At 43.1% G+C, this 288,358-nt stretch overlaps 1 protein-coding gene, 1 long non-coding RNA gene and 1 pseudogene across 9 annotated transcripts; all 3 read right to left on the reverse strand.

The window, feature by feature from the left end:
- Window positions 1–12,355: 12,355 nt before the first annotated feature.
- Window positions 12,356–176,989, reverse strand: TMEM164 (transmembrane protein 164). Of its 8 annotated transcripts, XM_040999607.1 has the most exons (8): window positions 176,520–176,585; window positions 175,468–176,137; window positions 108,118–108,167; window positions 83,666–83,732; window positions 43,806–43,884; window positions 15,479–15,579; window positions 13,770–13,978; window positions 12,356–13,609 (listed from the first exon to the last, which is right to left on the reverse strand). In XM_040999607.1, exons 2-7 carry the CDS (start codon window positions 175,858–175,860, stop codon window positions 13,772–13,774), a joined length of 897 nt encoding a protein of 298 aa, XP_040855541.1. In that variant the 5' UTR covers window positions 175,861–176,137; window positions 176,520–176,585; the 3' UTR covers window positions 12,356–13,609; window positions 13,770–13,771. The 8 variants fall into 8 exon arrangements, with proteins under 8 accessions (XP_040855541.1, XP_040855539.1, XP_040855540.1 ...); XM_040999605.1 differs by lacking the exon at window positions 176,520–176,585 and adding an exon at window positions 176,909–176,989 and having other exon boundaries at window positions 12,356–13,978; XM_040999606.1 differs by having other exon boundaries at window positions 12,356–13,978; window positions 176,497–176,562.
- Window positions 117,304–119,851, reverse strand: LOC121169157. Its single transcript, XR_005885821.1, has 2 exons — window positions 119,578–119,851; window positions 117,304–117,544 (listed from the first exon to the last, which is right to left on the reverse strand). It is a non-coding gene; the product is annotated as an uncharacterized LOC121169157 (long non-coding RNA).
- A 60,474-nt stretch (window positions 176,990–237,463) lies between the features above and the next one.
- LOC121169503 lies at window positions 237,464–242,073 on the reverse strand (annotated as a pseudogene).
- Window positions 242,074–288,358: the final 46,285 nt, after the last annotated feature.

Raw genomic sequence — 288,358 nt, forward strand, 5'->3', positions numbered from 1 at the left:
TAAATCCAAGCAGTTTTTAATGTTATGCATTTTCCATGAAAATTTTGAACACTCTTTGTATAGGCCTGTGTTTTAAAATCCCAGTGTAATAACTTTCTGAGCCAATGAAATATTAGGCTTACAAGAAGCTACGCAGTAGACACCTCACCTGCAGTCTGAAAAATGTCTAAGTATACTTGCTGATTCATTAATCCAGTGGTGGTCTTTAGCTGCCATTCCAGGTGATAAACATAGTATGTGTTTGTTTGTTTTAGGTTTTATTGCAGTTTAAAAAGTCACATATGTAGTGGTACAGTGGGTTAATCTACCACCTGCCCTGTAGGTATCCCCTATGGGCAGCAGGTGAAGTTCCAGCTGCTCCACTTTTGACCAAGATCTGTGCTAGCACACCTGGGACAGCAGCATAAAATACCCTAATGCCTCAGGCCTGTTGCATGTCCATCTGGGAGACCCAGAGGGAGTTCCTGGCTCCTGACTTCAGTCTTGCCTAGCCCTGGCCATCACAGTCATTTATGGGAATGAAAACGCAGATGGAAGAGCTTTGTCTCTCCCTCTCTCTGTTACTCTGCCCTTCAGATAAATCTAAAACAAAATGTTAAAAAATTAAACATACATTTTTTTAACGTTTGTGTTACATTTTCGTCAAAACCCCAGGATACCACAGGACAATCTGAAAACAGCTGTTGGAGGCCCAACATGCTAAGTTATTTTAAGATAATTTGGGAAGCCATCATTTGATGAAATGATAGCTTGCTTTGTTTCTGTTTTTATTTTTCCTTTTCCTCCAAAATGTCAGGCTCAATGTGATTCACCAATATTTCTGGAGTGTCTGCCCCCAACGGATGGCACTATGCTCGGCTTCACAATATAGTTTTGAAAGACAAACTAAAGATTCACTCTGAACTAGGAAGTATTTGCAGCATCTGTTTCTTTCCGGTTGAAGGTCCAAGTAATACTAAGCTGTCTTTATATGTTCTCACTAAATGATACCCAACTCAAAATGTCATTAGAATACAGTTGTAGCTGGCCCTGTTGAGGAAGGGAATGTCTTTGGCCCTCCATTACGCCAGTACCGGAAGCCATCGCATACTGGGCAGGATCACGATTTGCTGAGTGGAGGGGGAGATTGTTTCTACTCTCACAACATGGCTATCACGTTCCCTAACAAGAATATGCAGGGTGGCTGGGAGAGAAGTTTAGCAGTACAAGGAAACTCCTAAATGCTCATAGAAAAATGTGTACAATCAAACAATATGCACATGCATTTCAAACATCTTTGAAGCAAAAGCTTATTTTATTTTTAAAAATTAATAATTTTAAATATTAAAAAGACAACTTGAGTTTTCACCAAGTTTTTGCAGTACCCTCTTTAGATAGATTTATGGACAGGCAAAATGGCATTTGGTGACTGGAAGCTGTGCTCTGAGAGGCTGCCCACCAGAACAGAAGGAAGTTTATAGTGTGCTTCCTTGTTGAACAATTACTCCTTGGGGGAAAAAATACCCTCCTACGAGGCAAAAGGAAAAGAAGGAGAGGAAGGGTTAAACCATGTGAGAAGGGAAATCAGAGTAACTTTCTGAATCACCTGCTACGCAGAAAGGGCAGGAAGGCAGTATTAAATTTGGGATATTGTCAAACAGGAAGCAAAACTGGTACACAATAGAATGTTTAAATCATGTTTTAATAGACAGGAAGCCACTGAGAGTTGCAGCTACTGCCTGAACATCAGGCAGCTTTGAAACCAGGAGGTTGAGATACTTGTCGGGAATGTTCGATTTCCATCTAAGTCTAGAATGCACCAAGGTTACCATATGTGTTAACATATGTAAGCCGATTTGTGTTTACCAGCATGGGAGATGGGGGTGGGCAGACAGCTGGATGGGATGATCATATTCCCCACTCTTACACAATCTGGCAGAGTAGACGGGGTGTCTTAGACTAGCAAGTGTGGGAAATCCCCATCTTTTTGAAGCACAGTGCTGCTGTGAGTAATGCAAACATTTTCCTAAACTATCTCTACTTCGAATATTCAAATGAATTCCAGGAACTCTGCAGAGAGACGTTGCCGCTCCATTGGCACAGACCTTAATAATGGCCTCCTTCCCAGAATTGTAGTCGGAGGCAGAGGTGAGTAACCATAGTGACCCATGTATGTTAAGTCATGCCCGGTTAGTCAATCAGTTCTTGTTTATCTTGCCTAGTGTTATTTTGTGGTCCATAATAGTCATGAATCCTGAGATTTAAAGGGGAAACACGACGTCAGTCCAGTTGTTCAAACAGAGCAGGGTTGCTCCCATGGGAAAACAGTGCTAATCAGTCCTGTCACTCCTCCCCACTTGGGTTTGTATCATTCCAGAAGAATCTACAGCCTTGGAGGTCAAATGGAGAGTCGTTAACACTTAGCGCTAGGCTAGGAAAGTGAGATGACATCGTTTGCCTAAACTAGGGAAGGTTCTGTGAGCATGGTCCACAGAGCACCGGAAAGTAAAAAAGTCCTTCATTTTCAAACTTCCTCTCATTTTCTTTTATTGAGGTGAAATTAGCACAACATGTTCAACTATTTTAAAGTCTATAATAATTCAGTAGTAGTTAGTGTACTCACAATACTGTTGAACAACTGACTCTTGAGTTTCTAAACTTTCTCATCACTCCCTAAAAACCTCCCATACCCTTGAAGAGAAGCCATTCCCTAAGTAACCTATACTCTATTTGAATGTGCCTGTTCTGGACAGAGCACATCAGTGGAATCATATGTAACATGTGACTTCAGGCTTCTTTCACTGAATGTAATGTAGTCGACGTCCATCAAAGCTGTGATGTATTTAGTGCTCTGATCCTCTTGTGGCCAAATAATAGCTGTATCATAGAATGTGATTTGTATATCCATCATGATGGACATTTGGGATATTTCCACCATTTGGGCCTTATGCACACTGCCACTTTATAGCCAAATACAGGTTCTGAGTGGACATTCTGTTTCCATTTCTCTCGGATGCATAAGAGTTTGCAATATATAATTATTCTTGGTTACCTGGAAGACCACCAAACTTTTTCAGAGTTTTACATTCCCATTGTGGTGCACGTGGATTTCCATTTCTCATCCTCTCCACACTCCATGTCTCCACTCTATTTTTTTAATCAAGCCATCTTGGTAGATCTGAGGTGGTATCTCATTATGGTTTTGATTTGCTTTTCCTTAAAGACCAAGGATGTTGCACTTTTGTATATGCGTGTTGCTCTGGGTTTTTCATCATTGTCATTTATCGTGTTAAGAAATTTGTCTTCTGTTGCTTCTTTGCTCAGTATTTTCATTCTAAATGGGTGTTGACTTTGTCAAATGATTTTATGCATGTTTTAAAGATAGTCATGTTTTTAATGTGGTGTATCACATTGGTTGATTTTCTTTTGTCAAATCACCACTGGATTCCTGGGATAAATCCCTCTTAAGTTCATGGTGTATATAATCCTTTTAATGTGCCGTTGGTTTCAGCTTGCTAGTATTTTAATGACAATTTTTGCATCTACAGTTACAACGGATACTAGTCTGTGGTTTTCGTTCCTTATAGTGAGTTTGGCTTTGGTGTCAGGGTAATTGTAGCCTCAGAGTGTGTTAGGAAGTGTTTCCTCCTTTTCTGTTTTTAGAGTTTGACTAATATTGATGTCAATTCTTCTTTAACTGTTTGATAGAATTCTCTGGTAAAGCTAGCCAGTCCTAGGCTTTTCTTAGTGGGGAGGTTTTACATTACTGGTTCATTGTCTTATTACAGATCTGGGTTCTTCTTTAGCCAGTTTTAGTAAGTGTTTATTGTGTAATCCTAATTCTTCTAATGTTTATAAAATTGGAGTTAATGTTCCCACTTTCACTTCTGATTTTGGGTACTTTTGTGTCTTCTCTATTTTTTAATCAATCTGAATGTGTTAGTTTTTAGGTTTTTTTTTCCCAAGGAACCAACTATTGACTTCCTTGATCTGTTTTTCTCTCTATTATCTGTGTAATTTATCCCTGCTCTAATGTTCATCAGTTTCCCTTCTGCTGGCTTGAGGTTTAATTTGCATCTTATCTTCTGTTTCCTTTAAGTGATTTCAAATCTTCCTTCTTTTAAATGTAGGTGATGCAGCTTTAAATTCCCTCTGAACACTGCTTTTACAATATCCCACAAGTTGTATTACCTTGTATTTTTATTTTCACTCTTCTTAAGGCATGAAGGGTAACTGAAAAAGTCCAAGGCAAATATATATCCTGATGAAAAACTATGAATGGTTATGAAAAAATTTTTGCCACAAAGAAATTCATCCTTTGAGTCCATTTTGTATGACTTTTTGGAAGTTCTTTTGTAGCATGTTAATTTTCGTATATTTGCAAACCCTCCAGTTTTCCTTCTGTTATTTGTATCTGGCTTCATTCCATTTGCTCAGAGAAGATACTCTGTATGATTATAGACTTAAAATTTATTCAGAATGGTTTTATAGCCTAACATATGGTTGATGCTAGCGAATGCTACACATACATTTGAGAAGAATGTGAACTTACTCTTGTTGAATACAGTACTCTGTAAATATTTTTGGAGGTCTAGTCGTTGTAGTTGTTCAAGTCTTCTATTTCCTTGCTGATCTTCTGCCCATGTGTTTTAATCATGTTTCTATGTGGGTCTGAGAGGTCTCCCATTTTTATTAGAGGACTATATCCTCAATTATGTCAATGTTTCCTTCATATATTTGGGGAATATCTTACTGGAAAATCTTCCTTATGAATTAATCATTTTATCAATGAAATATCTTTGTTTCTTGTAACGATTTTTGACTTAAAATCTACTTCTCTGATATTAGTGTAGCCACTCCAGTTATCATTTGATCACTATTTGTATGAATATATTTTTGCATCTTTTCACCTTCAACCACTTTGAGTCGCTGGGCCTATTGGGTTTCTTTATGTTTTATGTCTTTCACTCATCAGCTTGCCCAATATTGCCTTCTTTTGTGCTTGATGCATTTTTCTTAGTGCACCATTTTGATTATTTCTTCATCTTGTTTTCTCTGTATTTAAAAATCATTTACCAAGCAGTTATGTTGAGGTTATAGTTATCCTAAATTCATACAAATCTAGTTTTATCACCCACCTACCCCTTCTTTTTTTTTTCCTTTAAATAAACTTTACAGGGCAAACATTGGCAGGTTAAGCCACTGTATGTGGCAGCTGACATCCCATGAGTAGCAGTTCAAGTCCCAGCTGCTCCACTTCTGATCCAGCTTCCTGCTAATGGCTTGGACAAAACAGCAGAGAATTGTGCAAGTGCTCGGACCCCTGCACTAGTGTGGGAGCCCTAGAGAAAGTTCCTGTCTCTGGCTTAGGCCATCGTGGCCATTGTGGGAGCAGTGGATGGAAAGCTTTCTCTGACCCTCCCTCTCTCACTCATACTGACTTCCAAATATGTAAGTAAATCTCTTTTAAAAAGGATATAAGCTTTGTTTTTTAGTGGCTTCAGATTCCCAGAAACGTTAAACAGAAAACACAGAGTTGATGTGTAACTCCTGCCTGCCTGCCTGCCCAGTCTTCCCCACTATCAACATCCTGAAACACAGTGGTCATTGTACATTTGCAATAGCTGATGGGGCTACATTGACATCATTATTATCAAAACTCCAGAGTTTAACTCAACATTCACACATTGTATTGTACATACAATCAGTATTGACAAACGTGATACAAAACGCATGCACTCTTCTAGTATCATACGCAAGTTCCACTGCCCTACTCATTCTGCCTGCCCCTCAACACCTACAATACTGACCTTGATCACATCTTTTAAATCATTATAATAACCAACATTTGTTGAGTGCTGAGTATGAACAAAGAACCATTCTATCTACTTTTCAGCAATCATATGACTTTTCCATTACCTAGGAAGAAATGCAATTCAAAGAAGCTGTCACTTATCCAAGGCCACCTCACTACAATATGGCAAAATCAGAATCCAAAGATTGTCAGACTCCAGAAACTGAGCTTTTTACCACGCACTCTGTTATCTTGATGATGAGGAGGATGGTGATGATGGTAGTGATCATGGTAGCAGTGATGGTGACTGGTGGTGTCTAGTATTCATGGAAGCAGCATCTACAGCATGCTATCAAGCACTGTGCTGAAGGCCAGTGCTCCATCTATTCAACCCATACCATAGCCCGAAAAAGTAGGTACTAGCATGACTGTAATTTTATAGGTGATGCTCAGAGAGGTTAGATGACAGTTTCCCGCAAATGCACGGGATGTACTACCAAACAGAGGACAGTGATGATCACCGAATTCATACTGAATGTCTGCCATCTCTGTCTTGGACAGGAGATGGGAAAACATCTTCCTGAAAAACAGTTGTCAAACTCCTGGAACTTAGCCTTGACTTTATTTGGCTCTGTTACAAGGACATTTGAGGTCGGATGGCAGGGCTTTCCCATGGGCACTGCTGTCTACTCTGCTGACTTAGTGGAGGACTGCCCTCAGGCTTCTGGGTAGATGACCAGGGCTCAGAAATAGCCCCCTAATCGGCCTCATCAGCTTTTGAAGGAGGCCACCACAGGAAGAGCCTAAGTAGGCCAACACTATAACCCAGTTACGTGAGGGCGGCTATAATCCAGGCTGATCGTGTCTTGCTAAGCTCTCTAAGGGGAAAATATCTAAAAAGCTGTTTCCTGTGCCCAAGTGTGTGCCTTTGCCCTCTGGAAGAGCATGGCTTCAAGGTTACAAGGGCTCATATTGATTTGAGTGGACAGTGAGACTGAAGGAAGGTTGGTCGAAGTTTCCAAAGGCAGTAAAATAACCACAGCTCCGATACTGCTGGGCCAACATGCTGGTTGTTCTTCAAAGGCCCATTGCCAAGTCCTTCTACCTTGTTAGAAGAGGTAGGGAAGTTGTTATCTTTATCTCCATGGGCAAGACAGCCACTCCCTTCAACCCATGGGAATCCAGGGCTCCACTCCTGCCAGCTCATCTCATCTCTCACAAGGTCCACCCATAGGAGCTCCGAGCTGAAGCATGCATAGCTCTGTGGCCAGGCTGCAGCTGGGGTGGGCGCAAATCCTTGCTGGCCTGGTTTGCCTGGCTCCCTCCTGGTCATTTGACTTGGTGGGCTTCCTTTAGCAGGTGCACTCTGCCTCCTCCCTCTCATAACCTAGAAGTCCTAACAAGACAGCTCATGCAAGTGAACCCTTTCAGGAAGCCAAAAACTTGCCTGGGCAAGGTGGAGGCCAGCAGGGAAAAAAAAAAAAAATAGTGTTAGCATGAGGTTGTGTGCTGCAAGTTCATAAAGTTTGCCCAAGAAATTTCCTGTAGTTGAGAGGTGAATTTCACATGGAAGGAGGAAGAGGAATCCCAGTTAACATAGTATTTCACTGACTGGAAAACTCCTCAGACTGCAAAATGCCGATTATTTTATGTACCACTGAAAACTGCAAAACAGCTGATTAGACTGTTGTGCCCCTGAACATAAGATGCATCTCAATCTTAGAGATGTTCAAATGTGAAAAAAAAATCAATGTTTTATAGTCCATGCAGTACAAAAAAAAATCATTAGAAGGGAAGTATTCACACACACACACACATACACACACAAGGCACAGATAAGGCAGAGCATAAGTGCAGTCAAAACCCAAGCTAATCTACAGTACCCCAAGAACAGCCATAGCACACCATAAACCACACTGTCAGCAAACAGGAAGTACTGGCATTGGACACAATGTGCTGGCTTATGAACCCCCCGTACATCCGACGCCCTGGTTTCCTCACAACCATCCCATGAGACAGGCAGGATCAGGCCATTTATTGCCACTTTACATCTGGAGCTCAGAGTGGTCTGCTTTGATCCAGGTCCCTGGAACCTAGAAGGGGAGACTCAGGGTAGCAGGCCCTGTCTGCTTGTCCACCATGGCAAATGTTTGACTTCTAGAAGACTCAGCTAATGAATTTATATGCAAGTGGCTTTTAAATTCTTTTAAGAAAAGTGTTTACACATCTCAATGTAGAAAAATAACAGGATTGGAGTTGTGCTGGGTGAAGCCACAGAAAAAGGCCAGAACACTTGCTCCCCAACCCCCTGTCTCCCATTCCTTGAGCTGGCCCCCGAGGTACCTCCACGGAAATCCTGAGGCACTGAGAAAATTTTTTCCTGTACAGTTTTTAATTTTTATGTCTTTGAAAGGAAGAGTGATGGGGGCAGGAGGAGACACGGATGAACAGAAACCTTCCATCTGCTGGTGCAGAAAGAACATAGACTGTGGGAGGGCAGGTACAAGCAGTAAGAGTCCTTGACTTTGAACAATCTGTCAGTTGAATTGCTTTCGTGAGACTCGTTATCTGTGTCTCTCTGATCCTCCACTGGCACATCAGCCTGTAACCACCCTCCACCATTCCCTATGCATCAGAAGGAGTTGAAAACACAGCATTGTTGAAGATGAGAACGCAATCTAGGTGCTAGGCCTTCAGCTCTCTTCCTAAAGTGATGCATGCAGAGGCCGCATGACCAGCTTTCCCACCTTGTCCAGACCTCAGCCTCTTCCCTTCAAGGCCAGCACTTGCCTGTCCCCTAAGCTCCTGGCCTGTTTTGCTCCTCTGTCTCTGGCTCTGCACTTAGGCTGCCCAGGGTTGGGCTTGCTAGCAGCACGAGAAGAGAGAAGGCCTTCCCCACCTTCCCAACCCCTGCCCCCAGCTTTTGTAGCCAGAGATCTTGCCTTTGTTTTTTTTTTTTTTTTTACCCTTCATGTCCTTGAGCTGGTAAGGGGGTTCCTCTAGGTAAAGATCTATACACCCAGCCCTGCATGGCAGAGAGCCAGTGGAAACCAGAAATGAGTAGAAAGAGCATTGGTTTTGGGTCCTAATAAGACTGGTTTCAGATCCAACCTCCTCTATGTGTGTGGGGACCTCAGTTTACTAAAACACTGTCCAACAGGCCAGCATGGCAATCAATTCACAGAGCTACTGTGGGAATCATGAGAGCTGATATGAAGACAGGGATGGGGTACCATGCCTGGCCCAATGTTTCAGCTGTTACCCTGCAGAGAACCCGAGGTGGCCGCAGTGGACATGAATTTCTCAAGTTGGCCATTTCTTAAGTCCTAAGTCCAAGATAGCAAGGCCATTGCCCACTCATGCCCTGGAAGGCCAAGTCTTTTGTCAATGGAGAGGCCCATGTGTGCACTGAGTGCCACTCTGGCCAGCTGTGCCCTTCTAGTAGCACCAGCACTGGCAAGAGTTGGAACAGGACCTCTGCCTGGAATTGGGGTGGTGGTACTCAGCATTAGCCTCAGGAATGAGCCCCTGACTGGTCCCCTGAGGACAAGCTTATCTCATTCACATCTCCCCAGGAAAGGCTGAACCACAGCTGAGTTGTGCTAGCCCTACACCTGACTCTCAGGAAACTTAGATTTAATGGGCCTGAACAAACACCATACGTTTGGTTTTAATATTGCCTTCTCTACTTCACTCACCCAGCCTGGGCCAGCTCACTGTGGGGTCCCTTAGTGCTCAGCACACGTGGCCAGCAGATAAGCTGAGCTGGGAGCGAATGGCCTGCTGGGTCCTTGACAGCTTTGGTGGAGGTAGGCGGTACGTGGGCACTCAAGGCCGTTGAGCCACACTGTTCCTTGGCAAAGCTGCCCAGCAAGAGGCTCAGTTGCCCTTGGAGGCTCTAGGCAGCCTGGAAGGCCAGTGGGCCCTTTTGTCTAACTTGTAAAGGAGAAGGCTTTTGGAGAGGATTCTAGAAAACAAGGCCAGGACTCCTGGGTTCTCATAAATCTCTTAATAACAGTACATAAAGAAAGCATGGGGGATTATAAGTCCCACCCATGGTGCACAGGCTCCTTTTCATTCAGGGATGCTCAACAACAGAAAAACCCAAGAGCACAAGACTGAATGCTGAATACACAAATTTAGGACCATTTATTTCCAAAGGTGACTGCAGAAACCATTTCATCAAGCGTACAATCAAGAGGTTTTACAAAACAGAGAAAACATATCACCAAACATTCCAAAAGGTGAACAAACCGGGGCAGGGTGGGGAGGCAAGGGGGTGCGCACAGAACACCCAAGAGCCAGTCTGACAAAAAGAACCTGTTGCTGGTTAAAGGAACCAGAAAGACTGCTTCTAAAGGGAACCACTGTGTGGGGGTTGGGGATGGGGTGCTGTGAGGGGTCTGCCTGTTACATAGCAAGGAAGGATGGAGGAGGAGGTGCAGCAAGAGGTGGAGGCGTCTGCCCATTTGCTGGCCGGGATTATCAGAGGTGTCTCTATCCTATTCCCTTCATCACAGTAGCAGCAACATCAAGGATTCTTTCAGACAACACAGGTTGACATGGAAAGAAAGTCAAAACAATGGCTCTGCCTGAAAGGAACTTTGTTTTCATTTGTGTGTGGGGGGGGGGGTCTTGTTTGGGTAGGAAAGTGTCACAGATAAGCAACAGCAAGCAACTGAATGTTCCTGAGCACAAATCAGCTCACTTTATAGCCTGCGTCCCTCCCTGCTGCTGCTCCTACCCACCTCAGACAGCAGCAGAGAGGCCCCTTCCCAGTCTGGGTCTTGCTAAGGAGCCTGTGAGAACCTGCAGGAAAACTCCCCCTTGTGCCCATTCTAGACTGAAACAAAGCAGCACTAGCACCTTGCTCAACCATGTCACAAGTGGCCTTTCTTTCTCCTCTCTCATCTTGCTTTTACCCAGAAGCCATTAGGGGCAGCCTCTTCTTACACAGACAGCTGACTTCAAGGTAGACAGCTACAGGTTCAGGGAAGTCTTTATGGCAGTGGGAGAGAGAAAGGACCATTCTGCCAATCATTCACCCCTCCGAACTACCCAGCAGGAAGACCAGCTTACAAGCTGCTGCCCATGGGCATCTCAGCCTATGTCACATAACACTGACTCATCCATCAGTGATCACAAACATCAACGACCCTGCAAGCAACTGCTGTGAAGGCTGACGTGGGGGACTGATGCTGTGGCTCCAGCACCCTGCAGTGCCCTCACAGGCTGACCGAGGAATAGGGTACTGTGCCCATCAAGCGGAAGATGGGCCAGATTCCCCCAAGGTACATGAACCGGAATCCTAGGGGTTGAGTGGGCTGTCTGCACATGTTGCTACTCAGAATGGATGCCATTAGTTGGCCAGCTCGGTAGACTTCTCCTCAGCCCAGGGGCGTGGATAAGGCTACTTGAGGGCTTATGGGAGCTCTTTTTTCCCCTTCCCAGAGCTGTTTGAAAGGAAACCAGCCATGTTTATGAACTCTTTCTTTCATACACCCACTCACCACACAGAGCTCCCACACAATGGCAAATGGCATATGGTAATTTGGCCCGAATGGTTGGGGAACCACCTTGGTACTGACAAGAAAACCCTAGCCCTGCTGAGGAATGCAGAAGCACACACCTGCTAGTTCCCAGGGGTATAGACATTGGCTTCCTCCTCAGCCATGAATCAGCTACGAAAAGTGGGGCAGAAACACATTGCTTTGGGAACAGACTGGCAGCTACCCCTAAACAGCAGCCACTGTGGGCCTGTCCAAGTGCCCTCTATTTACATGGGGTTGGCCCAAGGTCAAGATGACATACAGACTAGTTCAGATACCCATTGTTGCCCCAGCACCCCAAATGCATGCCAAGGCTCCCACCAACTAGTCCCTTGACGCACAGCTTTCTTCACCAACCTGCCCCACCAAAGCCCTACATACCCCATCCCGCCCCCATAGCCTCTGGCAGGTCTCAGTCTTGGGCCCACCTTTGCCAGGCATATAGCTTTCACTTTGTTCTCTCCTTCCAAGTATGGGAAAGTGCTCACTAGAAAGGGACACTAAGCTATTACCAGGGCAAACCCAAACAACAGAGGCATGCCAGTGCAAGGAGAAGCCAGGCTCACTGGCAACCAGGGCCATTCTACAAGGGTGGCAATCAGGGTCCATTCACAACACTGTGGCATTCCTGAGCTGCACCCTGAGTGAGGCACAGATCTTCAGCCTAAAAAAGCTTGGCCTGATAGCAGATGAGCCAAGTTCCTAAGGCTGCCTTCACAACCTCCTTCAAACCTCTCCCTTTGCAATAACATATAAAGTCCAGGGAGAGCCAGGGAACTTGGTGTTCCTACTTTTTTGCTACCCATGCCCTGGGGACTGCATGTGGCAATGCCAGCAGGCCTCTAGGCCTCTCCAGAAGGGCACTTGCTCCGAGGATTGCTTCCTTGACTCTCAACTCACACCACTAGACTCTGCTATCATCAGCAACCTCTTGGAAGGGCAAGTGCTAAAAGTAAGAGCACGGAGTCACTGAAGCCCACATCTAATATGGCCCAACATCAAACCCCGGAACTGGCCCTGGGCAACCGGGTTGCCTAGAGTCGGAGAAGGGATGGAAGTGTCTGATCTTTTCTGTCCTTAAGCAAGCCTGTTTCTGGTAGAAGTCAATGAAGAGTCAGCAAATGCCCAGTCATTGCCTCTTCTCCCAAGGGCCACACATGGCTGAACATAGGTCTTTTCACAAGAGCCCTTCCTTCTGGAGTGCTTCAGCCTCTCTCAGTGGGGATCTCATTCCTTGATGTAACCTGGACACAGGCTCTGGGTGTGGAGCATGTGATGTCGCCTATCTTAAGCAAGTCAGCACTGAGTCTTGGTGCATGAAAAAAATCTGGCCCAAAGGAAACAACACAGGCAGGAGCTGTACTTTCCCCAAAACCAGGTTTGACATCCCCTATCAAACCAAGAAATGGATCTACAGGGACCCTGCCAGCAGGGACCCCAATGCAAGGAGTCTCCAATTTCGAGTAGTCCAAAAGGAAAATTCCAAGCCCCCAAGCACCTCATCTGTAGCTCATTCTTCTATGAAGCTGCTTTGAACAGAGAACAAGAACACAGAGAAGGGGTACTCAAGATTGAGATGAAATGACAAAATTTATTAGCAATGTCAAGCTAGAATGGAGTGCATGGTTCAAATCACAGTTTTCTCAAATCACCACTTCAATTCATTTATTTCTATGTTCACTACTGATTGTGATATGGGCTGGTTCTCAGCTCTCATGGGCAGAATCTACACAGGGCCCTGACTAGTCCTGGCTACAATTTTAACCCCCTACCCTTTGGATTTGTCATTGCAAGGTTCTCCTCAGCTGCCTTGGGGGAATACACTGCTTCCCTTCTTCCACAGCATCCTGAAGGCATAGGCTGGTTGGCTTCGTGCTTTGAGTCATGGGACATTAGGGGGAAGAATCTGGCCAGTTCTATATTGCCCATGAACTGGGAAATCCCTCAGCTCCGGGATTGCCGCTGGTATGGAAACAAGGCCTCGGTCCCCCTTAACTGTGAGGTCTGTGTAGGAGACAAAAGGGGACCCCAGCATAAGCATGGGGGTCCCTGGCAGTGGAAAAAAAATGAAACACAACCTACTTGTAGCACTTTGATACCACAAAAATGTCTGCGTGTTGCTCCCTGTCTCCTCAGGCAGCTGAAGTGAAAGCACCAACAAGCAGAAAGAAGGAGCTGCTGACCACCACCTTGCCACATAAGGCCACTAGGAGCAGGGGAAAGAACCAACAGGGAGGAGGAAAATGCCAATGTGCTTCAGGCCCAAAGAGACAACCGGGGGGAAGAGCTGGGGAGGGAAAAGTGGAGGAATTAAAGGATGGGGAATTGGGGGTAAAAATACACCAAATAGCCTACTGCCCTCTCCCATGATTTCATCAAGAACTGGGTGTTCTCCAAGGCAAGCCAAGACTTGCTTCTATGGGGAGAAAAAAAATAATAACAAGCACCTTCAGTCTATTTTCTTGGCTGGAAGCCGGAGCAAATCCAGCAGATATTTACACAAGGGCCCAGCCATGTATGAGAACAGGATAACCAGCTTCCCGTGGGTCATGGTCATGAGAGTCTGGTGTCCCGAGGCCCAGACGCGATACCAGGGGCCGTAGAATGGGTCTGAGATGGCCGGACACAGCATGTTGTTCAAATTCACTTCGGTGACCTGCAGGGACAAGGGAGGTAGAGTGAGCGTTCACCATCCTTCGGCTTTCTCTGGCTTCTGCCAGTTCAGCCATCTCTACCTATGAGGAGACTAGACAAGCAGGGATTGACCAATCCCCACTTGCTCATAAAGGGTTTCTGTCCCTAGAGGTGATGGAGGAGTCTTGCCTTCCGACTGGGTCGAGAGTCCGTTGCCACTCCTGAGGGTCAACCTCAGAGCAATGTGATAGGATAAAAACGTAGTCAACACTATGGTCCCTGCCTCCATGCAGCTGCCAATCAATCAAGCAATCATGTGATCATGATCAATTTGCTACATCTGACCTTGAAGCAGACAATGCTGAGTTTTCCCATTACCACGAGGAGGTCTGAGGAGAGTACAGAGTGGAGGCTGAGTCCTCAGAGATTTCAGGAGGGAGGTGGCCCCTGAATGGACTCATGAATGATGGATGTCATGGGGAGATATGGCGAGGAGGCGGTGAGCATGGCCTGCTTTGTAGGAGGTGTGGCCAGAGCATGGTACGTATGATGATGTGAACACACTGATGCCTCTGGGGTCCCCAAGCCCAGCGAGGAGCAGTGCTAGGCCAGGAAGGATGTGCACGTCCTTCTGTAAGCATGGGAAGCATTCACACTATTGACAAGGAGCTGAGATTCGCCCTGGTAAAGCCACACACCAGGGTGCGGAAGAGAACATGCCTGCTTCCACAGAGGCCCAGGGCACATCAGACCCACAGCCCAAGTCACTCCAGGTCACGCGAGCCTCCATTAATGCCGCCTATACACTAGACATGCCACTAGGACCTGGCTCTAGAACGGCCATGGCATCTGCCTGCCAAATGCCAAGACTTTCACATAACAGACAAGTCCTCAGCACCTGACAGGGAGGTTGGGGCTGTACACCACGTCACAGAGAGGTGAAGTCTGCCTTTGAGAAAGTAGTGGCAGAACTAGGATTTGAACTTGGCACCCCTGACCTCTTAGCCCTGAGCTCTCTGCCTACTCACTTTGCCACCAATAAACATCCTGGCACTCATCAATCCTGGGCTCTGGACATCTCAGCTACAGTGTCCAACCACTCTCCATACTCCAGGCAGTGCTGAATACCTCCAAATGCCATGGGGCTCCCCCAAAGCACACACTTCAGCTGAGAACACAATTCAAGGCAGGACCTGCTGACAGCCCTGGGTGAGGGTGCTGCCTCCCCATGGGGTCCACAGCATTTCACTTGCCAGCTGCTGACCCCAGTGGCCATGAGTGAAGAGTGTCCTGGCCTCCCCGGGGATGAAAGAAACAGCCATTACTGAAGCATTCCGAAAACTCTTTGGAGAGGCCGAGACTGTGGACCATAAATCAGCAACCCAGACACAACAATCTGACGTCCTGGCCTTTAGCATCTTGTATCTTCAAAACAAAACGATACACCAGCGCCAACCAGGATTACCAAGATTTATGGAGAACTCCAAACAAAGGGGCTAGAAGGGGATGCAACCAAACTTACCAAGCCGAGGATCTGCAAGATGCTGAAGTGATAAAAGAACATGAGGCCAGTTGAGAGAAGAGCCCACCGGAAACTGCTGAGGGGCTCTGGGGTGTAAGCACCTGGAGGAAGAGGGGAAATGGTGAGACAGCAGCCACGGTGACTTCCTTTTCAAATGCCCCTGCAAGGGTGCAGATGCTGAGGTCACAACTGCTGCCTGGTGAGTGTCCCCTTCGCATTGATCAACCACAGCTCCTGAAGAGATAGCCAACCCCTTCTTGGCCTCTGTCCCATCACTCAATGCTGGCATTGTATGACAAACACAGGAATTCTCTGCTCATTGTAAAAAATAGTATGTGCTCCTTTAAAGGAAATTTATAAAGGTCAAAATAGAAAAAGAAGAAATAGTTCCCTAGCACCATACTATGGGAATGAGGCCACAGCCAACACAGGAGTGTGTCTGCTTGCTCATTTTCTCTATGTTTCTGGATGTCATTTGCTTTCTTTTTGTTGGTTTGTTTATTTAATAGCTCAATACTGCTGGATATTGTAATTTTATGGCCTTCTGTTCCACATTTATCTCCTTGTGGTTCAAAAGAGAGTATGAAGGAAGTACGGGGTGGTGGTTGAGAATGTAAACTGAAGTCAGGCACATTTGTTTGGGTTCCAATGTTGATGTTAGCACGTGGCTGATGTGGAAAAAGTCATTTGAACTTCCTGAATTTAGGTTATTTGCCTGGAAAATGGGGATAACAGTATTACTTCAACTTCTAGTTGGCAAGAGTAAATGAAGCAATGTATCAAGTGCTCTTAATTCAGGGTCTGGCACAATATAACTGCCCGATGGGACATTACACGCTGTCATTATCATTATGATTATTCAAATCATTGAAAAATGTGCCATACCCAGTGATATTTCCCAGCTATTGGCAAACTCTTCCTTGAAGCATAAGAAATGATGTAGTTCCCCAATACTGGTGCTGGCATCCCAGTAGGCTGAGAGGTATTCTAGATCTTGTAGAACAGGGGCAAGGTTTATCAGCTAATGTATGTGTTGCTCTGAATGGAGGTGTAGTGGCAGTGCTAAGAACGAAAGGCACCTGAACCCACTCCCACCCCCGCCTTAAGTAACCAGAAGTGACAACACTTTGTAGAATGGTATTATTCCAAGTCAGTCTTTAGCTGAGTCATCCACTGACACAGCAGTTATTAGGTCGCTAGTCTATTCCAAGCATTAATCAAAGCCTTAAGGATGAGAAAATAAAGACAGGCACCTGAATAGGCATTTCATGAAGAAAAAGAAACACTGATAGCCCAAAGGTATAGAAGAAATGCTGAGAAGGTGGGTATTGTGTAAAATGTTAAGGCGCAGCTTAGAATGCTCACATTCCAGTCAGATTGCCTGTGATCGTGTGCCATCTCTGCTTCCAATCCAGGCTCCTGCTGATGTGCACGCAGGGAGGCAGCAGATGATAATTCAATTACTTGGGACCCTGCCTCCCACATGGGACACCTGAATGGAGTTTCTTGACTTTTGGCTTTGGTCTGGCCCAGCCTTGACTGTGAACATTTGGAGAGAAAATCATTATGAGGAATACCTCTCTCTTGACCTCTTTCAACTTCTTTCAAACATATTTTTTTAAAAAGTCTGAATGCTCAGTATCATCATCTAAATGCTCAACAGTCAAGAGGGAAATGCATTTCTTTTTTTTTTAAGATTTATTTATTTTTATTACAAAGTCAGATATACAGAGAGGAGGAGAAACAGAAAGGAGGATCCTCCGTCCGATGATTCACTCCCCAAGCAGCCGCAATGATTGGTACTGTGCCGATCCGAAGCCGGGAACCAGGAACCTCTTCCAGTCTCCTGTATGGGTGCAGGGTCCCAAGGCATTGAGCCATCCTCAACTGCCTTCCCAGGTCACAAGCAGGGAGCTGGATGGGAAGTGGAGCTGCTGGGACTAGAACCGGCACCCATGTGGGATCCTGGCGCGTTCAAGGGGAGGACTTTAGCCGCTAGGCCATGCCACCGGGCCCGGAAATGCATTTTAAAACCTCAAAACCACAAGGAAATACCTCACTCCAGATAGAGGAGGAAGGGGAACACTTTCACACACTGCTGGAGGGGACACAAGTTAGTATATTCAATATGAGAAACACTGTGAAAGCTGCTCCAAAAAAAGCTAAAAATAGGCCTATCATAGGAACCAACTATTCCCCTTTTGGGTATACGTCCAAAAGAAGTAATATTAGCATATCAAAAAGATACCTGCATTCCCATGCTCACTGTACCACTGTTCACAACAACTAAGACAATAAACCTAGATATTCATCAACTGATTGGCAATTAAGATACACTCATACACACACTGAAACATTACTAAAAGTGAAATCCTGACATTTTCAGGAACATAGATGGAACATATATGGTCATTATGTTAAGTGTAATAAGCCAGATATTAAAAAGACAAGCACCACATGTTCCTACTCAGATGTGGACTTAAAGCCAATCTGAAATTAGAATAACAGTGACCTCCACAGAGGGAGGTTGGATAATGGGGACCAAAACACAGTTGGCTAGAAGGAAACTTTCTAATTGCTCTACAGCACAGAAGAGTAACTACAGGTCCCCACAACAGCCACCCTGTGGTGTATAAAGAACTGAAGAGAGGAGCTGTGAGATTCCAAACACTAAGAAGGTAAGGAGAATGCTAACCATCTGATTTACATTGTATGCACATGTTGAAAAACTGCAAGCTACCCCCACAAAAAAAACACAAGTATTAAGAATTAACTTTTTGTTTTAAACAATAAAAGGAAGCCCAACCTGCTGAAATCTCAGACTCATAGTCACACTGTGATCAATGGAATGATGGAGATCTGTGCTGCTAGTGATGGCAAGACCAACCTCTGGTGAGGATGGTGGTGGGCAAGGTAGGCTTCTTGGTACACTGAGCATGCGTTTGGAGTTCTGAAGAACAAATATGACTTCAAGAGGGATCACTGAATTTCAGCATCCACATGCACAGAGGCGGGCAAAGACCGACAGACAGTGAGCAGGCTAAGATGCAGAGGTTGGCATGGCTGGTTTGCTCCAGGCCAGGCACTGTAGAGCCTAAAAAAACATGCTGCAGGCTTCAGGCTTCATGCCATCCACCAGGGTCAGAAGCTTCAATGCCTCAAGTCATGAGAAGCAGTGACACGAGTGGGGTCTACAAGGCTTGAGGGAATACTAGAGAATGGAAAACTGGAAAAGGCCATGCCCCTCCAAAAGAGGAAAAGCACACCTCAGCCCCATGCAGTAACTGCCCTGCGGGGATGTCAGCCCAGGGGTGCCCAGTTTTCAGTGTGGAAGGAAAAGCCAGAAAGAAGAACCTTTAATGTACAACTTGATGATTTTTAAATGTTGGCAACTAACTCAAAATGTTCTAAGCACACCCGAAGGGTCAAGCAAAACATGTCTTTTGGATGGAATTCAGTGCCTGGGTGGCCAGTTTGGAGCTCTGCTGTAGGACCACAGAAAGTAGGAAAGGGATGTGACCACACATGTGCTTGCAAAGCATCACCCCAGCCATTGTCAAGGGCAGGGGAGCAGGCTGCAGCAGAGAGATGCAAGGCAGGATGACTGGCCAGGAGCCTGCTGCAGGGACCTGAGCAAAGAAGATGACAGCGTCTGAGGGTAATGGCACTGAAACTGGAAGAAAATGGAGACATAGTAAACAACATAGTAGAGGACTGAATGTGTGGAAGAAAGAAGGGGGAGGGCCAACATGTCGCGGTAAGCTAAGCCTCCTCCAGTGGTGCTGGCATCCAATATAGGTGCTGATTTGAGTCCTGGCTGTTATACTTCCAATCCAGTTCCCTGTTGATACCTGGGAAAGCTGTGAAGGATGGCTCAAGTCCATGGCTCCCCGCATTGGAGCAAGACTAGTACAGATATTTTACAATATTTATTTATTTCGAATGTCAGAGTTACAGAGAGAGAGCATGAGAGACAGAAAGACATATTCCATCTACTGGTTCACTCCTCCCAGATGACCACAGCAGCCAGTACTTGGCCAGGCTAAGGCCAGGAGCCAGTAGCTCATCTGGGTATCCCACTTGAGATTCAGGGGACCAAAATATGGGCCATTTTCTACTGCCTTTCCCAGGCCATTAGCAGGAGGCTGAGTCAGAAGTGAAGAGCTGGGTCACAAACCAGTGCATATGTGGGATCCCAGAGTTGCAGGTGTCAGTTTAACCTGTTATGCCACAATACGAGCCCCGAGACTTAGATTTTTAAAACCTAGCACAAATCATGTATCTACTCTGGGACCTTAAATAAGTCTCAATGTCCCTTGAACTCAGTTATACTTATGTATATGATAGGACAGCTCTGCCTAATTTCACAAGTATTTTAAGTACATGAGATATGGCATAATTCTGGCACAGTATCCTGGGACTTAACAAATGCTGGTTATTTTTATTATTAGTTATAGATTCTGTGAAAAGGATGGAACCAAACATCCAGATGCAGGTAGCATCAACTCCTGGTGGGAAGCAGTCACAACACTGTATGTCAACTGAGGAAAGAAGAAAGTTGGAGGTTGAATTCCAAGGAATACCACGTAAGGAGGGGCTGGAATGTGGTGGGGGGTGGGAGATGGAGTAAGTAAAGCTGGAGTCTTCTTGGGCTTACTCTATGAAAGAGCAGCCCCATAATACTTACAAATTAGGGGCTCCTTGAAGCTGTAGATCTCATGCATCCAATATAGATGAGGAAACTGAGACTGGGAGACCACTAGCGCTGCTGAGTAGCAGTGCTAAAGTACCAGGGAAACACTGACCCCATGGGGAGACTCCCTGCTCCGTGCGCCTGGAGCTGCTTGACTCCATTCCCAGCTCCCCAATTCGCACAGTCTCAAGGTCCACATCCACATCAAGCTCCTTTCTGCACTGCTAGCCTCTAGAGGGACACCTGGCAGGCACAGAGACACTAAGCTTGACAAAGGATGTGCACTTGCTTGCCTGGGAGTGAGGGTGAACCGGAGCCCTGTTGTGGCCATGGCTGCTGAAGGTTCATGGAGGAAGAAGAAACCTGGGAGAACCACAGGACCCAAGCCTGCCTCACACATCATCCAGCAAGAACCCCCAACCATGTGCCCTCAGTGTCCCTCCTCTCTGGGCTCCCCTACTGGCAGCTAGGGAACAGTGGGAGGCTCCATGTGCCAGCCAGGTGCTGCCTCTAACAAAAGAATGACACAGAGAGAGAGAGAAAGAGACAGACAGAAAGAATGAATGAGTGTGTGTGTGTGTGTCAAGGAGAGGGAACAGGGGATGTCTTCAGCCAGGATGCAGCTGAACAGTCAGCTAGGACTAGTGTCCAACCACTGGGCAGCCACACCTACTCCATGCCCCTTCCCCTGCACTGCCCTCCACCCCCTGGCCCCATGCTGCCCCATGCCACAGGGGCAGGGGTGGCGGGGAGAGGAGCACTGAAATGCTTCTAGTGTTCCTCATGCCCCTTGTTCAAGCTCCCACTTTAGTGCCACAAATGAGCCCCTGACTCATTCATTTTGTGGTTGTCTGGCCCACACAAGGCTGTGGGTTCTCTGAGTTAGGGATAGTTTCTGAATCACCTCTTCTCCAGCAACTGGTACACAGGAGGACTCAGAAAATAATCACTGCATGCCAACAAATGACAGAGGCTTCCTGAAGAACCATAAAGTGTAACCTTTGGCTCTGCGATACTACTTTGAGAACCACCATCAAACACCTTAAAAAAACCCTTATTTGCACAAAGATATCTAGATGTATGCTATCTACAGTATTGGGAAACTAGCAACCAATGGGGAGATAAGTTACTATGGCACTTTGATATTGTGCAGCAGACCAATTATTCAAGTGACAGCCAAACTATGTCCCTGTGTATAAAAGTAAATCCATAGCTAATACTGTTAAGTACAAAAGACTGCATATCAAATGCACAGGACGTATAACTTGGTAGTTTAAAACAAAGGCCTTGGGGCCAGCATGGCAGTGTACCAAGCTAATCTTTGGCGTGCAGCACCAGCATCCCATGTGGATGCCAGTTCTAGTCCTGGCTTGCTTCAGGACCAAGAAAAGCAGTGGAGAATGGCTCATACCCCTGGGACTCTACACCCATGTAGAAGAATAAGAAGAAGCTCCTGGCTCCTACCTTTGGATTGGCTCAGTTCCAGCCAATGCAGCTATCTGGTGAATGAACCAGTGAATGGAAGACCTCTCTCTCTATCTCTCTCCTTCTCTCCCTGTAAAATCTACCTTTCAAAAAAGTCTTAAAGAAATAAAGGTCTTGAGGGTAAGGCAGCCTTGGACTGAAGTCCTGGCTCTGCCATTACTTGTGGGAGTGACAATGAACAAACCATGCTACCCTTCCAACCCAGTTTTTCCTTGTCTGTACTATAAGGAATGTCTTCATCTCAGGGCTTGTGAGCAGAGCAAGAGCTACAAGAGTCTATAGTAGCTGGCCTGGCAGGTACATAGCACATGCTTATTGTGGTGACCACAACCACCTCAAATCGTAGAAAAGTTTCCTAGAGGGAATCTGGTATACAGAAGTCATCTGTACTTTATAAGGGGGAATTCATGGTTTCCATTTCCTTTTCACTGTTGTTGGTTCTTTTCATTGCAAAGATTATCAAATATTCAATTACTTTGCACAATGAAGATTAAAAAGAAACCACATTCCAAGAATAGGTGGCTCAATCTACATACATATATGCAAATTATATGCAAATCCACATCATTCTCTTTTCTATATACCTGGATGTGGCCCTTGGGTTAATCCCAATGAAAAACCAGTTTTCTTCTAAAGCAAAAATTAAGCACATTCAGAAAAATTAAACACATAAAACTTTCTTTATGCTTTAAGAAAAAAAATGACATTTTCTCCAGCATCTTCTATCCCAGGAGCATAGAAACGCGTCATCTTTCAAGGTAGGGGGAAATCAAGATAATAGCTTTTTCTAAAATCAATTTCTGTCAGAAGAAAGCTTTATGAGTACAAGAAAAGACGTCAATTGCACCCCCACAGTAGAAACATATCTCCAGAGGTCTCCCAAGAGTCCTTTCTCTCATCCCATAATCCCACCTGGGAAAGGCTTACACTAAGGACATGAGGCTGGGCAAGCTGGCATCTTACAAAGTCACAGGATTCTTCTTCCTCATTATTTCTTTTCATTCACTTACTCAACCTGCCCATTCATTCAACAACTACTGAATCCATAATGGGGGCCAGGTACCATGCCAGGCAGCAGGAATAAAAAGTCTAAGGTACTCCCTACCCTTGAATATAACTGGGCAGTTTACCAGGCGAATTGTTGAGATGGTATCTTCTAAAATAGATACAGGAAGAAACTGGGGTACTGATGGAGAACTGCTGGAGAAGACAGCAGTTGGTGAGCTTTGAAGAACAAGGAATAGGGGTAAGGGCTTGAGGGGAGCAAGGGCCATCACAGTCCTGAAACCTCATGCTGTGAATGTTTACTACAGGCAGTTCTGTGCCACTGGAACAATGTAGAACTTACAGAGAAGGCAAACATGCTGGGAGACGAAGCCGGGTGGGCAGGCAAGTAAAGCTCTGGCCTGAAGAGCCTTGTCTTCCATGCCAGAATTTGGCCTTCGTCCTCCATACAGCGAGGAGTTACTGAACGGTGTCCAATAGGGAGTGAAAATGTTAGATTTATGTGTCAAGGAGTAGACTGCACAGGCAGCAGTAGACTGGAGAGGGATAGGACTAAAGACAGGGTCGCACTTTCCTGGGGTGATAGAGATGAGCTGGCAATATGTCTAAGGTATGAAGGAGCCCTCCAGGGTGACTTCGAGGTCTCTGACCTCAGCAGCCAAGAGGAGTTAACCTAGGGACAGAGAGGAGTTGAACCAGGGGCTAAATGCTCTAGCTGTGTCTGCCAGTGGACCATTGATGTGCAACATCTAGAGCTCAGGAGGGGCTTGAGGAACGGAAGAAATCAGTGAGGAGGAACAGATCAAAGGTGCTTAAAGGATAAATCAAGAAAACAGCAGTTAAGTGGCTGAAGGACACAGGTGGATCCACCAGAAGACAAAATGAAAGACGAAACAAAGCAGTTAACAGTAAACAAAACAGCAAATGGTCACAGAATTAGGCCAGAGGTGTTCTGGAAGCCAAGAGAAGATACTGAGTCTCAAGAAGGTTAGCATCCACAGTGTTGAATGTTTTATTGCTTGCACTGACCAGTAAATAAAATAGCCACAAGGCACATGTGGCAATTTATATTTGAATAGATTAAAATGAAATTAAAGTAGCAGCCAGTGCCATGACATAACAGGTTAGTCCTCCACCTGCAACTGTAGCATCCAATATGGCACTGGTTTCAGTCCTGGCTGCTCCACTTCCAATCCAGTTCCCTGCTGATGGTCTGAGAAGGCAGCAGAAGACAGTTCAAGACCTTGGGCTTCTATAGGCTCCTATCATGCAGGAAACCCAGATTAATTTCCTAGTTCCTGGCTTCAAACTGGACCAGCTCCAGCCTTTGCAGCCACCTGGGGAGTGAACCAGTGGATAGAATATCTCTCTGTGTCTCTCCTCTCTCTGTTTCTCTTCTCTTCATAACTCTGCCTATCAAATAAAAATAAGTCTTTAAAAATTAAAATAAATTAAAAGTCTGGTTTCTAAGTCACATCAACCACCTTCCAAGTGCTTAAAAGCCACATGTACCTAGTAGCAACTATAATGGACAACATGGAGATAAAATATTGCCATCATCACAGAGAATTCCATGTGGAATCCTACCTCTTTAGAAGGATTCAGCAAAGACAAAAGCTAGCACTGGATTTGGCAACACGTAAGTCGGTCACTAGTCATTTTTTCCTGTTGCAATTTCAGGAACAACAGCAATATAAGAACTGGATGATAAAAGACAAACTTTATCAGGAGTAAGGTAAGGAAAAAACATTTCCAGGAAAAGAGTTCTGGATATGTAAAATCACAAATTATCAGCCAAATTTCCCCTATTCTCAACTGTGTTCTTCCATGACTACTTCACCAGTATCTCTAAGGTAGCAACTGACTTTCCTCCTTTGACCCATGTAAGCAGAGGGGCTAGCTCCCTTCTTTTCATTGCTCGGCCCTCCCTTCTACATAAAGCCACACAACTGCTGTCACCTGCTGCCCTTCCCTTTCAAAGTTCTCTATGGACACATGAGTCCCGGCCCCCAATTCTAGAAGATATTCCTACGTGGCTTGAAAGAGTAATTAACACTTTCCAAAACTAGCCTTGTCACATCTCTTGATAATTTCAACACAAATCTGAGAGGAAATTTTCAAGACTCTTGTCTCTCATTTCCTTGGTCTCCTCTCCTCAATCATCTTGTATTCTACTGCACCTCTGCCACTTCCTTTCTCAGTCCCACCTGTGACCTTGTCATCATGATTACTGCAGCCTCTGATTGCAAAGTCAAGTATTCCCTCTTTCAACTTCTATTGTGTCCCCATGCTTATGGCAGTTATGTAATCAACCCAGATGTTCATCCACTGATGGGTAAAGGAAATCAGTCTCTCTCTCTCTCTCTCTCTCTCTCTCTCTCTCTCTCTCTCACACACACACACACACACACACACACACACACTATGGAATACTACTCAGCCATAGAAAATGAAATATTTTCTTTTGCAACTAAATGGATGCAACTAGAAACCATCATGCTTAGTGCAATATGCCAGTCCTAAAAAGACAAACACCATATATATTTTTTATATGTGGAAGTTAAGATAGAATACACACAAAAAAGTATAGGAATGAAATGGTCATTTGGAGATAAAACTGTGAATGTACAGCCCTTGTTTATACTGTTATGGAACTGTGGTCTTCCTACTTTTGACTTGTTCAACATTATAACCTAGGGCCTGGCGCTGTGGCCTAGCAGCTAAAGTCCTTGCCTTGACTGCACCAGGATCCCATATGTGCACCAGTTCTAATCCCGTCCGCTCCACTTCCCATCCAGCTCCCTGCTTGTGGCCTGGGAAAGCAGTCGAAGACAGCCCAAAGCTTTGGGACCCTGCACCCGTGTGGGAGACCTGGAGGACGTTTCTGGCTCCTGGCTTCGGGTCGGCACAGCACTGGCTGTTGCAGTTACTTGGGGAGTGAATCATCAGATGGAAGATCTTCCTCTCTGTCTCTCCTCTTTTCTGTATATCTGATTTTGCAATAAAAATAAATAAATATTTTTGTAAAAAAACATTATAACCTGTGATGAATTAAACCTGTAAATATAGAGTGGATTAAAGTTATACTTCAGCTAAAACTGATAGAGTGGATGAAGGGATAGTGGTTGGGGAAAGCAGGGGGTAGGGGCAGTGGGGTATTTTCTTGGAATTGTATTTATGGAATACATAAAACCCATTCTCTATATTAATAGATATTTTCTAAATGAAGAAAAAGAAAAAACCTTTCCAGCTCATTCTTTCTAACAGGCACCACAGTGTTACATGTCCCTTACTAGAACCTGCAATCCATTGGTCCTGTTTTGCTGTCTTGAATGGCTCACTCTTCCATCCTTAAGTTTCATGGCCCATTATGTGATCTTATATAGACCTTCAAATCCTTTGTTACTCTCATCATCACACTCATCTGGGGAAAAGACTGAGTCCTAGATAAACCCCAATTAGACGCCCCTTCTTGCTTGTCTCTACACAACTGAATGTGACTGTAGAAATATACCGACTGTTCTCACTTCAAATTCATAACCATAAACCTCAAGGGCATCATTCAGATTGTCAGGCAATCACACTGTGCTTCTCCAATCCATTCGGTCTCTCATTCTCCTAGGCCACGATTTAGCATCTTCTCATTTCTTCGCCAATTTCTAATACTTCTATCCCACCCTCACTATTAGGTAATGACCTTGCTGCTCACTTCACTGGGCAAAAGGAATCAGACAGAAAGTTAAGCAAATTCCCAGGATCCCATTTAAACCCCTATCCGCATTAGTAGGGAGCCAATTTGCTCCATCTTTACCTCTGTGACCACAGGTGAACTTCCCTGGGTTGCTGTGGCCCTGGGACTTTGGGTCCTGAGCCACGTTATCCTTTCCCATTTACATCTAGATGCGACCCCCTGTCCCTTACTCAACAATATCACTCCAATTTGTCCTCTTCCTCCTACCTGAACAATTTCCTCCTCTCTACTCGATTATTCCCATTAGCAAAGAAACTAAATGTACTATAATAGCTCTCAGTCTAAAAAATAAATTATCCCCATTCCCCCCTCAAGCTATTACCTTGTCCCTCTGCTCCCTTTCAGAGTAAGACTGAAAGAATTGGCTACATCTGTACTGTCTAATATGGTAGCTAATAATGTGGCAGTTCAGCGTTGCAAATATATGGTTAGTATGAATTAGGATGCGCTTGTTGGTATGACATACATTCTGAGTTTCACAGGAAATCCAGAAAAATACCTGGTAATAATTTTCATTCATTATATTTGGAATAATATTTTAGATATACCATACTAAACACATTACTAGGATTAATTTCAGAGCCCAGTGTGACGGCTCAGTGGCTAAATCCTCACCATGCACGTGCCAGGATCTCATATGGGCAGTGGTTCATGTCCCAGCTGCTCCACTTCCCATCCAGTTCCCTACTTGTGGCCTGGGAAACCAGTGAAGGATAGCCCAAAGCCTAGGGACCCTTGCATCTGTGTGGGAGACCTAGAAGAAACTCCTGGCTCCTGGCTTTGGATTGACTCAGTTCCAGCCATTGTGGGCTCTTGGAGAGTGAACCAGGGGAGGAGATGGAAGATCTTTCTGTCTCTTTTTCTCTCTGTGTATATACCTTTCCAATAAATAAATAAATATCTTTTAAAGAAAGAATTTCACCAGTTTCTCACAGCTTTTTAAATTTATTTATTTGAAAGGCATATTTACAAAGAGAGTGAGAGAGATTTTTCATCCACTGGCTCACTCCCCAAATGGCCATAATGACCAGAGCTGGGCTGGTCCACAGCCAGGAGCCAGGAGCTTCTTTCTGGTCTCCCATTTAGGTTCAAGAGCCCAAGCTCTTGGGCCATCCTCCATTGCTTTCCCAGGGCACAAGCAGGGAGCTGCATCAGAAGTGGAGCAGCCAGGACATAAACCAGCACCTATATGGGATGTAGGGGCCGCCAATGGCTGCTGTATGTCGTCAATGGGTGCTTGCCCCATATTTATCTTTAGTATGATTCTGGAAGATTTGAAATTACCTACGAGGCTCACATGTAATTGAACAGCACTGGTTGGTATTCATTTCCTTAAAATGCCTCTCTCCTGCTTTCTCTTGAATATGCTCTAACCAGGCTTCCACCCTTTTAGCAAAACAGCTCCCATCTAGGTTACAAATGGTTTTGCCACTGCTAAACCCAATGGTTCAATTCTCAGGCCTCCTCCTACGTACGTGTTTCTTCTTAAAACACTCTTCGCAAGGTGTTGGTGGTATAGTGGTGAGCACAGCTACCTTAAAACATTCTTCAAGTGGCTTGTAGACCACCAAATCTTTCAGCCTCTGTCTGCCTCAGTGCTTGCATCTCTCATCTCTTTCGCTGATTCCTTCTCACGGCCCTGACTACTAAATGATGCCGAATATCAGATTACAGAACCCAGAACTTATCTACTTTCCTTAAACTACTTGTTTTCTACCAATACATGGCTTTCATGTGATCAACATGCTGATAACACCAAAATTTGTATCTGAGATTAAAACTTGGCCTTGAACTCCAAGTTCATATACCCTACAGCCTGCACAAAACATCTGTGTGTGGATATCTAGTGGACACCTAGGGAACAAGTCTGAGAGGGCCCCCGCTGACCAATTCTTAAGCAAGTGCTCCCTCTAGTGAAACCAAAGGGAATTTCCCTGAGCCTTGAGGAGAGCAGGCCTCTGGCAGCCTAGGGGGATGGCAGAGGACTTCTCTGTTGGTTTGAAATATACAAAGTGAAACACCATGGATTACAAAGAATGCCAAAGTTTCTAAAACAGCTACCAACATATTTAAACGCTTCTGTGATATATTAATTGTGTGTTTCTTTATGTATACTTTTAATATCATCTCGTCCTGTAACTATCCTCATTTGAATGCAGAGGTGAGTGGAACAGGTATTCTGAGATGGCGGTAGCTCCTGAAAGTGATAGGCGGCCACCTGTGACTGCCACTGACAACAGAATCAGAGGAGGCTAAAAGTGCCAGCACCTGTTGCCTGAATTCATGTGGTGCACTACTGCTAGAGGTGAGTGAGAATAAAGACACAATTCCAGGGGCAGCTATTGTGGCACAGCAGGGAAAGCACCTGTTTGGGTGGCCAGCCTCTCATGACAGTGTCTGGGTTTGAGTCCCAGCTACTTTATTCTGATTTAGCTCCATGTTACTGGAGCTTGATAGGCAGCAGATTATGCCCAATTACTTGGGCCCCTACCACCCATGTGGGAGACCTGGATGGAGTTTCTAGGTCCGGACCTTATGCTTACCCACACCTAACTATGGTGGGCATTTGGGAAGTGAACCAGTAGACAGAAGATTCATCTATCCTCTCCCTCACCTTCATCATTCTGCCTTTAGAATTATACATATACATGCTTACAAAGATATAATTTCACCACTACCCCTATTCAAATTAATGGGCTCCTTGCATCCTATTAAGCATCTCTGCCTTGGGGTCAGCACGAAGGCTCAACTGCCTAATCCTCCACCTGCAAGTGTCAGCATCCCATATAGGTATCAATTTGTGTCCTGGCTGCTGCACCTCTGATCCAGCTCCCTGCTTGTGGCCTGGGAAATGAGTGGAGGATGACCCAAGTCGCAGGGAACCTACACCCATGCAGGAGACCTGGAAGAGGCTCCTGACTCCTGGTTTTAGATTGGCTCAGCTCCTGCCATTGCAGGCATTTGGGGAGTAAACCAATGGGTAGAAATTCTTTCTCTGTCACTCCTCTTCTGTAAATCTGCCTTTCCAATGAAAATAAATATTTAAAAATTACCAAAACATGGTGAGGATGAAGAAAGAGGAGTTCTGGGAGGGCAGCTCCAGAGTTGCGCCCACAGCCCTGCAGACAGGGCCTTGCCAGCTCCAAGGCTGGACAGGTGTCTGCGGCACTGGCTTCCAGCCAAGCCTCCCTAGAAACTGGGAAAGCCTTCTTGCCATCACCAGACCCTTCTGCACCTGCTGTCTTGGCATGCTCCTTCCACCTGCTCACTTCAAGGAGCCCTGGCCCCGTTCCAAGTCCACTGCTGGTGCCCCAACCCCCTTGTCTTCCCACCACAAGCTCTGCTGGGGGAAGGGGAGCTGAAGGCTCCTCCAGTCTTCCATGACTACTTCTAGGAGCTGACACGGCTCCTTTCTCCTTCTTTCAGGACTCAGCTACTCCTCTTTGGCAGCATCATCTTAGATACAGGTCTGTATCTGACTCATTCTGGAATTCATTCAAGGAAGAATTCAACAGCAATTTGGGTGCCTCTTCCAACACCCTCACCCTGTAGCCTCTTAGACCTCCACATCTCTGCTCCACCTCACTGACCACAATCCGCCTTGTTTGTGACTCTAAAGCGTTCCACCTGGGTCACGTGACCAAAGCCTCCCACAGTTTCAACTTTCATATCCTCATGACTACAGCCCATGCGCCTGCTCAGAGGGGGGAGCCCCCCACGCTGGACCTCTCATCCCTTGATGCCCTTCACCTCCCACCTGGAATCCCTCCTTGTTCCCTAGCACTCTGCTAGTCTCCCTTTCATACCAGCTTGAACTTCATTCCTTCTATACTATGGCCTTGAACCAGCAGCCTCAATTCCCCCTCATGACCTCATACCCAAGGACATGTTTGCTAAGGGTAAGAAACTAAGAAACTGCCCAGACCACATTTTATTAGGTTAGTAGTCAATGTCATGGTCCATTGGCAAGCAGAAAGCACACAAGCAAAGGGAAACAACACATATAGCACCAACTACCTAACAGGAACTAGCATAAGCACTTTATATACATTAACTAACTTGCGCTAATCTTATTTAAACTCATGTTTTTAAATGTTTTAAATAAGTTTTCAAACTTATTTAAACTTGATAATTGCAATCCTGAGAAAGTATTGCCATTCTTATTTTATATGTGAGGAAATGTGAGTACAAAGAAGTTAAGGAAATTGGCCAAAGTCCCATAGCTATTAAGAAACAGAATCAATATTTGAAAGCAGGTTGTATAGTTTCAGGACGGGCAGCGTGCACTGTTCATCTGCACTTGGCCACTGAACATGGCCCTTTGGCAGCTGGACCTGTTCCCTTTTCTCTATTCTAGTTTTCCCTGTGCCCATGGGACATTGGGAAATAAGCTGGGGCCGACCCACCACATCTGGCCACCTTACATTCTCCAGGTCTGCAGCAGGACTGTCACACAGGTGCTGAGATAAAGCCGTGGGCTCTGGCCCAGGTGGAAGGCCCTGTAGAGGAGTTACTCTGGGCCTGCTCTGCTAATAATAAAGTGTTGTTCTGCTTCCCATTCTGTTGTTGTTCTTTGCTGAGCCACCCTTGGTCAAGAGCATGAAAGCTGGATGGTTTCTCACATGATTAGAAAGACCCTGGTCTGAACTCCAAAAGTCCCTCACTTTCAACATCAACAATATTGATCCTGCTTACAAAACCACAGCACAGGATGGGTCCCTCAAGCCGGGTGTTCTGCTCCTCCATTCAGGCTGCGGAATCCCAAACAGCGTAACCTTTTAGATCAGAGCCAGAAAAATGCATGGGTTCCTGGTTCAGGAGGGGCCCTTGATGCCAGTTGCTACTATCCACATGTGGCTGTTTACATCTCAGTTCAAAATCACCAGGCTTAAGTAAAATTAGAAAATTGGTTTTTCAGTCCCAGTAGCCACAGGCAGTTCTTAACCACCATATTGGACTGTTCCCATCAAGGATCAGAATTCTATTGGACAGTGCTGAAAGGGTGCGGACATAACAATCTGCTTCCACTCCCCACAGCACTTATTCCCCTTACCACTACTGACCAAATCCCTTTTCTTCTCATGGCCTTATACTTCATCCAGTCCATACTTCTGGCTTCATCTTAGCATCTACACATGCCCAGGCATGTGGCAGAGAAGACAGGAAAGGAAGAGAAAGGGGAAGAGGGAAAAAGGGCAGGGGAAACACCTGTTATTCTGACTCTATCAGACCCTAAACTCCTCCTTCCTCAACATCTTTAATTTCCCCTTCCTTCCCATCTTCACACTCTCCAGAGGCCTGACTTCACTGTCCCTCTCACATCCAGGGAGGCTTGGTTACTACTGTGTAAGTGGAAGTTTACAGAACAGCCAGCCACCCCCGTCGCTCTGACCATTGCCACCATCTCTGCACACTCTTCCCCTTGCTCTACTATTTGCAGGTTGCTGTTCCCCAAGGTTTTCTCTGTTTCTTCCCCATCTACGTAGATACCCAGCATTCTCTCACTCACTCCAATGATTATATTCACTGCTTCTACTTCAATGATGATAAAGCCAGCCCCTAATCCCGAGTTCACCCAAACAACCCCCCAACAGTCTATCCTCCAGAACAGCTCCCTGGGGATAGCCTAGAAAGGCCTCAGACCGCAAGAAAACCACCTGCCTCCCTGCTGTGATCTGAATGCTGCCAAAATTCTTCCATTGAAACCTAATCTTCAATGTGATGGCATTAAGGGGTAGGCCCTGAGGGTGATTAGGTCACAAGGCGGCACCCTCATAAACGGGGTTAGTGCTCTTAAAAAAGAGATCGGAAGGAATGGTCTGGCCCTTCCACACGTGAGGGTGCAACCAGAGAAATCACCTGCAAGCCAGGCCCTCATCACACATCACATTTGCTGCCATCTTGACCTTGAACTTTCCACCATCCAGCACTGTGAGAAGTAAATTTCAACTGTGTATAAGCCACCCAGCTCATAGTATCTTTCTTACAGCAGTCAGACTATACCAAGACACTCCCTGAAATACGCTCTATCCTTTTGTACCTACCCATACACTCTTGTCAAAACCCTGGGAGGCTTCACCAACTTCACTCCATTAGCATCTTAACTATGATAATGATTATGAATTCAATCAACAATTATTGTTGCTAATTACTTATGCTAGAAAGCAAAGATTCAATCATAATTGTATAGCTTCATTTTTGAAAAAAAAAAAACTTGTGATTGCTGCCATCTGGTGGCAAACATCAGATAAATATTAGATCCAGATCAAGGCACATCAAAAGTATCAGAAGACAAACATATTAAGAAAAAAAGTGCCTTAGAATGCTTAGGGAAGTCAGAGACACCCCCAGGGAGGAAAGAGTGCCCTGGAGATAACATACACAGGAAGACATCATTGGCAAGTGCCAGACTGAGAGCTAGTCTGTGCCTGAACATCGAGAGAGGCTCGATGATCATCCTATCATTCATTCAGAGGGTAACCTAAGCGGGTTAGAGAGTAACTGATGGCAAATAGGAGCAAACAAATAACATGGGCCAGGCTGTGAAGTCATAAGAGTTTAATATATGTCCTGGACAGGACTTTTTTAAACATTGGAGCCAAATCTGAACAGATCTGCACTTTCTTCTAAAAGATCGTTTTGGAGAGACTGAGTGGGATACAGGCTGGGGAGGAGGTATGTGGAAACCAGGGGGCAGGGATGAAAGAGGATACAATGTATTCTGCGTACCAATAGGCTGAGAGCCCGAATCTGGATGGAGTGCTGGGGATGGAGAGAAAGGGCCAAATGTACCAGTGATTTGTTGAATCTGAATCATGAGAACCTCTGAACTCATCAGGAGAAGTAGTGGAGCTGTGAATGTGATACAGGACATCTGCCTTTATTTTTAGCTTTGGCAATGGATGAAGAACGGACCCAAGTGCTAACCAAGGAAGGAAACACAGGAAGAAGTAGAACAAGTTGGAAGCACGGGTGTAGGTGGCAAGAGGTGGCCTACAGACATGTGGTGTGGCACTTCCAGAGTCCAGGTGAACTGTACTGACAAGGATCTGTGCAGTAGGCAAAGCCAGCAAGCCCAAGGAGGAATCCAGTTACGAGGGAGAATCAGGAGAGAGGGGGTGTCCCAGAGCCCCAAGGAAAATGTGTATCTCCAAGGAGGGAGCATGTATTGACAAGCAGTGTGTGCGAGGTTTGGTGGCTTCAAATGGAGCAAAGCTCCCTTCTGACCTTCAGAGACCACAGTCTACTCAGAAGACAGATGGGTAATAAATGAGAAGCGCTAGAACTATGGTTAGTAATAATAATAATCAGAGAAACCAATGCATTGTATGCATTCTGTCAGGTACTATTCTACATACTTTACATATACAAGGGTCCTTCAAATCACTTATGAATTGAAAGAGATTAAAGGATCAAGTTAGAGAACAGGTGCGTTTAGCCTACTGCTCAAGATGTCTGTGCCTGTATCACAGTTAAGGGTCTGATGCCCTGCCCTGGCTCTCTAACTCTGCCTTCCTGTTAACGCAGACCCTTGCAAGATGTGGTGATGGCTCAAGTCACTGGGTTCCTGTCACCCTCGTGGGAGACCTGGATTGAGTTCCCAGCTCCCATTCCAGAGCTTCAGCTTGGCCTGGTCAAAGCAGTTGAAGATATTCAGAAAATTAAGTCCATGTATGGGAGCTCTCATTCCCTGTCTCTTGTTTCTTTCTGTTTCTCAAATAAATAAGTAGACTGCAAAAAAAAAGTATAGATAGAGAGGTAGATAGATAGATAGATAGATAGATAGATAGATAGATAGATAGGTAGGTAGGTAGATATTCACATTTCTCTGAGTACAAAACATTTTGAAATTCTGGCTTATAAGTTGTCACGGGAATACATTTCACAAAAAACCTTATGCACAGATTTCAAAATGTTTTACACCAAAAGAAACTGATCATTTAGTTCCCATTTCTATAAACTTTCTTAAGCACCTTGAAGGCGCTCACTGAATCCTCACAACATCCTATGAGGTTAGAACTGAACATTTCACAAGTGCAACAACAAACGCCGAGAAGACAAGGCACTAGCCCAAATGCTGGAACTGGCAAGCAAGCAGCACAACCAAGGCTTGAACCCAGAGTGTCCAAATCCAGCAATTCCAAGGAGAAGCAGTACTGTGTGACAGGGAACCTGCCCCGCCACTCTCAACCCCCTGCCCAGGCTGTAAGCACCTATGTTTATTCTTACCCTTGTGGTGCTGTGGCCCATTTGGGCAGTTTGGGGAAGTTTGACAACTGCCTTTTAAAAAAATAGCTTTTAAATTTACAAAACAAAAATACAAAGAATTACCAAAAACTGAGCCATGAAATATGCTTATCAAAACACCTGTCCAAATCAAATCCGTTTTTGAATGTTGAGGTCCTCATGAATGCAAATGATTTGTTGAGAACTGTGTAGCAGGTGTAATATGAGAGGAAAACATCTGTGATGTACATTAATGATAACACGCTGCCTGCTGCTAATACAACTGCAGCTTGTCTATATTTATAAACGAAGTCAGTATTATGTTGCAGTCGGTGTTACTGCAAATGAAGAAGTACGATTTTTTTCTCCTCATCCAAGGTCATGAGCCTCAGGAGACAGGCTCCAGTAAGTCTCATGGACATTGTGAGGATTACATGAGATCAAGACTGTGCACCAAAAACAATGGCTTAATGCCCAGCTCGTGCACAATACACGTTAGCTTGTATGCCACAGCAGAGGGCAGGAGCAGTGTGCAGCTGGGGCACACAGGCCTCAGCAGGACGCCTTTCACTCATTCTGGTACCCTCATTACTGAGGGCAAAAGGCAAGTTCCCATCTTCAGAGAGACCAACATGTAAGCAGACACCTATGCTGCAGTGGAGGAGGACAACAAAAGGGAATACGGGAAGAGATTCGGAGGACTTCCCAGAGAAGGGCAGCTTGGGGAGATAAATGTTCTGGGCCCAGAGCTGGAGACAGATATGTCTTGCAAGAAGTCACAGCCTTTTTAAAGGGCTAGAGATATGCAGTTGGTAAGGCAGCCACAAGGAGGCCAAAGGGTTTGCACCAGCATTTGATTCACAAAGAAGGGAGAATAAAGAAATGGAGAAGCAGTTCAAGGCAGGCCATACAGAGTCTTCTGTATGCTGGGTACAAGAGGATCGCCTGGGGCTCTCCACACAGGGATGTGCTATGATCCTATCTGAATGACAGAAGCAGCTTTAGAAGCTATGGGTAGCAAAGGAGGCAGGCTAGAGGCAGGGAGACCCCAGCAAGCCAACCGTCATCCCGGAGGGAAGTGCTGACCGGCAAGGCTTGGCCCCAAGCAGCAGCCCTGGAGTCAGGAGGGAGAGGATGGGCTTCAGAGACATCAAGGAGGTGACAGCAGGAAGACTCGGTGATTTTGCCACACAGTCGTTAGCATGAGCTTTTTCATGTACAGACCTCATCATGCTGGACTAGTCAGTGAACAGAACTGAGATCCATGTGAGGTCACCTATGGCACCAGCATCCCATATGGGTGTTGGCTTGAGTCCTGGCTGCTCCACTTTTCCATCCAGCTGCCTTCCAAAGCACCTGGGAAAGCAGCAGCAGAAAGCTCAAGTCCTTGGATCCCTGTACCCACATGGGAGATCTGTAAAGAAACTCCTGGCTCCTAGCTTTGGACAGGCCCAGCTCTGGCTGTTGTGGCCATTTGGGAAGTGAACAAACAGATGGGAGATCTCTCTCCCTGTCTCTCTTCTTCTCTGTAACTGTCTTTCCAACAAAATAAACTAATCTTTAAAAACAAAACATTCAAATGTTTAAAAAAATGTATCTGTGGTGTGAGTTACCTGAAATCAACTGTGATCCAAAAATATCAAGTGAAAAATTCTGAAAACATACAATTCGTAAGTTCTAAATTACATACCATTCTGAGTAGTAGGATGAAATCATCCAAGATGTAAATCATTCCTTTGTCCTGCGTATCCATGCTGTATACATTATACTACCCATTCACCAGCTACCCAGCGGAGATCTCAATGATCAAATTAACTGTCATAGAATTACAATGTTGTGCTCAAGTAATCTTTTCACAGCAAGAAGAGTCATGCTGCCTCCTAGTGCCTCCATCATTTATCTTTTTTCACCTTCCCACACAGGCATTAAATCCTCCCACACAGGGACAGTGACAATAGTGCAACGAGATATTCTAAGACCTCACACACATAGCTTCTATTATGTATGTTGCTCTTATGGTTCCATTTAACTACCAGGTACTGTGCTTATCTCTTACTCTGCCTAACTGAGGAGTTAAACTTCATCACAGGTATGCATGTCTAGGAAAAAAAGTAGTATAAATGGATTCTGAACTACTCATGGCTTCATGGAGCAAGTGGAGGTTTTAGATCATATCCCCCATGGAAATTCAACAACTACTACATAATCTTTTTAAGCAAAGTCCCAGAGTCAGAAAAGACTTTCAAATCATGACACAGCATGCAGAAGCCATACCAAATAGATAAGTTCCACAGAAGGAAATCAGGTGCAAAGGTGAAGCACAAGAAAGCTGTGGGAAATAACTGCAGTTTGAATCATAGAGGGTTAATTGCTAATATTTCTATATAAAGAAGCCTTAAAACATTATATATGAATGACTTGTGATTCGTTCCCCTTAAGTTAAAAAAAAAAAAAAAGACTTCCAGTTTCTCTCCAAGTAAAAGAAATTCAAATGAAAATTGAAACAGTCAATCGCTTTCTAAACCCACTACATGCACAAAAGTCTACTTTTGGGTGATGCTGTATGGGGGGAAAAAACCTTCTCATATACTGTTAGTGGGCACTTAAATGTCATGGACTTGAAAATGTCCATCAGTGCTCAACGCAAGAGCCTAGTGGCTAAAGTCCTCACCTTGAAATCACGGGGATCCAATACGGGTGCCAGTTCATGTCCCAGCGGCCCTGCTTCCCACCCTGCCTGTGGCCTGGGAAAGCAGTCAAGGGTGGCCCAATGCCTTGGGACCCTGCACCCACAGGGGAGACCCAGAAGAGGCTCCTGGCTCCTGGTTTCAGATTGGCTCAGCTCTGGCTGTTGCAGTCACTTGGGAAGTGAATCAGCAGATGGAAGATCTTCCTCTTTGTCTCTCCTCCTCTCTGTATATCTGCCTTTCTGATAAAAATAAATAAATCTTTTTTAAAAAGTAAAATATCCATCAAAATTATGAATGCATGGGTTTTTGTTCACCATTTCCACGTCAGAGGACTTATCTCATAGATGAACTTGCAAACAGGTAAATGGCACTGGTTCAAGGTCATCAGGTGCAGGGTTAGGTGCATTTGCAAAAGATGTGAAGCAAGCCACATGTCCACCAAAGGGATATTGAATAAGTAAATTATGCTACTCTGTTACCACCTTATATTCTGATAAAAGGCAAGAACCCTAAAGCCATTTTCTTGGGTTCAGATCCTGGATCTGCCACATATTATCTGAGCATCAGTTTTCTCACCTCTAAAAGGCACATACCAAGAATATCTACCTAACCAGGCTGTCATAAGGATAAAATGAGAAGACATGTGAAGAGTTTAAAATGGAATCAGGAATGTAGCTGTCTTATATACAGTTTTGTCATATTCATTGTGCTATATTCTATCACTAGTACTGTAGAATATTATGCTACCATGAAAAGGAAGCAAGATTCCTATGGGTCTACATGGAAAATTCTCTAAGAAAAATTGCTAGATAACACAGTAACAAAAACAACACCATGAGAAAAAATAAATAAAACTAATTTAATCTTTATTTATATGTGGGGCAAAAATAAAAAAGCTCTAAGAGACTATGCAAAAAAAAAAAAGTGGTATAATTACCTGTAAGGATGTGTCGAAGAAAGGAGAAGAAAAGAACATTTTCCACAACAAGGTTTTTGATACTTTGTTAGTATCAATTAGTTAGACTCAATTAGTAGAATAAGTTGGTACCATGTTCCTTCTTAAAATTTCCACTGCTTTCTACGGCTGTCAGAGTCAAGACTAACCCCTTGAGAAGCCCTGCCTAACCTTTTCAGCCTGCCCTTACATGGTACTATTACACATACCATTTTAACTGTCCATGATGGTTCACCTGCCCTATCCAACACTCGCCTTAGAATCTTCTACTTAGCTTTTGGCTCTCTATTCAAATGTCAATTCCTCTAAGCACTCTCCCCATCCCTGGGACTGGGTCAGCATGCTTGGGGATGTAAGTACACATCCAACCACATTCCTTTCTTCAGAGCCTTGCTTACTTTGATTTCAGCTCATCAGTGCCCCCTAGAGGCCGGTACAAGCCAGGCAGGAAAAAAAGGCACTGGAAAATAGAGGCTAGAGGAACGGATGGATGGGATACCAGGGGCAGAGATGATTCCAGGATTCTAGCTGGGCTGAGTGGGTAGGGTCACTTGGCATATGCACAAGAAGAGCAGTAATGGTGATGGGGGAAATGAGGCTGTTCGGTAAAGACAGGATGGGACTGAAGTGTGCTCAGGACATGTAGATAGAGATGAGTAATCTAAATGAAGGTGAATCTCAGAAGTCTGTGCTGTAGACAGTGATGCAGTGGCCATCACTGAACAGAATTCAGTTGAAACAGAAAATCACATGAGCCCATGGCAGAGTGTTACAGTGAGAGGAGAGCTGAGGACGGGGTTCTGCAGAAATCAACACCTTGGCCATTGGGAGGATGGAGGCTGAGAGATGGACTCACATGGAATCAGGTGCACATTGCTGGTAAGCTTTACAAGTGCCAGTTCAGAGAAAAAGTCTGAAGAGCTGAAGAGAGGGGTGTGACAGCAATGTTGGAAGGAAAGAAGTGGGAAGAGAGAGCATCAGGAGTGGGCCTGAGTGCCTCCCAAACTTCCATGCTGCTTAGCAAGTGACTTCAGGCACTAAACATTTTCATTTTGAACAGTTATGTGTTAAAGATTCCTAAAAGTGATAAACATAAAATCAAAGAAATTATTTAATAAACAGTCTAAGATTTAACAGAAAATAAATATTAACTCAAAAATTAGCTTAAGGGTATAGATTGCATACATACTAATACACATGGTAATATGGATAAGGCAAAAAATGTCAGACCAAAAGAATTGAGGGTTAGGAAATGTAGTTTTGATTATTCTTTTAAAAGGGTTAAAAGAGGGCTTGGCACAGAAAGGGTGAGAGGAAAAGAAGGGAGGAATGAAATATCATATTCTATGGGGTCCAGCACAGTAGCCTCATGGCTGAAGTCCTCGCCTTGCATGCATTGGTATCTCATATGGGAAAGCCAGTTCATGTCCTGGCAGCCCTGCTTCCCATCTAACTCCCTTCTTGTGGCCTGGGAAAGCAGTTGAGGACAGTCCAAGGCCTTGGGATCCTGTACCCATGTGGGAGGCTGGAAAGAAGCTCCTGGCTCTTGGCTTCGGATTAGCTCAGCTCCAGGTGTTACAGCCACTTGGGGAGTGAATCAGCAGATGGAAGATCTTCCTCTCTGTCTCTCCTCTTCTCTGCTTATCTGACTTTCCAATAAACAGAAAATAAATATTTAAATCAAAAAGGTTAAAAGGAAGAAGACAGGGTTGAGTGGGGTTGAAAGAAAGTTTTATTAGAATGAGAAAGACTTTTTTCTTCCTTCATTCCTTCAACTCTTGTTTCCTTTTTGAAAATTATTTATTTATACTTATTTGAAAGGCAGAATTACAGGGAGACATCTTCCATCTGCTGGTTCACTCCCCAAATGACCGCAACAGCCAGCACAGAGCCCGTCTGAAGCCAAGAACCAGGAGCTTCTCCCAGGTCTCCCACATGGTTGCAGCAGGTCCCCAGGACTTGGGCCATCCTCTACTGCTTTCCAGTCCATAAGCAGGGAGCTGGATCAGAAGTAAAACAGTTGGAACATGAACTGGTGCCCATATGGGATGCCAGCACTGCAGGCATTGAGCCACTGTGCCGGTCTCTAAACTTTGTTTTCAAATAAATACATACATTTAAAAAAAGAAGAAGTTGTCCGGTGTTCTTCTCAGGATGCTGACTGAACGTGCAATGGAGCTACTGAGGCCCAGGGGCCCAGGGCTTCCAGGAACAAGTGGGAAGGGATGAAAGGGTTTGGTGATGCTGGTGATAAGAAAGCAGTAGAGAGAATAGTAAGGAGATGGTGAAGGTTAGAGAGGATAAAGATGAAGATAGAGAGTCTGTTCTGGAAGAGACAGCAGGGAGCTAGCGGCAAGAGAAGCAGAGCACCAAGAACAGAGATGCTAGGTTCTGAGAGGATCTGCAGGTGGGGGAGGGAATGGTTGCTAAGAAATATAGCTTGCCATTTACCTTGGATCAATCACTATATATAGCTATATATACTATGCATAGTGTACATTGCGTGGGTATATATACATAAGTTGTACATTATATATATATATACACAAATAAATATGTATACAAAATAAATATATGATCACTTTGTACCCTAGATATACATGATTATAATTTCCCAAAATTCAATATAAAGATTTAAAAAGACCATAACAATAAAAGACTAAAAAAGAAATTATTTCCAGAGGCCAAAAAGTGGAGAGCTGAGATGAAAGAAAACTGGAGAAGGAAACAGCAGAGTGGATAAGATGGGTAGGAAGGACTGTGGTCTGTCTTACGACTATAGGGATGAGGAAGGGCCAAGATAACTGCTCAGCACAACCCACCCACCCCAAACCACAGGAAGAGGCATTGTGTGCCCAAGCCAACCCATACTGGTCAGCAAAACAAGCATCGGAGGCACAGAAGATACATTGGGGAGTTGTCCTGTCTTGGGAGAAAATTCCTAAGCCATTTATTACCAGAGTCTTCTAGAGATCAGGAGCTCAAAATCCTGGGCTTCCTCGGTTTACAGGGAGATAATCTCCCCACTTCCCACTCCACATTCACTCCCTCTTCTCAAAGCCTAAGCCCCAAGGCTCAGGATCAAAGGTAAAAGCAGCCTTGGGAAGACATTGAGATTTTCCTCTCAATGCTGACAATTTCCCCTAGGTGGACAGTAGATGGTAGCAAAGAGTCAAAGATGGAGACAAAGCCCTCAAAATAACATGTGGCTAGGCAGGCAGTGGCCCACCATTCCCGTGCTCCAGATAGTGGATACTCCACTCTCAGAACCTGGAGTCAAAGGTCACCTTGAGTTCACTCCACTTGTGCTGACTGCCAAATATTCACAGAGCTAGGGTGTGTGCAGACTGTTACCAACAACAGAGCATACCACCTTTCACACTATAATGTCATTTGCCCACCTGATGGGTTAGGGAGGTGAGCTAACAGCAGCAGCTGCTCTAAGAAGATGTAATTCTCTTGCTAGAAATGATAAGAAGAGAAAGTGGACTAGGCTGCCTCAATAAAAGTTCACTGCCACAGTGCCTACTGTGGGGCTTACTCACTGCATTACAACTGCCACTCTTCAGCAATGGACAGACTTTCTGTGGAAGTCTGTCACCTTTCTGATTCATCTCTGATTCCAGAATACAAATGCTTGGCACATCATTCAACAAATACATTTGTAGGTTTTCAGTGATGGGGTGAATCAGGACAGGACAGGAAGTGAGGTTGATTCTCATCCTGTGATATCCGTCCTTCAGGAATACAAAGTGCAGGAGAAAGAGCAGCAGTTTGGGCAGGGTCCTCAGCTGGGCTTTGGTTCCCAGCTCCATTAATTACGACTGTGGGGAAGATACTGATGCTTCTCAGCCTCTATGGTCTCCTCTGCAGAAGGAGGATTCTCACCACAGGGTTATTTGTGATGAGAAAATACACAGCTCATGCCTAGCACAGCATCTCACACACTGCATGACACTCAACACCAAATCGTGACTGACGCTGACTGGGGCTACAACTGCAGCCTATCCTCTGGAGCAGGCCCCAGGAGTGGAGGAAGAATCAATAGAGCAGAAAATCCATGATATTTAAGACCCAGAACCCCTACTGCCTCAGCTCTAGTCTCCCAGACAGCACAGTCAATCGCAGGTGGCAACAGAATCAGTCATCAGGGTGTGGCTTTCCAGATTCCTCTTTTACTGGGAGGAGCGATGGCTATTTGACATTTTCCACATGAAACCAATCTAATTGAGCAACCTGGCACTTTTCCACGGTGACTTAAGGGTGCAAACACGTTTAAATACCAGCCATGCAGATTTGGCCAGAACTTCCATCTCAGCAGCCATTAAGAATGGCCGGTAGGTGCTGGAGGCCCTTGCACAGCTACCTGCTTGGATCTCCCTAGAATAAGCACATCTCTAAGCTTTGGACATGATTATAAGGCTGTTGGCTGTAGCACAGGGAAGCAGACTTGAGAACTAGCAGAAGTCTCTCAGATATTGGTACTCTGGACATCTCTTAAAGCTCAGCAGAGAAAACTGCTTTTAGAACAAATTGAAAAGAAGTATTGTTAGCTACCTCCAGGTATTTGCACAGGGTAAAAGCAACAGCCTGTTTGGTAGAAAGCACGCCTGAGCTAGAGAATGCCAGGAGCTGAGAAAAGGCAGAGCCCATCACAGCTTCCAGACCATCGATCAGGGAGCTCCAAGGCTCAAGTAGTCCCATGCCATTTTCAATGTGCTACAAACCATCACCTTGCTGGCTGGGGTCAGGTGGGGCAGGGTAGGTCTCCAGGGAAAGTGCCAGCAACCAAGATACAGGGGCTTCAGGAAAGGAAGGACACAGAAGAAGTCGCTGTCACACAAAGTCCAGCAGGTTCAAGCAAACACTTGCCCCTTTTGTCTATGTCATAACAGAGGGAGAGGATGGTTTAAAAACCATTATAAGGCAAAATACATCGGCTTCCTTTCCAGACTACCTCTGGTGGGTTGCTGCTTGCTCTCTCTTGACGGAGTGAAGGTTTCAAATCATTATTCTGAAATGGAGGGTGCTGCTGTTTCACTTGCCTCTTCCATCCCATAATCCTACACCCCGTGGACTTCTTGTCCCTTTCACTGTCTCCTTCAGTTCTCAGAAGATGAATATAATGAGCAAGGCTACAAGGTCCTCCTATGGGGGGGCACCAAGTGACTCATCTGTCCTTGCACCCTATACTAGTAGCACATAATGGCAGGCAAAAGGCACAAGAGAGGGGCAGGTGTGAGGGGCTCCATGCATACCCAAGGCGCTACCAGGAACCCAAGCCTAGTCCCCATACAGGCGGTCAGCAGCATCATGCCCACTCACAAAGAGTAACTCTGACAAGCCCTCAAACTCTTGGCATATCCTCCAAGCCCCTCTGCTCACTGCACAGCATGCTGAAGAAACCAAGCCAGGCAACAGCTTAAGGTCACAGGAGGCACAAAAACACAGACCGTGCCTTCCAAACAGAAGGGAGATGCGAGTTGTGCAAGTGGCAGCAAGACGTGGTTTACTGGCCTTACCTCCTTTCCAAAGCAGATAGATGGGCACCACGTAGAGCATAACATGCTGAATGTAGTAGATCTCCAATTCAAAGGGGAGCTGTGGGGAGAGGAATGAGGGAAGTGTTTCAGAGCCAGGAGTATTCAGGTGCAATGGATTTTTGAACTTTAACACCGTTGCTCTTCAGGACCCACATTTTAACAACCCCAAGCATTTCACCAATTTACCAATGTTCACAATTTGAGGGAAGAAAAGAACAAAATGAATATAGTTGTGACCTGGACAGTTAGTTTCTAAGCTGTATCTTTAAGAGACAACACTTGAAAAACACTCTGCTAAGAAAATCTGGTTACGTACCTGAATTGTGGTGTACTGGATTAAGCTACTGCTTGTGACATGGGCATCCCATATTGGGACACCTGTTTGAGTCTGATCTGCCTGTGATCCAGTTTCTTTTTAATAAATGTGAGCAATCAATGGAAGACGGTTCAAGTGCCTGCACCCCTGACACCCACATATCAGACCTGGAAGCTTTTCCTGGCTCCTGGCTTCGGTCTTCCCCAGCCTTGGCTCTTGGGACCATTTGGTGAGAATGAACCTACTAATAAATCTATCTCCCCTCCCTATGTCTCCTGTCTTTCTCTGTCACTCTTTCAAATCAAATTCAAAAAGAAAAAAAAATTAAACAGAGAAAGTTTGTTGAGAATTTTTTAAAATGTTGCTTATAACATATCCTCTTGGAGATTCACCATATGTAGTATTGGTATATTAAAGGCTTGAGTAATCCCTGAATAAAAGAAACATACTTGCCATTGTTTATTCAGTCTTGCCAAGTTTATTTAGTGACCATTTAAAATTCTCTATTTATTTATTATAAAGACAGAGGGACAGAGAGAGAGATAAAGAGAATCTTACAACCACTGGTTCATTCCCCACATGCCCACAATAGCCAGTAATTGGCCAAGCTTGACATGAAATATAATGTGGAGTAGAATTTGGGCCCGGCGCGGTGGCGCAAGTGGTTAAGTCCTCGCCTTGCACGCCCGGGATCCCATATGGGCGCCGGTTCTAATCCCAGCAGCCCCGCTTCCCTTCCAGCTCCCTGCCTGTGGCCTGGGAAAGCAGCAGAGGACAGCCCAAAGCGTTGGGAACCTGCACCCGCGTGGGAGACCCGGAAGAGGCTCCTGGCTTCGGATCGGCATAGTATCGGCCCGTTGCACTCACTTGGGGAGTGAATCATCGGACGGAAGATCTTCCTCTCTGTCTCTCCTCTCTGTATATCCGCCTTTCCAATAAAAAATAATAAAAATAAATCTTTAAAAAAAAAAAAAAGAAAGAAATATAATGTGGAGTAGAATTTATCATTCCCATTTCCCAGTTGTAAAAAAAAAAGGAAAAAAAAAAAACCTGATTGCTCAGTCTGATAGGATTTATATTTAAGAACAGAGTTACCCATTCGAAATCTGTCAGACCAGGGTTAGCCCTGTTTTTGAATAAACACGAATCAACTGGGTCAGTCCTAGCATAGCTTGTCTCAAAAACCTCCCCCCTCTTCCTACACCCACTATGCCCACCCACTCCCTCCTGTTTCCTGTCTCTCTCTTAAAATGGATCCTCTGGACTACTAAAGAAGAACGTAACTGCCATCTGGCAATGGGGACTCTGCTTTAAAGCGTGGCAATGGGCAGAAAATCAAAACAGCACTGTGGCTAACTCGCCTCTAGGGGGGAAAAAAAACTTCAGCAGAATGGCAAGAAGCACAGCCTCTGCTTACGCAATCTCACGTGTGTGCTCTCCCTTCTACAGACATCCCCACTCACCAAGGGAGATCCAGAGAGACAAGGATACTCAGAGTATGGCGTCGGCTGTTCTCTGCTCCCAGCAGAGCAAACACAATACCAAGACTGTGCTAATAAGGAGAAGCCCCGGAGGCTCCCCCAACCTCAGAACCCAAGCCAAGCTTATGCCCAGGGTTAAAGTCAAAAGGTGGCAGAGCTCTCAGATTAGGAGCTGTGACAACCCTGGAGACGGACAGAGACCTGGGCTCTTGAAAATGCAAATCCAGACACAAGGAAAATTTCCTAGGGATCTCGATGATGCTCAAGATTTCATACTCAGAGAAATGTAAAACCCAGGGAGGGCTAGGAGGTTCTAATCATCTCTACAGACTGTGGTGGAAGTCTCTGGAAAGGTCAGGGGATCTGACACAGGGAACCGCCAGCACAAGGCAGCTATGGAGGTACAAAAGGCTTCACTGAGGCCACTGAGGTAATACAGAAAATAAGCTAGAAAGCTGAAGTGCCGGGAAAGCCCTGCTTCCTGGCTCTAATCACTGCAGGTTCCTAAGGTCCTCAAATTCTTCCAAAAACTGGCCTAGAAAGCCAGGGCTGCAGTTACACATCAGAGACAGAGAATCAGGCGGAAGGGGCTGAGGTGCCTGGACCCAGCTGTGTCCCCAAGCGGTCCCTGTGCCACCATCTCAGCCTCCAATGTGCTCATTGACCCACCTGGACCTCACAGTACCCAACCGCTTCTTCCTGTGTTACAGCGCAGCTCGACAGCCAAGGCTCCAGATTTGTGTCCAAGGAGGCAGATAAGTACCGTGCTTGCCAGCAAGGACTTTGCAGTCAGATCAGTGTTCTAGATTTGACTTGGCTGCCCCAGGCCTGCAGTAAGTCACTTAACCTCGTGTTTCACTTCTGGCATCAGCAAAATGAAACTATGTTGTTATATAACACAAAGTGCTTGTTGCATGCCAGCAGCTACAGTCGCATTTTGTAAACAATTAATTCAAACTAATCCTCCTAACAAATTTACCATTTCGTTTCAGAGATAAGAGATTGAGACACAAAGAGAGCTTGCTTGAGCAATGGGATATGAAACTCATTCTGTGACACAACCAGGATTCAAAGCATTGTGGGAGTACTTAGCCTCCCAGTTAAGATGCTCACGTCTTAAATCAGAGTGCCGGGGTTTGGTTCCCAGCTCTCATTCTTCATTCCAGCTTTCTGCCAATGCTGCCCTTGGGAAGCAGTGGTAATGATTTTAGCACTTGGGCTCCTGCCATTAATGCGGAGAACTGGCTTGTGTTCCTCGCTCTTGGCTTTGACCTTGATTTAGCCCTGACTGTGGGTATTTGGGAAGTGAACCAGTGTAAGGGAGCTATCTAATGTTTGTGTGCTTATTCTCCCCTTAATAGTAAATAATTTTAAGTCAAATAATGTTATATCAAAAGTTAAGAGAGGAATATTATTATATTCTCAGAACTGTATAGGTGAATTACACTGAATCTGTTTTTTTAAAATTATTATTATTAATATATTAACATAGACCAGCACAATAGCTCAACTGGGTAATCCTCCCCTTGCAAGTGCTGGGATCCCATATGGGCACTGATTCTTGTCCTAGCTGCTCCATCTCCCATCAAGTTCCCTGCTTATCTCCTGGGAAACCAGTGAAGGATGGTCCAAAGCTGGAAGAAGCTCCTGGCTCCTGGCTTCAGCTCAGCTCAGCTCTGGCTGTTGAGGTCATGAAGGGAGTGAATCAGTGAATGAAGATCTTTTTCTGTCTCTTCTCTCTGTAAATCTATCTTTTCAATTAAAAATTCTAACAAGAAAAAAAAAAAACAAAGTACAAAAGACAAAAAAAGTTTAAAAATCCAAGCAGTCCAGTTGTAAAATTTAAAACCTCAGTCAGTATATAGTGGTGCTTTGTTATTCATGGAAAACTGATTCCAAGACCGTATTCAGATGTTCAAATCTCTCAAATAAAATGGCCCAGTGTTTGTATATGACCTAAGCACATCTTCTCATACTCTTAAATCATCTCTAGGTTACTTATAATACCCAACACAACATTAAAACTATGTAAATAGTTGCTACGCTGTAGTACTTAGGGAATAATGACAAGGAAGAAAGTCTGTACACCTGCAGTACAAAATGCACTTCTTTAAAATGTTTCTGAACTGCAGATGTGGACAGATTCCAAGGATGCAAACAATGAACTCTACCCCACGCCCCCTGCAGCCTTCCCATCACAAAAGCCCAGAACAGGGAAAAGGCTCGATGGGGGTGGAGTCACTATAATTATGTGCTAATAGTAGAATCAGAAGCAAGAATGATAGCCCAGCTCCATCCTGTTTGATCACCTTCACAGCCTGTCCTACACACTGCCACCCCAGTCCCACATCACACAGTGGCCACACTTGCCTTGCAATACACACTTCCCAGCTCCTAGGGCTTATGACTGCTTGGCCATGGACCTCAACTGGGGCAACCAAAGACTAACCACTCAAGTTTCCTAAATTGGGAAGGCTTTAAAGAGTCTAAAACTAATAGAGGTGCAATCAGTAATGGAGACCAGGGAGAGGAAGTAGTCCATGAAAGAGCTGTGGAAAAAAAGGGACAGGAAGAGAAGATGAAAGCAAATAGGAGGCAGAGAAACAAATGAGGGCATGTCAAGTAATTTGTGAAAAAAACAGATGAAAGGTACATTTGTTTGGGTGTATAGAACCTTTAACCCACGTACAATTTTTCATAATACATATTCTATGAGGTTTTTGAAGACACGTTGTATGCATGAATTTCAAAAATTTTCAGCAAAATAAACTTCTCTTTTAATTTCATTTCTAAAAACCTTTCCATGTTCCCTCATACTGAAGGTAAAAAAGAGAACCGAACAGAAGCAGCCAACATGCCCTTTCCCATTTCAAGGCAAATAACATTTATTAAGTACTTACTTTATACACCTACATTATGTTAAATACCTTTTCACATGTAAATCCAGGCAGTTACTGAAATGGCCCTGCAAAGTGGGGAATAAGATCATTCTCATCTGACAGATGACAAACCTAAAACATAGAGAAGTTAGGTAATATCCAAAGCAGCAGGCACAGGCAGGAGGATGAGGGCAAAGGACGCTCAGCACTGCAAAATAGAAAAAATGGTTCCTCTTTCCCAAGTCTGGGCAAAGTTGCAGGTCCTTTCTCACCACGCCTCCCCTGGGCATGCCTCTTTTCCCCTTCTTACATGCAACAGCTATGAAACGCCATCGTTGCTCCAGAAGAAATTCTGCTGGATTCTAACTTATAGAGCTCAAACCTGGGACCCCAGTATAATATAGCCTAGTTTCTACTCTGAGACTACAGGGAGAGAGAGAGAGAGAGAGAGAGAGAGAGAGAGAGAGAGAGAGAGAGAGGGGGAGAGAGAGAGATCTAAATGAATGTAACTGGAAAATTGGAAATCAAAAGCAATAAAAATATTTTAGGCTATACAGGTCATTAACTTCACATTCAAGTCAGCATACGCCTTAGAAACAGTGCAGTGTAATAAAAGTCCCCAGGACTCTGGAGTTTGACTGCCTAAACTATTAAATACATGGACTGCCTAAGGTGGAATGGCCAGCCTCCTTATTCCCAGACCACAACCCTGAGAGCTGTAGCACCACACTCTGCGCTGGATGCCATAGATCCTACCGTGCTCCACATGTCTACATACTTCTGTCTCTGAAAGAAGTCCAACAGCCACAGGCCACCTCCCAAAACCTGAACCCAAACTCCGATATGGCTCAATCCATCCCCAAATCTAGGCCATTACCTACCCCTGCCCATTTCAATTAAATCCCTCCACTCCACTCTCTGGAGCCCACTGAACATCACTGGCAAAATCCCTTGTCTCTAGACTCATCTCTGAGTAGGTGCCCACGCGATTCTGCTTTAACACTCACTTGGCGCCCTCTGAAGATACTGCTAGCCTGTCCCCCAACCCTCTCTCCAGTGTTGGGGTTGTTTCCACCTGCCACCCTTGCCTCCCTCTACCGCAGGCCAGGAGAGCACCTCTCAGCAACTGATTGCCACTTCTAACTTGCTCTCCTCCAGATTATTCTCTTTGTCTCCTTGCTAACTACCCACACAATCTGAGTCTCAAGACCTGTGGACACAACACCACTATTTCTCTATTTTGCAATCACGTATGTCCCCTCAATGTATTAACACCCCCCACCCCCGTCCTTGAACATGCTCCCTCTTGCCTTCCTGTTACTTCTTTCTACCAGTCCTTTGTCAAAAGCCATTGCTACCATTTAGCACTACCCTTGCTTTCAATACCCTGCCCTGCATTCCTCTCAAGACCTTCTCTCCAATCCTACCTCTGCCCTGACTCCCATTGTTCCACTCAGCATGCTCAAGCTCTGTGACACCTCCAGCTAGGTATCGAATTCACTCTCCCTCACATCCAAACTCTTAACAATTTTCCAGTTTCAGTAGTACCTCCAGTCTACTGCTGCTGCCATCATTTTCCTGCCCCACCTTATCTCCTCACCCTGTACTCACCCAGCACTGACCTCCAAGTCCATCACTCCCTCTCTACAGTCTCAACTCTCTTGACACCCTCTCTCCCCGCTTTTCCACTTGTCTTACAAAGCCACATTCTGCTTTCCCATCCCTGTGCCAGGCCAAGTACACACAGCTGGGGGCGGGGGGAACCACGACGATCACCCCTTAAGTTCATAACAGCAAACTTTAAGCAGGTCTCTAATGCTGCCCTATAATTCTCTTATTCCTCCGAGGCCATTCACTCTACTCACTCCTGTACAACTGTTCCACCCCCCTCCCCTGCCTCAAACCTTGCCTTGACCTCTCTCTCAACTAATAATACAGCTTCCTTTTTTATTGGGAGTGGGGAGTGAAGAGAGCAGAGCCATTAGCGGACGATGTGAACAAACTTTCCCTCCTCCCTGCACCCACTGCCAAAGCAACCATTTCTGATGCTACTATGCAGAAACCACATGGGCCATGGCTAACATTAGTCCTCCCATTCACACATGACATCTTCTCCTTTCTTGCCTACTCAAGAATATCACACAAGAAACTCCTATTTTCCACTGGTTCATTTCCATCATTAAACAAATATGCTATGATATTCACTTTCCCCCTCTAGCTACAACATCTATTTTTTTTTCATTTTCCTTTATACTTCAAAGCCAAACTTCTAAAAGCATCTACCTCTCCTCACAGCTCTCATCTGCTCTCCTCTGTGTAATCCAATCAAATGGCTACTCCCACCATTATACCAAAATTGCTCTTGTTGTTGTCACCAACAACTTCTATGTCCATAATTCTAACTGGCAACACAAAAATGGTATCTTTGAATTATTCCTATTATTTTATCTAGTTTATTAGGAAAAGACACATACATCTTGCATCTGGTGACTCACTGATCAAATCCCAGGCATAGAGGGGCTAGCATTTTGGCAGGGCGATTATTCCATTGCCTGTGATGCCAGCTATCCCATGCAGGTGCTAGTTTGTGTCCCGGTTGCTCTACTTCTTTTTTTTTGTTGTTGTTAAGATTTATTTATTTATTGGAAAGTCAGATATACAGAGAGGAGGAGAGACAGAGAGGAAGATCTTCCGTCTGATGATTCGCTCCCCAAGTGAGCACAACGGCCGATGCTGTGCGATCCGAAGCCAGGAGCCAGGAACTTCTTCCGGGTCTCCCACACGGGTGCAGGGTCCCAAGGCTTTGGACCGTCCTTGACTGCTTTCCCAGGCCACAAGCAGGGAGCTGGATGGGAAGTGGAGCTCTCTGTTAATGGCTTGAGTAAACAGCAGAAGAAAGAGGACCTGAGTGTTCAGGCCCCTGCCACACGTGTGGGATACCTGGGAGAAGAACCTGGCTCCTGGTTTCAGCCTGGCCCAACACTGGAGTTGTGGCCATTTGGGGAGTGAAACAGCAGATAGAAGATCTCCCTCTTTATGTGTAACTATTGAAAATAAATAATGCAATTTATTATTATTTTTTAATTTTATAACAAGCCAAGGTTTGGCCAGGCCAAATTCAGAGCCTGGAACTTAATTGGAACTTAATCTGAGCCATTACCAGTAACTCCCAGGGTTTTAGCAGGCAGCTAAAATTGGAAGTAGGGTGGGAATGGAACCCAGGTACTTTAAAGAGTTTTGCGGGCCCGGTGTGATAGCGTAGTGGCTAAAGTCCTCGCCTTGCGTGCACTGGGATCCCATATGGACTCCGGTTCTAATCCCGGCAGCTCCACTTCCCATCTAGCTCCCTGCTTGTGGCCTGGGAAAGCAGTTGAGGACAGCCCAAAGCTTTGGGACCCTGTACCCGTGTGGGAGACCCGAAGAGCTCCTGGCTCCTAGCTTCAGATTGGCTAAGCTCTAGCCATTGCAGCTGCTCAGGGAGCGAATCATCGGACGGAAGATCTTCCTCTCTGTCCTCCTCTCTGTATATCTGCCTTTCCAATGACAATCTGAAACAGTAATATTATTTCAACCCCAAACAACCTGTATCTCATGCAATAAGATATTGTGAAGTAATCAAGGAATCAATAATCGATATGAGTAGACTGCTTCTGATCTACATCAAAGAATTGTAAAATTGTAAGGCTCTAAACAAGATGGAAGAATCCACCATGGGGGGGGAGCGGGTTTTGGGGAGGGGAGGGGGGAATCCCAGTGCCTGTAAAACTGTGTCTCATGATGCAATGTAATAAAATAATAATAATAATAATAATAAAATAGAAAAAAAAATCTTTAAAAAAGAGAGAGTTACTCCTTGTGCTAAACACTTGCCCCTCTGTATGAATTTTAAATAGCTGCCCCTAATTTTGCTCAGTCTCATTCCCATGTGAGACTGTCAGGCACATCTTGGGCCTAGTTACTCACTCCCTTGTGAAGGTAACAACCTGTACAGCTGGATCTGCACGTGCCGGTCAGTCTTCAGGCCCACCTTCTGTGACCTTTGAGCTGCACTGGATGCACTTGATCTCTCCCTTACATTTAAAACACTTACTGTGCTAAGCTTGGGGATATCTCTTTCTCTCTCTTTTTGTTCTTTCCTTTGCTGAATCTTCATTCTCTCACCTCTAGATATTAAGGTCCCCAGAATCACCTGTTTGGTTATCTACTCTTACTTAACTGGGTAATCTTTCCATGTTCCTGGATCCAGATATCATCTATGCACAGATGACTCCTAAACAGATATCTAGCATGGAGTTAAAGCTGCTCAGACTAAAATTCTGGTTATGACTTATTTGCTAAGCAACTTTGGGCAAACCACTTAATCGTGTTCAGTCTCAGTTGGCCTTTCTGTAAAATAGAAATGAAACTAGCATGTACTTCTTCACATTATGGTGCAATAATAGGTGTAGAGTCCCTAGTGTAGTGTTGCTACATAATATGTTAACAAGCTGGTATAAGAATGATCCTCCTCCTTAACATGAATCCAGCCACTAAGCAATAAAGCTATAATTTCAATCCCAGCCAGCAAACCTTGATGCCAGGACTCTCTGATTTAAAAACTGGAGTTTGATTTTATCATTCTGCCTTAGCAAAAGCCTCTGTGTAGGCTTAACCTGCTCCAAGTCCTAAATCACACACATTAGCAGGTGATTACCTAACTAGCTACAGGTTCCCAGCTCAGTCCTTCTTGCACCCACATCTGGGTTACTGCTTTTCCCTGGGGAAATCTTTCTCAAAGGAATATCAATACTGCATCCCTCTTCTCATCCATGGAATTCCTCAATCTCATCTAATGAACAAAAAAATGCTTAGTGAGGCACTGCTGGCTGGAAGAAAATGTACTTGATTCTTGGAGGAAAAATACAATCGTAGGGCAGCATTATGGACCTGCCAAATTACTTGGACTTATCACCGCTGCTTCCCATGGTCTGCACTGACAGGAAACTAGAGTCAGGAGCTAAAACTGGAATTGAACCAGGTACGCTAATATGTAAGTGTACTGATCAGTGTCCTGGATCCTGAGCCAAATGTCTATCCTTGTCTTATTTTTCATAACACTGTATTGTATGAATCCTTAACCAAGAGGATACGTTAAGTCATTAATGATGCATAATGCTATGTTTTCTAGTTATTAATAATCTCTTCCATGCTCAAAGTATCTGAGTATGTTAAGAAAATTACAAGTGAAGGGGGGTTCATAGACTCTCCCTACCCTTCAATACCAAACCTGCTGATTTCATTGTGCACCTTAACTTGTGTTCCCTTCATTCCCGGAATGGACAGCTTCTAACAGCCTTACCAGGTACATGGTACTCCTTTTATTCTATCTGAAATACAAAGATAGAAGCAGGGAGCAAATGATAAAGGGGTATACTGGCCTATTGGTCTTTTCTTTTGGAGCCCCAACCTCCTCAAGTCTACTTTTGACTTCCTCCCTGGTGCTCAGACTTCTAGAGAGGGCAGAGGAACAAGGCTTTGGTTGCCAGGTGGCTGATCTCAGCCAGCTTCCAATGTCAAGCAAAATATTTTGAGCTCATAAAAGATAGTTTGCTTTGGTGGTGCAGCTTCTAGACAATGTAATTCCTGGTAGAAAAGACACAGCAGAAGCCAATACTGCAGTGCAGTCAGTAAAGCCTCTGACTGTAGTGCTGACATCGCTTATGAGTGTCAGTTCAAGATCTGGCTGTCCCATGTGTAGTCCAACTCCCTTCCTTTCTGCCTGGGAAAACAGCAGAGGACGGCTCAAGTGCTTGGTCTCCTGCATCCACGTGGGAGATGTGAAAGAAGCTCCTGGCTCCTAGCTTTGGATCTGGCCAACTCTAGCCACTGCAGCCATTTGGGGTGTGAACCAGCATACGGAAGATCTCTAACTCTGCCTTTTGGGTAGACAAATGAATCTTTACAAAAATGAAAAGATACAACAGCCCAGAACTTCCTGTTTCATTCAGACAAACCCACTGAAACTTACTGCATAACAATTTCAGTTCGTCCACCACTAGATATTGTGCAAGGTCACACTTAGCTGTTGGTTTCAACCAAGCTGAAAATGAAATTTCTTGGCTCCTCTTCTTCAAACCTCTAATGCACATAGGAGCTGCTGCCTATCCTGCTTGGAAACTGTAAAATCTTATACAATACAGCTGGTATCAAAAGTCATTTCTGAAAAGGCAAAAAGGGACATTTTGGTGTTTGGACCAAACACCAAAACACAGATGAGGAGGGGGACGGTGGTAGTGATAGCATCTAAGATTTTGATGCTAGGGGATATGTCACTTCCTGAATTTTAAAGATGATGACAATGATGATGAAGATAATGATGTTTATGATGCCTGATACTTATAGACTCTATTGGGCTGACCTATGTTCCCCAAGATTTGAATGTTCAAGTCCTAACCCCTTAAAGCATCAGAATGTGACTGATTCTGGCTATAAAGAAGCAATCAGAGTAAAATGAGAGGTCATAGAGGTAAGCCCTAATCCAATATGACCAAGTGTCCTTGCAGTAAAATGAATTTAGGACATAGTCACAGATGAATACAGCTGGCGATCACAGAGGTAGCTCTGGGCTGGGAGGCCTCAGTGACAACAGCACTGGATGCAACCCTCAAGCTGCCTTCAGAGCACTCTGGGAACTTGAGGTTAAGGATTTGCAGGGAGATTGGGGGATTGCACAGGTGAGAGAAAGAGCAATGATCTACGGATTAACGACCAAGTGAGTAATTACTGCTGAGAGACATCCCTGGAAAAACCCCATAAATGTGAGTAAGGAATGACTCCAAAAGGACTCCCAAGGAGAAGTCCACTGTACTTGCAGGTAAGCAGAGGACTGAGACCTGGTGATTTGAAGGAGAGACCTGAAGACCTTTATGGGTCAGACCAATGCTCCAGCCCACATGGAAGACCTGAGCTGGGCTTGTTAACATGGAAAATTGCTGACCACCACATACCAGCCCACACAAAAGCTAGGGCTGGGGGCTGTCTGGCAGAGCTAGACTCTAGTACATGACAGTGAATGTTGGAACAGTGGATGGGACACGTTATGCTGGGCCATCACACCAACTAGCACACAGGAGAACCAGGTCCAGTAGTAGATTCTGCAGAGGATATGTGGGCCTAACTCTGTGGAAACACAAAGCCCATTAGTGAGCTTAAGATTTGGGATGATCAGGGACTGAGCTAGGCATGCCAACACTCACGGGTACTGAGGCTGGGAAGAGGCTGGGAAGAGGCTGGACAGGTACAGGCTGCAGCAACCACATGTGCACATGTGGGGTGGTCTGGGTTGCATCATCCACCAACTCATACAAAGGCATGGATGGAGGGGGCAGGCTGTGCCAGGCAGAGGAAAGAACCATTTATGAGATCTAGGTGAGGGAATGAGCCAAATGGGGGAACCTGGGCAACTCCCCCATTGGGCAACAATTCCACTGGTGAGCAAATGGTTCAGCCCTGGGTATTGAGCAGGCTGGGCAAAGTAACTCTATCCATTGGCAAGTATATGAGCTGATTTTGGAAGGGGGCAGACCATGCAGGGCCGAGCAGACCTTAGCCCACTGACAAGTGCAGAAACCAAGTTGGAATACAGATCATTCTGGGCTAGGCTACCACACCTGCCAGTTTGCAAGAGCCAGTGATGGCAGCAGACTGAGCAGGTCCAGATTGCAGCACTCACCAGCAAGGTTTGGGACAAGGTCTGGCTGGGCCAGGCCAAGGCGATAGCATCCAAAGACAAAGGCCAAGACAGGTGAGGGTCTATGCCAAGCTGGGTCAGAGTAACCACTGGCACTCGCAAGATCTATGGCTGGGAACAGGCCTGGTTAGGGAGCTAATGTGATGTCCTGGCTAGGCTGTGATTCACACTGTTAAGTGTGAGGGTCAGAGTGCGGTTTTGGTCTGGTCTGGACAGGGCTGCTGTCCCCTTTGGCATGGGTGTGGACGGGGTCTGGTGTGTGCAAGATTAGGCTAGACTCCAGCACCCACTGGAACTTTTGAGACCAGGATGGGCTGGCTGAGGTCTCGGCCCTTGCTGAACCTTGTGTGAGCTGTATCTGGGTGTGAACCAGGCTTGGTTGGGCTGTAGCACCCAAGAGTAAGAACCAGAAAGAGTAAGGGCCAGTCAGAAAAGGCCACTGTTCCTGCTAGGACAGAAGGTGGACTAAGTAGGGCTGACCCATGGACCCAATTGGTGTGTGTGAGTTCTGGTATTGGGAAAGGTTCTAATGGAGGAGCTTGGCAACTTCTCTGTTGGGACACAGTCCCTGCAAGGCAGCACAAGAATCATGACAGGGAGCAGCCCAGACCAGATCAGGTAATGGTACCCACCAGCATAGATTTGGCTCAGGTCAGGGACAAACCAGGCTGGGCCAGTTCATATCACCCGTTGGTGAATCTGAGCACCATAATAGTGTGTGGGTCAGGCAGGGTTGGGCTGCAAACCCAGCCAGTTTACATTAGGACTGGGACTGGGGGCTGTCTGGGCTAGGGTGGGCTAGGCTGTAGACCCCACCAGTGTGAGATGCAACTGGGGGCAACAGCGGGATGGGCCAGGCTACAACACCCACTGGCAAATGCTGAGGAGAGGGGGGCCATGCCAGAATTGGGCCATGGCACTCAACCAGAACACATGAGACCCAGAGGTAGGAAGTGAACACATTAGGGGGGCTGCATGGGGCTCCCCTGCTGGATCACTATTCCCACTGTTGAGTGTGAGAGCTGGGATTGGGGGAAGTTCAGGTTGGGCAGGCCTATAACATCTGCTGGCTTCATGTGAGCTGGATCAGAAAAGCCAGACTGGGTTGACTGTTCCTACTGGTGCATGCACAAGCAGAGTGGGTATGAGTTATTTGGGCTTTGCTACAGCATTAGCTGGCAGATGCTGGCACGGGGGTGGGGGGGAGCTAATTCTGTCAAATTAAACTGCAAAACTACCTGGAGAATGGTTCTATCTGGGAGTGGGAGTAGGCCCATTAGGGAAACAGCAGGCACCTCCTTTTCAGGTTACCACCCCAACTAGTGAACTTGATAACCAGGACTGGGGCAGGCATGTCTAGACAGATAGGGGCACCTCACGGCATATATGTGGGCTGGATAGTAGGGCTGGTTGAGTTGAACTAGTCATCAATGCCCATTGACATGCACGAGAGCTGAATGGGATGTGGGACAGCCTGGACCAGTCTTCTGTACATATTGATACGCATGGGAATCAGGGCAGGGTTCAAGCCTGGTGGGGGGTAATTGTGGGTCGCCCCAAGCAGGCTGCAGCTCCCACCAGCTTACATGGACAAGTATGTGGTGGGTGGGACCAGGCTGGGCTGCAATACCTATTGGTTTGTATAGAGAACAGGGCTGGAGGCAAAACTGACTCAGCAATTACAACGACCAGCACATACATAAGCTGACTGGGGTGACAGACTGTGCCAGACCTTGTACTGGGAAACACATGTATGAATAAGGTCTGGGATCACCTCAGATACGGGTTCTTTGGGGATCCCCCAGTTGAACCAGTGGACTCAGAACTCCAACCATGGAAAAAATTGCAGGGTCCATGGTCTAACCATGGAATGCTTATGTCAGAGCCAGGCCTCTTCAGTGGCTTAAATGAAATAGTGGATAGCACAGCCAGTTGCACATGGAGGATACGACAATATGCTAGAACCTGCAGAGGACACCTGGTACCATTAAGAGAGAATGGCGGACAGACAATTAATTAACTAGCCCAGCCAAATGTTGGCAGTGAAAATCTAGGCAAACGGAGACTCTAAGGTGGACTATGTCCGCCAGTGGATTCTGGAAAGTTCATCGTGTTTGGAGCGATGAGATCAGCAAGAACTGAACTGCCAAAACTACCTGAGCAATGCCCACGGAGCATGCCCCAGATTGGGGACCTTGGGATGGGTGGGAAGCAGTGGGTAGCTTCTCCCTTTATCTCTCCCCTTCCCCCAGATACAAGAAGGACAAAAAGAGAATGTGGGGATAATGGTCTTACCCACTTTCCTCTAACCCTTGACCCTTTGCAGCCTAATCAACTATGTAAAGATCACAAAAAAAAAATTAAGAAAGAAAAAAGTCAATCTCGAAGTAATCAACTCTGATCTTACACTTCTAGCTTCCTTAATTAGATATGCTGGTGAAGCCTCCTCAGTGTGTGATATTTGTTATGGTAACCCTGAAAAACGAGCACACTGGTCAGCCATACACTGTAGCCAGGCCCTGTTCTTAATATCTTAATATCCTTCTATCTTTATATCAACTGTATGGGGTAACTCTTGCTATTATATTTTCCACAATTTTAAGATAAGGAAACTGAGGCACAGGGAGCCTTTTTTCATAATAGCAAAGTACTAGAAATGACCAAATATCTATCTCACAAAGACAGGAAAAACATATAGTATAGATACATAGCAGACTGTTACACCTCAGTGAAAACAGAACTACAGTTACACATGAGAGGAGGAGCGAATCATACAAACACAACATAGAACAAGGAATGTCTCCAAAGATGACAAACAATATAATACTTTTAAAGGACAAAGTACAGCTAAAACTGAAAAAAAAAATCTTGCTTAGAAATATGTATCTATGAGACTAGATCCACAGCTATACAGATATGCCCATGAACATATAACACAGAGTAGCAAAACCACATATAAAAAGAGCAAACAGAAGGGTGGGCATTGAGTGCAATGATTAACACATTGCTTGGGATACTCACATCCCATTTTGGGGTGCTTGGGTTTCAATCTCAGCTCTGCTCCCAATTCCAACTTCCTGACAACGCGTCCCCCTTTGGAAGCAACAGGTCACTCTAAAAGTTGAGCTTCTGTCACCCATGTGGGAGTCCCAGATTGAATTCTAGGGTCTTGATTTTAATTTGGCTGTGGGCATTTTGGGAATAAACCAGTGGATACAAGTTTGTTCTCTGTCTCTACTTCCCTTTGAAATAAAAAAAAAAATGGATATTTGAAACAGAAAACTACAAATCATTAAATAGAACAAAAGAAAAACAATCAAAACTCAGGCTAATGCTTTTCTCAGGGGAAAGAATGAGGCAGGGAGCAACATGCGGGGAAATATATTTGCAGATGTCACTCATTATCAATGTAGGTAGTTCCCTGTGGGGTTCTCAGTTGTTTAGAATAAAGAAATGTGCATTTAAGTAAAATGAAATCAGGTCATATATGGAGCAGTGGTGGAATACTATAAATAAAAGATAATAATCTGATTAGCCTGATAAGTTATGCTCAAGATTCATTTTAAGAAAGAAGGATAGTACTTCAATCAAATAACTTGTCCTTGATCTCAAGGCTTAGTAAACTGCGAAGCTAGGATTTGAACCCATAGAACCTGACTCAAGAACACATAATCTTAACCACTGTTGCTTGTTTTACATACTTGTTGGGGAAAACAAAAAAACAGGTCCCACCACTAAATCTGAAAGCTTTTCCCTATCCAACTACTATGACACAGGCACTACCTAGCCAGCAAAGTAAGCTCATGGGCCTCTGAACTCACAAAATCCAGATTTACCAGTTATTCAAACTGAGCCAAAGGTCGAATTTCATGTGGAAGAAGAGAAGCTTTGAGTACACAAGAAAGTACTTCAGGACTACAAAGTCCTGCCCTGAACATGTTATTTAGCCTTTTTTACTCAAGGAGAGAAAGCAAATATTTGTTCAACTCTCTCCACAGAACTCGGAGGAAAGGCTAACTTGACAAGGTTCAAAAGGCCTCCAGAGGAAGCAGGGCAGCTGCAAGTCAAAAGACAGTTGGCTTGTGTGTGGAAACCAAATGGTGCCTACTGACTGACTTACCCAAGCCTGCCCTTCCTGCTTAGCTGGTGTGATAGGGAATGCGAAGAAGGCCTTTTGCACATGCAGTATGAAGGCATCATTCTCCTCCAGCTTTACGTCACAGAGTTCATCCAATTAAAGCTATTCAGGATGGGAGGTATGAGATGCAAGGTACTGAACTCCCAGTTCTTCATAAGCCCAGGCAGTCTTAGTTACCTTCCATTCATATTATTTTTTAAAGATTTTTTTTTTATTTTGAAAGTTACACAAAGAGAAAGAGAGACAGAGATCTTCTATTTGCTGATTTATTACTCCCCACATGACTGCAATGGCCTGCAGAGGGGCAGGACACAGCCAGCAGCCAGGAGCTTAATCTAGGTCTCCCACATGCATAGCAGAGTGCCATATATTTGGGCCACCTTCTGCTGGTTTTCCCTGGGTAATTTGTTAGTAAGGGAGTTGGATCAGAAGTACAGCAACCCGGACACAACAAGCACCCATATGCTGGTGTTGTTACAGGCAACAGCAACATTTACTAACGCCACAATACCTGCTGGCCCTCTCCATCCATATTTTAATACCTTCCATAAACTTGAGCATCTGATATAAAGGTCAACGTCATACTAGCAATAAAGACCAGGACAAAATCCTCTGAGATATGGCTCTTGGCCCAGTCATAACAGCTCAAGGGCACCCAGTCTGCCCCTTTCCACACAATCAGCTAAATAATGAGGCTGGTTAATCTTCTACTCCCTGGAAGCCAATGCTCTTTTAAAGGCATCCATCCAGTGGGCCAGGCAGTCATTTGGGAGGAAGGGCTCTGTGCCCTGCTACCTCCAACAAACTCCTCCTGGTAACTGTATGACCTCTGCCATAAGCTAGACCCACAAATCCCTAAGCCAAAGTAAAGCAAAAGTCATCTACCCCCCTGGGGTCATCAGAGATAGATGGGACTTGGCCACCTCCTTACATGAGTAGACTCTGCTCCTCTTGGTCTTTCTACTTTTCCCATTTCACTTCTGCTTTATGTTTTTATTAGCTTTCTCTTTCCCAAAATCCAAGCCTGCTCCCAAATTCTCTATCAGCATGGAAGCAATGGAAACTTGTACCTGCAGCAGTTCCTAACTAGCCCAACACAGGGAAGATGTGCTAAAATCTTTTCATTACAGATATTTTAGAGAAAGATCCTTCTTTGGACCTACTGGAACAGAGCCCAGAAATTTGCATTTTAATAAAGCTCCCCAAGAAAAGTAGCAGGCAGGGTTGCTCAACTCATGCTTGAAGAAATACTATATTTGGGCAGATTCCAAATCTCTTAAGTGGCAGGTGTGAAAACTCTCAGAATGTTTTCACATAACAATGGCAAGCAGCTCTCAGGAAAATGTATTGATAAAGATCATGATATAACGAGTGTTCAAAACAGCAAACATAATGATACTAATACTAGTAATTTATAGTGCCTGGCACATAGCATTTCTCTGCCCAGGCACTGTCCTAAGTGCTTGATAAGTATTAACTCATCCCTCCAATGACTCTATAATGTAGGTCTTATAATTCCCTTTTTATACTTAAGGAAATAGAGGCACAGTAAGGTCAACTGGCCCAAGGTTACTTACATAGACAGGATGTAAATCAGGTAGTCTGACTCCAAAGGATGTGTTCTTAACCAGTGACCCACATTACCTTGATGTTTGCTGAAGCCCTCTTGGTACACAGGAAAACTCTGACTTTGAAACCTGATTTACAAATGACCCAATACATGATCACTTGAAGCCCAGCATGTGAGCCTAGACCTGGAATTTTCTATATTGCCATAGGAACTGATCAATACTGTAATCCTACCTCTATGACTTACCAGATACCAATTCATTCATTCACGCATGCAACAAACAGGAATGAAATGGCAACTATTATGGACAAGAAAATATAAACGATCCCTGCCTTTATGTGTCTAAATCTTACTTCTCTCATTCTAAAAGTGGTGTTTTCTAGGGTTTAGAAGGGCAGAGAAATTAAAATACGATTTAAATCCATGTTTCAAGGGCTTACACACCCCATCATTAAGATCTTGTTAACTACATCATACCACATAAAAGAATATTAGAGATATCGTATATATTCATCAACTTATTTAGAAACATTTCAATGGAGCACAGACAATCAGTGAAGAGAATTATAACATACTCCTCTCTGTTCCTAGAAGTAAGGATATCTCCATAAAAAGGTGAGAAAGCAAGAGCCAAACATTCACTTCGGTAAGTGTGAGTATCCAAAGTCCTGGAACAAGAGTTGAAATTGTTTTGGCATATTAATCAACTGTTATATATATACATATATATATATATATATATATATGGAATTTTCTGGCCAGAGACCAAATGAAGCTGGGAATGCAAAGAAGTAATTGGAGTACCATTTTTGTTGTCACCAAGAGTCTATTTTGCTAAGTCAGCTTAACTTGACCTTCAATTTTTCATATCTTAGTGGGGCACAGGAAATGGGAGACAAAGGCTAAGGTTTCCCAAAGGGTCTAACCCAAGCTACCGGTCTGGTCTTCTGGCTCAGTGCGTTAAACCACCAATTGCCCACACCCCACATCAGAGTACCTAGAATTAACTCCTGCTTATGCTTTCACTTCAGCTTCCTGCTAATGCTCCAAGAGGTAGGTAGATGATGGCACCAGTATTTGAATTCCTGTCACTTATGTGAGAGACACAGATAGAATCCCTGACTCCTGGTTTAAAAAAAAAAAAAAACCCAGCTCTGGCTATTGCAAGCATTAAAGGAACAAAAGATATCTTCCCTACCCCAATTCTGAATCAATAAATATCGATTTTTCTTAAAGCTACATTTCAGAGTCTGACATTGTGACATATCAGGTTAAGCTGCCATCCGTGATACCAGCATCCTACACAAGCAATGGTTTGTGTCCCTCTTGCTGTATTTCTGATGCAGCTCCCTGCTAATGTGAACTGGTAGGGCTGCTAAAGATGGCCTAAGCCCTTGGGCTCCTGCATCCACATTTGAGACACAGATGAAGCTGCTTGCACCTGGTTTCAGACCAGCCCATATGCAGCTATCATAACCATTTGGGGAGTTAACCACTAGATTGCAGGTCTCTTGATCTCTATACCTCTCTCTCTCATTGTAATTCTTTCAAATAAATAAATCTTTCCAAAAAAAAATGAAGAAGTAGAAGAACCAAGATCAGTGGGGTATTACTAAAGGAGATTCTAAAAGGTGTACTTCTGGTAATTGTAACAAAAAATACACGAGCAAGAACAGTGCTAACCAAGTATGCTTGCTTCGGCAGCACACATACCAAAATTGGAAGAGAAGTGTGTTAGTCTAAATTATGCTTGTGTTGAGTCTGCTAGATTTTTGAATGAATAAATTCAAGTCCTACCCAACCTCCTAGATTGTTACATCCCTGGAAAATATCTCTCTTCTAAGGCTTGGGACCTCCATGCATACACCATCTTATTAAAGAGCTCAAATTAGCTGAGACCTATGTGTCTTTGGCTTTCTTTTTTTCTTAGAGATTTATTTTATTTGAAAGGAAGAATTACAGAGAAAGGAGGAAAGAGAGAGCAAGAGATAGAAGCAAAGACAGAGAGAGAGATCTGCCCTACTCTGGTTTATTCCCTAAATGACTTCAACGGCCGGAGCTAGGCTATTCAGAAGGCAGGGGTCTCTTTCTGGTCTCCCATGTGGGTGTAGGGACCCCAGCATTTGGGCCATCCTCCACTGTTTTCCCAGACCATTAGTAGGGAACTGGATTGAAAGTGGAGCAGCTGGAACTCGAACCAGCACCAAATGGGATGATGGCACCACAATCAGGTTTAATTTGCTACACCACAGTTCTGACCCCAAATTTTTAGTTTTTTTTTTTTTTTTTTTAAGATTTGTGTATCTTTATTGGAAAGTCAGATATACAGAGAGGAAGAGAGAGGAAGATCTTCCATCCAATGATTCACTCCCGAAGTGACCACAATGACCGGAGCTGAGCTGATCTGAAGCCAGGAGCCAGGAGCCTCTTCCACGTCTTCTCACACAGAGAACACACATGGGTACACAGTCCCAAGGCATTGGACCAAGCTCAACTGCTTTCCCAGACCACAAGCAGGGAGCTAGATGGGAATGGGGCTGCTAGGATTAGAACCGAAACCCATATGGGTTTCCAGTGCATTCAAGGTGAGAATTTTGGCCACTAGGCCCTACTACAACAGGCCCCCATATTTTTAGTTTTAAACAGAACAAACAGCAATTCTGTTGCTGAGAGGTCATTTTCAACTTGGTACTCAGGCACTTCAATTATTAAGAGTGAAGTAGAAGAGATTGGTGTAATGGTATAGCAGCTTAAGGTACCACCTCTGACACCAGCAATCCCATATGATTGCCAATTTAAGTATCAGCTGCTCTGCATCCAATCCTGCTCCCTGCTAGACGGCAAAGGAGGATGATCTAAGTAAAGTACTTGGGTCCTTGCTTCTCACATGGAACACTCTAACGAAGCTTCTGGCTCCTGATTCTTATGGTTATGATGGAGAGAGAACACACAGATGAAAAATTGTCTCTCAGTCTCCCCCATTCCTCCTGTCACCTTATCTTTTGAATAAATAACAAATAAGTCTTTAAAAATTGTTTAAAGAGGGCCTGGTATTGTAGTCTAGTGGCTAAAGTCCTCGCCTTGCACACTCCAGGATCCCAGATGGGCGCCGGTTCTAATCCCAGCAGCCCCACTTCCCATCCAGCTCTGCTTGTGGCCTGGAAAAGCAGTGGACAACGGCCCAAAGCCTTGGGACCCTGCAACCCACATGGTAGACCCAGAAGAGGCTCCTGGCTCCTGGCTTCCGTTTGGCTCAGCTCCGACCATTGTGACCTCTTGGGGAGTGAACCATCGGGCAGAAGTTCTTCCTCTCTGTCTCTCCTCCTCTCTGTATATCTGACTTTCAAAGAAAAATAAATCAATCATTAAAAATGTTTAAATAGTATGATGGGAACATACCTATAGTGAACCATGGGTGACTTATGCATGGCATGGCCAGACTTATTCTTGAGAGCCCTGGTTACTTTCATAAGCGCTACGGGTACAGAGTCCCTGGCCCTCTATGGCCTGATACATGTTTGTGTTGTGATTAATCCATTTTTGGAACTAACTGAAAGGCATTTCCTGGTAAGTGGAGCTCCCTCAATTTTACCTGGAAACCCAAGCTTTCCCTCTACCCTTAATCTGCTGTTCCTTTTTCCCTACTGCACTGGCACTGTCAGGGAGAGGAAGTGAAATTAAAACATATCTGTCATGAAATTTCTTACTTAAGGGCTTAGTTAAAGGGAAAACAAACAAACAATCTCCTCTTGGTTCCATATCTGGAACAAGGAATTTAATTTTAGCTGATACTAAAACCCTTTCTTTGGATAAGGGTCCAGGCAGTTTTTCTCAGAACATCTCCAGCCATGTGTCTGCTCACAGCATCCCCTGTCCCTTGGTCCACCAGAAAAACTGCCCTCCTTTTGCTCAACACTGGAAACAGGACACAGTTCACCCCTTTGGTGCAAGTTACAACTGACCTCCTGCCCACTTTGGAGACTGAGAAACAGCATTACATATAGTGGTTGTGGTATGAGCCACAAATGGCAATTGCCCAATTATTTCAACATCATCAAGATGACCTACACACTGACCTTTTTCCCTGTTAATATCTTGAAATATCCCTGTAGAGTGGCCTCCTCCCACAATGAACCCTTCCCTTCCACACACACTCAACGCGAAGATCTCTGAAGCCTTTCCTCATGGATGGAAGACATCCACTAGGCTGCTGCTGCCAAGTCTGTCTTCCCCAGGGCCAGGAGCAACCTTGAGTTCAGAGGTGAGGCTTCCTCCTGCTTTGACACTCACTGATTGTAGTAGGGAAAACAGGCGTGCTGTGGATCAGTGGGGAGGAGGGGGGTGAAGCAAGAGTATCCCACAATCCTTTTGGCTGTCCCGTCTGCTCCTAAGGCATGGGCCCTTAAGAGCCAGCCTGTGAACCAGGCCAGAAACAAACAGTAACCCGGCAACTCCCAGAATATCCAATCTCCTTTCTTCCTCTCCATTTGCCCTAAGTTGCTGCCATCTTAGGACAACATTGCTGGTCTAGAGCAGCATATTCAGCTTCTTTAGAGCACCCCACCACGTCCAATGCCATTTGGAGCCAACATAATTTACAATTCCCAGAAGCAGTGTACGCACTTGTGGTGCCAAGCTTGGCCAGTTTTACAGATTTCCATTTAGCAGGTGTCTGTTGCTAAATCAGTAGCAGCTGCTAATTGCTTTTCCTCCTTTGAACCCTCAGACAGAACGCAACATCTGCTGTTCTCTCACTTTGTGTTAAATTCAGATATCATATCATTTCTCCTCTGGGTTTTATTTTTATTAAAAAGCTTCCAGCTGATACCGAAATTAGGCAGCAGAAAACAAGCCTATCCCTGAGCACGGGGAATGTATCTAAGGACAGTACAACAGAATGAACCTGCTTCATGCTTCATACTCCAAGCCTGGATGCTCAGTTTCTCAAGGCATTCCCCACAAGATGGAGATTAAAGCCCATGACCACACAGGGCACCTGGGGCAGGACTCCAAGGACCTGTCTCGCCTTGAATATTTTGCAGCCCTTGCAACCCCCAGCCCAGGCAACTCTCCTGGGGTTGCTGTATATGCACATTGCACCACCACAATCAACAGGAACTGCAGGAGGAAATCAGCTACCTGCAATGGAGGAGGATTACAAACACCCCATTATTTCTAGTTCCACTTCCCAGTTCACAGCAAGGCTCATTCATCATTTTTTGAGCAACTTGGAAAGGTTGTTGCTGTTTTTTTTTTCTTTTTTTCTCCAAAAATCTTTCTGTTGGGTTCCAAATCTTCTCAATTCTAAGTCAAAACCATTCTCAAAGGTATCTATAGCAACTCAAAATTTTATACTGTTGCTGTTAATAAAAAATTACTCTTAGCTTCACTGAACACTTACTGTTTATGTATCAGGCATTGTGGTAAGTACTGTGCATGCTACTTTACTTAGTGAAGACTTAGGAATACATATGACTGCCCTCACTTTACATTGTGAAACAGACTGAGAAACACTATTGATGGAAGTAGAGTTCTAGCAAGAGCGGAACTGTGGTCTAGCTAGATTCAAAACCCAGATTCTGCTCCCTGGTGTTTGATGACTTTTAAAAGTTAGTGTTAATTACAAGATGGCTATTATAATTTTTTGCATGCATAGTCTTAACACCTAGATGGACTGAATATCTTTTACTTAAAATGTTTGGAAGTACAAGTGTAGCTGCCTCTTGGGCTGCCTGCATCCCATTTAAGCATGCTTGGTACAAGTCATTCCCCTATTTCCTCTCTGATTCAGCTTCCTACTATTGTACAGCCTGTATGAGTTCATGTGTTAGAGTCCCTGCCACCTATGTGCGAGATAAGAGGGAGTTTCAGGTTCCTGGCTTCAACCTGGCCCAGCTCTGGCTGCTGGAGGCATTTGTGGAGTGGAAAATTTCTGGATATGGATGTATGAGTGTATATTTCAAATAAAATGAAAACAAAGCCTCTTTAAAAGTATGAATTCATAAAAAAGTATGAATTCATTTTGATGTAGCAAAAGTATGACAAATATTCTCATAATATGTTGAAAATGCATAGTCATAAAACATGCAAAGATTTCAAAATTGTTTTACTCTAAAATAAACTCATTTTTATTTTGTTTTCTCTTACACTTTTGGAAATATCCTCATGCTCGTAGACATATGCTTATCAACTACATTACAGGGCCTCCTGCCTTCAGAAGTTTCTCTAACCCTGTCCACCTTAGACAGCTTCTCCGACCAGCTCTTATCACTAAGCTTGAGCATGCTTCACTTGGGCTTTCTAAACTCTCAGTTTATCATAAAGTCTCAGTGGCTTCGCTCAAAGTCCTAGTTCTATGAGCCAAAGAGGAAGGCTGACAGGAGAGTGGTTTCAAGTGAAGGGTGGATGCCATGTGGAGCTCTATGTTTCTCTCTTTTGCCCACATGACCAAAAACACCATTGTCTACCTCAGTTGCTACCCCATAAAGCATTACTGCATCAAATCCTCACAATACAATAGCTAGAATGTAGATAATGTTATTCTCCCTGCTTCACAGTTGCGGAAACCAAATAAAGTTCAATTGTTTCACTACATAGCCTTCAGTCTCTTCTTACGAGCTGCAGCTAAGCGACCATATCCCATGCAACACACACATGCAACAGAGAGTGTAGAACAAGCACCAAGCATCGGCTTCAAATCAAAAGCCCTGAGTGCTTCTCTGAGATTTGCCACTCACGGGCTGTGTGGCCTTAGACTACTCACTTTTCCTGTCTGAGCTTTAGCAACAGTATTTCACTCTTTGCAGGAAATCTGATTTTTCATGCCCTTCTCAAAACCCTCATTCGTATAGCAATCCCCAGGATGGCTTGGTCAAATGCAGCCTTTCATTCTATAGTTATGCCATGGGGCCAAGATTCTGAATTTCAGTCCTGCTGGGTTGTGGATCACACTTTGAGTTCCAAAGATCCAAGCTACAGCAAGGAAGTTGAGGCTGTCTGGACACAGATCTTTTGATCTGCAAGGTTACCGCTCTGTAGCTAAGGGCTTTCAGATTAATTCTCTAGCCTCTTTGGGCTTCCGTTGCCTCCTCTCAAGAAATCACTACCTTTCAAGTCTATACAGATACACTGTGGTGAATACAGTGGAGTTCTATGCAGAAAAGGAAGCCCTCCATCCACTCAAGGTGGTTATTATCGTAAATGCCTACCGGCGCCCTCTATTCACTCCTTTGACTGCAATGAATCATACGATTTAAAATCTGTTCATGTCACACAGGGCAGGTATACTATTCTAGCCTACTGTGATGGACTAAATGCCTGTGCTGTCCAACAGCCACCTGTGCCCTGCAAAATTATGTAAGAATCTTACCTTTCAATGTGATGCTATTAGGAGCTGGGATTTAAAAAAAAAAAAAGGCAATTAGAGTGAGACGAAGGGATAGGGTGGGGCCCCATTCTGGTATTGGTCACCTTATCGTGCGGATACCCAAAAGCTTGTCTTCAACCCCTTGGCACATGAGAATACAGAGAAAAGGGAGCCAGAAAGAGGGCCTTCACCATGCACACATCTGAGTTCAGACTGCCACACTCCAGGCACGGAGAAGCAAATTTGTACTCGTCTGTGGTCCTTTTTTATGCCAGCTTGAGCTAACGGAAATTCTGTTTGCTTCAAGAGTTCTTTTAAATTTGTGTCCATATTTGAATTTGAACATAGATGAGTCTGAACTCCTGAGGTATCCTAATGCTTCCTGTGGTAGAGGAAAGCGACATTTTCTTCCCCTAAGCAACTCCAAACTCTGTATGACTAAACATGTCCATAATAAGCAACCACAGATGCTTATTAAATGTGACGGAAGGTACTACATCATGCATACTTGGACTAAAACATCATCTAGTGCGTTATGAATAAGGACAATTGTATGCATCAGTTGAACTTAAAATAAGTAAGTGGAAATTTAAAAACATGACCAAAGGAACCTCCTCAACCTGATGAAGGAATTTATGGGGAAAAAAAAAACACAATTAACTAGAGCCAGCAATGTGGTGTAGTAAGCAAAGCCACCGCCTACAATGTTTGTACCCCATTACATGTGCCAGTTCATGTTCCATCTGCTCCATTTCCAATGCAGCTCCATGATAACTGCCTGGGAAAGCAGAGGAAGATGGCCCAAGTGCTTGGGGCCCTGCACCCTCGTGGGGAACTCAGATGAAGTTCTTGGTTCCTGGCTTTGACCTGGTTCAGCCCTGGCTGTTGCAGTTACTGAAGCACTAAACCAGCAGATGGAAATCTGTTCTCTCTCTCTCTCTCTCTCTCTCCCTCTCCCGCCTCTGTAACTCCAACTTTCAAATAAATCTTAAAAACAAAATACCACAGCCTCTCCTTCTCTTCATAAATGTGCCTTTTAAATAAAAATAAGTAAATCTTTAAAAAAAACTAAAGGGGGAGGACAGTGCATTAGCTCAACTGGCTAATGCTCCACCAGCAAGCACATAGCTGTTCCACATCCAATCTAGCTCCCTGCTCATGGCCTAGGAAAGCAGTGGAGGATGGTCCAATGTCTTGGGCCACTTCGATCATGTGGGAGACCTGGAAGAAGCTCCTAGATCCTGCCTTCAGATTGGCTCAGCTCCAGCTGTTGAGGTCATCTGAGGAGTGAACCAGTAGATGGAAGTCTCTCCTCTGTGCAAATTTGCCTTTCCAATAATAAATAAATAAATAAATCTTAAAAAAAAAACACAGGTAACTTAATATTTCATGGTGAATAATTTAGTATTCCATCAATACCCCCTCTTTGGGTAAAGAAGGAAGCTGAGATGTCCACTCTTGCCACTTTCTTCAATATGATACTGAAAGATCTAGAGAGGGCAATTTGGCAAGGAAAAGAAATACAAAAGGATCCAAGTAGGAAATGAGGAACTAGAACTATCACTAGTCAGAAATCACATGCTGTTATATACAAAAATTCTGAAGAAGTCCACATGTAAAAAAAAAAAGAGTTTTGAAACATGTCATAATACAAAATCAATGCAGAAAATGAACTGTATTCCTACAGCATAGCAAAGAACAACCCAAAAATTAAAATAAAAGAATTCCATTCGCAATAGCAAGGAACAAAATAAAAGAAGTATAAAGCCTGTGCTGTGAAAACTATAAAACATCATTTTGTCTGGCCCAGATCAAAGTTAGGTGTCAAAAACTCCATCTGGATCTCAGATGGGTGCCAGGGGCCCATGTACTTGAACCACCAACTACTGGTTCCCAGGTTGCATTTTCAGGAAGCTGGACCAAACATGGAGGAGTTGGGACTCAATCATCGCTTGGATATGGAATGCTGGTATCCCAGGCAGTGACAGAATTGGTGGCCTGAGGTGCTTTTGAAGAAGGAGTATAATTTGAAAGTGGGTCTCGGGCCCGGCACCGTGGCCTAGCGGCTAAAGTCCTCGCCTTGAACGCCCCGGGATCCCATATGGGCGCCGGTTCTAATCCCAGCAGCTCCACTTCCCATCCAGCTCCCTGCTTCTGGCCTGGGAAAGCAGTCGAGGACGGCCCAAAGCTTTGGGACCCTGCACCCGTGTGGGAGACCTGGAAGAAGTTCCTGGATCCTGACTTCAGATCAGCATAGCATCGGCTGTTGCACTCACTTGGGGGAGTGAATCATTGGACGGAGGATCTTCCTCTCTGTCTCTCCTCCTCTCTGTATATCTGACTTTGCAATAAATAAATAAATAAATAAATCTTAAAAAAAAAAGTGGGTCTGGGGTTGAGAACCAGTGGTCCTGGACAGAAGGAAGTCATCTGCCAGATAAGGCTTCTATTGCAAAGAAAGCATTGCACGGGGTGATGGTTTGGGGTGAAGAGGAAGACATTGCATAATACTGTGAAAGCCTGCTTGTTCTCTCATTTTAGCAAAACAGAAACAAGGCAAAACAGTGAGCTTTACTTCTGGCACTAGCCTCACACTCAGTCACTGCCTGCTGCCATTCCCTAAATGGTCTGAGGGGCTTAGGCCTACTGACAAACCCAAAAGGTCTGGACACTGCATTTACTTCAATAACTCAAAGCAAAACAGGAGCCGGCCTAGGTCAGCTGTCATGAGGGAGGACAGAGGGTTGGCCAATTCCCTAATCAAACAGACTGACTTGATAACAAACACAAACAACAGAGGCCGTTTTAGTCAGTGTGGACAAGAAAGTCTGCCAGGAAATTTTAATCTCACTCAGCTAAAGCTAATTTAGAAACAAAGCCCCCTTCAGGACATTGAAGAGCTCAGAGACCTGGGGTCAAAGATCTGAAGACTAACATCAAAAAAGGGTATAGTAGAGCTGGTATTGTAAGGCAATGGGAAAAGCCCTGAGATGTTGACATCCTATTTGGGTGCTAGTTCATGTCCCAGCTGCTCCATTCCAATCTAGTTTCTTAAGAATGGTCTGGAAACAGCACCACAATATGGCTCAAGTGTTTGGATCCCAACATCCACGTGGGAGATCCCAGACAACGCTCCTGGCTCCTGGTTTTGGCTTGACCCAACCCTGGCTGTTAAGGCCATCCAGGGAGTGAACCAGTAAATAGAGGATCTCTCAACCTCTCTCTCTGTTTCTTTCTCTCTCTTTTGACCATCTTGGGAGGGGTTTGTGAACCAGCATATGGAAGATCACTCTCTCCCTCTCTCTCCCTATAATTCTTATATATTTTTTTAGTACCGTGTATCCACGGGAGTCCCCTGTCAACACTGAAGGCAGCATCAGTAACACTGGTGACAACAGCATGTGATCATTCACTATAGGCCAGGAAATCAGGGAAATGAGGATCCTACATTACTTCCATTCAACTGAGCACCATTCTCCCAGTAAGAAAATGATAGGGCAGCATTTGGTTCACAGGTTAAGACACTATATAGGATGCCTGAATCCCCATTTAAGAGAGCCTGAGTTTAACTCCTGGCTCTACGTCTGATTCCCATTTCCTATACAGGTGCATCCTAGGGAATATCAGATGATGACTCAAGAGTTAGGGCCCTGCACCTATGTGAGGGACCTGGATCAAGTTCCTGGCACATGGTTGTAGTCTTGCTTATGCTGCAGGCATTTGAGGAGTGTGCTCCCTCTCTCCTTCAGTCTCTCTCTTTTTTCTCTCTCTCAGATAAATAAAATTTTTAAATGAAATATATATATATATATATATGAAAATTGTCATACTTAAGAATGGTAAATGGAATCAGAAAGTTTCAGCACCTTACCCAAGATCACATGGCTCTATGCAGAAGGGAGTAGCCATATGGGCCATAGTTATACAAATAGTTTGGCTCATATGTATATATATATTTAAGTAATATAAATAATGCATTTATATATTTAATTATATATATAAACAGCCATGGGGGCCAGACATAACTATACAAATAGTTTGGCTCATAGCATAATATATATATAAATGGATAAATAATGTATTTATATATTTTACATTTATAAACATACATAAATATATTTATATGCTATTACACTATAGCAAGCATAGTATTTTAACTCTTAACATTTGGGCAGTGATAAAAGATTTCCAGAATATACAGCAAATAACATTAACAGTGTTGCCTGATAATTTCTGCTTCACTCCGATACTTTTCTCTCTTTTCTATTTCTTCCAGCATGAAACACACATATTTACATATATACACACAAAGAAATCATTTAAACATTTGTAAAGATAAAGAAGCTCAAAAGCAACTTAATTTTTGTTGCCTTTCAGTGTGTAGAAAACTAAGCACCTTGCAATGATAATTTTATTCTTTAATTATGTGTTTCTATATCTCAGAAATTTTCAGTGGAAGTCTTTAGTTGTACTCAGGGAAACAGTATTATGTTTAGTAAATGAAAAAAAAAATTAAATACACCTGGAAAAAAATATCAGGTATCACCCCCCTCCTAACTTCACACCCAAGATCCCAGTACATATGTGAAAAGAACCCCAAGTTTTTCCTGAGCAACTGAGAGGTCTCGGATTAGCTGGGAAACTGATTTATTTTGTCCATGCTAGACATGCTAGATAGATGAATACAAGGTCCTGCAGGGGGCAGTCACAAAGCAAAAGACAATGTCTGTGTCCAGAGAGAACAGTTAATACACTTTGGAAAGAACCTGGGGGATAGGTTGCACATCTAGTGCAACAAAACTACATTACAGGAAGCATATATTTTACAAAATATAATGCATTATTGTGAGCCTGATACGGTCAGTTTAAGTTGCAAATATGTATTGAAATGTTGTGTTAGACACTTTAAAATTGTGTAAATACTGTATGTTGAATCACAATTTTAAAATAAACTTTGGAAAAAGTAAATAAAAATATGGTACACCCATGCCTCAGGAGATTACTGTCTAGTATAAGTATTAGGCTCAAGAAAAAAATACAGTGATGCCATTTATATCATAATATCATTGGTATAAGAAACCTAAATTGAAATATGAAAACGTTTGAATGTATGAAGCAAAGAGACGTGTGAAAAGATACACAAACCACTGACACAATTTCCCCCCGGGGAAGTAGAACTGAAAGCTGATAGGGAAAGGTGCTAAGATTTGTATTTATAGTCATCTCAGTATTTTTTCAATGTGTTATTTTCATAACAAGAAGATCTGAACATAAGAATTACCCCCACAATTAATTTTAAAATATGGTCTACAATTTATTATAACTTGACTTAAAACTTGAACATCAATCTAAACACTGAGGGGTGAGAGGGACGGAAGATCACAGCTTCTGATAGCAGAAAGACCAGTTGTTGTCAGTTTGGTTATTTCCTGAGAGCCAAATGAAAACACTAATACCTACCTCATAGGGCTTGGGTTTCAATTATGCAGCAATCATTAAGAGCAAAAGGTGCCATGTTTTAGACACATCCAATAATTTAATTTTCAGAAAAGCTCTGTGAGGTGGGCACTGTGTCAAACCCATTTTATAGATGACAGAACTGAGGGTCACGGAGATTAAGTAACTTGCGGAATTTTTTTTTCCTCATTCTCTCTCTCTTTTTAAAAGATTTATTTCTCTACTTGAAAAGGAAAACAGAAAACCTAAAAGTTAAACAGAGAGGATTCGATCTTCCACACACTGGTTCACATTGTAAATGGCCACAAAACCCTGGGTTGAGTCAAGCTGAAGCCAGGAACCAGGAACCGCTTCCAAATCTCTAACACGGATGGCAGGGGCCCAAACACTTGGGCCATCTTCCACTGCTTTCCCTGGCACATCAGCAAGGAGCTGGATTGGAAACACGGCAGCAGGGACTCAAACCCAGGAGTTCATGTGGCCTATAGGCATTGCAGGTGGTCCCTTAAACCACTGTGCCACAATGCCAGCTCCTATCTCTTTGCTTTTCTATCTCCTTCATCATCTTTTTGACCCTCTCTAGCTTTCACTTCCTCCCTCTAGTCACTTTCCACTTCCTTCATCTCTGTCTGTCCCTGCAGCTCCCCTCCACAACACCCACCTGCAAGGAGCCTACTGAGGATATAACCGAATCCGAGCCCATCCACTTCACAACTTCAGTGCAGTGAGATACCTGGGAAAGAGTTATTCTGATTGCAAAGTCCCATCCACATGAAAGGGATTCTTATTAGTATGAGCCAGGAAACATATACCAGACTGAAACACTACACAAGCTAAAGACACACCAGAGGAGAAGTGTCAAGCAGAGTTCTCTTTCAATGATGTCAAAATAAATAGCAATATCTGTATGTACAAATGGAATCTATAACTCCCTACACAATTCTTTAAAACCTCAATACGGGGGTACTCAGCTACGACACATCCCATACCAGACATCCTGAGTCGGATACCTGGCTCCAGTTCCTGACTCTTAGCTTCCTGCTAACACAGACCCTGGGAGGCAGTAGTTATGGTTCAAGTAATCTTGCCACTTACTCACGGGACGTGGGTTGAGATCTGGGATTCTAGTTAGGGACCCCCAGCTGGGGTTATTATGAATATCTGGGGAGTAAAACAGCAAATGAGGTTAATTCCTTTTCTATTTAAATAAACAATAAACAAGCCATATTTTTAAAAAGAAATATCTAGGTAAACTTTTCTGTTTCCTGTATCTATGCTAGGCCATTCATTTAGCTTGATCTGTCTTCTCCTTCAGCAATTTGTACTCACATTCTGCCATTCAACCTTCAATTTGAGTTTATTCTTGGTGAAGTCTTTCTTAACCATATAACCAATACTCTCAGGGGTTGTGTGTGGGAGTGCAAAGAACACAAGTTTAGCTTCCAGTAACAAACCATGTAGCTGAACAAATAATTTAACCTCTCTGAACTTCTGCCAATGCAGATGTAAAATGAGGTTCCTTATTAAAAAAGGAAAAATACATTTATATGCAAATCATTCAGTAAATTCCACGGCCTGGATCAATGCTAACGTTAATCCTCTTCTTGTTTCTTGGAACTTGGAGCAATTGCACTTTTGCAATTAAGCCCAAATGACCTTGTGGTTTTCCTTTTTCCAAGACTTCAACTCAAACACTGCCATTACTTCACAGGACTTTACATATTATGTAAGAAAAATACAAGCTCTTTAAAAAAAAAAAAAAGATGATGATTTATATATCTGAAAGGCAGAGTGACAGAGACAGGGATAGAGATCCAGAGATCTTCTATCTGATTCACACCCCAAATGGCCTCAAATGTCTGGGGTGGCCAAAGCCAAATCAGGAACCCAGAGTGTCTTCTAGGTTTCCTATGTAGGTGACAGGGGCCCAAGCACATGGGCCAGCATCCATTGCCTTTCCAGCATTAACAGGGATCTTGGCTGCTCTGATATGGGATGCCATCCATCAAAAGCAGTGGCTTAACTCTGTGCACCAAGATACCACCTCCAACTGCAAGTTCCTGGAAAGCCAGGAATGTACCTGAACTGTTTTGTGACCTCAGTGGCACTAGCAAGACTTCTGGCACACACACAAAAAAAAGCAGTCTAGGCTAAACTGATGGGTCATGTAAGATGCTCCAAGTTTCATATAAAAATCAAGGTAGTAGTTGGGCATATATGAGAGTACTCCCTAGGTTACAGTTTGGACCAGGATCCTAAAATGACCCTCAACAGCCTCAACATCGTAAGACACAGTACATTTGTCTACCACATGCATTCTGGCCTTTGTAGAAAGACTGAGGCACAAGTTTACTTCAATCAGTTTTTCAAGAAGTTAAGGATTCTTCAGAAACCAAACTTTCTTTTAAATACCCTCAAAATGTAAATGGACACTTGGTCCCCAGTTCAAGTTTAAAATACAAACTGTAACTTTTAAAAATAGCTCAGCTTGCCAGTCACAAAAATAACTTTTCTAGGTCAATTAGCACATTTCAATGTGCCAATTAGCAAAGAGTGATATTCACAGGCCTATTTGCATTGGTGACAACAAAATATTCTCAGCAGCACACATGGGCAACAAGGTATGTTAGCAGTAAAGTTAACATCTCAAGAATACTGAGATAAATTCATGAGTGATGGGGAGATAGCCCAGGAGTGATAAAACATTACCAACCTCTTCAACTCAATTAAGATTTAGGGACATTCAAAAGAATCATCCACCAGACAAAAAGAATGGTGTAAAAGGCGAGGTGGGAAAAAAAGAACTAATATAATGAAATGGTATAGATACACAGTAATGGGCAATTTTGAAAACGAGATAATGATAAACTCAAGGTTTGAGGTTTTAAAGAAGAAAGAAGTTTGATTAAAAGAATCATTATCATTCTTCTTTGAATTCCAGTAGAAGATTATTACAAACACAAACATAGGTCAGGCTAGAACCTTTGGCTTGGAAGGGGGACTGACAGTCTGACTTCCCTGCTCATAATATTTAGAAAGCTGTCTTGGAGGTTAATGGGTAAAAGGCAGAGTGATGAGGATATAGCACTTGCCCCATGCTTTAGTCGAAGGCCAGACTATGAGCTTTCCAAGGTGAGAACTACAACTTAAAATCCAGTGTGTAATCAGGTTTAATGGGTGTCCTACTCTTCTCCCACCACTTGGCTTTTAATTTCAAGAAGGTGGTTTGACCTGGACCACAGGACATTCTTTCCAAAGTCAGGAGCCAGTATCACCACAAGGACAAGCCATAACAAGGAGCTCATAAACTAGATAACACACCCATTCTCCAAGTTATAAACAACAGACAGCCTGGACAGAGGGCTCTTCATATGCAGTCCATGGGTGGGATCGTAGAGGGGAGCAAGAGAAGAAGTAGTGGTCTCCACACTTTCTAAAATTGCAAAATCATGTATGCATTGAGCTGGAAAGAGGCTCTACAACTGTTGCCTTCAGCTACTCAAAGAAAATTTATGACTGAATGCTTTCAGATGGAAGGAAGCTAAAAACCACTTCTAGCATCCTGCCTCAACAGCATGCAAATGGGCTATGAATTTCTGTCATGTAATAAAGAGAGTTCTGAAGCCTGAGGCAAGGACCCTGGATTCTAAGAGTACCCACCCTGGCTTCTCAAGTGAGTTATTCAGTTTCCTAAATTCCCCTTCTGGAAGCTATGATTCAATTATGCAAATTTTGCGTCCCCCCAATAATCTAATAATCAATAGTTCCATGATGCATTTCTCTTCCTTACCTCCATGAAACAAAGGGCACAGAACTAGAAAATTCTGTTTATTGTACTTATCCAAAGCCAGAAAGCACTGCCCACAATTTTGGTGGTCAGGAGCACTTACTTGTGACACAGACCATTGGAATCTGAGGTCCTTCTTCTAGGTGACAGCTTTGAAGATGGAGAGTCGGGGGAACTGAAACCTGGGCACTCTCTAGCTGGTCTGCAAACCCCAGTGCCAGTGAGTCACAGAGCATACTACAGCACATGGACATAACACTGCTGACCGCAAATCCTTGAGCTGACTCTGGTAATGCACTCCAACTCTTTCTTCATGTATATAAGGCTATGTATGTCTGAAGTACTGGCATCTACACTAATTAGTTCATTTTATTTTTTCTTGCTTCTTCATTACTGGTAATGAGTTTAAGAAAAAAAGGATTAAAAATATAAAGGTCCAAGAAGAAAGGAAGAAAGACAACTCAAAAAACTGGCTTTCTGCCTAATTGGATCATCAGGTTTAAGGGAAAAAAAAAATGCCCATTTCCCTGAGACTTATTTTAAATCAACCGAATCTCAACTAAGGGATTGGAAAGCAAAATTCCCTAAAGACCAGAATTGTCCAAGAAGGGGTCTGATCATCTGAAAGAAGCAGACCAAATCCAACTATAATGATGCATGCAGAGACATCCCAAGCTCTTTTCAGCTTCATTTTAGAAAAAAAAAAAAAAAAGAATGCAAAGATCCACCAGAGTGACTGCTACCATTAATTCAGAGAAGGTACATTAAAAGAAGGCTGACTGTCAGAGATGGTAACTAAGGACATTCCTGACTGACCAGCTTGGCATCTACTTGCAAAGTATTAGCTGTTCATGCAAGAGATTTGATGTCATGTCTACTATAAGGAGAGAAAAGACAAGGACAGAAAAGGATGAGGGTAAGAGAAGAGAGGGTGGGAAGAGAGCAATATGATCTATCACTCTTGTTGAGTGTTTTAACCATTTGCTGAGTGAGACATGCTGTAGCCAAGGAAGACTCTCGCCAGAACCTGTATCATGTTGCTTGGGTTTATAGCTTCCAGAACTGGGCTGACATAAACCTCTTTTCTTTAGAAGTATGTAGCTTCAGGAATTTCATTATAGCAATGGAAAACAGACTAAAGCACCTTAGGGATAACACTATGGACTAAACACAAACTCACCACTGGCTTTCTAACCGATCTCAGGAATGCAACTGAGCTCTTGTGGGCCCTTATTCTCATTCTTGTGCTATGCAGTCTTAACTTCTGCTCATGCTGAATGGCTCAACAAGTACGTTATTCAGATTTCATTGGGAAAACATCTCCGTGTGGATGGAGCTTAACTAGCCTGTCTGAGGTAATAATGCTGATTTCAACTGACAGCGGAGAATGTTAGACCACAGTTTTGGGGATGGGGGGAGTTGGAAACACACCCAAAATCATGAACTCTGTTAGCCCTGGGAGTTTTCTGACATCTTTCCCCTTTCTGTAATCCTGAGAACTGTGCACCATGAGGAAAACTATCTGTGTGATCTCTCAATCTCTTGAGACAATTGGAGCAAACTGAGTAGAGTGATGGGCTAAGACAGCACTGGATCCATTTGCTAGGCAGTGTGCACCTGCATCTGTTCCAACACTGCCCCACTCCCTAAGTCAGTAAAGGAATAATACTTTAGTATGTAAAATCGGCCTTTAAAAAATTAAAAAGTGTAAGCTTGTTTCCAAGATGGTTTCTTTGCCCCTTCTAGGGCTGAGACCAGGGTAGGAGGCCTGATTCTACAGTTCACCAGGGAAAGCCAGGCAAGTCATGCTACAGGGCATAAAGATGCGGGCCAGAGCAGCAGTACCAATGGCAGTAGCTTGCACTGCTGATCCCAGTTCAGAGGAAAAGACTGCACAGAATGCACCCTTCCTATTAAGACAAAAGAACTGTTCCTGTGCCCTATCCAAGGAACCCACTCAATGGAAGCTCCAGGCGTCTGTCTTTGAGGCATTTTAGGTTCCTGAAAAGAAGGGTTTGAGGCTACATAAGCTACCCAAGGAAAATTCTCATCCTATAGGCCTGAGACAAGTGACAACTACACTAGGCCTAAGGACACCAGTGGGCCCAGAGTTATCTGAGGGCCCTTCCTGGGCATCATTTGGAGATTTGCTGCAAGTGTTCATTGCCTACCATCACCCAAGCCTTCTCAATCAAATCTTTCAGCCCAGCAAGTCACAACTTTTTAACAAGTCTTTTACATGATGACTGTAGCCACTCAGCTTTGGAGGTTCTCAACTCCAGCTCCACCTTAGAATCCCCAGTGATACTTTGGAAACAAGCCCAGGCTTAGCTACAAGTTTGTTACGCAAGCTTGGACTCTCCTATGACGGTCACAGTATGAGTGACATATATTCTTTTCATTTTTCATTGACAAATAGTTACAAATATTTATGGGGTACAATGTGATGTGCTGATGCATGCTGACACTATAGAGTAAATAAATCCAACTATTTAGGTGAGCCTGCAGCATACAAGAGACCTTCACAAAGTTTAGACAGCAAGCAGGTAGCAGTTAGTTCACCCCCATTCTGTTTCAGAGTGCTCCGGTACCTCACCCTTAGCTTGCTACAAATGTAGACTCTGGGGGATGGGGATGACTTAATAAACTGGGCTCCTGCCACCTTTGTGGGGAGACCTGGATTATGTTCTCAACTTGTGAGCCCTGCGCAGCCCTGGGCTCAGTGCCAGCCACAAGAGCTATTAGGGGAGTGGGCTAGGGAATAGGAACGCTCTTAGTCTCTCTTCTGCCTGGATCCCTACCCTTCTGCTTCCCTAATAAACAAAGCAATGCATTTTTAAAAGTTCATAGAGAGTGCATGTTACGAAAGTCACATGAATCCCATCAGTTTTACAACAAAATAGTTGCTTTATGTCATTTTTCCATAAACTTTAAGTCCTTTCACAGTAAGTATTCAAGATCTCACTGCTTTAGATTAATGCGTTTTGCTCGCTCTCTCTTTTCTTCTACAAACACTTTAATAACATTTCACTGCCACATAGTAATTGTATGTATTAGCAGAGTACAGTGTGTTATTTCAATATGAGCACCCAGAGTATGATGGTCAGATCAGAGCACTCGGCTAACCAATAATCTCAGACAATTATTATTTATTTCTGCTAGTGATTGTGAAATACAGTTACCTAACCATGATTATCCTACTGTGCCACAGAACTTTAAAACATATTTCTCCTATTCAACTGGCCCACGTACCTTTCTCCTGTAATTTCTCCACATGTATAATATGCATCTAGCCACATGTTATGATCATGAGAGAGGATATCAATATTCGTGAGGAGCAGATGACTAAATCTGCAGAAGGAACAAATGTAGCTTTGAGTTTAGGATCAAAAGAAAGTGTAGGCTCTCTCTTGTATGTGGAAGTTACAAGTTTTAAAAAAGAAAACAAACACAAACAAAAAAGGAAAAAAAGTCTGCATTTCCCAGTATGGCTGCAAATATAGTTCTGTACAACTTTGTTATATATCTTTCCCAAACCAATGGTTCAGAATGTCACACTACTATAGTTTTAATGATCTGTGACCACTTTAAAATGGACTCTATTTGGTTTGAAAAGGTTACTTTTCCACTCAGTTGTTATTTACAGCTATTATCTATGTTCCCAGTAACTAGGGTATTTTTGCTTTTTACTTGTTAAATGTCTTATCTGGCGAAACATGAAGCCTTTTTACCATGTAAACTTAAAATATGGTATCTCAAAAATGAAAAAAAAAAGGAAAGGAAGGTAGGGGGGGGAAGATTGAGATGGAAAGAAGGAAATACATTATTAGAATTATATCTATAGGGCCTTGTACAGTAGCCTCGTTGCTAAAGTCCTTCCCTTGCATGCGCTGGTATCCCATGTGGGGGAGCCAGTTTGTGTCCTGGCGGCTTGCTTCCCATCCAGCTCCCTGCTTGTGGCCTGGGAAAGCAGTCAGGGATGGCCCAAAGCCTTGGGACCCATCACATATGTGGGAGGCTGGAAAGAAATTGCTGGCTCCTGGCTTCGGATTAGCTCAGCTCCAACCATTGTGGCCACTTGGGGAGTGAATCTACAGACAGATCTTTCTGTCTTTCCTCCTCTCTGTATATATGAGTTTCCAATAATTAATTTAATCTTTTATTAAGAAAGAATTGTATCTATGAACTATTTGGAATCTGTCAAGACTGATTAAGCAACTAAAAATAAACAAACTCAAAACAGATGCATTGGTTCTAAACCTAAAGCTGCCATTTCAGACTTATGTGACTCTGCAAACGTCAGTTTCTGTCTACAAAATGAGAGGCCTTAATACTTGCCAATGTACTGCAGACAATTGCTATGTGAAAGAAATCCAGAGTGTAACATTCTACAGAAAAAGATGATCATTTCAAGACTTAAACCATGACCTTAATGTCTAAGGCAAATTTAAGCTGAAAATCGAAAAGCACAAGGAATGATTTTATAGATGATTTCTTTCCGTGAGTCTCCCAGTGTAGCTGGTTTGCAAATCCCTCCCTGACCAAAAATGTGAGAATCTGAGGACTAACTCCTGCCACCCTGCCTGCTCCTGCTTCTCCCTAACCTGGCTATCCCCCTCACTCTCTGGCACAGGGGGATTCTCCCTGGTAACCCCTGGCTGTCTGTGTGCCTAGAGTGCCCCATGGAGTTGGATGAATGTGGAAGGAGCCTAAGTCTTGCATAAGGGAGCTGTTGGTGAACCAGACTGGCTTTGAAACTCCCCAGCAGATTATTCTAGAACAATGTGGCTCCAGAGGAGCCCCTTCAAACAGCATGGACAGCACCAAAGTACCTATATAATAGATGGGGCTCAGTTCTCTTTCCTTTCCACCAGCAATTCTAAAAAGTTTCTATAGGATCTTTAGTATACCCCAGTTCTGATCCTAACCAATAATGTAGTTCCAGAATTCCACAAAATATTCCCACCTCCATGAAACTCCTCTCTGTGTGTGTTATACGTATATGTGTGTATAAAATCACGTAGGCATATGGACGGAGGACAAGCATTGGTTAACAAAGGAGCAAGCAAACACTGTTTTGCACGTTGCTAGAACAGTCTGAGAAGAGACTACTTACCAGCCGGGTGTTTACCACAGGAAACAGCAGTGCCAGCAGAGCCCCATTCAACATATGCATCTGTAGCCTGGAGAAGGAGAAAGATGCAGTTCAGTTCCCACTCAGATTTCTCATGCAGAGGTAGGAAAACATGTGTCAGGTTGAGCCATGCCGTCTGAAAGAAGACTATGTGCACCTGGGGACCTCTCACAAGAAATGGGACTGGAGCTAGCACACTTACAAAATAAAGTAATGCAGCAGATTCTGTGTTATTTGAGGTGCTCTGAAGAGCACTACTTCTGCCTCAGAATCTACTGAGCACTTCCCGAACAAACTTTGGTTGTAACACTTCATTACGTAATGAGCTCTATGTTCCATAAGCATTCAGTCAGCCCTCACCAAGGGCTGCAACCAAGGCCGCCAACTGCTGCAGCCTGGGCAGCACTAAAAAAGAGGAACTACAGGAGGCAAGTGTTTGGTTAGCACAGGGGGAAGCTTATTTAATACATTGTGCCTGCTCATTCACACATCCAGGGCCAGACAGAGGCTGATACGACCTGGAAGGGCCAACTGCCACATTTTGCAAACAGTTTCCTCACTTTCTTAGAAATGCCTTTAAGAACTGCTGCAGGAAGCAGGGAGGGAAAGTGGCAGTCTTCCAAGCTTTGATCTATTTTACATACTGTGCTCAGTCGCTTAAAAGGAAGAACGAGGGAGGGAGCGAGGGAGCGAGGGAGGGAGGGAGGGAGGGGGCAGGGAGAGACAGAGAGAGAGAGAGAGAGAGAGAGAGAGAATGAGCATGTGCATGTGCAAAGGTGGTATAGATCATTCTATCGTGATACTGTCATGCACTCTCAATACGAGGCTTGCGCAACATGTACTACAAACCCTGGTTAATCAGGAACAACCCTGCACAAGACAGCTCTAGGGATGGATTCAAACTGTTTCCTAAGGAAGAAGCAAAATGAAAGTCTAGTCTTCTTGAAGAGCAGATTTGAAGAGTCACAGAAACCTGTGCCTTGGGTCTCACTAGCTGAAAATTACCCCCCACGCATACACACACACACACACACACCAGACCTGGGAAATCTGTTGTCCACTGATGGGGAAGAGGAATGTCCACACTTCAGCTCTCCCAAAACTTCAGTTCTCCTCTTGGCACTCATGAATATGTAATACTAAAGAGGCGTCTCAGGGAGAGATACCAGAGCTGTTTCTTACTTCTCCCAGCTTTTCTTCCTGCCTGCTCATCAAAGCCTCCATGACGGTGATGCCTTGCACTTAACATATTCCAGGCATGTGCCACACTAAATTATTTACATGAGGTCTCTCACTTAATCTTTATAGTAGTTTTCTGAAATAAGTGCATGGGTTTTTACATCTCTTAAAGATTTATTTATTTATAGGAAAGGCAGTGTAAAAAAGACAGGAACAGAAAGAAAGAATCATCTGCTGATTCACTCCCCAAATGGCTGCAACAGCTGTAACCAAGCAGAAGCCAAGAGCCCAGAACTCCATCCAGGTCTCCAAGGTGGGGTGAAGGACCCGACACCTAAGACCATCTTCTGCTATTTTCCAAGGTGCATTAGTGTTGGGGGCACTGACCATTTCCTGCCCTGTGATTGGCCCTTTGCCCTAATTGGTGTGCCTTGGTTATCTTTAAGCTGATTGGACAAGTTTGACAGATAAGCAGGGGGCTTGGCGGGGGAGGGACGTCAGCTTAACGGACTTAAAGGTCATAACGGTTTCAACGGAAGATCGGAATAAAGCGCCTTGGAGACTCTCTCAAGTGTCAGGTGATTTCTTCCACGGGACGGGAGGACCCCCGATACATTAGTAGGGAACTGGAAAGAAACCAGATCATTTGGGATTCAAACACTTTGATATGGGATGCTAATATGACAAAGTGCAGGTTAACTTGCTGTACCACAATGCCAGTCACACTGTTCCCATTCTTGGAACACTATAATAGCTTCTAAGAAGTGAAGTGACCTTGTCAACACTATACATAAGATATTGGAGCTAGGATTCAAACTCCAGACATCAAACTTTTCTATTCCTCTCTCTGCCTCAAATTAAACCTCCCTCCCTCCCAAATATGAACTTGGGTGGAAAGAATAAGGCATGTTCCTCTTGCCTTCCATTCAGTTTTAAGGATTACTCTAGCTCCTCCATCATTCTTGTTCCAGGTTTAATAAATTTTCAGAAAATGACTAAAGTGGTAAAGCCTTTTTGGCTACACCAAGCCTTCACTGTCCTACAAATTGGTAGGGGGTAGGTTATTCCACAACAAGTAGGTGGTATAGCAATGCAAAATCACTCCTGCCACCCTAACCTGGCCAGTTTAACAAGATTCTTTAGGAGGATCTTTCAAGAGGGTCAGCCTTTGCTCTGAGAAACTAACTGCTTCAAACACTAGGGCTTAGAGCTGGAGCAATTAACAGCCATTGCAGGCCTGAAGGTCAAGACCTCAGCTTAACCATGCCCCTGGATGTGCCCCTGGATATTCCCATGTCACAGCCACAGGGTGAAGACTCATGCTGGGAGAAGTAAGCTCCCTCTGCCTGTCTAGGTAGAACCAGATTCCTAAGCCAGGCTTTGCCATTGACCTCAAGGGAATGTTGGCATTTGCACAAGGCCAATTTGACATTTGGGCACCAAAAGTTAAATCTTGAGGAGGATGGGACTGATTCCAAAAGCTCACGGAAAGCCAAAGATAAAGAAGATAAAACTCAGAGCAAGATTCTAACTTCGTAACATCCTAAAGACAAGCCTTATTGTGCATTCTCAAAAATTCAGTCATATAAGCTACATATACACTAAAGGATAAGTTAGCATTAATATATAAGGATGTCTTTCATATTAATTGTTACAAAAACATCTAACATGTATTGTATATTTCTGTGTGTAAATCACTAAGTATCCAAATACACCACGTCATTCAATGTCACAGTTTTTATTACAATCATCATCTTCTTCATTTTATAGTTGAGTAACCAAAGGTCCAAGTGATTGCCTTGCCCAAGTTCACACAGATATTCGGCTGTAGATAGAAAGTGACACTCAGATCTCACGAAGTTTCAAGCAGTGTTTTTTTCTATGGTATTCTGCTTCAAATCCATTCAATGAGAATGACATATGTTCCGTGTGTGTGTGTGTGTGTGTGTGTGTGTGTGTGTGCATGTGTGTAAAAGAGAGAGAGAGAGAGAAGCTACAGCCCAAACAGAAGGCTCCCAAACAGAAGGCTCTAGCATGCCCACTGAGGCTAGGAGGGTCATATCTACGGGAAATGGAGTCGCTTGCATTTTGTACCCAAACTTGCCTGATCACATAGTTACACTCATAACACAATCCAACAGGTTTGAAACTGACCAAATCAAAAGCAAAAGCTTTTATTTTTGTTCTGTAGCTGCCATCAGCCTGTTCTCCAGATTTCTAAAGGATATGGGTAATGGATAGCAACTCATCAAAATTTCCTCGGAACGTTCCTTCATTGGTCCAAAAAGTACAATAGTCCCCTACTCATTGGGTTCTTGCCGAAGTAATTCATAAAATTCTCAGAAATCACAAAATGTAGAGTAAAATGCAAGTGTTTGTTAAACAAAGGTGAAGAACTCATCTAAAGCCGCAAAATGGATGAATGGAAGAATGAACAGGGAGAAAAGGGGAAGGGAGGAGACATGGAGGAAGAAATAAAAGAAACAACAACAACAAAAATAACTCAGGGAATTTTTTAAAACTTTAAAAGTATGAGAAAGAGGTCCAGAAGGACAAAAGGACAGACTGAAAGTCAAAAGCAAAGACTAGAGAGATTAAGAAGGATTTCTGTTCAGTTAAGTCACTTCTTATTTCCTTCTTGCAAACGCAAAGTCTTGGCCACTGTATTGTATCTATATTTTATTTGGTGTATGCTGTGATTTTTGGACTTAAAAAAAAACTTGCAGGTTTGGAACACTATGACTTTCTGCAGATGTGCAGTTTTACAGACAGCAAGAAACACACATGGCAAACGAGGACACAAAGAGATGTTTCATACCAGAAGGGAAATGTAAATAAAACCACAAGCAGATGCCTCTCCTTACAAGTTAGAATTGCTAAAATGTGAACAATAGCAATTCCAGGAAAGGGTATGGAAAACAAAAACAAAACAAAACAAAAAAATGGGACTCTCATACACTGTTGAGAATACAAAATTACCACTACACAAAAGAGTTGGGGGGTAGGTATTGTGGCTTAATGGTTAAGTTTCCATTTGTGGTGCCATAAGGGCACCAGCTGAGCCAGTTCTGATCCACACTCCTGCTAATGGGCCTCAGAAAGCAGTAGAAGATGGGCCAAGTGCTTGGGTTCTGGCCACCCGCATGGGAAGCCAGATGAAGCTTTGGGCTAGACCCGATTTAGTTCCAGCCATCATTGTGGCCATTTGGGGAGAAAGAAAGCAGTGTGTGTGCATACGACTGTCATTCAAATAAACAAAATATATCTTCTAAAAAAGACAGTTTGGCAGTATCTCATGCAATTTTTTTTTTTTATTTTAAAACACACATCCCATGACCGAGTAATCCTGCCCCTGGGTATGATATACACCCCTCCTGAGATGAGGGGTCATTTACAAATGACCATAATAACTCTAATTTATAACATACACAACTTGGAGTCAGTCTTTCCAGTGTAAGTGAATGGATATTAAAACTGTTGCATATTATAGGTCATAGAAAATCACTCAGCAATAAAAAAAGAGCAAATGCTTGATATATGCAACATTTTGGTTGACTCTCAAAGGCATTATACTGGTGAAACAAAGGTGTTATCCTTAGGGTACATATGGTAGAGTTTTGTTTCTATGGCATTCACCAAATACTACTATAGTGAAGGAAAACCGATCAGCACTTTCCAGGGTTGAGAGATGTGGATGTCACTACAAATGAAGAGTTTTCAGGATGGACAGCACTGTTCTGCACCACATATGCAATGGAGATTACAGTCATCTACACAGTGTTTAAACTCACAGAATTTTTAAAGTCAATTTCACTGCAGAAAGACAAAATAAAAATTCAAATTATCTATGAGAGAAGGAAAACATGACCTCAGCCTGAGCTTTCACAGCAACATAGTAAGTGAACCAAATTTAAGATTTTCAAAGAATGCTTTTTCATTTACATTTTCTACAAATTTCAAACACACCGAAAAGTATGACATAATATAATGAACACCTATTATGTACCACCCAGCTTCAATGAATTTGAGCCTTACTGATTCAGTTAAAAGTCCTCTGTATACCCTTCCTGAATACTATTCCTTCTACCCCAGCTCCCATAGGGTACCACTCATAAAGAAGCAGAATTCCTTCCTACCCATGTTTTTATACATTTGTTATAATTGTTTGCATGCTGTGTTCATGCAATTAACTAAATTGTATCATTCTTAAAACTGTATTTTTTCTTTCAGTGAGGCTTCTAATTATCCCTGAAGCTCTATTTTACCTGTTGCACACTGCTGTATATTATTCATTTGTGTGAACAAGAATAAGTTACCCAGTCATTTCGATGGACACCTGGACATTTTCTACCCTTCAGCCTGGCAGGTTGACATTTATTTTTGGTAATTTATATTAGAAAATATATATATATACTTATTTCTTCCATCTCCGATTTCACTATCTTTCCACACCAACCTCACTTCCGTAAGTTCTTAGTCTGGGAGTGTATCTTTCTCACCTGCTGTGGGAAGCCCTACAGCACAAGGCTGTTATGTGCAGGGAATGTAATTAAGATGCTGAATTTCACAACTCACAGATACAAAAGCATGACAGCTGCTGAAACTAGGTGAAGTCACATAAGCATGCAGAGGATTTCCTTGGGCACTTTTTTTGTATGTTTAAAAACGTTCAAATAGACAAGTTGCCATGTGCACGTGGTGAACTGTCCCCAGGCCTGCCTGGGCTCCGGGGGCTGCTCCCTTCAGGGTGAGTACACCGAGGGGGGAGGTCTCCGTGACTGGGCAGGTCAGGACCCACCTGCCGCCTTCATTGGGTGGTGAATGGGATTGGGGAGGGGTGCAACCTTGGGCCGGGGGGTTTAAACTTCCAGCAGCCTCCTGGCTGCTGGTGGGTCTCAGGACGGGGCGTCTCATGCCTGGATCCCAGATGACAGCCACCATGTGCACGTGGTGAGCTGTCCCCAGGCGGCCAGTGAGCCATTTGGTGCCAGGCTCCGCCTGCTGGCCACCGAGCCGGAGAGCTCTAGGGTTTTGGTTCGTTGAATCCCTGCTTAGGTAGATCCAGGTTGAACCCACTATGTTTCTAGGACGTGAAGCAATCATAAAGATCCCCAATGACAGTAACTCTTCCTTTGATAAACTTGTAATTACTGAACAAAGCTGACCACCAACTACCAGTCCATACAAAAGCTATAGCTTGGGGCTTGTCCTGCAGAATCATACCCTGTTACCTGACATGACGATGGATCAGGAGAAGGGTCACATTAAGCAAGCCATTACATTAACTACCACTAGAACCATAACTGGGGGCAGATTCTGTGAGGGATGTGTGGGCCAAACCCTGTGGAAATTCTAGCCCCACTGGATAGCAAAGAGTTGGGGTGGTAATGGACTAAGCTGGGTGTGACCAAGGAGCCTGCCATCAATCACAGGTAAAGGAACCCCCAACAGTCTGGACTGGTCAGGGCAGCAGCACCCGATTGTGCATCCTGAATAGAGTGTGGGGTGGGCCGGGCTGCAATGTTCACCAGCTCATACAAGGCCAAATGGAAGGCCAGACTTTGCCAGAACCTCGCGTAAATCCAATGGCATGTATGAGAACTGGGCCTGGGAGTGGATTAAGTGGAGGAACTTGGGAAACTCCCTTGGCGAATCATAGCTCACCCTGGTGAGCATGTGGTCCAGAACTGGGGATCAGAAAAGCTGGGCAAAGTAGCTCCAACACCTGGGTAATGTGTCAATTGGTAATGGAACAGAGTAGATCAGGCACAACTGAGCAAACCTTAGCCCAGCAATGAAACTAGAAACCAGGAGGGAGCAGACGTCATGCCGAGCTAGGCTCTTGCACTTACTGGTCTGCATGAGCCAGGAACACTAAGCCACAGTGTCTAAGGCAGAGGTCAGGACAGGTGAGGGGACTGAGCCAAGCTGAGTCAGAGCATCCACTGGCATGCATGTGATCTATGGCTGGGAACAGGCCCGGTTGGGGAGCTAAGGGGATAACCCTAGCTGGGTTGAGGTTCCCACCAAGGGGCGTGTGGGCTGGAATGGGGGCTGCGTTCTGAACAGGAAATGGTTGTAGACTCCCTTGGCACAAATGTGGACTGGGATTGGATGCACCGGGCCGGGCCAGACTCCAACACCCTCTGGTGTCCTGGAGGACCAGGGTAAGGTGTGGGATGGACTAGGCAAGGTCTCAACACTTACTGAGCCATGTGTGAGCCATATGTGGGTATGGACAAACCATGGCTGGGCTGAAACATCCAACAGCAAGGACCAGAATGGGTTGAAGGCCAGTCAGGAAAAGCCACTGTTCCTGCTAAGACAGGAGGTGGACTGAGTGGGCTGGCTCATGGACCCACTGGTATGTGCAAAATCTGGCATTGGGAGAGGTTCTGATGGAGGAGCCTGGGCAACTCCTCTGGCAGGACACAGACCGTGCAGGTAAGCACAAGAAACATGATAGGAAACAGCCCACAACAGGCCATGGAAAGTTACCCACTGGCATACATCTGGCATGGGTCGGGGGAAGACCAGGCTGAATCTGTTCACATCATCCACTGGCAAATCCAGGTGCCAGAACAGTGTGGGTCGAGCCAGGTTCGGTCGCAGCAAAAACTAGAGCACAATACAGAATGCCAAGGGGAGGTTGCCTGTGCCAGATGTGACCACAGCGCCCAACCAGCAAGCCTGAGAACCAGGCAGGGAGGGAGCGGAGCTGGCAGGGGGGATAAGGGGTGGTTCCTTTGCTGGACAGCTACTCTCACTGGAGAGCATGAGCTGGGATGGGGGCAGACCAGACTAAGCAGGGCTACAACACCTATACACCTCATGTGGACTAGATCAGGGAAAAGCCAGGCTGGGCTGATTATTCCTACTGGTGCAAACAAAATTAGAGTGGGTGAGGGCTGTTTGGGCTTAGCCACAGCATCAGCTGGCAGAAGCTGGCACTGGGGGCTAGTTCTGTCAAGTCAAACCACAGAACTACCTGGAGAGTGCATAATCTAGGAGTGGGAGAGGCCTGGGAGGGAAATAGTGGGCTCATCCCTCTTGGGTTACCACTTCCACGGGAGGACATGAAAACCAGGACAGTGGCTGGGGTGAAATGGGGTATGGGACAGACTGGATTACTGCTACACATACTGGCTAACCAGGGTAGGAGGCAGGCCTGGTGGGGGTTATTGTGGGTCGCTCCAACTAGGCTGCAGCTCCCACTGGTTTATGCGAGGGCCGAGAATGTGCTGGGCAGCACCAGGCTGGACTGCAACACCCATTGGTTCCAGTGGAAGGCAGGGCTGAAAACAGAATCAACCCAGCGATCGCAACCACCATCTGATTAGGGCCATGGACAGAGCCAGGCTCTGTACCTGCTAGTACATGCAAGAATCTGGTCTGAGAACACCTCAGACAAAGTTTCTTTGGAGATTTCCCCAATCGAAATGCTACACTCAGAACCCTAACCAAGAAAAGAGAGAAGACAAACAGATCAATCAACCATCTCAGCTATATGTTGGCAGTGAAATACAGGGCAAAGAGACTCTATGACAGACTATGTCAATCAGTGGTTTCTTCAAAGACCTCATAGTGCTTGCAGTGGCAATACTGGCAGTGATTCATAACTGGTGAACTATCAAAACCACTTGAGCAAGAACCTCAGAGCATACCCTACATCCGGGACCTGGGGAGGGTAGGAAATTGGGTGGGCCTTCTCCCTTAATAGCCCCCTTTAAAAATGAAGGAAACAATATGGAAATAATAGTCTTACCCACTTTCCTGTAGCCCTTGAACCTTTTTACCCCAATTAACTATGTAAAGATTATCAAAACTATAATTTTTAAATGTCCAGAATAATAGTAGAAACAAACAAAAATCAACAAAGCAAAAACTGGCTAAGTACAACAGGAAGGCTTAGCTGGCACTGCCTGTGGACACAGCTAATTCCTTGGCTGCAGCTGTTGGTTCCCACTTTCTTATTCTGGATCGAGTAAGGCCACACAACCGTAGGGATTCCAGGGCATTCTGTTTTTCCAGTAAAGTTCAGGATGTTGGGAAAAGCCCCAATCTGAAAGGTGCTCAAGTGTAAAAGAGGCTAATTTTCCGACAGCTCTCTTCAGTGTGAAATGCTAGTGCTCTGAATGAAAGCCATATGCATTCCCAAAGAGCCACATTGTGACAGTGAGATTGAGGCTCAGAGATAGTACAGTGTCAAGGCATGATAATGCTATATGTGACGACTAACTTTAATGGCCACCTAGTATATGATAGGTTCCATGCTAGATTTACATGGATTATCGTTAAATTGTTCTAATCACTCAAGCTGACAGTTATTATTCACAGCATTCTTTCACAAATAACAGATCTTCAAGAAGTTCACAGAAAATACATATGATGAAAAAGTAGGCATCAACATCAAAAGTTTTAAACACCAAAATAAACATTCCTTAGTTCATTTTTCATGAACTTTTTGAAATACCTTCCTATGGCTCAGACCACCAAAGTCTCCTGCACTATTCAAAATCCCTTCAAAATATATCAGTGTAATGTTCCAGATTCTGAATTAACAGAGCACTGTTTAAATATACAGTGTTCATACAAAGAGTAGAATGTCATGTAGGCATATAAAAAGCAGGTTGAGGTGGGTATTGTGGCACAGCATGTTAAGCTGCAGCTTTGGATAGCCACATCCCATACCAGCGGGCCAGTACAATACTTCTGGCACATACTTCTGATCCTGTTTTCTGCTAATGTGCCTGGGAGACAGCAAATGATGGTCTAAGTACTTGGGTTCCTGCACTCAGATGGGAGACCTGGAAGAAGTCCCTGCCTTCTGGCTTCTCCAGAGTTAGGTTTATGTGGACTCAATCACGGTTATGGCAGTCATTTGGAGAGTGAACAAGTGAATGGAAGATCTCTTTGTCTCCATCCCTATCACGCTATCTTTTAAATAAAGAAATAAATATTGATTTAAAGAAATATTGGGAACTTCATAAAATAATCACACCAAAGTACATTAACTTTCTATATATTTAAAAGTAACACATATAGAACAATATTTTGTTAAAACAAAATAATGCAGTGTTTTCATTTTGGTGTAGCATGTAATGCCAGCACTCCATATGCTGCTCTACTTTCAATTCAGCTCCCTGCTAATGGTCTGAGAAAAAGCAGTGGAAAATAATCCAAGTATTTAGGCCCCTGTCACCCATGTAGGAGAAACAAATGAAGCTCTTGCCTTCAGGCTTCCGGCTGGTAAAGCCCTGACCATTGTGGGCATCTAGGGAGGAAACTAGCAGATGGAAGACCTCTGTGTTTCCCCCTCTCTCTGTAAATATTTCAAATAAGTAAATCTTCTTTCTTTGCTACACCAAAGAATGCAACGTACACGTGGCAGGAATCCATCAGTTAGATGGCTCCTAGGGAAGCAGACACCTGCACAGCACTGGGCAGTATAAGGCAAATCAGTCTTCCAGAACTGTTGCTTGCTTAGTTGGAGCTTACCAGATTTCTGGTCTGTTTCTATTTTGGATCTGCAATATTCATTTGTAGAACCTTCTCTCCTCTGCCAAGAATTGATTCTTAATAAGGCTGCTCAGGTCATGGGCAGTCTCCCAAAAACCTACTTCAGTAATGAACCCAAGGTTTAGCCAAAACACAGCCATCTCCAAAAGGTGAAGGTGCCAAAAAAACTGCTCCTTTTGAAGAATATATGACTCCAAGCCCAGTCTCAGTTCAGAGCAGCTGAGCTGATGAGTACTGGAAAGAGGAACACTGAGAAAGTAAGACCATTCCAAGACAAAAGGCAAAGCATGTTCAACTGGAGTCCATCTCCTGAACTCGGGGTAGTCCTTGAGACCTGAGTCTCCCTAGGGAAAGTCACACTGTTGAAAAAAAAAAAAAAAAAACCTGAGAATACAATGAATGGGATCTAGGACAAGAGAAATTCATGGGGTTAACGAACTGTCCCAGTATTATGTGGCCTGAAGGTTACCAGGGTATTAATCTTGCAATGCCAAGATCACATGTCAGGCTGCCCCCATTCACCTTGGGCATCCCCATGCTTCCCTCGCCTACCTTAGCTCCTATTCAGCCTGTAGTCCTCACTCCAGCCAGCAGCGCATCTCCTGCTCTCTGTAGCATAGATGAAATTTCATCCCTTCTCCCTCAAAAGCCTCTCTTGATTGAGTCAGCAGATACTGTTGCCCAAATGACTCCACTTGCTTCACAGTCACTCCTCTCCAGGTGCACATGAAGATGGCACTAGGAGGGACAGTGTACACTTCCTGAGGCAAGGGAGGTGTGCCAGATCCCTTCATGCACTGTGCCAATCCAACATCAGGTGAGGGAGATCTCTGCTATTCAAACTGTAATGTTCAGTCCCTCACTCATGAATTTTCCTGCTCTTGCCACACATTTTCATCCAATGCTGCAGATTAAGTAGTGGCTACTCCCAAGGCAGCTCAATTGGTCATAATCTAAAGCTGGGGCAATCTTAACTGTGCTTCCCTTTCCTGTCACCTCTTCCTTCAAAGGATCCCAGCTAGAAGAGGAGATCCTCAAAGGCCAGCCTAAGGTTCTAAGAATCTCCCATCCCTTCTAAAACCGTCATCTAAAACAGGATACCAAAACACAAGCTAGACAAACGTAAGAGGTTGACTGCATTTTGGAGTCCTCTGCAGTGGTGGATTCCATGGAACTTGGGAGGAGGGAACAAGTATTTTCTGCCATGTGGGGAACAACAGTCTTCTTCAGTTTAGACAGCAAAACCACCCAAAAGCCAGGGAACTCTGACCCAGCCCACGCTGCCCAAGGCTGCTCCCAGACACAGGCTTCACTAACATTGCTTCCCAGCCTCTGGCCTCATCTCTTTATTGCCAAGAGGAGAGAGACTTCGGCCTTCTGCAACCTCAGAAGGGGGAAGGAGAAGAGATCTTGAGGTGCTAGCTTTTCTCCAAGAACAAACTGAAACATGCCAGCCCTGCTTTCTATGTGCCAATGGGAGAGCACAGCTAGAATTGAGGCTCTATTCAGGACTTGATCAGGCTGAAGGCTGCCAAAGGAACAGTCATTAAATTAAGAAACATCTTGGGCACACCCCTGCAGGGAAAAGTGGCTGTGGGGTCATGAGTCAATATTGTTTCCAGATGCAGAAGGCTCAGGTCTCTGGCTGACAATAAGACTCTTAGCCTAGAGGCTGTAGAAGTAGTTGGCTCGTGCTGGCTACTGCCCTTATATCTGTGGAATCTCTAGTGGTGACTAACATGAAAGCTAAGTTCCCCAACCTTGGGCAGAGATCAGATTATGTACAGGAAATATCACTAGTCACCACTGGTAGCTTTTTAGCTGCATGTGACATAAACACTTCAGGTAGCTGAACAGGGTTTCCAAGCATCTAGAGAAGGAAATGACCCAATGCTCTGATGATGATGTCCAAACGTGTGAATAAAAACTCTGTAATTCATTCCCTAAAGAGTAAGGATGAAATCACTAGGATGACTTGCTGCATTCTGGAACCCTCCCCCCCACACACACACACACAACACACACTGTACACTAAGGTATTTCTTTTGGAAATTCAAGAAGTTTCTCCCAGGGCCAGCAGTGGGGCATAGCAAGTTAAGCCATCAGTTGTAATCACCCCCTCATATGTCACTCTTCTTTACAAATTAAAAAAAAAAAAAGAAAGAAAAAAGAAAAACCTAATTCTTCTAAACTCAGGTTCAATAAATAAATTTCTACTGGATCATAACCGCACCAATTCAATGGTATAATTCTATGCTGCTCTCATAGTACAATAATAGGAAGATAGACAAAACACAGCAAGTCTGCAGAAACTGAAATATTTACTATCTGGGCCTTACATAAAAAGGTTTCTGATCTCTGAAATAATTGAAATTATGCATTGGGATTCTAGCTTAAAATAGGACTTGGCTAGCAGGCAACTTTCCACTGAAATACAGAAAAAGAAAACTTCCCCCCAGGTCATTGAAACTTCAGACTGATGATCATCCTATGACCAGAATCTAGAAGAAATCTATATTAACAATTTGATTAATGTTGAAATTAGCAAAAACAAATAAGTGACCAATTCATACAGCAGACCCCAGAAGGCAAAAATAAGATAGGAAGATTGAGTTTTTCTACCATAGACATCCTTAAGTCTTATACGTTGAGAGCCAACCTAGTGATCAGCTAATCAAACAACAGCCTTTCCTCCCTATAGAGCTACTGCCTCTGGGGAAATCAGAAATCCCCAAGACATGTCTACATCCACTTGGAACTCCAATTCTCCAAAATCAAACAGGCAGAGATGGGGCAGGCACTGTGCTGCCACAGATTATGCCACTGCTCAGGATGCCTGCATCCCACATGGGAGTGTGAGTTTGATTCCTAGCAACGCTGTTTCTGATTTAGCTCCCTGCTAATGAATTCTGGTTCTAACCAACACCAAAAAGGACAGGACAAAAATCAAAGGCAACCTGCACAGCTCATCTTTAATGAGTCACAGATCCTCCTTTGAATATGCATGCACACAAGAAACCAGCATGGTTCTAATGAAAACTTCTGGCAGCACAAAGGAAATGCACATCATTCTGAAAATGTGGAAGAAGCATAAATGGCTGAATTAGAAGTATGGATCAAAAGAAATAATTTACAAAACTGTATGCTTCCTCAACAGAATACAAGAAAACATAGACTCTATGAAACAGGTATAGAAATTCATTAGAATAAAACAGATGGAACAGGAAAGACAGCAAGGAAGAAAGAACTCAGCAAGAAGGAGAATAGAAGTTAATATACCCACATAACAAATGGCTAAGAACAAAATCAATCAAATGCATACCTTGGGAAGTCAGAGTCTCCTCACCATAAGAAGTAAAAAGTTAATCTTCAAAATATAATAAAAATTTACATTAGAAAACATATTATTTTCTAAGACTTTGCTTATTTTTTATTTCAAAAGAAGATTTACAGAAAGGAGAGAGAACAAGAGAGAAATACAGATATCTTCCATCCACTGAGTCTAGAGTTTCTTACTTGTCCCCCATGTAGGTGCAGGGATCCAAGCACTTGGGTCCAGGCACATGAACAGGGAGTTGGATTAGAAATGGAACAGCCTAGACTTGAATAAGCACCCATGTGGGATACCATAACTGCAGGCAGAAGCTTAATCTTTTAATCCAGGCCCAAAATCTATTATTGTAACATACTAAGTGAGAATGGCAAATAAGAAAACACAAATGAACCTTTCTCGGTAAGTTCCCAGAAAGCCACAGCTAAATTCAAGAACCATTCTTGACTGCTTTAAGGACTTCAGAATTCAAGAATACCCTTCCCTAGCTGTAGGCAACTACCTTGGTTGCCTTGTCCCTAGGGAAATATTACACCGCTGGAAGAAAAGCAGCCAATAGCTAGTGGGCATTCTGGGCCTGCTTAATACCAAATTTGTGTTAACTATACCAGTGTACCAGCATAGTTGCTTCTTTTTTTAAGATAAATGGGGAAGGCAAGAAATTCTGAGCTGGAACACACCACCCTGGGCCTCCAGGTTGGGGTATGGGGACTGCAGATTGTCTAGGAAAGAGGGTCCAGGGACATGCTGGAGTGAGAGCAGCTGGGGGCATGTTTGACAGTGAAGGAATGACTTCTGGGTTCTTCTATGGATCAAGCCACTATATTCACAGGTAGGCAAGAGAGCTGAGACCAGGTGGCTTTAAGGGGTAGAAACCAGAAGGCATGTTTAGATCAAGCCACAGTAATTGGCCATGTGGGAGAACTGGGCTGGGCTAAGTAGCATAACCAACTTCCTGCCAATGCATGCAAAAGCTGGTTGGGCTAGGCAATAGTAAACACCCATGAACATCAGAGCAGGGGGTAGACCACATCAAGCTGGGCGACAACACGCACCAGAACACAAGGAACCAGATCTGAGAACAGATTCTGTAGAGGAATCATGCATTTGCCTCTGTGGGACTACAGCACATACCAATTTGCACGAGGGCTTTGGGTGGTGATGGGCTGAACCAGACTAGTCCATGGAACTCATCTGTCAGGAATGCACCTGACACTTGAGGAAGCCTGGGCAGGTGGGGTGGGGCTTGGGTGAGGCAACAACATCTGCTAGCATATGCAAAGCCCAGGACTGAGGGCATACCATTTCAAGCAGGGCCTTGGCACCCAATAACACACAAGAGATCTGGCAATGGGACCAGGTCCAGCAGGAGAAATTGGGGGATTCCCCTAGTAGGCTGCAGCACCTACTGGGGAGCACTAGTGCTACAGCTGGTGACAGACTAGGCAAGGCAAGGCAACAGCACTCCTCAGTAATTGTGAGAGATCTGAGGCCAAGCAGGCAGGGCCAGGTTGCAGCACCTGCTGGCATGCACAAGAGCCAGGACATGGTGTGAGCCACACATGGACGAATTAGGCTGCAATATCCACCAGTGAGAACTAAGACTGTGGGCAGGCTATGCCAGGCTAAGCACCTGCCAGTACACACCAGATCCTGGGCTGGAAACCAGCCAGATAAGGGAAACTTGGTGACTTCCCTACTAGCATGCAGCTCTCACTAGTGATTGCAAGAGCCAGGGCTACGGGTGCACCAGGGAAAGGCTGCAGCACCACTCGGCATGTGTGTGGGCTGGGTGTGGGGGCAGGCCAGTCTGGGTCAGGCTCCAGTACTTGCTGGTGATCATGAGAGCCAGAATGGGTGCAGTAAAGTCCAGCTTAGGCCACAGCATCCACCAGGTCACATGAGAGCTGAGTCTGGTGGTGGATTAGGCTGTGCTAGGTTGTAGTACCCACTGATGAGAACCAGAATGGATACAGCCCAGTCATGCCAGTCTGTAGTATCTGCTGATGAGTGCCAAGACTTGGATACTGGCCATGTCAGGCAGGACCTCAGCATTTGCCAGCACTTGCAAGATCTGGGACTGGGATCAGTCCTGGTAGAAGAACTTGAGGAAATCCCCTGATAGGCTGTAACTGCCACTGGTGAAAACAAGAGGCAGGGTTGGGGCCAGGCCAGGCCAGGCCAGGTTAGGGGTACCTTGTGACATTATTGGTGGTCACCCCAAGTAGACTCTGGCACCCACTGGTGTAAGTCAAGGCCAGGCCTGTGGCAGGTTAGGATTGGCTAGGCTAGGCCACAGAACCTGTCAGGTCTCATGAAAGACAGATCTGGAGGCAGAACTGACCAGGCTGCTGCATCCACTGGTACATGCATTGGCTAGTGCAGACAATAAAACAAACTAGACTCTGCACTAGCTGTTGCACACACAATTCAAGTCTGAGGCTAAGGTGAGGTTTCTTGAAGGATTCCCCAACTAGACCGACACATTCAAATCCAGTCACAATGAAAACCACAGCATGTGTGGACCAATCTTGGAGTGCATGTATCACAACCAAGCCTTCTCAGTTGCTGATCCTTTGCAGTGTACAGATGTATACCCAGGGACATGGCAGCCAATTCACCTAGGCCAGCAGGTGATGTGGAGTGACTCATCAAAGGATGGAAGGCAGAACATATTGGACAGTTCTCTGTCAAGCTTTATAGCATGCTCCTGGGTCTGTGAAGGCACTAAGGTAGACTCTGAGAAAAAATAGACCTTGGAAATCTTTTCTCAATCCAGGAGCAACAAAGCTGAAGATGTCTTAGAACTATCTAAACCACTGAAGTATACCTTGGAACATTCTTCCCTACATTGGGCTCTCTGAGGCATCATCATATGACTGTCTGCCATCCTCAGGTGCTGATGTAGTTTGGCAGAAAGGAGTGGCCCCCTCTCCTCTCCACCCAGCAGATCAAGAGAAAAAAGACAAAAAAAGAACTGTAGCATTTGTCCAACTTTCCTCCATATTTATCAAATCCATGAAATATTAAAAATAAAATTTTTAAATACTCATTCCTTAACATTATAAAATATACCTAACTTAATGCAATAGCTACCAACAGAGCTAACTGAGTCAAAACATGAGGAACAGTTACATTAAACTCAGAAGCATGACAAGGATTCCTGTAGTAGCACCACTACTATTTAACATTGTTCCAGAAGTTCCAGCTAACATAATCAGGTTTGAAACAAACAAAAAAGGTTTAGTTCTTTTAAAAAGAAATAAATTAGCCCTTAACACAATCAATTTGATAGGATTTTATTTCCAGAATAATCCAAGGGAAGCAATTGAAAAGCTACTAGGAACAAGAGTTAAGCTTAGTGGGCAAATATAAAATCAACATATAAAACTGAAATCTTTCCTATGTACTCATTTGAAAATACAACAAATAAATTTTATTATAAACTAAAAACTGCCCAGGCATAATCTTGACAAAACACACACACATGCACAAACACATTTCAGCATAAAACTGAGGAATACAAAAGAAAACATGAGTAGATAAGACATGTATTATGTCTTTTTGTGAATGAAAAGACTCAATGTTGTAATGATGCCCACACAAGTTTTGGTGTAATAAAATCCCAACAGTATTTTGGAGAGAGTATAGCAACAGTATTTCAACTTCAGTTGAAAGAAAAATTTATGACTGAGACTAGCCAAGAAAAAAGTATGGGCAAAGAAGTAGCCAGAAACATGGCAAAGAGAAATCTCATCTACCAGCTGTTGAAAATATTAGAGCATGAAAACAAGCAGAAAACTCAATAGTTACATCAATGTAAATGACAACAAGCCTCCTAAACAATCCCCAGCACATATAAAAATTTACTTACGGGGGCTGGCATTATGACATAGTGGGTAAAGCCTGGGCCCACAATATCAACATCCCATATGTGGGTTCAAGTCCCAGTTGTTCCACTTCAGATCCAGTTCCCTGCTAACTGACTTTGAAAAGCAGCAGAAGACAGTCCAAGTGCTTGGTCCCCTGTACCCACATGGGAGACCCAGAAGAAACTTCATGCTCCTGGCTTTGTTCTGGCGCAGCCCTGGTCATTGTAGCCAATTGGGAAATGAGTTAATGGATGGAAGACCTGTGGCTCTCTCTCTGTACATTTGTCTCTCAAATAAAAATAAGTCATACACATACACACATAGACATGTTTTTAAAACCTGAGGAAAAGGAAACAGAAGTCACAAGTGGAATTCAGGTTCATGGTCATGTGGGGGGACATGGTCCTGGCTATACAGCAATAAAGGTCTCTTACCTCTCCTTTAGGAATTTCAGAATATTAAGAACCAGCAAGGGTTGGTGGTGTGGAATAGAGGGTAAAGTCACAGGCTGAGATACCAACATCCCATAGGGATGCCAGCTAGAGTTTCAGCTGTTCCACTTCTAATCCAGCTCTCTCTGGGAAATGCAGTACAAGGTGGTCCAAATATGTTGGTCCCCCGCCCCCGCCGCACTCATGTGAGAGACCCAGATGAACCTCTTGGATCCTGGCTTCAGCCTGGCACAACCCTGACCATTGCTGCCATCTGAGCAGCCAAATTCTCTCTCTCTCTCCACCCCTTTCCCTTCTTGTCTGAATTTTGTTTTATTAGTTACTGAGGATACTAGCAGCACTTTCCACACAGGTTTGCTGGAATAATTAAATGAAATAATCCATGTAATAAAATGTGTGCCACCATGACTGAGTTCACAGTAAACCTTATCATGAGCATTACAAGAAAATGGAAAAATAGGAATCCTGACTGCCACTACATAACCTTTGCCAAGTTATTTAATATATTTTGTTCCCATTTGTTTTATTTCCAGTGTATTTATTTCTAGTCCCCATTTGTTTTATATATCCCTACCTCACAGCATTATTTTAAGGATATGATGAGATGACTTAAGACAAAGTATTGTGGCTAGTGCAATGGTTCAACTGGCTAATCCTCTGCCTACAAGTGCCAGGATCACATATGGGCACCTGTTCATGTCCCAGATTCTACACTTCTAATCCAGCTGCCAGCTTGAGGCCTAGGAAAGCAGCAGAAGACGCCTCAAGTCCTTGACACTGCTTGGCTTGGCTCAACTGAGCCTTGGCTGCTGCAGCCATTTGGGGAGTGAATCAGCAGATGGAATATCTTTCTGTAAATTTGCCTTTCCAATAAAAATAAATAAATCTTTTTGAAAAAGCAAGATAAATTATTTTGGAAAGAGTAAAGAGCTATACTAATGTAAGATGGAGTTATTATTGTGAGAATTCTCTAGTTTCTAAAATGCTGTCTTTCAACTTCACAATGAAGAGTAACTCCACATAATGGAATGAAATGCACCCCATTAAAAATGTTATGTATCAGAAACCTGAATGAGTCTTCAAGAAATGTTAACTGATTTTTCACTAAGTCAATCCCAAGATGTTACATTGCATGACCTCATTTTTATAATATTTGTGATATAACAAAATGATCAAATGAAGAACAGACTAGTGGGTGCCATGGGTGAGGGATGGGGGACAGGTGGGAAAGCAGTAAGTAAGGCTACCAAAATGGGACCAGTGTTGATGAGCCATCCGACTAAAATCACACTGGATCATGGTCAACATCCCAACCGGGCTACTATGCTGTTGTTTTGTAAGAGGTTACCCTTGGAAGAAACTACACAAAGGGCATGTGGGATTTCCTGTGTTTTTTTCCTTACCACTATATCTATATTGTTGGATATATATATAATTATCTCAAAATATCAAGTTTATTTTTAAATTGATGTTGAAGAGAATATATAATAAAAGAGCAATTTAGGAACCATTATGTTTAACAAAGCAGAACGCAAAATTATGATTGAAGAAGACAAAAGGTAAAAGGATAAATACTTCTCTTGCAAGATTAGAAAAAAGGAGGGAATCAATGAAGATAAAAGCTAAATGTTAAACAGAAAACACAAACAACTAAAATAATATAAAAAGGATAAATAAATCCAAAATCTAGTTATATGAAGATGTCAAAAAAATAAAGTGATTAGAAACCTAGTAAGCACAAAAGAGGACATGAAAGACATTAAGGCCAAGGGGAACAAAAAGACCTAAGTACAGATGAGAATATAATTTTAAAATTATAAAATAAAAGGAAACTACAAATTCAACTAAAATGTATGCTAACAAATCTGAAAGCTAAAAAAAAAAAAAAAAAAAAATAGGTAATTGGCCAGCAAAATACGAATGATAGAAACAGTTCCAAAAAGAGTTGAATAGGTTGATTATCACAGAAGACACTGGAAAAAGGTAATTAAGGGTCTATCCACTGGAAAAGACATCATGACCAGATGGGCTGCACAGCTGAGTTGTATCTGACTTTTAAAGAACACATAATTTCTAAGGGTAATTAAAATATTCCATGCCAGAAAAACAGAAGGCGCATCCTGCAGCACATTTTACACAGTCTTGAATCCTTAAACCTGATGAAAACAGTATTTTAAAAAATGATCCGGGCCTCCCTTACAAATACTGAAACAACACTGTAAACAAAATACTGACAAACAGAATCTAGCAATGGACCAATTACTGAAAGAACAGGAAGCTCATTTCAGTAACGTTATGAGTATTTTCAAAACTGGAAAATCTATCAACATAATTCACAGCAGCAAAAATGTAAGTGGAAGAAACCCACTTGATCCATGGATAATGAAGAAGACATTTGATGAAATGCAGTAACAATGCCCCCTTTAATGATCTCTATGTAAATCTAGATTGAAGTAAAACGGATTATTTAACAATCACCAACAGCAAGTGTGGAGAAACACAGAAAACACTGTCATTTAAATCAGGTTTAGGCAGAGAAGCCACCCAGCACCATTTTCCCTAACCCTGTCTTTGAGTTGCTGACAAGTGCAGCATGACAATGAAATAACTGAGGTGACCACCAGAAAGAGACAAAACCAAATACAATTTCACAGAACTAAAAAGAGAACTTGGTATGATGGATATGAGCTAAATATGAGAAAAAATATTTTTTATATTTCTAGCAAGCATCATTTAGGAATGGAAAGGGAAAAAAATCTGGTCATAACAGGAATGAAAATGTCAATTCCTGAGAAATAAATGCATCAATGAAAGCATAGGCTAGATGAGAAGACAAGAATGAGCTTAACGGAAAGATAAAACAAGATCTAGGGAAAAAAAACTCACAATTTCTTAGGTAAAAGGAATTATATAATTACAAAAATTAAAATGTAAACAAGTGTAATTCTAATAGATATTTCACACAAATAGAGTTTATGTGAAAAATAACTAAAATGCTCTTAAGATGTGCATTTAGGAGAACAGTTAAGACATTTTTCAAACACTAATGAAATCAAGATTTTGATACAGAAAGAGATGCTAAGAATAGAGAATCCATAAATAGATACTAATATATAAAACATTTGATAGCTGACAAAGATGCTAGTTTCACTGACAGGGGAAAAATTAGGGATTATTTCATAAGCTATTTTAGTACAACTGGTTGGCCATCTCTAAGAAAGCAATCTCAACCAAGACTGCAAATCCAGATACTACAAGGAAAAAGCTAAATTTGCATATTTTGAAAGATTTAATAATTATACATATAATTTGTAAACTCAATACCTAGTGCCAGCGCTCTCTACAATACCAGCACTTCATATTAAAGTGATGGTTGACACACAGCAGTCCCCTTTCTAGCGCAGCTCCCTACTAAAGTGCCTGGGCAGACAGCAGAGGATGGACAATCTGAGTGTTTGGGTCTGCATATTCAGGTGTGACACCCAGAAGATTCCTGGCTTTGGCCTGGCCCGGACCTGGCTGTTGCCACCATTTGAGAAGTTAACCAGAAGATGGAAAATTTCTTTACTCTCATTCTCTCTTTGTCACTGTGCCTTTCAAATCAATAAACAAAGCTTTAAAAAAAAAATCAATGCAGGTGCCGGCATTGTGGTCGAGCAGGTAAAACTGATACCTGTGACACTGGCATCCTAGTTCATGTCTCAGCTGTCCCAATTTCAATGTAGCTCAGTGCTAATGGCCTGAGAACAGCAGAGCAAAGAATGGCCGAGGTTTTTGAACTTCTGCCACCCAAGCAGCCTGGCTCAATCCTGGCTGTTACAGCCATCTGGGACATGAACCAGCAGAGAAAAAAATCACTCTTTCCCTTCCTCTCTCTCTCATTCTCTCTCTTTCTCTGCCTCTCTCAATCTTTCTTTCTCTCTCTCTCTCTCTCTATATATATATATATAATTTTTAAAATCCTTAAAATAGTCAATGACTACAGATTAGACAAAGATACTTGCAGCAAAGATGACACCAAAGGAACAATATCTAAAATACATAGATATTATAAATAAAAAATATATAAAACCATAGGAAAATTGGAGGATTATAAATAAACAATTGAAAATAATAAATTTAATTGGAAATAAAATGAAATAATACTGAAATCCACTAATAGCATGCAGCTACATTCATTAGGTTGTTGACTTTAAAAATTATATTATCCATTGCTCGTAGGGGTATAAAGGAAAGAAGGATTCATAATATATGCAAAGGTGAAATATAACAGCCTATTTCCATAAATCCATTCAACATCTGGTAGCATATATTTTTATAGGTAAATATCTGTCTATATATCTATACATTTACATCTTTATGCATATGTAAATAATTTAAAGCAGCAATGCATAAAGACATATGCACAATGACATTTATTTCAGTAGTGACTGTATTGAAAGAAATCTGTAAGGAACGTAAATGTTCATTAATTATAGGAAAGAATGGAAAAATTATTTCACATGCATGAAATATGCTGCAGAATAAAAACTATACCAATAGTTATTTATATTATAAACTTCCAAATGATACTTTGGGTGAAAATAGCAAGCTCTAACACTGCATATACAGGGTTCTAGCCAAAACAGTGAACATTCCAAAATCATGTGTGCATGTTTAAGGTTGAACCTATTCAAATAGGGGGAAAAATGGCAGTTTGAAAGCTTCACAACCTTGTTGGGTCACATTCAGGGATGATATAGTGTCACGACTGGGAGCCAAAACAAAGAACAAAGAATCACTATATATTTTTTTAGAAAGACAAAAAATAAATCCAGTCATCATGTTTATGTATTCATACATGTGTATAAACATAGAAATGAAACTTACAAAAGATACAGGAAACAACATTAATATGTAATATGGTATCTCTTTACTAAAAAAGAAAGACAATAGGCAAAATTCTCTCTTGGGCTAAGAGTAAGGGTGATGTTTGCATTCTGCTTTAATGTATCTCTGTTTTCTATAATGCAAATTGTTAGTTTTGTAATAATGAAATAGAATCAATAAATGTTACTTTAAAAACATTACACTGAATAATTGAGCTCATTTTGGAAAACCAAGGGAGGTAAATAGGGTTAAATACCCCTTTCCCTTAGGAGCCGTCCAAGTAAAAAACATGAAATCAGGATCTATTGCCTCTCACCCAGCACAGTTACCTAAGGCAACAGACTAAGTGGCTATTTCACCGAGCTATTTGAAACAGCAAATGGAACAGCCAACCCCCTTTCTAATACTTTAATGAATTAAGTAAATCAGAAAGCCATTTACACCACTCTCAATTATCCAAAGATCCGCTGAGCTCTTTACTTCCTGCTCCCTTCCTCTGGCTTGTGGCCATTTCACTGCTCAGAAACAGTTCTAAAATGGGGGCCAGGGAAAGGGGAAAGAGATGAAATTAATTCAGTCGATTCACCCTCTCATTAGTAACTCCAATAAAAGGTTTGATAAGTGAGATGGTCACAATTCATGGTTCAAATGAGGGTTCTGGGACACAGGATAATTTCATTTAAGTCAACTTGCCTTCAGAGAAATACAATTTGCTTGCAGTATTCTTTCATGGATTTGATGCTTGCTATTTTTAAAAAGTCAGAACTTGTTATAAGGTGATATTTTTCTCTCCTCACTTTAATTTGCACCTGAAGGAAAAACTCACAGAAAAGCAAGCACATGCCCTTCGGTGTGGAAAACTAAATCCTCCGTGGAGAATCACAATGTGAAGACTGTAGAGCGAAGGGATGCTTTCTCTCACCCGCACGCTCTTAAGACAAACTTCAGGAAGGCATCAACTGTGCAAAGTAGCATGCCCCAGCCACACAATCACCATCACAAAGATGATTGGACAAAAAGGATATCTCCCTGTTTCACTGGATATTTAGGAGACCAGTCCCTCAGGGAAGCCCAAAAACAAAGCAGCACAAGCCCAACACGGCCATAGCACTGTTTATCATCTTGTTATCAAATGAGCAAAAACAGTCCAAATAAATAGCAGTGAAATAAAGGAGAAAAAATCAAAATGGCAAAAAAAAAAAGTTCTCTTACTTGAAGACAACGATAGCTCCGGGAGATGGAGGACAGGCCAAGAGAAAGATCTGCAATTGAAGAAGAAATAAGAGTGGTTAGCAAGAGATACGCAAGACATAGACAATGTTACTTTAATAATAATAACAATAACCAAAAAATAATAACAACAATAAAATAACCAGCCCTATAACACAATGTAATATAAAAAAGTAGAGGCAAGCAAGTGTGGCTTTTCCAAACTACATGTTCATTTTTTGCACATGCATGCATGCATGTGTGTATGTGTATTTGTGTATGAGAGAGAGACAGAAACAGAGATGAAGAATGATCAGACTCAATTTTCCAATGCTTCAGCTTCAATAATATACAAGTAACCAGTGTTTGAAGCTTTAAACCCAGGGCAGGTAAAAACAGATTCTGAGCATAGAACATGCACACACACACATGCCATTCTGGTTTGCCTACCATGGGGTAAGGTGGATTAATCAAAACCCAGCATTGCCAAATTAAGCAAATAAAACTACAGGATTCCAGTTAAATTCAAATTCCAGATAAACAATGAATAATATTTTAGCATGTTCTAGACATCACATGAAACACATTTGTACTAAAACATTATTCATTTTCTGAAATTCAAATTTATCTGGCAATCCTATGAAACTGCCACTCTGATTCTTTTGTTGGTAAGCATGCCTAGGTGATTTTTACACTTCCATTCTCCTCCCAAGTCAAATGAAACAAAATGATCTCTGTACTTCTAAGAGACAAATCAGTACTTGGCTACTTGGTATAACCTAGGTCTGAGTTACAGCCTTGAAAAGCTATAGCAGTGGCAGTGTGAGCTTTACGCATGTAATGGTTCTCAACACGACAGATGCCCCCCTGCCCCGCCCCGCAAATCATCATCATAATCATCATCACCATTATCCCTGGCAAATTTTGTCCGGTATATAAATCCCTGGGTTCCCTCGTTGGGAATTCTGATTTCACAAGTCTGGAACATCAGGAATCTGCATGTTTAACAAATGTTAGAGGTGATTCCTGGTAGCTTGTAGGTTGAATACGTAACTAGGGACTACACTACTACAGGGGTCACAGAATTCAGTAGAACTAAGACTTGACAGGAGGACGAAACTCACATGTAGAGTTTCTTCATCTACAGTGATTTAATGACATGTGTCCTGATCTTGTCAAGCTCTCTAAACAATATAGAGGACTTCACTGTGGATCTTATTGCCTTTGTCATGCATATGTTCTTTACCATTTGGCTCATTAGTCCTCTCAGAGTCTCTAAGTGTACTATATGGAAAATCACCAAGAACAGAGCTTGTTTTAATCTTTGCCAAGAGGAGGAGAAAGAAGGATGGAAAAGAGAAAGGGCCTCTTAGAACAAGGCCAGAAGCCATCACCTGCACAATACTTCATCAAAGAACCTCTCCAAGGAAACTCCATCGAGAAGTGCCTTTTCCCTGTGGATCAATTTGATTAAAAGTACAGAACCAATGGAAAATGACAAGTCTACAGTCCTTAATTGGCAACTCTCAAATCTAGAAAGCTCTAAAAACTTAATTTTCTTTTCAAAGCTAAAGTAGTAGCAGCTGAAATAAATGTATTTATACTCTATTCCACATAAGCGGATATTTATATTTTTCCTAAAAATAATAATTCATTTGATTATTGGGGTGCTGCTTCTCTAGACCCCACTGGAAGTATATGGAAATTACCTATCATACAAAAAATAATTTCTTAAATAATTCTGACCTGAATGGTTTTTGATAAGGATTGTAGACTTGGAATTTCAATTATGCAAATATTAACTTAGCCCCACTCCCCACCCCACCACTAAGGAGCAGTCCAAGGAAGAAATAAAGCAAGCTAGCATTCTTTACCCTTGATCCATTTGGGAAGTTACTCACCTTAGGCACAGGACCAAGTTGGAGGCTGCACACAGTTACCCAGCAGCAGGCCCTCCTAGGCTACACTCAGAAGCTATAATATATTGAGAGGACACAGGGGACCCAACCACCTCAGAAAATTCCTTATAACCCTAGGGTCAACAAAGAACCACACCAGTAGCCTTTCTGAGCCTCTGGAATACCCAAGTCTCTTTCAACATGCTAAAGAGAGAAGTAAAAATCCAATACTAAACCTTACAGCTAACTCTTAATTTCTATATCCACACATAAGATAAGTAGATTCTTAAAAACCGATTTCCCCCTAAACCTTCATGTAGCTGCTTCCTACCTTCCTTATATCAAAAGCACGAAACTCACCAAAAGTAACAAGCAAGTTAACTGTATTATCATCCTCATCAGTCAGATCCAACTTCTCTCCAGGCAGCTAATCCAGCGTCGAGTCTAACTGAGTTTATCCATAGTTACTTTTATATGGTCAAGTCATTCAGATCAGCACATTGGCCTTATTCCCATTACCAACATAGAGAATTTTTTTTCAAGAAATATTCAAACTAGATACATTGTAGAACAGATTTGAAGACCCCAAATTCGTCATGTTCCCTTTCCAGTAAAAACAGCCTTTTTTATCTACTGTAGAGATGTATGACATTGAACCTCTCCACTCTGTCATGCTAGAGTCACATCTGTCGTCACCATTAGCCAGTAGAGCCTTCTGAAAAAGAAACTTTAATTCTGAGCTTGATTAACAGACCCAAAGGCCTTAGCATAAGTATCCCTGATTTTTTGCCTTGGCTGGCTTCTAAACACCTCCAAAGTTTGGTACTATTTGTCTCATACTAACAGACAAAAAGCTAACCTTTACTTTTGGTTAAAATAGCGTGAGAATAGGCGATACTCAGAAGTGACAATAAGAAAGGCAGGAAGATTAACATGATATGTTGGGGCTCACACAGCATAGCAGTGTCACAAGTTAATCCATCGCCTACACCAGCATCCCATCTAGCTCCTTGCTAATGGCCCAGGAAAGAAGCAGAAGATGGTCCAGGTGTTCCAGTCCCCGCACCCAAGTTGGAGACCTGGATGAGACTGCTAGCTTTTGGCTCATGGCTCCCAGCTTTAGCTTCCAAATAAATCAATTAATCATTAAAATCCAAAGTTGGCACATTAAAGTTAGATGATATCTCAATACATCCCAAACCAAATTTGAAACTTGGCATTTGTACAGAAATCTTTGTATCCTGGCTCCTGAAGTTAAGCCTGTGAGCCAGCAGTGACTGGGAGGTAACCCCGTTCTATAGATGAAGAAACCAAAGGCAAACGGTTCCAGAAAGCTTTTCTGATGAGATCCCAGATCTCATAATTCCTAGTTAAATATACTTTCCATCCAAAGCCAGCCATGGATCAGGCCGTTGGGGGGCTCCTCATCCCTATATTCTAACCCTTCTCAAGATTAACATAGTACACAGAGTCACTTCAATGGTCCCACATCCAAGCCACCAAATGACTCATAAGAACTACTCTCTACAATACAACATGTATCAAAACACAAGAGCTACAGAACTGCAAATCAGATTTACATAGTCAAATTTCAGAGTCCAACATTCCCAAATGACAGACTTGTTTTGGCTACAACCTGTCTTAGTCTGTCTCTAGTGTGCATTTGCAATCCATAAACCCTTACAGAGCTCATGTCTTTGGGTGGATATTTTGGTGTAGCAAGAGAAGCCACTACTTAGGATGTACACATCCCTTGTTGGAATAAGTTCAAGTCTCAGTTACTCCACTTTCAACCCACTGAAGTGTTTAGGCTCCCACTACTCCTGTGGGAGGCACAGATGCATTCAGTTCCAGGTCCCTGGCTTCAGCCTGGTCCCAAATCTCCCTCCCCTCTCTTCCTTGCAAATAAACACATAAATCTTCAAGAAAAAAAAAAAACACTGAGTCTTTTTTTGGTATGTTTATTGTCTAGTCATATTTTTCCTTATATGATATGACCATCTGTACACTTCATCTATCTTTCAACTTGTGTGTTCGTTTTATTGAGTTGTAAGACTTATTTATAGATTAGTAACATTTAATAAGACTGATATTTATCACAAATATTTTTACAAAGCTGTCACTGCTGTAGGTTTTTGATGTAATAATTGTTTTATCTTTATGTAACTATATATAGATTAACCATATCTTTTATGTGTTCCAGCTTGAATATCAAACTCAGTACATCTGTTACAGCCCTGGATTTACAGTCACTCATCATATTCCTAATATTTTTGTAATTCTAATTTTTTTAACATTTATATTTATATTCCTGACACTAAGAAGCAATGCCATTGCTTATTCTAAGGAAGCTTCCACAATTATCTTTCCCCCTTTCTTCTGTAGCTCTTACATATTCTTCAGAGACAAAATTAGGCATTATTTCCCCAAGACACCTTGCCTGTACTCCAAAGTTAAATGCCCAGCCTCAGTCTCCTAAACCTTTTGTAGCTTACATCTTTCTGGGAATTTATTATTTTGTGACGATTAGAAGCTTACAGAGAGTCTTCCTTCAAGAGTTTAAGTAAAACGGAAATAAGAATTTCTACTAAGTAGTAAGGTATAACATGCAAGGATTGAAAGATCAGACTGTAACTTGCTTGAGTGATGCCTAAAGAAGGAGTGATGCTGACCAAGCAGACATGGAATGAATAAAGTCACAAAGTCACATTTGATAATGTCCAACCCGGCAGTGTTCAGCCCGACGCTCATCAATACCATGTTCCCAGGATGCAGACAATCATTCTTACTCACAGGACTGTAGCAGAGTCAATACCACTGCAGCTTGTTAGAGGTGCAGTCCTTAGGGGCCAGCACTATGGTACAGTTTGTTGTGGCACAGTGGCTAAAGCCCCCACCTGTAGTGCAAGCATGCCATATGAGTACCGAGTTGAATCCTTGCTACTCCACTTCTGACCCGACTCCCTGCTTAAAAAAGAAAAAAGCACCTGGGAAGGCAGTAAAAGATGATCCAGAAACTTGTGCCCCTGGACCCATATGGAAGACCCAGAAGAAACTCCTGGCTCCTGGCTCTTGACTTTGGCTCTGGCCTGGCCTGGCCTGGCCCAGCTCCAGCTGTTATAACCATTTGTGGAGTCAACCAGCAGATAGAAGATCTCTCTCTCTCTCTCTCTCTCTCTCTCTCTCTCTCTCTCTCTCTCTCTCTCTCCTTCCCTATAATTTTGAATGAGCCATTTAAAAAAAAATACAAGTTTTAGAGTCAACACAGCCTTGGATCCACATGCTAGCTATGCTATTTACCATCAGTGGGCCGTTTGAATAAGAGATTAAAGGAACTGTAATCTGTACAATAGGCACACACATAAAAATAGTACTTATGATTCAAGGTCCTGGAGAGGATCAAATGTAATAAGGCAAGCAAAGCATTTGGCACAATGTGTAACACATTAACTCGCATTCAACACACAACAGCTATAATTATTCTGCTTCTAACACAAAATCCATCTTTCCATATCAGCTAAATCAGCAACCCCTCATTTTAAACTATGAATTTATCTAATCTCATTTTTTCTAATTCCATGCTTGCATAATAATATTCTGATATACACATTTAATATTTTTTTGTTCATCTAAAAGGCAGAGTGATGATGATAATGGGTCCAGAGTTATGGCTTAACAGGTTAGGCCACCACCTGTGATACTGGCCTCCCAGATGGGCACAGGTTCAAACCTCAGCTTTTCTACTTCTGATACAACTCCTCCCTGATATACCTGGAAAGGCAGTAGAAGATGATGGTCCAAGTTTTTGGACCTCTGCCACCAAACCAAGATGAAGCTCCTGGCTCTGGCTTCAGCCTAGCTGAGTCCTGGCAGCTACAGCCATTCGGAAAGTGAACCAGCAGATGGAAGTTCTCTCTCTCTTTCTGTAACTCATCTTTAAAATAAATGAAAATAACCTTTAAAAAAAAAGAAAGGCAGAATTATAGAGACAAAGAGAGAGATACAGATCTTCAATCTACTGGATCAAGCCCCAAATAGCCACATAGGCTAGGGCTGAGCCAGGCTGAAGTCAAGAGCCCATAACATCACTCTGATCTCTCCTGTGGGTAGCAAGGACCCAACGGACCATTCTCTGTTGCCTCTCCAGACACATTAGCAGAGAGCTGAATGCAAAGCAGAGTAGCCAAGAATCAAACCCCACCTCCCATATGCAATGTTGGAGCTTCTTGTTGAGGCTTAATACTCTTTGCCACGAGGATAGCCCTCTTAGCCTTTTGCATTCATTAATTCATCTGGGTACATATATATTTTAAAATGAAGCTTTAACAGAAAAGGAATAGCAATAGACATTGCTGGCATTTGAGGATTGAATTAACACAAGAAATCTCACTGTCATCATCTGTTGGCCTTTCAAATAAATAATGCTATGACTTTTAAGAAATGTCTACCATTATATTTTTGAATCATATCAAACTTTATGTATTTGAAAGGCCAAATTACAGAAAGACAGAGGGAAAGATAGAGAGTCAATGTCCCGTGAGCTGCTCAACTCCCCAAAGAGCCATAATAGAAGCAGTTGGGTGAGGTCAAAGCCAGGAGCCCAGGAATCCATACATTCACAGCAGCAGCCCAAGTATGTGGGCCAACATCTACTGTTCCCAGATGCATGAGCAGGAAGCTCGACTGGAGAGGAGCAGCCAAGACTCCAACCAATGATCCCATGTGAGAAGCTGACATCTCAGACAGTGGCTTAACACACTGTGCCACAATACTCTCCTTCTCATTCTGGTCTATTTATTATTCAGCTTCCCTTGTCCAGCAGTTGTTTACAGGGCGTGAATACTTATGTTCAGTCTCCTCATCTAATGAATGGGGATTACAAAGCACTATCTCCTCATAGATTTGAGAATTAATTGCTTGCAGTACTTAAATTTCATGCATGGCACATTATACAAAATAAAAAAAAATCACCATCTATAGCATTACCCTGACTGGATGTTCTTTGTCTTCTGTCACTGCAAATTCTAAGTTGGTGGCAAGCTTTATTTCTTCCATAAAGCCTTCCCTAATAACTCAAAACAACACCTACATGTTTATTCTCTTATGGCCTGCAGAATTTATTACAAGCATGCATTCTGTTTAATGCCCTAAATGCTTTCTGTTGGGCATGCTGTTATAATAGATTGAGAGTTAGTATCTAACAATCATTCTTTTCTGACAAATTGCAATTGCTGGGCCCAGTGCAGTAGCCTAGTAAAGTCCTCGCCTTAATACGCCAGGATGCCACATGGGTGCCAGTTCATGTCCTGGATGCTCCACTTCCCATCCAGCTCTCTGTGGCCTGGGAAAGCAATAGAGGATGGTCTAAAGCCTTGGGACCCTGCACCTGCGTGTGGGAGACCTGGAAGAAGTTTTTGGTTCCTGGCTTCTGATTAGCTCAGCTCTGGTCGTTGTGGCCACTTGGGGAGTGAACCAGCAGATGAAAGATCTCTTTGTCTCTTCTTCTCTCTGTATATCTACCTTTCCATTAAGCAAAAAAACTTTTCAAAAATTACCATTCAGATTGGACTATGCTGCAGCATCAGCTGACAAATGTTGAGGCTGGGAGCAAGTCCTGTCAAGCTAGACTGCATTACCACCTTGAGTGTATACCATCTGCGGCAGGGAGTGAGTCCAGTGGGGAGGTTGTGGGCACCTCTCTAAAGGACTGTAATTCCCACTAGTAAGCACAAGAACCAGGAGTGGGGATGGGCCTGGTGGTGTGCGGTATAAGTATGGGCTGGAGGATGGAATCAGTGCATGTGTACAAGAGCTGAATGGGATGTGGGACAGACTGGACCAGTTCACTGCAGATGCTGGCAGGCACAGGAACCAGAGCTGGAAGCCAGTCCAATGAGAGTTATTGGGGCTTGCTGACCAGGCTTCAGCTCCCCCTGGTGTATATTAGGGCTGAGCGTGTGATGGGCAGGGTTGGGTTGGGCTGGGCCACAGCACCCATTGGGTTGCAGAGGAAGGAGGATAGAACAAATTGATAACTACTCCAGTAAAACTTGACAGTAAACTTCTGGGCAAATGGAGACTCTGAAGTGGATTATGTCAGTCATTGACCTTGGAACAACAATTATCAACAGCATTTCAAAACTACTGAATCCACTTGAAAAGAACCCTCCGAGTATGCTCCACAATGGGGATCCTGGCATGACATCAGCTACTGGGGAAGCTGGGCGTGGCCTCTCCCATTGCATCCTCTCCTCTCCCAGATACAGGAAGAAGAAAAAGAAAATATGTAAACAATGATCTTGCCCACTTTCCTCTGATCCTGGACCCTCTGAGCAACTGTGCAAACATCATCAAAAACAAATAAAATTATTAAAATGATAAAAAAAATGATGAGTATATTTCACAACATTTTTGGGTAAATGGAATTAAAAGATTTTAAAAAATTGAAATCCATTGCAATTTGTTCAACATACATGAATTTTTCAAAATACGAAATCCTGTCTTTTGCAACCAGTGATGCTACTGGGAATATTATGCTTACTCAAATCAGCCAGTCTCAACAACAAACATCCTGTTTTCTCTGATATTTAGGAGTTAATATGGAATGCCAAAGACAGCACAGGAATGGACATCCTGTTCTTACAGATTTGACTGCTTTTAGCCCATGTCTGAACTCCTTTGGAACTGTGATCTTTCCACTTTTTACTTGTTAAACATTGTGGTTAGTGGTTTAGCAAGTCTGTGATAACAGAGTGGAATGGAATTGTTTTTGGAAAAATTAAAGAAAAGGGTCCTGGTGCAGTAGCCTAGGGGCTAAGGTCCTCGTCTCGCACTCACCAGGATCCCATATGGGCACTGGTTCTAATCCCAGCAGCCCTGCTTCCCATCCAGCTCCCTGCTTGTGGCCTGGGAAAGCAGTCAAGGACGGCCCAAAGCCTTGGGGCCCTGCACCCACATGAGAGACCCAGAAGAGGCTCCAGGTTCCTGGTTTCGGATTGGCTCAGCTCTAGCCGTCGCAGCTACTTGGGGAGTGAATCATCAGATGGAAGATCTTCCTCTCTGTCTCTCCTCCTGTCTGCATATCTTTCAAAGAAAACGAAAAGGGGACAACTCTCTCTTTTAGTAGACAAAAAAGAAAGCAGGTATGAACAGAGAAAAGTAGCAGGTATGAAATAAACATACAAATGACATTACATAAAAACTGAAGCAACTGACTTGCAGGCAAGAACACTGATAGATGATAAAAATCAGTAATACACATATTATTTTGGCATATAATCTGCTTCTTAACTACAAAGGTTAAAACTAATTTAACAGCGGATAAATCTGGCAGGTATCACCGGAGTCAAGGTTACCATTAGCAGGGATAACACCATCATCTTGTAACCCCTGGAAACAATGACCATGTACCACAGATCCTGTGCTCTCCTGGCTGTTCAGCAGCATTTCAATGTAACATGAAAAAACATCACAGAAGCCAAATGTGGAGTTCTCTGCACAGCAACTGACCAGTATTCCTTAAAACTGCAAAACTGATAAGGGGGAAACACTGAGAAACTGTCACAGATTCAAGGAAGCAGAAGAAACAGAACAATTGAATGTAACATGGGATTTTGGATTGGATACCAGACAAACGATATCAGCCAAAATGCCAGCGAAACTGGAACAAGCCAATCAATAGCCGATAGTACTACATCAAAGTTGAAACAAGGGCTCTTAAAAAAAAAGAATCAGAGAATGTATGTTAGGGGGAAAATAATACACGGATTCTAATCATTTTTGTTTTCCAACAAAACAGAAGATGTATTTCTAACTTCACTTTCCGTGCACTTCCTGAAATCCCCTCATAGTTCTGACAATTGTACTATGATCACCTGTTAACATTAGGGGAAATTGGCTGAAAGGTCTCTGCACTGTTTTCAAATTACCTGTAAGTCAAATAATTTCAAAATACACAGTTCAACTGTAATACTGCAACCAAGTGGAGGAATCCGCCGTGGGGGGAGGGTCTGGGGAGGGGCTGGGGGAATCCCAGAGCCTATGAAACTGTGCCACAAAATGAAATGTAATTAATAAAAAAAAAAATACAAAGTTCAAAATAGGTACTGTTATCCAATCAATTAGCCTACCTGCAAACTTTAGAACTATTTTGCCTTTTGCCCTTTCATATCACTTCAATCTTTCCCACTTCTCTCAAATCTGTCTCCATTCTCTCTCCCTAGTTAAGTCCCTGTCATTTTCTTAAATCACTAAAGCACTCTCCTATTTGCTCTCCGGGTCTCCTTCATTCCTTCATTCCAGTTTTGTCAGTTTCCCGTTATTAAAATAGCACCCCAATTATGTTAACACTTCCACTCAAAAACTTCAAATGATAGGAGTCATCACAGTTGTTATCACAACTCTAAAATTCACAGGGGGGTGGCCATTTCGTCTTATGCTTGGGACGTTATTTAAGACATGGAGTCCCATATGGGAGTCCTCAGTTCGATGCCTAACTGCTGCTGCTGACTCTACTTTCCCACCAGTGCAGATTCTGAGAGGCAGCAGATGATGGTTCAAGCAGCTGAGTCCATGCTACTCGCGGTGGGAGACCTGGGCTGACTTCTCACCTCCCAGCTTGGCCCAGCCCTAATCATTACTGAGCATTTGGGGTGTAAACCAGTGGGTGATGGCTCTTTCTTTCTGTCTCTGTGTCTGCCTCCCTTTTCCACTGTGTGTTGAATAAACAAATTTAATTTCATAGGAAAATTCAAGGCACCCAAAATAACCAAAACCACCATGAAAAGAACAAGTAGAAGGAGTCACACTACCCGATTTCACACTACCTGAAAAGAAATGGGCAATTAGCCTAGTGGGTAAAGCACCTGTTAAGACACCCACGTGCCACATCAGAGAACCTGGGTTTGATTCCTGCCTTTAGCTCCTCATTCCAGCTTCCTGTGAAGGCAGCCCCTGGAAGGCAGCAGTGATGGCTCAAGTTATGGGGTTCCTGTCACCCCACCAGGAGAAATGAATTCAGTTTCGACCTCCCAGCTTCAGCAAAGACAGCCCAGTCCAAGCCACTGTATCCAAGCCACTGTATTTGGGCACTGAATCAGCAGACACAAGATCTCTGTCTCACTGCCTCTGAAATAATTCCTTTATTACAAAAAGAAAATCTATGTCTACATAACAATCCACACATAAATTTTCATATCATTATGTGCAAGTCAAAAGGAGAAACTGTCTAAATGCTCATTAAAGCACAGACGCATTACACAGACTACATCCAGACATGCACTACAATCTTATTTGGCCATAAAATGTACTACATTGTGAATGAATCTTACAATCATTATGCTAAGCGAGAAAAGCCAGTCAAACATGTCACAGATTATAATGACTCCATTTACATGAAATGTCCAGAACAGGCAAATCTATAGAGACAGAAGTCACATGAGCAGTTCCTTAGGGCTGGGGTGCAGAGAAAGGGCAGTTAGGGGGTGACAGGGTACACATTTTATGGACCTTCTTTTGGAGGTAATGCTAATGTTGTAAAGCTGTCTGTGCTGGTGCTTACACTTACCTGTGAACATATTAAAGACCACTCAATCGCACATTTTAAATGGGTGAACTAGATCACAATAAACCAGTTTGAAAAGTCCATAAATTTTCAATAGCTCCTGATTGCTTGGTTGAGTAAAGTCCATCCTCTTTAATTTGGCGTTCAAGTCCCTATATATCCTAATCATTGGACCTCCAACCTACATTATTCTTCACTAGTCCTATTCTTAAAAAAAAAAAAAAAAAAAAAAAAAAAGATGTATTCATTTTTATTGGAAAGGCAGATTTACAGAAAGAGGGAGAGACAGAAAGGTCTTCCATCTGCTGGTACACTCCACACATGGTCACAATGCCTAGAGCTGAACTGATCCAAAGCCAGGAGCCAGGAGCCTCTTCCAGGTCTCCCATGTGGATGCAGGGGCCCGAGGATTTGGGCCATTGTCTGATGCTTCCCCAGCCTCACAGGCAGAGAGCTGGATTAAAAGTAGGGCAGCCAGGACTTGAACTCGTTCCCATATGGGATTCTGGTGCTAACAGACGGAGAATTAGCCCGTTGAGCCACAGTGCTGGCCCCCAATAATCCCTTTATTGTGACCTTCTTGTCACCCAAGAAGAATTCACCGGTCCCCATGCATAGCTCTTCCAGGTGCCTCCCTTCGTCTTTTCTCTTACTATTCCTTCCATCTCAGATTCCCCCACCCTTCCTCCTCCCACAAACCTCCCCATGTTTATATCCTGCTTCTTTAAGTCCCATTTCAAATTCTCCTTCCTCTGCAAATCCCTCCCTGTTCTTGAATCCTTACTTTGCAGCTTGTCCAAACCTATTTACTAGGAAAATGAAGACAAGTAGTTGTCCTGCACAATGGTTGCCACTATCAGAAGGTAATTGTTCCAAATCCACAACTTTACATCTTCTTTTTTGATAGTTACAGCAGCAACATTTTGTTTCAACTCCCTTCCTAAGTCCCTAAGAACTATTGCAAACTGTTACTGCTTGCTTTTCCCAAAATCTTACCCTTGATGAAGAACTGACATATTATGGCAGGGCCGCCGAGTACAGTTGTATAGGTTGTGCACTGCACAACCCTAGTGGCGCCATTCAATTACAGTGTATGTGAATGGCACCCTCTCCTAGGGTTGTGCAGTGCATAGCCGTTCGTGGCAGCCCCGCATGGCAGCATCCCTTGAACTTGAGAGCGAAGCCGGAAAAAAAAAAACAAAAAAAGAAACAAAAGTACCTCAATAAAATAATCATTGCAATTATTATGCTGCTGTTGAAAATAAGACAAGCTCCAAAACTGTCAAGATTACAAAACAGACAAGAAACAAAAAAAAAAAAAAAGAGAGAAAAAGTGCTATTGATACATCTCTAACAATGGAGAGAGAAAAGGACACACATGGCAATCACACTACAAACATTTGATGCACACAGCCTACAAACCTACCTGACTTTTTCCTCATGGGCCCCTCAGTGCCAGCAGGTCGTGTTGAGTTAGCTCCAGAATCCTTGATATCAGATCAGATAAGCTTGATAGGCACAAATGTGCTCTCTATACAAGCTCACTCTCTCCCCACTGGCCTTTGTGATTTAGTCAGTCTTTTTTACAGTGCGGAGTTTGAATCAGCCCGTTAAAGATGCACATGACCAAGGTAAGTTCATACCAACCAGGCTTCAAATTCATCAGGTTAATCATCAGGTGAAGCCATTGCAGCCAGCCAACCAGCTCTCCATTCCCTGACACCTTTCACCTACAAACAGCAATGCGAGATCCCCCACAACAAACAGCCCGAAAGGGGTGGAGATGCTGGCTGTGATCACAGGTGACTGGCGGTAGAGTATGCCAGGCATTGGGTGGGTTTTTTCTTTTATTCTCTACTCTGGCTTAGTGTCCCTGCACTGAACTTTCATATTCCCTCTAGCTGGCACTTCCTCCATCTCCAAAGAGCTCCTGGACAACTCATTCCAACTGATCTCATTCCTCCGCTGAACTTCATTGGTACTTACTGGTACAGTACGTAATCACTTAGTCTCGTGCTATTGTTAATAAGAACAACAGTTTTGGCAGCATCCGTTCTTTATTAAATGGTCAGCTTAGTATGTGCCTGGCATTAGTCTCCATCTTACATGTCTTTTATCTATTGATCACAGCAATCCCATTACATTAGTAATACTCTTTCCCACCCTCTTGTTGACATATGAGAAAACCAAGCTACAGGATAATTAGGGCACACAACAAGAGGCCTCAAATGCATCCTTCGGAATTCATGGGAGATTGGTTCTAGGAACCACCTCCCCCACCCCAACCCAGCTATCAAATCTACAGATGCCCATCCCTTGCACAGTGATACATCATTTGCATATAACCTGTATACATCCTCCTTATGCTATGAATCACCTCTAGGCTTATTACAGGTAACACAACATATATGCCATGTAAACAGTTGTTACGCTGTATTACACAAAGAATAATGAAGTCTTCACCCATTCAATACAGACACCATTTTTTCTAAACATCAGGAATCTGAAGCTAATTGTCCTTTCATCTCCACCATGACATCATCTCTCTTTGGAGGGGTTCCCTCTGCCCCATCCTGCAGAGAACCTACCACAGGGTCAGACAAAATGGTTGTCCAGGATGCACCTGCTTGACCCCTAGGCAACTCAGCCCAGGAAACAAATTGGGAGAGATAAGAAGAGGGTGCATGGAGCACAAAGAGGCTTGACCTTTCAGGAAACCATGGGAGTCCTCCTACTCTGACCTATTTCAGGGAGGATCATGCGGCTGCCTTGACCTCAATCCCAGAAAAATATTTAGAACAGGATGACCTGTTTGCCTTGAAACTCTTCAAGAAAAGTCTGAAGTAACAGAGCCTCGGCCAGCTGGCAGGAGGGATGGATAGTGTCCAGTTTCCTGCAGTTATGTTCAGGTCACAGCCACATGGGCCAGCTCATGTGAGCAGGGCTCTGTCATCAAAGAATTAACTACATGACAGTGGCCTGACTTGGTGTTGGGGAGTGGAGACAGGTTGGACCTCATTTTTCTTGACTTTTAAACTAGGATTAAAAATGCCTACCACTTATCCCTAGGGTATAAATGAGAACATAATAAACAATGCACCCATCAGCTAGCTGCACAGGTTTGTGCCTCTGGGGTGTCCAGGCATTCAAACAGGTGCCAGAAGCTCACTGCCTGGCTGACAAATTCATCCGACCTGAAGTACAGCACCTACTGACAATGACAGAGTTGGTTCCAGAGTGCCCCTACCTGTTAGCAGGTCACTTCTTGAGATGACATTCCCAGTAGGAAATAAGGCGGGAACTGCTTTCAAAGGTAAGGGTCTGGAGCTATGTCTTTGCTTCCAGGTCTTTGCTGCTCACCACCCACCCACACTACCAAACTTAAAAAACAGTGGAAGGGAACTCTGTCGATCACCATTCTGGTAATGATGCACACACATTCCATTCTTTTCCTTCACAATAGTCTCACCATTTCTTCTTTATCCACAGCATAGTGCTGTTTTTGTGAAATGTCTATGGCTTATCTCAGATCCTGGGATATTCAAGATGCTCACCAGACACATACTGAAAAAATAAGTGCAACAGATGTTTCTGTGGTCTAGAGGGAGACTTGGTTATTAAATCAAAGTAACTTCAAAGGACTCATTTATGCACAGAGGATCTCTCAAGACAGATAAGGGTGACAGTTCAAAGGAATCACACATAAATATACCAGATAGACTGGATCTGCTACATTAAAAGCCTGCAACAACAAACTCCAAAGGAAGGAAGTGAAATACTGGAGGAAAGGGCAAGGAGATTACATCCTTTTATGACTGAAAATTCAAGAATCAGCGGTCCTAAAGAATGAGCTTTATCAATGCGTACTAACACAGAAAGATGGCAAAGGCATTAAGGGAAAAATCAAGGACAAACACTGTGGAGTGCTCTTGGTTTTCAGAAGAGAGCTATAAAATATTTAGCATACATAAAGATACAAATCTGAAAGACAAGCTCACATTGGCTGTCTCTGCGAGACTGGCTCCTTGATGACTTTTATGTACTATGTATGGGAATTCTATAATGTTTCAGGTTCATGTGTTGCTTCTATGGATTGTTGCTACTGTTGCTGAGCATGTATTATTTCTATGCTAAGGAAAAACTATCAAAAGGCAATTTCTCACACACACACAAATACTACTAGTGCTAATCTCCCAGGACAAAAGCAAGCAGCTGGTTGGAAATCAGGGCAGGTTGGAAAACCTGGAAAGTTGTGTTGGAATCACACCCAAGAAAGTGAAACTGCAAGCTCTTTTACACAAAGAACTCTTTAAGCAACTTCAAAGATTAATTTTAATGCAAGATTGCCTTGAACCACTGTTGCAGCCTAAATGGCCTGCCAGCTGGATAACTGTTTTCCCTTCTTCTTTTTTTCTTTTTTTTTTTTTTAAGGCAAGTATCTGTATGCAACAGTAATGACAGGTCACATCAGAACCCTTTAACTTTGCACTCTTTACAAGTCCTGTCTTCTAGGCAGTGAAAACTAAGGTCTAGAATAGTTGATCAGGACTGTCATGGTGGTGTAACCAGTTAAGCTGCTACCTATAATACCAATATCCTATGTGGGTATCAGTTAAAGACCCAGCTGCTCTACCTCCAATCCAGCTCCTGGAAAAGTAACAGTAGATGGCCCAAGTGCTTAGGCCTCTACACTCACATGGGAAATCCAGATGAAGATCTTGGTTCCCAGGTTCCACTGGCCCAGCACCAAGCTTTGTGGCCTTCTGGAAACTGAACAAGTAAATACAAGATTCTCTTTTACTCCCTCTTTCCCTTTCCACTCTGCATTTCAGATTTTTTAAATTGTTTAAAACAGATCTGAAAAAAGAAAAGTTGGCTGTGTTTCCCTTACTTGTCTCACACAGTCCAGAAATCAGACACTTGGCTTTTCTGTAGAACTCAGTTGTTCTAAATCCTGAATGCATCTTAGAACTACCCATGCAGTTTATTTTAAAGCAAACACCAATCTCTGGGGTCTACTCTTCAAGCTCCTTCCTCACTTGCTTGAGCCTGGGTTTCAAAATTTCGAAATGCCCCAGGTGACTTCGACGAACAGCCAGGTTTACAAATCAGTGATCTAGCCATTGCTCAATTCAGCCATTTCCTTAGAGAAAAAGATCCAGTTCTCCAGTTTTCAGACCCTTAAGGCAGTATATCTGGCTCAAAGAAAGTCAAGCCAGAAAAGTCTGTAACCAAGACAACAAGTTGTAAGCACAAAGAGATGGGTCTTCTGTGATTTGCAACTCAAGGAAGCAGGACAGACAAAGTAGAGAGATCTAAAAGTAGATACTGAAACAAGGAAAGGAAAGAACAACAAAGGCACCCCAACTGAGAAAGCCTCCAAAGGTTACCATATGAAACTCTGGGCTCCGTTTTCCAAACTGGGCATTGGGACATGAAAACCCTACACATACATGGAAAGCCATTCTGAATTAGCAAATTAAGCCTTTAAAAATCTGCTGCTCTGCTTTGGCTTGATCAAACTTCTGGACAAAATGAGGAACCTGTTTTTGTGCAAGTTCCAAACCAAGTTGTTTTTCCAACCAAGCCCACTCCCTCTTCCCTACATGTACACCTGACCCAATGGTAAAGCAGAATAACAATGTAACATGGGATCTGCATGTGCTTGGATTTTTTTAAAGGGCTCTTGCTCTGTCTGTGCTCTGACCCTGGAGCTTGGGTTTTGTTCCCAACCAGAGAAGTACTGAGATGGATGAAAGGGCTAGAGAAGCTGCAAATTGAAAGCCACAGACTTGGCCTTTTGTTCTTTCTTTCTTTTTTTCCCCCAGGAAGGGGCTGGCTATTCTAGAACATGAACATCAAAAAGAAAATTCAGCTGCGATGAGCTGAAATTGGACAAAATGTGATGAGGCATAAATGGGACAAAAAGAAAGGCAAAAGGGCTTTTCAGTACCAAAGGGGCTTCTTTTCTGAAAACTACCACAAATTACAGCACTTTCCACATTTGGGTCTCTCCAGGAAGCTTAGCATTGTACCTAATACCATAACACACTCTGCTGCATGTTACAGAAAGAAATTGAGACAGGTGTAAATGGTCCCAGGTCCAGTGGTTTGGCAGTCAGGAGGGGAAAGAAAACACACTCCAAGAAGAGTCTCTCTAGGTTCATTCTGTTCCCTCAGCCCAGAAACTCTAAGTAACATTAAAGAAGGGGTGCATAAGCCAATCTGTGAAAGAACAACTCACTGGTGACATGAACAAATACAAAGACATACAGTATTCTTCCCCTAAAATGGCATGATGGATGATGCTTTCCTTCTTTTTTCATCATAATGCTGGACAAGTAGCCTCTGGGAATTTTGGGTGGTCCAGTAGAAGGATGTGTGTTGGCTCTTACAACCATTGGAGCTTACAGTCTTTAATTAGCCACCTGCTGGCTGCTCTCCTCACTGTGGGAAGGGAAAAATAACTAGCCTGACGAGGATTCCTTGAATGTTTCCTCTGGAAACCAAGTAGAGAATTTAGCTTGGCTGTCTTTTGTAGCAAGCCACATACTGTACCACAAGAACCCAACCATCGGTCAGTCAGTTCCACGCTTACGCCTGGAAAAGCACTGCCTCGCCTGCTTCTCCAGGGGGTCTACAGGTTTCTGCTCTCTGAAACAGGACTTTCTCCTAAATGTCTTTGAACTTTACCAAAGGGATCCATCAGACTGCACATCCTTTAATCCTTTCTTATGGCAAATTCTGTTCTGAGCAGGAGGTAAACATAATGAGAAGGCACATAGCATTAGTCAACAGGTATTCAATATATAAATGTTGAATATCCTTCATCCACAATGCTTAGAGTTGAAAGTATTTCAGATTTTAAATCAGATGACCATCCCTAAAATAAAAATCTGAAATCCTAAATACTCTAAAATACAAAATTTTTACATATCATACTACACAAAAATCTTTCACATTTCAGAGCCCTTCGGATTTTCAAATTAGAGATGTTACACCTGTGCTAAGTAAATTTTAAGAGCTGAGGCAAGATCCCAAAGCAAATGACCTGAAGGCTCCTCGCAGCTCTATGGAAACCACATCAAACTACCACTACAACCAACATGACTAACAACACTTCTCAAGCCACATACTTAACAATCAAACACTAAATAATTTAGCAAGTTCTAAATGATATGGTCATTCCACCAGCAGAATGATTTTAGCAAATGACAAATTCAAAAACATCCACTGAGCATTCAGTTATGTTCTACATTCTCTGTACAAATGGAATTCTAGAAGCCTGAAAAGCCACCTGCCACTTGTAAAGTTTACAGGCAGCGCCTTAACCTTCCTCCAGGCCTCGCCTCAAATGAACCGAATCTTAACTACAGAAGACACTTCCTACATTACTTCACTCACCTGATTCCCCTAATGTACTACCACTCATGACTCTCTTCAAGATATTTGAAACTGTATCAATACTCCTAGAAGGATGAATTATTTCAATGTATTCAGACCTTACTTATAGACACGTATATCTCTAGAATTAAATACAATGACTTCCAAGTCAAAAGCCATTAAATTCTAATTAAAAAACAGCTACAACTGAAATACGCACTTGGGGAAAATGTGCCCTTTGTGAATCTCAGAGCCCACATCTCTGAAAGAGGGTTGGACCAAATGATGGATTCCCAGCATGGTTCACCAGCTCATAGGTATGTCTTATCAGCCAAGATAAATAAGGTAAGTCATTTATTATAAACCCAAATGCTGAAGTATGGAAATAATTTGCATTCATAATCTTCTGTATGTTACTACCGTGATACTTCATTATTTTTTAAAAAAAAGGATTCATTTCTTTTTTGTTGTTGAAAAGGAATATCAGATTTATAAAGAGAAGCAGAGACAGAGAAAAAGATCTTCCATCTGCTGGTGCACTCCCCAAATCGCTGTAACAGCCAGAGCTGAGCAAATCTGAAGCCAGGATCTAGGAGCTTCTTCCAGGTCTTCCATGCAGCTGCAGGGCACTAAGCCTTTGGGTCATCCTCGACTGCTTTCCTAGGCCACAAGCAGGGAGCTGGATGGGAAGTGGAGCAGCCAGGACAAGAACCAGTGCCCATATGGCTCCTCTATGCCTTTTTTTTTTTTTTGAGCCATACAGAAGAGCCTTCAATTATAAATGCAGTCACCAGAAACTGTACACAATTCATATACTATTCTCTGATTGATGCAATCCTCATCTTAGCCTGTTGAGCAGGTGAAGACCACCAATCATGTGTATAGCAGCTACACAAAAACTGAGAACCCCCAAGCAAGATTGCTCTTCACCTGCAAGACACTATACTGGGGATACCAGAGCAAGGAACATAGACACTGTCTTTGCTTTTGTGAAGTGTTCACACTGGCAGGGGGTGGGGGGGTAGGAGGCTAGATATGGCATAAAATAGGCAAATCCTGCTGCAATAAAAGCTATCATGAAAGTTTTAACACCCTGTAATGGAGGTACCAATTAGGGCACAGGTGGAGGTAGAAGGTCCTTGACCAAAGGAAATGGATGGGAAAACTTAAATGGCCCAAGCGCTAGTACAACATGTAGATGCTTTTGCCTGGGTAACAATAGAGTGCCAGGAAAACGAGGGAAAGAATTTGTACTGGAAAGATGAGTAGTGGCCATATCACTCACACAAAGCCATTGAGGGGTAGGCTGCTGCTGGGAAGGAGCTTGGATTATTCCCTACAACAATAAAACCCTAAGACTCAGCTCCCGGAATGAAGCTACATTTTGTGCCCAGTGTCACAGGTCTGAATGCTGCTGCTTTTCACCATGAAAAAATGCTCTTGGGAGTATTGGTGAAGGACTGAAGAAACTGTGCTTCTCTACTTCGGATGAAAAGGCATTTGCTGGATGGTCTGGGAACCTGACTCACAAGGACACTGTGCCCATGTGAAAATGCAATCTGAATCCTAAATACACTTCTTAAGAAACTTTGGGAACCAATAAATAAAGCAGACAGCTTTCTTAAGAAAGAAAAGAAAGAAAAGAAAAGAAAGAAAGAAAGAAAGAAAGAAAGAAAGAAAGAAAGAAAGAAAGAAAGAAAGAAAGAAAGAAAGAAAGAAAGAAAGAAAGAAAGAAAGAAAGAAAGAAAAAGAAACTTTGGGAACCAAATCCATGCAGTGCTTGTTAGGGAATGCCTGGAAAGCAACAAAGCATAGAACCTTGCTTTTCCCCGCAGAGACAAGTGCTTGGGGGAGAAAAATGAACACCATAACCCAAATCTTAAAATATACAGAATATCATTAGTTTGATTAGCAGCATTATATTTAGATACAACTATAGAATGGCATTATGCAGTGCCTATTATATATTTAAATTACCATAAAACCCCAAATAAATCAGGATGACTGGCTATTTTCACTCTAAATAAAGACAAGAAATGGAGAAGAGGCTGGTCGCTTTAGAAGGAAACACAGATGCACGCCAAGTCTTAACTACACACAAGCATCTCATGTCCCTACGCAATCAGCTCTCCACTACCCAGACATTAATTCAACAAAAACGAGCACTGTCATCTCATCTTGCATGGTAACATTTTTATTTTTCCTTCCTTTCAACAGAATTCAGACCAATTTGCCCTTTAGAAAAACATCCTCTGACATGGAATGCCCTGTTTTCCTCTCCCCAGCTCCCTCTACCAATAATAAATAAAAAGTGCCAGTTGTTTCCCAGAACCACCTGCCCATATTCCCTCTGGTTATTGCACAAAGTAGTCATTCTCAAAGTTGAATGCCCATATCACCTTCAGAGAAGTGAGCTAAAATTCACACTTCCAGACTAGTCTCCCCAACAACAACAGCAGCACACACACACACACACACACACGCCTACACTTAATAGGTCTACCATAGGGCCCAGGAGTCAGCATTTTAAATAGGCACGCACAGCAATTCTGATCCAACTAGGTCAAGAATCATATTTTGAAAAAAGCACCACTGTGGACATTTTAGCTGAGTCCCAAATCCTGAATTGAATGTTGTAGCAGCTAGGGGTGCAACATCAAACAGCCAGAAATTGGGGGGAAGGGGGGTTCTGATATAGGACACTGACAGAAGAGGGCGCACTAGATGGGAGAGAAAAATAACAACTTGCCCCCAATTCTACTTGTTTTTTTTTTTTAATTCCACATTTTGGTTTTAATCAAGCAAACTGACATTGCCATCCTAGCAATCCCCTACCGGTACCAGAAAAGGAATTCCAACAGGGTGCATTCAAAAGAAAGGTATAAAAATGGGAGAAGAAACAATGGTAATTGGCTTGGCACCACCCAAGCTCTTTCAGCCTCCTTACCTCTCCTGGTAGTTGCTTCCATTTCTGGGACTCAGTGTTGCTGTTGCAGAGAAGAGAGGCCAAGGTGTGGCAGTCTTCTATTATTCACACTAATGCTTTCCGCTATTACATGAATAATCAAGAGTTGACTGGAAGGAGGAATAAATGAAAGGCAAATATTCTACTGACAGGTTAAACAGAATAAAGAAGGCCCCCTGTTGGTTGAGAGCTGTGAGGTGATAAATGAACAGTCAGGATCCCTGCCTCTTTTCATTCTCACTGTTTGCCAGGAACACAGATTCAAAGACCACAACGTCAGCACTGCGCTGGAGAAAAATAATCAGGTATCTGTGTTTTTCCACTGTCACCCAAAATACCCCAGAAGAGTCTTAGTACTCAATGGCAGCCTTATAAGTCAACCAACAGTTACTGACGCAACCCAGAAGTCTACAATTGTAAAGGTAAGGACTTGGATATACTCTGATGATTTTGAATGCAAGGAAAGAGAGTTCTTTTCAAGCTGACTCAAAAAAAAAAAAATGTTTGTGGAGTCTGCACCATGGAGGAGCATTGTAATCCTCCATCTGCAGTGCCACCATCCCATTTGGGTGCCAATTCGTGTCCCAGCTGCCTCACTTCCCATCCAGCTCCCTGCTTATGGCCTGGAAAGCAACAGGAAAATGGCCCAAGGCCTTGGGACCCTGAAGCTGTGTAAGAGACCTGGAAGAAGCTCCTGGCTCCTGGCTTCAAATCAATTCAGCTCCAGCCATTCAGCTCTGTGGGGAGCAAACTGGTGAAGGATCTCTCTGTCTCTCCTTCTCTCTCTGTGACTCTGATTTTCAAATAAAATAAATTTTAAAAGAGAGAGAAAAGAAAAGGATTTACCATGGGAACACAGATGTCTCATGAGAATCCAAGGGCAGGAGAAGGCTGTGCCTTGGGAGACTTGGAAGAGCTGCAAGAGGCTGCGGGTTCACAGTGGCTGCAGGCAACAGTGTCTTTGTTTCTCAAGGTATCGCCATTCCTCTCTTGGCAGCTACCTGTTTTCTCCCTGCTCTGCCTCCCCAGGATACCAGCTTGGACATCATCTGTGGGTCCTTGTCCCAGTGTCAATCTCTGAGCTTCCCAATTTTAACTCCCTAGGAGAGAATTTCAAATGACCCATCTCACGTTGCCAAACTCACACATTGAGGACAAGCAGTTACTCAGTCCAGGGGATCCAAATCAGGCAGGTGGGGTCTTGAGTACAATTCCCAAACACATCCCCTTGCAAAGCAGCCTTATAAGGTGTGATGAACCAGAAGGCATAGTAAAATACAGATAGTAGTAGCCTGATGCTTAGCAAGTGATCCGGACGATAATACATGTCTATTCATGAGCTTCAAACACCTATAATCTTACCTTCACAATTAAGATAAAAGACAGCACCCAACTCCAATTTGAAATGCTCAGCCTCCCTCGGCCCTATTTAACCACATTCTTCAAACCAGTAAAAGAATCTAAACAAACATGCTATATTACAGGGGAAAGCCAGCACCCTGAGGGAAAACTGGAGGGAGGACAGAGCACAGACAGATGCTGATCAACTGACACCACTGGCCTTTAGCCCATCTCTCTGCAAAGCAGTCAGTTTCCTTTACACTGGAGGATCATCTTATCTTCCCCTAGGTTTCTTCAAGTGCCAAGTGAGGTTAGTGTTCAATGTTAACTAGAACAAAGCAAGCAGCATCACAAAACTGACAGATGGCAATGGAGAGCATCATTCTGGGATTATTTCATTCCCAGGAGAGAGACATGCCAGAGACTAAAGCATGCTATTTTGACAGCCACCTAATAGTGGCTGTCAGACAGTTAACTCCCCCACTTCTTGGCTAACCCTTTCCTCTAAGATATCCTTCTATTCGCCTCTCCCTGTTACAACAATAAGCAATGCCACACCTGATAGGATGAATGGAAGCTTTGTCAGAGACAAAGTGCATGGCACAGAGAAGAAAACAAAGAGGTGTGATAAGCCTTAAGAATTGATGATCAGAACAAGAAACCTGGAGATGGCCATCTTGCAAAATAAGCAACAGATTAAGAAAAAGTAAAGGGTTGTGCTGCCCTGGAAACTGTTTTCAACCCCTATAAGGCTTCCAGGAGGTGAACGAAGAGATTCCAAGCAAGATTTCACAGATTACAGATGCAGAACTCTAAAAACAAGTAGAGATGGACTATGTCAATCAGTAAATTCCTCAATCACCTCATCGTGCTTGGAGTGGCGAGATTGGCAGCGATTCATAACTGGTGAGCTATCAAAAGCACTTGAGCAAGACCCTTGGAGCATGCCCCAATCAGGGACCTTGGGATGGGTGGGAGACTGGGTGGGGCTTCTCCCTCAGTATCTCCCTTTACCTCAGATACATGAAGGAAACAATATGGAATAATAGTTTAACCCCACTCTCCTACAGCCCTTGAACCTTTTTACCTTAACTAACTATGTAGAGATTGTCAAAAATATAATAAAAAAAATGGGAAAAAAAAGAAAACCCAAGAGGAACAAAAAAAAAATAAAAACAAATAGAAAGATACACTAGGCAGGGCCCATTGTGGTGGCCTCACAGCTAAAATCCTCGCCTTAATGCGCCAGGATCCCATATGGGCGTCCGTTCTAATCCCAGAAGCTCCACATTCCACCCAGCTCCCTAAATGTGGCCTAGGAAAACAGTCTAGGATGGCCCTAAGCCTTGGCACCCTGCACCCCCATCGGAGACCTGGAGGAAGTTCCTGGGTCCTGGCTTTGGGTCAGTGCAACACCGGCTGTTGCACTCACTTGGGGAGTGAATCATTGGACGGAAGATCTCCCTCTCTGTCTCTGCTCCTCTCTGTATAGCTGCCTTTTCAACAAAAATAAATAAATCTTTTTTAAAAAGTGTAATAGGTAATCTTATCTCTCAATTCTCCCTGAGTAACTTAGCTTAAAAATTGTCCTGTAAGAGCCAACATTGTGGTGTAATGGGTTAAATCACCCTAGGCATCCCAAATGGGCACCAGCTGAGTATTTCCTACTAGCCTACTATACTTCCAGGCCAGTTCCCTGCTAATGGGCCTGCAAAGCAGCAGAGTCCTTAGGCTCTTCTTGTACTATGTGGGAGATCTGGATGAAGCCCACAGCTCCTGGTTCTGGTCTGACGCAACCCCAGTGATTGAGGCCATTTTGGGGAACGAGCAAACACAGGAAAGACCTCTAATTCTCCTTGTTTTTCAAGTAAATAAAATAAATCAGTATTAACTAATTTCACCTTTTTAATTTAAGTATAGTACTTCTGGAGAGAAATGGACAGTGGCTGTTGGGTCTCATCATTGGTTAGCAACCATTTTCCTGTGTGCCTCCTGTCAACTCATCATCAAAAGAGCCCTTCAACATCCTTTACATTGTTTACACACATGGGCCAGTATGTAGCTTCTAAAAAAAGTCAGCTACATGCACTGGCACAGGGAAAGTATAACACTAAATGAAAAAGTTTTAGATTGTAAAATATCATCTAATTTTGTGAAATAAATGTACAAAGAAAAATTCTAAAAGAACAAGCTGTCAATAATTATTTCCTACAGATGAGATTACATGGGGTTTTCACTTTTACCTTTGCCATTTTTTACTTGCTTGGATTTCTGGTGTTTTTTTTTTTGCCATCAAAAGCATGCATATATATATTATTATATTAATATATATTAACCCCTTAGAAGTCATCGATATGCAATACCACTACAGCTTTAATTTTTGCTTCCATTTTTAGCAGATTTTAGATAAGCTCGAGTATACAGAATAGCAAGAAATGTTCCATGGGCTTAGAAAAAAAAGTAGCTCACTTTGTTGACCATAGTCAGCACTCATGAGGTAAATCCCATTAATGGAAAAGACAGTGTGGATCCGAAACCAAATGCATGGGATCTGGAGTAACTCGTCAAGGCTCTGCCTGCTGCTAACCTTTTCAACATGGCTTCCTTCATTTACTGATAATGCTTATGAACCACTTGGAACATGTCTAGCATAGGATGTGCTCAACAAATCATAGCCATCCCTTATTGGAAGGGCCAAAGTGGTGTAACTAAAAACGATGTATTTACTTTCAGCTATACTGTTCATGCCTTAATTGAAACTACTTTCAGTATAGACACTGTGGTGTGTGTGTGTGTGTGTGTGTGTTTTATTCTAAACTGCAAGGAAGTGTGCTCAGAGCCCAAAAGCACTGGCTAGAAAGAGTTGATTATGTGGATCTCTTCCCAGCTCCTTTCTTACTTTAGTGAGGACACACTGGTTGATTGAAGATGATCATGGAAATCAGACAATGCTATAAATCTGGGCTTTAAACACTCACCAGCATGCAACTGTTAACATCTGAAGAATCAAGTGGAGACTACCCACACTCCTGGGCTGATCAGCTGCCAGGTGCAATCTAAATAAACCCCATCAAAAAGGACTGCATCTTAACAACAGCAACAACAAACCAAACAACTCAGTTTTAAACAATAGGCAAAAGGCTCAAAGAAGACACACAAATGTCCATATGCACCTGAAAAGATGCTTAACCTCATTAATCACTGGAGAAATGCATAACAATAACCACAATGAGCTACCACTTCATACTTACTACAATGGCTATGATTTTCAAAACAGAAAACAACTACACATGAGAACAAGGAAAAATTAGAATTCTCATATGTTACTGGTAGGAATTTAAAATGGCTCTGCTGCTGTGGAACATAACTGGGTAGTTCCCCAAAAGGACAAATACAAAATTACCATATGATCAGCAATTCCACTCCAGGTGTGTACTCAAAAGAATGGAAAGCAGGGAATTAAAGACATACAATCGTAGGCCTAATGTTCACTGTAGTACTATTCAGAATAGCCAATAAGTGACAAAAACAAAACAAAACAAAAACCAAGTGTCCACTGATGGGTCAATGGATAAATCCAATGTGGAATATATTTACAATGAAGCATTATTCATCCTAAAAAATGAATAACTTATGATGCATGCTACCACTTTGAAAACACTGTGCTATATGAAACGAGCCAGAGATAAAGACCAATCTCACATGAATTTACTTATAAGAGGTTCCTGGAATAGTCAGAACAGAAAAGTAGAACAGCAGTTGCCAGTAGCTGAGGTGAGAGGAATGGGAAGATATTTGGTACAGAAATTCCATTTGGTGTGATGAAATGGTATTGCAAATAGATAGTGGTGAGGCCGGGCACCACGGCTTAGGCAGCTAAAGTCCTTGTCTTAAACATACAGAGATCCCATATGGGCACCCATTCTAATCCTGGTAGCCCCAGTTCCCATCCAGCTCTCTGCTTGTGGTCTGGGAAAGCAGCTGAGGACAGCCCTAAGCCTTGGAACCCTGCACCCCCATCGGAGACCTGCAGGAAGTTCCTGTCTCCTGGCTTCAGGTTGGTGCAGCACCAGCCATTGCGCTCACTTGGGGAGTGAATCATCAGACGGAAGATCTTCCTCTCTGTCTCTCTTCCTCTTTGTATATCTGAGTTTGCAATAAAAATAAAAAATTCTTTAGAAAAAAAAGAAAACAGATAGTGGTGAAGGTTGCACAACACTGTGAACAGATGTTAACAGCACTGAACTATGTGTTTTAAAATGACTAAAAAGACAAAATTTACAAAATTTACACATAACGATTTTTAAAATAATCAGTGCTCAATGGCAAAACCTATTAACCTGTACATTTTAAGTGGGTGTATGATGTTTTATGTGGATTAGAGTTCCAAAAAGCTGCTTTCAAGAAGCCCACAGGGTAGTCCTGGAAGAACTTCAGGGAGTAACAAATATTGTCTCTTGGGTGGTCTTAATACAGATGCATACATTTGTCAAAATGTGCAGAACTACACCCCAAAAGAGATGAAATTTACTGCATGTAAAATATATTGTGAATTTAAAAAAAAAGTCACATTCAAATGCTTCAGCTATGGAACATTTCTTGATGCTCTGTTCATCAGAACAATGGATCTTAGAAATGATCTTTCATTGTGGAAATGTTAGTGTTCAAGACGACTGAATCACTCTCACCTTTGCGTGAATGGCATGGAAGACTCTGATTAGCTCAATGTCCTTCACTTGCTTGGAACGACAACTTCAACTCAAAAGTCTTAGCTAATCTTTCCTCCAAGACACTTCACAACTTGAGCAAGACCCTCAGAGCATGCCCAACATCGGGGACCTGGGATGGGTGGGAGGCTGGGTGGAGCTTGTCCCTTTATCTCCCCCTTTACCCCAGATACAGAAAAAAAGAGAATGTGGAAATAATAGTCTTGCCCATTTTCCTGTAGCCCTTGAACCTTTGTGCCCTAATTAACCATGTAAAGATTGTCAAAAATAAAGAAATTTAAAAAGACACTTCACAGAGTATTCAGGCAGGCTGTCTAATTAGAAGGTGAAGCCGAACCCTGTTGCTGGAACAATGGCACATTTACTTAGAGTGAATCTTTTATGGAAGATTGCGGTTTCAGAGGGGAAAAGCTGGAAGGCCTCTGAGCACACAATTAGGGCTCTATAACTGTTTTATGTCTGATTATGAATGAATGGTTCACTAGAATGTACTGGCTAGAGGGGAGAACAGCTACAGATCCCACGGACTTACCTTACATTTCTGGAAATGAATGATATCCACCATAACATAAACTATCGACAACTAGATTGGCTCAGGTCAATATCCAATAGATATTTCTGAAACTTCAGCCTGTCACTTCATCACTAAATTCACTTTAAGCAAAACTATAACAGAAAGAATCATAGTGAGCATGACAAGTGTAGGAGCTGGGATTGCTATTTATTTATGTTTAATAACATTAAACAGGTGTGTTGCCCATATAATCTGTCCAAGTTTTTTATCTGAAGAGTCAGTCATAATTCACAGCAGGAATCCAAGTTGATAAGAGATGTCCTGATATTTGTCACTGGCATCTCCTTAAATCACACTGAAAGTTAGGACCAGAATACCAGCTTTCTCCTGGACCCTCCAACGCCCGAGGCAATGTGTTTAAGTTGCTGCTAGAGGACTTGACCCCAAGTAGCAGGTAACCTTGGAGGGTGAGTGAGTCTAACACAAAAGGTCATTCCAATGAAAGCAGAAACCAGCAGAAGGAACTGGGAGAAGAATTCATTCAATAATTTTTCGTTAAATCACTTTTTAGCCTGTATTTTTATCATCAGGAGAAGTGACTGAGTATACAACTCCTTAAAATACCAGAGGAGCTGCTGGGAACTCAGATACTAACTAAACCAACAGAGTAGTGGCTATAGAGCTGACATCTCAGTCTTTAGGGACCTAGATTAAGGGAGATCATGACACTACTTCCACCTCTCTATTTTTTAAAGGAACATACACGGTCATTCTAGGAAAGGGAAGCTGTTGACTGAGAAACAGGTAATTGCTCAAAGCAAACCCTAATACATACAAACCAAGACGTAATGACCAAGGAAAATCTGAAGGTTATAACTCACATTTGCAAAGAACAGGCTCTCTGTGGAATTCTCTCTAGGCAAGCTGTCCATTTGCAATTACAGTAGGATTCAACATACACATTCGTATCACAAGCACTTTTTCAAAGAGATAGCTCTCATTCTTACACAAGAAATAGCATGGGGTGAGTGAGTGCTGCAGTAGCTCAGCTGCCACCACTCCTACGTCCCATGTCTGAGTGCCCAGCTCTACCCTTGGACTCCCTTCTGATGCCTAGGAGGCAACAGGTGGTGGTTCCTAGTACTTAGATCTCTTGAACCCATGTGGAAAAACTGGGTTGGATTCTGGGCTCCTTGTTTGTCCTAGTCCTAGTCCAACCCTGCTGCTGTGGGCATTTGGACAGTAAACTAACAGATGGGAGATTTCATTGCATGTGTGTGCATGGACCTTTCAAAAAATAAATTTAATAAACAGCAACAGAAATGAGAAAATTTAAAAGGGAGAATACCTTAGAGTTGGCTGAAGGAAATCCCCTTAGCATTTTAATACCTGCAATGCTTTGGATACCATTTGAGCATGCTGAAAGTTAATCCCTGTTGGAAGGTGTTAAGAGGGTGAAACAATCTGACTGTGGTGTTCAGAAGCGGGCCTTTGAGAGGTGATTAGGATTAGGTAAGGTCAGAGTACAGCTCCGGTGACTGAATCCTGGAGGATTTATACTTTAGGAAAGAGAGAGCAGATGCTTGCTGTTTCTCCCTTTCTAATAAATAAAAATGATTAAATAAATATTCAAAAATAGAGATCAACTGGAATGCTTTCCTGAAACCCACACCAACAGAGCATCCATCCCAGAGTGGAGGACGATGACTACAAAATAGGAAAGACAAGGTTTCTCTGGCTCCCCACCCCAGAAAATGAAAAACATCTTCCCAAGAATCTCCCCCTTGAAAAGGTCCAGAAGAAGGCTCTGCCCTGTACCTCTCCATCCTCTTCCCACCCCACCCCACCCCCGCTTGCACACAGGTGGCAATTACCTTAGACGTGTTCGTTAGAAAGACAGCTCCTACAGTTTGCCTAAGTCATTGAGCACCCAGGAATCCTCCCTGAGTCAAGAAAGTCTATCATTAAACCACTCATAACCATCTTGTTCTGAGATGAGTTGATAAGATAGTAAAAGACATGAAGAAAAAGGATGTGGAATCCATGACCTTAACACCGTGGTTACCGCAAACATACCGCCTACCATAAAAATAACAACAATAACAGCTCCTTTAGACTCTTCACTATGTCTTAGAAACCTTACTCTACAGGCAGTCTAATCATTACAATAAGCACACAAGACAGGCATTATTATCCCCCAGTTTATAGACTGGTTAAGTGAGGTTCAAGGAAGTAAAGAAATTTACCAGTACTCAAACAGCTAACAAGTGGGAGAACAAAAATTTCAACTAATGCCTGTTTCTACTATCTAGAAGAATCTAGCAGTAAATGTGTGTTGCGAGACTCCATGCTTCTAATCCTTAGAAAACTCCATAATCAGAAACCACTCATAGACTACTAATTTGTACAACAGCTCTTCAGTGTGCAGTACAAGGAACTTGTTCAAGAAGCTTCCTCTTTTTGCCCACTCTCCATGGCAACTCAAGCCAAGAACTCTGCTGTTATCTTTAATCAGGTAACAATGAGGAAATTACTATGCCAAGGGAATACAACACACAACTATCACAGCTGTCTCTCCAGAACAGGAGGCGAAGTGAGTTCCACGCAAGGTTTTCTGAGCAGTCACTCCCAACAAGTGGCAGCAGCATTCAGCTGGCACTTCCAAAGCCAGCTGACACTCTGAGATTGACCTTGCACCTTGCAGCTGGGGCCCAATGTTGCTGCCAGGGTGGGGACTGGTGAAGCGGGATAGCATCTGGAAGAATTTCTGAAACCTCATAGATAGGGCTAAACTAGAACATGCTTTCAAAAGGCAGAGTATGTTCCTGTGCCAAGCCATTGCCCTGAGCCACAGTGGGCCTGGAGGGGAAGAGTAAAGGTAGAGTAGGGACGGGGTGCCTGGGAGGGTCAGGCCAGAGTGGCACAGGAGGAAAGGAAGTATCCATTGGACACTGCATTTCTTTCTCTCAGAAATGACACCAGAGGCAGTCAGGTCATCCCTCATCAGTGTGCAGGGTTGCAAGTCCTCGCTCCATCCCCAAATCCAGTTTCCTGCTACTACATCCACCCTAGGAGGTAGCAGGTGATAACTCAGGTGGTTGGGTCCCTGCTACCCGTGTAAGAAAACCCGACTGAGTTTCTAGCTCCTGGCTTCATTCATCCTGGCTGTTAATGGGGATTTGGGAAGTGAACTATGGGAGCGCTCTCTCTCTCTCTCTCTCTCTCTCTCTGTGTGTGTGTGTGTGTGTGTGTGTGTATGTCTGTGTCACTGCCTTTAAATAAATGAAATATAGTACTTTTAAAGATTTACTTATTTGAAAGTTTCAGTGAGAGAGGTCCTCCATCCCTAGCTCACTTCCCAAGTGGCTTCAGTGGCCAGGGCTGAGCTTTATCCAGGTCTCCTATGTGGAGAGCATGGGCACAATCACTTGGGACCTAGACCATTAGCAGGGAACTGGATCAGAAAAGGAGCATGAAGCAGGTCCATATGGGATGGGCACAATGTTGGCTCCATGATGAAATACATTCTTAAAATTTAATCCATAGCACATCTTTAGGACAATGACAGTTAACTGTTAAGCACATATAAAAAAGAACACATTCCTAGATATATATGTAACATGGACCTGTGCTATGATATACTAGGCTACGCTTTTGGCTACATCACTGGCATCCCATTTGGGTGCCAGTTCAAGCCACAGCTGCTCCACTTCTGATCCAGCTCCCTGCTTATGGCCTGGGAAAGCAGTAGAGAATGGTTCAAGTTCTTGGACCTTTTTTTTTTTAAAGATTTATTTATTTATTGGAAAGTCAAATATACAGAGAGGAGGAGAGACAGAGAGGAAGATCTTCCGTCCAATGATTCACTCCCCAAGTGAGAGCAACGGCCGATGCTATGCCGATCCAAAGCCAGGAGACAGGAACTTCTTCTGGGTCTCCCACACAGGTGCAGGATCCCAAAGATTTGGGCCGTCCTCAACTGCTTTCCCAGGCCACAAGCAGGGAGCTGGATGGGAAGTGGAGCTGCCGGGATTAGAACCGGTGCCCATATGGGATCCCAGGGCGTTCAAGGTGAGGACTTTAGCCGCTAGGCCACGGTGCCGGGCCCAAGTTCTTGGACTTTTGCACCCACGTGAGAGACCCAGAAGAATCTCCTGGCGTCTGGCTTCAGTTTCACTAAGCTCTGGCTGTTGTGGCCATCTGGGAAGGGAATCAGCAGATGGAAGATGCCTCTCTCTCTCTGCGTCTCTCCTTGTCTCCATAAATCTGCCTTTCAAATAAAAAAGTAAATTTACCAAAAAGAAATATAGAGCAATAAAATAGAGCAATAAAGAGTGTGTACAAGAAAGACACATAAAGTTAAGGTTAACTGACATTTCAGAAGGATAGGTTACAGGTGGCCTTGGGAATGGTTCAGCAGTTGCCCAGCTTGCCTCCAACGCCCAGCCCTTGACACTGCATGTGATGTGGATCTGAGCCACAGGAAAGGACACAATAATGGGAAGTAAATACAAAAATAAGCCATTTGTTTTCTGATATGGTTTTCATGGAGTTTGTGAATCACCACTACCCAGCCCTCTCCAATAAAGCAAAGGCAAATAACACTGGCCTCCTGTGAGCAATGAGCTGTTCACCTGTCACTCTTCTCATGAATACTGAATGTTCTCTGGACCAACCCTATCAAGTCCACAATTCTCTGGGGATTCTAGCATGTTGTGTTCAACCTCCAGCCTACCCACCCAGCCCCATCTCCCTCTTCTCCCAACAGGCACCTTCTGCTCCAGTCAATTTCCATTCTGATACAAAGTAACCTCTCTCTCTAAGAATCTATCACCTGGAGCTCAATCTCTCCAAAATTCCAGGCAGCCACAAATGCAATGCTATTTAAACCACCGAGCTTCTCTTTGGCCACAAAGTAAGAGACATTACCATCAAATATTCTGCTTGATCCTGCACTGTTCAACATGGGTAGTCAATAGTCAGGCATAGCTATTGGAAGTATTTAACATTAAAGAAAATGAAAAACAAGTTTCTCAATTGCAGTAAGTACGTACCAATTTCACAACATCATATAGATCACATAGAATCAAGTCTGCAACAAGCACCTGGATCTGGAGACTACAGTAGCAAACAAGGCAAGTTGCAAACATTTCTATCATCACAGAAACTTCTACCAGACATCAGCATACCATATATGGAATACAGCAGTAATGTGAAGCATGCTAATTGTTTTTTCAACCATCACTTAAAAACTCAATGATCCAGATTTCACACAGAGGAATGAGTAAGGGATTTGGCCCATCTTAAAAAGCCAACATTGCTCTGTTATCAGTGACCCCAACCAGTTCTATAAACATCACAGGTAATTGCAACATGCACTTTTTACAAAGGCCATCCTCAGCAGATCTCAGGAAGCTTTCAGCATAGCACTAACAGACTAATTCATCCACCAGGTACCTCATTGTGTACCAGGCTGTAGAAGTCCAAATCCCATCCCTAACCTAGCAATAAAGTCAGTACAAAGAAAACTACACAAGGGGTAGGAAGAACTAAGTTCCAATAGAGAGGTACATGGTGCAACAAGATTCAAAGGCAGCATCAAGTAGCATGAAAGTGGCAGGAGTGCATGGATTGATGAATGAAATTAGATGCAAGGGCCAGATGATGAATGAAATTAGATGCACATTGGCCTGGTGGCTAAGGTCCTCACCTTAATGCACCGGGATCCCATATGGGTACCGGTTCTCATCCTGGCAGCTCCACTTCCCATCCAGCTCCCTGCTCGTGGCCTGGAAAAGCAGTCAAGGACGGCCCAAAGCCTTGGAACCCTGTACCCATGTGGGGGACACAGAGGAGGTTCCAGGCTCTGGCTTCGGATCAGCACAGCACTTGCCATTGCACTAACCTGGGGAGTGAATCATCGGACGGAAGATCTTCCCCTCTGTCTCTGCTCCTCTCTGTGTGTCTGACTTTGCAATAAAAATAAATAAACCTTTTTTTTTTAAAAGAAGGAAATTAGATGCAGACTGGGCCCTAAATGTTTTTATAGGAGTAGAATTTTGACAGAAGGGGCTAGGAGGATTAAAGGGGGACCCTGCATCAACAAAGGGGAAGCGTGTCAGGGGTAACAGTACAGTTAGGAACATGTGAGCCAAAGAACTATGATAACTTCTAAACAATCATTTAAAAAAGAAACAGTGTATAAAATTGATAATATGAATCAATTTATATTATAAATGATAATATGAATAACAGTCCTGAGTACAAGATAATGAGTGATTTTTATTCTCTACACTAGAGGTTACCGAACAATGGACTGTGGACCATATATGGCCCAATGACTGATTTGTGCATAATATTTTGTTGGGCACAGTCACACACATTCATTTACATACTATATCTGTGGCTGGGCCACAAAGCCTCAAACACTTAATATCTAACCCTATGCAGAAAAAGACTGTTGACTCCTACGATTTGTAAGTTTTCTATAGTGAGCATGTGTTACTACTGCCAACTTTCTTTTTTCCCCAAGGGTCCATTTCCTCATTGTGAAGAACCTTAAGGAACAGGTTACCCATGTTAGATTTTATTTGATAAGTAACTGGGGGCACTAGAAGTTTCTGAGGAGGTAAGGACATGATGTGACATGATGTCAGCTAGTGAAACCTGGCCCATTAAGAACTTCAACTGTGTGCCAGGCACAGTCTATGATTCATCAACAGTTGTCATTTGGGTCTTTACACTTTTATAGGAGAAGATAAGCCTGTGATTTGGCCCACTATTTTCAAACTTCCACCACTCAATGAACCTTATAATATGGCCTCCTCCCTACAATAAAAACCAATGGAATTTTCCCTACTGAGGGGCCCAGCACCATGGCCTAGCAGGTGCTGGGCCCCTCTCTGTCTCTCCTCCACTATGTATATTTGACTTTCAAATAAATAAATCTTTAAAAAAAAAAAAAAAAAGAACTTTCCCTACTGAGAAGGTGTGCCTTCACACAAACTCTGAGTTTCTCCTGAAAGAACGTGTCAAAGTTTAAGGTGGTTTTCTAGTCTTCTTGAAGTCAGTCTGTTTGCTTTGCTTTTGCCCATGTCTTACTTTTCTTTCTTACATGGTGGTGGTAATGGTAAATGGAGGAGGAGGGCAAGGAAAGACACAAAAGAAGGGAACAGATGTTTGAACTTCTGTCTCAAAAGTCCTCAAGGAGCTCTAAATCACTTCACCCTAGAACCAGGTTAGAAAGACTCTGAAACCTACTGCCGGTGAAAACGGGCCATCTATTCAGCTTTTATCTTGGGAAAAAGAAAGAGCTAAGAGAAAGCCTCTTTATTCCCTGGCTTCCTCCAAGTTCCCAATGCCTTTACCACCTGCCTCAGACCAACTTTTTCAGATAAACCACAAATAACCAGTTCATACACAGACTGTTCACTCCTGCTTTCAAGTACGAAAACAGTCAAGGATGGAAATGGTCTGAAGAGTAGTTTTCTTTCAATTCAACACACTACCAATCACAAAGAAGTTTAATCATCTATAGAATGAGAAACTCCCAAACTACTAAAATTTCAAGGTCTACACGGCATAAAAGCATAGTAAATAGGTCTCTGGGCTGTTGAAAAACATGAAACACGTGACTTTTTTGTATTTCAGCTAATTAATGCTGGGAATTTCATTTGGAGTGTCTTGTAAGACAGAACAATATGCATGTAACTCTGCTAGCTGTTTTTCTTTCCTTTTATTTACATTGTATTTTAGTGGTTCAAGAAAGAGAAGATACAAAATTGCATGGAGGCACTCAATTATTTAACATATCCTACTAAGCATTTTGTATTTCAACGTAGACCCATGCCAACAACCATTCTCTGGAGCCTTCTGAACCATTCAGCTGCACTGCTCTACGTCTTCTAAATCAAATCTAAGTTATTTGTTGTCATAGCAATGCTTCTTCCTACTCCAAAATAATTCAATACACGCTTTGTTTCAGCAGGCAACTATCAGTCTACCAAAAATTGGCCATTATCTTCCATCTTCTTGACAAATGTCTTATTAAATTTCACTGCCTGCCTTTTACAGTCATCAGAAGACTGTATTTCTGTGGCACTTTCTAGCACCTGTTTAGGCATGGGGTTCAGTGGGGCCTCTAGGGTGCTGTCTGGAAGCTTATCACAGACAAGTCGCTGGGTGACAGTCAATCTTGACAGTCATGCTGACAACATTCTTTGGCATTATTATCCAGCTTTACAGTTGATAGAGGGCTGTCACCCACTTTATTGTATTTGAGGTGACACCAGATGATGCTTATATACTTCTGCAGTTCTCTCCCTCGGGCTGGTTATTTTTTTGTGCACATCACTGAGATGTTATATTTGTTCCTTTCTTCTGTTCTTTCTGAGTTCTCTTCTTCTGCCCCTTTGATGCAGTACATATTAAGCTAACACGGACAATTAAATAAGCTTCTGGAATTACAAAGAACAATAACAACAGAGGTACAGGATACCATTTTGTCAGCTTCTCATACAATGGCATACTGACAGGTATTCACTAACTGGACAAACACATGAGACCATACACCAGTGTCAGTGGCAAAATTAACATTAATCTCAGTTACAGGGCATGTTACAGTTTACAAAGCAGTTACTCAAAACCCATCTAATTTGAACTGCACATCTTACACATCCATCTCCTCAAAGCACATTAACACAGACTGGTCACAGTGAGTGTCCCTAAAGTTTTCTTCTGTTTTATAGCTCATCTGTCTTAAAGTTAGGATGACTAATCAGTGTTCCCAATTCCAACTGCTTGAGGCCCTGACTTTCGCCATGCAACTATAGTCTGTAATATCTAGAGCCCCATTCCCCATCAAAATAGAACTTTTTTTTCATGCTACACATTTGTAGGAAATGCAGATTCGAAAGAAAAGTTCAGAATGTGCAGAGACAATCTTAGGCATCAGCCAAAGTCTTTAAAAAGACAGACTGTCAGGAATTTTCACTTTTCCTTTATGTATTCCTACAGTTGGAACTTTTATGATCGTGATACTTCTATAAGGAAAAGGTCAATAAAGATGCAGTTCGTAAAAATAGCAGCACTGCATTTAAACCAAAAAAAAAAAAATGAGGGCTATACATTTGGCCTAACAGTTAAGGCATCAGTCTAGATCCATGTCCCTTATTAGAGTACCTGAGTTCGAGTCCTGGCTCTGCTCCCGATTCCAGCTTCTTGCTGGTGCAGACAGAGAAACAGCAGTGACAGCTCGAGTAGTTGTGCTCCTGCCACTCTCGTAAGAAACCTGAATGGAGTTCACGGATCCCGGCTCCAGCCCCTGGCCCATCCCTGACCATAATGGGCATTTGGATGGCAGCTCTCTCTTTCTGTTTCTGTCTCTCTCTCTCTCTCTCTTTTTCTCTCGTTGTCTTTGTGCCTCTCAAATAAATTTAATTTAAGAAAAAAAAAATAAAGGAAAAGATGGCTGAAGCAGAGGATGCTAACTGGCTCACCTGCTCCCCACTCACTGAAACTCTATGGGAGGGAAGGCAGGGCTAGTGAAGAGGACCAGCTCAGGGCTTATTCGGGAAATGCAATCAGAACCAGGAGCTGCCCTAACAGAGCCTGAAAATAAGATTTCACAGCACCACGTAGGCTCAAGAGCTGGAGCTGAAAAGTTCCATTCCCACTCAAATGTGACCAAATGTAATTTGTCTCTCTGTATGACTTCCAGCTTCACATAGTCTGATTCCATTCGAAAATCTAATAAAAGGGACAGCAGTTGCCATCATTTCTATTGCTTGGTCTTTGTGTGCATTTGTCACGTACAGATTTTACCTTTTTTTTTTTTTCCTTTTTTCAGCAGAGTGAGCAGAGGAGCTGATAAAATTATTTGTGCCCCTGTACAACTATTATCTCAATTTTTCCACACCTCACTCCCTTCAGGTGTGGGGAGAACAAGTATTAGCCACATAATTACAGTCATCAAACCTAAAAAGCAGAGAGGTAATGGGATTAGACGGAACCAGGCCCCACAGAAAATGAGAGGCAATAGGAAGAGGCATGCCTAAGGGTCTGAAACCTGCCCAGCCAAACAGAGGTAATGTCTGTAAGGTCCAGGAGAAAAAAAAGGCTCTCCTCCCCAACTCAGCATCCAACCCACAAGGAACACTGCTCTCAAACAGTTTTAATGATGATAAAAGCCCCAGGCACTTGAGGATATAAGACTGTTAATTTTGTTTGGCAATGGCAAATTTAAGAATTTACTGTGATTCTTTAACTGAGAAGGTGTCATTCTGATTTTAAATGTGTTTCTTCCCTGGAGCTCAAAATCCAATTTACCCAGGCCACCTAGAGAGACGCTTTTGCTATCATCAAGTCATCCTATTAATCTACAGACCAGGTTGCTGTGGGACAGTGATCGATGTAGGCAACAAACAACTGCAATAATAATAATAATAATAATAATAATAATTTTAAAACCTACTATGGCTAGTAACACTGCCTCAAAAATTATAAAGTAAAAAATTGGCAGAACTACAAGAAACAGCAGATAAATTGATCTTGGTGATAGTGTATAAGGTGTTAGATGGACCAATAGGTGTTTAGGGTCACAGTCTCTGGTGAAATATTTCTTTGAAAATCTAGAATCTTGGGTCCCAGTGCAGTAGGCTAGCGGCTAAAGTCCTAAACTTGCATGTGCCTGGATCGCATATGGGCACCGGTTCTAACCCTGGTAGCCACACTTCCCATCCAGCTCCCTGCTTGTGGCCTGGGAAAGCAGTTGAGGATGGCCCAAAGCTTTGGGACCCTGCACCCTCATGGGAGACCCAGAAGGGGATTTGGATGGGCACAGCTCCGACCATTGTGGTCACTTGGGGAGTGAATCATCAGATGGAAGATCTTCCTCTCTGACTCTCCTCCTCTCTGTGTATCTGATTTTGCAACAAAGATAAATAAATCTTAAAAAAAAAAAAAAGAAAGAAAATCAAGTATCTTGCTTCTGTCCATTACTCTCTGGAATTACAAACTCCTTCTGGTTACAGGTTTTATCATAAGAATTAAAACCAACAAAAAAACCAAAAATATCCCCTATTGAAATGAAAATCACTCTTCCTGGAATTTTTAGTTTTGTCTCCAAAAAAAATAAAAGCCGGGAATTATTTTTGAGGGGATGCAAAAGGCCTCCCTAAAAACATCTTTGTCCAAATCAAAGTGCCAACTTCCAGCCCCCTGATAAAATGTGAATCCCTTTTGTCAAGTCTCTTTGAAGGGTTGTAAAGAGTCTCTCTAGAAGTATCTTTGACCAGATAAAATGTCAACCCCCTACTGAGTTTCTATTATTTTTACTTTATTATTATTATGTGATACAGTTCCACAGGCTCTGGGATTTCCCTTTCCTCCTCAAATCCCCTCCCCACCAGTGATTCCCCCATATTATTACAGTAGTATAGTTCTTCATAAACAGTCACTCTGCTCCTTAAGTTTATCCTGACATTGTCCAAATTTATAGCATAAGGAACCGAGTGTCAGAGATCTCAGCTTATCACATCAATGCAGGAAGAGGAAGTCAATCACACCCTTTGGATGCATTTTTCTGTTTTGAGTGAGGAGCCATACAAGATTGTTGGATTTCCTTTTCACAGTATAATTTATTCCACTTTTTTCCCCTCTTCTCTCTTTTTTGCTTCTCTGCTCAAAGTTGAGCTCTCTTGAAGCCCCCTTCTGTCTCTAGAACAGAAGATTAAACTATGATATAACTTTAAAAATAAAAAACGAGTTTCAAAGGAAGGCAACACAGATCACATGGGATAACCAAAAAAATGTTTTAAAAAATGTTGTTGATTCTTTTAACCAATCTTTGATCTACAATTAAGAATGGAAACTCCAAAAGTTGAACAATAAATATATTACAACCAAATTTGTGGAATGTATCTAAAGCAATAGACAACAACAATTATTAGCCTTTGCTGCTTATAGTCAAGCAATGAAGTGAAAATAAATAAGCTGAACATTTTACTTGAATCAGAAAAAGAACAAAAGGTGAGCCTGGTACAATGGCTCAATGGCTAAAACCTTGCCAGGATCCCATATGGTGCCTGTTCCTTGCCCAGCAACCTAATCTTCCATCCAGCTCCCTGCCTGTGGCCTGGAAAAGCAGTCGAGGACGGCCCAAAGCCTTGGGACCCTGCACCTGCGTGGGAGACCAAGAAGCTCCTTGCTCCTGATTGGCTCAGCCAATTGGGGAGTGAACCAGCAGACAAAATATCTTTCTCTCTCTCTCCTTCAATCTGCAAATCAATCTTTCCAACAAAAATAAATAAATCTTTAAAAAGAACAAAAGGCACTCCCCCTCAAAAAAATGAAAGAAAATGTGAAGGAAACACCAAATTTAAACAGAAGCAGAAGTTAACAAATAGAAAGTGGATATATCAGATGGTCTACAAAGTACAAAATATTTCTTACAAAAGATAAAAGAATCTTCTAACTACAGACAAAACTAATCTTTTTTTTAAAAAAATTATTAATATAAAGAGAGCAGATTTATGCATTCCATAGATGCAATTCCAAGAATACAACCACACTTTCTTCACTCTTCCAACCCCTCCCTTTACTCTCTCTCCCTTCTCTTCATCAGTCTTTGCTTAGACATAATTTCAATCCACTCTATGTTTACAGGCTTAATTTGCCACAAACCACAACTCTGAACAAGGAAGACCCCTGTTCATACAGTATAAACAAAATTTAAAGACAATAACCATTCCCCAATGAACATTACATTCCCATCCATTTTTTGTATTCTCTTAAGTGCCACATATCTGAGATTAATTTTTTAAACCAAGTAATACAAGCAATGAAAAAGAAGACATCTTTTTAATATCTGTACTTTTCATTTAAAGGCCTAAGTGAAAATTTACACACATTCCCAGAAAAGCATAAACTACCAATACTGACTAAAAGAAAAAATAGAAAACTTGAAACTTCTGTAACCAATAAAGAAATAAACTATGTCAATCCAAATCTTCCCATAAACATGACACCAAAGCCCAGATAATTTTGCAGGCAAGTTGTAGCAAACATTTAAGAAACAAGGAACCAATTTCTTGAAAACTTTTCCAGCTTTTACAGAGAAAAATCCTATCCTATCTACTTTATAAAGCAAATTTAAACCCAACACCTAAGCCCAACAGGACCAGTATATAATAGGAACACTAGTGCCAGATTCACTCTCAAACATATCCCTAAAAAATATCCAATCAGATATTAAAAAACTACATCCAGGAACAATAAAAAAAGATCATTCATCATGATCAAAGTGACGTGGTTCTAGAAACGTGCAGACTGTACCATATTAGAAAATCAATCAATGTAATTTATGACATAAAAATACTAAAGAACAAAAACAATATGATTTTCTCAACAGATAAAGAAAAAGCCTTTGACAAAAATATAAAAATATAACATCCACTGATTAAGGGCCCAGTGCAGTGGCCTAGTAGCTAAAGTCCTCACCTTGAATGGGCGCCAGTTCTCATCCTGGCAGCCCTGTTTTCCATTCAGCTCCCTGCTTGTGGCCTGGGAAAGGAATCAAGGATGGCCCAAAGCCTTGGGACCCTGCACCTGCGTGGGAGACCTGGAGGAAGTTCCTGGCTCCTGGCTTCAGATCAGTGCAGCACCAGCTGTTGTGGTCACTTGGGGAGTGAATCATTGGATCTTCCTCTCTGTCTCTCCTCTCTGCACATCTGACTTTGCAATAAAAATAAAAATAAATGTTCAAACAAAATTCACTGATTAAAAACATCTTAACTCAGAGTACAAGGTAACTCCTATAATATCAAGAAAAATCTACAACAGATTTCAAACTTAATGATAAAACACTGAAGGCATATCCTCTAAGGGTAGGGAACCAGATACAGTAACTGCCTACTACAGCCACAAATAAACATTGTACAGGAAGTCTTAACCAGAACAGTAAGACTAGAAAAACATCCATACATATATGTATATATACATATATATAATTATTTCTATAATTATATACATATAATGATTACAAAGGAAGAGACAAAGGTTTCATCATTTGCTATTGATTTAGAAAATGATAGAAACAGAAAACACAACTTGAAAACATTAGCAAGATTGCTGGATACAAACATGATAAAAATCAACTGCATTTCTAGACACCAGCAATTAACAGAATTACAACATCTAAGTTAATAAAGAAAACCAAACAACTAAAGACTTCATAGAGTAGTTCATTAAGACCCTGAACTCCAGACATGAATGCCTGGTTTAACTAGAGCTCCACCTCATGAGGTGTGTCATTTGGGGCAAACTAATTGCTCTATGTCCTATCTTTCTTGGCAGGCTTAAATAAGCCAACAGGTGTAAAGCACTTAGATTTCTTTTTTTTTTTAATTTTTTTTTATTGTTAATCACCTTGTATTATGTGATACAGTTTTGTAGGCACTGGGTAGATTTCATTTTTGAAGGTATGGTTTCTTGGCACAAAGTACGGTTTAATAAATGGGAGCTGCTGTTTCTACTGCAAAGAACTAACCTATTACCCAGTGCTCCATGATCCTATCTGTTGGAGTCCAATCCATCTCCAGACCAAAGTCAAGAAGCCACCTGTCACAGGAACCAATGAAACCTGCCCAGGTTTTCCCACTGGCCGAGAGCCGAACTCCCACACCCAGCATACAGCTCATTACTCACACACCCTTCTGTCTACAGAGTAATTAGATCACACCCTTTCTCAGGAGATTTCCACCCCAATCTTATCCACTCTTTTAACTGGTAGCAAAAGTCAACGGCCTCAGGCTTCCTGGGAGGACAAAATCCAGAGTTCCTAATGGCTAATCTGATTCCAAAAAAAGTCAAGCCTCAGCTCCCCCAGACAGATTACTGCCAGAAGGTTTGTGAGGTATTAGGAGAAGGACTTTTATGATGGGCTCTGTGTGACAAGAGAAAGGAAGAAAACAATAGTTTTTGTTTGTTTGTTTGTTGTTTTGTTTTTTTAATTTGTGAACCACCTACTATGTATTCTCAGGGCTTTAAAAATATCAAGGCATTCAAATGCTCTCTTGAACCTGATTGAAGTAGAGAGAGCTCCAGTCTGATTTTACAAATGACAAACATGGTAATGATGATTTAGTGACTTGCTTCAAGGTCCACAGCTCATGAGGGACAGAACTCAGCTTTCACCTAAAATCTGATTCCACTCAAGACTGTCCTAGAAGATCAGAACAAATAAAAGGGCCATCCTGGAACGAGGGAGGGAGTGTGAATACTACATATGTGAAGCTGTGGATCATAATTTTCCTTTCTGAGACCAGCAGCCAAAATTAGAACGGGAATACACACAATAATTATGTGAATAGGAAACTGAAAAACAGCAAAACAGCAAAGTACTCAGATTAGTATTTATGAGGTGCCCAAATGAAAATGTTGGTTCCCTTTTTGTATTTTGTAGCATGACTGAGCAATATTTAAAAAAAAAAAAAAGGCACAGAAATACTGCCACTCTGTGGCCTCATGTCACTTTGTTTTAAACCAGGATATTCTCATCCAGATCATGCATTCATATGATCCTACACATGAGAATAAGGTAAAAACAGCTTGTGGTAGGGGTTGGAGCTGAAGGACAGGATGTACACACAGCTTGCCTTTTGATTAGCAACTGCTTTTTGAGAGCTAGTGAGATAGAGAGCTCCCATTCACTGGACCCAAACCAGGAAGCCAGGAATTCAATAGTTTCCCAACCACCTGAGCCAGGAAGTGGTGCTAGGAATTGAAGTCAAGTACTCTGATATGGAGGCATCTTAACTTCCAGGCCAGATACTCACCCCTCACCTGGTTTAAACCTCTTCTGGACTGGCAACACTGCTGACCTAACTCAGCTGCCCTAATACCTGAATCTACAAGTAACCAAAGGTCTTTGACTTGGAATCAGGGAAAAGAATGTGAAGACAAAGTTAGCATGGGTGTGGTGTTATGTGTCAAGCAGCACTACCATTGTGACCTATGGGTTTGGGTTTCTTCCTTCCTTTCCCAAAGAGAAATAATTTTATCCCTCAGTGACTGATATGTTTTGCCTTCCAAGAACAGCAGGGAGACAAATATGAGCCAGCAGGAGAGGAGAAAAGAACCTGGCTTTGACAGCCCCTCAGAGTCCTACCTGATATAAGTTAATACACAAATCATCCCAAATAAGGGCCTCTAGGTTAAGAACACAAACACACACACACACACACACACACACACACACACCAAAAATACAAAATATGTTGAAGATCAAAGCTCTCACTCTAACCACAACATTGCATAGATTAACCTTAGTGATTCTGAATACAAGATGTTCATGACAAACAAATGCAAGTTACACTAGGCCTATTGATGAATCTTAAAAGTCTGCACGGAAATAAAAGTTGCATTTAAATTATTTCCCTTCTAGAAACCACCATCTTCCAAAGTCTTCTTGCAAAACAAAATGCAAATTCTAGCAAACCTAACAAGGAGCAAATAACATGTGGGCATCTCCTACTGTCAAGTGTCATTTTCTTTTGGCCTTTAGCTGATACTTATTAATATTTCTGGGAGACTACAAGGACTGAAAATCACAACTTCTTTAAGAAAGCTAGTACTGGGCCTGGCGCGGTGGCGCAGTGGTTAAGGTCCTCGCCTTACACCCCAGGATCCCATATGGGTGTCGGTTCTAATCCCGGCGGCCCCCGCTTCCCATCCAGCTCCCTGCCTGTGGCCCGGGAAAAAGCAGTCGAGGAAGGCCCAAAGCTTTGGGACCCTGCACCCACATGGGAGACTCGGAGGAGGCTCCTGGCTTCGGATCGGCATAGCATCGGCCGTTGCGCTCACTTGGGGTGTGAATCATCGGACGGAAGATCTTCCTCTCTCTTTCTCCTCTCTGTATATCCGCCTTTCCAATAAAAATAAATCTTTAAAAAAAAAAAAGAAGAAAGAAAGCCAGTACTTTTTGATGTTACTAAGGAGCCAACTGAAAAGATCCACCACTTTGTTAGAAAATCTCAACTGATAACAGAACCAATGCAGAATTGGTAAAGCCATTTGATAGATTAGATTCTGTCCAGTTTTGTGCTTATGATAGATTCTGACCTTCATCCTATTCTACAATTTTTTCATTTCCCCAGAAAGTAGGCAACCAACCATTGTCACCAAATATCACAACTGGAAGGGATTTCAGATATTTTCTGGTCCAACCTTCTCACAGTGAAACACTTCTAGTCCCAAGCATTTTGGTGAGAGAACATTCAATCTGTAGTACTCATGCCAACATTAGAAGCAGCCCGACCTTCCAATGGTCATACCAGCTCAACCAATTGCAGATGTATGGCTTTGGGCATGTCCTTTCACCTTCCTGAGACTGTTTGTCCTCCTCTATAAAATGAGGACACCAATAATAGCATCTCTCCCACTGGGTAGGCAACACACGGTCAGTGCCCAATAAATGTTATTATTATTTTGACCATTATTATTCCCTCAACCCCACCTTTGTGGGAACAAGGTGGCTCTGTAAAGAATGACCTTCTAAGAAAAGTCCCAGACTCAGACTTGAATTGCTGAATTGGAAGATGACAGGAAACAGGACCAAAAGAACAAGTCAGCTGTGAGGATATGGCCCCACTCCACAAATTCTCAAAACCACAGAAGACCAGATACCTCCAACCTCTAAGGCAGGTTTCCAAAAGTGCAAAATCAAGAGTACTGAGGCAGAAAAAGTCATAATGAACTTACTCAGAAAAAAATCCCTTAGAACTTCAAAAATGCCATATATAGACCCACAGAAAAATAAAAAATCAGTGTCTATTTCAGCAATGGCAAATTTAGTCATCTTTACATCTCAAGTGCCTGAACCAGAGATAACCAATACTTAAGAACATCTAAAGGTCAAATTCCGAGACTCCAAAGCACCAGGAAGCCTGGAAGGATACAGCACAAAATGGGAATCTCCTTAACGTTTTATCATAGACCATAAGGTTTACTTGTCCTCAAAAAGAGAGCAGAGCCAATGAAGAACTCAAAGCGCAGTGACCTGGTATATAATGACCCCGACTCTGCCACTCCCAAGTGCTGTGACCTTGAACTCATTAGTATCTGCAAGACAGGTTCATACCTGCAGCATTTTCTGATCATATGTTCTGTACATACCTGTCACCTAAAAATGCAGTGATTTATTTGCACATGAGCTTTGATTTTAAGCTCCCTGGGGGAAGAAACCATAGCCAATATTTCCCCAGTATGATGCCATGCCCAGGGTAATTACTTAATAAATGTTAAGTGCTTTAGATTTGCCACATAGTACCTAGCACAGCATAAGATTCTTGCATGCTTGGCAGTTCTTAAGCATGACTCCCACCAGTCTTTTTGAATATGTCAGATTTTACCACCCCTGAGTTTTTAATAAAAAGAACTGCACAAGAAAACAAAGCTCCCTGTCACATCATGTGACAATGATTGAATACCTAGGTGGCAGACACCCTATACTAGGAAAAGTAGCAAATCTGGGTCCTAGTGCTAACACCCATGCTTCAACTCTGATTCAGGATGATTCAGTTAAACTAGTCAGGTGCAAGCCATGATAAAGGCAGTTATTGTAAGAAGCTCCTGAGTTTTACATCTTAGATATTAGTTCACTCTTGACAATTAGTTCACTCTTGAATAATTAATTAGTAAACCATGGCATGACCACTTTATTAGCAGCACACACAAAGGCTTTGAGAATACAGAACAGGAAACACTTGTATTGCGATATTATTCAATATACACATATACTTTGGGGCTGATTTGCATTCAGAACATATTTAATCTACTCTTCTACACTAGTGATTCCTAATCATGGCTATAGGTTAGAATCACTCGAGCCATAAAAATGCCAATACCTAGGGCCTGGCACCGTGACCTAGTAGCTAAATTCCTTGCCTTAAATGTGCCAGGATCCCATGTAGGCACCAGTTCTAATCCTGGCAGCTCTGCTTCCCATCTAGCTCTTCTTGCAGCCTGGGAAAGCAGTTGGGACCCTGCGCCCATGTAAGCGACCCAGAAGAGGCTCAGGGCTCCTGGCTTTGGATTGACTCAGCTCCAGTCATTCCAGCCGCTTGGGGAGTGAATCATTGAATGAAAGATCTTCCTCTCTGTCTCTTCTCTCTGTATATCTGACGTTGCAATAAAAATAAATTAAAATCTTTTTTAAAAAAATGCCAATGCCCAGACCAATGGATAAGGGGTAGCAGAGACATTCATTTATTATTAATATTATTATTATTATCTAACACTATGATTGAGAATTGTAGCCCAGATTGAGGAGTCAGCCCATCTTCTGCACTTCTACTATTCTCAAACTTACCAGCAGATCCAGCAGATGACTTCAAAGGTTGCAAAATTCCATTTCAGTCACTGAGCTAGCTTAACACCGCCACTGCCAAAATACTTTTGGTAATGAAAAATTAAAAGGGAGCTTGTTTAGACACTGTGAGAAAGTTAGTAGGCTAGTCCAGCCTGCCCCAACAATTCCGTTTACCAGAGGCTAAACTGGCTTGCAATATTACCCCTTTCTGGAAGCTTCCCTACACCAAAAATCACAATTTCTTTGGTCCCTTCAAAATTGTCATACTCCGTGCTTCACCCAGGAATTTCTTCATAGCAATAAGTGCTCCCTACCCCTTCTAAAGTTCAGCTCTCTCTGGTTGATTTGTGTTCTCTCTCTCTCTCTCTCTCTCTCTCTCTCTCACACACACACACACACACACACGCAAACACGTTTGCTTTTTTAATTCCTCCTTAATCAGCCTCTACCTGCCTTCAGCCCAGTTAGTTACTCTTCTACTTCTCCCCACACATTTCAGGTCTGGGGTAACAGCCTCATTCCAGTAGTAATCTCTCCATGGTCCCATTACCACTACCACTGGCTGCAGGCAGCGAGGCACCTGTGGGCACATTATCTCCAACACAGGGTATCTTCTCAGTTGCCAAATTCTCTCCCATGGGTTAGCTCCCTTCAACATTCTTCCCTGATGCCAATCATATGCTTTCTTTCTCTAAATGAATGCTTTTCTAAATTATGAACGAAATCTGCACTCACACCAAAATCAAACAACAAACAAATGTGGTAAATCAAAAGATTGCACCTATTCAGGGCCAACGTGGTAGCCTAGTGGCTTAAGTCCCAGTCTTATATGTTCAGGATTCTATTTGGGCGCCGGTTCTAATCCTGGAGACCCCACTTTCCATACTGCTCCCTGCTTGTGGTCTGGGAAAGCAGTCAAGGATGCGCAAGGCCTTGGGACCTTGCGCCCGCGTGGGAGACCCAGAGAAATCTCCTGGCTCCTGGCTTCGGATCGGCACAGTTCTGCCCTTTGCAGCCACTTGGGGAATGAATCAACAGATGGGAGATCTTCCTCTCTGTCTCTCCTCTTCTCTGTATATCTGACTTTCCAATGAAAATCAAATAGATATTAAAAAAAAAAAAGATTGCAACTATTTCTCTAATCACTCAAGAGTAAGCAATATTTTGTATAGACTATCTTTTCAGATTTTGACAATGTGTTCACAAGAATACATATAGGAGCTGATTGGTATGGTTTTTTTCAAAGGTTTTGTATCATACACATTGTTATGCAACTTATTTTTAACCTTAACATTATTGTGTGAGCATCCTTCAAGGTGAACGCAAACATTAGTCCCCTTTTCCAAAGCTACGCAACACTTCACGTAAGTCTAGAAAAGCCATATTGACTACCTCACTTCTGCTGGGCCATATCTCAATGATCCCTACTTGTCAGCACTACTGTCCTAACTACCCCTGCCTGCATCTCTTCATAAACTAATATTGGTAGAGTAAATATTTAGACGTGGGTGGGGTGGCTGGCCACAGGGACTGACTGTAATTGCCCTCTCTAGTTGTCTTTGCTCCTGGGCCGCCACCTCTTTGCTTGATATGACTCGGGTCACAAGCTTCTGCCTGCCAACCTCCTTCTCTCAGGTCTCACTCTTCTACCTGGATGACAACTCCTTTGCTGGATTTTCCTTCTGCTTACAATAGCAGACATTCCCCCCGAAATACCGATCTTCTCTCTCATCCCTAAACTTGCATGATACTCTGATCTTGCCCTCTTTTGTCTTCTTCAGCAAGATGCCTCCTGAAGCAACATCTCTAGCTCCAACCACACCTCAGCTGACTGTTGGACAAGGCAGCCTCCAGATCTCAAACATTAAACTAACCAAACCCCAAGATTAGATGACCCTTTTTCTTTATGTGAAAAACAAGTGGACTGTACTAGATGTAATTTACACTCTTTAAAGAAGAAGAAGAGGGCCCGGCGCGATGGCGCAGTGGTTAAAGTCCTTGCCTTGCACACCCGGGATCCCATATGGGCGCCGGTTCTATCCCGGCAGCCCCGCTTCCCTTCCAGCTCCCTGCCTGTGGCCCAGGAAAGCAGTCGAGGACGGCCCAAAGCTTTGGGACCCTGCACCCGCGTGGGAGACCCGGAAGAGGCTCCTGGCTTCGGATCAGCATAGCATCGGCCGTTGCTCTCACTTGGGGAGTGAAGCATTGGACAGAAGATCTTCCTCTCTGTGTCTCCTCTCTGTATATCCGCCTTTCCAATAAAAATAAAATAAATCTTTAAAAATAAATAAAGAAGAAGAAGAAGAGGCCCACCACAAAGACTCAATTGGCTAATCCGCCCACTTCAAGCACTGAGATCCCATATGGGCACGGGTTCTAATCCTGGCAGCCCTGCTTTCCTTCCAGCTCCCTACTTGTGGCCTGGGAAAGCAGTCGAGGATGACCCAAAGCCTTGGGAAACTGCACCCACATGGGGGACCCAGAAGAGGCTCCAGGCTCCTGGCTTTGGATCGGCGCAGCTCTGGGCTTTGCAGCCAGATGGGGAATGAATCAACTGACAGATCTTCCTCTCTGTCTCTCCTCTTCTCTGTATATCTGGCTTTCCAATAATAATAAATAAATCTTTGTAAAAAGAGAATCATCTAGAGTGTACTAAAGGCTTGAGGAGATAGAAAAATAAATTACCTTGGCTCCAGGAAATGTACTACCCAAGGGGTGGGGATACATAAACAAGGTAGGATATTCAAGGTAGAATAAAACATGAAAACAAACAAGGAGGGTAAATCTGACTTGGACACTTGCAGACAGCTTCACAGCAAAGAATGTTTAGACTGAGCCTCAAATGACATCTAGCATTTCAACAGGAAAATACAAAATATGTTTGGCTGTGGGTGCAACATGAACAAAATGTCAATTCAGAGAGATAAAGAAGTACATGCCACAGGTGGCCAGATCAGAGAAAAACCAGCAACAATGTACTAGAAGACAAGGCCCAAAAAGGTTGGGACTAAAATGAGATGATCATAAATCCTACAAAAAGAGTTTGTCTAAAAGGTTTATCTATGTGTCATGCCCAGCCTATGTGCCAGCTTTGACAGACTATCTAGAACACTCTACCAGAAAACCACTTAGAATCTACATGGAGATTCCCTGAGAAAGCAGGCCTATGGCTGATGAGCAATCGACACAGAAACTGTACCCAGCTAGGTGTCCAGAATCCCTGCTAAAGGCACTGGGAGTTACAGGAGGTGTTTGAGAAAAGGAATGGATGGATCAGAAAAGCAGCTAGGAGATAAGATCGGTTAGCAGGGGGCTGCGATACCCTTGGTGATGATGATAAACGACTGATGATCTAGGGCAGAGGAATCAAACAAGAGAAGGAAGAGGCAGATAGCAGAGATAACGACAGGCAAAATCCTGATGACTCAGAGGCTGTGATGATGGCATGCAGGAAGAAGGGGAATGAAAATTTATTATGGATTCAGGGGATTTAACCTGGGGTCACTGCCTGGCCCATGATGTCACTAACTAACACAAGGGGACTGAAGCAAGAGTATCCTTAAGAGTCGTTGTGCTTTGTATCCCAAATCCTTCTAACTACTTTACTTGGAATACACAGCTTTTCAAATCCCCTTGAGTTCACTGTGAAGGAAAAAGCAAGATCTACATGGCTTGACACCCACACCATTTATGTAACCCTACACACAAACCTACCATTCTCCCATGTAGCAGACTACCAAGGAAATGTCCATCAAAATCTTTAAAAAAACAAGCTAATAAGTCTTTAAAGTTAGTGCTCATGAAAAAAATTATTTGGGAGCCTGTGTTGTGTCATAGTAGGTAAAGATATCACCTGTACCACTAGCATCTCATAAGGGCATTGGCTTGAGTTCCAACTGTTCCACTTGCCTTCTAGCTCCCTGCTAATGGCCTAAGAGAAGCAGCAGAGGATGGCTCAAGTGTTGGATTTCTGCGACCCATGTGGGAGACCTGGAGGAAGCTCCTGGATCCTGGCTTAAGGCTCAAGCCATTACAGACATCCGGGAAATGAACCAGGGACAGAAGATGTGTGTTTAATAAGTAAAATAATATTTTTTTTTTACAAAAAGCATAATCTAGGATTGCATCCTGGTGAAGCACATTAAGCTACGGTTTATGATGTTGGCATCCAGAGTAAAGTACCAGCTTGTGTCTTGGCTGCTCTGCTTCCAATCCTGCTCCTTGTTAATGGAACTGGGAGAGCAGAATTTTTGGCTCATGTGCTCGGCCCCTGACACCGGTGTGGGAGATCTGGATGGATTTCAGTTTGTTTTACTTAACGGTTTCTTTTTTATGTGAAAGGCAAGTTCATTTTATGTGTTTGATTTGATTCCCATACTTACTGCATAAGGGAAAATTGACAAAGACCACTGCTAACTAACAGCTAACAGGCCTAACTTGTATTTACTAAGCCTTGCTCTGCCCCACTGTTTTAAATTCTTCACATGCAGCCAAGCATTCAATTCTGAAAAAGAACCCCACTAAGTAGATACTATCAGTATCCCCATTTCATAGAGATTTTGATTTGTCTTGCAACAACATGAAAAATAATAAACTTTAAAGACTTCAAACACTAGTACACAGAAGGCACAGAGATACCAACTAACTTGCCCAATACCACACAGCAACAAAATCACAGAGCTGGGATTTGAACCTGGCCAGTATAGCTCCAAAACCTATCCTCTTAAAATGTCATTAAACTGCCACGCTATATCTTTTATTACAGAAGATAACAGATAGAGAGGCCTAACAACTCAACCAAAATCCTCAGTTTTCTTAACCAGTTAGCAATAAACGTATAGTCAGGACCCAGGTCTAGCTAAGACTCCAAGTAACACTCTTCCCATTAGTTTATGTTGTTAACTGAGACGAACTGGCCTGACCTCTCTGCCAACACTGGCAGCTGATTTTGACCTTCTTCTTTTGTGGCTTCCATGGCTTCTGCTAGACAGAGGCTCTGAGTTCTGATTTTGGCCTCAGAAAAATTCCCTAGGCTCACACACAGTCCTTTGCTTGGTGAGAGGAAGTGATGAGTTCAGTGACAATGTATCCATCCTGTTTGCATACATCCACTCCCTGGAGGTTGGGCACACTGGCTGGGTCTGCAGGCTCACCAAGCACAGGAAGCACACTGGTCTCTCAGAGCAGCAAACCATGAGGGCTTCAGGGCAAAGCTCCCCTGGGTAAGAGAGCAAAGGGGGGCAGAAAAACCAATTGATATAGCAGTTGCTAAACCAGTCAAGTAGAGAGGGTGGCCTGCAGCCATGAAAATCATTCACCACAGACTGCAGGGGAAAGCAGCACTCAGAAAACACAAGGTTTCTGCTTTTGCTAACTGCCTCTATGCTGGAGGGATGGGTGGCAGAAGGAAGCCACATGGGATGCCATAGAGACACTTCAGTAAAGAGACAAAGTAAGTTAAGGGCACTAGTTTTGCTTCCATTAAGCAGTGTGACTTTGGGCAAACCACTTTACATCTCTGGGTCTCAGCTTGTTTGTTCATCAGGAAAATCAAGGGAGCAGAGAACTAGCTGATCTCTGAGGTTCCTTAGCTGACTTGACATCGCCCCATTGATTTAACAACCTGAGAAAGAAGTGCTAGAATATTCTCACCAACGGTCAACCAAAGAGAAAATCAGCTACAAGAAAGACAAAAAATACAAATGACCTTCATGAAAGGCTACAAATAAGGTAATATACAGGCAGCAGACTTAGCAACAGGCCTCCAGCATAATTAATGTATACACAGAAATGTCATGACTTTTATTAGCACAACTTGTAACTTGCAGAGAGTATACAAGGAAAACTGAAAACTATAGTTTTCTGCCTCCTAAGTCTGTTTTTTTTTTTTCCCCAATGGACCATGTTCCAGGCTACTGTATTTTAAAGATATGAAGGTAACCCCAAATGAGCAGGGGGCACCACCTGCCCACAACAGGCAAGGACAATTATGTCTAGAAACAGGAGATCCACCCGCAAGGAAAAAAGATAGAGAAAATGTTAGCAACTGGAGCTTGAATAAAGCCACTCAATTCACTGCCAATTACCCAGGGAAAGGGGGGAGAGGGGGGAGCAACAGGTGCAGACTATAATGTACTTTGAAAATTGTTTTTCAGAACAGATCCAAGGCAGGGAGTAAGAAATTTAGGAAGATGATCCTAGCCTGGTTTCCACATGCAGCCATCTGAGCAAATACCGCCCTGGCTGTGAGGCACAGCCAGATACCATCCAGCTGGTCAGGAGATCCTGTGACATGGCAGGCTGCACAAATTTTTTTAATATAGATCTGCTTTTTATTAGAAAGGTAGATCAGATTTACAGGGAAAAGCAGATACTGCTGGTTCACTCCCCAAACGGCCACAATGGTCGGAGCTGAGCTGATCCAAAGCCAGGAGCTTCCTCCAGGTCTCCCTTGCGGGTGCAAAGTCCCAATGCTTTGGACCATCCCGTACTGCTTTCCCAGGCCACACAAGCAGGGAGCTGGAAGGGAAGTGGAGCAGCCAGGGCATGAAACTGTGTCCATATGGGATTTCGGTGCTAGCAAGGTAAGAATTTACGTATTGAGCAATCACGCTGGGCTCCCAGACCACCCATCCTTCTCTTTGGCCTAATAGTCACCCCCGATTCCCATGTCCAAGACAGTATCTTTCTAGGAGCCTGCCACAGGGAGAACAGCCAGGAGGGTCGATCAGTCTGTGTAGCTCTCTGGCTAGAAGTGCCACAGGCAAACAAGGAAACCTGACCTTGGCTTGGTGCTATGTTACAAAGCTATTCTGAGGAAAGCCAAGCTAAAAGGGCAAAGAGTGTGAGCTGCCATGCAGCACAATGGAGATCCAAAGTCAAAGCCAGCCCTTTCCTCAAAAGAGTCAGGATTCCTGGGAGGATTGGGACACCAAGAAATCAGGAGAAATGTTCAAGTGGAGTAGTAGCAAAAGGAAGCCCTTAAGGACTAAAGTGTGAAAGCCAATGAGGCATGTGTGTGTAAGACCCTCGGCAGCATTTCTGCAAGGTGCACAGAATTAAGTGCAGCAAAGAAAATAAGGTTTCAAGAGAGGCACTGGAATAGCCGGGACTTTCAAAAGGAAAAAGAAAAAAAAGAAACTTTCAGGACCAGTGCCATGGTATAGTAGGCTAAGCCTCAGCCTCAGCCTACAGCAGTAGCATGGGTTCCAGTTCATTTCCCAGCTGCTCCACTTCCAATCAAACTCCTTGCTGAAGGCCTGGGAAAGCAGGAGGAGATGGCTCAAGCCCTTTGGTGGAAAACTTAAAAGAAGCTTCCAGCTCCTAACTTCAGACCCACCCAGCCCTGGCTATTGCAGACATTTGAGGAGTAAACCAGCAGAGAGAAAACCTCTGTGTCTCATTCTGCATCTACTTCTCCCTCTTTGTAACTCTGCCTTTCATATGTATATGTGTGTGTGTGTACACATATATATACATACATATGTGTGTGTGCATTTTATGTATGTATTTTAAAGCAAACTCTGAACCAATGCAAACCAACAAGAAGCAAGTGCAGATGCAAAGAGAACCCTTTGCTAAATATCTTTAGGTCTCAGAATGAGTGACCATCTATAGCTAACTTCCAAAGGGCACTGTTTGTTTCAGAAATGCCCTCTAAATCAGCTACTTGCAAGGAACCAGGATTCTTATAGAAAACCCGACCCTAACCTACTGAACTCTAAGACTAAGCAGAAAGTCTGTTTACCTGTAATGTTGGGATATGGCCAAGGGTCTTCCAATACTCCCTACTCTTGGGTGGTGAGTCAGCAGATCAAGGCCTAGGCTCTGGGAGGCTGCATGGGAGTGTGACCTACCTGGAGCAACTAGTGGTTTGGGTCCCAGGGCACACTCTAAACTGAAACACAATAACTGCTCTTGAAGCTAGAAGCTTCTTCCTGTTCTGCCCCGCCTGGAAGAGAAAATTATCATTTTTTTTTCTATCTGTTGATGCATAATGTAAGACACAATGAAGCCTGTTCCTGCAACTAGTGCATTTTCCAAGATACTGTGCTTCTTGTTCTATTAAGATAATGGTCCACTTTAAACTTGCCTTTCTTCTAAGAGCTCTTGGAGTAGCCTTTTCTCCTCCAGTAATTATCTAACCCTGGTAACAGACCGCACTAGACAATGTTGCACTCCCCTTAATTGAAAAGAAATTAATGAAAGAGTAAAAATAAATCCATTCACCTGTCTCAGACAGTACCCTCACCCTCCCCCAAAAAACCGCTGTTTTCATACTTCTATCATCTACTCTTTGGTTTCCTAGACTATCAGTCTCAAAATAGTTGGCATTATGCAGTCAGCCCATTGATGAAACACAGTAATAATTCAGCCAAAAGACTAAGTAAAGCCAAGCTTCCTACCATTGAGAGCCAACCAGCAAAGAACTGGGCACTGTAAAGTCACCACCTTCTCATTTCCCACAAAACTCTCCCTAGGCTGCCTTGAGCCCAGCACTCATGTCCCATAGAAATGACTATGCAGCTGCTTACTCCATAAAACCACTAATTTTTTTCCCCATGAAAGAAGTCAAGGAAGATTTTCCTGGTTGACATTCCGTTCTGTGCCAAATCGCTACTATTGTATTCTAACATGAGGCACCACAGCTCACAGCAACAGTCATAGTGATAATGATACTAGCTATCATTGTCATTGCCATCTGGTAGTAGCTGTTATCATCATGATCACCACCATCACTGCCTCCACGAGAACTAAAAATCCATTGACTGCTTGACTATGTGCCAAATATTACCTTTAGTGATTTATTAATATTTTCTTAGTTTTTTCTTACTTAATCCTCAGAATGATCCCTAATTAAGTACAAGTAATCCATTTTAAAAATGTAGAAACCCAAATTCAGAGAGGTTAGGTCCCTTGTAGAGGTTTTACAGAGCTAACACAAGGATTTTTTTTTAAATTATTAATTACATTGCATCATGTGACACAGTTTCATAGGCTCTGGGATTCCCCCAACCCCTCCCCATACCCTCCCCTCATGGTGGATTCCTCCACCTTATTGCAGTATTACAGTTCAAACTCAGTCAAGATTCTTTCATTGCAAGCATATACCAAGCATAGAGTCCAGCATCTTATCATCCAGATAAATTCAACAATTTCTTGGGGAGACCATCTCTGGTCTGAAGGCAGATCTGGCAGAATATCATCCTGATCAATTAAAAGCCACAATATAACATCAACAACAATTTACAACATTATGCAATTATTTGACATGATATTGAGTAACCAATATGTTAAAAAATGCAAGTTCTTGACCACATCCTGTGACTACTTCATTGACATTTCAATTTTAGTTTATATACAACCAGCTTCTATCCACCTTAAAATGGCTATAGGGTACTATTCAGCTGTCTCGTGTCTATTTTCATGTTAGTATTTAGCAGTTTATAGTGTTGAAGCATAAGTTTTACTGAAGATTTTAGGATAGTTCAAACTGGCTTATAACTCTAACAAGGCATATGTCAGCAGTTGAGGTGCAGAACAGTTTTAGGAGGGGTGTGCAGAGAAATCTTCAATGCCTTAGTGAGGAATAACTAATCTTTGTGTCCTACCCGCTAAGGTTCGTAACACAAGGCTTTCAAATAAGATCCTGACAAGTCCACCGCCTGTACTCATAGCTGATACACCACTACCATCTTAAAATATACAGTAGCACCATTAGAACTGTGACAACTTACTGACATTTCATGAGTACACACAATGAAACAGAACTTCTGCATGCTTGATTTCAGTTATTCCATTCAATCGCAACTCTATATGGTAGGTCCTGTTATCAGTCTCTTTTCACAGGTGAAAGACTCTGAGATTCTGACAAGTAAGTATCCTGATCCAAAGGTTCAAGGAAGAAAGGAAGGTACCATGGTGATGAAGCTCAAATTCATACCCAAGAAATATGGCCAATATGTTCAACTCACTAAGGTGAACTTGCACTAGGAAACATGGACATTTGTACTGCCCTACTTAAAAATACTTGCTGTGCCTCCACACAAACCTACACGTTGCCAGCAAGAATGTCACAAGTCAAGGCCAATGAAGGTGCCTGAGTACCATTTCTGGGTACATGCCAACAACTGAGGTCTAATGAATCTAGGGAAAGAGGATCAGGACTCTTTTTTTGACCTGTCTCCTTACCCCCCCATTGTCCTCAACTTGATTTCTGAAGATAACACTTCACCATCAGCCTCTGCTAATGGGACATGTAATAAGTGTTTACCCGGAGCTCCCACAGCCACATTTAAGGGCCTTAATGTGCAATCTGGCTGTGCACCTTATTTAATCAGTACCTGAATGAAACGTCTCTTCGCTAGCAACAGCCAGAGCAGTCAAAGATGTTTTACAAACACAGCTGGCTGACTGGCAAAGGTGAGTCAATTCACAACACTACACACCTCAAGTCTACCCCACTCCAATGTGTGATGGAGATGGGAGACGAACTGATAGCCTTGACCTAGAATTAGTATGGGCTCAGGCTTCACTTCGCCTCTGGAGTACCCCACTCCTCCCTCACCTGCACACCTCAACACTTGCTCCTTCTGTCAATCTGGCCAGCCCTCTCTGACCTGGCTCCTCCCATGCATGGCCTTCCATCTGGATCCCTCTGCTTAGGAAAAGCTTTATGCTGTTCTTCCTTCCCTGGCACTTCCTCCAGCAGTTACCCAAACCAATTGAGAACCTCTAAGGACCCTGACACCTCACACACTGATCACTGTGTGAGCCCTGTTCTGGGCTGCAAGGAAAAAGGTGAGGAAACACTGAGGTCTGTTGCCCAGAAGAGGAATCCCTGTCAGGCCTACAGGCTAACTGCTGCACCCAAGCACCTCTGAGGGGGACTGACAGTAATGTTTTGGGGTCCAGCAAGCATGGTGGTAAGACACTGACAAGCCCAGTTCTTTTGGTATGTGTGGGGGAAGGAAGAAACCAAAACCTGGGTAAGGAACATGGGAAAGTGCATCTGCCCAGAATCAGGCTGGGGCAACAGGGTGGCTCCACAAAATTCAATCTCTTTCTGATGCCTAATTGGGTTTGTGCATGATGCACTTAAGCTTAATACAAACCTCTTCCTGATAGAATGGGTATTTTAAATTTGTAAAAGGAGTCTTTAGAGATTGACATACTCAGGCAGGAGGTGAGCTTACATGGCATTGGTCATCTGGAAAGACTTTGAAACAAGGAAGAAGAAATATGAAAATGTAAGGTAGAAAGATGATATCATGTTTAATCAGTTCTGCTGTGGACCTCAATCAGGATATCCACTATCCCATAAGTCACTAGAAATCATCTCCTTGTTGCAGGTGCTATGTCTACTACCTTCCCCATTTCCTGCAATTAATGTTTGTTCACTTACCTTATTGACTTGTGTGTCTATCCTCAACAGAGTAGGTCGTCTTCAGGCCAGCACTGACAACACAATTCTACATCTTGTCAGTCACCTATCTAGGACTCATAGATAGACTGTCATATCTAGTAACATGTCATTTAACTGCATGGCATTGTAAATTTCTATTTTTCTTTCTATTGTTGATTTTGTATTATGACTTTTCATTTAAGGGGATGTACAGTAGCTGTGAAATGGAGACTAACATCCAGATGGGAGGATGCAATGTGGTATGCATTTCTGCTTCCAAAGATGGACTTACAATGAAACTGTTTACTATATCTTGACAATAGGATTCTGGACTCTCTGGCATTGTCCATGCCTGCAATGATGAACATATGACTGAGTATGAAGAACTATATGTTAGTAATGATATAGAGGAACTAGGTGGGGGGGAGGGAATTGGGGAGGGGATAAGGGAATATGGAACTGTATCATAAAATGATAGCAATAATAGTAAAATGTTTTTTAAAAAATCTAAAAAATAAATGCCTATAAAGAATTAAAAAAAAATTGGTAACCCTGTATATGAGGGTGTAGTTTGGTTGGTCTGTTTCACTTGTCTCTTTTAAACTACGAACAACTTGAGGACCAAGGATTGTTCTTATTTATCTGCCTCTCCAAAGCCCAGCACCAATGAGGGACACATTCTATGCGCCTGATAAATGTTTGTGGAATGAATGCAAGGATGAAGAAATTCTCATGAGCATTGAAAGAAAGAGTCCCATACATAAAGAGTTTGCATGCAACAACCATATGTCAATCTTCCCTCTTATTAGCAACAACTGGGAAGGAAGAATTGGAAGGCCTTGCTAAAATGTCCCATTCATATAACTCAGAATTGCCGAACAAGTCACTGGGGCTCTATGGTTACTTGTTTCTATTTCTTTCTTTGAAAATTACTTATTTTATTTGAAAGGCAGGAAGACAGAGACAGAGAAATATCTTGATCTGCTAGTTCACTCCCCCTACAGGTCTGCAACAGTTGGAGGCAGGCCAGGCAGAAGCCAGGAACTCATCCCAGGCCTCTGACACAAGTATCATGGACCCAAGTACCTGAGACATCATCTATTGCCTGCCAGTGTGTGCAACAGTAGGAAGCTGGAATCAGAAGGCATACTCAATCCCTGGCATTCTGATATTTGATGCAGGGACCCCACCAAACAGCAGGTTAATATTTGCAGCAAACATCTACCTCCTCGATAGTAGTCTTAAAACCCATCTTAAAATAACTTAAGATCGTGAACTGCCAATTTGAACTACATCCACATGAACACAGATGGACTCTGAGAAAAATAAACGCCTTGCCTACAGGCAAATCAGATTCTTCTCAGTCAAAATGTCTCTCAAAATGGGGGTTAACGCTCACCAGCATTAGAATTCCCTATGAGCTTGTTGTATATGTAAATTCCCACTCTCATCCTAGACCTGTTCAGAATGACTGTGTGGAGAAACCAAACATCTACTGCAACAAGTTTTCCGAGGAATTCTGTGCCAAATGAAGTTTGACAAACATGGCTCTCCATATCCACAGTATCTTCACAGCTGTTCACCCTGCCACTGGCAAGAGAGGACTTTCTGGGACAAGATATAAGGGGCTGTCAGTTTATTTTGATAGAAAATATTTTGAGGACTATGAATATAAGGGGTCTTCAAAAAGTGCTTGGGAAGTGCATATTACAAAAATATATATAGATTTTTCAGTTTTGCACTAAAATAAATGTCTTTCAATTCCATTTTCCATGATGATTTAAGTATCCTTATACTCTCAAAAATAGGAAAGACTTAAAGAAGGTGAGAAATACAGCCCTTCTTCCATTGGGCATTGAACCGAGATGTGACAGCAATGAGCTACATGCTGAAAACACAGGAGGGGAGAAAAGGAACAAATACGTCACTAACCTAACAACATTTTTTTTAAATGTGATATTAAAGCAGGAAGGGAATAAAGTTGGCGTGTCCAGATGTCAACCACAGAATTAGGATGAAGATCTAACGATCCAACAGTATCATTTCCTGATTGGGACCAAAGTAAGCAGATACTTTGAGCCATGAGTGGGCCATGCTTATAATAAGCAGCTCTCTTTGACAGAAATTCTAGAGAGAAAGATTTGTGAGCTGGAGCTGGTCTGCCTTTCTTTTGTCTCTTCATATCAAAACAAGCAGGAATTTTCTCTTCATGGGCACAGGACACAGAGGAGCTGTGTCCCTGAGATGGCACAAGAACCTAGACAGGGCAATCAAAGGGATAAAAAAGGAAAGCAAAAAGTTGGTTTCATCAGGCATTCTTTCCCAAGCACGTGTCAGACAATGAATGTGCATGTACTGTGTTGTATTCAGCCCTGCCAGGAGTAACACTTCAAAACAAAATTGCCAGTACATTTACCTCATCTACCTGCTTCCACATCTTGACCCCATCCTAATGGAAGGCCCACTTGGGGATCCATCCCTCTCAACTATGTAAACAATTGAAAATAAAAATAAAAGTATTTTTTAAATGAAAATGAAATTTTTATATGAAAGATTATTATGTTAAACTGCCCAGTACCAATGGGGACAGAGGAAATATGCACAAACAACTCATAAAACACAAGAATATCTATGCATTTAGAAAGAGACCAATCTTCTGAGTATTTAGAAGGCAGGGAAGGAGTGGAGGAAAGGTTTTAGTAAAATGAATATAAGAACTGGGTGTCATGTCAGGTTCTTCTGGAAAAGTTTGACAAAGGTGAATCTTCAGAGGAGTATTTATAGAGGGAAGGAATCCCCAACATGTCCCACATGGACGGAGAGAAAGGTCATACATCTATGGCAAACAGACAAAATCCAGGGAGCCTGGGATCATCCACTGGAAACAGGTCAACAACACACTGTTATTTAAAATTAAGCAAGCACAGTGCTATGCCGTACTAACAGGTGCACAGCATGAAAAAGAAAAAAAAAAATACAGGAGGTAAATCTTGCTATTTCCTATGGGATGAACCTGCAGTAAAAGAATTCAGTTTTATATAGTGTATATTTGAAAGGTACATAGACGTGGGCAAGGATCCAGAGAAATGCAACGGAAAATACTAGAGAGAGCTTCCACTAGCTATCACAAAAGGGGAAAAGGAGTTGAGGATGCCAATCTTTAAGTCTGAAGTCAAGCTATGTTAGTCATCTGCCAGCTTTAATCAGTCCAGCTTCATCTGTCCAGCTTCTGTGTTTAAGCAACCACACTATTTTTCAGAGGATTAAAATGTTTTGTTTCCAATTGGCCCATTTCACGGAAAAGACTTAGCTAGGAAAAGGTTAAATATTTTGTTCAGGCTCCTGTACCAATTCGTGAGCAAAACTAGCATCATCATTTTAAATCCCAAGGCTGACAGTGGGTTGTTTAATCTGCCAATCCATACCACCTATCTTTGTAATGGACGCCCCCATACACTGTAGCAATGAAAGATAAAAAATTTCTTTGCAAATATCCTGGGATGGTAGCAGGGAATAAAGCAAACTGAAAAGGAATGTCATGCCTCACTACCAAGGCCCATATCAACATCATCCATTTATGCCCTCTGTGGACCAACGACACAGGGCACAGTCCATCTGATAAGCTATAACCAGACGGTTGGATCCCATGTTGTATCCATCACTCATCGACGTCAGTTCCAAGCAGTAACAGTGATCAGTGTCCCAGACAACATATGGGGAATGAGGAGGTATGCCTCCTCTGAAGGCAAGAGGGAAAAACAGGAAGCCTTTTTCTTCACTCCATCAGTTTTTCTGTAAAACAAATCCATCACATAACAACTGGAATGCACTAGTGTGTTTTCAGTGAATTGCAAAGGGTGTCACCAATAGCTCAGGATTTCTCTTTGCTTCTAATAAGGAGAAGGAAAGTAACCAAACATAGTACCAAAAGCAGGTTAGCCATACTGGATAGAAATCAAATTTCCACTACATTATAAACACAGTAACTCAGGGGCTCAAACTGTCTAATTCTGCACCTGCAAGCACCAGCACCTCATACAGGCAAAGTTTTGTGTCCTAGCTGCTCCACTTCTGATACAGCTCCCTGCTTATAGGGAAAGCAGAGGAGGCTGGTCCAAGTTCTCCCACATGAAAGACCCAGAAGTTCTTGATTCCCAGTTTTGTTACCAATTCAGGATCAGCTCAGCTTCAGCCATTTGCAGCCACTTGGGGAGTGAACCCACAGATAGAATATCTTTCTCTCTACCTCTCCTTCTCTCTGTGAACCTGCCTTTCCAATAAAAAAAAGTAAATCTTGGAAGAAGAAAACAGCAACCAAATCAAGTAGCAGTGACAAATCTCAAAAAGGAAGGTATTCAGTACCTCTGGCCTAAAAGTGAGGTTAAGTGGCACCAATTATTATTTGCCACATGTTCAACCTGAATACAGACCACCTTATGTACATGGACATGAAGGGTTAATTAAACAGCACATGTTGTATTCCACAAAATTCACTGACAAATTAGGAGATGTTAGCACAGGCGCATACAGAACGAACAGAAACTGAACTACACAATAGGCTGTTCAATTCCTAATCTGATCTCCAATTTCTTCAGACAAAGACAACACAATAGGACTCACAAAACATACAGGGCCACTAAGTTGCTACCACCGATCTTTACAGATACCATCAAGCTATTTAGCATTTTAAACCAGACTTTTAAGACTCAAACAGCTATGAGACTCTCATCCTACTAATCCTGCTTCCCAGTGTGGCAAGCCAGTTCTAAAGGTACTTTTGCCTCAACACTGTTCAGTGGTTTTTAGCAAAACAGCATAGACACTCAACAGATTCATTCCTGGTCACCCAAACACCTGTCAAAGTCTTACCCAAAGGGGACTGATCATATTGCAGAAATACTTACTGGTCTAATTGGTAAACACAGCCTACCTACAAGGAGTCTAACAGAGAAACCTGACTGCAGAAATACACATCAAAAACAAAATTGAGACCCAAGTACTGCCCTTCCTTCTGTTCCTGAAGTTGGCAGTCACCCACAGACAGCACGACTATGACAAGGATCTGTATGACAAGGATCTGTATGACAAGGTCTAGCAAATGGCTATTTTTCAGACTGAAAAATGGGAGGTAAGGAGATTAACCAATTATCCTCCAACTCTCCTCTTTTCTGGGAGAGAATAAAGTCACCCTTGTTACAAACTTACCCTAACTGAGGAAGAAGGACTTGCTACAAAGTCAAAATTGAGTCACCCTCTTGCAAGACACACATCAGACAGGTTTCTGTGAAGCCACTGCTTGCACTCCAGGTGAGGTTCCTTTTCCCTGTCAGAACTTGTAAACTTCTCCAAGTTATGTGTACAATGTAGCTAAATTCAGCCAATTAACTTACTATAGTGGGCTACAAGGTTTCTCTATGAAAGGGACACAGGCACAGGAAACATTTGACTGCGGCCTAAATCAATGCGTCATGACCCTAAAGAAGATCATCCATAGGAAAGTACCTTTTAAACAGCAAAGTGCTAGCCAAATGTCAGGTAATATTAACCATACACATGATCATTAGCCATTGCTACAACTAAGTCAGAAGATGATTTCCAATTAATGGCTATTATTTTTTAGAATTCATATCGACTTTTAGGAAAAAAAGCAAACAAACATGCATCCTTGTTTCCTGGAAAGAACCATATGGAGGATATGGAAAAATTGGATTCCTCAAAGGCAAAGCTTCCCCAGCAGCCCAGAGGATATTTATTTAAACAAAGCAAAACAGTGACTTAAGGATCACTGGTAGGACTTCACAATTCCTCAGCATGACTGCTTTCTGTCCCCAGCCTACGTCGCCAGAGCTTAAACTGAGCACACGTCAGCAGGAAATGCTGACAGATGACCAAAAATATCAGCCCACAGTCCCCCAAATAGCCACCTCTCCTCCAAGAGCCATCATGCTCTGGATACATCCCCAAGGGTGACCTGGCTGGGTTGACTGCACTGGGGAGACAGAGGAAGAGCAAAGAATGATCACCTGACGTCTCCAGGGAAGGAAAAAGCTTCCTTCTCCTGCACAAGGAAGTCAAAATCATTTCAAAATAACTTTCCATCAGATCCCCACCTGCTCCTTACAAAGTAATGAGGACAGAGTAACAAATCACTGAACGGGGAATGCCAAGAGCTAGCAGTATAAGCTGGCATTTCAGAGATGGACACACCAAGATCCAGCAAGAGTGTTATACTCAAAATCACCTAACTAATGCCAGAACTAGGTGTCCTGAGTCTTCCAAAAGCCTCTAAAATCTTTCCTCCAAAAATCCTGGCATTGCCAGGTTTGCCATCATCAAACCAGCAGCAGCCCTGGTCAAGCTGAATTTGTCCTTTGTTAGCCCTCTAGATATACTCTGGCCAGAGGCCTCAAGACTGCTTTGTAAGAGGAGGCACTCTCTGACCCACACCACCTGTCATCCTAAACAAGCACTCCTGTCCCAAGAGCCTTACACTGTGGCGGCTGAGATGAGTTTTTTCCTTTCATTAACAAAAAGCCCATTCATTTAAAAAGAAGGAGGAGGAGAAGAACAAAAAGGACTGGCTCCAATGGACACAAGAGGTCTAGCTGGGCAGCCATGAACTTGCTATGAGTGGCATTATTTCCCAAGAAGCACTCTCCTCCAAAAACATTTCCTACCCCTGCTCTCTGCTCAGGGCTCACTCACAGCCTCCCAAGTAACAGGAGCCTCTCTTGATTCCAAAGCCATCCCTATGTCATCATCATCACATCAGCAAGACAGCAAGGGGACCGAGATCACTAGCTACACCTTCCAGAATGGGAAACGGAGGCCAGGAACCTGCAGTCAAATAAATTCAGAGGAACACAAGAGCTAGCAAGTATCCGAGTCAAGAGACAGCACCACAGTCATATGTCTGGGACTTCCCTCAAATCAAACCCTCCCCCTCTTCTCCAGGGACTGCCACCCACTGCCACCCACATTCCAGGATTGACAGCTTGCAACCCCAAGGAGTGCAGGCTTGCTTTCCAACCCAGCCACTAATTCATCTTTTGGCTGCAGGCACAGACCCTCCTATTCCTGGAGCCCTACCAGGGCTGTAAAAATGGAGATGATAATCTCAACCTCTTGCCCCGCACAGGGTTGTCACGAGTCTCCTGAGAATACCCTCCCAGAACCACAAAAGCAACAAGCCTCTAATGACAGGCATGCAAATTGGCCCTGAAGAAAACACACCAGGTTTTCCATAGCCTGAAATCTAAAAAAAAAAAAAAAAAAAAAGAAAAAAAAAATGCTAGCGTTCCTCTCGGCCCTACCTCCTCCTCCATGATTCAATAGCTTTAGAGCATCTCTCTGCAGCCAGACAGGCTCAGTCTTGGTCCTCACCCAGAATATTTTTATTGCTCTGGCACCTCTCCTTTTCAATCCCACTTGGGTTCCTGCAAGCACTGCTAATGACTGGGATTGGGAAAGGTAAAGAAAGCAGCTCTCTGAGCACCTTGAAACTGGTACCACAGAAGGCAGAAAGCGAGTCAAACATGGAGAGGTTGGCAATAAATAGATACTCTCTACACCACAGAGAAGCAGCACCAGCCCCAAGTTCATGAGGCAGACTGGGACCTCTTTCTCAGTGCACTTAAGTAAGAGCTCGGTTCTCCTTCAGATCCTTACAACTAACCCCAAAATCATAAACTCCCAAGTGAAAGAGAAACCCATAAAAGTATCCCCCCCACCGCCACCACCAGATATCCACAGCAGGGACAAGGAAGTATATGTGACACCTCCAGGAAACACTGTCAGCAGGCCACTGGGAAATGAACTAACACAGAGGGCCAGGAGACTGGGCCATGGTCCACAGTGATTCAGACAGGCACCTGGCTGGGGTAGGACTTCCTGCTTGTACGAGGCCAGGGCAGGGCTGGGACGGATAAGGAGGGGAGAGGCAGTGGCCTGAGTGCCAGGCTTTCCTAGGGTTCAGCATAAGCTTCCTCATTTCCACTGTGGCCGATGCAGAGTGCAAAGGTGAGACAAAGCTGAATCAGAAACCTTTTAGCACCAAGGCAGTCAGTCATTGGAAAACTCGTTTGAAGGGTCCCATTTCCCCGCAATGATGAGGTGCTCTACACAACCCAGAGTCCTGAGCACACAATTGACGCTTATCACTTAAGTGGCCCAGGAAAAAGTCAACAGACTCACATGCATCATGGTGACCAGGTGACAGGGGTTGAGCAGGTAGATGACGGTCCTGGTGGCGAACTTAAAGCCCACCTCCACCCCGAAGATCAGGCACAGGGCTACTAAGAGCAGATTCTTGCTCAGGCTCTCCTTGCCTTCCTCTGGCCGCTGGGTCACCTGCTCTGGCTGGCTGGCATGGCCACCCCTACCGTCCTCCTCCTTCGTCTGCCTCAGGATGTGCCGCAGAGCCACCAGGATCTCCAACACGGCCAGGGTCAGGACCACCACACTTTCCAGCAGCCGCTGCTGCCAAGAGAGGAAGGCAGCACAGTCGGGGCCCCCATTGCCTGCAAAACTGGGGTCCACGCCCCCATAGAGCCAGTCCAGCAGATTTTGGTAGCTATACCGGGACATGATGCAAAGTGCTTGCCCTTGCCCACTGTGCAGGAAGCAAGAGCGAGATGCAACACAAGCCCTGGGGGTTGCCCGGGGGAGGGGTGGAACATGTAAGGAGGGCACACCCCCGCACCCCCCTCCCAGACACTGGGGCACCAAGAACAGAGAAGGGGATGCTACACGCGAGGCCCGGGGTACAGTGCTGGCTCTAAGGTCCCCACGGCTGTCTGGGGAGCCCCCCGCGCTTCTCCAGTGGCCACCAACGAGGCAGGGTTGAAAGGAGCCGTTGGCCAATCTAAAAGGAAGGAGAGGAAAAAAAAAAAAGGTCTCAAAGAGGCAATTGCATCGGGAATTATTAAGCGGGGAGGGGCAAGTAGCAAGGGAAGAAAAGGGGAACCTGAGCAGTGGCGAAGCAAGCAGGACTCAGGGGGACGCCATAGGCTGACAGGGTCAGGGCAGGGCGCATCTTGGGGGACCCAGTAGTGCAGAGGGAGCGAACCGAGACAGCAGGGGCCGGGGGTTGTGGGGGGGAGGGAGCGGAGCGGCACCAGGGTGAGAGCGCAGGGACACGCGGAGGCTAGGAGAGCTAGCGAGGGCCGGGAGGGCGGGGAGGGCGACGGGAATGGCAGGGACGCCCGACTCCTCGTCTCACGCACTCCACAGGGGGGATGGCTTACTCCTGCAACCGCGTGGCCGTCTCTGTCCCCAGCCAGCAACTTCCCCGCCACGGGCCCCCTCCAGCCCATTTAGAGCCGTCCTGGTCCAGCCTCCCACCCCCGGGTACACCCTCCCCGAGTCCCCAGCTCCACCCCTACCCCACCTTCCGCCCGCCCTCCGGGCAGCACCACCCCCAGCCCGTCGCCCGCCCGGGACAGCAGCAGCGGCAGTGGCGGCAGGAAGCCGGGCAGGGAGGGCTGGAGGCCGGGGCCAGCCCCGGAGGTTGGGGGAGGAGGGAGGGCTGGGCTCCCCGACGGCCGCCTCCCGCCTCCCTCCGCGATGCATCTTCCCGCACCTCCCGCCCGAAGCCCCAGGACAGGCCCGCCGCGCCCCTCGGAGCTCCACTCACCAGGCAACTGGGCTCGCGGGCCGCGGCTCGGGCGAGCGCTCGGCTCGCGCGCTCTGGGCGCCAGGCGCTGGGCTCCCCTGGCGGCCGCAGCAGCCGCCGCCGCCGCCGCCGCCGCGCTCGGCTCCTCCTCCCCGCCTTCCTCCCCCTACAGCGGCGATGTTCGCTTCCTCCTTCTTCTCCTCCCTCTCTCCTCCCCCTCTTCGTCGCCACCTCCCTCCTCTCGGACCGGTGAAGCTTCTCGCCGTCCCTCTCACCCCCACCCCAGCACGCACCCCACACGCCCAGTGGCCACCAGTACCCGCCTCGCCTTCTCCCCTGCGCTGCCTCCTCCGGCTGCCGCCGCCGCACCCCCGCCCCCTAGCTTCCCTAGCGCGTCCACCATTCACACCTCCCGCTCTCCCTCCCCCGGCGCAGTCTCCGCCTCCTTCCTCCTCCTGCCCGGCCTGCCTCGTCTGGTTCACTCGCGGAGCCTGCACGCGTGCACCGCCACTCTCCTCCTCCGGTCGAGCCCTGCGGGCGGGGTGTCCACCGGACTCCCCTCCGGCTCTCAGCCCTCAGGGTCTGTGTGACCTGGAACCTGAGCAGGCACTTAACGGGCCCTCGCTCTAACTTCTCAGCAAATGAATAAGCCTGTCCAGGGAGCAGCGGCTCCGCAGGCTGGGGCCCGGGAACCGGGGCTTCTCCGGCCTTTTCCTCGCCTTTGCCGTTCCTCCGGGCGGCCACCCAGGGCTGCACTCACCTCAGGACCAGTAAGGAGGCATCTCTCCAAACCCCTTTCTAGCCACAGCCGGCTCCTCTCCCCCGCCCCCTGAGCGCCTAGGGCCCAGCCCTCTTTCCCCCAGATCTCCGAAATACTCCATCCTTGGTATTTTTCCTCCCCATCTCCAGCCTCACAGCCCACCCCGCCCCTCCCGCTCCATCCCCTCTCTCTTCCCCTCTCCCCTCGCTCCTGACACGCCCTCAAGTGTAGAGAAGTGGGAGGGGAAGGAGCTACCCAGGACGACTTAATTTGTCCTTCTTCCTAATCTCCCCACAGGAGGGTCAGCCAAGACCCCATTGAGTGGCGACCAGCAGCTGTTGTTGTAGGGTTTTTGACCCCGAGTACGGCAGCAACCTCAATTCTTGTCTCGCAGGAAAGAAGAATTTTCGTGCGGACACGGTTTAGTTTTAAAGCAAGATTTACTAGAAAAGTTGAGAAAAGAGAATCCTAGTGACAAGAGGGGGCTCTGAGATAGAAAGAACCCGTGCATGGGAGGTGTTGTAGACTTTTTAAAGCTTTATTTCAGAAGGGGATTTTCCAAGGACAAAGGAATTTCCTGGTCCCCAGGTATCTGGTTTTGGGGGCAAAAGACCGGAGAGGTGCCAGACATAGGACATTCCAGGCCTTAGGCAGATGTGTATTACTTCCTCCTGCCCTCCTTTCCGATGATAAGGAGGCCAGTCTGAAGCCCTCCCCCTCACAATGACCAGAGGTAATGGCTGCTACTTCAGGTGGGTAACTGATATGCCAATAGCACCCTTGTCCCTTGGAAGGAACGTGCTCTGGTGAATCTAAGACGTGGTGGGGAAATTCTCTTTTATATAAAAAAATGACTTGGGGACCCAGAATACCCTAACTGCCTACTGCCCAGTCTAACTTCTCTCACACTGTGAACCCCAAACTGATGGGAACTGGATTTCCCTCTTCCTTGCCGTGTTCTATCTGTTCGCTGTGTTCGCTCTCCCAAAGAGAAGGGACAGAAAAAGGTCCTGCTCAGAATCTACCTCACGAGGATTCCTTAGTTACTGAAGACTCACCGTGAGTTAGAATAGCCACAGAAACAAGTTAGGCACCTTGCCTAGAAAACACTTTTCTTGGATGTTGGCTGCTAGCCAGGCTCCAGACATACAATACAATCTACTGTATTATCCAGTTAGTGCCCTCCCATCCTTTCTAAGTCCACCGGTAGCCCTGGCTGTGGGCTGCTTCTAGGAGGGCCTGATGCTCTTAACGTGCTGAATAATAAAGAGCAAAGCCCAGCAGGCTTCCCGGTTCCTTGGTAGACACTGAGTGAAATTCCCAGCCAAACACACGAGGAAGCTGGAAGACAAAGCAGTGCTGCTACTGGTAATGGCATGCAAGCACTGGGACCCCTCAAGTTCCCCTCCTAGCCTGTCCAGTGCTTGAAGAAAAAAAAAATTTTTTTTTAATTTAAAAATGACTGTCTTTGATGACTGTAGCCAGGCCCAGTTCCTCACCTGAGCCACAAATACCTCTTTTTCACAGATTTAATCATAGAAAAGCATTTTCAGGATATGCGTTCTATGGATGCCCTCTACTTGCAGTGTCACCTTGGGTAATTTACTCAACCTCTCTGTGCCCCATTTTCATCGTTTATTCATCGGAAGGTATGATACTTATTTCATAGGATTATGCTCATTTAAAGGAGCTGAGTTTTGTTGAAGGTTACGTACGTAGCACCTGGCAGATAAAAAGTACCCACTAAACGCTACCTGTTGTTACCCATGTCTGCACTTACACAGATGCACACACACAAATACCCACACACATTCAGTGTCCTCCTCCACATCTGCATAAACAATCCCACCCATCCTTCAAGCCCACACAACGTCACACTGTCCCCAAGGATTCCAGCCCTTACCAGCTCCCAGCACTCTCTTCCCTCCTCTCCACCTTCTACAGTATTTATTGCTCACACTAGTCATTTTATTCTGAATCACATGCTGCCTTCCATTGTTCTCTCACTGCGAGTCCTGTCTCCCACACCCAGCCCTTTGAGAGCAGGAGATCGAACTGAATCTTTTCTAACCCCACGACATCCTAGACGTAGCAGAATGGCACACACCTAAGAGCTACTGAATAGACAGACACTGGGAGATTTATTGTCCATGTAGGCCAAAAGGAATCAAAAACAAAATGAAGCAATATTGAGCTAAAATCATGTGTCAAATTTTAAAAGCTAAAGAAGATTTAGATGAAAGTCCAAAAAGAAAAAAATCTTTTTTTCCTGAGACGCAGGTGTCAGTCTTGTTGTCTTCAAACATTAACAAGAGCAAATGGACTTTGCTTTTAAAGTGGAGCGTTCCAGTCCATGGGGAAAAAGGAACCTGGAATCCAGGATCAGTTCAGCCTTCCCCTGGGGAAAATCATCTCTCCCTTCAAGCTTCAGTGGACTTAGAGTCACACTGAGTCAATGGGACCAGAAATGGTTTCTGAAGCACCTGCTCTCTTCGATCCTGGCATTGCAGTGAGCTCAGCCATCCCATTTTTTTTTTCTTTAAGTACTTATTTATCATTATTGGAAATGAGAGAGGAGTTAGAGTGGGTAGTAGGCAGTTAGGGTATTCTGGGTCCCCGAGTAAAAGAGAATTTCCCCACCATGTCTTGAACTCACCAGAGCACATCTCTTCCAAGGGATAAGAGCGCTATTAGCATACCAATTCCCCACCTGAAGTATCGGCCATCCCCTCTGGCCATTGTGGGAGGGCCTCAGGCTGATCTCTTTATCATTGAAAGGAGAGCAGGAAGAAGTAATACACATCTGCCTAAGGCCTGGAATGTCCTATGTCTGGCACCTCTGTGGCCTTTTGTCCCAAGGCCAGGTACCATGGAAACTAGGAATTTTCTTTGTTCATGGAGAAACATCTTTGAGGGAAACCTTTAAAAGGTGCATTCCCCACCATTAATACGGGTTTTGGGTTCTCATTTTCCTCCTGCCACTATGGCAGAGCACTAGGGTTTTTGGCTTCTTGTCCTCCTGCCACTATGGCAGAGGACTAGGGTTTTGCTTCTTTGCCTCCTGCCACTATGGCAGAGCACTAGGGTTCTTTTTACTTTTCCTCCTGCCACTGGCACGGGGTAAGGGTCTTTTCTATCTCAAAACCCCCTCCCGTCGCTAGGACGGGAGTCTTCTCTTCTCAGCTTTTCTAATAAATCTTGCATTAAAACTAAACTGTGTCCGCATGAAAATTCTTCTTTCCTGCGAGACAAGAATTTGAGGTTGCTGCCATACTCAGAGTCAAAATTCCTGCAACAGAAAGACGAATATACAGAGTGAAGGAGAAAAAGAAATATCTTCCACCTGCTGGTTCACTCCCCAGGTGGCTGTGACTGCTAGAGCTAAGCAATCCAAAGCTGGAGCCAGGAGCTTCTTCTGAATCTCCCAAGCGGGTGCAGGTTCCAAAGGCTTTTTGTCCCAGTCATGGTTGAATCTTAAAGGCAGAGAGCTTATCTATTTGGCTGGGTGCTAGGAGCCCCCTCTCTGCCTGTGGAGACAATGGCCTAAATTTTTTGGATCAAAGTGCATTCCCCATAACTCAGCTATCAGAAATTTGTCTGATGTTCAACTGAAAAATGGAGGTTCAGAAAAGTGAGAGGACTTGATCTACTAGAACACAAGTTAGTAGCAGATCAAGGACTGGAACTTGGAGTTCTAACTCCTGATCCAGTGTTGTTTCAATAGCATGAGCCACAGTAAGTGCGCTCTAATTCTCTCTCTCTCTCTCTCTCTCTTTCAATATCTCTCTCTTAAAAGATTTATTTTTATTGGAAAGGCAGACTTACAGAGAAGAGAGACAGAGAGGAAGATCTTCTGTCCACTGGCTCACTCCCCAAATGGCCACAATGTTGGAACTGAACCAATCTGAAGCCAGGAGCTTCCTCTGAATCTCCCAGGCACACCTAGGGTCCCAAGGCCTTGCGCCATCCTCCGTTGCCTTTCAAGACCACAAGCCGGGAGCTACACATGTATGGAGACAGAAGAGAGAACCACTTGTCTTGATCTGACTGCTTACTGCTTCTCTCCACCACTCTCCACCCCATTTGTTCCAGAAATGTCCCCAGAGGCTCTGTTATTTGCATAATAATGTGCTAGCTCTGTAGGCAATCTCTGTTCTTAAGGTGCTTAAAACCCAGAGAATTCACAAACAAGAAAGGCTTCACTGGATTTTCCGGAAATCTCTTCACAGTGGAAGAGACAGAGTTCAATTGGATATGGAAATGAATCTTCTCCAGGGTTCTTTCATCCCCGGCTTCGCTTGAAAATTATCTGGGCCTTTTTTTTTTTTTTTAGAAAAATACTGATTTAAAACTCCGCCCCCCTCTCTTGACCAGTACAATTCAAAGCTGTGGAAGTAGGCTTTACAATGGGTACTTTTAGAAAACCAAGATTTAAAACTACTATGGGATTAGTCACCACGGCTATAAAATCTAACTACAGTTGATCAAAGACCATTAAGGGGCTGGCTGCTTTGCATATTGTGTCTTCTTCAAACCTATGACAAACGGCCCTGTAGCTGCCATTATTATAATCCCCATTTCCCAAGTAATGCTATCCTTAAAGTACCAAAGCTGCCCTTGGAATCCATATCTGCTAGCCCCAAAGACAGTGGGCTGAATCCACATGCAATATGGATCTCTCAGCAAATTATGTCACTGGAAAAATACAAAGGCTTTTGGTAGATGAGCTGTCCATACATGAAGCTATCACCACTTTTTTTTTTCTTTTTTTACTGAGGGATAACTTATATACACCAGGATGCATTATTAGCCTTAGGAGTACAATTCTGACAAATACACACAACACAGTCATCTCCCCCCAGATCTTCATGCCTACCTCTCAGTGAATGCCTCCCCCTACCAAGAGGCAACCATTGCACAAACTTAAATCACCCAACATTGCTTTGTTTATTTTCGAATATCATATGAATAGAACCATTCAACACATGCTTGAGTTTCTCTCATTTTGCTCAAGATCCTGTTTGCGATGTTCATCAAATTACTTCTTATGTCAGGAAAAGAAATCTGAGAATGAAGGGGATGCTGGATCCACCAGGGCTCCGACCTTGAATGGCACATAGGGAATTCCTGCTACTGGGAAGTTCTTCTCAATGCCCTGTGCTTGAGTTCCAATGGTGCTTCAATAGCTGAATTGACAGTGGGGCCTTCAAGTCATATGTTCAGGCTACTTGGAGTGTGTGAGCACCTCACAGTTTGGGAAGCTCTAGGATCCAGCTTCTAGGAGTAAGAGAAAGGTGTGTGTTGTAGTGAGCTCAGCCGCTGGACTCTAGGAGCCCACGAAGCATTTGGATCCTCCAAATTTCAGAAAGATTACACAGAGCGCAATTAATATTTGAAGAAGAGAAGGGCATTTTTGGTGGAACCCAACTTCAGAAAAGTTCAATAAAGTTTTCATATTTCCCAAAGACTTCCTATCAGAGGTAAGCCTATAATGCCTTGGCTAACCCCGAAATAATGCAACTTAGCCACAGCTACTCTCCCTTTCCCTCCTTCATCCTTCTATCTCAAGTGAATTCCAAGCATCTGTAAAAACCTATTTTATCTTTGTAGACAATTCCACATTTCTTTGTCTTATAAGGCCTTTGCTATGTGCAATTTTTTTCTGAATAGCAGAAGTCATTGAACTATTTTAATGGCTTCAGTCCTATAGCTATAACTGTTCTCTCTCTCTCTCTCTCTCACTATCCACCCTCCCCTGACATTCAGAGTCTCCAGTATATGACAATAACTTGTGCTGCTGAAGAACCTAGGCATTTTCTGCCTTTTGTGATTCTGCCTTAATGGCTTGGCTGGAGGCTGTGTGAACTCCAGGCCTGATAGCTTACATGACACCCGGCAGGACACCTGGCAGGTCACATAGGCAGACCACTCCTCAGGAAGGAGGTACCTGGTGTTTGATAAGATCCACCACCCTATAGCTCCTCGAGTTGTACCTTTTGAAAGTTGCTTGTTTCAAATCCACCAATAGAAGCCTGCTAAATCATGACTGTATAATTAATAGCCTGAAATGTATAAGACCTGGGGGGCTTGGGCTCTCTTTGGCTCTCTCTGGCTCGCGCTTCTTTTTTGCCCTCCTGGGTGATCATGCAGCAGCCTCGCTGCAGCTGCCCCTCCCCCCACCCAGCCATGCTGGGTTGGGGGAGGTGGCTGGGAGACCTAGGTTAACCTGAATAAACCACCTTTATGCCTTAACACCGACTTCAGACTTGATGATTATCTGGGAATTTCAAAATCCGGCCCAACACTGCCACAATATGTGGATTCAGTGAAACTCACAAACATTACATTTTAGTTGTATCTTTATTTTAAATGTTTTTATTCTATGACCTTGTCCTTTGATCTTCGACCTTCTCTCTGGCTCTGAAGCCAGTTTTTGCCTTTGGTTCGCTAGTATCTAATGGATTCTTTTCTTTAGTTTGGAGTCCTAATTTATAATTTACCTGATCTCTCCAGCAGCAGATTGCACTAGTTCCCCACTGTATCACCTGGTAAGGGACTTAGTTGAAGAAAACATCTTGGAATCTTGATTTGCAGCCTAACCCACTTTCTGCTTTGCTTTCCTTAGGCTTATCAGGAAGGTACAAACTCTACCCTCGGTTTGCTTTACAAGACTGTTCCCAGGACAATGAAATTTGTCCACATAAAACCCTTTGCAACACTGACGTTCCAAAGGTGATTGATCCTCATTAAATCTTGATAACACGAACCTGGCAGTTCTCTGCTTCTACAAGTTTGATATTCACAGATTCAACCAACTACAGATCAGAAATATCCTGGGGAAATAAAAGTCTGTATTGAATAAGTCAAGTTTTTTACTTGTCATTATCTCCTAAATATAATGTAACGGGCACCTGGCGCAAGGACTCACTTGACTAACCCTCAGCTTCCTAGCACCGGGATCCCATATAAGCACAGGTTCATGTTCCAGCTACTCCACTTCCCATCCAACTCCCTGCCTGTGACCTGGGAAAGCAATAGAGCATGGTTCAAAGCCTTTTGACCCTGAATGCATGTGGGAGATCCAGAAGAAGCTCCTGGCTCCTGGCTTCAGATTAGCTCAACTCCAGCTATTGGGGCCATTTAGGAAGTGATGTAATGGATATTTCTCTCTATCTCTCCTTCTCTTTGTAAATCTGATCTGCCTTTCCAATAAAAACAAATAAATAAATCTTGTAAAAGCTATAGTGAAATAGCTGCTTACATAGCATTTACATTGTATTAGTGCTATAAATGATCTAGGGTGACTTCAAGTATATGAGAGGATGTGCATAGACTATGCAAATGTCACACCATTTTACACTAAAAAAAAAAACCTTGAAACTGTGGATTTCAACACACACGAGGGTTGTGGAACCATTCTCACATGGATACAAAGAGCTGACTATAATGGGAAACTGACAAAAATTTTTCACAGGAAAGCCATATAAACCATATGCAAGAGGATTTCAAAAAGTTCATGGAAAAAATGGAATTAATAGATGTGTATTTCAGGGCATAATTCATTTAAATATATGCATTTATTCATAAATATTTTTAAAGACCCCCTCATATGCATGCATTTAACACATTTTTGCACCAAAATAAACATATCCTTTAATTTCATTTTCCACAAAACTACTGAAGTTCTCTGATATCTCAGACACATACTAAGGAAAAAACAAAACAAAACAAAAAAACTTCAGTAGCAGAAGAAAAAAAAGTATTTGATTTGGGCTAAACTATCTTTAAACAGACCCTGACATTATTAAACCTTTTATTTATAATCTAGACAGCCCCAAGCCAAGGTAAAGGGGGGAATAATTTTAAGACTAACAAATTACTCTACAAGCTTCCAAATTTAAACTTTCCCCTGATTCCAGTAATGGACTATCATTAGAGAAATGTTTTTCTTGGCTTATGGTCCTAAGCTACTTTACCTTGTCATCAGAAATTCAATTTAGCATCATTTGGCTATTTTAATCATGAAGCACAGTCAGGCAGTTGTCTTCTTTCCACTGGTTCCAAGAAAGTCTGTGGTTAAATGCCATGGGCTTGGACAGAGCCAAAAAATTGCTGTGGCATACTGGGCAACACAGCAAACTTTTCAGGACTTGGGCTGCCCTCCCTGTCCTTGACACAGCCTGGGAAACCCTGGCTGAACACAAAGTCCAAATAACTCAGTAATCCCTACTCCCCTTATCACAGAGCAACAATACCAGTGAGCTCAGGAATCCACAGGGATGGTCTAATCCTACAGATAACACTGTTCTCTTTTTACAGACTTGCATGCTTTAAGGTCTTTTCTGTCTTAACTAGGGATCTGTCATGTACTATGGGCCTTATTTTTGCAGGTTGAGATGTGACAACAAAATTACCATGTTTTGCTTTTTCTTCTTCACAATGTCACAGATAGAAGATTCACACTTAACTGCAGATCTTCGCAACCTCAATGTATGATTTCTTTTCTTATCCTGAACTTTCACCAGTTCATTTAAAGTCAGCATTTTATAACTTCTCTTTGGCTTCTCCGAATAACCTAGCATCAATACTCTGACACTTTGGGGCCATTAAGTAAAACAAGGACTGCTTGAATACAAACACTGCAGCAGACCTGATAAGTGAAACAGCTACTAAGTGACTAATAGGCAGAAAGTACCACAGTGTGGATGCTCTGGACAATGGGATGATTCACCTCCACACAGGATGCAACAGAATGATGCAATCTCATCATATTATTCAAAATGGTACACAATTTAAAAATAACAAAATATTCATTTTGGATACAGCACGATGGTTCTATGGCTAAATCTTTGCCTTGCATGTGCCAGAATCCAATATGCACACCAGTTTGTGTCCTGGCTGCTCCACTTCCAGCTCCCTGATTGTGACCTGGGAAGGCAGTTGAGGATGGCCCAAGGCCTTGGGGCCCTGCACCCACATGGGAGACCTGAAGGAAGCTCCTGTCCCCAGGCTTCAGATCAGCTCAGCTCTGACCATTGCAGCCACTTGGGGAGTCAACCAGTGGACAGAAGATCTTTTTGTCTCTCCTTCTCTCTGTAAATCTGCCTTTCCAATAAAAAAACAAAACTTTAAAAATATATTTATTTTCAGAATTTTCCCATGTCATAGTCTTAGATCATGGGTTACTGTAGGTAACTGAAACTATGAAAAGGCAAAACCATCGATAAGGGAAGACTATTTTTTAGCACAGGAGATTGCTGACCAGCAAACCTGGACTGGGTTCACTGGCTGGAGCAAGTCACTCTTTTTGAGGCCTCAGCTATCTGTGTCTTGAAATCTGAGATTTCAGTCACTCACCTCCACGCTTCCTTCTAGGTTTATCAATCCTTGAATGAAGCTAGGAAGATTGGTGCATGCCAACTGGCCCTTGGAATTCTATCAAGGTCATTTTTCTTTTTCCTGTTTGGACCATGATATTGAATTGGAGGAATTGCTCCATTGAACAGAAACATGAATCTATTTCATCCCAGGCTAAGCTAGTCATAGGTGAATGAATAGTCATTTTCACTGACTGTGTCTTCCTAAGTACTTTGTTGTTTTAATCATCATGTAGTCAGTGCAGTTGTAAAGGTACAAACAGATATTTTACAGCTGAAGTTTCACTGACTACATATACAAGGAGACTTCAAGAAGTTCATGGAAAATGTGTGTTATGGAAGTTGGCATTCTGGTACAGCAAGTTAAGCTACCACCTGCAAAGTCAACATCCCATATGTGTGCAGGTTTGTGTTCCAACAGCTCCACTTCCAATCCAGCTCCCTGCTAATGTGCCTGGGAAAAACGGCAGAAGATGGTCCAAATGCTTGAGCCCTTGCAACTATGTGGCAGATCTGGAAGAAGCTCCAGGTTCCCAGCTTTGTCACTGCCCAGCTCTGAGCCACTGCAGCCACTTGGAGAGTGACCAAGCAAATGGAAGATCACCATCCTCTATCTAACTCTCTTCTCTCTATGTAAATCTGCTTTTCAAATAAATCAGTTAATTTAAAAAAAAAAAAAGAAGAAAAGTGTGTATTGTGAGAAAACAATGCATAAATTTCTCATTCTTTGTACTAAAAGAAAGTATTTTTAATTCCACTTTTCCATGAAACTTTTGTTGTGCTCTCGTATTTCAAGCATTAGGATGCACAGATGCACATTCCTTGGTTTTGCAGACGTTGAAATGTTGTAAGAACTATTTTAAGTCTCTAATTCTGGAATTAATAAAAGTAAATATTGACTTTATTCCATGGATCAGTATTCAAATAGCAAAGTAAATGAACAAATTGGACCTCAAATTGGAGTTGTGGATTCAAATCTGAGCTCTTGCAACCCCAGGCAAGTGATGTCATTTCGCAGAGCCTGTACTATCAGGTGTGCTACTTCATTCACAGAGTCCATCTTGCAGAGTGGTTGTATGGATCAAGGAGGGGATGTATGTGAAAAGTAGCTAGCACCCTAGCGAGCAAGTAAGTCACTCAGTAACTGTGTTAGAGATTTCTCTCCCCTCCCCCTTCCATTCCAAATATTCATGGTTTAATCCTAAGGCTGAAATCAAAGCTGCCCCAAGTGAGTCATACGGGTGAGTTTCTGCTGTATATCCTTTTATTCTTGTAGCCTAAGGAGGAATTGACATCTTGTCCTGTCACAACATGGCTGGAGTTGTTATTAGAAACCACACACTTTTCTGCAGGGGAGAAAGACAAGAAACAAAGAAAGGCAAGCATCTGTTCCATGTGCAATTGATTTTGGGATGTGGGCAAGTTGGCAGTTTATAGTTGCTCTTTCCTGAAGTGCAGCACTGTCAGAAATCAATATTCTGAAAGCAGTCTTTGGAAGCTAGTCAGGGAACCCCTGAAGGATTCTGAGAGTTCTAGCCACACCCATTCTAGCTCTGGGCAAGTCTCCTTTCTTAACCTGGTACTTTTTTTGGTAAGATGAGGCTTCAGGGCACTGTCTCCTCCCTGTTACCTGTGAAGATAAACTTTTCCACCCCTCCTGAGAAGAAAAAAATCTCTGATTCACTATTCCAGCATTGGTGTCCTACTGGGGAAAGGATAGCTTTATTTAACTTGAGAGTCCTAAGTGCTAGTAACCATAACATTCCCACATGTGGTGGGTTAAATGCTGTGCCATGGCCAGGTGGTTTCACATTGCTTCTCTACATTTTTAGGGGAAAACATGACAGGAGCAATCAACCTCAAAATTTACACTTGGAGGGCCCAGCATGATGGCTCAGTGGTTAAATTTTCACCTTACAAGTGCTAAGATCCTATATGGGCGCTGGTTCGTGTTCCTGTATGGCCAGCTGCTCCACTTCCCAGCCAGCTCCCTGCTTGTGGCCTGGGAAAGCAGTAGAGGATGACCCATAGCCTTGAGACCCTGCACCCACATGGGAGACCCGGAAGAAACTCTGGCTCCTGACTTGGGGTCAACACAGCTGCAGCCATTGTGGCCACTTCGGGGAGTGAACCAGCGGATGGAAGATCTTTCTTTCTCCTTCTTTCTATAAATCTGATTTTCGATATAAATAAATTAAATCCTGTTAAGTGGATGGGCAAGACTACAAGCCAGATATGGGCAAATACAGAAGCTGAAGAGGTAATCTCCAAACTATCTCTGCATCTTGCCCAGATTATCAATGGCTTGTGTCTCATTCTTGCAAGATGACTGGCTAGATTTGGAGGACCCATTTGTGGACAGGTGCACATCTCTGCCATTTGGGGCTGGCTGGAGTAAAAGAGGAAACAGCCACAGAAGAGCTGAGTCCCGGATCTGAGCCTCATTACCACAATATTTGAATCATCTGAGGACTTGGTTATACCTCCTCCCACTGTGAAAGAAGGGTAGATTTTTTTTTTAACTTACTGCTTCAAATCAGGAAGCAATTTAGCTCTTTCAAGGACTCATTTGGCATAGCTGGCATCTGCTTTCAAAACACTTGGGTACTGAATATCTTAAGAGCAGTTCCCTCTTGTATGGAGTTCTTTAGGCACTGATGTGTTTGTTTTTAAGGAAACAGAGGAAGAAAGAACAGAGGAATCAGAGACAAGACTCCCCACCTTGCCCTTGGGTTGTTCCCTGATGTGTTAATCAGACATGTTCACTGCAGGTTCCAAAACTGACTACTTTACACTCACATAGTTAGTTTGTCTCCAAGTATTCCAGACACTTCACGAAACTTCCCACATTTTTTTCCAGGTACTTCTTCCAAGTCTCCCATGTAGGTGCAGAGTCCCAAGTACTTGGGTCATCTTCCATTTTACCCGCTTTACCCCTTAAACCACAATGCTGGCTCCTGAGCTTCCTTACTTTGCCCCATTCTTTTGTGGCATTACCTTAACTTTACAGCCACTTCCTGCTGCCTTGCTGTACGACTTCTTCTTCATGAACCTCCATCTGTTCTTTCCTCCAGATTTCACTTACAGATGCCTTCCTCCCCCTATAAGGAATAAACAGACTGGCAGGCATGTGACCCACGCAGATTGTGATATACTCTCAGACCACAGTAAAATCACAGATTCCATTACCGTCCTCATTTGATATTTTCTTTGCTCTGGCCAATAACACTTTTCAAGAGGAACTCTATGTGGAGAAAGGCACAGTTGATCAAGGCAGGTGAATAAGGGGCTTCTGAGCTTGCAGCTGATGCATATGAAGTCTTTCTGTTTTCTCTTCTGGAACTGGCCATCTTTCCTAGTAATCTGTGGCATTCGGTGATGCTTCAGAGGTCATATGGGATAAGATTATATGAACTTGTTCATGTGGATAAAGAATGAAGGAATCCACTACCATCAACCCTAACTGGACTTTATATAGCAAATATAACTGAGAATACATGGGATCTCTCTTGTAGCATTTCTTGCACCTGCAGGTGAAATGTGCAATGGTCTCAAAGAGCTTAATTTTTAGAAAGCAAATACAGTAAGATATTAATCTCAGGGGTTAGTCTGAAGTTTCTAAGTGAAAGTAGCCAATGGAGTATTGAGTACAAAAAGTAAAGGTCAAAAAGCAAGCATGCCTGGGCCCGAAGCGGTGGCGCAGTGGTTAAGGTCCTCCCCTTGCATGCCTTGCCTTGCACGCCCGGTTCTAATCCCGGCAGCCCCACTTCCCATCCAGCTCTCTACCTGTGGCCTGGGAAAGCAGTCGACGACAGCCCAAAGCTTTGGGACCCTGCACCCGGAAGAGGCTCCTGGCTTCGGATCGGCATAGCATCGGCCCGTTGCGCTCACTTGGGGAGTGAATCATTGGATGGAAGATCTTCCTCTCTGTCTCTCCTCTCTGTATATCCGCCTTTCCGATAAAAATAAAATAAATCTTTTAAAAAAAGAAAAAAGCAAGCATGCCTATTAACATTGGGCAGTTTTAAAGGAAGAAACACACACACACAACCATAAAAAAAGAGGGGCAAAAGAGATGCTTCTTGCAGCTTTGGTTATTGTCTTTTTTGCTCTTGGCATTTCTTTCCTCCAGTTGGTTCCAGTGCAGTCATGGAAGCTTACTGTAACCCAGCCACATCATCTGATTGGGACGAGTCACTAGGACACTCCACAGAAAGGCAGTTCTAGAAAGAAGAAGTTATTGGCATTTTAGAGATATTTACATCTTCTGGGCCTCTCCCAGCTATTGGCCTGCTTTTTTTTTCCCCATTCTTTTCCTGACACATCAATCCAAGTTGGGATTTCATTTTTTTTTTTTATGGGAGACAGACATGGGCTGCCTGGAAAGAAAGCATCTCTGGAGAGATTAAACTCTGACTAATTCTCATTTCCAGCATCTAAAGGCAGTGGATTTGATTAGAGATGAATCATGTAATACTGTGCTCCAATTGCACTACATGAGCTCTGTTAATATATGGCATTTTTAATGGCGGACAGCCAAGGTGATTCTTAGAAGCAAATGCTGAGTGCTATATTATTTGCAGGCCCTGCAGACAACTGCATGAAGAGGGATAACTTAGAATGACAGCAGAAAAATAATTCCTGGTTTCTCTTTTTTCTCTGATGGACATATTAGAAGTCATCAGTTTCACAACTGTGTGTGTGTGCACACATGCACAAGCTTGAGGTGAAGTAAGCAGAAATGCTACTGTCTTCTAGCTAGCAGCTATATGTAAAAGGAGCCAAATATACACCATTAAGCACAGCAAGTCTGGGTTTTCACTTCCTGTTTCCTTTTGACACTGTTCCAAATGTCTTTCACTGCTCCTTCCAACTTAACTTTTCTCATATTTCTCTTGCTCACCCTATGTTTTTCCACTGTTACTTTTTCCTGGTACGGAGAACTGTATTTACAGTCAGACATAGCCAAAATAAAAAGTTTGAATTATGTCCCCTACCTGAGAAGCTATACAGGAGCTTTTTTCAACTCCCTGTTATTGGCCCCTACTGTGGGTCTACTCACTCGTCTCGAATTGGAAATAACCACTCTGAATAGTCTTTACATTACTTTCATTGCCTTGGAGCAGCAACACATATGAATCTGGCTGCTTTGGCTTCACCAAGGAAAGATGGGGAAACTGACTTGTGTGTGATAAGGGAACTCTCTTGGCTGTTCTCCAGCCTTTTAGAGAAACACGGTTGGAACAGAATTACTGTGACATTTTCCTAATTTTCACCCTCCTTCTCATTCCCATTTGCCAAGATTATTGCCTAGACCCTTGGGCAGGTGAAAAAAAAAAACACCTTCAGAAAATGACTTACTGCTTCTAAGATTGCTATAACAACCATCTAGAGCAACATTAGAGGCCTGGAGAGGTTGAAAGGGAGAGAAATAATGTTCCCTTCCCATTAGACCTGTATTATCAAAAAGCCTGAGCAGTTGTTGGCCTCTCAGAATCTCTTTTCTTCCTGTAGTGACATGTGAAATCAGAAAGTAAAGAAAAGCTTTTAGGGAACCAGAAGGTAAGTTGGGGTCATATTTTGTAGATTTAATTCTTTCCTCTACCAAGAGAAAGTAGAAATGGTGGCACGAATGCCAAGTAGGTGCTTGATTGTGTGATGTAAAATAGAATGCCATGTGTCTGAGATTCTTAGTGGGTAGTATCTGAGTAGCATTGTAGCTAGGTGATTCACAGTAGGAGGTTGAAGTAAGACAGTTGGTCCAAACCCTAGCTCTTTTGCTCGTGACTCTTATTCCTAACCTCTTCTTTCGTATGCTTGAGAACAGCACTCCCAGAATTCTCACTTCTCTCCTGCATGAATAATTTCCTTTCTCAACCTGCTTTCAGAATTTTTAAAATAGAGCCCTCTGTACACCTCACCTCCCTCTCCAGCTTCAGTTCATTTCTCTTCTCCCTGTTGCAGCAAAATTCCCTGTCGAGCTGTCTACACTATTCCTAATTTCTCTCAATTACTCCATTAAATCCATTCTAATCAGCCCTTTTGTCTCTATCACTCCATCAAAATAGCACCTCTGAAGGTCACAAATTATCTCCACGTTGTCATCTCTCTTGTATGAAATTGCAGCAGCATTGTAAACAGTCAACCCCTTCCTCCTTCTTGAAATCTTTTCTCCTCATGGCCTCTAGCATACCACTCTCTCATCAATCATCTCACTGACTGCTCATCTTCACTCCTGTTTGTTGGTGTCTCTGTTCACTCTAGACCTTGAACCGGAGTTGAGATCGTTAACTGTTTATCTTCTTCATACTGCTCCTTGGGTGATACCTCTGTGTCCCATGGTTTTAATTTACATCTGAGTTCCAGATTTCTTTCAATTCCAGATGGATCTATGCAACTATCTATTTAATATTTCCTCTTGGAGATCTAAGAGGCACTTTAAATGTAACATTATTTGCTTCACTTTGAATATATGTGTCCCTCTCAAAATTCCTGTTAATGAACCAACACAGGAATACAGCAAGTTAATCCCTCTACTGTCAGGACTGGCATTCCATGTGGATACTGATTGTATCCCAGCTGCTCCACTTCCCATCCAGTTCCCTGCTTATGCTCTGAGAAAGCAGTGATGGATGACCCAAACCCTTGGGCTTTGCACCCACGTGGGAATGCCAGAAGGAGCTCCTGGCTTCAGATCAGGTCATCTCTGGCCATTGCGGTTATTTGGGGAATGAATCAATGAATAGAAGATCTCACTGTCTCTCCCTTTCTCTATATGAAAATCTGCTTTTCAAGAAAAAAAAAAAGTAAATCTTTAAAAAAAATTTCTCGGGCCCGGCGCGGTGGCGCAAGTGGTTAAAGGTCCTCGCCTTGCACGCCCGGGATCCCATATGGGCGTCGGTTCTAATCCCGGCAGCCCCGCTTCCCTTCCAGCTCCCTGCCTGTGGCCCGGGAAAGCAGTCGAGGACAGCCCAAAGCTTTGGGACCCTGCACCCGCGTGGGAGACCCAGAAGAGGCTCCTGGCTTCGGATCGGCATAGTATCGGCCCGTTGCGCTCACTTGGGGAGTGAATCATCGGAGGAAGATCTTCCTCTCTGTCTCTCCTCTCTGTATATCCGCCTTTCCAATGAAAAAATAATAATAAAAAAAATAAATCTTAAAAAAAAAATTCTCAGTTGAAACTCCGTCCTAATCTAAAGGAGATAATTCTCAATGACAAGATATTCCAAAATAAATATTGCCAATGCTGCACTAGCTTTTTATATGTGACCCTCCCACCTAGAAGTAGTCATATGAATCTATTTTATAGATGAGGAAAATGATGAGGTAATGAGTTCAAGAAATTTTTCCAAGAGTTGGTAAAATTCATCATTTCATCTGTTCATTTCTTCAACAAATATTTATTAAGGGTTTACTTATACCATCTGTCAAGCACATTTCTAGGTCCTGAAAATATAATAAGTAGTGACTAAAATAGATGAATTTCTGTCTTTTATGAGGCCTATTCTACAATGGAATAAATGATCTAATAACAAAGACATTTAAATATATTGTTTCACTGACTTTCTTGTGGACCAGATGATAGTGCTATAACAGATTCTTTTTTCATAGCAGATTTCTTTTCTTTTTGATGATATTTTTACGTAGTTCAGAAGAATGTATGCCCATGTGAACCACAGATTAGGATGAGAAGGGTCAAGGAATGTGACAAAATTGATGAGAAAACTGCTTTTAGTCTTTGTTTCTATTCTTTTTGTTTCTGGGGGAAGAGGAGAGAGAGAGGAGGAAAGGACTGCTTCCATTAGCCCTACTGCAGCAGTACTCAAGCAAGTGGGACAGCCACTTGATGTTGTCCTAGGGCCCCTGATGAGGGTACTGATTAAGCGGTTTTGATAGTTCTGAGCTGCTATTGAGTTTATTGCTCAGTCTCAACTCAACCAGATACTCACTGTTGAGGCTTGGTCAGGAGTATTGCCTATTTTCCTGCCCTCCGTGGTACTAAGCATCCTTTGTAGGCCTCAGTGAGCTGTCATGTCTACCATGTGTATCTGGATATATCGTCCACTGCACAGGCTTCAGCAACCAAGGAGGCCCAGTTCTGACAGAAGCACGCCAAGGTCAGAACACAGATCTGGTGATCCTCCTTATGGTTGGAGTTCTGAGGCCAGTGGTTCAGTTGGGGAGTTTGTGCCCAAGAAATCTAATCTAAGGTGATCCTAGACCTGACTCCTGTGTGTACCAGCCAGTGTGGAGTCTAACTCAATCTGTCCCTACATCAGCCTACACCGCGTATTGGTGGTTGCATTACCCAGCCAATACTGACCCGGCCCCATTTCATATGCAAACCAAAGGATGCTGTGGCCCATCCCAACTCTTTCTGCTACACACACCATCAGGAACTGCAGTGCAGTTAGAGCGACCCCCAATAACCCTCACCAGGCCCACGCCCAGCCCCGAATCCTGTGCATGCCTGTAAGTACAATAGACTGGGTCTGGGGTGTGCCAGACTGGGCTAGGCTTGAGCACTTGTTCATGCTCACTAGAGCTAGAGTGAGTATAGGACAGGCTGGGCTAGGTCTCGGCACCTGCTAAACTGCATGAAAGCCGGGTCTGGGGGTGGATCTGTCAGAGCTGGGCTATAGCACCCAATGGTAAGAGTCACAGTGGGTGTGGGCTGGTTGGAGAAGGCCACTGTACCTGCCAAAACAAATATGTTTTTTTAAAATGTAGATTCCGATTCAGGATCTCTGGGAGGGGGCCCAAATTTTTGCACTGTTACAAAGCTTCCAGGTGCTACTGACTTGAATTTGTTTTTGGTATAAAATGCACTATTAAGGAAACTAATGCATATGCCCTTATCCCTTTGTGTGACATAGTTTTGACAGAAGGGTTATGGAACACATTTCAAGAAGCCAAAGACTTGGGGCATCCTCACAAGTATGTTAAACAAGTCCCTGGGAAATCTAGAAGTAGCTAGGGTTCGGAAAGTCAGAATTAGGGCAGGCATGGGCAGGTAGCATTAGGAAAGTAAGTCCCAAAGTTAAAAGGTCACTGAAAAAAAAATTGCAGTTCTTAGAAAGGAGAGCCTTCACTCCTACTTACAGGGATGGTCAACGCCTAAACAGAGGCTCAGGAACAAAAGGTCAGAATCAGAACTAAGCTGTAATATAGGGCCTAAGACTTGAGATGATGGTGGAAGTCACCACCACAATGTCATAATTGAACTTGACACAAACCTGAACATTGTACTCAAGGCCCTAAAATTCTTCTTGCTAGAGGGAATGTTTGGTTACAAAGATGAAAAAGAACTCATAGGCCTGTGAAATGAGGCCAAGTAACTGCAGAAAATACGCAAGAGGGCTTGGCAACAGGAAGCCAAGCAGATACCACACTGCTCCTATCAGGAAATGTTGCCACTCACAGACAGGCCAAAAGTGTGTTGGGCTTTGTTTTACAAAAACGCGGTAAAAAAAAAAAAATAGGGAAAATTTAATATTGGCCAGATGTATGGGGGAAACAATTTCCCACTGATTTGTCTGTTATCTATCAGACTAAAAAGCATCTGAATATGAAGAGCATTAAACTAACACTGGGAAGAAAGAGATGGCAGAAAGATCTGTTGACAGTGGCCTAAAGGAAAACATTAACAAGAGTACAAAGGAATCTACTATTTGGAAATTATGTCATTACTGAGATAAAGAGAAATACAAAAGATACCCTAGGAAGCCAGAACCTATGTCATACCAGTTTACACACTAGCATGATCCAAATAAATTCTGTAAAAGGAGCGGGGTGGGAGGTGGGGGAATTCCAGGTTCTTGAAATTCACTGAGCAAAGTGATCAAAAGAACCTGCAATCTTGTCTTCTAGATGAATGAAAAAGAAACAGAGTGCTCCTACTGATTTGGAGCTGCATACAGGAGCAGTCCTGGTTTACAGCCTGACTTGGAGAGCCAGGCAGGAATGGGTGAAGAGTCCAACTCTGTCCACATAACTTGCCTGGGCCTCAGTTTTCTCATCTGTAAGGAGGGACACTAATCCAATCACCTACAATAAGGAGTTGTGATGAGAAGTAAGTTACTACACATGAAGTGCTTGGAAGAGTATGGGCACGGTGACAGGTTTGGACTGTTAAAGAGATGACCAGAGAGATTTTGCATTCACTAGAGGAGAGATGTAGAGTTAGGGGTTGCCCCAATCACCAGCAAGCTAGTAGCAGAGGTATGAATGGAAGCAAAACTCTTCCAACCTCTGTGTTCTTCCTACCACGAAACCTCAGCTTTTAAGATAATAGTTTACTACCTTCTTAAAATGCACTTAACATGGTGACTCATATATGTAACACATATGTAACCAATACAGCACTTGCTTGAAATAACACTAACATATGAGGCCACTTTGAAACATTGTGGAAAATAAAATATATTTACTCTGCTACAAAAATGTTAAAACTCATGCACATGAGGGGGGGTCTTAAAAATTTCATGGAAGCATTATGAAAAAACTACGTATGAATTTCAAAAGTGTTTTTGTCTCAAAACAAACTTACTTCTAGTTTTATTTCCCATAAAATTTTTAAAGTACTCTGTTACACTCACTGTAATATTTCATTTTCTATTCTTTGATATCACATAAATAAACAACAAAACAAAACATCAGTGCCTGGGGGCCCAGCACGGTAGCCTAGCAGCTGAAGTCCTCGCCTTGAAAGCGCCATGATCCCATATGGGTGCTAGTTCTAAACCTAGTGGCGCCTCTTCCCATCCAGCTCCCTGCTTGTGGCCTGGGAAAGTAGTCGAGGATGGCCCAAAGCCTTGGGACCCTGCACCCGTGTAGGAGACCTGGAGGAAGTTTCTGGCTCCTGGCTTCGGGTCGGTTCAACACCGGCCATTGCAGTCACTTGGGGAGTGACTCAACAGATAGATGATCTTCCTCTCTGTCTCTCCTGCTCTCTGTATATCTGTCTTTCCAATAAATAAATAAATCTTTTAAAAAAAAATCAGTGCTCTCGATCAAGGATAGGAAAGACATGAAGCTGGATGGAGAATATCACAGCTGCGCATGGTGCCAGGGCTCTCAGATATTCTATGCAGAGGACAGAAGAGACCAAATCTGCTCCATTACACCAAGTCAACACACCTCTCTCCTTTTGTAACAGTCCAGTGCTGTCCCCAGCATGGAGAAGTCAGAAGCCATAAAGGACTAAGACTGAGGCCATGGCACATTTCTCAGCTGAGGGGAAAGTCAGGGAAAGTCCCAGAACTGAATATGAGGATTGAACTTGTTGTGATGTGAACATAGCTAGAAAAGTAGGAACACTGCCCACATAAAAGAAGGAGATTTCAGCTCCTTGAACAGATGATATGGAAAAGATATTTCACGTTTAGTCCCTTATGTTCAGATTGCTCAATTTGTACATTTGCAGTAGTACATAGGAGCATATACTCACACAGAAACAGAAACAAAGTCTGTATTAACAGAAAATGGATAACCACAGAGATGTATGGTAACTTCACTTTTGAATACAATTCAACTACCTTCTATGATCATAAAATGTTTCTGAAAAGAAACATGGTGATTGTGTCTTAAAAATATTTTCATAATGTCTGAGAACTCAGTGATTTTTTTTTACAATAATTATTTTATTTTATTTGAAAGGAAGAGTTACAGGACGAGATGCAGAGACAGTAAAAGAAGTCTTCCATCTGCTGGTTCACTCCCCAAATAGCGGCAATGGCCAGAACCAGGCGGAAGCTAGGTCTGAAGCTATGAGCTAGGGGCTTTCTCCGTGTCTCTCAATGCGGGTTCGGGAGTCCAAGGCCTTTCCCAGTGCTTTCCCAGGCCGTGAGAAGGGAGCTAATGGGAACTGGACCAGCTGGGACTTAGACTGGTATCCATATGGGATTCTGGTACCATAGCCAGAGCTTAACTTGCTCTGCCATGGTGCCAGCTCTGACAGTGAATTTTTGTGCATGTATATATTCATATAATCACCAACCAGATTAGGACACGAAACATTTCCTTCACCTCTAATGCCCCCTCCCAGTCTACATCCTCTACTGCAGAAACATGTATGTGACCTTACCTTTTCTAGTTTTTAGAAGCTGTCATGGTATTTTGCTGTTTTCAAAGTGCATCACTCCCATACCTGCATTCACGTCACATCTCCTTCTCCAGTAGCAAAGTCTCCTCTGGCATTTCTCTTGCGAGGATGCTTATGATGGCACCAGGCCTACCCAGATCATCCAGGGAAATTTGCCCATTTCAAGAACCTTGGCTTTATCACATCTCCAAATTCCCTTTACAGGATCAGGAAATATATTCCCAGCTTCTGGGAATTTGGACAAGGACATCTTTAGGAGGTTGCTATTCAGCCCACCACACATGGTGACGTAAAGGAACAATGATGGGGCTAAGGGCATTCAAGCGCCTATGTGCACATATGAGGGCATTTATAAAGGTTCATGGAAGATGAGAGGAAATGATAAGGCTATTTTGGTGGAAAAATGCAATTCATGCAGTTTTCTCTATTAGGCATTTTTCACAATTTTTTGGAAGTACTCTCCTGTGTGTCCAGATGCACACACAATTCTTGGCTTCAAAATATCATTCTCCAGTAAGGGAATAAAGACACCTTCAGGATGTGACTGATTCCAAGATTTTGGCAGTAAAGACACAATATGAGCCTGGAATATTGTATTGTTCCCTTAAAGACCAAAGAAGTACTGAACAAAGAATGAGTGTATCACAAGAAAAATGTAAGTAGTCAGCTTAAAGGGGCTTCCATTAATCAAAGCGAAACATCTCGAGCAACTAAGTACTGAAAATAACCAATTCTAATACATTGAATTTAGGATGAAATTTTGACTATATACTGTACAAGGAACTAAATGAGGACTTTAAAATTCACCAGATGGCATTAATGGAAAATAAGACATTGCGGGAAAAAAAATGTGAATTGGATAACAGAGCAACTGTATCCACTATCTATTGCTGTATAGCAAATTATCCCCAAATGTGACTGCTAAAAAGAGCAAGCCTTTAATATATCCATTTTGTTGTTTTTTGTTTTGTTTTCTGGTACCAGAGACCCAGGTCTAAATTAGCTGAGCAATTTCTCTTAGAGTTTGTCACAAGGTTGCTAACAAGAGATTGTGACTGGGAACTTGAACATTCATATTTAGGGCTCAACTGATGTAGGATAGAATTCACAGCCAAGTTCATTCATTTATCGTTGGAATTCAATTCCTCACAGGCTCTTGAACTGCAAATCTTGTTTCCCTGTTAGCTGTTGCCCATAAGCCAACCTCAGCTTCTTTCTGTGTGGAAACTCACAGCCTGTCATACAGCTTTACCAGAACAATCAAGCAACAAAGCCAAAAAGGAATACAAACAAATGAATGTGATAACACATATATCTTATAGGGTGGTACTGTAAATGACATCACATTTTTGGATTCTGTTAGACAGGGGCATGCGATTTGGTCAATCTACCCTCAAGGGGAGAGAGATGATACAAATGCATAAATACCAGTAGGTGTGGATCATTGGAAGCTGTACCAGCCATGGTTTAGTGTAATCTTTCTCCTGATTTACAGGTTCTTCCACATGAGGAATATGTCACTGGACCCAGCGCAGTGGCCTAGTGGCTAAAGTCCTCATCTTGAATGAGCTGGGATCCCATATGGGTGCCGGTTCTAATCCTGGCAGCACTGCTTCCCATCCAGCTCCCTGCTTGTGGCCTGGGAAAGCAGTCAAGGATGAGCCAAAGCCTTGGGATCCTGAACCCACGTGCGAGACCTGGAAGAAGTTCCTGGCTCCTGGCTTGGGATCTGTGCAGCTCCTGCCGTTGCAGTCACTGGGAGACCAAGCCATTGGATGGAAGATCTTCCTCTCTGTCTTTCCTCCCTTCTGTATATCTGACTTTGCAATAAAAAAAATAAATCTTAATAAAAAGAATGTCATCCCCCCCCCCTCGGGTCTCTCAAACTCACCTGTTGTTAGAGCATCAGTTCAAAGTCTGACAATCTTTCCATTTAGGTAAGACCCATGAGAACTTGAGGTTCCTCAGCTGCAGTTAAATGCTCCTGGCACTGAACACTCACTGTTGCTCCTTAGATGCAGCTTACCTGCATTGAGAGTTTTCCAAGAAGTTTGTGGAACATGGATTTCATGAAAAAATTACACATGTGTTCCAAATATTTTTGCACCCAAATCAACTTATACTTCCATTTTCCATAATACTATGAGGTCCATGCATGTAACAAGCAGCTTTTTATAATTCAAAAATTAGTAATGGGCCTGGCATGATGGTTCAGTGGCTAAGCCCTTGCCTTGCAAGCACTCAGGTCCCATATGGGCACCGGTTCATGCCCGATCGGCTCCACTGCCCATCCAACTCCCTGCTTGTGGCGCGGGAAAGCGGTAGAGGATGGCCCAAAGCCTTGGGACCTTTACATCTTTGTAGGAGACCCAGAAGAAGCTCCTCGCTCCTGGCTTTGGATTGGCTCAGATCCAGCTGTTGTGGCCACTTGGGGAGTGAACCAGAGGATGGAAGATTTTTCTCTCTGTGCCTTCTTCTCTCTGTAAAAAAAAAAAAAAAAAATAGACTGGTACTATAAATAACATCACATTTCTGGGTTCTGTTATGGGCAAGCAACTTAAAAAAAGAGTGAAGCTAAAAGAATAAATTATCTGATATACACAAATGTCTAAAAGTAATAAATGGTGGAACTGGCAGAAAAAATGATGAGTGCTATAAACATCATTCCTCAATTAAGAGGAAGTGATGTGCATCAAAGAGTTGCCAGTCCATAGCAATTCTGAAATTCATATTTTGGAAGATATATATTGGAAATTGCTAGATTAGATTTCAAGGCTTGGGAACAATTTTTCTATACTTGACTCCTCCACCCTTAGGGCTATGGGCTCCAGGCCCTGGATCTTCATTTTTTCATGACAGGTAGTTCCAATGTGTACGTTTCTCAGCCCAGTTCCTGCCAGCAGGATTGTGTCAGTACTACCACTACTGCCTTCTGTACCATTTATATACCTTTCAGTCAAAGCTGCCAATGTTTCTGCTGATCAGTTTTCCCAGAAACTTTATGTGGCTTCTATGAATCTGATTGGGATTTATTATATCTGACAACAAATAAATTTTTATATAATAATTTATTTTATTTTTGATAATGTTTACATAGCTGAGAGGGATGCATGCCCATGTGGACCATTGATTAGGGTAGGAAGGGTCAAGGAATGGGGAGAAATGAATGAGAAAACCACTCCCAATGTCCTTTTTCTTCCTGTATCTAGAGAAAGTGGAGAGAGAAGGGGAAAGGACCGCTCCCAGCAGCCCCACTGCATCAGTACATGGGAATGGGGGACGGCCATCTGAAGTCATCCCAGGTTTTCTGATGCAGAGCATGTTCTAAAAGTTCTGCTTAAGTGGTTTTGATAGTTCAGAGATGTTGATTTCATTGCTCCAAGGTTGAGGAAATCCTTCCAGGTCCATTGGCTCGGATAGTCCACCTTAGAGTCTCCACTCACCATATACTTGCTGTCAAAGCTTGTCTGGTAGAGCTGTCCAAATTGCTCTGCTCTCCATGGCACTAGACATCCTCTGCAGACCTCAATGAGCTGGTGTTCATGGCCCCCATGTGCATCTGGGCATCCTGTGTGCTGCAAGGGCTTCAGGAACCGAGGAAACCCATTTCTGACACATGCAGCCCATGGTCAAATCACACATCCTGTGATTTCCCATATGGTTGGAGTTCTGAGTCCAATGGTCCAGTTGGGGGAGTGCGGATCCCAAAGAAATCTTGTCTGTGACCCCAATCTGACTCCTTGTGTGTCAGCCAGTGTGGAGTCTGACTCCATCTGTCACCCATATCATCCTAATACACATTGGTGATTGCAGTTGCTATGTCAGTTCTGACCCAGCTGCATCTCACATGCAAACCAATGGATACCAATGCCCATACCAACTCCACCTACCACTCTGCCTTCACTCACACCAGAAAAAAAAAAACACAGCCTAGTCAGAGCAATCCCAATAACCCCCATCAGGCCTGTCCCCAGACCCGATTCTTGTGGTGCCAATATGTGCAGCTGACAGGTCCACATCCTATTTGGTTCTCATAACATAAATAAGAGTTGGAGACTAGATTGGCCCAACCAGCTCCACTATCCAACTCATACTCATGCCAACCAGTGTCACCACCTGTCCTGCCCAGCTTTTCATGCTCACCAATTGGAGCTGCAGTCCATCAGATTGGTGCCCACAATTTCCCTTTTAGGCCCACTCCCAGTCCCGGATCTTGCACTTTCCAGGTGGTTCTGTGGTCTAACTCGACCACACTTGTGCCCCATTCCCAGCACCTGTTAGCCGATGCTGATGCAAAGCCCATCCAGTCTGCACTTATTCTGGCCTGTTTGTGTCTTAGATGCTCCCATGAATGCCTGTGTGTTATAGTTTGGCCTGGCTCTACCTGGTCCACCACCTTTCCCCCGCCCTTGCCCCGGCTAACCCACACACCTGCTGACCAGTGAAGCACCCTTGCCTGGCCTAACACACAGCATATTCACATAATCTCGAGTAGGAGCTACAGCCCACCTGGGGAGTTCTACAAGTTCCCCTACCAGGTTCACTCCCAGATCCAGGTCTCACATGTGCCAGCAGGTTCTAGGCTCCTACCTGGCACAGTCTACCCCCCCAGTATTGGCCTTTGTGTGTGCTGATGGATGTTGCAGCCTGGTCTGCCCCAAACCCAAATGTTGGGTATGCCTGAATATGCTACAGCCTGGACCAGCCTGGCTTGTTTCCAACCCCAGTGTCCATGAGTGTTGTTGAGTTTCATGATCATGGCTAGCTCGACCCATCACCAACCCCAGCCTTCAAGCGAATCAGCTGGTATGGTAGGCAGTCCCACAGGTGTGAGCCCACAATCCCTCACAGAATCTGCTCCCAGACCCAGGTCTCTCATCAGCTGGTTAGTGTCATGGCCCAGCCTAACAGGGTCTATACTTTGCCCTGACATTCACTGTCAGGAACTGTGGTGGTGCCCTGCCAAGTAGGCCCATATCCATGGCCCTCATGCGCTCTGACAGGTAGTGGTCAGTGCCAAGCAACTCAGTTCAGGTCTCCCACATGGGTGGGTATATTTGTTTGACATCAAAAGGGCCTCCTTTTTCCTCCTCTAAACCATCCAGTCTCACCCCTCTCATTTACCAACAAGTACAGTAGACAGGTTGGTGGAAGTCCTCCAAAAGTCATTCCTTACCTGTCATGTTCTTCCTTAGCAGTCACCCCTCCTACAAATCTCCAGACTCCAGTCCTGAGCAATCCATAGCCTCCCATACCTGTGCACACAAAGATACAGAAGCCTGGTTCTCCAGTGATGTGCCATGCCAGCCTGGGGCCCTGCTTTCCTACCCTGGACCCATATACATTTGTACACAAATCTCCAGACCCTGTCTACTAGCATGTCTACTAGCATCTCCACCCACCATGTGTATATAAATATATATATATAATTTTTTTAAAATAGGCAACTATGCTAGCGCAGTGGTAAAGTTAATACAGATTTGGCATTTACCAGGCCTAGGATGCTCACCAGCTATTAACTCCTTCCAGCAATGTAACACTTGCCTAGGCAGTTGCCTACAGCTTGGGGATGACAAATATAACTACAAATGTCTTTAAAATAAATCTTTGTCTATATTTGAATTCTGCTAAACCTGCTGAGGGGGAACTGTCCGTAACTTCCTGGAACTACAGTCATTCAATTGGAAGACCTATGATTGATTTAAGCACAAGCTTCATTGTTCTGGTGGGCTCTTGGTGTTACTGAAACATTGATTCTTTTGATCTTTCTGAAGTCATCACAAAAGAATATACAGTCACACACTCATGTATATGCAGATCATCTTTTCATGTGCTGGGAAGACATTTTCAAATTCTAGTGCCTGTTGTTAACTAGAGAGGCTGAGCATGTTCCAGAACCATCCTTTTTGGATTGCTTTCTGCTTAACAGTTCTTCCCTCAATTTAGAACTTGTTTTTCACCTTTTACATTAAGTGGCAAGAAAAAAAAATGTATTTTCAAAATTTTGCTCGCAAATCTGGGCTAGATCACCAAGTTTATTTACACGATCTCTGTTTCCCATGTGACTCAGAAGATGACAATGACTCCAAGCTTTCTACTACTGCATAATAGAAATTATCTTTCCTCCAGATTCTATTTTTTTATTTTTCTTGTATTTTTAAACAAAGATTTACTTATTTTTATTGAAAAGGCCAATTTTAAGAGAGAAGGAGAGACAGAGAGAAAGATCATCCATCCACTGGTTCACTCCTCAAGTGACTATAATACCTGGGCCTGGGTTGATCCAAAGCCAGGAGCCAGGGGCCTCCTCTGGATCTCCCATATGGGAGCAGGATCCCAACACTTTGTGCCATCCTCTACTGCTTTCCAAGGCCACAAGCAGGGAGCTGGATGGAAAGTGGAGCAGCTGGGACATGAACCAGCACCCATATGAGATCCAGGCGCATATAAAATGAGGATTTATCCACTGAGCTATCACGCTGGGCCCTCCTCCAGTTTCTAATAACATGTTCATTAGTCCACTCAAAGCAGTTTTGGGTCTCTTTAACACGTCTTTAACATACTCCTGATTATTCTTTAAATTTCCCCCTTTGCCACCATCTAAAACCACTCACATACTTTTTTTTTTTTTGTATTTGTAAGCCATTTTCCATTTCCTTATGGTCAAACATATATATGTGTGTGTGTGTGTGTGTGTGTGTGTGTGTGCGTGTGTGTGTGTATACACATACTAGTTGTCTACTTTACATAACCAATTAGGCCAAAATTTAGAAGCTTAAAACAACAATTAATATTATTTCATAGTTTCTATGCATGAGACACATAGTTATAGCTTAACTGGTCCTCTGCTTCAATGTCTCTTACAGCCTACAGTTGTTTCCAAGTTTTAAGGGGGAAGGAATTTCTTCCAAGCTTGTGTCTGTTGGCAGCACATAGTTCCCTGGAGGCCATTGGATTGATAGCCTCCTGTCATTAATGGCTATTGGCCAAAGATTACCTACAGTTCTTTGTCCCATGAACTGCATCATAGCTCATAACATAACAGAGCAGCTTGCTGCTTCACATAGCCAAGCAAGAGGAGCCTAAAATGTAGTGTGAGCAAGGCAGAAGTTGTGGTCTTTTACAGCCCAGTCCTCAAAAAGGTGTAGCATGACTTTAGTCTTATGTATTAAGTAGAAGAAAACTACTAGGTCCAGGCCACACCTAAGGGGAAGTGATTACAAAAGAATATAAAATAGAATAGGATTGCTAAAAGCCATTTAAGAACTTACCTACCAAGACTAGTGAGATGGCTTAGAAGGGTAATCTACTGCATCCCATATGGGTGCTGATTCGTGTCCCGGCTCCTCCATTACTGATCCAGCTCTCTGCTCATAGCCTGGGAGAGCAGTAGAGAATATTTCAAGCCCTTGGACACCTGTACTCACATGAGAGATTCTGAAGATGCTCCTGGCTCCTGGCTTTGGATTGGCTTAGCTCTGGCCATTATAGCCATTTTTGGAGTGAATCAGCAGATGGAAGACTTGTGACTCTGCACCTGTATGGGAGACCCAGAGAAGCTCTTGGCTTCGGATAGACTCAGCCCTAGCTGTTGTGGCCACTTGGGCAGTGGACCTGTGGGCAAAAGTTATTTTAAGAAATTATATTAATAAATGTGAAAATGACTGAAGGAAAAAAAGGAAGTAAAGAAGATATAAAAAGCACCAAATGTAACTGTGCAACCATAAAACAACAATAACAACAAAAATAAGTTCAGGGATTGGTTTATTTTAGGAATGGAGAAGAGCGAAAACTCAGTGAGTTGGAAGCTAGAATACAAAAGTTATCCAATCTGAGGAGTAGAGAGAAATTACACAGGAAAAAATGAACAGAGACTCAGAGTACCTAAGAGCAGAACATAGTAAAATTAATGAAATTCTTTGAAGAAATAGACAAGTAAACAATTTTAATTGTATATTCTCAATAATCCATAGAACAAGTAGACATACAATTAGTAAGGACATAGTTGAATTCAATAATACCATAAATTAACTATACCTAATTGGAAACTACAGCTTGCTCTACTCAACATTAGCACAGTGTTCCTCTTGTTCAAATCACATGGAATGTTTGTAATAAAATGAGTCATTTCAGAAAAATGAAGTTACATACAGTTTGTTCTCAGACCACTGTGAAATTGTATTAAACGTCATTAACAAAAATATTTCTGGAAAATCACCACATATTTGAAAATTGAATAAGAAACTTTAAAACAACCAATAAGTCAAAGAAGAAATCAAAGGAACATTAGAAAAGATTTTAAACAGAATGAAAATGAAATGCAGCATACCAAAATATGCGGAATGCTGAAAGTGCAGTATCTAGGGATAAATGTGTAACACTCACATTTATATTAGAAGAAAAACATTGTCAGTGAGCTCAACTGAATCATTAAGAAACGAGATAAAGAAGATTATATGACACCTGAACTCAACAGAGTGGGTGGGAGACTGAGTGGGGCTTCTTCCTTTACCTCTCCCCTTCCCTCAGATACGGAAAAAAAAGAGAGAGAAAATGTGGAAATATAGTCCTTTCCTATAGTCCTTGACCCTTGGTCCCCCGATCAACTATGTAAAGATTATCAGAATAAAATAATATTTTAAAAAGATTGAATCAGAAAAAAAATGAAGTAGAATCCAGAAAAATAATGCAGAAAATTAATGAAAACAAAAGCTGCAATTTTGATAAGAATTGAGAAATTTGTACCTCTAGTCAGGACAATCAGGGAAAGAAGGAAGAAAAATTACCAGTTTATGTAAAAGGCGACATAAATACAGATATGGCAAATCAAAGAATATTAAAAAATCAATTCGTGCCTGAAAGGTCAGTACCTTAAATGAAATGTCTACATTCCTTAAATGATACAATCTATAAAGTTCACTCAAGAGAAATAGGTAACCTGAATAACACCATATTTATTATAGAAGTTGAAATTGTAGTCAAAATCATTTCATCAAGGAAATTCCAGATTTAGATGGCTGTGCTGTAGAATTATATCAGACATTTGAGGAAGAAATCACACCAATTATACCAAAATCCTTCTGGGAATTTGAAGAACAGGGAATCCTTCCCATCGGATTATATGGAGCATTACTTCTTCAATATCCAAACCAGAAAAACTTCGTACAAAAAACTGCAGGTCAAAATTCTTCATGAATTTAAGAGTCTGAAGGAAATTATGGCAAATTCAATTAATACGAAAAAAATGTTAATGCATTAGAAACTAGCATTTAGCTCAGAAATGTAAGGTTTATTAAATATTTGAAAATCAATATAATTCATCATTATAAAAGAAAAAAACCAAAATCTGTTGAGATGAATAGATGCAAGTTCAATATTTGTTTCTGATAAAACTAAGACACACCAGAAACAGAAGGAAACTTCTTCAATTAGATAAAGGTCATGGATGATAAATAGCTGTTTATGTGAAAGAGGGAATGTTTTCCACTTAAGGTCAGTGATGAGACAAAAATGCTTACTTTCTTCTCCCTCTGGTTGAACTAGAAGTTCTAGCCAGTGTAATGAGTCAAGAAATGAAATTGAAAGAAGAAAATAAAACTGCTGTAAGTTCCAGATGACTGGAAAGTCTATGTAAAAATTCTGGCAGAATCTATAAAACAGATGCTCAAATAAATAAATGAATTTAGAAAAGTTGAAAGAAACAAGATGTGTGTGGAAAAATCAATTATGTTTCTACATACTCTCGATCAACAATCAGAAATCTTAAATAGGTGATTCATTAGAAGATCAAAAATATTTAATACTTTTCAATAGTTTCATAAAAATTGTATTTATTTACTTGAAAGGCAGAGTGAGAGAGAAAGACAGGGAAACCCATCCTTTGTCTATTTGTTCACTCCACAGATGACTGCAACAGCCAGGGCTGGGCCAGGCAGAGGCATAGAGCCCAGAGCTCCATCCAGGTCTCCCACATGGATAGCAGGGGTCCAAGTACTTGGGGCATCTCCAAATATTTCCCAGGAGTACTAGGAAGGAGCTGAATGTGAAGTGGAGCAGGCAGAACACAAAGTGGCACTCCAATATGAGATACTAGCATTGCAGGTGGTGACTTAAACTAATGAACTACATTATCAATGCTTTAGCAATAGATTTGACAAAAGTATGCACAACCAATATGATGAAAATTACAAAACATTATAAAGAAGAATATAAGGATATCTAAATCATACCATGTTCATGAGTTAGAAGATTCAATATTGTTATGAAGGCAATTGTCTTTTTTTTTTTTTTTAAGATTTATTTATTTATTGGAAAGTCAGATATACAAAGAGGAGGAGAGACAGAGAGGAAGATCTTCCACCGATGATTCACTCCCTAAGTGAGCGCAATGGCTGGTGCTGTGCTGATCCGAACCAGGAGCCAGGAACTTCTTCCAGGTCTCCCACATGGGTGCGGGGTTCCAAGGCTTTGGGCCGTCCTCGACTGCTTTCCCAGGCCACAAGCAGGGAGCTGGATGGGAAGTGGAGCAGCTGGGATTAGAACCGGCGCCCATATGGGATCGTGGTGCATTCAAGGCGAGGACTTTAGCTGCTAGGCCATGCCGCCGGGCCCGGCAATTGTTTTTCATAGCTGCACCTGGCAAGTGTCACACTGCTGAAAGAACAGCAGCTAGTAGCTGACAGGCATCCTGGGCCTGATTAATTCCAAATTCGTGTTAAGTATAAACCATTGCGCCACATAGTTGCTGATTCTGTTTCCTTCTCCTACTTCTTCTTTTACTACTACTACTGCTTCTTTTTGTACATATATGTGGGGTCAAATGCCTACATGCCAGTAGACAGGGTCTGCGGACCCATGTGCAAGCATGCATAGGCACTGTTTAGACAAGTAGGGGCCCAGGCTGGCAGGGCACACTGCCAGAAGACCAGGCTTGGGGATCTGTAAACTAGTGGACGTGGGGGGCTGTGGATTGCTCAGGAAAGGGAGTCTGGAGTTGTCTTGAACATATATAAAACCTCTGAAGTTCAAAAGTGAAACAAACAATCCAACCTTTTATTTATTTATTTATTCATTAAATTTTTTTATTTCATTTTATGACACAGTTCCATAGGCTGTGGGATTCCCCTAATCCCTCCACAAGCCCTCCCCCATTATTAATTTCCTCCATATTATTACATCAGCACAGCTAGTAACCAGTCATAATTCCATCATTGCAGGCATGGACCATGCAGGGAATCCAGGATCTTATTGTCCAGATAAATTCAACAGTTTTATTGGGAGACCATCCTTGATATGAAAGCAGAGCTGGCAGGATATCATCCCCTCCAATGAAAAGCCACAACACAACTTCAACAGGAAGAAACCTGGAAATTTACAACATCATGAAGTCAATTGACATGGTACTGAGTGACCAATGTGTTAGAAAATGCAAGTTCTTTTTTTTTTTTATTATTATTATTATTATTTTTTCATTGGAAAGGCGGATATACAGAGAGGAGAGACAGAGAGGAAGATCTTCCATCCGATGATTCACTCCCCAAGTGAGCGCAACGGGCCGATGCTATGCCGATCCGAAGCCAGGAGCCTCTTCTTGGTCTCCCACGCGGGTGCAGGGTCCCAAAGGTTTGAGCCGTCCTCGACTGCTTTCCCAGGCCACAGGCAGGGAGCTGGAAGGGAAGCGGGGCTGCCGGGATTAGAACCGGCGCCCATATGGGATCCCGGGCGTGCAAGGCAAGGACCTTTAACCACTTGCGCCACCGCGCCGGGCCCTAGAAAATGCAAGTTCTTAACCACATCCTGTAACTACTTCATTGACATCTCAATTTTAGTTTATACATAACCGATTGCTATAAACTTTAAAATGGTTAAAGGGCACTCTTCATCCGTCTCGTGTCTTTTTTTCCCTTTTTTTCTTCATATTTATATTTAGCAGCTTAGAGTATTCAAACATGATTTTGACTGAGCTTCGTGAATTTTAGGATAGTCCAAACAGGCTTATAACTCTAGCAAGCCATATGCTAACAATTGAGGAGCAAAACAGTTTTAGGAGGGGTGTGCAGAGAAATCTTCAATACCTTAGTGAGGAGTAACTCATCTTTGTGTCCTATCTAGTAAGGTATATGGGAGTCCAAGCTGACTGTTTCCTGTCTGTTCTAAGCTTTCCTTATTGGTTTGTCTCTGTCTATCTGATTTAATTTTGGGGGCTCCGGAGCGACCCTGATGGTCATTGTAAGAGAGGGTGGAGATCCAAAGTTGGAGCTAAGTAAGGACCAGAGAAGGCTCCTCTCCCCTCTCTTGAGTCCCAAAGGAAGTTGACTGTTCTGTTTCTGAGGACCGCTTCAGGCTGTTGTTCTGATGTCATTAGACCCCGTGAGGAGGGTTCTGGGCTTCTTCCATCCCATGTGGGAGATCCAATAGGGAATGGATGACCTCAGAGTTCTCTGCCTATGAGGGCACTCCAATTCCTTGTGATCTCCTTGGCGGTTGGGATATAGTCCTTGCTGGGGATCCGCGAGTCTCCAGAGTTGAGATACAAGCCTCCTCCTGTCCTCCTGTTCCACTCTGGGGTCCCTTCCTGCTCTGTGCATATGACTTCCTGTTAAGAGGCTGTCAGGATCGCTCTTGGATCCCACTGTATGTCTTTATAGTTTTTGCTAATGTCTAATGCAGTCTCAAGTCTGCTGTCTGTAAGTTACCTATTACAATCTTAATAGATTATACTTAACATCTTCCTCACACACTCTAAGAAGGTGAAAGATTTCTCTGCTCTTCCGACGCACTGTGGAATAAAATAGGGTATTAAAAGCATATCAGTCTTTTCAGTTCTTTGATATAGATCATAAGCAGTCTGTCTCTCATTGATTATTGGTTCATTGACTACATCACAGTATCTCATTGCATGTGACACAGACTGAGGGTGTAATAATATTACAATTTATAGGTACTATTTTTAGGATTGGCATCATTTCATCTTAAATTAAGGCAAACATGTGGTATCTAACCTTTTGGAACTGGCTCATTTCCCTTAGTATTATGGTTTCTAATTGGGCCCATTTGGCCATGAAGAGATGCATTTCATTTTTTTTTTTAATAGTTGAGTAGTATTCTATGGAGTAGATGAACCATAGATTTCTCTTTTTTTAAAGATTTATTTTTATTATTATTATTTTTTTATTGGAAAGGCGGATATACAGAGAGGAGAGACAGAGAGGAAGATCTTCCGTCCGATGATTCACTCCCCAAGTGAGCGCAATGGTTGATGCCTGGAGCCTCTTCCGGGTCTCCCACGTGGGTGCAGGGTCCCAAAGCTTTGGGCCGTCCTCGACTGCTTTCCCGGGCCACAGGCAGGGAGCTGGATGGGAAGTGGGGCTGCCGGGATTAGAACTGGCGCCCATATGGGATGCCGGGCGTGCAAGGCGAGGACCTTAACCACTGCGCCACCGTGCCGGCCCGAACCATAGTTTTCTTATCCAGTCTTCTGTTGATGGGCATTTCAGTTGCTTCCATGTTTTTGCAATTATTGATTGTGCTGCTATGAACATAGGGATGCATTTTGGTTTCTTGTGTAACAGGTGTTTTGGATATATTCCTAGAAGTGCTGTTGGTGGGTCATATGGTAGCAGACTTTTCAGTTGTTTGAGTGTTCTTCATACTGATTTCCATAGAGGCTGTACCAACCTGCAGCCCCACCAACAGTGGAGTAGGGTTCCCTTTTCTCTGCATCCTCACCAGCAAGTATTGTTGTTGGTTTTTTTTTTTAATATGTGGAAGATTCTCTCTGTTTCTTTCTCTTTCTCTCTATGCTACCTTTCTTATTCTGTAAGTCTGACTTTCAAATAAATGAAATAAGTCTTCACAAAATGATTTTTTTAAAAGACTGACCATACCAAATGTTGCTGTGAATGTAGAGAAGGGAGCACCCTGAGTAGCACTCTAATATAACATTTTAAGACCAACTTTGGACAAGTTTACTGATTTCTTAAAAAATTCAACGTATGCATACCATATTATTCAACCGCTCTTTTCAATATATAATTTTAATGCATTTTTCTTTCACAAGAGTTTTAAGTGTTTTTATAAAAATGTAATAATTTTGCATTTTACTTATTTTGGAGGTGTGACATTTTTAGATGCTTACAGAGTGTATATATAATGTCAAAATTCATCAGACATTATACTTTAAGGGAAGTTATCTCAATTATACCCCAATAAAGTTATTAAAAATTAAAACAAAATGCTAATCAGATACTCACAAAATTAACCTTACAGCTCAGTAATATGTCATCACAGGCAGTTTGAAAAACATCATGTGGGAGGCCATAAAAACAGCATTGCTTCATTTGTTGATTTTTCGGTTTGATGTCCATTACTCATCCTCTTGCTATTTGAAGCTAATTTCCCAAGAGATGATAAATTGGTGGGATGCTGAACACAGCTTCAATTACTAAAGTGGAAAGATGAGCTCCTCCTTCCATCCTTCCTCTCTGGAGACTACGAATCCAGAGCAATCTACAGCGGGACCAAGAAGGCTAGTATCTAGTCACAGGAATTTTTATGAGATACTTTTCCCAATACTGAATATTCTCATTTGAATGGGAGAGAGAACTTCTACCACTGATTCAATCTGCAAATACCCACAACAGCCAGGACTGAGCCAGGCCCAACTCGGGAGACTGGAATTGCATCAGATTTTTACATCGATGGTATTATCAGAAAGCTCGAATTAGAAGTAGGGCTGGGACTCAAGTGCAGGGATGGGAGCACCCTGAGTAGCACTCTAACTGCTGTCCTAAGTACCTGTCCCTAATCACCGTGGTTTTCACAACACCCAGCCTCAGCTGAATCGTCCTGGCCAGATTATTCCTACTGGAAGTTTGGGCATTTGCTGGTGGTCCATGGAACCGCCTGGACTTGTGTCATCTTCCAAGCCTAGCCCTCCAACTTCCCCATGATTTCTAGGGCCCCCTTATCACTGAAATCTTTCTGGTGAATTCATTCTCTTTTTTCTTTGATTTGGCTAAATTTAGTTATTGTTGATTTCTGCTGATGATGATCAAAAATCTTGATATAACAAAGAAGAAAAGGAGAGTTACAGAAAGAATACTTTGGAATGCCCCACCTCAGTCAAGCAGGAACTAATTACCTATTTTGTTTTATACAGTGCAAAACCACTGACATGAAACAATACCAACAGGGAGCAGGAGTTTAATCTGGCATGTAAGACATCCATCCAGCATTTTGTACTCCCTGAATCCAGTATCTGGCTCCAGTTCCTCACTATGGCTTCCTGCCAATGCAGACCCTGGGATTTGGCAAAGTCTCTAGTAGTCGGGCCCCCTATGTCTCACATGGGAGACCTGGTTTGCATTATCAGCTCTTGACTTTGGCCACAGCCCAGTCCTGGCCATTGTGGACATCTGGGAATTGAACCAGCAGGTGGGAGTATTCTGTCTCTTAAATAAATACTTTTTAAAAAGTTATTTGGCAGGAAAGGCAATGGAAAAAGTGTGAACTTGAAAGAAAAGAATTAAATGTACTAAATGCCAGTTCTTGTCAGCCACTGAATGAAGTCCTTTATAGCCCTTATCTCTTTTAATTCTCATATCCAATCATTGAAATAAATTGTATTAGTCTCATTTTTCCATGTTTTAAAATTTTTTTCTCCATTCCCTCTTTTTCTCCATCCTTAATATATCTTTCAAATAAGTAAATACATATTTTGTAAAGTAAATGACAAAACATCAGACTTTTCTCATTAAGACTGATTCTGGTGGATGAGCACTAAATTTAGTTTTCCCTTTCTGTTACTAATAGTCATGAGACTGAGTCTGCAGAGTGAAGAGAGTAGTAGTGGCTCTTCATCACGAACAGGGAGAGGCCATCAATGAGAGGAAAAGGCAGATCAGGGACTACGTAGCTTTCCATATTGTAATCTAGATTTCTTTATTCTTCTCCCTTTGACTTTGGGGGTGTGGGTAAAATGGCTACATAACTATATGGCATCTGGGGAATTTAAAGTCATGCTTCCCTTTCCAGGGCTTGGCACGCAAAGCAAATGACAACATTTGTTTACCATGCAATAAGAAGCAGACACTAGGCTATTCAAGAGCTGGGGTGACTCACCTTCAGGCCTCTCTGTAACCCTGGCACCCCAGGGTTGAGAAGCTCTGAGCTAAAACAATGAAGACTAAATTCTCAACCTGGTCATTCCTCAACCTCACCCAGCCTGCTCTTCTTCCATTACTTTCTTACATACTTCTGAAGATTTTGCCCTGACTCTTCTCCTCTTTGTAACCAAGTCTTACTCAGGTACTTTTATTTTTCCAAGCACTGATCCGAAAATACTCTTGACTTTGGAGGAAATAAGGCTCAAGAGAAGGAATTTTTTGAAAAGATTTATTTATTTATTTATTTTTAAAGATTTATTTTTATTATTTTCTTATTGGAAAGGCGGATATACAGAGAGGAGAGACAGAGAGGAAGATCTTCCGTCTGATGATTCACTCCCCAAGTGAGCGCAACGGGCCGATGCTATGCCGATCCAAAGCCAGGAGCCTCTTCCGGGTCTCCCACGCGGGTGCAGGGTCCCAAAGCTTTGGGCCGTCCTCGACTGCTTTCCTGGGCCACAGGCAGGGAGCTGGAAGGGAAGCGGGGCTGCTGGGATAGAACCGGCGCCCATATGGGATCCCGGGGTGTGCAAGGTGAGGACTTAACCACTGCGCCACCGCGCCGGGCCCGAAAAGATTTATTTTTATTTTTATTTGAAAAGCAGAGTTAGAGAGAGATAGAGAGCTCTTCCAGCCAATGGGCTATTCACCAAATTGTTGCAACAACTGGAGCTGAGCCAATATGAAGCTAGGAGCCAGGAGCTTCTGGGTCTGCCATGTAGGTGCAGTGGCGCAAGCATTTGAGTCATCCACTGCACTTGATGCTGTAGACTGAGGATTCGCCTGTTCAGCCAACATGCCAATCCCAGTTGAAGTATTTTGTAGGTCAGGATGCAAAAAGAAAGATCCTATGTCCTGGGGCTCACCATAGTGACCTAGCGGGTAAAGTCCTCACCTTGAACTTGTTGGGATCTCATATAGCCATTGGTTCTAATCCAGCCGGCTCTGTTTCCCATGCAGCTCCCTGCTTGTGGCCTGGGAAAGTAGTCGAGGACGGCCCAAAGCTTTGGGACCCTACACCCATGTGGGAGACCTGTAAGAGGCTCTGGGCTCCTGGCTTTGGATTCGTGCAGCTCTGGCCATTATGGTCACTTGGGGAGTGAGTCATCAGATGGAAGATCTTCTTCTCTGTTTCTCCTCCTCTCTGTATATCTGACTTTCCAATAGAAATATGATACATCTTAAAAAAAAAAAAGCTCCTATGCCCTTCGTATATTCAACGGCCTCCCCCACCACCCCTCCCCTTCCAGCCCTGGGTCATCTACTTGGACAATTCAGTGAATAAAAAATAAAATTCTATCTTGCTTAGAATGAGATAAATACTTTGTTAAACTAATACTCAAAATATTGTTATAGACAACAAGTGGAAAGAATTCTCTGGAACACTTGCTGCTGTGCATGTTTCATTGTAAACATTTTAGCATTAGAAAGGTGCTGTGATTTGTGTTTCCCAAAAGCTCATGTGTTGGAAAAGATCTCCTAATTTGTTTGTTAATGGGACCTTAGTGAGCTGGTTAGGATTAGAGAAGCTCATGAGACTGATATCCTCGTGATGACAATTAGTGTCTTTAAGGAAGAAGGCTCAAGGGGTTGGCACCATGCCTTAGTAGGTTAAGCATTGTCTATGATGTTGACATTCTGTATGGGAACTAATTCGAGTCCTGACTGCTCCATCTTCCATCCAGTTCCCTATTTATGGTGTGGGAAAGCAATGAAGAATGTCCCAAGTCCTGGGAATCCTGCATCCATGTGGAAGACCTGGAAGAGGCACCAGCACAGAAGTTCCTGGCTCCTGGCTTCAGACAGTCCCAGCTCTAGCCATTGCAGCTATTTGGGGAGAATAAGGAAGACCCCCCTCTCTCTCTGTCTCCTTTTCTCTATCAATCTGTCTTTCACACAAAAAGAAATAAACCTTTAAAAAAGAAAGTCCAAGCTTGCCAGTGTGTTGTTTCACATTGCAGCTGTCTGTTATGATGCAGCAAGCAGACCCTCACCAGATGACAGGAGTGGGGCTGTTAGACTTCTCAAGCTCCTGAACTCTGAGCAGAACGTACCTTCATCAATAATGAATTTACCAGTCTGTGGTATTCAGTGATAGCAGCAATAAATGGAGTAAGAGAAAAGGCCTTTATCTGTCATGTGGTTTATGGTCCTCATTTCATGGCAAACCCAGGGAGGTAAGAAAGACTGCCAAGTCTGCAAAGTAGGCGAGAGATTCATAAGCTTTGTTCATGTTTTTGATATTATTAGACATCAGCAATAAATACCCTTCCTAAAAATGGGGAAGTCAATTTGCCCTTTTTCCCAGATAAACTAGTGTGTAAAAGTAAATCTGTGATAGCCTGTTTGAGCTCAGTGTTGATGTTTTCACAAAGTCATCATATTATGATCAATCCAACTGTAAGATAATATATTCAATTTGTTTAATAAGAAAAACTATTTGGAGCCACTGCTGAGACATAGATTAAGATGCTGGCATTCCATATGGGCACCAGTTCAAGTACTGGTTACTTCAGTTCCTATCTAGCACCGTGTTAATGTGCTTGGAAGGCAATGGAAGATGATCCAAGTTCTTAGGCCACAAGCAGGGAGCTGGGTGGGAAGCAGGGCCACCGGGACATGAACTTGTTGCCCATATGGGAATCTGGCGTGTGCAAGGCAAGGATGTTAACCACTAGGCTATCATGCGTAGCCCTAAAATAAATCTTTAAAAAAATAATAAAACAAATCTTAAAAAAAAAAAGGAATCACTTTACTTATGGATTTTTGGGCACTTACCTTAAGTACATGACCAGATATGCAGCACTGGCTTTGTGTATGTGGGGAGTTATGGAACTGGGCTGAGTGAGGACTGAATTGGTGAGACTGGCACCTGCGTGACAAGTGTGCAGAGAACACATCAAACCTCTGTTGCGCAGAAAACATGTCATTAACTCATCTTTGTAACAGAACATCCACCCAAATACAATTTTCCAGAATGCTGAAAGCTCAGATAAGCCAAGGAATCAAGTTACTTTCAGCTAGCAGGGGTGACTTCCAGGGATGGTGTCTAAGGACAGTGCAACAAAATTTAGGGAAAAGATTAGGTTGCACAAAGATGTTACTGGACTCCTCTATAGCAGTGACAACTCCATATTGTTTTTTGTGGCATGTCTCTCGAGAACTACCGAGTCCTACTGCAACCCTCCTGAGATTGCCTGTTGGAGGCAGGATCCAAAACCAGCTCAGCTCATATTGGAGATGAATAGACATAGACTTGAATCACAGCTATGCCACTCACTAGTGAGCTTCTCCTTCATTTCTTCTAACTTCAATTTCCTTATTGGTGAGTTCCTGGTAATACTCTCTGCTTTTCTCAGTAATGACCAGGATTTAGTTTTCAAGAGCAATGTTCAAAGCATCCAGTGTCCAGCATATAGGCAGTATTTGGCCAAAAGGCTCTGCCATCATCATCATCATGGTGTTTTTACAAGAGAGTATTCAAAAAGTTCATGGAAAGTGTGTATTATGAAAATAAAAACACTACGCATGATTTATTTCCTCAAGAATTTCTTTCTTTATTTTATTTATTTCAGAGGTGTACAGAAACACACAAGGAGAAAATTCCCCAAATTCCAATAGGAGAACTGGGCCAGGCTGAGGCTGGGAACCAGGAATACAAAATCCAGTCTCATATGAGTTGCAGGGACACAAACACTTCAGCCATAAATGCTTTCCTCCCAGAGTGCACATTAGCAGAGATCTGGAATTAGGAGCACAGCTTGGACTTGAACTCAGGAACTCAAATATGGGGGATGTGGGTGTCCTCGTAGACAGCTTAACTTGCAGGTTAAGTAACCACTCCATATTTGTGATTTCCAACAAAATCTTTTACCAGAATAAACTTTTTTTAAAATTTCATTTTCTGCAGACATTTTGAAGTGCCCTTCTATGACTACAATATTGGAAAGTGCTTATATTGAAGATATGGGAACCTCCCACTGAAGGCTCTTAGTAGTAAAAGCAATAGCTCTTGTCTTTTAGGATCTGATTTGCCCAGAAAATTTAAAGACCCCCAGCTGTGGACTCCCTTGGTTCCATTAGGCTATCCACTTCAGAATTCAAGAAAAAGAAAACTTATACTTTAATTTCCTTTAGCTGCTTTCACCTCCTACTTTCTAAACACTCTCCTTCTCTCAGGAGACACAAATGATTGCTGACCAGACAAAGAGCAGGATGTTATAGCTATGGTTGATTAAGCAGCTAAGTGAGGAGCACTCCACTTAACAACTGTCTTGTTCTCATCAAAATTAGAACAGTAGAGTGGCTGATAATGGGATAAAGAACGCATCTCCTCTGGCTGGTGCACACAGCAGCTTCAGTTCAAAGTCCCAGGCTCCCTTGATGCCTGTCCAGAACTCTCCAACTAGAATATTTGCTCCACTTAAGCTGAGATAAGAAATAAAGACCACAAATTGCCCTGACTCATGCATAAGATGTCACAGAATCATTAACCTGCCTAAAAACCAAACAAAAAATGTGACCAAGATAGTAAGAATAAGGTTAAATTTCTCCAAAATAGATTTATAAAGCTCTAGGATTGATGAGAATTACTTTTACACCATTCTAATTTACTTCCATAATGAATACAAAGTGACAGAGATCTGGTGGAAGCCACAATTGAAAATTAAATCTCTAATGTTCGAGTAGAGATTCTGGGATTAGAGACCCTAAAAAATGTAGATGGGGAATGGAAATGTAGCCTAGTGGCTAGAGTACTCGCCTTGAGCATGCCGGGGTCCCTTGTGGGCGCCAGTTCTAGTCCCTGTGGCCCCTCTTTCCATCCAACTCCCTGCTTGTGGCCTGGGAGGGCAGTCAGGGATGGTCCAAAGCCTGGGAAACTACAACTGCGTGGGAGACCTGGAGGAGGCTCCTGGCTTGGGGCTTTGGGTCAGCTCAGGTCCGGCCCGTTGTGCTCACTTGGGGAGTGAATCACTGGACGGAAGATCTTCCTCTCTGTCTCTCCTCCTCCCTGTATATCTGCCTTTCCAATAAAAATAAATAAAATCTTTCTAAAAATGCAGATGGCTGAGCTTAATAAATCAGAATGCAGGAATCCAGAAACTTTATTTTTTTCCCTATTTTTCCATTAGATTTGCTTTTAATTTTTAAGAGATTATTTTTTATTGGAAAGGCAGATTTACAGAAAGAAGGAGATACAGAGAGAAAGATGTTCCATCCACTGGTTTACTCCCCAAGTGTCTGCTACACCCAGAGCTAAGATTACCTGAAGCTGGGAGCCAGGAGTTTCTTTTGGGTCCCCCCCCCCCCCCGAATGCAGGATCCCAAGGCTTTGGGCTGTCCTCCATTGCTTTCCCAGGGCACAAGCAGGGAGCTAGATGGGAAGTGGAGCAGTTGGGACAGGAACGAGTACCCATTTAAGATCCCAGCACATGTAAGGTGAGGATTTGGCCGCTGAACCCATTGTACCAGACCCCTATTTTTAATTTTTTTAGAGATTTATTCTGTTTGAAAGGCAGATATACAGAGAGTGAAATCTTTCATCTGCTGTTTCACTCTCTAAGAGTCTGCAATAGCTGTAGCTAAGCTGATCTGAAGCCAGGTGCAGGAGCTACTGCTGGGTCTCCCACATGGATACAGGATCCCAAGGACTTGGGTTATCTTCCTTCCCAGGCCATAGTCAGAGAGCTCAATGGGAATTGGAGAAGCTGGGACATTAACCACATGGGATGCCTACACTGCAGGTGGGAGGATTGACCTGTTGAGCCATTACACCAGCCCCTCCCCAGTAGATTTTGATGCAAGAGGTTGGTAAAATATGCTTGAAAATACTCATTTAAATACTTTGTGAAACAGAAAGGACAACAAAGGGGCCTGCAGTGTGTGGTATTGTCTTCAGCAATTTCTCTACTAAAATCATGAGCTGAAATCATGAGCCTTACACATCTATACTTTTTTTTTTCCTCCTCTATCTTCTAGAGATATGATCAAGTGTTCTTGGGAAGGAAATTTTGACACTTGATGACTGTGGAAAACATTTAGTCTCTAACACCTGTGTTTATATGACTGTCAGCAGCTTTGCCATCTCATAGTATCAAGCTGACAGGACCCGCCGTTTGGAGAAAAACAGTCGTTGCAAAACAGAAGGTTGCCTCAAAAAGACAACCAAAGAGATTTCACTTCCGTTGCATTCCCTCTGCCAGCCTGCCTGCACATGGGGAGGCTTTGCAGCAGAGCTTTCCTTAGGAAATAGTGGTGCCACCACTGCTTCCTGTTCAAGAGACCTGCTTGTGGATTTTGAGTCAGAGTGAGGACATGACGCAGAATTTGCCAGGAGTTGGCATATTGCTTGTCCTCTGTGTAAGCCAATCTGAGTTTTAAAAATTCTATTAGACAATATTTATTGCTTCTGTGTGCTAAGCACTTACCATGTTTTCTGACTTGTTTTGCAAACCCAGCAGGATGACTACTCTACTTATCTCCCCTTTACAGATACAGAAATACACTCAAATCTGTTGATTTAAGTGGACTACTCACAGGTCATTTATCTAATAGGTAGGGCTCATTCGAGGCCAAGGATGGCAACTAGGGATTTTTGGTCTGACAGTCTGGTGGTAGAATCTGTGCTCCTACCCACTTCATCATACTGTCTTCCTTGGATGGTGGCAAGAGCCAAACATCTAACAGCTCTGTGCCAGGAGCCCAGAGAGTCTCCATTGCCTATGTCAATGATTCATTCACCTGCTCTCTCATGTTCTGGTCTGCTGTGCCTGGTTTTCTTCCTTGATTCAAAGAACTGAGATTCTGTCTCCCTATTTGGGGTTGAAATTGCAATTGGAGTGACAACCTGCATGTCACTTTTAGCTTTTCTTCCAATCACTGATCAATGGCTTCAAAATCACCTTTGGCTTCAAGCTCTAAACCCTCCCCATTCGCCAGCCAGCACATATCTAAGATCAAATTCAATCCAGATTCCTAAATTCAAGTGCGGACATAATATCATAATTATCATATCATAATACCATGGAGAGAACAGACTCTTGCTATCTCTCAGAGCTCTATCTCTCAGCTAGGCTTCTGCAGAGGCCTTACACTCATATACAGTATGGGCTCTCAGGCCTTATCAAGAAGTTGACTACCTACAGCATACTAAAAAGCAGATAACTAGCAGTAAAGACTCATTGGTGGCCAAGCATGGTGCTTTGCAGCTATAATTGCATTTTGTGGCATTTACTGCTCCTCCTTACTAGCAGCTATAAAGTGCCCCAAACATGGGCCTGATGCAATGGCTCAATTGGCTAATCCTCCCCCTTCAAGCACTAGGATCCCATATTGGCATTGGTTTGTGTTTCAGCTGCTCTATGTCCAATTCAGATCCTTGTCTATGGCCTAGGAAATCAATGAAGGAAGGCCCAAAGTGTTGGGACTCTCTACCTGCATGGGAAATCCAAAAGAGGTTCCTGGCTGCTAGCTTCAGATGGGCTCAGCACCAGCCATTGTGGCCATTTGAGGAGTGAACCAGTGTGGAAGATCTTTTTTTTTTTTTAAAGATTTATTTATTTATATTGGAAAGGCATATATGCAGAGAGCAGAGACAGAGAGGAAGATCTTCTGTCTGATGGTTCACTCCCCAAGCAGCTGCAACGGCTAGAGTTTAGCCAATCTGAAGCCAGGAGCCAGGAGCTCTTCCAGGTCTCCCACATGGGTGCAGGGTCCCAAGGCTTTGGCCCATCCTCCACTGCTTTCCCAGGCCACAAGCAGGGAGCTGGATGGGAAGCAGGGCTGCCGGGATTAAAATTGGCGCTGATATGGGATCCTGGTGTGCACAAGGTGAGGACTTTAATCATTACACTATCGTGCTGGGCCCGGAAGATGTTTCTGCATCTCCTTCTCTCTGTATATCTGCCTTTCCAATAAAAATAAATAAATCCTTAAAAAAGAAGTAGAAGATGTAACAGGAAGTGTCAATATAATAGCTGTAGATTACAAGTTTATTTTTTTTAGAAGTGGGTGCAAAGTTGTGCCAATTGTCTTGTTTGCAGCACGCACTGAAAGACAGTTGGCTACAGCTGGGAGAAATTCCAGTATTTGGGGCCAGGGCCATGGTTCAACAGTTTAACCCTCCACTTAAGTGCCAACATGCCATTTGGGCACTGCTTGATATCCTGGCTGCTCCACTCCCATTGAGCTCTCTGTTTATAGGCTGGGAATACAGTGAAGGAGGCCCACGTCCTTGGGCCCTTGCACCAACATGGGAGACACAGAAGCTCCCGGTTCTTGGCTTCAGATCAGCTCAGCTCTGGCCATTGTGGCCACTTGGGGTGTGACCAAGCGGATGCCTCCATCCCTGCACCCCCCAAAAAAAGTAAAAAAAAAAAATTAAGTTAAGTGTATTTGCCCACTTGCAAGGTTATTTTAAAAAGTTCATAAACATGGATTACAAGATAGGTTTATCTTGTAAAATATTCTGAAATCCATGCATATTTGTTTCATAATACATTTTCCTAAAGACTTTTCATAAAAGTGGAACAAAGTGTTTGGACTGAACTAGAGGCAATGGTGCAAGCCAGTCACAAGCAAGAGGATGATATCACCAGTTCGTTTTGTTTTCTTTCTTTCTTTCTTTCTTTCTTTCTTTCTTTCTTTCTTTCTTTCTTTCTTTCTTTCTTTCTTTCTTTCTTTCTCTCTCTCTCTCTTTCTTTCTTTCACAGAACTCAGTTATATCAGTTGTGTTGCGATCATAACAACTTGCTGTTTTTCATTTTTAGCACCTCCTTGGAACTTAGAAAGCCTTAGAATATTTGTGGAATTTTGGCCACTTTATCTTCTTTTGCTATATTCACCATTTGCGTTACCTTCTCAAAATCACTTGACAGGGTCTGCACAATGGCACAGCAGTTAAACCCTCACTTTGCAAGCGCCAGAATCCCATATGTGCACTGACTCGTGTTCCGGCTGCTCCACTTCCCATCCAGCTCCCTGCCTGAGGCTGGGTTGGCAGTAGAGGGCTGCCCAAATCTTGGGACCCTGCACCAACATGGGAGACAAGGAAGAAGCGCCTGTCTCCTTGTTTTGAATCAGCTGAGATCTGGCTGTTGTGGCCCCTTGGGGAATGACCCGGCAGATGGGGATCTTTTTGTATTTCTTTGTAAATCTGCCTTTCCAAGAAAAATAAAATAAATCTTTAAAAAAGACACTCAGTAGTTCTCTCATGTCTGTTTGATCTGCTGTATGACCCAGCTATCTCACTTTTGGAAATACATATCCAAAGGAAATGAAATCTGCATATGAAAGAGGGATCTGTAGTCCTGTTTTTACAGCAGTACAATCTACAATAGCAAAGACATGGAAACAACACAGATGATTGCAGAAGAGGAATGGATAAAGAAACTGTGGTACATCTACTCTGTGGGATACTACTCAGCCATTAAAAAAGAATGAAATGCTACCATTTGCAACCAAATGGTCCAAACTAGAAGCCATTATGCTCAGTAAAATAAACCAATCCCAAAAGGACAAATATCATATTCCTCTGATATAAGATAACATTCATGCAAAATACAAGAGCAATAGATATATAGGTAAGCATGCCTGTAAATGTAGTCATCTAGAGGAACTGTATAAAGAGACTATCATATCCAGATGTGAAGATCAATGTAGTATGCATCTCTACTTCAAAATCCAAGATGGACTCTCAATGAAACTGCTAAATATATATACATATATTATAATACTTTATATATATATTGTGTATATATCTATATCTATATCTATATTGACAATAGGATGCTGAACTCTGCCATTCTCCATACCTACAATGTCAGGATATACTGAAATACCAGAACGATGAACTTATGAAGGACTAGGTTAAATCAATGGGGGGAGGCTGGGAGGGAGAATCCCAGAGTCTTTGGAACAGATCATTAAGTAAAGAAACAAGGAAACAAATCAGTAATAAAAATAACACAAAGACAAGGAATAGTGAGGTTCTGGACTCTAGAGGCTGAAAGCTTAGATTCCGACTCCCATCTTGGTCCTGAGAATCTGTGTGAACTTGGATAAGATGTTGATCCTCACTGTTTCCCAGTTTCAACTAGCTAGGGAATGGCACGCTTTCTGTAGAGGGCAACATAGTAAATATTTTTTTGACTTTTATAGTCATAATGATGTCTCTTACAACTACTCAACTCAGCTACTGTAACACAGAAGCAGTCAAGGACAAAGAGCATGTACATGCGTTTATGTGGCTTTTGTGCAAATACAAAATCATTTACCAAATGTATTAGGCTAAATGTGACCTGCAGGCTACAGGCTGCCAATTCCTTTACTAGGGAGTAAGGACACAGTAACAACCTCAACCAATAGCTTTGTGTAATATGAAGGGCAGATGTTAACCAAGGAATTACAAACCTTGTCAATTGAGACAAGGATCGGGGTAGCTGGGGTGGAGCTACACACTACAGAAAATCAACATGAGAACAGACTTAAACAGGTGAATGAGGGTGCTTGCAAGAAACAGTGCATCTACTCCAACCGCAAAGACCAAGGATACGCTAATACTATCTTTTCTCTTGTTTTAATATAGTGGAAAACAATTGACATTTACTCCCAATCTGTCTTAGTCTGATGCCAAAATTCACAGATGCTCAAGTCTCTTCCATAAAATGGCATAGTATTTCCATGTAACTTGGACACATCTTCTTGTGTACTTTAATTTACCTGAAAATTATTTATACCTAACACCGCGTAAATGCTGTGTAAATATATAGTTGTACCATATTACTTAGGGAGTAATGATGAGAAAAGAAGTCTATATGTGTTCAATACAGATACATTTAAAAAATATGTTTTGGAACTGAGGCTATATAATAGCGAGTTAGGCCATAACTTGCAGCAACAGCATCCTCTACGGATGTAGGTTTGAGTTCTGACTGCTCCTCTTCTGATCCAGCTCCCTGTTAGTGACATGAGAAAATCAGCAGAAGACGGCCCAACTACTTGGGCCTTTGCCACCCACATGGGAGACGCAGAAGAATCTCCTGGCTCATGGCTCTGGCCTATTACCACTATTACCACTCCAGCCATTGCAACCATTTGGTAGTGAATCAGTGAATAAATGATCTCTTTCTCCCTCTCTCTGAAACTCTGCCTTTCCAATGAAACAAAGCAATCTTTCTTAAGAAATAAAAATAAATAAAAACACGTTTTTAATTTACAGTTGGTTAAATCCATGGATGTTTAACCCACAGATACAGAGGGCCAAGTGCTCCAGTTTTGGTGTGTGGCAGGTCAAAATGGAGCTATCAGCAGATGAGTTAATGGATGAAGGCTTGCTTTCTGCTTCAGAGGTAACATTTTTTTATTGTGTCCTCACATGGTAGAATGGTCTAGCCAGCTGCTTGGAGTTTCTTCCTTGAAAGTTTATTTGTACTTCTTTGAAAGTCAGAGTGATAGGGAAAGAGTACAATATCTTTCATACCCTAGTTTGACTCCTCAAATAAGGCCAAGCCAGGAACCGGGAACTCCATCCAGGTCTCACATGAGGTTGGGAGAAACCCAAATATTGGCCATGCTCTGCTGCCCTCCCAGGCGCAATAGCAGAAAGTTGAATTGCAAGCAGAAGAGCCAGAACTCTTGATGTTCTGATATGGGATTCCAGTGTCACAAGCAGCAGTCACCCCACTACATCACAATACTTATCACTCCAGAACTTGTTTTAAAAACTACGTTGATTCCAATTATTTGATCATTTGCTAAATCCAAATACCCTCATTTGGGAGTTAGGGCTGCAGATACAAATTTTTGGAGGGACACAAACATTGAGATCATAGCACAGTTCCTTTTGAAAGAAATTATTCCTACTCTGAACCTGTATAATCCTGTATGATAATAGCAGAATTGCTGAATGCCTAGATTAATGTCAGACTACTTGGGGTTTGAGTCCCAACTCCACAAGCTACTTATGTAAGCTGTTCAAAGTTTTCTCTCTATGCCAAAATTTCCTCTGTCTGCTAGGTAGGGATGACCAGATTAGCAATATTCTCCAACCAGGGTGATTGTGAAGATTAAATGCACTGTGGCATATCAATAATTTGAAATATTAACCAATCTTGGTAACTGTTTAATATGATAACCTTGCTATATCATTGTGGTTTATATGCTGGATGATTTTCACAGGGTATGTTATCTTTTATTTTTATTCCTCCTACTAGCATTGCTTCATTCAGACTCTGTTATGGACTAAATACTTGTCTCCTTAGAATTCCTATATTGACATTTTAACCCCCCCATGTGACAACATCAGGAGAGGAGGGCATGGGGGAAAATCAGATTATGAGGGTTGAACTCTTGTGATGGGATTGGCGTTTTTTATAGCTTTTTTTGAAAGATTTATATACTTATCTATTTGAAAGTTAGCATTATATAGAGACAGGGAGAGAAAAAAAAAAAAGAAAGAGAAACTTTCATTCTTTGGCCTACTCCTCAAATGGCCTCAACACATGTGGTTGGGCCAGGCAGAAGTCAGGAGCCTGGAACTCCATCTGAATCTCCCAGCTGGGTGCAGGAGCCAAGATCTTGAACCTTGGCCACTGCTTTCCCAGGTGCATTGACAACAAGCTGCATCAGAGGTGAACAGTTGGGACTTGAATCAGAGCACATAAAAGATACCAGAATTGCAGGTGATGGCAGCTCTTACGATTAGCGCTCTTGTAAAAGATACTCCAGAGAGCTCGCTTGCCCTCTTTCCTCCATGTAAGGTCACAAAGAAGTTAGATCTGTACCTGAAAGATAGCCTCCACCTGAACTGGACCATGCTGCACCTTGATCTCAGAATCAGCCTCCAGAACTGTGTGAGAAATCCGTTTCTATAATACATAAGCCACCTAGCCTATGGTGCTTTGCTACAGCAGGTAGAACTAAGACACTCTAAAGGTGCCAGTCCACTAGTTCTCTAATTTCAGGATTTAATAAATAAGCCCAGAAGAAAGAGTTCACATTTACTGAACACGTATATTCCTGGTTCTGTGCTATCCTGTTCACATTCAATTCTTTTGTAATTCTCAAAATCAAAATTTTATTGTTCTCCTTGGAGTTGAGGAAACCAAGGCTCAGAGAGGGGAAGAGATCCCAGGGTCAAGAAAGCTACAAGTAGATGAGCCATACTTCAGGCTTGGCATAATGGTTCAGTGGCTAAATCTTTGCTTTACACATGCTGGGATTCCATATGGGAGCCAGTTTGTGACCTGGCTGCTCCATTTCCATTCAGCTTCCTGCTTGTGGCCTGGGAAAGCTGTTGAGGGTGGCCCAAAGCCTTGGGACCCTGCACCTGCATAGGTGTAGAAGAGGCTCCTGTCTCCTGACTTCGGATCGACTAAGTTCCGACCATGGCGGCCACCTAGGGAGTGAATCAGCAGATGGAAGATCTTTCTGTTTCTCCTCCTCTCTGTATATCTGCTTTTCCAATAATAAATAAATAAGTATTTAAAAAGAACCAGGATTCAACCCTTGGTTTATCCAGTCTTCAGAGTCTCAAGTGCTTAACAAATGTGTTATATTGTGTTGCCCACATGTTAAATGGTATGGTTTGATGGCATCCTATTTAGCTTCTTCCACCAAAAAGAGGCAGTCTGTTTTGGGTTCCCTACGCACCAACTCACTATCTCCAAGATATCTCCTTTCTAGGCCTTCTCCAACTCTTTGTCCTTTGGTACTCTGAGGCTGGTAGCCCCTAAGGAAGGAGATGTGTTGTGTCAGGGCTGACCCTATGAGAAGAAGGCAGAGTAATCCAAATGAAGTGCCAGCATTTGCTGAGATCTTATTACGGGTCTAACACTGCTAAATACTTTATATGAATCAGTTATTTTATTAATCTTCATACAACACTAGGATGCGCATAGTGCATTCATTCTCATGGTAAAGATAATGAGCCAGAAGTGGAGGGAACTGCAGCAATATTGGTGCAATTTCCAGGAGTGGAGGGTTTTTCTTTGCCTTGCAGAACACTTGTGAGCAGCTTTCCTCCGAAATGAATTCTCATCATTAAGGAAGCCCTGGTTTTTGTCAAAATGCAAACTGGTATACCTGATACTTTTACCATCCCAATTCTTCATGCCTCAGTTGGAGTTAACATATCTCATTTCCATTTCTGAGAGCTTGTTTTGACAGGGAGAGGTGTGCAGAGAGCAAAGACCCATTCAAGGAGGGACGAGAATGTGCAACAGCAGTTACTGACTCATATGAAGTCTAGAGAGCTAGCCCAACTTTCTGTTTTGTTGCCCATGTGCTTCCTGGCTAAGAACAGTGTCTGAAACCTTTCCATTTCTTATCCCTTCAGCTTCCATTTAAGCTCTAGAGTATCAATTTATTTTATTTGTTTGAGAGGCACACACACCAACACACACATACACACGCAGAGTGAGTTTTTATTCACTGATTCCCTCCACGAATCTCTGCAATGGCTATTGCCAGAGACTGACACCAGAATTTGGAACTCAGTCCATATCTCTCAAAGGGGTTGGCAGGGGCTCAAGTCCTTGAACCATCACTAGTGCCTCCCAGCGTTGATATTAACAGAAAGCTGGAACAGGAGATGGATCCAGAACTTGAACCCAGGTGCTCTAATGCGAGGTAGATATCACAAATAGCATCTTAACTGTTGTGCCAAATGCCTGTTCTTAATACCTTTTTCTGATTGTTTAAAATCAGGCTATTGGGGTTGGCACCATGGTGTAGTAGGGTAAGCTTCCACATCCAGTGTCAGCATCCCATATGGGCACTGGTTTTTGTCCCAGCTGCTCCACTTCTCATCCTACTACCTGCTTACGGCCTGGGAAAGAAGTGGAGGGTGGCTCAAGTCTTTGAGCTCCTGTACTGATGTAGGTGACCCAGAGAAAGCTCTTGGCTCTTGGCCTTGGATTGGCCCAGTTCACTGTTATGGCCATTTGGATGGAAAACTCTCTCTCTTTCTCTCTCTCTCCTTTTCTCTGTAACTGCCTATCAAATGAAAATGAAATCTAATTGTAAACACACACACACAGAGAAAATCAGACTATCAATCTTTTCATCTACAGCTCCTCACAATTGCTTCCTCAAAGCACCCATAAGTTTACATCTGTTCTCCTAAGCAACCGAGCAAACTAGTGCCAAAGATTCTGATTCAGCCTGACATTCCATTCTTATCCCCTGAAGGCTGCTTCAATGTGCATTAAAAAGCCTCCACAATGCCTGAATTCCAATACGGTGGAGCTGGTTTTAATATGATCTGGTTGCCTCATGTTGTCAAAAGTTATCAGGTACTTGCTCATCTTCAGCCCTCAGTCCATTCTTTCTATATTCCTCTTTCTATGAAGCTTTGAAATCACTCACTTGGAGGAATCAGCTACCACCCACTCAATGCAATTTAAAAGAAGAACTAAGAAATCAATGTTCTTTATCCATATTAGATAAGTCTTATCAACCCTGAAGTGACATTTCTGTGACACCTGGCATCCCAACTGTTAAAATTAGTTGAGGGAAAGAGATAAAGAGAAATCTAAAGAAATTCTCTGAGTTCTTTGGTGCATGTCCATCTTGCGCCATCCTCATCCCACCTCCATCCCAACTGAAAATAGAGCTAAAGGATAGAAAGCAGCTTTGGGTTGGCAGGGTGTAGGTGGCTCTTCCAATTCAGCCTGAGATTTAGTGACATTCTTGTAGACCACACACCTTCTGCTACATGTGCATAAAAACATCATTTTGAACACATGCTTTCTCACTTTGACTATAACCTCCACCCCTACAAATAGACACCCTGAGGTACACAGCCGTTGGGATCTATGTTCCATGCAAAGGTAGGCAGGCCTACGAAGAATGTTCAAGTTGTATTTTCCCACACCTTTCACACCTTTTCTGCTCTGGTTCTCAACCAGGATAGACTTCCTTTCAGCAGTGTGTGTGTGTGTGTGTGTGTGTGTGTGTGTGTGTGTGTGTGTGTCTATATTCCTATCTTCGTGTTTTGGTGGAGAGTTTGGAGGAAAAGAGTAAAGGGAGGAAGGAGAAGGCATTAGCCACTGTTTTGGGACCAGTACGCAGAGTAACTTAAGTCAGGGGTCTGTAACTTTTTTCCACAAGTGGCCAGATAGTAAATATTTTAGGCTTTGCAAGCTATCTGGTCAGTCTCTGTCACAGCTTTAGCACGAAGGCATTGTAGAGTGAACACAGCCATATGCAATATGTAAATGAATGTGCAAGAATGTGTTCCAATAAAACTTTATTGTAAAAGAGATGGTGGGCTGGATTTGGTGTATGAGCTGTAGATTTTTGGCCCCTGGTGTAAACAAATGTGAACATGTGATCACTAGTTCAGTCTCTGTTGAGTTATGAGTCTCAACGGTTCACATAATAGTGAATAGCAGTGGTGACTTTGTAGACATAGGGGTGAAAGTTCTGCTAGAGAATGACGCAGAATATAAGGCCTGGTGTGCTCTGACCTCAGGATGGCTTCTGATATCACTGTTTGGAAGAGCTGTCCTGATACGAGCTTGCTTCCTTACAGCTTTCTTCAAAGTGTAATGTGTTTTTCATTAAGAGAGGAAGGTAGCAGAAAGGAGGAAGAGGTGAGGTGTCTGACGAATTATATCCAGTGATCTGAAATCTGCCCACCTCCCTGTGAGCAGCAGAGCAAGCTTGATCACAGACACCAGCATTCCTGTCCATCCGCATCCAAGATGCCTAGGTGGTTTGATCAGAACTTTCATAGGTCCTATAGCATGCCTGCATTTTCATGCCCCTAGGAGGGCTTCTATATGATGCTGGTAGGTGTTCTGTCCTAAGGAGCAGGAATCTGCTCTGGGTCTGTGTTGGAAGATAGATTTTACTTTGTGTGCTATCCTAGCTGATGGACAAGTAGCTTCTGTTTTTGAGAGGAGTTTTGAATCCACATCTGTGTTGAAAGAGAAAGTAAGGCTCTGCACTGGGCAGAATAGGAAACAGGATGCTAGTCCTATTTTAGGCCTGGGGTCCTGCATAGGATATCTAAGAAACACTGACTATTGGGGCAGAGGATAAGCTACTGCCTGTGATGCCGGCATCCTGTACAGGCAACAATTGATGTTCCAGCTGCCCCACTTCTGATCTAGTTCACTACTAATGGCCTGGGAAAAGCAGTCGGTGATGCCCAAAGTGTTTGGTCCCCTGCTTAGCATGTTAAAGAGTCGTGGATGAAACTTCTGGCTCCTGGCTTCAGCTTGACATAACACTGGTCCTTGTGGCCATCTGGGGGTGGGGCGATAAATCAATAGATGGAAAGTCTCTCTCTCTCTCTCTCCTTCTTTCTCTAAGATTGTGACTTTAAAATAAATAAATCTTTATTTAAAAAACAGAAATCTGGACTATTCACTGAATCCTATATGCTAGTGCTAAACTGGCTTATGGAAAATATTCCTTCAGACTTCTGAGTGAATCAAGTGATTCAATGGGAACGTCGGCCTTTGGTCCTATTTTCTAAGACTACAATCACACCCAGGACCAAGGTCACTTATGGTACAATATAGATAACATTCTTGCCGGGAGTGTCCTGTAAGGAGGGCAGAAATCCCTTAGGCATCATCTGTATTTATTGGATGCTTTCTACCTCCCAGGAAGGAGAGTGTGTTAGCTACAGTATTTTTTTCAATGTAATGGGAAAGACTGACATGCAAATTAATATCTGAACCATAAAACACATGGAAGTAAATCCCATAAAAGCAGATTAAGGAAAATACTGTGAAATCACAGAGGAAAGCAACAAGCTTTAACATAAAGGAGATGGGTTGGAGTGTTATAGAGGAAGATGAAGGAAGTCTTTATGGAGGAGTTGTCTGTGAATCAGATATCGAAGGAGAAAGTAGACTTTAAGATATTAAGAGAGCATTGAGGGACTGCTTTCTTGAAGGTCCATGCCTGTGGGTTAGAGATTTCCAACCTTATTATATTCCAGCACACTCAGGAACATGAAATGTCTCATCCATTCACCTGGCCAAATTTTTTTTTTTTTAGCACAATGCTTGTACTTGCCTAATAAGCCCAAGGTTCTACCACAGTGCAGTGATGTAGTGTTACCTTCCTGTTAGAGGATCATGCTTCTCAGATGAGAATGCCCCCTGCAACTGCACATTGTACCAACCTACTGCAGTAGCCAGAGTCTGCTTTCTTGGGTTAACTTCAGTGTTTAAGCATTTTATTAATTTTCAATAATACTTACAGGCAGCTGAATAAAATGATGCCAAAATATTAAAACATAAATTTTCTTCCCAAATCCTGTCTGGTCTAATACTATCTATAGTATAAGATAGTGTATGGAAGTACAAGAAAATGCATATTATACTCATCACAGATGCTCTGGTACCATGTGTCATGGGGAAGGGACAAAGACAACCTTGGTTCTTAACTCACACAAAAGGAGTTTTCACACAGATAATTTCAATGGACAAAGGAGCGTTTACTAAGTCAGAAACTTGTTACTGCAGTAGTTAGGAGAGGAGCTCCAAGCAAGGAAGATCTGAGAAAATGGTGGAAGTGGTGTCTTTTAAACGCAATATGAGTGAACAGAATAACAACTAATGATCCACCAAAGAGTGGGGACAACACCCATCAAAAGGCTAGAATTGTACTCCTCTATAGCTTGATCATAATAACAAACAGCCATCAGAAGGGTGTGATTTGTAACTTCCTTCTATTCTCATAATAAAACTAGCAACTCAGAAGAGTGAGATGGCACCAAGTCCCCAACTCTGTGTGTGTGTGTATGTGCATGTATGTGTGCTTATAAAGGAAGAATTCCACATGTAACTATTCTTATCTTTAAAAATACTTTTTTATTTGAAAGCTAGAGTTTTACAGATACAAGGACAGAGAGAGAGAGAGAAAAAATCTTACATCCACTGTCTTACTCCCCAAATGACTACAAGAGCCAGAGCTGAGCCAACCTGGAGTCTGAAACTTCTTCTGAGTCTCCCATGTGGGCGCAGGGACCCAAGGACTTGAATCATCCTCTGCCTCTTTCCAGAGTTCATAAGCAGGGAGCCGGGCCATAAGTGGAGCAGTCAGGACTAGAACCAGCACCCACATGGGTTGCTGCAGGTGTAGGTAGAGAATTAGCCTGTTGAGCCACCTTACCAGCCCCTATCTATCTTTTGTTCACTTGTACATCAAAGATAATTTTTTAAAGTCTCTTTTCCCTCTCTCCCTCTCTTATTTCCTTAATTTGAATACAAACAAAGCATGTTCTCACTCGAAGGAAAAGTCCTGTTGAAAGCTAGAGTGGTTTATGGGCAAATTAAGTTATAGTGGAGTCCCAAGTCATGGTGGAATGGGCAGCAGATAAAGATGATTTTTTTTTTTCACAGACTTTGCTAAAGGGAAGCACTTAGTTTCCAGGACCTCAGCTCTTCCTCTCTGGAGGCCACAGGTTCATTCTCTGATGTTGGCAACACTTTTTCCTTTAATAGGGAGCATCACCCAGGGAGCCCACCATCCTCCTTTGGCAATCAGTGACTTCCACGAAATACATAATGTGGTCTGACTACTCTGTTATAACAATGAGTCTTAATTCTATGGGCCTCCACCCATACAATAGAGCCAAGTCCGCAGTTTGTAGAGAACATCTGGAGTCCATGAAATTCTCAAAGCCCATCTACGAGGCCTCTGGGGTGTGGCTTCCCCAGTGACAGTCATGGAATTGCCGAGCTTCCCAGTCACTTAGGGAATTTGTAGAACTTCTGGTGCTTAAGATTCACACCAGAGGTACTGAATCAGGACCCCAGGGCCTTCTGCCTGAACCAGCTACCCAGGTGAATCTGATACACACTAAGGTTCAGGATCCACTTGGCCTAAACTCAAAATCTACTAGAGGGCTCCTTGTGTTAGCCTGGATCTTACAGTTGACAAGCAGTTCTTTTCCAAGGGAAAGGGAGTTCCGGGCAATGCAGGAAACAGGGCTGTATCACATGAGGCTAGCATGTGAGTCTCTAAGAAATGAGGCTAGGACACTGATTTCACTTTCTCCCCGGCCAGACTGTATCAGGGTGCCTGCTAAGAGACGTAGGAAACTTAAGACATAACAAAACATGATACTGCAACTCAAGAGCAATTTAGTAAATTGTATTTAAAAATACAGTGTATCTCAGCCCTCTAAACTCTAAACACAGCCTTAAAAATGGACAAAGGACAGCCTGCTGCTGCGCGGGGCAGGCGGGCGGGGGGGGGGGGGGGGGGGCGGGCAACGGAGAGGAGGCGCAGGTGAAGCAAAGCCTGGTTAATAACAGACCATCTGGCTTTGGCAACCTGCCTAAGTTCCAACAGACTGAGCATGCCTGGGAGAAAGATACACTTTCCCTTTTTTTCCTGCTCCATTCCCCAGGCATGCCCCACTCTGAGGATGTTCTCTGGGGAGCTACGTGACTTTCAGAGGCAGGCCCTCTCTGTGCTCCTACCTCTGGGTGAACAAGCCATTTTTGAAGCACCGGTAGGGTGGATGGGGCGGCCCTCTTGGAGGGCTGCCCATGCCTGTCCTATCAGTTGGGTACAGTAGTCACAGCAGGAGGAAAGGAAGCAGGGAAGTAGGTTGCTTCCTGTGCGCACAGAAGATGGAAGATTCCACCCAACCATCCCTGCTGGGTCTCGGTGGCCAGAGAGGCATGTTACAGCTTGTTTGATAGAACAACAGTGTACTTCAAGATGATCGCCTTTTGGAACAGGGCCTACTTTGCTGAGCCAGAACTGAACGCAGTTATCAATCACAAGGGGAAAGCAAGAGTCCCGAGGCAGCCAACCAAGCAGAAATGAACACTTGCACAGGGCTGATTTCCACATGAGACCTCCAGTTCATTGATTGCCAGTGCAAGCTCTACCTATCTGCAGCAGCAATGTGTGCCCTACTTGGTGTAATCTAAGGTGGTGGTGGTGGTGGGTGATGGAGACTACCTGCAAAACCTCTCAGCACAGTCTCTGCCCTTTGCCTAATAGCATCACCACTGGAGGTGCTTCTTTGTGTCAGGACACACAGGCTTAGTGGGAGGGATCTCCTCCAAAAAGGGATCATGATTGCTTCACAGGAGTGGAGAGGGATGCTATAATGGTGTGTGGCTCTTCAAAGGGCAAAAGTACATAATGAGCTTTGCACTGCCATCAGCACAAAGAGACCGGGGAATTTGGGACAAAAATGTCTAAAAATGCTTTTCAGAAGGCTGACGTAATGGCCCAATCAGATAAATCCTCCCCATGCAAGCACTAGCATCCCATATGGGCATCAGTTCATGTCTAGGCTGCTTCACTTCCCATCCAGCTCCCTGCTTGTGGCCTTGGGAAAGCAGCAGAGGACAGCTCAAAGCCTTGAGACCCTGCCCCACACGTGGGAAACCTAGAGGAGGCTCTTTGCTCCTGGCTTCAGATTGGCTCAACTCCTGCCATTGCTACCATTTGAGGAGTGAACCAGTGGATGGAAAATCTTTCTGTCTCTCCTTATCTTTGTAAAATCCAACTTTCCAATAAGAATAAACAAAGCTCAAAATGAAAATGCTTTTTGGCAAAGCAAAAAAAAAAAAAAGTTGAGATTCACTGGACTGAGGGAATAATAAAGAACCTTTAATTTCAAGGCCAAATGTGGTCCTCAGAATGCCTTTTTCTGTCATGGTCTTCTATTTCTCTGGCCATTGCTGTGTTAAGCTGCAAAATAAGATTTTCCTAGGCAAAGTATCCTAGCTGAGTCATTTAGAGGGAGGTAGGTTGAAGGATGAAGAACAGTCTAAGATTTGTGAAGAGTGGCTGGCTAATAACCCAATTAGAATTTCAAAGGCTGAATCTGAGAACCTTAAATTAATTTGGTAAAGCAGCTTATCTTGCTAACACTCACCTCTGGATTTGCAAAATTTATAGTGTCTCTTTCTGCCTCAAGTTGCTTGAGAACACTCTAAATCAGACAAGGGCTTAGAATGATGTGTGCTTGGAGTCAGTGGTGCTATTTGGCTCCCCATCACATGGCTCAGGCATTTGATCTCTCACCGAATGCTCTTGCACTCTGGATGCCTCAGCTGAAATCTGACTTGCCGAGCAGGCTGTGCTAATGGGGGCAACTCAGCCCCTCAGAACCTACAAATTTCTGGCTCAGGAGCGGGGAAGGTGTTCCTCTCACTCCCCAGCGGTGATTCCAGAGCACTATTCTTCCACTTTCACATCAAAATCTGCAAAGGTAACAAGTGCTGGTGGAGAAAAGGAAATCATGTGCATTGTGGGTGGATCTGTAAATTAGTAGTCATTGTGGAAGATGGTGTGATAGTGTTGCAAATGATTAAGATTAGAACTATCGAGTGAACCAGGAGTCCCACTATTAGATACATAGATATATTTGTAATGAAATTTGTAATGAAATTTGTCTGTTGGAAAGATATCTGCACTCATATGTTTATTGCAGTGCTATTCACAATAGCCAAAAATGAAATGGACTTATATGTCTATCCACTGGTGAATGGGTAAAGCAAATATGATATATCTACACATGGAATACTACTCATGAAATCTTGTCCTTTGTGATGACATGGATGGGAATGGAAGTCATGATGTTAAGTGGAATAACAAACACAGAAAGACTAATATCACATGATTCAACCATGTAGAGAATTTAGGAGAGCCAATGCCATTGGAATAAAAAGAATGTTGGTTGATAGAGGCTGGGTAGCATAAGGAGAAGGGAAGAATGGGAAAAGGTTTATAAATGAGTACTAACTTAGAGTATATACATAAGTGTATGTGTATATATTGAGTGAGAGGGAATATTCCATCCACTGCTTTCCTCCCCAAATGCCTACAACGGCCAAGACTGAGGTTAGGCTGAGATTAGCTACCAGGAGCTTCATCCTAATCTTCTATATGGGTGACAAAGTCCCAAGTACCTGGGACATTGAAGCTCTGTTATTTTATTGCCTGGTAGGGGAATGAAGGTAACCATATTGCACATTTCAAAAATGCTAGAATGATTTTGAATGTTCTTACCACAGAAGTGATACATTTGCCCTGATTTTTAGATTTCATTATGTCTACATTTGCAGAAACATAATTTTTGTACCAATTAGAAATTTTAATGGTGGAAAAATAAATTTTAAAGCAAAACCTCCCAATTCTCTACTTTTTTGAAGCTCCTAGCAGCCATCAATACTGTATTTTCTTCTTGTAAGTTGTGATTGTCTACTCAAGACCGCACCAATAGATAACTGCCTCTTTCTGTTTCCAGCTCCATTCTCAAGTACTGATTTCTAGATCTCCACTCAGCACTTTGAAACCCAGTCTACAGTCTCCTGTTGGCAGTCAACACACTATCTTAAGAGTGCAAATTGGATCATGCCATTCCTTAAACCTTTCCAGTCCAGGATTAAAGCACATGTTACTCACTGTATGTGTCCTTGTTGTCCTTGTTGTTGGGCCACTATCCTCTAAAATCATGAACTAAGACACGAGACCACCCTGAGACTACATCCTTTCATCCTTCCACTTTGCTCCTTTACTCCTAGGATACTAGCCCTTCAACCTCATTGGAACTTGCAGTTCATAAATGTCATGTCACAGGAAGCAAATTCTCAGAGGGAGTTAAGTGTTAAGAATATTTATTAACAAGAGTCCTTGGGATAAATACCTGTGGAAAGAAAGGGAAGGAAACAGAATTGTGTAGAAGTCAGGGCTCTGTCACATCCTTAGTCAATTCCACATGGGAGGTCTGAAACTATAGTGCCGCTTTAGTGTTGTTTTGAGTTACGCCAGGATGGTTACTTATGCCACTTGAATGCCACTCGGGGAAGGGTGGGACTCCATATGACAGCTATTGACATGCATGTGGCAGTTTCTGAAGGGCTAGCAAGTACAGCTGAAGGCAGCCAATGACAGTATTTCTAGCAACTGTAAAGCAACCTGGGGGGCATAGCACCATGTCCACCACACCAAGTCCATCGGCCTCCTTTCTTTCTGTGTGTGTGTGTGTTTTTAAGATTTATTTACTTTTATTGGAAAGGCAGATCTACAGAGAGAAGGAAAGACAGAAAGATCTTCCCTCTGCTGATTCAATGCAAAAGTGGCTTTAATAGCCAGAACTGAGCCAATCCGAAGTCGGGTCTCTCATGTGGGTGCAGGGTCCCAATGCTTTGGGCCATCCTCTACTGCTTTCCCAGGCCACAAGCAGGGAGCTGGATGGGAGGTAGGGCAGCTGGAACATGAACTGGTGTCCATATGGGATCCTGGTATGTATAGGGCAAGGATTTAGCCAGTAGGCTACCACACACTTGGCCCCTTAATTTCTTTTTTATTTCCTTCCCTCCTTAGCACATACTCCAACTATGCTGAAGAACCCACAGATCCTTGTCTTAGTGTCTTTCTGTTAGCTAACCCAGGTAAAATTTACAGCCTTAAGTAACTTCAAGTAAACTTTTTTTCAAGATTTATTTATTTTTATTGGCAAGGCAGATCCACAGAGAAAAAAAGACAGAAAAAGATTCTCTAACTGCTGGTTCACTCCCCAAGTGGCCACAACAACTGGAGCTGAGCTGACCCAAATCCAGGATTTAGAAGCCTCCTCCAGGTCTTCTATGTGGGTGCAGGGTCCCAAGTCCTTGGGTTATCTTCCACTGCCCTTCAAGGTCGCAAGCAGGGGGCTGGATGGGAAGTAGAGCAGCTGGAACACGAACTGGTGCACATGTGGAATGTCACCACTTGGAGATGGAGGACCAATCTATTGAGCCATCATATTCGGCCCTCAAGTAAACATCTGCTCCATTCCTGCACCCAGGATTCTGAACTCAGAGAAAATCAAACCATTCACATGTACTCTAAACTGGACCGGATCCTCGGTGTTATGTATTAACCCAAATTTGTTTCCTTTGTCAGCATTCTTTCATTCAAAACTCCAGCTATTTCAGCTGTTCTGCAGATTTTTCAAGGCAATAAACTCTTCTCCTCTCCCCCCCCCACCCCCAATCTCCGGAACAGCTTCACCTTCTCTTCAAGAGAAAAATCACTGCCAGACCGTTTCTACAACTTATTGCCAAGAAACCTCTAGGCAGACAAGAGCTATTGATTCTACCTGCCAAACAACTTGTAAATCCTTTCTCATATTACTACTTCTCTATTTAGGGTCACAACCTTCTTATATTTGAAAGGCTGTCACTGTCTTCTAAATGACGTCCTTGACTCAAGATTGCGTTCAGTCCCAATGGAGAGAAACTCACATTTTCTTCTCCCTGCCTTCACACATGTTTTTCTGTGCCCAGAATATTTTTCTTTTTCACCAACCCTGGCAAATTTCTCCTTTCTGCTTGTGTCTCAGCTTATTTGACTTCTCAGTAAGAAGTTATTTGATTGTCAAACTAGATTACAAATCCTACATCTTTTCACAACATCCCAGTATTTCCTTTATTCATAGCACTTACATATCATGTATTATTTATTGCTGTGATAACACATCATCTCAAAACTTAGGGGCTGGAAAAACCAAACACATTTTTTAAGTGTGTGTGTGTGTTAAAGATCTATTTATTTTTGTTTGAAAGGTAGATCTAAAAAGAGAAGAGATAGAGAGAGAACCTATGAATGGATTTAAATTTTTTTGCATCAAAATAAAATAATCTTTTGAATCAGTACTGACTATGTGTTTTGTTATATATCTTAAATTTATACATTTCATATATGCTTTTAAAGTTTCAAGTAATAGAAGTTTCAAGTATAAAATTAACAAATTATGTACACAGCAGTGTTTGCAAGAGGAGATTTGAGCAGATCTTTCCCCCTGCACAAAGTATTATCAACACGAGAATGGGATGTTTTTTCTGACCTAGCTGTGTTTTTTATTAGAACTTAATAAAATTGACTGCTTCGGCTATGATATTGTTAATCAGAAACAATGTTATTTAGAGTATAACTTGTATTTTCTTCATGTTGTTAAGATCTCAATGGTTGCTTTTCTTCGAAGAGTTCAAAGACCATATCATGAAAATGCTATTGTTGGGCCCGGCATGATAATGTAGTAGTTAAAGTCCTTGCCTTGCATGTGCAGGAATCCCATATGGTCACAGGTTCTAATCCCAGCTGCTCCACTTCCCATCGAGCTCTCTGCTTTTGGCCTGGGAAGGCAGTCGAGGATGGCTCAAAGCCTTGGGACCCTGCACCCACGTGGGAGACCTGGAAGAAGCTCCTGGCTCCTGGTTTGGATTGGCTCAGCTCCAATCACTGAGGCTGCTTGGGGAATGAACCATTGGCCGGAAGATCTTCCTCTCTGTATATCTGACTTCACAATAAAAATTATAAATAAATCTTAAAAAAAAAAAAGAAAATGCTATTGTCCACAACAATCTGAAACATCTGCCATAGAACCACTGCCCACGCCTCTTCAACATCCTCAGGCCTCACCAGATGAGGCAGTGGTATGATGGATTTCTTCTTGGTGTCCCTAAAAAGCCTTTCCTCATATTGTAGGTTTCCTCATCCAGTTCCCTGTTGTTGGCTAAATAGTATTTCATGATCTGTCCTTTATCCCTTATAGCCCAACTGTTTGTATTTGTTGACTACAACTCAACTAGATAGTCTTACAAAGAGCTTGACAAAAATCAAATCCATCCTTTTATAGTCCATTGATTCTTTACCAGGTGCCTCTGCAATAATGACATACTCTGGTCAGTGGCCGAGGTACTGTAAGTAAAAAGGAATCCTATGTGTCTCTCTATAAGTGGATTCAAATTAATATTGAAGCAGAGTGGGTCATCGCAGGTGAAAGGTTGGAGTGTAGTCATCTTGCCATCACTGCCCCCTTTAATGCAATTTTTTGTAAACTTTTTGAAGTAATTCTGTATGCTTGACTCTAGCATCTAACCCTTTTCCTCCTTCCTTCCTGAGCAGGTCTTTCCTCTGCATACATTAAGCATATAGTCCAACATGCTTCCTGGTAATAACATATTCCTGATTTAATCTAATAGTCTGGAAAGTTATTAATGCATAGTTGAGGTTGTTTGGGGTTGGGGTGTGGTGGACAGTGGGAGGTCACATGGAGACACAAAGGCTGCTGTACTCGTTTCAGAAGATCAAGTGCACATTAATAACTTATTTATCCAAGTTTATTTATTTTTATTGAAAAAAAAAATTTACAGAGAGGAGAAACAGAGGTAAAGATCCTCTATCTGCTGGCTCACTCTGCAAATGGCTGCAATAGCCAGAGCCGAGCTGATCTGAAGCCAGGAGCCTCTTCTAACTCTCCCACATGGGTGCAGGGTTCCAACGCTTTGAGCCATGTCCCGATGTTTTCCCAGGCCACAAGCAGGGAGTTGGATCAGCAGTGGAGCAGCTGGGACACAAACTGGTGCTCATGTGGGATCCTGGCACTTGCAATCAGGGCATTAGCCAATTGAGCCATTGTGTCGGGGCCCCACATTCATAATTTTAAACAATTAAGCTAAAGTGTCATCAGAGGGCTGAAAGGAAGTAGTGATATATTAGGAAAAGCTCACGAAGGCGGCATTAATCCAGCCTACATGGAACTCTTTGGGACAAATGATTTGTTTTCTTCTACGAATAAATCACAAAGACTAAAAGAGAGGCACCATGAGATTAGAAGACAGTGCAAAGAATTGTTAACCAATTGTGATGTGTGGGACTTAGTTTTCCTAATTCAAATTCTATATAATACACATTGAAAATATGTGTAATCCATACTTGAGACTTCAAAAAATTTCTGCTTATTGTTTTAGGTGATGTATAGTTATGTTTTTCTTCTAAAATATTTTTTCCTTTTTTACAAAAGGTCTATCTATCTATCTATCTATCTATCATCTATCTATTATTTATTTGAATTGGAAAGGCAGAGTTGCAGAGTTGCACAGTGACCAGGAGCAGCAGGCTAATTTGGGACATCATCATTTTGAGTTACCACCCTATCCACGTATGACCCTCTGAAGACAATGCAGAAAGACAGGAGATATCTGTGGGAGGTTTTCATGGGCCAGGCCCAGGAATAGCTTCCAACAGGCTATCTATATGCTGTCGGTCAGAAGCCAGCCACACAGTCTTAACTAAACTTCAACAGAGGTTGAGAAATGTGTGCCTGGGAAAAGAAAGATGAAACATATGTCATGAGCACATAGTATGTTTCATACCAAAACAAGTTACTTTCGCTGCCCTGCTTCAGTCTATTCCTCTGTGGAAGGAGGATGATAGCAGCCTTACCTCACCGCTTTACTCTAAGTAGTAAAGGAGCTAGTTTCCCTGTAATGCTTTTAGAAAAGGTATTATATTAAGTGCGTAATTATTTTCAGTAATGTGCTTATTTATTTATTTACTTGGAGGCCTTGCCACATAGAGAAGCTTCTTGACAGCCAAAGAGAGTTGGTGAGGTAGTTTACTTGGCAAACAGAACAGATAGGCTGAGCAAAGGATAAAAAGGTTCTGTGAGCTGAGCTGTGTTCGGGTAGTAATGAGTGGGTGGTATGGAGGGAGGCCTGAAGAGGCAGACATCTGGAAAAGAAGATTGGAGATTGGCTTGGAGAATGTCTAATACTGGATTTAGCAAGCAATAAACCATCATCAAAAAACTGAGAACAGGGACATAACAACAACAAAAAAATCATAGACTCGTATAAAATGTCAGTCCTGGAAAGACCACTATACGACATGCAGTTTAATCTTGTCATTTTACAGAGGATGCATGTCGTGGTTTGGATGTCTGTTTCTCAAAGGTTTGTGTCACCAATGTGGAGAAGCCCTCTGAAAGGCGGGGCTAGAGGGAGGCAATTAGCTTATTGAATGCACGCACCACTCTAAGGAGGGATTCATACACTTCTTGCACGATTGGGTTGTTTAGTGACAAAACTGATTGTTACAAAGTGAACTTGTCTTTCTTGCTTACCCTCTTGCCCCCTCTCCTACCATTTGGACTCTCTCCCATCCATGTTTCCCTGGGCATGTGGCTATTTGCCTTTCTACTTCCCTTGCATGTTGTGGCGCAGGCACACAGCCCTCACCAGAGGCCGCACAGATGAAATTACCTCATCTAGGACTTTCTGACCTCCAAATTGTGAGCTAAATGAATGTGTATTCTTTATAAAAGTACTAAACTGGACTGGCGCCATAGCTAACAGGCTAATCCTTCACCCCGTGATGGTGACATCCCATATCGGAGCCAGTTTGTACCCCAACTGCTGTACTTTGTACCCAGCTCTCTGCTTATGTCCTGGGAAAGCAGCACAGGATGGCCCAAAATCTTGAGTCATTGTACCCACGTGGAAGACCCAAATGAAGCTCCTGGCTTTGGATCAGCTCAGCTCTGGCCATTGTAGCCATCTGGGGAGTGAACCAGCAGATGGAAGATGTCTGTCTTTCCATAAATCTGCTTTACTGTCTTTCAGATAAAAATAAGATAAATCTTTAAAGGTACTTAACCTTAGGATTTTATTTATTGAAATATTTCATATATACCCAAAAATGCAAAAAAAGGTTGAGATAAATGAGAGTTTTCTTTTTTCTTCCTTTCTTTTCTTTTTTTTTTTTGGTTTGGTTAAAGCAACATGAGTTGGATTAAAACAATGTAATTAAGACAGGGAATTAGATGATTTGTCCGAAGTGGCACAATTTGCCATTGATATGGCTGTCATTACCTCAGCTTCCTGCACACTCCAGTCTTTTTTTTTTTTTTTTAAGCCAAAGCCTCTCAACAAGTTTCAGAAACTTGAGAAAGATGAATTTATTGAATGCTAATGTCAAGTTTCCCACTAGCTTACTTTGAGACAGTTAGTTCATCTCTGTGCCTTAGTTTCTTCTCCTCTAAAATGAAAGTTAGGCTAAATGATCTTTAATGTCTTTCTTATAGCTCTAAAATCAGAATTAAATTGGATTTGAGAAAATCTGGGAACAGTTCAGCTTGATAGTCTAAGACAAATATATGCCCCCCCCCCAATGTTAGTGATTCTTCCTTCATTTAGAATTCAACAATTTTATCTGAGAATATGACTGCCAGGAAAAAAAATGGATTTCTAATCTTCATGGGAGCTGTGAGAAATTATGCAGCTGCATTCTGGCCAATGGAGTGTAAGTTAGGCTTTGGTGGTTAATCCAACTTTCAGAAAGTTTCTTTCTAGGTCTTTTTCTTCTTCCTTTTGAGAAGAATGCAGATGCAATGGCTGAAGCTGAAGCAACCACTTTGAATGATAATGCGTCATTAACTCATGGATGGAAGCTGTGTGCTGAGAAGTACAGAGCGACAGAGTGGGAGAGTTCCAAATCTGAATGATTGTGGATCTACTGCAACAGCCCTGGGATTCCAGTGTTTACATTAGTGAGAAACAAACACCTCCTTGTTCAAGTCACTGTCATTTTCAGTGTTCTGTCATTTTCATTGTTTCTTTTATTATACTGATATGTGAGATGACAGGACCGAGAGCTTGAAATTTGAATAGGTTTATAGCAATTACTCTAAGAAAGTATTAGTGAAATCATGTTAATTCCAAGATTTTGAGCCTGAATGACCATTATTGGAAATAGGGTAGCCAGGAGAAGATATGGTTTGAAAGGAAGGAGGTGAACTTAGTTTTATGTATGACTAGAGACATTGTCAAGAGATCACATGGATTTTTTAAAATATTTATTTATTTTTATTGAAAAGTCAGATTCATTGAGAAGGAGAGACCAAATATATATATATATATATCCTCCATCCACTGGTTCACTCCTCAAGTTGGGACCAAGGCTAGAGGTGAGCTGATTGGAACCCAGGAGCTTCTTTCTGGTCTCCCACGTGGGTATAGGGTCCCAAATCTTTGGGCTGTCTTTAATTGCTTTCCCAGGCCACAAGCAGGAAACCAGATGGGAAGTGGAGCAGCTGGGACTCAAACTGGTTCCCATATGGGATCCTGGCGCATGTAAGGTGAGGATTTAGCTATTAGGCTATTGCTGCAGGCTTCACATGGATGTTTAATTCCCAACTGACAATTGCTTTCAGAGGTGCATGCGCAAGGGAAACAGCCTCTCTTCAAAGACTCCCGCAGTCACTTTTGTAAGTTTCTTTCAGCATTGTGCTTTACACTTAGAATCATGTCCTCTCCAGTCCTCTCCAGTTTCTCTCCTTTAACTTCAGCTTCCTCATCAAGGCCCTTTGCCATTGCTTCCGCTGTCACGCCACTCCCATGTGGGAATCCTCTGGACCCTGCACGCTGTCGTCTGCTGGTGGCCATCCTGAATGATATTCCTGTCAGGGACAGAAAGAAAGGCAAAAGGAGAGTTGATATCTCCCCAGTTTGGTAACTCCTTTGGATTCCTGGGCCATGAAGCAACACAATTTGCGCTCAGAATCATATGAAGGCTTTTCCAGAATCTGGTTCTAAGCAAACTCAAATCCAATCTCTCCAGAACTGGTAGAGAACACACACATATGCCTAAGCATTGTGATGACCAGACTCTAAAATGATCCTTAGCATTCTCTCTTCTTTTAGTACTTCCTTGTGTAATTCTATCCCTCTGAGTGTAGGATGGCTCAGAATCTTGCTCATAACTAACAGAATTTGGCAAAGGTGATGGGAAGTCACTTTTTTTTTTTTTTTTTTGCGGGGAAGGAGGGTAGTATGTTGTGTGACGTGTTTAACTCTGCCTTGCTAACTGATTCCTTCTACTGGTTTTTTGGCCTTATATGCTTTGACAAAGCAAGCAGCCACACTGGGAAGACCTCTAGGACTAGAAATTGATGGCAGCTTCTAAACAGCCACCATTAGGGAAATGAAACTTTGAGCCCAACAGCTGGTGAAGACCAGACTCACACCAACAACTATTTGAACTCGGAAGTGGATCTTTCCCCAGACATGCTGATGAGACATTAGCACTGGTTGATATTTTGTCAGTAGCTTAAATAGAGAGCCTAAGGCACAAAGCATGTGAGGACCCAGCTAAACCATACTAAAGTTCCTGACTCACAGAAACTGAGATAATGAAATGTGGGTTGCTTTCAACTGCCAAATATGTAGTCATTTGTTATGCAGCAATACTGATCATGTAATACTATTTCCTTCTATTCTCCTTATGTTTTCTTCTCAGACACATTCCTCCTCCATCCACAAATCTCTATCAGGCATGTCACCTTATGCAACTCTCTCAACCATATAGGTTTGTAGGGTCACTACTCCAGTAGTTCTGCAATCATGGTCTTGAGACAGTATTTTGGGCCACAGCCTGGAGAAATAAATGCTCAAGTGGAAAGTTTTATCATCTTCTTAAGTGGTGTGCAACATACCTTAATTTAACTCTAGATGTATCTTCTGATTTCTTTTCCCCTTCTTTCATCTTGGTGTGTTTATTTATTCCTGAGGTTATCTTGGGCTCTAAGAAACCAAGCAAGGGTGATTATGAAGTCTTGAGCTGCTTACCCGTGACACTTTCAGAGCCTTAACATTTTTATTCACCTAGGTTTAGCTCTTAGTTATGTCAGTCTTGGCTTTGTATTTGTATCCTACAGGAAAGAGAGTTTTACTCCACTGCTCAGAACTGCCATGTCTCCATTTGTCCACTGGGATAAGTTATCCTCATTGGAAGGTATTTCTAAAATCTTCTATGCATTGCCCCAATTATTCTGTCTCCATTCTCATACACTAACTTTTATCACTGTAATTTCCTCTTCCGTAAATGTGTCAACTAGTCACGTTCAATCAAAACACATATTTTTCATAGAAAATAATTTTAAATGTAATATTGTTCATATCAGTCTTTATTTTGGGAATATGTGAATACTTTTGCAATCTCTTCCTAACATTTATGCCATTCTCCTTACTGTATCTTTACTTTGCCCTGCACAGTCCTTCAGCTATTTGTGACAGGAGTGATTTGTCTTCAATGTTGAGGTGACACCAAATATTCCACTACTCATTTGTAATCCATCTTCATTATTTCTGTAAAAATTCTATGGAAGCAATTTTCTTAGAAATGTTTTTTAGTCTGGTTCCAATGCATTCAATAACAAACATCCCTGTGGCAAGCACTGATGCTGCATCTGCTGCTGAGATAGGGGCTGGGAATACAGAGATGACTAAGACATGGCGTTTGCTTTCAGGGAACCCACAGTCAAGGGCAGGAGACAGACAATGAGAGCATCATAAAAGCATATGATGAATTCTGTGATCAAAATGATGCCAAAGGGAGCCAGTGCGATAGCCTAGAGTCCTCGCCTTATATGCACCAGGATCCCATATGGGCACTGGTTTGTGTCCCTGAGGTTCCACTCCTCATCCAGCTTCCCATCCAGCTCCCTGCTTGTGGCCTGGGAGAGTAGCCAAGGTTGACCCAAAGCCTTGGGACTCTGCACCAAGGTGGGATACCTGGAGGAAACTCTTGGCTCCTGGCTTTAAGTGTGCTCAGCTCCGGCCAATGCAGCCACCTAGGGAGTGAATCAGCAGATCTTCCTCGCTGTCTCTCCTCTTCTGTATAAATCTGACTTTCCAATAAGATTACATCAATCTTTAAAAAATGATGCCAAGGGCAAGGAGAATGTGGTAGAATGTGTTCCCAGAAAGAGTGGCAGAAATTCTATGTAGAAGTCAACATTTGAGATGAAGCTTAAAACTTGAATAGGATTTCTATAGGTATAGAAAGGCAGTTAAGCATTGTAGATACAAAGAATATCTATCATGTTATTCAAATCCAAAAGGACGTGTATTGAAAATCACTTTTAAATAGTTTTAAAAGATTTTAAAATTTATTTCTCACTTGGTTTTATTATACTCTTTTCTAATGTTTCAGAGCTACTGCAAAAGTTTATGTATATATATATATATATATATATATATACAAAAATTTGAAGTAGATGCTGAATATATTTTTTCAGCCTTCCTTATTAAAATGCATGGTCTGGAAAGTGCAACTCTAATTTTGGGAGTGAATGAACAAATTGTTTGAATTTGGATGTGACGGAGCGAATCAAGTTAGAACATGTGCTCTCTTGTATAGAAGTATGCAGAAACTCCATGTAAAGAAATATATGATTACAGTCCTTGACAATCAGAGAATTAAACCAGCACATTTGAAGACAGCTTCCTGGAATTTGCTGACTCCTTTGAACTAGATGTATTGAGCTTATTTGGAAGTTCTTCCATGGGAGGCCAATCATTCCAGTATTTTTTTTTTTTTGTATCTTTTGGCTTAACTAGTGGAAAGTGTAGTCACTGCAGGGAGCTATGAGGAGGAGAAGTATTGAGGAGTTTGCTTTTTGGTTTACCAAAGTGTGTCACAGAACCAGAGGAAGAATGAACAGATGAAGGTCACCAAGTACCAGAAATCCAGGCATCTAAGTGGTATACCTTGCAGTAACAGAGATTCCATATTCTGGGAACCAAGGAGGGCTCAAGCAGGTGATGGGGAACCTACTCTCCTCTTGCCAACTTTTGCTATTCAGGAGTTTGTCCCAGTGTTGCCAAGATCAGGTAAAGCCAAAATTGTGCATTGCTATATGACATTCTTTGGATTTTAAATAGTGACTACAAATTCTAACTTTAAAAATGTAACAGAGCAGTAATAAGGCCAAACAAAACATTTTGGAAACTTGTGCTCCAAAGTGCTACCATTAAAATGACTCAACCCCAGGGCTTGTGTAGCATGCTAATTTTCTGCCTACAGCACCAGCATCCCATATGGGCACCAGTTTCAGTCTTGGTTGCTCCACTTCTCATCCAGCACTTTGCTTGTGGCCTGGGAAAACAGCACAAGATGGCTCAAGACCTTGGGCCCCTGCACCCATGTGGAAGACCCAGAAGAGGCTTCTGGTTCCTGGCTTCAGATTGGCTCAGCTCCAGCTTTTGTGGCTGTTTGGAGAGTGAACTAGCAGATGCAAGATTTCTCTCTCTGTGTCTCTGTAACTCTGACTTCCAAATAAAAACAAGTAATATAAACAAATGACCCAACCCTTTCTACCTTGCTCCATTTGAAGTTCATGGTTCCTAGACAGAGTATTTGTTGTTTTTTTTTTTAAGAAATGATTTGCAACCATTTTCTTTCATTAAATATGTTAGTTTCTTGGAGACAGAGAGGAAGAGTTAGACAGAAAATGCTCCCAGCTGCTGGCTCACTTCTCAGATGCCATAGTGATCAGGTCTGGATCAGGAACTCCATCTAGGTTTCCCACATGGGTGGCAGGAACCCAGTTACTTGAGCCATTGCTGCTGCCTTTCACAGTCTTCCTTGGCAGGATGCTGGACTCAGAAGTGGAGCTGAGACTCAAACCTACACACCTAACTGCAAGGCAAAAATACCTGCTTCCCTTTTTTATTTCCCCCCTGAAGATTTTGTTTTTATTGGAAAGGCAGCTCTCATAGAGAGGAGAGACAGAAAGATCTTTCATCTGCTGGTTAATTTTGCAAAAGGTTGTGATGCTGGAGCTGGGCTGATCGAAAGCCAGTAGCCAGGAGCTTCTTCCAGGTCTCACACATGGCTGCAGGGTCCCAAGGCTTTGGGCTGTCCTTGACTGCTTTCCTAGTTGCATTAACGGGAAGCTGGAAGGGAAGTGGAGCAGTTGAAGCTTGAACCAGCAACTCATATGTGATGTTGGTCTTGCAGGCAATGGCATTACTAGTGGCACCACAAGGCCTGTCCTAACTGTGACTTTCCTGAGAGAATCAAGTTAAATTATAAATCAGGTAGTTATCCTACTTGTTTGAGAGAGAAGTTTCAGAAAGCACACAAGCAATTGACTTAGGAATAAGAGCCTATCAGTCTTATGGATTGTGGCATTCATGAAACTCAAGTCTCAGGCTGGGAAAACAGTCTGCCCAAAGTCTGTCTGATCTCTGCCCTTTCTGCCAGGACCTCCCACTGTTAGCCAATGACATTCGACACACTCGTGTTTCCCAGCCACTTACTTCCATTTGTGGGGTCCAGGAAAGGTATCTCTTCATTTTTAGCTTCTGAAAAAATACAATTCTGTGTATTCACCCTTTCATTGTAGATCTGCCTGTTTATTTATGAAAATCAAGGGAAGTTCTAGAAAGCCTTTCAGGACAGGAAACACACCCTTTCCCCTCTGTTTATTTCCCGCCACTCACCACACCCACCCCTAATTTCTCAGGAATCACCAGTCATGGAGACAATTCAGCAGCTCTTCAACGCTGGCTGGGGTGGGGAGGTGTCCTAAACTGCATGTGAGTAAGTACTCAGAGGTAGACAGATCGTTTTCGCTGTCATCTTGGCCACACCTTCAGGCTAGCCTTGGGCTGAAAGTACATCCAAATCACAGAAACGAAAATCATGGAGTAAAGGAAACTTCAGGTGGTTGGAGCAGCCTTGACAACTGGTCTGAAACTTCAAGGGTTAACAGCAAAATCTCTGGTCTGATCATTTATTTACTGTGTACTTTGGGGAGATGCCCTTGGGTATCAAGACGGCCTAAAAACAAAGCACATAAGCATGAGAGGAGAGTAGGCAGAGTGGGGGAAAGGCAGAATCAGAGTTAGGCAATTTTTTAAATCATCCAGGTTTTCTTGGAACCTCATGTTTCTCTCTTTGTTGAAATTCCTGGAACGAATTTGTTATATTTGTTCTCCTAGGTGGATACTAACTGTCCTCTAGGACAATAATGTTTCCTTCAGCTAAGCTTAACTGTGACTCTTATATCTTTAGAGAACTGATATGTAAATTGGCTGTAGGGAATCTGAGACTCCTCTGAAGGAATATACAAAAGGTTATGGGGTTGTGTGTTTTTTCAGGGAGAATAGTCACAGAACTGATGAGATAGATAGATAATAGACCCATTTAAGAACTAGAAACTTCAAGGTGAAGGAACATAACATACTTCTAGTTATGTCATTTTAGCAGCAATAGGCAAGAATTTTTTCAGAGTCCTTCAACACTAAGCATGATTCACGAACAAAGTCGGCAGAGAACTGGCTTGGGAGGGGTAAGCTATCCTGAAATGGACTGAACGAGACTGGGAGAAGGGTGGTAGCAATCACAGCAGAGAGGGGGTTTGAAGGAAGACTGCAATTGAATTGGAGACAGACATTTTTGAAAGAGATGCAGCAGGGCAGCCCTATTAGAAAGTACACTACAGAGTTTGGCTGAATGAGAGATGGAATCTGAACGGTTGGGAGCAAGCACTGTCTTGAAGATTTGTATCGAACTGTGATATTTGATATTTTTTTTGCAAGACAAAACAGTAGCAATCAATGCAAAAGTAAGGGAGCAGCTGCTGCTTCCCCAGTACTGTCAACAAGACAGAAAATGTGTGAGGTGTCATGAATAATGGCTGTAATTAAAGCAGTACAGCACTTCTACTAGGATCAGCAGAGCTCCTGGGGTTGTGATCAACAAGTTCAGTTTTGGAAGCACTTCTTCCACATATGTGTGTGTACATAGGTGTAATGATGTGACAATATATACTGTTGTGTTCATACATATGCATTTATATACAATGTATACATACATGTAGGTAGACAGAGTTGGGAGCAAAGGACAGAATCAGGGGAAGGAGATGTGGAGACTAAGGAAAAAGGTGAAATTGACTTGATGGTGGGAGATAAAGAGAGAAGAAGAAAAGAAAGAAGAGGAGGAGAGAAGAGTAGAAGAGTTAGCTTCCTCAATGGGTCGCCGGTCCTCAAGATGATGTTCTTGGCCACATTTATAAACTGGATTACACACACACACACACACACACACACACGGTTCCTCAATTTTATTGCATGCTCTTTCCTGCAGTAATAACACTCTCTTTCTTCCCTTCTTCTTCATTTTCCTTACTTACTGTATTCTTGATTGAATTACCAGTTCCATGATGACAGTAGACACCTGTATATTATCTAAAACTTGTGGAGGTCAGTTTAGGTTATGTTATGCTGTAGTAACAAAAGATCCTCCTCAAAGACTTGCATCTTGTCTGTGCTACATGTTGACTGTGTGTTGCTTGAGGTTCTGCCCTATGTGCCTTTGCTCCGGAATCCAGGTTCACAGAACAGAGTAGTATATAGGATATTAATGTTCTCACATCATATTATCACTCTGTGGTTTTGAGAGTACTAGCTTGGAAATGACTCATGCACATTTCTTTGACTGAAGCAAGTCACATGGTCACCACTGAGATTGCTATGGTAGGGAAGTATATAACGTACCCACAGGGATTAGCAATAAACCATTTAGACAGTGTTACAGTCTTCTATATCATTGCATTCTCAACATCAATAACTACTCAAGACCGAGGAGATAATCCCATCAGTGATGCTCTGTGGCCTTGGCTCTTGGGAATTTTGTTATCCATGTGCAGGAGCTTTATTATGTGATGGAGAAGAAAGTTGATATTTTGTGGATCTTTTTGGGGTAAGGTTTATTTGTTTTTATTTGAAAGAAGACAGAGAAAAAGATATTCTGCCCATTGGGTTCACTCCCCAAACGGCCATAAGGGCTAGACTTGAGCCAATCTGAAGCCAGAAGCCAGGGCCTTCTTCTGGATCTCCCACATGGGTGCAGGGGCTCAAAGCTTTGAGCTCTAGTCTGCCACTTTCCCAGGCCATTGGCAAGAAACTAGATCAGAAGTGGGGCAGCCAAGACTGAAACCATTGCCTATATAGGTTGCTGACACCACAGGCAGAGGGTTATCCTACTATGCCATGCCACCAGCCTTGATACATTCTGAATCTTGTGTAAACAGGAACATCTTTGGAATAAATTTGTCCTTTCTATTGTATTGTAGCTCACTATCCAAGTGTAAGCTGAGGCCCCCTTCCAAATAGATTTTTCTTTAACTCCTTCAATATAGAAATTTCAAAGTCACTAAGAGGTGGGTAAGTGGAATACTAGGTCAGTCTGAGGGCAGGGGCTCTGGAGCTTTTCCCAACAATTCAGTGGGGCAGGGTGTGGGGGATGCACTGTCACCACTCTTCCAAAGTCTATATAGTTCAGAGCAATCTTGGAGAAGCACTGAATTCTAAGTTATCAAAGAAGCAGTCCAAACTCATCACACTGAAAGCTGGATTTTTCATATTCTTCCTTCCCTGATCTCTGCTCTACCTTCAACCACTTCTGCCTCATCAAATAACAACTTTTTTTCTGTTGTTCAAGCCAAAAATCTTGTCACAACTTTGACTGCTTCGTTTGTCTTTTAAAATCCACACCCAGTCCATCAGCAACTCCTTCCGGTTTTGTCTTCAGTATGTATCCACAATCTGATTCTTTTTGAAAAATCACCTCTATTGATGTCCACTGGGTCTATCACGCTCTGTCAGCTGTATTATTGCTTGATCTCTTCTATTTGTCAGCTATTGCTGCGATGATATTACCAAACAACCCCTAAAATGTCAATTACCTACAACAAGCATTTCTTTTGTTTGCTCAGTGGTCTGAGGGTCAGTTGGACAGCTCTGCTTTGACTGAGAGTCATATTTTGTATACTTTTTATTCTGAGGCTAACAGCCAGCTGGGATATGTTCTTCCCATGGCAGATGGCAGGTGCACCAGAGGTCAAGCTAAATCACAAACACATTGAGAATCTCTGGTAGAATCGTATCCACTGACATTCCATTGGGACTAACAAGTTATCTGGCCATATTCAGTATCAGTGTAGTTGCAAAATATTTTCACTAAAAGGAAATACTGCAAAAATCATATAACAGGAGGATGCATATAAAATTCTACAATGGGAAGGATGAAACTGTAAGAATAATGATGTGCTATATTCTTCCCCTTTGCTTGTTCTCCTTGACTCTGTTCACTTCTCTCTGCCGTCTATTCCCATAGTAACTCCCCGCCCCTCCACTTTCAGAACTTTAAGTGACACTTTCTCAAAGAGGCCTTTCCTGTGCATATTATTTAAAATTTCAATCCCCCAACATCCCAGTTCCTTTACCTCCCTTTCCTGTTATATTTTCCCCATGACATTTATTACCTTATATTTGGGTATTTAGTTTATTGTCTATTTCTTTCAATAGAATGTAAACTTCCTGAGAAGCAAAATACTCCCTGAGATATTTTGGTCTGGTTTATCCACTGCTGTATCCTGAGTGCCTAGAACAATGCCTGGCACATACTAGCACTCAACAAATATTGACTAACTGGTTGAATGAATATTAGTAGCAGGAACAGGAAATTGACTGGCCAGAGGGGAAAAGAGGTTGGATATGGCAGTAGAGTATGGTCTTTTATGCTAAAGACCCCAGCATTTATGAGGAGAGGAAAAGAGATGATAAAAAAAAGACGTATCTCTGAGAAAGGGGCGTTAACTATGGCCACCTGGAATGCGTAGATGCTGGTCTGACATGTTAACTCAGGACCGAATGCCTGCCATACTTACTTCCCATTTGTCCCCATTCATGTGCCAGGAAGTAGAATCAGGATGACCATTCAGACTTCCTGAGTTCATTTTTTCTACTTCCCTCCTTTGGTGCCACATTACTATGGTTCAATAACCAAAGGCAACGGGGCCTGCCAGATTGGCTGGTTTTCCTTGGATGGGCCCTTTTGGGCCAGTACTTTGGAATAGAACCTTCTTTGAAAAGTTCTCTAGTTCCCATATCAAAAAAATTCTAAGTAGGCAGATCCCTGGCTCAACCCTGGAATCATGATATTCCAGGATATGGGGGCCTGGTAGACCTGGCTGAACTAATGCAGGGATCGCTAAAATAGCAGGGGCTACATCTTGGAATGGATTTCAATACTCACTGAATGTCTTAGAATAGCATAACAGGCATAGATTGTTGTCAAAAGTAGCCGAAGGTTTTTGGCTATTTAAAAATAAAAATGTATGTACAAGAATAGATGAGATAATATATTAGTGAGTCAATATCATACAACAAAATATAAATTTCATGCACTTATATTATTTTGTCCAAATTCTGCCATTGTCTCCAAAGACAGTTACTATTCACAACCTTTTTCAGTATGTGTTCACTAGGACAATTCATTCACCAATAAGTACAGTGTATTTTTCCTCCTCTTAAAACCAGCGTGATCTCATGTCTTTCTTTGGCTATAACAAGTGGTAGGAGTAGCTCTGCATCCAGTTTCAGGTGTAGTTTTTACAAGCTCCAGAAGCTTCTTCTACCAGGAATAGCCAACTCTCCTGTTAGATGTCTGGCCACTCTGAGATCGCCATGCTGTGAAGAAGCCCAAGCTAGCCATGTGGAAGACAACCCAGGAACTCAGCTGGCCATGAAAACTGAGGCCCCAGAGAGAGGCCCCTGCACACTGTTCCAACCATGCCCCAGCCGTGTCAGCTCTCCCAGCTGAGGTTCCAGACAGCATGGAGGAGAGATAAGCCACGGAATCATGACCAAATAAAATCATTGTGTCTTCAAGCCGTTACATTTGGGAGTAGTTCCATAACAATGGGAAGCTGACACAACAAAAAATGTATAGCAAGAGATAGTTCAGTGTAACCTTAAGACTGTGAACTTTGGATAATAGACGGCATGAGGAGCAGCTGTGTGACGTCAGGCTAGTCACTGGACTTCTCTGAATTGTGCTTTCCTTGTCCTTAAAACACTCTTGATGATCACAAATTGGAGTTGTGATGATTAAGTGTGGTGTAGAATAAGTTCCACATACGCATTAGGTATCACTATGGTGACAATGATGTACCTTTTGCATTACAGATCGGTCTCATTTTCATTTTATTCACATTTATTTCCTTCTAACCCTGAGCCTTCAAAAGAACAAAAAGAGAGGAAAAATAAAATGACTGCCTCTCCACAGATAGCAGCTGAGGACCTTTGCACAGAGTAGGCATTCTGCATTCTCAGAATTAATTAAAGACCCCAAATCATGTCCTGCTGGCACAGGAAATCACTAAAGGATTAGACCACTCCTTCATCCAATTTCCCTCAGTATTTCCATTTTGCGTAGGCAAATGTTCACGTTTGTATTCCTGAAGCACACATCCATGAGCTGTCATGGGAGCAGGGGAGAAAAGACAGCTCCCTAGCTGGCTGGGAGGCAGCGGAGGCCAGAGGAAGGCATTATCCATACAGCTGATGCACGAAGACGAGAATTCGTGGAAGGAGCTGAAGCTGACTTCAGTGAATGATTCTTTTCCAAGCAAGCGTAATGGCCTGCAAAGCTGGTGCGGCCTGTTCAAGCTCCTTCCAGTGCCTCGGAGGCAGGTGCATAGGCCCTGGGAAAATTGGCTCCCACAGAAAAGAAAGTAGATAATGAGTATTTCCACCCTCCTTGTCACTCTCATGGAAACGGAGCTGCCAAGGCCCAGGAGAGGTGGGTGTTGAGTGTTCATCTGACTAACGTGAAAGTCAGCAGGATACAGCCTGTGCCCAGGCAGTAGGAGGCAACTTGGAAGACTGAAACTTGGAAAATGGTGTAGCAATGGAGGTTGGAGGATTCTAGGAGCAGTGCAGGAAACTTGATCTGCGCTGCAAGCCAGAAAGAGGAAGACGAGATAAACCTTTGACTCCAAAGTCAAATATGGAGTCAAATATGAAGGAACCTCTAAAAGTTTGTGGCAAGTGGAATTAAGATATTCATTTTGGTGCAAAAACAATTGAAATCCAGTTTTGTTAATAATATACATTTTTCATAAACTTTTTCTAGATTTGCCACTGAAAGTGGGCAATGCTCTTGTCTTTTCTGTTTCCTTCCTCCCCTCCGTATTCTCTGCCTTCCTTTCCTCCTCTGCTTCCCTTCATGCCCTGACAGGGCTCATGACTGGAGTGTAAAGACTTCTTCCGGTCAGTTTTCCACAAATATCCCAAAACCTGCACCTGTTCCTCCTCCATGTGTGCCAAGCTGCCTCTTCTTTGAGAAGCTGACACCATTCTAATGGCAGCCTGTAAAGGAAGCCCAGGTGAGAGACGCAAGAGCCACTCTCTTGGTCGAAGATCTACCTGGAGCGGAAATGAAAGCATCAGGAAAATTCTGGAATCCAACTGGTGCCTGGGGAAGCTGACCTAGAAGTGGACAGGCTAGTTTTGGCAGCTGCATGGCTGCTGTGGGAGCCTCACCCAAATCCCTAACCCCAACACTGAGGTCAGCATGGAACATTTAGAGCCCCAGGGTGCTGGGGGGGGGCGCTGTTAGCTAATGAATGCCAGGCTCCTGTGGGGGGTCACAATGGTGAAAGGCCAGAGCAGGAGTATGCTGGGAGTGGAAAAAAACCAAAAAAGCCCTCTCCCTACGGAGCCACCAATTGCTGTAGTGCTTGACTCTGTGCATTCCAACAGGGCCACTGTCTGCTGGGCACGTGATGTTGCAAGGAGTAAAAAATAGCCTCTGGTAACGGCAAGAGGATCTGTTTATAGAGCTCCGGCCTTCACACCACCTGTGAGCTACATCCAACCAAGAATGCATCCTTTCTAAAGAGTGAGTTTGCTCTGTCTCAGAAGGGTCCACAGGCCCATCCACAGGTCGATGGTTTTCTGGTGCTTTGGAGCAATGCTTTCATCCCTCCTCCTCAAACACAGGCTCCGTTTGCTGCCCACCCATCCCTGCCCTTCCTGGGTGTGCCCTCTGGTTCTGAGCATTCCCTCGTTATTGGCAAAACTTGCTTGCTCTGTGTCCCATTCCCTCCTCCTCTCTCTTGGTAGAACCTAGCCAGGGAACCCCATTCCTCAGGCAATCCTTCTCCATCAAGTTCCTGGGAATGGGCACAACAAGATCAACAGGCAGCTCCTCCCCAGAAATCTGTTTCCTTGTGAAAAGGGAAGACTACATTCCTTAGTGAAAAAAAGTGAATTTCAGGCAGACATCCAAGGCCACCAGGGAACCCCTTTTTGAGGCTCCAGAGCCTTCTCTTGCCACCTTGTCTCATCTTGTAGGTGTTGGGGGCTACAAATCTTGTCTGTGTCTAAGAGCAGCCTTGTGTCCCAGGTGTAAAGATCAGACACCCAGACAAGCTGAGTGATTTCTGAAACCAGATCCACAACTGAACTATATCCACTGGGTTGGTGGGTTGTGATCTGTGGCAGAAAGCACATGCTCATCTAAAACTCCAGCCAGTAGCGCCAAGGGAGCTGAGTGCAAATGATAGCAGGCCCCAGGGTGGGCAGGTAAGAGGAAGTGGTAGGAAGCAGGTGATTCAGGAGTGAGTGTGTGCCCTCTCCCCACAGGGCAACTGCTTCTCCGCTCCAACCCCAGTGTTGTTGCAAGTCACACTGCCCACCTCACATTGGCAGAACTGCCAAGTGTTCAAGAGAAACTAAAGGAGCTGATATTTAAAATATACAAAATCTCCTTGATTTTTACTGCTGTCAGTTAACCAAAAGCAGCATTCAGTTGTTGAGCATCTTCAGGACACATTCCACATTTAGTCCGCAGGCTACCTCAGCTGCAGGCTGTCAGTGCAAATAATCTAAAACCCAGGCACAGAATGAGCCAAATATATTCAAGACCTGGGATATTCATCCTGGTGCTGACAGAAGAAGGAGCGGGAGATAGAGAAAGAGGGTGAAAAAGAAACAGAAACATCTCTAACTGAAAAAATGTGTCTCTTTTAAAAAAATCTGAAGAAAAGGACAACACACTGCTTGGGACACATCTGTATCCCATGTCTTTGTGCCTGGATCCTAGTCCTAGTTTTACTCCCAAGTGCAGCTTCCTGCTCACTCGCGCCCTGGAAGGTAGATGGGGATGATTCAGGCACTTGGTTTGCTGCCACTGATGAGGAAGACCCAGACTGAGCTCTCAGATTGTGGCTCTGGATTGAACCCAGCCCAAGACCCAGTACATAGAATCTCTCAGTCTCTCTTTCTCTCTTTTTCCTTTTGAAATAAATACACTTAAAAAAAAAAAGCAAATTAACTTCTAAGGCATCTGGGTAAGGTTACTGAGAGGAAGAGTCTTGAGATTTAGGCAGTAACTACATTCAGGCACCATTCAATTATACACGGAAGGATGATTATCCACTGGTATTTTGAAGCTGAAGCCCATTTCCTCTGACACTCACCATTAGCCATGAGTACTACCTGCCATACACCCACACTGGAGTGGGCACAGAAATACCAAGTGATGAGGCAGCACACAACAGTTAGAAAAGCAAATCTGCAGTGAGGATAACTCCAAAAGCTGTTTCAAATTCTACGCTCTTGTGAATCCCTGGCAGAACAGATAAGGAGGAGTCAAGGGCTGATTTTTATGCCGTCTAATTAATACAAGTTGGGAAAGAGGATTTGCTTGGGCGTATCTATGCAAATTTTGTGTCTAAAGTCTTCTCAAGCATTTATGTGATCCATAAACACAAACAATATCCATGAGACAAAAATTCTTTCCTTTCCCCCATCGATTTTCTTTTTTTTCGTTTAAAGTTCTTTTCATCTTTAAGTAATTCTTTATGGAATGCCTTCACTGACCCGTGTCCTCATTACCAGGTATAGACTGGCAAACAAGACAGCCGGCACCCCTTGTACTCTGGGGATGACAGAAAGTTGGCCAGATCCAGAGAAGAAAACTCATGAAATACAAATGGTGACGCATAGCTGGGTCTGCAGTGTTTTCTCAGTACATACTTGTGAAGATTTCACCATCATCTGCTCCCCACAGCACAACATTATGCCATATAAGAAAAGGTACCTGGGCTTTGCAATCACACAAGCTTTCGTTGGCATCCTGACTCTGTTATTGCTACATAGGCAACACTGAGCAAGTAACTTCGTTATGTTTCAGTTTCCTCATCCATTTAAAATTAAGATAATGGTAGTACTTATTCTTTTTAAAAAATATTTTATTCCTATAATGTGAACAAATTTCATGTATTTCACAGTATAGATTTAGGAACATAGTGACCCTTGCCACGCTAGCCTCCCTCTTGCCTGTGTTCCCTGCCCACACTCATCCTTTCTTCTTTGGGCTGCTTTACATTTATTTATTCATTTATTTTACAAATAGCATACTTTCAGTTCACTTCACAAACCGAGGCTTAACACTCCATTAGGTGCAGAATTCAACAAATAGCAAGTAAGAAAAAAACAAAAATAAAACAACAACAAAAAAAAACAGCAACTGCTCTTCCTCAAGAGTATGGAGACAAAGGCTGTAAACAACAATCAAATCTCAAAATGACAACCTCACTCATATAGGTAACGTTCTTTGTACTCTGTGTCTTAGTTACTACCGATCAGGGAAGACATACGATATTTGTGTTTTGGGAACTGGCTTCTTTTACCAAGCATAATGACTTGTGTGCTTAGCAGAGCAGTTGATGCATAGTTCCCAGAAAACACTCAATTTCCCCTTTCCTTTACTCTAAATCTAAAAATGATGCCACTAGCCCTCAATTCAGGATACATACTTCTGAGTGATATATATATAGTGACAGAGACAAGCAATATTAATCAAATCATTGTTTTTATTTTCTCTGTACTCCTTTCTGCTGGCACTGGTTGCTTTATTTATTTATATCATTTTATGACACAATTTCATAGGCTCTGGGATTCCCGCAGCCCCTCCCCAGGCCCCCCCATATTGAATTCTTCCATATTGTTGCAGCAGTACAGCTCATAACCAGTCATAAATCCATCACTGCGGGCATGGATCATACAGAGAGTCCAGCATCTTATTGTCCAGATAAATTCAACAGTTTCATTGGGAGACCATTCTTAGTCTGAAAATAGAGCTGGCAGAATATCATCCCCCCAAATGAGATGTCACTACACAACTTCAACAACAGGAAGAAGCATCAAAATGAACAACATCATGAAGTTTTTTAACATGGTATTAAATGAACAATATGTTAGAAAATGCAAGTTGTTGGGCCTGGTGTGATGATGTAGTGGTTAAGGCCCTCACCTTGCACGCACCCCAAGCTCCCATATGGGTGCTGGTTCTAATCCCGGTGGCCCTGCTTCCCATCCAGCTCCCTGCTTGTGGCCTGGGAAAGCAGTCAAGGATGGCCCAAAGCCTTGGGACCCTGCACGCAAGTGGGAGACCAGGAAGAGCTCCTGGCTTCGGATTGGCTCAGCTCCAGCCGTTGCGGTCACTTGGGGAGTGAATCATTGGATGGAAGATCTTCCTCTCTGTCTCTCCTCTCTGTATATCTGCCTTTCCAACAAAAATAAAAATAAATCTTAAAAAAAAAAACAGAACTTGCATTTTCTTTTTTTCTTTGATGTGGTCATGTTTGCTTCATGCTTTTCACTATTTTTTGAAAGGATCAACATTAGCATCCATCATATATAACAGCTGAGTACAAACAACATCAAAGTTTCTATGCAGTTACATCTTGTTTAGCATTAACAGTCATAAATTGATAAAGTTTTGGGGGGGAGAATCTTTTTTTTTTATTTTGACAATCTTTACATAGTTAATTAGGGTAAAAAGGTTCAAGGGCTACAGGAAAGTGGATAAGACTAGTATTTTTTCCATATTGTTTCCTTCATGTTTAAAGGGGGTATTAAGGGAGAAGGTCCACCCAATTTCCCACCCTCCCCCAGTCCCGGATGTAGGGCATGCTCTGAGGTTCTTGCTCAAGTGGTTTTGATATTGCAACAGTTATGAATTGCTGTCAATCTTGCCACTCCAAGCACTATGAGGTCTTTGAAAAATCCACTGATTGACATAGTCCATCATAGCTGAGATGGTTGGTTGACATGTTCTGTCTCCTCTCTTTCTTGGTTGGGGTTCTGAGTCCAGCATTTAGATTAGGAAGATCTCCAAAGAAACTTCTTGTATGTGCTTGCAAGTACAGGGCCTGGCACTGTCCATCGCCCCAATCAGCTGGTGGTTGCAATTGCTGGGTTGGTTCTGTTTTCACTCCTGACTTCCACTGGACCAATGGGTGTTGCAGTCCAGCCTAGTTCTGCCCAGCACATACTTGGCCCTCACATAAACCAGTGGGAGCTGCAGCCTAGTTGGAGCGACCCACAATAACCCCCACCAGGCCCGCCCCCTACCCTGGATTGCCAGTATGTGCAGCAGTAATCCAGTCTGTCCCACACCCCATTCCACCCCAGCTGCTGTCTTAGTTTTATGTCCTCCCGTGGAAGTGGTAACCCAAGAGGGATGAGCCCACTATTTCCCTCCCAGGCCTCTTCCACTCCCTGATTCCAGCTGATGCTGTGGCTAAGCCCAAACAACCCTCGCCCACTCTAATTTTGTTTGCACCAGTAGGACTAATCAGCCCAGCCCGGCTTATCCCTGATCCAGGCCACATGAGGCGCACAGTGTGGTAGCTCTGCCTAGTCTGGTCTGCCCCATTCCAGCCTATGCTCTCCTGCAGGAGTAGCTGTTCAGCAAAGGAACCACTCCTTATTCCCCTGATGGCTCTGCCCTTGGGGGGAGAATCTTAAGCCAGAATTTAAACTTTGCAGTATATAATGATTAAGCACGGTTTCACAGAATTTTGCATTTTAACAATTGAAGAATAGAAAGTTTTAAGCAGGTGAGCAGGGAAATCCCCAACAGCCTAGTGAGTGAGGAAGAATTTAACTCTACATCCTACCTAGTAAAGTCCAGTAGAAGCAAATAGGGAACCTAACTAGTAAGTACAGGCTGAGCGATTATAGGCTAGTTGGCCTTTTCCCTGACTGTTCCAGACTTTCTATACATCTATATCTATGTGTCTCTCTGTCTATCTGAAAAGCCAAATGGGAAACCTGATCAGTAAGGTACAAGCTGAATGATTATGAACTAGCTGACCTTTATTAATCTCTGTCTATCTGAACTAATTTTGGAGCTCACAAGCAACCCTGATGGTCTGTGTAAGAGAGAGCTGGGAGCTAAGGCTGGAACTAGATAAGGACCAAAGAAAGCAACTCTTCCTGAGTCCAGAAGGAAATTTACAATCCTTTTATCTCTTAGTACCACCTGGGGCTCCTGGCTGTAGTTTGGTATCACCAGACCCTAAGAGAAGGTTTTGGGCTGTTACTATCCCATGTGGGAAATCCAATAGGAAATGGTTGAGCTCAGAGTTCTCGGCCTATGAGGTATTCACGTTCCCTGTGATCTCCTAGGCAGTCGGTATATGGTTCACAGTGTCCATACTGACAATCCTCAATGAAGTATCCATCGCTTCTGTGGTGAAAGCACTTGGGAGGCCTCCAGGAGTCTCTGGGACTAGGATACAGAGCTCCTCTTATTCTCCTGATCCACCCTGAGATCCCCTCCTGCTCTGTACACACAACCTCCTTTTAAGGGTTGTTCTTGGATCCCACCACAAATTTCTATGGTTTTTCTAATGTCTAAGGTCGTTCAGAATTTGTTATCTATAAATAATAAGTTACACTTAAAGTCTTCATCAAACATTCTAAGAAAGTGGAGAATTTCTCTACATTCCTCACCTGTAGTGGAACAAAGGAATATTAAACAAATTTAGTTTTTCAGTTCTTAGAGGCAGTTCCACTGGGGGTTCCATCTTCTCCAGGGGCAGTTGTTGCACTTTCGAGGTCAGACGAGCCATAGGGAAACCCACAGTTTTGAGGATCCATCAGGAAATTCTAGGGACAAGAGCATAACCTTCCCACGGATTATTAGTGTTCCAGAATATCAATCACTCCGTTGTTTTATCAACTACATCATGAGGTCAGGGACAGTTGTGCTTGATGCGCCAATCTCTTAAAGTCTCCCATGTCACCCGGTATTGGGAGGGGTCTGGCCTCTTCCTCTTCCATTGTCTCCTTGATGGTGATGGATCTTTCAGGATAAGGTCACGAAGTTGTCTTACTGGAGGGGCATCCTCCAGTGGATGGGGTCCAGGGCTTTAAATTATGAGCTGGCACCCACACAGGCTGTGGCTCAGGTTCTGGGAAAACACAAGCAAACACTCTTCCCATAGTTAGCAAGTGCTCAGGACCTCTCCTGAGCACTTGGGTGCTGGGTCCTTCCAACAAACCAAAGCATTTGTGTTGGGCACTGGTTGCATTTTGTGAAACTCCAAGAACCCTAGTCAGTGGTGTACTATAGTCAACTCGTACCACTTCTCAAGAGCCCATTGGATATTCCCAAATGCATTTGTAGACATCCTGTTGGTAGCTAGGAATTGGCCATTGTGGAAATACTTGCTTCACATAAACTGGCAAACAATACAAATTTGGGTTTCTCCCATCCCAAAGAGCTAGCTGATAAACATTTACCAGCACACAACTGTTTAGGACTACATGGAACCTCATTAAGACATTTGGTCCATTCCTGATAGTAATTAGGGTACAAAAAGAAGGCTCTAGGCTGCAGATTTTAAGGAAGTGCTTGCTCAGAAGTCATACAGTTGTGAAGTTGGCACTCTATCCTCAGAGCTTGCCTCATCCTAGTATCTGCTCTGCTTCCATGCAATTCTGCATCAGTAGGTTTTTAATTAAGTCTCTAAGTTCTTATGTCTGAGCCAAACCAAATCCTGTCGTTTTCATGCACATTCCTGTCATTTCTCTTTTCCTTCTCTCCTCTATTTCTTACTACTCTTATAATTTGTGTTCATTTCTTAAATGATTAGAATGAAAGCCACTGTGCTAAGTTCTTAAACTGTGCTGAATGGTACCTAATTCATGGGATTGTGAAGATTATCATCTCCATTTTATACATGGGGAAACTAGAGTTTGTGGAGTTAATGTTATGGTGCATGGGGTTTTAAGCCTCTGACTACAAAGTTGGTATCTGCTATGATCACCAGTTCAAATCTTAGCAGCCCACTTCTGATCCAGTTCTATGCTATTATGCATGGGAGGCAGTAGAAAATGGCCTGAGTACTTGGGCCCTTGCCACACATATGTGAAACCTGATTGGAGTTCCAGGCTCCTGGCTTTGGCCCAACCCAACTAGGGCTGTTACAGTTATCTGAGGAATGAGCCAACAGACAAATGATCCCAACCCCACCCCCCTACTCTCTCTCTCTCTTTCTCATCTCCTCTCTCTAACTCTGACTTTGAAAATAAATAAATTATTTTTAAAAATTGTTTAAAACCTATCTTTAAATTTAAAAAAAAATTTTTTTTTTCAATTTATGTGCCTGGTGTGATAGCCTAATGGCTAAAGCCTCACCCTGTATCCGTCAGCATCTCATATGGCTGCCGGTTCATGTCCCGGCTGCTTCACTTCGTACCCGCTCCCTGCGTGTGGCCTGGGAAAGCAGTAGAGGATAGCCCAAAGCCTCGGACCACTGCACGTGCGTGGAGGCCCAGAAGAGACTCCTGGCTCTTAGTTTTGGATGGGCATAGTTCCAGCCAGTGTGGCCATTTGGGCAGTCAACCAACAGACAGATCTTTCTGTCTCTTCATCTATCTGTAAAATGGCCTCTCAATATAAATACATCTTTTTTTAAAATTTCAATTTATTAAAAAGGCAGAGGAAGGGGAGGCAGAGAAAGAGAATGTTCTGTCTGCTGTTTCATTTCCAAATATCCCAAGAGCTAGGGCTAGCAGCCAGGAACTTAATTTGAGTCTGTTGTGTGTGTGGCAGGAACCCAAGTGTTTAACATCTGCTGCCTCCCAGAGTTCATGTTAGCAGGAAACGGGGTCAGAAGCAGAGCAGTCAGGACTCCTGCCAGGCACTGATACAGGATCAGGTAGCAGTGACTCAACCACTGCCCCTAATTCCCTGCCCAAACTTATATTTGAACCCCATTTTCTTCACGGACTCTTAGAAATATCCTCATGCGTGTACCACTATCACCATTGCCCAAGATTCTCTGATGCCAGAAAAACAGAGAAACAGACATGTGCACGAGGTGGTTGGACCTGTTTACTGAAGAAGCCAATGGTGAGAGAAATCAATGCATCTACGCTTGACAGGTTTCTTTCCAGAAAAAAAAAAAAAAAAAAGATGATTATAAAATGCCACCGTCTCTTGAAGCCACTCAGCCTGGCGTCTGATTCATGAGCGGTATGCTGGATGTCGCAGGGCTGCCACCTTATTGCCACACAAAACATTAATCTTGTGGGTTTTTCCACCCCCCGACAGCATAGGGTAATCAGACAGAATTACAGTTCCAAGACAGTCATGATCAAGGGCTTTATGCCAACTAAACTGCATAGGCTTTGATGTCAGTAGCTACAGCTTTTGCTTTTCCTCTCATTTTTTTTTTTTAATTCTGTTTCTAGAAGGCTGAGAGCACATTTTTTTTTTGCATTTTAATTCTACATGTATTTCATCCAAAGCCTTGATTGTCCATTTACAAGAGAGATTTATTTGTACTACTCACATCAAACATTTGAAGACATTAGAACAGAAGGAGGCCTGAGTCACAGGAGGCTGTTTTTTTTTTTTTTTTTTTTTTCAGTTCTCTTGGGCGAATCTGTGGGCAGAGGGACAAACAGGAAAACAGAGCAGAGGCCACACTAAGCAAACACAGGTCAGTCTAAAGGCAGAACAGGGGCTATTATTGCAGAAGGACTGCAGAGGCTGTGCCCACCCCCGTTGGACTACTTTTGGTTGCTACTTGAAATCTTACCATTTGTGTTTCATTTCATTGGCTTTAGATGGGATTCACTGTTCAATGTAAGCAGCCTTGGGAGAAGCATATTAATGTAGTTTAGGGAATGAATCTGTCTTTTCGAATGTACAAGCAGCTAAAAACAGGGCAGTTTTCTTATAATTTGGTGCTTTCAAATAGTACATTCACATGATTCAAAATTCTGAACTTAAATTTAGGAGGGAAAAATTAGGGAATTGTCCCACAATCTTGTCTTAATTTACCCCATTCTATGTACAGCCCTTTTCCCTCTAATAAGCAATCATTTTTACTACCTTGTATAATCTTTTATTATTTGTGCAAATATATCTGTTACGTGTACGTATTTTCTACCTTTCTTCCATAAAGTTGCCATAATTCATACCCACTTCTACTTTCTTCAAGATAATATATATCATGCATAAATTTTAGTATCAGTACAGGAATAGTCTCCTCAATCACTTTTTTCATCAACTGCGTGATACTGTAGTATATCAAAGTACCATAGATGCATGGGCCCTTGGGATTATTTTCAGCCTTTCACTATTATGAATGACACTGTAATGAACAATGCTGTACATGAGTTGTTTCCTAACTGTGAGGACCTCTCTATCAGAAAAACACTATTAACACAGAAACACATCGCCATCAATATAGAGATAGATATTGGCCAATTGCCCTCTTGGGATATAGCATTTTACATTCTTTTTTTTTTTTTTAAGATTTATTTATTTGTATTGGAAAGGCAGATATACAGAGAGGAGGAGAGACAGAGAGGAAGATCTTCCATCTGATGATTCACTCCTCAAGTGACCGCAAGGGCCAGTGCTGTGCCGATCCAAAGCTGGGAACCAGGAACCTCTTCTGGGTCTCCCACCCGGGTACAGGGTCCCAAGGCTTTGGGCCATCCTCGACTGCTTTCCCAGGCCACAGGCAGGGAGCTGGATGGGAAGTGGAGCTGCTGGGATTAGAACCGGTGCCCATATGGGATCCTGGTGCGTTCAAGGCAAGGACTTTAGCCGCTAGCCCACTGCACCAGGCCCCCATTTTACATTCTTAACAGCAATTAATGAGAATGTTGATTGCCCCACTACTATACAATGGAATGCTGCTAAACTTTCAGATTTTGGCAAATTGGGTAAGAGGGAAATGATACATAACCTTTTTTTTTTTTTAAGATTTATTTATTTGAAAGCAGAGTTAGAGATATACAGAGAATCATCAGTCTGTTAGTTCACTCCCCAAATGGTCACAATGACTGGATCTCTACAAGGCCAAAGCCAAAACCCAGGAGCTGTTTTTGAATCTCCTCCTTTGGGCTATCCTCCATTGCTTTTCTAGACCCTAAGCAGGGAGCTGGATCAGACGTGGAATGGCCAGGACATGAACCGGTGCCCATTTGGGCCAATGTTGCAGGCAGCACATTTACCTATTATGCTACAACACCGACCTCAACTTTTTTTTTTTAAGTATTTATATGAAAGGCAGAGAGAGAGAGAGCACTCCCATCCACTTGTTTACTTTCCAACCGTCCACAAAAGCCAGGGTTGGGCTGGAGTTCAGGGTGGGTTCTTGGAACATTCCATGAGGATGGTGGGAACCAATTGCTGGAGCTGCTTTCCAGAGTTTGCATTAATGCAAAGCTGGCATCAGGAGCCAGGGCTGTGTATCAAACCCAGGCACTTTAATGTGGACATTAAATGGGCATCTCAACTAGTGTCCCAGTCTCTAGGTTAAACACCCTCCACAACTTTGGTTTAGTTTACACTTACTGAGAATGTGGGCATTGGAGAGGCAGGCAGAGCAGTTAAGCTGTAGTTTGGAGCACAGGCATCCCGTGTTGAATTGCCTAGGTTTGAGATCCAATTCTGCTTTAGACTCCAGGTTCTTACTGATGCATCTTGGGATGCAGAAAGTTGTAGGTCCAGTACTTTTGGTCCCTGTGACTAAGTGGAAGACCTGGATTGAGTTCTGGGTTCCTGGCTTCAGCTTAGCCTAATCATGGATGTTCTGGGCATTTTGGGAGTGGATAGAAAGTCTCTCCCTTTGTTTCTGTCTCTCTATTTATCTGTCTTTCAAATGAAATAAAAATGTTTTAAAAGTTTTTAAAAGATTAAAAAAGGTTTTTAAAAGATTGTAGTTGAGCACATTTTTAAAAAAATGTTTTAAGACTGTACTCATTTCATTGTCTATGGACACTGTTCATGCCTTTTGCTCAACTTTCCGTTATGTTGGCAATCTTCCTTCCTTCCTGATTTCCAGATTTTCACACATCTAGAAGATTAGGGGTTGGTATGGTTGTGTAATGAGTTAATCCTCCGTTTGTGGTGTCAGCGTCCCATAAGGACTCCGATTCAAAGCCTAGCTGTTCCACTTCCAATCCAGCTCCCTGCTATGGCCTGGGAAATCAGCGGAGGCTGGCTCCGTGCCTTGAACTCCTGGGAGAATCAGAAGAAGCTCATGGTTCCTGGCTTCAGATAGGACAAGACCTGGTTGTGGTGGCCACTGGGGAGTGAGCAGTAGATAGATCTCTCTCTCTTTATGCTTCACTTTCTTTCTCTCTGTAACTCTGACTTTCAAGTAAAATAAATACATCTTTTGAGAATTATTTTTTAAATATTTAGTTTTGTTGGAAAGGCAGATACACAGAGAGAAGGAGAGACAGAAAGAAAGATCTTCCACCTGATGGTTCGCTTCTCAAGTAGCTGCAACAGCTGGAGTCGAGATGATCTGAAGCCAAGAGTTGATCTGATGCTAGGATCCAAATCCAGGAGCCAGGAGCGCCTTCTGAGTCTCTCATGAGGGTGCAGGGTCCCAAGGCTTTGGACCATTCTCTACTGATTTCCCAGGCCACAAGCAGGGAGCTGGATGGGAAGTGGAGCAGCCAGGACATGAACTGGTGCCCATATGGGATCTTGTCATTTTTGAAAAATGTGGATTTAGCCATTAGGCTACTGTGCTGGACCCCCAAAACTAATTATTTTCAAATAATACATTTTTACATAATTAAAAACTTTAATAGGGAAAAAGAGAGAGAACAGAAAGAAAGAAAGAGCAACCAGAGTGCGCACTCCCACAGAGCTATTCACTTCTCAAAGATGCACAATGGCTGCAGGGAGAAGGGTGAAATCAGGAGCCAGAAACTCCATCCAGGTCTCCAACATGGGTAGCAGGATCCAGTTTCTTACGCTGCTCATTCTCCTAGGATCTGCACCAGCAGGAAGCTGGACTCAGCAGCTGGAGGCAGAAGTGAAAGTCAGGCACTCTGATATGAAACATGAATGTGTCGGTGTTCCACCCCTAGGGTAAATGCGCACTCCCAATAAACACATTTTTGAAAAAAAAAAAAAAAGGAGGGCTGATTAATGCTATAACACGAGGCCCTGCCCTTGGTTGAGGTAGCTAGAAGATAACACAAGATCATTTTTGTTGTTGTTGTAGAACCTTCTATCACATCTGGAAGATTGTTATTAAGAACTGAGTCTGGTTCAGGCACTGTGTTATGCATTTGGGATAAGATGCTAAACAAAGAGAAAGATTCATGCCTCCCCTCTCTATCTTAATCTTACATTAGTTCAGCAATTGGTTCATTCATTCCACAGCCCTTAAGCAGCCACTGGAGTTGGGTAGATCAGTAAGACATAGTTCTTCCTTGGAGGTTCATTTCGGTTGAGAAAGGAGTCTATTTTGCTAAGTTTAAGTAAATGTTATGTGAGAGTTGAATGGAATGCACGAAGGCGGCTTGTAACTCAAATTGGAAGGTGATGCCATAACCCAAATTTGAAGAAGAGTAGAAGATAACCAGGCTGAGAAAGAGTGGTAAGAGAGACATCATTTTTGGCACTGATCTGGCACTCGTTAAAAAGTTATTGGCTAGCCGGTTGAATGAATGAATGATGTTTGAAGCAACATGAAGGAACCTCAAAAAGTTTTTGCAAAACGTAATTAAAGGATGAGCTTATTTTGGGGGGAAAAATATTTGCAATCTGGAACAGGCCTTTGACGCATTCGTTAAGAAGCCTCCTAAGACAACCCATATCAGAGTGCCTGGTTCCGTTATTAGACCTGTTTCCAATTGGAGCATCCTGCCAATGCACAATCTAAAAAGCAGCAGGTGATGGCTCAAGCACCTGGGCACCTGACACCCACACGAGGGCCCACATTGATTTCTGGGTTCCTGGCTTTAGCCTGATCCAGCTCTGGTTGTTGAACTAAAAAAATTAAATAAATAAAAATAACTTATTTTTATTCAAAAGGTATCTTTATTGAGAGGAGAGAGAGCAATCTTCCAACCTCTGATTTTCTTAACAAATGGCTTCAATGGCTGGAGCTGGGTTGGTCTGAAGCCAGGAATCAGGAGCTTCTTGCAGGACTCCCGTGTGGATGCAGGAGTCTCAGAACTTGGGCCATCCTCTGATGCCTTCCCAGGCCAAAAGCAAGCAGCTAGACGGGAATTAGAGGAGACAGGACAGGGACCGGTACCCCTAGGGGGTACTGGTGGTTGCAGGTGGAGGATTAGCCTGTTGAACCACTACGCCAGCCTCTCGTTGACATTTGAAGAGTGAATCAGCAGATGGAAACTTAACTCCGTCTCCCTCTCCGTCACTTACCCTCCTACCTTATGTGTCTGTCTATCTTTCTAATGTGTTCTCTCTTAATAAATCATTTTGAAATAGTTTTTTCATGCTGCACATTTTCAATGACCTTACTAAAGTCCCTTCATGTACTGAAGTAATATAGGCACCACATATTCGTGTATAACACATTTCCCCCCAAATGCGACAAATGATGCACATTCATTATTCCACACGGTTTTTAAGATGCAGGTGCCTGGGAGCGGATTATTAGGGTAGAGCTTGCTCAGGTGACTGGGGCAGTCATCTCAGGGATTAACCCAGGCTGGATGACTTAATTCCCAGTTCCCACACAGAATTGTTTCTGGGCCCCAACTCTTTCTTAAGTGTTGGCAATATGTTTCTCAGAGTAAGGCCTAAGGTATTGAGTACTACGTAAATATAAGCTGTTATTGTAACTACTGGTTTGAAACTAGGAGGAAATGAGAAGATTTTAAGCTGAGAATGACCTCATTGTTCTTTCAGAAAACTCCTTCCAACAAAAGTGTGGAGAGTGAGTTGGAGGAGGAAAATAATGGAAGCGGGAGAGCCATTACACAGCTCTTACTGGTTGAGTGTTATGTTGCAGAAGTTAAGGGTGCTACTCGGGACACCCACAACCTAGAACAGAGATCTGGGTTCAAGTTCCAGCTTCACTCCCAATTCGAGCTTTCTGCTGGTGTGCACTGTTGGAAGCCACAGATAATGGCTCAAACAGTTGGATCCCTGTCATCACCTTGGGAGACTCAGACAGAGCTCCCAGCTCTTGGCTTCAGTCTAGCCCGATCCTGACTGCTGTGGGTATTTAGAGAGCAAAACCAATAGATGGAGCTGCCCGTGTTCATTCTCTCTCTCAAATAAAATGAAAATAAGTAATAAGTACAAATTTTAGGAAAGATGTAGGTGAGATATGACTGTGACTTGAATTGGGGTAGTAGCAATTCAAGAAGTGTACCTATACAGAGTCTATTCTAGAAGTGAAACCTATTTACATACCAAATCAGATATCAGTGCTATGGGAAAGTAAGATAGGGGCCATAGGAAGGGGCAATTCCCTTCATTTGCAGAAGTGGGGTGGGAATGATAAATTGTATTAAGATCATGTAGATTTGAAAGTATCGATAAGACATCTTATTATGGGTATGAGCTCAGAGCAGGGATTGAGACTAGAGATTTATGGTTTGTCAGCAATGGGTTAATGAACCATGGGTATTTGAGCAATTGCTTAGGGAAGAACATGTCCAGTGAGAAGACAAGGCATCTGAGAAAGACGCCTCGGTGTCACCAGCTGTTAGGAGGCACTCAAATGGATGCCTGCAAAGAACTGCTAAACAAAGTGATCAGAGGGAAAGAGAAAAGTGTGGTGAGTGCAAGCCACCTGGTGGTGAATGTGGTGTCATGTAGTCTAAATGTTCCCAGAAGGAGAGAATAAGGTCACAACGAATAAGGGCTGAAAATGGTCCACCAACTCTACCTGTCAGCATGGAAATCATGGGCAATCTTTGTGAGAGCATCGATGAGAACACGTGGGGATATCTTTGCCCTTGACCCCTTCCCTAGGCTCTGCATGACTGCATGAACCATCACTAATTTATAGACTTGGTGTGGAATCCTAGCAACCCTTTCCAAACAGCGCCTTCCATGATTTATCAGGTTTTAACACAGTGCTGGGTTCATAGCAATCCTGAGCAAGTCTGTAATAGATTAGCAAATTACCGTGGATCACTTTTTCAGCTCCCCCTTGAGAGAGTCTATGTTTCTGTTTAACCCTTATTTATATTCATAACCATACTAACCTTTTTAACGAGAAGAGCATCTGCTCTGTTTGCAAAGACTGGGAGAGTGAGCAATGAGTCTGTGAAAGCTAGATCAAGGTGAGTTAACTCAACAAGTATATAGTAAGCCTCCCAGGGACCTAGTGATATAACCTCAGAATAGACACAAGTCTTTCCAAAAGCTTTTCTTTCACTTTCTTTTTCCCTCTCTCTCTCCCTCTCTCTCTCTCCTATTAATCTTGGCCCTGTGAACTCTGGATCACTAACTCCAGATACATCAACTCTTCCAATTTGTCTGTGGTGCAGTTCTTTTTTGGGCTATATTCTCTCATCAATACGAACCTCTCTCTCTTTGTAACCTTCTTATCTTCCATGAATACCTAAGTTTAAAAGGAAGGAATCTAAGCAAAACTATATTGAAAAAAATTAACAGTGATATGTTGGAACATGCTAAAAATCATGATAGCCATATTCAATCAAGGATGATGAGAATCTTAGTTCAATAGACCTTGTTTTGGATGAAGGAATTTTTTTTGAATGATGAGCCATCTAGTGGTGAATGGAGGATGTTAATCCCTCTGGCTGAGAAAATGCAATGGGCATTTAAAATTTTTGTAAATTTTATCTTGTCTGAGAGGGAGAGGAGAGGGAGGATGTATGTGTGTGTGTGTGTGTGTGTGTGTGTGTGTAGAGAGAGAGAGAGAGAGAGAGAGAGAGAGAGAGAGATTGCATCTACTTGTTGACTTCCCAAATATTGGAAGCCAGACTGCAGCCCCACACAGGTCTCCCACACCGGTGACAGGAACCCAGTTCTTTGAGCTTTCTCCTTCTGCCTCTTAAGGCACATTAACAAGAAGTGAAACCAGAGTGGAGCTGGAACTGCAACTCATGCACCCCGAAATAAGGAACACACATTTAATCAGCATCTTAACTACAAAACCAAAGTGTTCACTTCCTCAACTGATCCTTAAAAGAAAACTGGGTTAAACTTTCATTTGAATTACCCTAATAAGTAGGTCCCATACATACGTACATACACATGCCATGGACTTATCAATGGAAGGCCCTCAGCTCTAATTCCTAACCTGGGCATAAAAACCAAAGACTATCTCCCACTGCCACCTGTGCGATCCCATCATCACCCTGTAAATCAGACCCTCTGACCGTGAGGGTGCACCCCCACCCTGGGCAGCCCGACGGGCTTCACGCTGGGCACCTTTGGTACCTGGGACGCTTGGCTACTTAATGAAAAAGGTGGAGTAGTGGACACAGGCCCTGCTGTAAAAGGAGAATAAGGCAACACATTTCATTTGGTGCTGTAGCAGAAGAACAGAACCAACTGCACAACAACCCCACAAACAAATGATGATAGCAAAAAATTTTGGTGAATGGAGCCAATGGACATTGGGAGGGTGACATCATCCTTGGATCAGTGAAATCGGCAGCATTTCAGGACTATTCAAGCCACTTGTACAGAACCCTCGGAATATGTACGCACTGAGACTCTGGGTTGAAATGAGGTTGGCGGTTCCTCATCCCTGGGTACCGGGACGTGCGGAAAGTCATGAGTGGTTTTCCCTTTGTTTCTCCCCTTACACCAGGAACAACAAGATGAAATAGCAAATTTGGAAGCAATGAATTTACCCAATTTTCCCTAAACCTGACCAACCATGTAATCGTTAAAAAAAAAAAAAGATAAAAAAATAGATTGTTTAAAATTTCCCTAACAAGTCCAAACCATTAGCACACAAAAGTATACATACAGTAATGATTAAATATCTCTTAGAATATAGGTGAATGAGATATATGGCCATAATGTGGGATTGGTATTATGAAAGAATATGCAAGGTTTACTGTACCAAGTTCAAGGAAAAAGGGATTTAAAGTAAGTCTATTCTGATGCAAGAATTTTGAAACCCATACATAATTGTTTCATGCTAAGATTTTTCCTGAAGCTGTTGAAAAACCCTTAGGTATGTTTATGTATAAGTATATGCTTATGTTCCCATATGCATGGAGACGAGGATGAAGAGAAGGAGGAGGAGAGACAGAGAAAGAGAGAGAGAGAGAGAGAGAGCGAGTGCCTCCATCTACTAGTTCACTCCCCAGATGTCGACAACAGCCAGGACTGGACAGGCTGAAGCCAGGAGCCAGGAGCTTCTTCTGGGTCTCCCAAGTGGGTTCAGGGTCCCAAGCTGTTAGACCATGCTCTGCTGCTTTCCCTGGTGCACTGGCAGAAAGCTGGATAGGATTTGGAGCAGACAGAGCTTGCGTTGGGTCCATACAGGATGCCAACATCACAGGCAGCCTTAGCTGCTATGCCACAATGCTGTCCCAGGATTTAAAAATTTTTTACACCAAAATAAACTTTAAAATTAAATTTTGCGACAAACGTTTTAAAAGAGCTATTTATTTATTTGAAATAAAAAGTGATGGCAAGAAAGAGGGTGATACAGAGATAGATCTTCCATCTGATAGTTTACTCCCCAAATGACTACAACCACCATGGCTGAGGCAGGATGAAGCACAAAACTTGGGATTCCATCCATCCTCTTATTTCCTGTGAGTATAGCAGAGGCCCAAAAGCAACACCTCTGCCTTTCCAGATGCATTAGCAGGTAGCTGGATCAGTAAATGAGCACCCAGGACCTGAACTAGCACTCTAATGTACCACTACGCCACTTCCCTCCCAAACCTTTTTAAGTACCCACATATATACCTCTCAGATGATTTTGTGTCAAATTAAAAATTTCCACAAACCCTTATAGGCATCCCAAGAGCTCACTCAGCAGGACAACACAACTGCTTTGTGTCATACCTTTATTCTGGGGAGCCACATTAGAGAAGAATTAACACTGTGCAAGCAAAGAAATTGGTATGTGAAGGGGACGACGTTCAAATCATGCCTCCCCATTTCAAAAATCGAATCTTCAAAAACCAGTCAACATTTGCTGATCCACTCAATAGCATCCTAAGATTGCTATGGTCCTGCTAAAATCCATCAGAATATTTACAAAAAGAAACATATTACCTAGTTTGGAGGTATATACAGTTGGGGTTGGCACCATGGCATAACAGGTTAAGCCTCTACCTGGACCAGTAACATCTCACATGAATGCTAGTTTGAGTCTCTGTTGCTTCTCTGCCAATCCAGCTCAATTTTAATGACCTGGGAAAGCAGTAAAGGATGACCCAAGTTTTTGGGCCTCTGCGCTCACCTGGAAGAAGCTCCTAGCTGACTTCAGTTCATTCTTTCTCTCTCTCCCCCTGCCTTTCTTTCTGTCACTATTTTCAAATAAGTAAAATAAACCTTTAAATATGTTTTAAAGAATGATTAGGACAGGCGACTTAATACTGAATATTTTCAAAATATAGTTTTTATATAGGAGAGTTTGGAGCCCTCAGAGTTACTGAATTAGAATTTTAAGAGTTGGAGGTACAAACATGCCTTTTTGAAAAGTTTCCCACCTGATTTATATCTAATCTAAATTTTGCAACAAAATTGGTAGTAAGTCCTGTCTTCATTGGAATAATTTTGATATCCATGAGCTTACTTTCTGTTGTTCCCCAAGAATAGTTCTCTATGCTATCTATCTTGCTGCCAGCAAGCATGATTAGGGAATGTAAATTCATATCGTTATCATCCAAAAGGTAAATGTGCAGCGAAAGAAGGTTATCTAGCCCAGTTTCAAGCTAAATAGATCTGATGCTGGATCTGGAACAGTTTCAGATTACCCATAAATTCTTATCTTCTCCATTAGAGTGACTAATTGGAAGCTGGCTGAGTGTATGCTTACAGAAATTATTCTAAATCATTCACATTAGATAAACCTCAGCCTCTGGTGCTGTCTGTAAGAAATCGTGGTAAGAATATTGATGAGCACTTTGCCTAGAATGAAAATACATAACTTCTAAACAACCATGAAAGGCTCTTGTTTGCAATGGCACAAATTAGGAAACTGCTGAGATGGTTTGCATATTCAAGGTCAATGTCAGACCAAAAATAAGAATATTGGCTTATTTTACTGTTTTATTTTTTTTTAAAACCATATATCTATGCCCAGAGCTCAACTCTTTGCATGGAGGTACTCATTCAGTCTTACGCTAAGTTTACAGATAGTTCTTGTTTTTACTTCCTTTGCAGAAAGAAATGGAAGCTCAGAAAGCCTCAGCAACTTGCTAAAGAGCACAAAGCAGCAGTGACCCAAAGCCAGTCCTAAAACTTGCTAGTCCTACAGCCCATCCATCACATATGTGTGTGTATAAAATGTACATATATGTATACCTTTCATGTTTTAAAGAATCTGTTATTTATTTGAAAAGCAAAATGAGAGAAAGACAGAGAAAGAGAGAGATCTCGTCCATCCTCTTGTTCACTCTCCAAATGACTCTAGTGGCCAAGGCTGGTCCAGATTGAAGCCAGGAGCCTGGAACTCCACTCATATCTCTAATGTGAGTGACAGGGGGCTCAAATACTTAGACTATATTCCCCCTGCTTTCCCAGTTGTGTTAACAGGAAGCTGGATTAGAAATTGGGCAGCCGGACCTCAAACTATTGCTTTTCTGGAATGCCACTGTTGCAGGAAGCAGCTTAATCTGCTGTACCACAATATCAGCCTCTTACATATCTTATAATATATGTCTTTTACATACAAGTATGTCATTGACAGGGAACAGGATCAGAAGTGGAGGAGCTGGGACTTGAAACTATGCTCTGATTTGGGATGCTAACTCTCATTTTTAAAATATAGTGAAAATTAGAATTTTATATAATTATCGGGCTCTAATATGATACCACTTTTCTAAAACAACATAAAATGACTAAATCGTTAAAATTCCTTGTGCAGCTCTGCTCACGAAATGAACATCTCGTTATTTCAGCTGAATCTCTCTGATGCTGACATCCAGCCAAGACCATGGTTAGTATGTCAGGATGAAGATTTTGCTTCAACTTGATCTTGTTTTTTCCTGAACTCCACCCATCAACTGCAACTAAACATGTTGTCCTCAAATGTTTTCCCAACAGGCAAATTCCCTCCCATCTTTTTCTTTTTTTTTTTTAAAGATTTATTTTTATTATTGGAAAGGCGGATATACAGAGAGGAGAGACAGAGAGGAAGATCTTCCGTCCGATGATTCACTCCCCAAGTGAGCGCAACGGGTCGATGCTATGCCGATCCGAAGCCAGGAGCCTCTTCCGGGTCTCCCATGCGGGTGCAGGTTCAAAGCTTTGGGCCGTCCTCGACTGCTTTCCCAGGCCACAGGCAGGGAGCTGGAAGGGAAGCGGGGCTGCCGGGATTAGAACCGGCGCCCATATGGGATCCCGGGCGTGCAAGGCGAGGACCATTAACCACTTGCGCCACCGCGCTGGGCCCTTCCCTCCCATCTTAAATGGAATTCTTCATGAGAGCAAAGCCTTCGATGCACCTGACACAAAGGCCAAATGGAGAGTAGTAGAACTGGCACTAGAACACTAAGGTTTCTGCCCTCCTTCCCGATGTTCAATATTTAGACCACATGGTGGTAATGGTGCATTGGACTGAAAAGCAAACCTCAGATGAGGCTTCTGTCTAAAAAAAAAAATGTGGTTCACGAGAGGGTCATCAAAAACAAGCAGTCAGCATGAAGGATCCCAGAAGAAAGTATCATGAGTCAAGGATATCCTACCCTGGCCTTAGCTAAAGCGAAAGTAGTCCAGAGAATGGCAGCTGTGAATATATGTGACTCTGGCAGTTGTTCCTGAAGAGTGTATTTGGAGCTATTCACCAGAGTAGAACAGGCATTCTCTATATCCCTCTGTGACTGCTTGGGCATCAGTCTGTTGGTAATAAACATGGGCATCTGCCTGGAGCCTGTATCACATCACCTTGTTAGTTTGGTTGGGGATAAATGCACACATTCATGGACAAACATGTACTCAGGGCTATTTTCTGCCCGGTGCCACTCCTTAGAACTGAGAGGCACACCAATGAACAAGACAGATAAAAATTTTCTCTTAGTGCTTACTGTTGAGATGCTGTTAGACACATAACAGTCAAACTGAGTAATAGGATGACTTTCCAGTGCATTGTGTACTGCAAAGAAAACAAAACAGAATAAAATGAGCAAAGTGACGAGAGAGGAGTGGGGATAATGATAGGAGGTGACATTACACAAGGTGTTTAAGGAAGGTCTGTCTGAGCCAGCATCTGAACAGAGACTAAAAACCAGTCAAAGTTCTAAGGCAAGAGCATTCCTGGCAAAGAGACTATCAAGAAAAATATGCCCAGGGATAAACAGATTTGTTTTGCAATAAGAACAACGAAAAAGAACGAACATTTAATTCAGTAGTTAAGACTCCCTTATCTCACATTCCCACTGATTTCAGTTTTCTATCAGTATAGATAGACCCTGGGAGGAAGAGGTGGTGCGGGTTGGCTGTTTCCTGCCCCACATGTGGGAGGCCTGGATTAAGTTCCTGGCTCCCAAGTTCAGCCCTAGGACTTCCAGCCATTGCAGGCGTTTTGGGAAATAACCAGCAGAACGAGTTTGCTCTGGTTGACTACCTGTCTCTCCACATTGTACATACATTTTTTTTTTCAAAACAGAAGAAATCAACCAAAGGTCTAGGGGGATCTGAACAAAATGGAGGAGATAACGTTCCTCTGCTGAAGGAACCTATAAACCGTGGTGCAAGAGACAGCCAAGAATTATAAGTGGTGGCAAGAAGTCTAATTAGTATGGGGTTGCTGCAGAAATAACACATTAACAAGACATCTTGCATCTCCTCTTCCTAGTAAAGATAGTTTATGCAGACACAGGGATTTTTGACTCCTGCTGAGACCTAGAAGGCAGCCTAATTCAGCCCTCCATGGAATGGGAAGTCCCTCTTTTCTTAAGATATTTTCTTTATTGAAAGGCAGAATAGCTGTCAAGTTTAACCACAGAACATCCTGGAGAGTGCATAATCCGGGAGTGAGAGACGCCTGGGAGGGAAATAGTGGGCTCCTTCCTCTTGGGTTTCCACTCCCACTGGAGGGCACGAAAACTAGGACAAGGGCTGGGGTGGCTAGACAGAGAGACACCTGACAACATCTGTGAGGGCTGGATAGTTGAGCTGGTTAGATGGAACTAAGCTTTAATACTCATTGACATGTATGAGAGCCAAACGGGATATGGGACAGACTGGAATACTGGCAAACCAGGGTAGGTGGCGGGCCTGGTGGGGGTTAGTGTGGGTTGCTCCTGCTGGGCTGCAGCTCCCACTGGTTTATGTGAGTGCTGAGTATGTGCTGGGCAGGACCAGGCTGGACTGCAACACCCATTGGTTCCAGTGGAAGATAGGGCTGGAAACAATCAACCCAGCAATTGCAACCACCAGCTGATTGGGGCGAAGGACTGTGCCAGGCCCTGTACTTGCTAGCACATATAAGAATCTGGTCTGGGAACACCTCAGACAAAGTTTCTTTGGGGATCGACCCAATTGAACTGCCAGATTCAGAACCGTAACCATGAAAAGGCAGAGAACAAGAACAAGTCAATCAACCACTTCAGCTATTTGTTGGCAGTGAAAAACTGGGCAAATGGAGACTCTATGATGGACTATGTCAATCAGTGGATTCTTCAACAACCTCATTGTGCTTGGAGTGGCGAGATTGGCAGCGATTCATAACTGTTGAACTATCAAAACCACTTGAGCAAGACCCTCATAGCATGCCCCACGTCAGGGACCTGGGATGGGTGGGAGACTGGGTAGAGCTTCTCCCTTAAAATCCCCCTTTACCTCAGATATATGAAGGAAACAATATGGAACTAATAATCTTACCCATTTTCCTGTAGCCCTTGAACCTTTATACCCTAATTAACTATGTAAAGATTGTCCAAAATACAATAAAAATGAAAAAAAAAAAAGAAAGAATAGGAGAGAGAAGGAAAGAGAGAAAGAGATCTTACATTGATTAGCTCACCACCTATGTGGCCACAATGGCCAGGAGCACCATCCAGGTGGCCCCTGTGGGTGGCAGGGGCCCAAGCACTTGGGCTGTCTTTTGCTGTCTTCCAGGCACAGCAACAGGGAGCTAGAACAGAATTCAAGTGGTCTGACTTGAATGGGGCACTCCAACATGAGATGCCAGCAGCACGGGCAAAGGTTTAAACCTTTATAGCACAACATAAGCCCCAAGGGAGTCCCTCAAAGCACTGCAGATAAGGCAGACACCAGTGGCAGCTGCTATCAATCCCAAGCCTGGGCAAAAGCAAACAGATGGGTAAGCATTCCCCATCCCTGTTGGATAGACTGACGACTCCTTTGCTCAGAGATACTGAATGAACACAAGTAGATTAGCCGGAGTGAGTGGTCTGCTTTGGAAGCCTATTGGCCTATGGAAAAGTGAGATTATTCTGCATTTACCAAAGACACCAGGTAGCTGTGACACTGGTGGGAATGTCCTGGAACATTACCACTCTTATCTGAAGTCACCTCATATAGTCAGTCTAGGAAAATCATTTTTCCCTTAGCCAGCAACCTCAGGAACCAATAAAAGGCCAAGTGGCATCAGATAATCAAGACCCATCTGTCACTGCAGAGACTTAATCTAAAAATTAAATTACCATTAAAATCACTGCTCATAAAAGTAGGCTAGGATTTATGTGCTAAATTGAAATGGAACTACTGCCTGATAAATTAAAAGATTTACATAGGACCCCAGGGTTTTCTAACATAACAGATAACATGAGTGGTATACACTTGGGAATCACACATTAATTTAATAAAGAAATCAGCTGACATCAACATCTAGGGGAAGTGGGTGTTTCAGTTATTTGACAAAGAGTTTAAGACATCCAGCATAAAAATGCTTCAACAATGCAATTTTTCTGAAATAAATGAAAAACACAAAGTTGGGTCTGGTACAACAGCCTAGTGGCTAAAATCCTGGCCTTGCATGCACTGGGATCCTATATGCGCACTAGTTTGCGCTCTGTTTGCTCCACTTCCCATCCAACTCCCTGTTTACAGCCTAGGAAAGCAGTAGAGGATGGTCTAAAGACATGGGACCCTGCACCTGTGTGGGAGACCTGGAAGAGGTTCTGGGCTCATGGCTTTGGATCAGCTCAGCTCCAGTCATTGTGGTCACTTGGGGAGTGAACCAGCAGATGAAAGATCTTTCTCTCTGTATTTCCTCCCTTCTACATATCTGCCTTTCCAATCTAAATAAATAAATGAATAAACAAATAAACAATTAAAATGTTGATGTAGATTTTAAAATCACTTTCATTATTTATTTGTTTATTTATTTATTTATTATAATCTTACATAGTTGATTAGGGTATAAAGGGTCAAGGGCTACAGGAAAGTGGGTAATACCATTGCTTCCACACTAATATCATTATTTTTCCTCCTGTATCTGGGGTCGGGGAGAAACAAAGGGAGAAGTCCCACCCAGCCTCCCACCCATCCCAGGTCCCTGACATGGGGCATGCTCTGAGGGTCCTGCTCAAGCAGTTTTGATAGTTCAACAGTTCTGAATTGATGCCAACCTCGCTGTTCCAATCATGATGAAATCTATTCAGAATCCACTGGCTGACATAGTCTCTTCATGGTGGGGGTTCTGAGATCAGCAGTTCAGTTGGAGGGATCTCCAAAGAAACTTCAACTGAGGTGATCCCAGACCTGATTCTTGTGCGTGATTGCCAGTACAGGGTCTGGCACAGTCCGTCGCCCCAATCAGCTTATGCACATGCTGATCATTGCAATTGCTGGGTCAGTTCTGTTTCCAGTCCTTCCTTCCTTGCAAACCGATGAGTGTTGCAGTCTAGCCCGATTCTGCCCACTTCATACTCGGCCCTCACGCAAACAGTGGGAGCTGCAGCCTAGTTAGGGCATAATCCCCACCAGGCCTGACCCCTACCCTGGTTCCCATGCATGCCAGTATGTACCGCAGACTTGTTCAGTCTGTACTGTATCCCATTTAGCTCTAGCACATGTCAATGGGTACTCAAGCCTAGTTCAACCCAACCAACCCTGCTGTCCAGCCCACACACATACTGGTAGGTGCTTTTCTGTCTAGCCACCCCTGCCTCTGTCCTGGTTTTTGTGCTCTCCAGTTGGGAGTGGTAACCAAGAGGGAAGTGCTTACTATCTCCCTACTACGCCACTCCCACTCCTGGATTATGTAACTCTTCAGGTGGTTCTGGAGTTTAACTTGACAGATTAAGCCCCCCAGTGCCAGCCTCTGCCAGCTGATGCTGCGGAAAAGCCCCACCAACCCTCACCCACTCTAATTTTTGCTTGTACCAGTCAGAACGGTCAGCCCAACCTGGCTTTTCCCTGATCTAGCTCACATGAGGCCCACAGGTGTTGTACCCTGCCCGGTCTTGTCTGCCCCCATCCCAACCCACACTCTCCCGTGGGATTGGTTGTCCAACAGGGGAGCCCACATTCCCCCTGCCAGCTTTGCCCCCTCTCTCCCTGGTTCTCACGTGTGCTGTTTGGGTGCTGTGGCCACATCTAGTACTGCTCACCTCACCTTGGCATTCTGTAATGTGTACTGGTTTGTGTCACGACTGAACCTGGCCCGACCAACACTCTGTTCTGTTGCTCAGATTTGCCAGCGGGTGATGTGAACTAGTTCAGTCTGTTCCGACCTATGCCAAATGCATGCCAGTGGGTATTTTCTCTGGCCTGGTCTGGGTTGCTCCCTATCGTGGTTCTTGCGCCCACCTGCAGGGACTGTGTCCTGACAGAGGAATTTCCCAAGCTTCTCCATCAGAACCTCTCTATATGCCAGGTCTTGCACATACTGGTGGGTCCATGGGCCAGCCCTCCTTTGCTGCCCTTCAATCCATTCTGGTTCTTACTGTTGGATGTTTCAGCCCAGCCAATGTCCATACCCATACACTGCTCACACATGGCTCAATAGGCGCAGAGACCGACCCTAGTCCTACATCTACCCAGGTTCTCTAGAGCACTACCCCACATCCTATTTTAGCAGCACTTTCAGGTGCTGCTGCCTTGACCTGCCTAGACTGTTGTCAGTTCCCATACCTGTAAATGATGGCAGGTTCCACAGTCACACCTAGCTCAGCCCATCATCACCCCAACTCGTAAGTTAACCAGTGGGGCTTGTATTTCTACAGGGTTCGGCCCACACTTCCCCGACAGATTCTACTCTCACACCTGGTTCTCTTGCATTCTGGTTAGTGTCTTGACCCTGCCAAGTGTGATCTGTCCATTGTTCCACCACTCAGTTGGGTATTGGTACCTAGCTCTGCCATCTGTAGCTTTCATGTGGACTGGTATGTGGCAGTCAGTGATGCTCTATGCTAACAGCCCATCTCAGGATTCCCATGTGGGCTGGTGAATCAGTCTGGCCCAAATAGATCTTATGGACTCTCCCCTCCAAACCACCTGGTCTCAGTCCCCACGCTTGCCAGAAAGTTCCGTGACCCCGTTGCTGGGAATCACCCAGAATTCATCCCTCACCTACACTCACACTGGCCTTATTCATGTGTGTCCCTAGGCAGCGATTACATATTCTAAAAACCTCAGAGTTCGCTACCGGGTGGCCAGCAGGCAAAGCCTGGCACCAAATAGGTGCACTGGCCATCCAAAGCCTAGGACTCGGTCACTGCCTTTTGATAATGACTTTGGCCTGAGTCCCCAGTATTGGGTCTGGCCTGGCTGGGGCACTCCCCACAGCTGCCACATTGCAGGGAACTGCTTTTGCCTCAATCCTATGGCTGAGCACCCCAATTTCATTCTTATGAGCACCCCAATTTCATTCTTAGTATCTGATGAACCTATAAATTATCAAAAACTCAACCAAGATGTAATACAAATTTTAATAGACTTACAAGTTTTAGAGAAATTAAATTGACAGTTGCCAAGTCCCCGAAAAAAAATCTTTTAGGTCCAGAAAGTCCTGCTGAAGAATTCTATCAAACATATAATGAAGACTCAATATTATCTTTATAAATCATGAGAAAGCAAAAAAAAAAAAATTGGAGAATATTTTCCAACTCAATTTATGAGGCAAGCATTACTTTGATACAAAAAGCAAAGATAATATGAGGGGAAAAAAATCTCTTGTAAATAAAAAAAAAAAGAAATAAAAATTCAGACTTGAAAAATCCACAAGGAAAAATTAGAAAAACTAGTGAAATGAATCCAAGAATATACAATCAGCACTGTAACCAAGTGGAATTTTTCATAGCTGCAATGGACAGATTTACCACTCAAAGCCCAGTTAGTGTAATTCACCAAATAAACAGGTTACAAAATAAAAATTATATGGTCATATCAATTAATGCAGAGAAAGCACTTGATAAAACCCTATGGAGATTCATGATCAAAACTCTTAAGTTAAGGCTGGAGACAAATGACCTCAGTTTGAAAGAGAATCTACCCTCAGATGTGCAAGGTAGCATTGTAACTAATGGGGAAACAATATTTCCCCTTTAAGACTTGGAACAAGTTGAAATGACATTTCTCATCACTTTCATTCAACAGGGCACTAAGAGTTCTAGTAACTGCAATGAAGTAACAACTAGGCATTAAGAGATACAAATAATGGAAAAAGTGATATGACTTTCATTGTAGAAAATATGAAAGAATCTACCGAAAGACAAAATCCCTAGACTAAAAGTGAATTCAGTAAGATCAACACACCAAACTTCAGCATTTCAGTACACTGAAAATGAGGATGAAGACACTGACATTTAAAACACCATATCACTCCAAAGAAAATTAAATGCCTATATGGGATGCTGGCACCACAGGAAGGAGCCAGCATGCGACACCACAGCACTGACCTCACTGTTCAGTATCTTGACTATAACGGCAGATTCGTGAACTAACACAGGTGATGATGTTGTATAGAGCTAAATACACACATGATCCTAAGTAAACCTGGAGAAATTTCATATTTGTGGATCATATAAATGTCAATATTGTGATTGTGATACAGTTTTCCAAAATGTTACCGCTGGGGGAATTTAACCATGGTATATGAAGAACTTCTCTGTATTGTTTCCCCAACTACGTGGATCTGCAACCAAATTGGGAAATTTTTCAGTTAAGGTAACAGGCTAGCATTGCTGGAGCTTAGCAGATGAGCAGGACACTAGTGAGAGATACACAGATGAGCTAAGTAGAGGCCAGATTGTGCAGGGCTGAACAATCCATGAAAAGAGTTTGGACATTATTCTAAGCGTATTGGGGAGTCATTGAAAGGGAGTTGCAGGAGTTGGTTGATATTTTAACAAATCATTTTGGATCCTGTGTGGAGAGAAAAAAAGCAGGAGGAGCACCAGCAGTCAAGAGAATTGTAGTAGATCATTATTCCATTATCTCCACCTCTGTAGCAAGAAATATTTTTAAAAAAATATTTGTTTTTATTGGAAAGACATATTTACAGAGAGAAGGAAGAGAAAAAGAGAAAGATCTTCCATCTGCTGGTACACTCCTCAAGCAGATGCAAGGGCTGGAGCTGAGCTGATTCAAAGCCAGGAGCCAGGAGCCAGGAACTTCTTCTGGGTCCTCCATGCGGGTGCAGGGTACCATGGCTTTGGGCCATCCTCAACTGTTTTCTCAGACCACAAGCAGGGAACTGGATGGGAAGTGGAGCAGCCAGGACATGAACTGGTGCCCATATGGGATCCTTGCATGTAAAAGGCGAAGATTTAGCCACTAGGGTACCACACTGAGCCCTATAACAGGATATTCCACTAGCTTGGATCAGAAATCAGTGAAGTGGATGTTTTCAGGATAGATTGTGGAGATAAAGCTAACTAAAGCTCAGAACTTGATGCGTACCTATGAAGTTCTCAATCCAGAGGGCCAGATCAATATATGCACTGTAACGTATTTTTAAGAAAAAGATATTTTAAAAAATGACAATGCCCCTCCAGGTTGAGTACCTGCTAATTGCATGGCTTATCCTGCCGGTTTGGCAATAGCCTATATGTTACTTTTAGAAATTAGCAATCTGAAGCTATGTCAACTTCTCTAGAACTGATTTAGGAAAATGTACTCCCTTTCAGCAGATTATTGGCCAGCTTTTTGTTACCAAGAAGAAATACCTGGGGGAGGGTACTTTATAAAGAAAAGAGGTTTCTTTTGTCTCATGCTTCTGGAGGTGGAAGGGCTATGAAACTCACCTGGGGATGATCTTGCTGGCAGTGTCCTGAGACAGTACAGGGTATTGCGTAACAAAAGATAAGGGTGTGTGTGTGTATGTGTATGTATGTGTGTGTGTGTCTATTAGGTCTGACTCCTGCTTTTCCAAACTGCACCAAAATCTGATAGGAGCCAGCACAATGGCTCAATGGTTTAATCCTCCACCTGCAAGTGCTGCCATTCTGTGTGGACACCAGTTCATGTTCTGGCTGCTCTACT

Source organism: Ochotona curzoniae, unplaced genomic scaffold, assembly GCF_017591425.1.
Source record: "Ochotona curzoniae isolate NIBS_2020 unplaced genomic scaffold, NIBS_Ocur_1.0 scaffold_1852, whole genome shotgun sequence".
Taxonomy (NCBI): Eukaryota; Metazoa; Chordata; class Mammalia; order Lagomorpha; family Ochotonidae; genus Ochotona; species Ochotona curzoniae.

Bases quoted from the DNA above. Each gene is read 5' to 3' on its own strand.
- TMEM164 (XM_040999605.1), bottom strand. From the start codon at position 175,860: ATGTCCCGGTATAGCTACCAAAATCTGCTGGACTGGCTCTATGGGGGC. The intron at 43,885-83,665 runs GTAAGTAGTCTC...CTCTCCCCACAG, and splicing joins CTGTGGTAAACACCCGGCTG to CTCCCCTTTGAATTGGAGAT. The intron at 15,580-43,805 runs GTAAGGCCAGTA...CTCTTCCTCCAG, and splicing joins CTATCTGCTTTGGAAAGGAG to GTGCTTACACCCCAGAGCCC.